The 288,358-nt window shown below is 38.8% G+C and overlaps 2 protein-coding genes across 4 annotated transcripts; one reads left to right on the forward strand and one right to left on the reverse strand.

The window, feature by feature from the left end:
- Positions 1-62,586: 62,586 nt before the first annotated feature.
- On the forward strand, positions 62,587-182,128 carry CTXN3 (cortexin 3). Of its 3 annotated transcripts, none has more exons than XM_053701637.1 (2): positions 62,587-62,744; positions 181,436-182,128. In XM_053701637.1, the coding sequence occupies exon 2, from the start codon at positions 181,483-181,485 to the stop codon at positions 181,774-181,776; it is 294 nt and encodes a 97-aa protein (XP_053557612.1). In that variant the 5' UTR covers positions 62,587-62,744; positions 181,436-181,482; the 3' UTR covers positions 181,777-182,128. The 3 variants fall into 3 exon arrangements, with proteins under 3 accessions (XP_053557612.1, XP_053557614.1, XP_053557613.1); XM_053701639.1 differs by lacking the exon at positions 62,587-62,744 and adding an exon at positions 101,554-101,658; XM_053701638.1 differs by lacking the exon at positions 62,587-62,744 and adding an exon at positions 133,310-133,452.
- Positions 112,168-112,656, reverse strand: LOC128648777 (nuclear cap-binding protein subunit 2-like). Its single transcript, XM_053701640.1, has one exon. The coding sequence runs from the start codon at positions 112,654-112,656 to the stop codon at positions 112,192-112,194; it is 465 nt and encodes a 154-aa protein (XP_053557615.1). The 3' UTR covers positions 112,168-112,191.
- Positions 182,129-288,358: the final 106,230 nt, after the last annotated feature.

A 288,358-nucleotide genomic window follows, 5' to 3' on the forward strand; every position in this document is an offset into this window, starting at 1 on the left:
GGTATGTTCTAGGTCTCATAGAAAAAAGAAGTTGACAAGCATTTTTAAATTGCCTATAGGCTTTTCTATTCCCAGAGAAAAGGTCAGGAAGTGAAACTTGAGGTTCAATAGAGTTGTCAAGCTGATTCCCCTTTAAAGCAATAGAGTCTTTTATAACATTCCTTAGAGCAGTATTTTCAACCTGTAATTCATGTAGGCCTTGTGAGAGCTGATCAACCTTTTGGGTAAGATTATATACAATCTGGCGTAAATCTGCTGGTTCCATAGTTTTCTCAGGCTTAGTATTATATAAGGATTAAACAAATTTGTGGAACACAACTGCAGTGTTGAAGCCAAATTTAGTGTTTGTAACACAAGACTGTCTAAACTCTTTATTGAAGGAAAGAGTTCTTAAAGTCTTGTGGTGTTGCTCAGGAAATAATTCATACAGGTATAGAAACGGTGTTATATTGATTATATGAAATAACTGATAAATACCATAAAGAGATATAATCAGAAAATAGCTTAGTCCATTACCACAAGCAAAAGTGAGTAATATTGTTGCGAATGCACAAACAGCAGATGTATCAAAAGTAGTTGTAACACAGTTGGCAGCGTGGTTAATATATGCTTGTATTAGTTAAAGTCAAGTGAGTTGTTAAATGACAGAACCGCTATTATGTAGTAATTTCCTTTAACTGAAGGCTGAACACAAAGTAGGAGAAACAGTCAATAGTGGTTCAAAAATACGGTAAGAAAGATTTACTACCTTCTCTTCCTTTGAGGCTGTAGAAATGCTGCGGAGTTGCAGAGAAATCAGTGCGGTTACACGCTGACTACAAACGCCGGAGCTGTTTGGGCTGTGACGTCAGTTTAGCGTGGAGGCGGTTGCAGCGATATTAGCCTGTGTGAATCTGCTGCTGGAAATTTATGACTGCAGGTGAATGAGAGAAACGGTTTGTTGGTAATATCTGAATTTTACAAATACCGTTCCTAGTAGATGAACACCTTAAGTTGAAAGTCCTTCTAGGCAGTGAGAGAGGTAGTTGTTTTTAATAACAAAGAATCCTCAATGGCAAATTTCAGCTTATAGAGACAATTGGTTTGTAATCCAGTCTGGTAGTAGAAACTACAATACTAAGCACTGAGTGCAAGGTGAGCACCTGATTTAAAGGGAAGACAGCGAATCAATTGGTAGTGGGTGTGACAGGGAAAAAGAAGGGGAGTGTAGGAACAGAACCTTACACTGTGTGGGCAATAAAGAGGGGAAAAAAAGAGAGCATACAGTCTAACATTGACTGCTTTAGCTGGATAACCGGGGTGGTGGTGGGGGGTGTAGCCAAAGTCTCTTACTTGTTTACTAGTAAACTATACATTTTGGAGTCCTTTTTTGCTAAACTTTAATGCACATTTATAAATGTCTTTCTTCTTTTTTTTTTGGATGTAATAAAATTAATGTTTTTTATCCAGACTTCTTATAAATGAAAATAGGAGCATATAGTTGTATTTATTAATTTATTTAGGGCTAGATTACAAGTGGAGCAATAATTTATGGTGCAATAAATATCCAGACATTACAAGTGGCTGGTTATTGCTACCGCAAAGTTGCTAACAATATATTACCTAAGATATGCAAAATGAACATTTCTCTATTTGTGCTCTTTGCAAAACTTTTAACAAACTATTCCCGGACATGAGGAGGAGTACTCGGCACAGATAGTGCTATTAATGATTGCTATTAATGAGATACCTTATTATTTGCTGGTGTTAGAAAAGTGGTATATATATATTTATATATAACATGGACGTCCGGATGCAGAGTTTAAGATCACTGGCACAGCATACCCCTTCCCCCAACTACCGCTTTTTTTTTTTTTTTTTTTTTTTTTTTTTTTTAGGTTTTAAAAAGCTTTATTAAAGATTAGAAATATGAACAGTACATGCAATGAAAAAGAATCGGTAATGTACATAACATAATAGCTCATTTTACATCCCTCTGTGTACAGCAGAGCTGGGATAATCATGAAAAAGCCCTTAAATAATGTGGAGATGATGAGCAGGGCGATACCAAGTCCAGTTTCGAGCTCATGCATGCATTGACAGGTAACAGACAGTAGGAAATAATTTTACAACTGTTTCATAAAACATATCATGAGTAAGTACAAGTAAGATAATTAGAGAAGGTGTGGGTCCCCTTATCAGTCTTAGGGAACCCTAGGAGAGAAAGAGAAAAGGAAAGGAGAGGAAGAAGAAAAAAAAAAAAAAAAAAAAAAAAAAAGGGAATCGAAGGAAGGGTGAGGGAGAGAGGGGAGGGGAGGTAGGTGGGGGCATCCGAGTTAGCCATTGTGTGGCGATAGCCGCCTACTAGTAGATTATCTGTGTTGTCCTTATGTGTTTGCCTCAGGGGCCTCTCAGGTTTGTTTCCAGCGATCTAACATATATTCATGAGTTTCTATCTTATCTGCTCTTAGGAATTTGTATCTCTCTAGCGATAAATATCTTTCTACCTGTGACGTCCATTCCCCAAATGTGGGGACTGTGGCGCTCTTCCATCTCCGCGGGATGAGAGACATAGCGCTATTGATCATTATGAAGAACAGTTGTTTTGTTGGTTTATCTCTAAATTTAGGGAGTGTGTGATATAGTAGCAGATTAGGTGACCTAGGTACAGATGAGCCAAGTATCGTCTCCATTCTGTCCAAGATTGAGCGCCAGAATGGTTCTATGTGTTTACATGTCCACCAAATGTGTATGAGAGAGCCGCGCTCTCCACATCCGCGCCAGCACCTCCCATCTGTCTGTTTATATATTTTCTGTAATCTATCAGGCGTGAGGTACCACCCGGCTAAATATTTGTAGTTTGTTTCAAGGACTCTTGCCGAGATCGATGCTTTCTTATGGGCCCTAAAAATTTTGTTCCACTCATCAGCGGAAGGGGGTGGTGTGAGTTCCCTATTCCACCGTCTTGTGAACCCTGGGAGCGGCAAATCCCTATGGGCAAGAAGCAAACGGTAAGCTATAGAAATCATGTGTCTAGGTATGTGTGGTAATAGGCAAAATGTTTCTAGTGTTGTCATTTGCCTGGCTATCTGTCTATTGTTTTTGCTGGTCGATAAAAAATGTTGGAGTTGCGTGTGAAAGTACCATGAGAGCTCTAGTCCCGAGTGGTCCAGTTCTGATCTACTCTTAAGTTTCTGGTCCGAGATTAGTCTTTGGAAGGACACCTGTGATATCTGTGTTTTATCAATTCTTGACTTTTGTGTATAAGTGAAGGGTAAGTCTGGATTGTCCAGGAATGGTGTAAGGGGGGACGGGTTCGAGGTAATATGAGGGTACTCTGTCATTATGCGGTCCCAACATACAAAGAATTCACGAAGGAGTGGGTAGTTGTGTATCAATTTTGGCCTAAGTTTGGGTGATATCCAACCCAAGGTGCCCACGTTTTGTGATCCTAGAATGGATTTGCAAATTTGGATCCAGGTTTTCTCTTTTGAATCATGACTCCATTCTACTTGATGTTGGAGTGTGATTGCTTTCCTGTATGTGACCAGGCTGGGGACCCCTAAACCTCCCCTGTCCCTAGGCAGGTACAGAGTTTTCCGCGCAACACGCGGTCTTATTCCCTTCCAGATAAACTCCTCCATCACGCCCTGCAGTTTGTTCAGGTAGTGAGTAGGCAGAGGTATCGGGAGGGTCTGGAGGACATACAATATTCTAGGCAGAATATTCATTTTAACTATGCCGATTCTTCCAAGCCAGGAGATCGGTTTGTTTCTCCAGGAAGACAGATCTCCTGTGATTGTGGATAGTAGATTTAAGTAATTTGCTTCATAGAGTGTATCAACAGATGGGGTGAGGGAAATCCCTAAATATTTAAGGGAACGAGTCTGGATACGCAGGGGGCTCAGGGAGGCGACCTGACCGAGTTCTTGCTGCGAGAGATTAATGTTTAGTAGTTCAGATTTAGTTTTGTTTAAAAGAAAATTTGAGAACCTACCGTATAGCTCAAATTCTTTGAGCATTTCTGGGAGTGATATCAAGGGGTTCGACAAAGAGAGCAAAACGTCATCCGCATACATGGATAGTTTGTGCTCCTGGTCTCCTATTAGGATGCCAGAGATATTATCGTTGTTCCTGATTCTCTGAGCCAGTACCTCCATAACCAAGGCAAAGAGTAGTGGTGACATGGGGCATCCCTGCCTAGTGCCGTTTGAGATATTAAGTGGGTCTGAGAGGATGTTATTAACTCTAATCTGTGCTGTGGGGGTTGCATAAAGTGAAAAAATTCTATGTATGAAGGCCGGACCAAACCCCATCTTCGACAGGACCGCCTTCAGAAAATTCCAGCTGATCCTGTCGAAGGCTTTCTCTGCATCTGTAGATACAAGAATTGCCGGGATCCTATTATTTTGTGCAAAGTTGACAAGAAGGGCTGCTTTCATGGTGTTATCCCTGGCCTCTCGGCCAGGCACAAAGCCCACTTGGTCAGGCGAAATCAGTTGGGGCAAAAATTTATTTAGTCTGTTGGAGAGGACTTTTGCAAATATCTTTATGTCTACATTTAGTAAAGAGATTGGTCGAAAGTTCTCGGGTTTGTTAGGTGTTTTACCTGGTTTTGGGATGGTCGTGATGTGAGCCAAAAGCATGGAAGGGGGAAATCCCTGCAAAGTGTCCACAGAGTTGAACAGGCGGGCGAGGTGAGGTGATAATATGGGTTTGAAAAGTTTGTAATATTTGGTACTAAAACCATCTGGGCCGGGGCTCTTGCCCACCGTTAGGTCATCGATTACTTTGGAAACCTCCTCTGAGGTGAGCGGGGCATCAAGTGTCTCCCTTTCCGTTAATGAAAGGGATGGTAAAGTTATAGAGTTCAGGTAAGAATCTTGGTTAGGGAAAGGGCAGTCTCCACCTCCCTCCATGGAGGGACCTGGAGAGTTCTGGATGTTATAGAGGTCTTGATAGTAAGTACGAAGAGTTTCAGCAATATCTGGGCTATTGGTATGTGTGGATTTATGTCTATCTTCTATGCAATGTATATGGGTTTTCAACGATTTTCTCTTAATGGCTCTCGCCAGAAGTTTTCCGGGCTTGTCCCCGAATTCGTAATATTTCTGCTGGCTCCTAAGTGCCATCTTTTGGTACTCTATGGTATGTAGATTCTGAATTTCTTCCCTGGCCCCCCTCAACTCTGCCATTAATTGTGTGTCTGATGGTGATGTTTTGTGTTTTTTTTCTAGAGTGCGTATAGTAGATAGTAATGTTGAGAACTTGTCTCTAGTCTGTTTGGCCAAGAAGGCTTTTTGTTTAATTAATTCCCCTCGCAAAACACATTTATGCGCCTCCCAAATAGTGTGTGTTGGTAATTCACCAGTGTCGTTTAGGAGGAAGTAATCTGTGAGCGCAGTCTCTATCTTACCCTTAAGTGTTTGATTGTTGAGCATGTGATCATCGAATTTCCAGAGAAAGGGGCGGTCCGGGGTCGTAGGCCAGTTTAGTTTACATAAGACAGGGGCATGGTCAGACCAGGTCATGGGAAGTATTTGTATATGTGCTACATGGGCTAGTGTCAGTTGCTCAGTGAAAATGTAATCAATCCTTGTGTACAGGTCATGAGGGTGTGAGAAAAATGTGTAGTCTCGTCTCATGGGGTATTGGGTCCTCCAAACGTCGTGTATTGCTATCTCTTCTAGTCTGGCGTTACATTGTTTGATGATCTTTTTTGGAACTGAGGTTACTCCTTTAGAAGTATCAAGTTGTGGGTCTAGTGGCATGTTAAAGTCTCCAGCAAGAAGCAAAGCTCCCCTCTGTAGCTCCAGAATTTTATTAGTTAATTTTGTCATAAACTTGTTTTGATCTTGGTTAGGAAAGTATGCATTCACTAAGGTCACAGGTTTATTATGTAGAGAACCCACTACTATCAGATATCGGCCCTCTGGATCTCTTTCTTCGTGTGTCAACTGAAAAGCTGTCGAGTGTTTTATGAGAATTCCCACCCCATTTCTTTTAGTAGGGCCAGATGCAAAGAACATTAGTGGGAATTTGGAGTTGAGCCAGCGGGGTTCCCTCCCTTTCCTAAAGTGAGTTTCTTGCAGATAAATGATGTCACAGTGTAGTCTAGTCATGTCTCTTATTAAATTAGATCTTTTTTCAGGTATGTTAATACCCTTAACGTTGAGTGTCAGAATAGTTAGGTTGTGTGCAGATTGGGATGCCATCTTATATTGTGTATGTGTGATTGAGGGGGTAGGAAGAAGCGGTGGGACAGAGGGAGAGAGGGTAAGTGGGGAGAAAAAAAAAAAAAAAAAAAAAAAAAGAAAAGAGAAATTAAAAAGTAAAGAAGTACAATAAGCCTGGGTAAGTAAAACAAGAGGAAGGAGAAAGAAAAGAGAAAACACTTATACTATTCTTCCCGTAGAAGTATAGAAGAACAAGGAAGGATAGCAAAGTTGGCGTGGGGTCTGTATCCGCACGCCCGGTCAAAAAGTGAAGAGGAATGGGAGAAAAGAAAAGAATGAACATTATCTCATCACAAAGGAACAAATATCATAACAAGTGTGTAAGACAACATAAACAAACTTATTCAACATTTCAGAGAGTCACCCCCCAGATAAAGCTGAGTAATCATTAGTCAAGCTATTAAGAAACCTCAAAATTGGATTTTTCCCTCTCACTTGGTGGTGTATTCTGTCTTGGGTCTAATTTGCCTTAATGTGTGTATACTGCATAATCTTAAGAGGTGTTACAGTGCTAGTTCCCTATCCTCTTCGTGATAGTTGATTTATCTATTGTGGTATGATGTAAACTGGTAGAGGTTATTCGAATTCAGCTCTGAGGCAGTGTAGTAACGTGAGACAAACATTAATAGGCATCTAAACAACGCAACATGACATAACAAACCTATATTTCAGCATAACATAGTAATCTTATGTGCCAACAATTATAAGAATACTTAGTCCCTCTCAGGAAAGTCAATTCTCCCGTTTAGGGAGAGTGCCATTGGGGCATCCTAAAAAAAAAGAAATACAAATAGAAAATCAGAAACGGACAGTCATACTTATCAGTGCCTCCTGGTGTGTCATTGAACTACAACAATGGGCTGACGGTTTTTCTCAAGTGTTCTGTGCCCGAGCAGTGTCTCCGGCTCTCTGTGGAGGAGTGTTGCAAGATGGTTGTTCTCCCTGCTCAGGGTGAAGAATGTTGATCCCAAGAACTTTACAGAATTCTGGAAGGTCAGGTGGTGATCTGTAGATTGCTTGTGTTCCGTTTTTAGAGGCCACAATGCAAACCGGGAAACCCCATTTATACTGTATTCCATGTGCTTGAAGTTCGGCAGTTATGAATTTTAGGTCCCTTCTTTTTTGAAGAGTGAGCAAGCTTAAGTCCGAAAATATCTGTAGGGGGATCCCCGCATGTGTTACATTTTTGAGAGTTCTCGCCCTCTGGGTAATGGACTCCTTATCCTTGTAGCTTAGAAATTTGACAATAATGTCTCTTGGTGGGGCTTTAGGAGGAGGCCTAGGTCTCAAGGCCCTATGTGCCCTTTCAATAGGGATGTTTGCAGACTCCGGTGTCCCTTTTAGGGTACGAAATAGGTCCTGAAGATAGCCCTCCAGGGCCACATTAGAAACAGATTCTGGCACCCCCCTGATTCTGATGTTATTCCGTCTGCCCCTGTTGTCTAGATCCTCCATCTTGGAGAGTAGGAATTGTATATGTTCTTCATGTTCCTGGATCTGTTGAGAATTGTTTTGGACAGTACCCCGAAGAGATTCATGTTTGGTTTCTAGTATCTGTACCTGTTGCGTAACTTGGGTGATGTCCTTTTTCAAGTCCCCAAACAGGGATCTCATCTCAGAGAGGACTTTATCAATATCATCTTTTGAGGAAATAGTGTCAAGATCTCTTCGTGTAAGGTATTCCTGCTGTTGTGTGTGGTCAGGTGATGTCATGTCTGAAGTGCAGCTGACAGGGGATGGAGGCCCTGTATTTGATATTTCAGAAGGAGGTAGAGAGGCCTTAAGGTAGTTTGTAAGGCTGGTTGATTTATGTCCCTTCTCAGGTTTGGTATTTTTTCTTTGCGACATAATATGTGAGAGGAGGTGTCACAAAAAGCTTTCAATGAGATAGGTCTTTGAGATTAAGTGTCTTTAGTTACTATAGATCCTTGAATTATGTGACTTATTGATCAAGGAGTCTCTAAGCTGGATAATGTCACTACTGAGTATATATGCCTCCTATTGTATTCTGGCTGGAGTGTAATATTGAGGAGGGTGTTTATTTAATTAGCAACAGTCGCACTGTTATGTAAAAAATGGTGACCGGAGCTGTTTCTCTCCAGTGTATGCAGCCACGTGTGTGTGCTCTTACAGGTGTCAGTGACTTTTACCACAGAAGTGAGGGGTAGAGCACCGATCTCCACGATCACTATCCCCCTTAGGTGAGATGGTAAGTATTAAAGTTCACACTCACCAGCGATCCGTTTCTTGAGAGTAATTAAGTATGTCCTCCTCGTTGTCCCTCTTGCGCCGCTATCCAACTCTCGAGTTGTTTTTTGTTAACTCACGCCTGCGGTCTGTGTCAGTGATGGCGTTCTTTAAGTAGCGGTGCTGACAGGTGTTCTCCTCGCCGCTCAGGCAGAGAGGGTTGTTGTGTCTCCCGCTGTGTGAGAACGGGTATTCGGCAATTCAGGTAAGGGCCGCAGGGGTTCTTTCAAGGGAGGTGGCAGGCAGCACGGCGTGTTATATTTCCTCCAGGCCCCGCAAGTGTAAGCTGGCAGCGATCTTCAGAGAGGAGTCAGATCTTCCAATTATCAGGTTATAAAGCTGCAGGGTACTACATATATTGAGTTCCTGTGATTATATAGTAAAATTTATGGCATTAATCTCTTGTAAGGCGATTTTGACCGGGCGTGAGGCATCAGAGCAAATTTCTAGGCAGCCATCATCCTGCGTGGCCAAGCTCCGCCCCCCAACTACCGCTTTTGAAGAGGGGATAACCATTCAAAGAAATATATAAACCTATGTAAAGGGTCAGATAATACTTCCAGTTGCCAGTGTTTGGGACACAAATATACACACAGCATTAAGAAGGGGCGTGACTTCATGCAGAACCTTTTGCCTTTCAGGAAGCTCACTACCCACCACTGTACAATGCATGCTGGTAATTAGAGTCCAGAATTGCAGAATCACAATACTGAAAATGAAACTACAAATTCCAGAATACTATATAATTCCCAGAATACTGTGCTTCTTCCTCTAAAATGGAGTTACATTTAGGGGATTAAAAATGGACATACAATTGTCTTTTTGTTTCTGCAATTTGTACTCCAGGTGGAGAGGAAAATCCCTCCTTGTGGACACCCATGGATATAGTCTTGTGTTGTGCCTGGGGTAGATAGAAAACCTCATAGGGTCCTGATACTCGAAAGCTCTCTAGTGTAGTTAGGTTCTATAAGATGCCTTGTCCGTATTATGTTTTAAAATAAATTTGTTCATTGGGAACTGTGTATCTCATTAAGGGGAGTTCACTAATATTCTTTATGCAAAGGAGAGACATTTACTTTACAATATAATGGTCAATAAAACAAGAGGGCCACACGTATCTGATCATGAGCAATACTGGGTATGTCTATACATCCAGGTAAACAAACATCAAAAATATAGAAGATATATTAAACAATTCATTTATATAAAGGGATTCCATAAGCCATAGGAACACTATGAGTTCATGTTCAAAGCTGTAGTTTTAGAAATATTTTTTTTGCAAACGTTTCTTTACAAAAAGGGTGGTTGGTCCATTGATTAGACTTCCAACAGAGGTGTTAAACACTTCTCATATGAAGTAATTAAAGGGACAGTAAATGCATTCAGATTGTAGTAAATTTTATATGTAGTAAAAATAACTTTGCAATATACTTTTATTATTTACTTCACTTCCTTATTTTATATCATTTAAATCTCAAGATGAAGAGTTTTTCAATTCTGAGAACTGAAAGTGTACAGTGAATGGCAAACGTCACAAGCTTAACCCTGTCAAATACCTGTCCGTAATCCTTCAAATAAGAAAGTGGTGGGTGGAGTTTAAATAATGAAAAACAAATGCAGCAAACAAGTTGATACTGCTTTACAAACTTGTCCAAATGCTAATTTATTGCAAGACTGCAGACAAATCTTGTAACTACAAGATGTTTATTATCCCTTTAATCTTACTATTCAGAAGGTAGGATGGGCCGCCTGGTTTCTGATTCTATGTTTTTTGTGTAAATCTCAGGGGAAAATATGGGGAAGTGGTTGTTTTAGCAATTTCAGAAGGAAGAAGATCAACATTTGGGGCAAAATAATGCTATATAATTATTTTACACATATACATACATACATACACTTACACAATCACACACACAGAAACTCTATCTCACACACACACAGCACGCATGCACACGCACACAAACGCAACACACATGCACATACACACGCACACAAACGCAACACACGTGCACATACATACACACATATACACGCACACACATGCACACACATACACGCACACATAGGCAGCACTCGTGCAAATACACACACGCACACACTAAGAGTAAACTAACACATCACTTTTATTTAAGTTTAAAAATGACCCAGTTGCAGCTGTTAATAGGGTAGTTCAGATGAGGATCTCTTGTGTACTATGTTACATCTCACTTACGGGGTCTAAGAATGTTGTAATATATGCTTTCTATCTGTTTCCTTTATTTAGAAAATAATCATTAAGTATTTCAGGGTTGGACCATTCTTTTTTGAGTTAGGCTGCTAAGATTTTTCCCCAGCAGTTTAGTTTAATGCTGCTGTGCATCTAAATATATCCTTTATTTTGTAGTTTTTCCCTTAGACTGTATATCACAAGGTCTATGTAAATGGCTGCTCACTCTAGACTCTAGAGGGATCTGTAGCATTTAAATTGGGACATTAAACCCTATAAAAATGGCTGTTAGGACAATAAATATTCAAAAAAAGAAAAGGATAAAAAGATTTTTGTAAAACTTTAAGACAGCCTGATCTATCTATCTATCTATCATCTATCTATTATCTATCAATCTATCTATCTAAATCTATCTATCTATCTATCTATCTATTGTCTATCATTTATCATCTATCTATCTATCTAAATCTATCTATTATCTATCATCTATCTATCTATCTATCTATCTATCTAAATCTATCTATCTATCTATCTAAATCTATCTATCTATCTATCTATCTATCTATCTATCTATCTATCTATCTATCTATCTATCTATTGTCTATCATTTATCATCTATCTATCTATCTATCCATCCATCCATCTATCTATCATTTATATATCTATCTAAATCAGACATCCTCAAACTTGGCCCAGAGGTTTTGGAACTACATTTCCCATGATGCTCAGCCAGCTGATATACTGGCTGAGCATCATGGGAAATGTGGTTCCAAAACCAATGGAGGGCCAAGTTTGAGGCTGTCTGATCTAAATCTATCTATTATCAATCAATCAATCAATCAATCAATCTATCTATCATCTATCTATTATCTATCAATCTATCTATCTAAATCTATCTATCTATCTATCTATCTATCTATCTATTGTCTATCATTTATCATCTATCTATCTATCTATCTATCATCTATCTATTATCTATCATCTATCTATCTATCTAAATATATCTATCTATCTAAATCTATCTATCTATCTATTGTCTATCATTTATCATCTATCTATCTATCTATCCATCCATCCATCTATCTATCGTTTATATATCTATCTAAATCAGACATCCTCAAACTTGGCCCAGAGGTTTTGGAACTACATTTCCCATGATGCTCAGCCAGCTGATATACTGGCTGAGCATCATGGGAAATGTGGTTCCAAAACCAATGGAGGGCCAAGTTTGAGGCTGTCTGATCTAAATCTATCTATTATCAATCAATCAATCAATCAATCAATCAATCTATCTATCTATCAATCTATCCATCTATCTATCTATGTATCTATCTATCTATCTATCTATCCATCCATCCATCTATCTATTATCTATCTATTATCTATCTATCATCTATCATATATCATTTAGCTATCTATCTATCTATCTATCTATCTATCTATCTATCTATATCTATCTATCTATCTATCATCTATCTATCTATCTATCTATCTATCTATCTATCATCTATCAATCAATCATCTATCTATCTATCTATCTATCTATCTATCTCTATCTATCTATCTATCTATTATCTATCTCTCTGTGTATTAATAACATTTGACGTTCATTTACTTTTTCTAATAAAATACATTTGTCAGATTGTGTAATAAATATACCAACTGGAATAATAGCTATAGCTTATTCTAAGGTTTCTTTTATGGGACATAGAAGTGCAAACATAGAATGCTCTAATGTATTAGAGCATTTTATTATTGCACTTTTTCTTGTATATAAATGTATGTTTAACCCCTGCAAAGCAGCTAAACACAACTGTGTACAACTGGGACCTAGCTGAACACATCTGGTGAGCCAAAATGTGTAGTCACCAATCACCCGCTATCTCCCAGTAGTGCATAAAGCTTTCAAACCTACCTAGGTATGATTTTAAACAAAGGAGAAGAATAATAGAACAACATAAATTTGATAGAAAAAATAACAAATAAATAAACAGATGTAAATTGCAAAACCAAAAAAAAATTAAAAAGAATTGCATGCTCTATCTGAATCATTAAAGTTTAATTTTGACTATCTTAAAGTAATTTTCTTTATATATGCATCAGAAAGTAGTCACTGTATCTTAAAGATTCTGCACACTAAATAAATGTTTAAAACAAAAAAAACCTGGAAACATGCAATTCCATATACACTATGGATCTAATTTATTTTTTGTAACAGTTTCATTATCAGTTGTTGGTATTTTTTTTTTCTTCTGGGCTGTCAACAACTTCAAGAATGTGTACCAAAGACTGGGTTATATTCAGAAGGACCTGTCAAAGTAAGTGTCCCTACCTATCTAACAAGATCAGATTTCAGGGTGTTTTTTTTTTTTGAGTGGCCCTTTTCTAGATAGTTACCTGGTGTGTGATATATATATATATATATATATATATATATATATATATATATATATATATATATATATATATATATATATATATATATATATATATTTATTTACAGGTTTAGAGACTGGTAATAGATATTTCAGATTATTAAAACCTATGGAATTCCTCCTCAGTTTCTTTTTTAAATAAATAAAAGTTCTAGAGAAATGCATCCTAAGCAATTTGTTTTAACAGCTAATTTTATTAAACTGAAATCTGAAAGAACAAGTGGTGCCATGAAGATAAATGTATTGGAGCTTAACAATTTGTTCACAGGATTCCTAGGCATGCCTGTAGTAAGTCAACATGTGTCTGGCTTCATTAATGCGTGCCCTGAGATTAGTCAGTAAATCCACTATTTTAAGGCTAGCTGTTGTATCATTTGTCTAGTTTAACTTTGCTTTTGCTGAAGGAGCCAAGAAAAATCTACAGCTGTAAATGGGATTACCACCCTCTGATCAGCTGTTGCAAATACATCACACATATAAATATGGTTTTGACTCTTTCATCAACACTCATGTTCATAAAACATATCACATAAATGAATGCCAAGCCTCATATGATCTAACCACCATTAATTCTAAAGTTCATTAGTCCAACAAAAATGGTTACATTATTGACTTTGTCTTTAGATTTGTATGTATAAAATGTTGAAGTAAAATATTAAAACATTTAGTTATAAAATCTCTTCTATCCCATATTTTAGATGCCAAAATAACATAGTATTGCAGTAAGTAATAATACTGGATATAAACAAACATTCTATATAAAAAGGCTTTGGCTCTCTGTAGCCCAGTCTGCAGCAATATTGATCATTATGGTGACATTTACAAATTACAACTTGAAAAACAGAAAAAGGTTAGAAGGACAAAAGGTGTTTTTTTGTTTTTTGGGGAATAGTTAAAAGGAAAAATGGACAAATGGTTCTTTTTCTTCTAAGATTATTTAGTTTATAAGCAACTCAGAATTGCATATTATAATAGTTGTTGAATATTGTCTAATATATTTATTGAATGTACAGAGATGTGGAAATATATTTAATTTGTTTTCTTGCTTATATATAAAATTTGCATGTCAGATGTTTCTAACTTCGTCCAATAAAAAAAAAAGGGATATGGTTGGTTATGTGTAAGGTGCAGGAGTTTCCAGAATAGCCTGTAAAAGAAAACAGATGTGGTAGAGACTCAATAAATACATTAATTAAAGAGACACTAATGTCAACATTAAAATGTCATTATTCAGAAAGAGTATGTAATGGAAAAATACAAGTTACTTTTATTTGCTTTGTTCCCTTAATATCCTAAATCCTTTGCTGAAGAGGAAGCTTAGGGTATAGTAGCTCAGGAGTGTACACGTGTCGTTAGCACTCTATGGCAGTAGTGCCTGCAACTATGTATCACATTTCTACAAACACTGTTGTCTGCTAAAGTCATGTACCCTCTCCTGAGTTTTCTAATGTTGCTCTAAATCATGAAACTTAAATGTTAACTTTCTCCCTTTAATACACAGGTTGACATTTATACCTGCACCACCATTATATAATTTTTTACAAATATGCATATATGCGTATATACATGCATGTAAGTATATAGAAAATGATGGGATTAAAATGAAGTTACAGATATACATATAGATATAGTTGAAACTACTGTAGGAGAAGTGTCTCTACCTCCCTATTTTTGTACTCATATCCACACTGTATGTGCGTTTAAAGGAACAGAAAACCCACATTTTCATTTTGGATCAAATATTTTTTTGCATTATACATGTATTAACAAAATGCCTCTAGACTGTTTCAGTGATAGGATTTACTGTGTGTACAAAGCATGTGTACATATACCTCATATACCTGTGTTTAGGTCATTATCAGCATCATGGCCACACAATATAAGCAGACCTGATGTTTGAATGGAGCTGTGCAGAGGGCATGTGTATAAATGATTGGTGCACACTGTTGATATGTGCATATTCAAATTTTTTTCTCGAATTGTGTGTATTTCGAATTTTCACTTTTATGCAACTATATTTCAAGTTGTCATTTGTAAATGTTTTCATATTGATCAGTATTGCTTCAGACCTGGGGGGATATCTATCAAGCCGTCAAGCGAAAATACACTGGAATTCCGCAGCGTAATTGTGGCGAACTTTATTCGACCTAGTTATCAAAGCCTACAGACCGTCAAAAGATGAAATCTGTGACGTAACGTACGATCCGCCGGTCTCAATCCGACAAAGATCGATGCTTACGTCATTACAGATGTTCCGAATACACATTCGGCACTATTTGACACTTTTTCAAAGCTATCAAATAGTTAACCGGTATGCTCGCGGCTATTCCGGCCCAGCATACCTGGTTTTCAATCTGCCACCCTGGAGGCCGCAGATGCCATAGGGAGTCTGAAAGCAGCGAAAGCTCATGTTCGATGCTGCCAGATATCCCATTGATCTCTATGGTAGAAAACCAGTAAAGTTTACACCTAACACCCTAACATAAGCCCCGAGTCTAAACACCCCTAATCTGCCACCCGACCCCGCCGCAACTAAATAAAAGTATTCTCCACTAAGACCCTGGCCTCCCACATCACTACCCCTAACTAAACCTATTAACCCCTAAACTGCCAGCCCCCCACATCACCATAAACTAAATTAAGCTATTAACCCCTAAACCTAACAACTAACTTTACATTAAAATTACAACATCCCTATCTTATAATAAATTTATAATAAATTTAAACTTACCTGTAAAATTAAATTAAACTATATTAAACTATTAATTAACCTATCCTAACTATTATACTAAAATTACATTAAACTACCAATTAAATTAACTATATTGCATATTACAAAAAAAAACTAACCCTACTCAGATTATTTAAAATTACTATTAAAAATTACTAAATTACAAAAAAACCCCACTAAGTTACAAAAACAAACAAGCAAACACTAAATTACAAAAAAACACACCACAGTATCAAAAATAAAAACGAATTACACCTAATCTAATAGCCCTATCAAAATAAAAAAGCCCTAGCCTACAATAAACTACCAATGGCCCTTAAAAGGGCCTTTTGCGGGGCATTTCCCCAAAGAAATCAGCTCTTTTACCTGTAAAGAAAAATACAAACACCCCCCAACAGTAAAACCCACCACTCACACAACCAACCCCCCCAAATAAAAACCCTATCTAAAATACCTAAGCTCTCCATTGCCCTGAAAATGGCATTTGTATGGGCATTGCCCTTAAAAGGGCATTTAGCTATTTTACTGCCCAGACCCTACTCTAAAAATAAAACCCACCCAAAAAACCCTTAAATAAACCTATCACTAATCCCCGACGATCCACTTACAGTTCTTGAAGTTCCGCTTGAAGGATCCATCCAGCCAGCAAGAAGTCTTCATCCGGGCGGCAAGAAGACTTCATCCGGGCGGGCTCTTCCATCTTCATCCAGCCGGCAAAGTCTTCATCCATGCGGCCTCTTCTATCTCCATCCATCTGGCGCAGAGCGGGTCCACCCTGAAGACATCCGGCGCAGAGCGGGTCCATCCTGGAGACATCCGACGAGGAGCTCCTCTTCAATACGGTCTCCACCGTAAACTGGATCTTGAATACAAGTGATGTCATCCAAGATGGCGTCCCTTGCATTCCTATTGGCTGAAAGGTTCCAATCAGCCAATAGGATTAGAGCCGCTAAAATCCTATTGGCTGTTCCAATCAGCCAATAGGATTTGAGCAGCTCTCATGAAGTTCCGCTTGAAGGATCCATCCAGCCGGCAAGAAGTCTTCATCCGGGCGGTAAGAAGTCTTCATCCAGGTGGATTTAGACTTCAGTATTGGCTGAATTTATGTTTTATTAACCTGAGTAATGATAACAAATAAAGGCAATGCAATAATTTTAAGAGATTACAGAGTTCCAATATACATTTAAGAAATTTAGCAATTTGACAGAAATATATAAATAGGATTTGCAAATACAGCCAGTGTCCATGTAATATTGATGAGACTAGTTAATATTCCTTTTTCTCAGCCATTCTTACATTAAATGCCATCATGTTTTATTCTATGCAGCTATACAGACACATAGTACTGTGTCCCTCTGTTCAGGATATGTGAATCAAATCTTATTGTCAGGAAAAAGCACTTGTTGTTCCCACAAGGTCTATAAGAAAAAAAAAAAAGGATGACAATGTTCAAAGAAAAAGCATAGCCTGTCTTATAGCCTGTCTTATACAGAGGAGGCTTGAAACACAATGGAACCATGAAACATGCTAAGTGTCTTCCTCTACAAGACCATATACCATTTTTGACACCAAAGACCTAGCCTAGTACAATACAATCAAAAAAGCTACTTACATATGACAATGTGTGTCAATGACTGCCTTATACAAACAGGATGAGACCTAGTCAAAGTTTGTTTCTGTTCTCGAAATGTCAATCAGAAAGTGACGCACATTTATGACTAATGATTGCAGTATATATACTATATACTAAGCTGCTCTAAATGACATTCTAAAAATTTAGCCAAATAGATTTCCAGAAGCAATAGCACAAAAGTAAGACCAGCACACCTGAACTCATCAAAGATCCATAGATATCATGGTAGGTGCAATCATACAGAGTCCAATCCCATAGACTCCAAATAAGTATCCAAAGGCAAATGATGATGCACTCAATGAAGTGAAAGGACTTTTATTGAAGTGAAGAGCAACGTTTCGGGGCTACTGCCCCTTTGTCAAGATTTCCAGTAGCAATTTTAACCTATGAAACATCCGAGTAAAATAAGTCACAAGAGGTTGAATTTACCTGAGGTTAGTCATCTTGTTTGATTCTCCTAATTACCAGTAATGCATTGTGATTAATGACCACTTACATTTTCTTTGGTCTCTTGGTATAGTTTGTTGAAAAGCAGGGACGTGTATCCGGAGCACTATATGGCAGCAGTTTTGCAAGAATGCTATCCATTTGCAAGGACACTAGATGGCAGTACGCCATGTGATTCTCCAGACACCTGCCTATGTATCTTTTCAACAAAGAATTCCATGGGAATTAACCAAATTCAATAGTAGAAGTAAATTGAAAACTTTTAAAAAATTGTATGCTGTGTCTGAATCATGAAAGAAAATGTTTGGGTTTCATATCACTTTAAATGACATCTTGTATCTGGCTCATGAAAGTTTTATTTTGAATTTGATGTCCCTTTAAATTGTCCCATTAGAGGTATTCTTCATAATAAGCTCTCTAGTGAGCAGGGCCCTCATTCTTCTGTCCCAGTCTGCCTTTCACTGTATTGTATTTATTTATTGTATGATGGAACTGCACATGACAAATAAAGATAATAAATCATATTAATCGTTTTGTTGTGTCAAATTACTGGGTGGTGTGGGTAAAAATAGGTGACATTTTATAGAATTTCTAAGATGATTTATTGCTGCAAGTATTTTATGTTTGACTTGTTTGCCCCCTTTTTTCAGTGCTAAGCAAGTTTAGCCAGGGGCAAGAGCATTTATACATATAATATACAAAGCAAGTTTTATTTTCTAAAATCCATCAGACTACACAATGTATGAAGTAAAAACTTGCTTTAAAATATTAGTGTGCATGGGGTATAGTGTGCCTAGCTCTGTTACTCCCTATTACTAGGATGTGGCCTGTGACTGTTGTGGCTGAAGACTGGAAACTAGATTTCCCCAAGACCCTTATGTGGTACTAATTTAGTCTCATTACTCATATAAATACTGTGTGCTATGAATGTCACTAATTAGTATTGCAGGCTTCATTTAATTAAATAGGAATAATAATGCTATAATATATATGTATTAGTGCATTGTCTTACTGCAGTTTTATGAAACCTATTTTGTGTGATAAGGACTAGTTGATATGTGACTAAATAAGAGCCATGGGAATGATTTGTTTTATTTTTATCTTAATGTCTTTAGTTTATGGGGGCACACAACTTGTTGCATTGGGATTGAATACTGAGGAACTTTGTATCCTGTCCAGGGATACAACTGGGTATACAACTATTCCATTGTTCATTTCTCATAAGGACTAGATTTAACCTACTACATACAAGTAAAATAATACCTGTGTATTATCCATAGTAAGGTAAGCTTAGATTCTATGGCAAAATATACTACTAATCACCCATCTTCTTTGTGAATAGTTCATAGGTAAGCTGTGAATAGTTCAAAGGTATTCATTTTTTCTTGTTTGTAAAATGTGGCAGGATTTTGGTTATCGCAGATTCTGTGCCAGCTTTTTCCTTCTTTTGTTTTGCAGTATTTAGCCAGTATTACCTGGTAACCATCATTTTTTTTTTTTCAAAAGTACTTTATTAAAATTATAAATTTACAGACATCTTAAATGCAGGTTTGGGCTTACACTAGGTGCCCTCACAATTTTTTTTTTTTTTTCCCAAGGAAACCAAAAGACAACTTTCAAAATCTAAAGGTTTGTTATCGAGTGTATTTCAATCTAAGTTAACCTTATAGTGGGAAACTGCTGAGTCAGTGGTGGCTTCCGTTATTGATGTCCTTTCACTGATTCAAGTTCTTCATTTTCCATTTTCATCACTATATTGATAACTATTGAAATACTGTTGTTGGTAAACTAAGTACATGTTATCAAGAAAAAAAAAATTGTTAATCATAAATTTCTTGTTACAATTTCTTCTTAATAAAAGTGGGATTGGAAGAAGAGTTGGTGGGGAGGGGGGGTGGGGAGGGAGAGGGAGTATGCTGTTAGGTTAAATATTTGACACTCTATGTGCCAATTGTCGCGGACTCCGGTGACCCTGTCATAATCTCTTTTAAGCAAGTGTTTTGGCTTATGTGTTTTGTGGTGTTAGTGTATATCTTTGTAAAGTGTGGGGGCAGCCATAGGCATTCTAAGGTGTTTTTTTTTTTTTTTTTTAGTTATTTTTGTTTGCATTCCACCTCATCATCATGTATTCGTGTTTATCTAGATTGTTTGACTTGAGGAAATGGTATCTTTCCAGAACAAGTAGGTTCTCGACTTGTGCCTTCCAGGCCTCAATATTGGGAACTTCAGGTGATTTCCATTTTTTGGGTATCAGGATTTTGGCGCTATTTAGCATTATGAATAGAAGTGATTGTTTTATGTCGTCCCTAATGTTTGGGAGTTTGTGGAACAGTAATAGCCCCGGTGTCATTTGTATTTCAGTCGCTAGTATTTTATTGATTTGTGCAACTACTGCTTCCCAGTATGGCCTGACTCTGTCGCAGCCCCACCAAATATGTAGCATATCTGCTTGTGTGCCACATCCCCTCCAGCATAGGTCATTACTATGTTTATAAAAAAAATTAATTCGCTGTGGGTAACCATCATTTTTTATATTTCTGAAAGCCTCAGCAGATATTGAAACTATGGTACTAAACTATAGCCTTCATGTACGGATGGGGAAGTCATAAACATTTTCCTGACAACAAGACGTTGCTCTAGAGCAGTGATAGCAAACTTTGTAACACATGAGGGCAGATAAATATTTTAGAAGCCTTAAGGGCTACATACAGATTTATAAAACATAAAAATAATATAATATTTCCCAAAAATGTCAATTTAGGTAAGATTGCAGGTTAACCTCTGTATATTACTCATTCTTACTCATTGCCACTGCACAGGACACTTGTGAGTTGCAGACTTGTCTGACCATCTGAAGTCATCAAAACACACATTCATATTTCAGCTTTTCTAAAGGGCTGCAAAGACTGTTGCTGCGGGCCTCAGATGATACGTGCATATAGTACACATGTGCAGTCATTTTCAGAAGAATCAAAGAAAAGAACAAAAATGGCATTTTCATTGTATTCTTAGCTTTACTGAAAACCAAAGGACTAAAAACAAAAACCGGTAAAAATAAAATAAAAAAAATATATATATAAACACTTTATTTTCTTTAACATTTTTTTTGGTGGAGTATGCTGTTTTTATGATGCAAGCAGACATTATCAAATTAATGCTAACCAGGAAGGTGTAAAGATCTCCTGTTATAGAATGCACAGAACTCATGAAGGCACCATTGTTCAACTTCAAGAACTTTTTATTAACTGAAGATAACACACCCATTTCACTGTTATACCTCATGCTTGTCCCTAGTGTTAGAATATATGAACTGCAACAAATATAAACAGCAACAACTGGAACAAACCATTATGATATTACATCTCCCTTCTTAAAAATAAATAAAAAATAAAACAATATATATTGGATATAAAGGAATATACATTTAAAAAAAAAAACAAGCACAAAAACAAACAAAGCACACAGTTATGTAGTGTCATAATCTTCCCAATACTTTGGCTTGATTCTCCATCCATATCTTGAGAATCTACTGGGTGGCTCTTTTTGTGCTGTTTCTGTTGTGCTAGGAAGAATCACATTGGAGCTGTGATCAGAGAGTTGTGCGGTTGGTGTTGTACTCAGTAATTGTCCCTCCTGTATGTCCACATGTGAAGCATCAGTTGAGCTTAGAGTCTCATTTATATCACTATGTGACATCCTTGGTGGTACATGAAGCACTGCATCTGGAATATTTGTAACTCCTGTATTTGTACCTCTGTTATGACGCAGATGTACTCTGTTGCGCCGGTAATCTTTTCCATTCTCGGTGCAGACAATGTATGAGCGTGGTGCACTTGTTACTTTGGTTACCACTGCAGGTTTCCACCTTCCTTCTAAATTTTGCATCCTTACCCTATTGCCAAGTTCACAAGGTTTTAGAAATTTAGACCCACAATCATAGTACTGTTTTTGCCTGTTTTTTAATGTTTCCACTCGCTGTTTAACCATTTCAGGATTCTGTACTTTGGAGGCAAGTTGTGTAGGTGTTGAACTGATTTCAAATGTCTACTCATTAGTAATTGTGAAGGTGATGCAATTCCATCTATTGGGGTGTTACGGTAGTTTAGAATACACAGGTATGGATCTTGATTAGTTTGGGCTGCTTTTTCCAAAATGTTCTTTGCAATTTGTACATATTTTTCAGCTAAGCCATTTGACTGTGGGTAATGTGGGCTGGACAATGTGTGTTTGAAACCCCATTCTTTTGCAAAGTTTGCGAATTCCATTGAGGAGTACTGAGGACCATTATCTGATATTAACTCATCACATATGCCATGTCTTGCCAAGACAGATTTAATGACATTTATCACTGCACTAGACTTAGTGTCTCTTAGTTGAATTATTTCAAAGTAACGACTGTAGTAGTCTACCACTATAAGATAGTTGTTATGGTTCCATGTAAATAGGTCTGATGCAATTATTTGCCAAGCTCTCTCTGGCTGTACTCTTGTTACCATTGGCTCCTTTTTGGTTTGCTCTTTGATTTTCTTGACATGTTGCACAATTATTGACCATATCTTCAATCTGTGAATTCATTCCAGGCCAATATAAGAGATCCCTAGCACGTCTTTTACACAAGGCTATTCCAAAATGCCCTATATGCAGTTTTCTTATTATTTCTTTCCTGAGCTCTGGGGAACCACAATTCTATCCCCTTTAAAAACAATCCCATCAATTATTGACAGTTCTTTTCTTACATTCCAGTAAGGTTTTAAGTCAAAATTCACTTTGGCTATCCTTGCCTTATTATTGTAACCAAATTGGCCATAGTTGCATCCCTTTCTGTTGCTAGCTGTATTTCTTTAAGTTTCTCATCAGTAGCAGGTAATTGTGAAAGTACAGAGAGCACATGCTCTTCCAATTCCCTTTCCTCTCTTTCATCTTGTCCAGGCTTAAATGTCCTTGAAAGCATATCAGCTACTGGAATTCTATTGCCAGGTACATATACTACATGCAGATCATATTTTTGTATTCTTATGATCATTCTTTGCAGCCTTGGTGGAGCGGACACAAGTGGTTTTTCCATGATGCTCATAAGTGGTTTATGATCAGTCTCAACTGTGACTTTCTGCCCATAGATGTATTGATGAAACTTTTCACAACCAATTACAATGGCCAACATTTCTTTTTCTATTTGGGAATAGTTGCGTTGCGTAGGAGTCATTGATCTGGAAGCATATGCAACAGGCCTGCCTTCCTGCATTAAGACTGCTCCTAAACCGAACTGAGAGGCATCAACCTGTATTGTTACCTCCTTCTTGGGGTCAAAATATTGTAATCCAGTTTCCGATGAATGCACAATAAGACCTTTGACATCTTCAAAAACATTATTTATTGAGTCATTCCAGCTCCATAGTGCATCCTTTTGGAGTAGTTCTCTTAGTGGAGCTGTAGCTTCTGCTAGTCCAGGAACAAATCTTGACAGATAATTAAACATATCCAGAATGGTTTCTAATTCCTTCTTAGAGGTAGGAGGATCCAGATGTTGTATTGCTGCTATTTTCTCTGGGTCTGCTTTTAGCCCATCTTGTGACAAAATATGACCAAAATATTTAACTTGGGTAACACCGATTTGCATTTTACCTGGGTTTAACTTAATGTTTCTCTCTCGACACCGTTCCAATAGTGCACACAGATTTTGATCATGTTCTTTCCGTGTAGATCCATATACCAGAAGATCATCTATGATTACATCTACACCATGAAGGCCTTCAATGGTTTCATGTGCTTTTTTCTGAAATATTTCTTGTTCTGAGGCAATACCAAAGGGAACGCTAGTAAAGCGCCATCTTCCAAATGGTGAATTAAAAGTGGTGAGCCTGCTGCTCTTTTCATCTAATTTGAGCTGCCAATATCCTGACTGAGCATCTAATACACTGAAGAATTTTGCATGTGCTTACTTGTGTGTGATGTCATCTAGAGTTGGTAAACTGTAGTGTTCTCGCATGATTTCTCTGTTTAAATCTCTTGGATCAATGCATATTCTTAAAGCACCTGAGTTTTTCTTTTCTACTGCAACCATTGAACTCACCCACTCAGTGGGCTCATCTACTTTTTTTCAGCACTCCTAAATTTACCATGCGATCCAGTTCCTCTTTGAGTTTGTCTTTTATGGCAATTGGAATCCTTCTTGGTGAATGAATTACTGGATGTGCATCTGGTTTTAGTTTAATGCTGCATTCACCAGGCAAACAACCTAGGCCTTGAAACACATCTGAAAATAGTTCCTCAACTTGTTGCTTAGATAAACCTTTGTTATACTGATCAACAGTCATGATTATTTTTATAAGATTTAGCTGTTTTTAGGCACTTAACCCTAAAACAGGCTTTGCTGGGGGTGTCTATAACATAAAATTCCAAATTAAGTTTTTTGTTTTGTAACATGCATTGATATGAGCACTTTCCCAGTACATGTAGCCGGTGTCCTCCATAACCAACAAGTTTTGACAGACCAGACTTTTCAAGCTCACATATGTTAGCCAATTTTTCATAATATGTGCTAGCAGGAATGCAATTTACTTGTGCACCTGTATCAATCTTGAATTTAATTGGTATGTTTAGTGTGCTCACAAGAATCTCAACATATACTTCATCTTGTTCTACATTTGTTTTATCCACCATAGCTAGAAATATTGTACTTTTATCAATGTCACTATCAGTTTCATTTTCATCTTGCTCCACTTGATTCACTGACTTCCTATACTTTATAGTGTTGTTTCTGCACACCCTGGCAAAATGGTTGTTTTTCTGACATTTGTAGCATATTTTTCACTGTGCTGGACACTGTGTATTCTTAGTGTGTTTTGTACCACATTTAGTACAGCTTCTGTAAAGAGTTTGCTCTGCACAATCCTGCAGGTTATTTGCTTTTCTGCTATGAATCAGATTACTTTCACTTTTCCTTTGCACCATGTGTAAGACTACTGTGTCACTATGAATTAACTGCATGTGAGCTCTGGATGTTTCATATGCTCTAGCTATTTTTACTGCAGATTTTATGGTTAGATCCTCTTCTAGCAGTAATTTTTCCTGTACTTCTCTAGAATTTGATCCCATCACAATTCTATCTTTTATCATATCATCACAGTCCTGAAAGGCACAGTCTTTAGCTATGAGATGTAGCTGTGTGACCCACTCATCTATAGATTCTGTTTTACCCTGATGTCTTTCATAAAACACTTTTCTCTGTACAGTTATGTTTTTCTTAGGATTACAGTATGCCTCAAATTTCTCAAATAACACATTGGGATCCTTTTTACCTTCAGCAGATATAGCTCCACTTGCACTCCATGATCTGCAAATATCTCTGCCTTTCTCTCCAATGCAAATGAGAAACTGTGCAGCCTTCTGCTCCTGTGTCCACTTGTCAGCATCAGGGCCAGCAAATAATAATTCCATGAGCTCTCTCCATCTTGTCCAGTGCTCACATACATTGCCTTTATCAAAGTCCATAGAAGGCTCTTGCTGTCTGCTTGCAGCCATGACAATCAAACTTAAATAAATCTGTTTACTTCTGACACCATGTAAAGATCTCCTGTTATAGAATGCACAGAACTCATGAAGGCACCATTGTTCAACTTCAAGAACTTTTTATTAACTGAAGATAACACAGCCATTTCACTGTTATACCTCATGCTTGTCCCTAGTGTTAGAACATATGAACTGCAACAAATATAAACAGCAACAACTGGAACAAACCATTATGATATATTCATTACAGAAGGAGCAGCAGAATAGATTGACAGTTTCTCTAAGCCTGTCAGTGGAAGCCTGTAACGTTTTTTAGCCAACCAGCATTCTCAGGGGGAGGGAGGAAAGAGAAAAGGGAGATTTTTAACTTATTGCAGACTAATCAAAAGCTCAGATCTGTGGAGGAACTGGAGGAGGCTATGGACAGACACATCCAGTGGTTTTGTTACCTCTCACAGGCACAGCCCCTGCCACAGTTTGTACCCCCTTACTTATCACTGCAAAACTGGCACAGCCCCTCACACAAGCTGTTCCCCTCACATTCTCCACAATAGTGTTATTATTCATCATAGCAGGGTCCATATTTGAACTAACGTCCATTTCAGTGGTGCTTTTCATAGTGTCATGTCTAGCATAACTAGACATAACTAGAGATAAAGCAAAATATTGATAAATATCTACTGTGGAAAACTAAATTACACCTAATTTATCATCTAAGGTGGACAACAATGAGATGTACTCAGAATAATGTGTTATTTTTTGGGCTAATTAGTTGACATATTTTGTTATAATTTTTAAACATAAATATCGGTTATAAGCACAATTTTTATTTAGTTTTTATGCTATAATAATGACCTTAAACTCAGAATGAGCATTTAATTTAATTTTATTCATGCCCACAACAATGCTACAAAGTTCCTGAAAAAGAGTCAGTGGCAAGACAATGGCAATCATTTTAGCATTCCTTGAAGTACCCTGGTTCTTTCAGTTTGTGGATCTAAATCACTGGCAATAAGGAAATAAAGTTTAAAATGCTCTCCCTATTTATTCTGAAACATTTTTTTATCAGTATCTGAAACAGCATTCAATAAACAACGTGGGAGAAAAACCCTAGGTACTCTTTGGTGCCTTTGTAGGGGCAAATATGGATAACCTTCAGGCTTTTTAGTGTGCCTGGCAAGTGAAATACCAGTGAAGAACATGAAATAATTCATCTTCAACCAAAAAGCATTCAAACGGAACAGGTTTTTAATGCTCTTGTCCACAGTACTTATGGAGAAATAATTTGCACAGAATAATAGGATAACTACATTCTCCAGAAATGCACATAAATGATAAATAAATAACTGAGCACATTGATTGCTCGAAAAGTACAATTTACGCTAAAAACAAGCAAAATTAACCACAGCTGCTCTGAGGTGAAAATGTAAAGCTTGAAGAATTTTACTGTTGAATTTTCCTTTTTTCTGGCGCTATTTTATTTAATAAAAATGGAGAGCGATTGGTCAGCGGATTTTTAAGCGCGATTATGGGAGAACTGCATTGATAAATTTTCCCTTAATATCAATACATCGCTTTAATGTATTAGTAAAATTATCAAGATTTTTGGAGAAAAAAAAACTACAGAAATCCTGTGAACAAAATATATAAGTGTTTTCTGGTGGATGCCAATACCACAGTTCAATTGTCTCTATGCAAAGTATTGGTGTAATTTATATGGCAAAGTATGTAGTAATGGTCAGGCAATTTGCATAATTTTCACCATACTTAGGTTAAATAATATGAGCTCCAGTATCTCTAGGGAGCTTGGATCAAACACAACTTTTAGGGGTATTTTACGGCAAATCAAATAAATAAATAATAAAGTACATTACAATATTGTTTTATTTTTTATTAAATGGACACTCAAATCAAAATAAACGTTTATGATTCAGATAGACCATGCAGTTTTAAGACACTTTCCAATTTACTTCCATTATCAAATTTGGCACACTCTTTTTATATTCACACTTTCTGGGGACCAAGTTCTTGAGTGTGTGCACAAGCTCTCAGAGTATACGTATACTAGTCTGTGATTGGATGATGTGTGTCTCATGATACAGGGGCATGGAAAATGGGAGAAAAAATTAATTTGCCTGAAAAAAAAATCTACTGCTTTTTTGAAATTCAGAGTAGGTGTTAAATTATTATGCACTTGTTAATTTTGTAATCCTACTGTATTTAGTGATCCTTTAATTAAATAATTAATTTGAAAATAACATTCCGAGTTAACAGAAATAACACTCAAAAATTAAATGCATATGGGTAGATTTTATGCTCTTGCAATACATGTGTTAGAAAAGGGCTTCTAGTAATATCTTTCACTGTTTCTGAGCATATATAGATAGTATAAGCAGGGATAGAGGCGCCAATGGTGCAGGTAAATGGTGGTACAGATGGCAGTAATAGCCCAGTATACACAGGGTACTCACATTTATTGAAGGCACTCACTTGTACCTATAGAGACGGGCTGGATTTTAGCAGCAATCCAGCTGGCTGATCCAGGGTGAACTGGCAGGTTCGTGGGTGTTAGAGTGCAGATACTCTAAAGTAGCATAGCAAGGCAGTACCATATATAACACTGAGAGTGGGTTTATATAAAAAAATGAATTTATTTAAAACATATAAAAAGGTTTACCACTCATCACAGTGTTAAAAAAGTAATTGGTACATCAGGAATACATGCGACACGTTTCTCAGTTAAAAACTTTTTCCTCAGGCATGTTTCTAAACAAATATTTACTCCTTATATAGGGCTATGCTACTAAACAACACCCACACCCCACCCCCAACAATTGGCATGACACAAACCAATCAGTATCCCTCATTCAAAATGGATCCACCCCTGTGGTGATGTGATCATATAAATACTTAGATAAGGATGTAATTACTTATAATATATATAGATGACCTTACTGCTTCTTAAATTGTGTGTATATGTATATAAATATTTCGTAGTGGCATAGTGTTTTTGTGGCCAATATTTGATGGTTAGGAATGTTCGTCAATTCTATGTTCTAATTGGATGTCCTAGCCGTCAATCATCGTATATTACTAGGACCTGTGCTGCTTGCTTAGGATTCGTCTATGTAGCCGTCAATCAAAACTTGTTACTAGTAAGTGGAGCGTCCAATGGAAAGGCTAATATCGGGCGTGCCCCTACTTTGCTGTCATAAGTAGTACACTACAATAGACGCCCATCGAGGAAATATATTGGTTGCTCCATAGTGATTGTATGAGGGATACTGATTGGTTTGTGTCATGCCAATTGTTGGGGGTGGGGTGTGGGTGTTGTTTAGTAGCATAGCCCTATATAAGGAGTAAATATTTGTTTAGAAACATGCCTGAGGAAACAGTTTTTAACTGAGAAACGCGTCGCATGTATTCCTGATGTACCAATTACTTTTTTAACACTGTGATGAGTGGTAAACCTTTTTATATGTTTTAAATAAATTCATTTTTTTATATAAACCCACTCTCAGTGTTATATATGGTACTGCCTTGCTATGCTACTTTAGAGTATCTGCACTCTAACACCCACGAACCTGCCAGTTCACCCTGGATCAGCCAGCTGGATTGCTGCTAAAATCCAGCCCGTCTCTATAGGTACAAGTGAGTGCCTTCAATAAATGTGAGTACCCTGTGTATACTGGGCTATTACTGCCATCTGTACCACCATTTACCTGCACCATTGGCGCCTCTATCCCTGCTTATACTTTTTAGATCTCCTCCTACTGGATGCTGATAGAGAGCTGCTTCCTTGTTCAGCCAGCTGGATTGCTGTTAAAACCCAGCCTGTGTCTACCGGTACAACTGAGTGCCTTCTCATATTGTGAGTACCCAGTGTTCACATACGTTTTGGTATACTAAAAATCTCCATTGATCTGCACCATTGGCGCCTCTTTCTTGTTGCTTTTTCATATATAGATAGGTAGATTGAATAAAAACAAAAATTATATATAATTATTATTATTATTATTATGACTGTCATATTATTAACCACATTTAGAGTATTATACTATATAGTGTATATTTCAGGGTAAAGGGCTTTCCTACCAAATCTGGGTATTTAGTACAAATAAACTTTCATTTTGCACCTAATTTTGTAAAATGTAAATAATGTCTTATTTCAAATATACATTGACAAATAAAATTAAACATCCAGCAGCAACAGCATCATTATGAGGAAAAATCTCATTTAAAAATGGACAGTGTAGCAGTTTTTAAAAACAAACAAAAAAAGTTTATTCAAGAAAAAAGTTTCTGATCATAGAATAACTTTGAAGTTCTCCACTTGAAAATAAAAAACATAAAAACCATATGGAGAAAAGTGCATGCTGTGTAGCAAATATACAAATTGGCTTTTTTCTCACAACTCAAGATACTTCTGTTAACAACTTGCTGATAACCTAATAACTGATGATATAGGGCAGTGTTTCTGAACTCCAGTTCTGAAGTACCACTAAAATGCTGGATTTTCATAGTATCTTAACTAGAGCGCAGATGAAATTATCAGTTGATGTGTGCAAGCACCAATCACCAGCTAGCATCCACCAAGAGAACAGAGTGCATTTAAAAATAATAGTGGATTTAAAATTGTCTTAAAAATGACGACAGCTGTGAGAACAGCTTATGGTGAAACGTGTAAACTGAGTGGACTTGCCATCCTTTATGGTCATGGCTTTTGTTGCCTGACTTTTATATGATTTAAATATTAAAAGCTAAGTTTTAACTGAGAAGCCAGTGCACCTCATATATTTGATTTCTGGACAGTACAATTACATGATCTATCTAAATCATGCAAGTTTAATTTTGACTTTCGTCTTCCTTTAATTTTGTAGGGCTTTTTGTGCATATTTTTTACTTCCTTAAATATGCCCCACACAGGAGGAGATTGTTGCATTTTTGGATGCATTGGCATTTAAAAAACATGTGAAATAAAGATTTAGAATTTAATTTTTACTTTTATGAAATTACCCTAACACATAGTATAAGATTGTTAAATTTGTTTACCAATACACAAAAGGAGTCTGAGGTTGAGGGTAAGCATATTTCTTTCATGTAATTAGCAAGAGTCCATGAGCTAGTGACGTATGGGATATACATTCCTACCAGGAGGGGCAAAGTTTCCCAAACCTCAAAATGCCTATAAATACACCCCTCACCACACCCACAATTCAGTTTTACAAACTTTGCCTCCCGTGGAGGTGGTGAAGTAAGTTTGTGCTAGATTCTACGTTGATATGCGCTTCGCAGCAGGCTGGAGCCCGGTTTTCCTCTCAGAGTGCAGTGAATGTCAGGGATGTGAAGAGAGTATTGCCTATTTGAATTCAATGGTCTCCTTCTACGGGATCTATTTAATAGGTTCTCTGTTATCGGTCGTAGAGATTCATCTCTTACCTCCCTTTTCAGATCGACGATATACTCTTATATACCATTACCTCTACTGATTATCGATTCAGTACTGGTTTGGCTATCTACTATATGTAGATGAGTGTCCTGGGGTAAGTAAGTCTTATTTTTTGTGACACTCTAAGCTTTGGTTGGGCACTTTATATATAAAGTTCTAAATATATGTCTTTAAACTTATATTTGCCTTGATTCAGGATGATCAATATTCCTTATTTTCAGACAAGTCAGTTTCATTATTTGGGTTAATGCATATGAATAATCAATTTTTTTCTTACCTTAAAATTGTTTTTAAATTGACTTTTTTTCCCTGTGGGCTGTTAGTCTCGCGGGGGCTGAAAATGCTTCAATTTATTGCGTCATTCTTGGCGCAGACTTTTTTGGCGCCAAATTTTTTTTTGTCATTTCCGGCGTCATACTTGACGCCGGAAGTTGTTCGTGATTACGTCATTTTTTTGACGTTTTGCGCCAAAAATGTCGGCGTTACCGGATGTGGCGTCATTCTTGGCGCCAAAAAATTTAAGGCGCCAATAATTTGGGCGTCTTTTTTGGCGCTAAGAAATGTGGGCGTCATTCTTGTGTCCACCTTTTTTTCACATTATTTCAGTCTCAGTTTTCATTGCTTCTGGTTGCTAGAAGCTTGTTCATTGGCATTCTTTCCCATTCCTGAAACTGTCATTTAAGGAATTTGATAATTTTGCTTTATATGTTGTTTTTTCTATTACATATTGCAAGATGTCTCAGATTGACACTGGATCAGAATCTACTTCTGGAAAGACGCTGCCTGATGCTGGTTCTACCAAAGTTAAGTGCATTTGTTGTAACTTGTGGTAACTGTTCCTCCGGCTGTAGTTTGTGATGAATGTCATGATAAGCTTGCTAATGCAGATAGTATTTCCATTAGTAATATACCATTACCTGTTGCTGTTCCCTCAACATCTAATACTCAGGATGTTCCTGTTAATATAAGAGAATTTGTTTCTAAATCTATTAGGAAGGCTATGTCTGTTATTCCTCCTTCCAGTAAACGTAAAAGGTCTTTTAAAACTTCTCATTTTTCAGATGAAATTTTAAATGACCATCATCATTCTGATTTGTCTGTTTCTGATGAGGATTTTTCTGGTTCAGAGGATTCTGTCTCAGATATTGATACTGATAAATCTTCATATTTATTTAAGATGGAATTTATTCGCTCTTTACTTAAAGAAGTTTTAATCGCTTTAGAGATGGAGGAAACTAGTCCTCTTGATACTAAATCTACAAAGCATTTAAATTCGGTTTTTAAACCTCCTATGGTTATTCCAGAAGTTTTTCTTGTCCCTGATGCTATTTCTGAAGTAATTTCTAGGGAATGGAATAATATGGGTACTTCATTTACTCCTTCTCAAAGGTTTAAGAAATTGTATCCTGTGCCATCTGACAGATTAGAGTTTTGAGACAAAATCCCTAAAGTTGATGGGGCTATCTCTACTCTTGCTAAACATACTAATATTCCTACGGCAGATAGTACTTCCTTTAAGGATCCTTTAGATAGGAAGATTGAATCATTTCTAAGGAAAGCTTATTTATGTTCAGGTAATCTTCTTAGGACTGCTATTTCTTTGGCTGATGTTGCTGCCGCTTCCACTTTTTGGTTGGAGGCTTTAGCACAACAAGTATCAGACCATAATACTCATAGCATTGTTAAACTCCTTCAACATGCTAATAACTTTATTTGTGATGCCATCTTTGATATCATTAGAGTTGATGTCAGGTATATGTCTTTAGCTATTTTAGCTAGAAGAGCTTTATGGCTTAAAACTTGGAATGCAGATATGTCTTCTAAGTCAACTTTGCTTTCTCTTTCTTTCCAAGGTAATAAATTATTTGGTTCCCAGTTGGATTCTATTATTTCAACTGTTACTGGGGGGAAATGAACTTTTTTGCCTCAGGACAAAAAATCTAAAGGTAAATATAGGGCTGCTAATCGTTTTCGTTCCTTTCGTCAGAATAAGGAACAGAAGCCTGACCCTTCCCCTAAAGGAACGGTTTCTGTCTGGAAACCTTCTCCAATCTGGAATAAAACCAAGCCTTTTAGAAAGTCAAAACCAGCTCCCAAGTCCACATGAAGGTGCGGCCCTCATTCCAGCACAGCTGGTAGGGGGCAGGTTACGATTTTTCAAAGACATTTGGATCAATTCGATTCACAGTCTTTGGATTCAGAACATTGTTTCACAAGGTGTTAGGTGTCCCCTTCAGGGGGTAAGTGTCAGTGCAGGCCAAAGCCTGGGGCCTAGTGTACCACCTGAGGCATATGTAGATTACCTGATAAGGGCCCCTTAGAATGACTCAGACCACGCAGCATTATGATCGAAAGCCAATTCTGTTTATTGCACAGTGCAAGCCTTTCTTATAGTAACATACAGGGTTAAGGGAATGACACGTTAGGACCACGTCATCTCGTACCATATTTCATGAACAAAAGAAGCTTACAAAAATACATGAGAAAAAGAGGAGTATGAAGGAGTGTTTCTTATGACAGTAGCAAAAATATATCTGTGCGCATATTTCAGCCTAAAGCAAGGTCGTTTGGCCATCTTACCTAGATAACAGACTTCCAGGCGCCTTGCCAGGAACCTTCTACAAGGCCAGTAATACTAATACAATTTTACTAACATCAGCATATTTTCTCACTACATAATAACTGCTATAATAAATTCTAATTATTACAAAATGGATGCTAATCATCACAAGATGGCTGCGGGGAACAAGATGGCTGCCATCAGGTTCATATTACCCCTAACATACCATCCTTTTATTCTAACAGAATAACATAAAAATAGACAGGCATAGAAAATTAGTAAAGCCTTATATTATGGTAACAGAACTCTGTGAGAATACTAAAGAGAAAAATATTCGCATGTCGTGATATACTTTTATAGGCTAATTGTCAGTGCATATAGGTACAGTCCCTCCAATACCTTCCATCTATCTTCCAGCCTTCCTAAAACTACCGGTCTACCAGCACAGAGACCCAACCAGCCCCCCCATCTACCCCCAAACAACGCTGCATCATCTATCTCTCCACCTGCATTGCTAGCACCCCCCAATATGTCCAACAGTTCCTTTTCCACAGTAAAGCATGACATAGCAACAGCACAACTGTCTCTAGGTGGCCTCTGAATACTTTAAGAACAGTCTTTGTCCATTTGAGAGCGCTGCACCTTGACACTTTGCTATAATACAGTTCTCCAACAGTTCATTTGCAGTAGGGGTGCTTATCCACGGTTCTTCCGCAGGGAGATACTGGAAATCTGATGGTTTGTTCATGGGGTAGACAAGGCAACCAGTGGATACCCATGGCAAGCAGACACTCGAGTCACAGGGAGTCTAGGAAGCAAACAGAAACAGTACAGGATGAGTACACACCGCAATACAATCACAATTATGTCCAAATAAAACGTCACTTTTATCCTATGTCATTAAAAATCAAACAAAACATTGTTGATATATAATACAACTTAAATACATTGACATTTCTCAGAGAATAATTTACAACTTCTAAAAAATAAAAGAACCTTGTGTTGCTTTATTCTGGATGGCTGCTATCTATAATGTTTATAATTCTCCAACCTAAATTCTCTCACACTCCTATATGAGGAAAGCATACAAACAGAACATCATTTAAAACTACAAGCTCTTTTAAAGGTAAACACATCTTTATGGTAAGAATTACTCTCTTTGACAAACAGATACCATACTAATTAATAAAAGGGAAAAACACCTTTGCTTTCATAAACTATAATTATGCTATTCCCTGAAACATTTCTCTGTATATTTACTATAAACTTCTAGCTTAGACGTGTCCTCCTTATGTTCTAAAGGGTGAAGGGTCTAAAATATTATGCTATGTTGCAGCATTTTCCTTGAACATATTTTCTTATACTCAGTGGGCCATTTAATAGGGTACAATACTGCAAAGTTCACAGTTACATTTATCTAAAGGGTTACTATGTTAAGCACATAAACTACAATGTGCACTAATACCAATGAAGCATATGATTTCTTAGACCAAGTATGATCAATAAAAATAAAACAAATACAAGAAAATACAAAACAAGCAATATAAGGAATAGGGTTAAAACAATACTCCCCTAATTTAATTGGTTGATCCTGTAACAGCATAACAGGACTTCCATATCGAGCGGTAAGGCACAGTCCAGAGAAGGATAGTCTTTATGTCCTGAAGACACACATCAGAGAAAACAGTCATGGATTACCCAGAGTCCAGTTCTGGGGCTGGTACCAGCATGCAAAGCAAAGAATGGATCCAAAGATAGTTCAGTAACTTTTTTTACTGCAGTATGATGGTTAAAACAAGCTTGACAAAAGGTCTTTCATCTTTATCTTTTCTTTCTTTAAAGGTTTACTTGCTTTCAATCTTTAATCTTTTGAAGAGTGCACTTATGGAATTTTGCCTGTACAGATTTTACCTAAATATGGAAACTCAAAAATAATTCAGTTAGTGTGTTTCAATCTCTGAAGACAGCATACTCTCATCCTGCAAATACAAATATAGTGTTAAGAACCACATAGAAAAATAAAACATTTTAGGCATCTGAAATTAACACAATAACATTGTACGAGGAGATTCAAAACGTTGTAGGTTCACCTCCTAAAAATAATCTCCTCCATTACATAAAGATATTCATCAATACTCATCAATACTTCCCCCATGTTTGCGTGAAACATCTCATGTGACACGCAAACACAAGATAACAAGAAACTAAACGATAAATCATGCACTCCACTCATGCAGAGACAATTCTCAATAGCAAGCAAAATGAAATACACTTCACAATTCAATATGCTGTCCACAAAAGAGAAAAACATAACAAACAATGAAAACCAATCGTTCTTGTCTTACACAAAACGAAACATTAGCTGCTGACACAAATTTCAAACAACCACAATTAACTTAGAATGCAACACATATTCTGACATTCGCTGAAATGCAACACACTCAGAACATGACAAACAATTAAAAACATCCACTATGTACAAAACTTTAATATCACACAAAGAAAGCAATCATAGCAGATGCCCAAGAAACTTAAGTTACAGATTGCACAAATAAAATTGCGCTTATTTGGGACAGATCAGATAACCACAGTAGCCACTGTTAAAGGGACATTCTAGGATAAATGAAAATTCATTATTCAGATAGGACTTTTAATTTTCACCAACCTTCCTAGATTAAACCAAACATAGGTAGGCTCATATGCTAATTTTTTAAACCTTTGAGGACTGCCTCTTATCACAGGCTGTATAAATCTCATTACAACACCAAGAGACAAAATACACGTAAGCCATATAAATAAAACCAAAACTGTGAACAGATAAATTAGCTAGTTATATAAATGCAGTAGAATCAGATAAACTGTGCATCATTTGTTTTAGGGGTGTTTATTTCTAGACACCTTATGGACCACGGCTTAACTGTTAAGCAGCAATCAAAGTCATTGCAATAATAGTGGTAGACTAGTTAATAACCAAATAACTATATATATTTTTAAAGTGTCACTGAAATCACTTCATTAAATAATATCTCATTTATTTATTGAACGCAGTGGGGGTTATTTTAAATAAGAAAGAGTTATATCTGTGAGATACAGTTTGACAGCCACAGAAATAAAATTATCATTTTTTAAGCTATATTCTATGACAGAATATAATATAAATACTTGTTTCTTTGTAGTGAGCAATTTATAGTTATCATTTTTTATAACATAGAACACCAGTACTGCCACTTTAAATGTACAGTGCAAATTGTTCCAAACAGAGAAACTTTTTTTTTTTTTTTTTTTTTTTTTTTTTATAAAGAAAAGCAAAACATGCACAGTGTTATCATTCTTCTCAAGGATAGTGAGGCAAGCTCAAAGTTTCATTTCTACTTAAAGGAGAAACACTGTTTACTGCTTAAAAATATAAAATTCACACTAAAACGTGATAAAAGCTAATTAGTTTAACCACAACAAAATTATTGGATTTAACGTTGTATATAATTTGATATTCCCCATTCTGCAGCTCTCCAGCCAAATATAACAACCGCATATAACACAAAAAAATAAGCTTTCTGAAAAAGAATACTAATACAATTTCCCCTTTAAATTATTCCCAATGATCCTTATAATAAAAAAATGCATACTGACGTTCATTAAATAGCCTAAACAAGCATAAGAAGCATAAGAACGCACTCACAGTGGGATGCAGGCTAATTAAAGGGACATTTTAACCAAACGCAAAAATAACTGCTAACACAGTGAAATATACTAGTGTTAGGCTTACAGTAAACCTCATCGTCTTTTATGTAAATATTCCCTTAAATTCTCAGATGTTATACCAGTTTTCCTGTATCCCTTTAAATATTTTCACTCCTCTGTTGTTTCTTGTTTTTTTTTTTTTTTTTTTTCTTTTCTGTCCGCTAGTCTCACGGATCCCTACACTAAAATTGTAGACAACTTATCACTTCAGTTTGCATTACAGAGAGAATTAAGTTATGCTGCAAAAAGAATATCTGCTATCTGAACAGCAAATTTAAAATAAATATATACAAAGAAAGGTCTCTAAAAATATATTTAGCAAACTACTAATACAGGGTTATTGCACTGGTTCTTTAAATAAGAAAATGACAATTTTCTATTGCTCCGTCTACGCACTGAGCTCTGATTTTCCAGACAAATATAAGATAATATGCCGCTTGTATAACAAGTCATGGACAATACATTAATAGCAACACCTTGTTACAGTGAACTGTCCCTTTAAGGACTAACCATTCATCACGCAAATTACATATGTATATCCTAACCATAATTTAGGCTGCTTGTATGATTTACCACACCAATTTCACCTCTGTACTGTAGCATGACCTGCAGATTAATTTACTTGCAACAAAAACGGACGCCCTTTTAGAAAAACTTTCAATTACAGCCTATAAATATATTTCATTGTGTGCACCCACGCCGTGCACAGACCTTACAAATACAACATACGTTAACCCATTAATCATACCAGAAACAGTTTCATATTTACCAGAGCGTGACAAAAAATCACACACACCATCGCACTTTCAAAGCCACTTTCAAAGCCGTTACTTCACTTGCAAAAACAATATCATATCTTTACATGCCGAACAACAATTATCACTTAAAACTAAAACTGCATATGAATACCACATACTTAAAACATGCTGGTGACTTTGAAATACAGTTACATAAAATAACATTACAAAATATCTTCTTAAAACGTCTGATTTCCCAACAGAGAAACATAAGGAAACATTCTTACGATACAGACACAAATTCATTCCATCTCGCATACCAGAGATTCACTCCCTTTTTCCTTTCTCATAAAAACATCTAATTTCTAGCGTACGACATACATATATATATATAAAAAACACTAGATTAACTTTTCACCATTTCCACAATGCATTTTTTCTTTTTTTCCGAAACCCCACAAAATGGCCACTTTTGCAGGGTTTGAGACAATCATTTTCAAATAATACATTCTGTTCCTGGTCCAAAGTAAATCTGTTACACGCATACCACAGTGAGAACCTACAGACCATCACACATTATGCATCTCAATATACAAAATTTCAGTTTTGTTACTGCAAGCAAACAAAAAAAATCTTACAAACGGAGACAGGATTTCTTTTCTCTCTTTTTTTTTTCTTTTCTGAGCTATGTGCGCGCTCAGTGGTGGCCCCCCTTCTTTGCCTGCTACATTCTTTAACACAGAGATTTCTCTATTTATCAAACAGCAGTACTTAGTGACCGTGTTTTTTAAAAAAATATTTCTGTCTTTTGCAGAAACTATTAACTCTTCTTTTCTTTTACCTTATACATGTAATTTTCTCTGTGCATTCTTATCTATAAGCAGTTCCCAATTCTCAACACAATAATAGCCACAATAACATGCACAGCCACTTAATATTTTCTACGCACAGCATCATTTTATATAGCAGCAAAAGCAAGCATCAGATATCAACATGAGCTTCAGGTGGGTAACAAAACTCTATTATGGGAATGAATATTAGAAACTTCAACACACGTGAGACTTACTCACTTCACTGCCAAGTTGCCCGGGGGACCTTATCTTAAAAGAACCTCCCGTCGACTGGCATACATATATTACTTGCGCGCTTATCACCGACAGGACTCACAATACCTGTCGTGTCCCAGCACAGGACTGATTACCTGTCTGGAGGGGTATCACAACTGCCGGCAGGACTTTAACCTCCGCAAACCTGTGCTTCAACCACAGGAACCCCTTTAACCTTATATCATTATCATCAACACCTATTACCAGACTAAATTTAGGTTCAAATTCACAGAAAGAAAGCATGGTAAAAGCACTCATAGTTACTCCCAGCGAATCCCACTTCTGACACCAAAACTGTTAGGTGTCCCCTTCAGGGGGTAAGTGTCAGTGCAGGCCAAAGCCTGGGGCCTAGTGTACCACCTGAGGCATATGTAGATTACCTGATAAGGGCCCCTTAGAATGACTCAGACCACGCAGCATTATGATCGAAAGCCAATTCTGTTTATTGCACAGTGCAAGCCTTTCTTATAGTAACATACAGGGTTAAGGGAATGACACGTTAGGACCACGTCATCTCGTACCATATTTCATGAACAAAAGAAGCTTACAAAAATACATGAGAAAAAGAGGAGTATGAAGGAGTGTTTCTTATGACAGTAGCAAAAATATATCTGTGCGCATATTTCAGCCTAAAGCAAGGTCGTTTGGCCATCTTACCTAGATAACAGACTTCCAGGCGCCTTGCCAGGAACCTTCTACAAGGCCAGTAATACTAATACAATTTTACTAACATCAGCATATTTTCTCACTACATAATAACTGCTATAATAAATTCTAATTATTACAAAATGGATGCTAATCATCACAAGATGGCTGCGGGGAACAAGATGGCTGCCATCAGGTTCATATTACCCCTAACACAAGGGTACAGAATAGGTTTCAAGGTAAGGCCGCCTGCGAAGAGATTTTTTCTCTCTCGCATTCCAATAAACCCAATGAAGGCTCAGGCATTTCTGAAATGTGTTTCTGATCTAGAGTTGGCTGGAGTAATTGTGCCAGTTCCAGTTCTGGAACAGGGTCTGGGGTTTTACTCAAATCTATTCATTGTACCAAAGAAGGAGAATTCCTTCAGACCAGTTCTGGATCTAAAGATATTGAATCGTTATGTAAGAATACCAACATTCAAAATGGTAACTATAAGGACTATTCTGCCTTTTGTTCAGCAAGGGCATTATATGTCCACAATAGATTTACAGGATGCATATCTTCATATTCCGATACATCCAGATCACTTTCAGTTTCTGAGATTCTCTTTTCTAGACAAGCATTACCAGTTTGTGGCCCTTCCGTTTGGCCTAGCAACAGCTCCAAGGATCTTTTCAAAAGTTCTCGGTGCCCTTCTCTCTGTAATCAGAGAACAGGGTATTGCGGTATTTCCTTATTTGAACGATATCTTGGTACTTGCTCAATCTTTACATTCTGCAGAATCTCACAGGAATCAACTTGTGTTGTTTCTTCAAAGACATGGTTGGAGGATCAATTTACCAAAGCGTTCGTTGATTCCTCAGACAAAGGTAACCTTTTTGGGTTTTCAAATAGATTCAGTGTCCATGACCTTGTCCCTAACAGAAAAGAGACGTCTGAAATTGGTTTCAGCCTGTTGAAACCTTCAGTCTCAATCATTCCCTTCGGTAGCTTTGTGCATGGAAATTCTAGGTCTCATGACTGCTGCATCAAACGCGATCCCCTTTGCTCGTTTTCACATGCGACCTCTGCAGCTTTGTATGCTGAACCAATGGTGCAGGGATTATACAAAGATATCACAATTAATATCCTTAAATCCCAATGTACGACACTCTCTGATGTGGTGGATAGATCACCATCGTTTAGTCCAAGGGGCTTCTTTTGTTCGTCCAACCTGGACTGTGATCTCAACAGATGCGAGTCTGTCAGGTTGGGGAGCTGTATGGGGATCTCTGACAGCGTAGGGGGTTTGGGAATCTCAGGAGGCGAGATTACCAATCAACATTTTGGAACTCCGTGCGATATTCAGAGCTCTTCAGTTCTGGCCTCTTCTGAAGAGAGAATCGTTTATTTGTTTTCAGACAGACAATGTCACAACCGTGGCATATGTCAATCATCAAGGTGGGACTCACAGTCCTCAGGCTATGAAAGAAGTATTTCGGATACTTGTATGGGCGGAATCCAGCTCCTGTCTAATCTCTGCGGTTCACATCCCAGGTGTAGACAATTGGGAAGCGGATTATCTCAGTCGCCAGACGTTACATCCTGGCGAATGGTCCCCTCACCCAGAGGTATTTCTTCAGATTGTTCAAATCTGGGGACTTCCAGAAATAGATATGATGGCCTCTCATCTAAACAAGAAACTTCCCAGGTATCTGTCCAGATCCAGGGACCCTCAGGCGGAGGCAATGGACGCGTTGTCGCTTCCTTGGAATTATCATCCTGCCTATATCTTTCCGCCTCTAGTTCTTCTTCCAAAAGTGATTTCCAAAATTCTAATGGAACGTTAGTTTGTGCTGCTGGTGGCTCCAGCATGGCCTCACAGGTTTTGGTATGCGGATCTCATTCGGATGGCCAGTTGCCAACCTTGGTCTCTTCCGTTAAGACCAGACCTTCTATCTCAAGGCCCTTTTTTCCATCAGGATCTCAAATCATTAAATTTGAAGGTATGGAAATTGAACGCTTGATTCTTAGTCATAGAGGTTTCTCTGACTCAGTAATTAATACTATGTTACAGGCTCGTAAATCTGTGTTTAGGAAGATTTATTATCGAGTCTGGAAGTCTTACATTTCTTGGTGTTCTCATAAATTCTCCTGGCATTCTTTCAGAATTCCTAGAATTTTACAGTTTCTTCAGGATGGTTTGGATAAAGGTTTGTCTGCAAGTTCCTTGAAAGGACAAATCTCTGCTCTTTCTGTTCTTTTTCACAGAAAGATTGCTATTCTTCCTGATATTCATTGTTTTGTACAGGCTTTGGTTCGTATCAAACCTGTCATTAAGTCAATCTCTCCTCCTTGGAGTCTTAATTTGGTTCTGAGGGCTTTACAAGCTCCTCCGTTTGAACCTATGCATTCTCTGGACATTAAATTACTTTCTTGGAAAGTTCTGTTCCTTTTGGCCATCTCTTCTGGTAGAAGAGTTTCTGAGTTATCTGCTCTTTCTTGTGATTTTTCATCAGGATAAGGCAGTGTTGCGGACTTCATTTAAATTTTTACCTAAGGTTGTGAATTCTAACAACATTAGTAGAGAAATTGTTGTTCCTTCATTGTGTCCTAATCCTAAGAATTCAAAGGAGAGATCTTTACATTCTTTGGATGTAGTAAGAGCTTTGAAATATTATGTTGAAGCTACTAAAGATTTTAGAAAGACTTCTAGTCTATTTGTTATCTTTTCTGGGTCCAGAAAAGGTCAGAAGGCCTCCGCCATTTCTTTGTCGTCTTGGTTAAAGTCTTTGATTCATCATGCTTATGTAGAGTCGGGTAAATCCCCGCCTCAAAGAATTACGGCTCATTCTACTAGGTCAGTTTCTACTTCCTGGGCGTTTAGGAATGAAGCTTCTGTTGATCAGATTTGCAAAGCAGCAACTTGGTCTTCTTTGCATACTTTTACTAAATTCTACCATTTTGATGTGTTTTCTTTTTCTGAAGCAGTTTTTGGTAGAAAAGTACTTCAGGCAGCTGTTTCAGTTTGATTCTTCTGCTTATAATTTCAGTTTTTTTCATTATTGAGATTAAAACTTTTGTTTTGGGTTGTGGATTATTATTATTTTTCAGGGGAATTGGCTGTCTTTATTTTATCCCTCCCTCTCTAGTGACTCTTGAGTTTGAAGTTCCACATCTTGGGTATTTATTATCCCATACGTCACTAGCTCATGGACTCTTGCTAATTACATGAAAGAAAACATAATTTATGTAAGAACTTACCTGATAAATTCATTTCTTTCATATTAGCAAGAGTCCATGAGGCCCACCCTTTTTTGTGGTGGTTATGATTTTTTTGTATAAAGCACAATTATTCCAATTCCTTATTTGATGCTTTTGCTCCTTTCTTATCACCCCACTTCTTGGCTATTCGTTAAACTGAATTGTGGGTGTGGTGAGGGGTGTATTTATAGGCATTTTGAGGTTTGGGAGACTTTGCCCCTCCTGGTAGGAATGTATGTCCCATACGTCACTAGCTCATGGACTCTTGCTAATATGAAAGAAATTAATTTATCAGGTAAGTTCTTACATAAATTATGTTTTTATATCCCTCCTCTTTCTGCATGGTTCAGTTAAATTTCTACTTATTTGGACTTCTGACAATGGTTAGAAAGGGTTTTTTTTTCAACATTTCATATACAAGTTATAGCTTATCTGGCCCTTTCCTAATAATGGTAAAAACACTTATTTTTCCTAGGACTATAAAACCAAGCCTAAAATGTTTTTTTTTTCTTGTAACAAATGTTATCTTTAGAATAAAGAGAGCTGATATGCTTCTGCTAGTGCTACACTTTATTACAGTCAAAACAGTTTAGTAGACGCTTCTCTTACGTTCCTATCCATCCAGATATAGTTCTTTCTATCATGTTGACCAATACTGAATATGTTAAAGCTAGACATATCTCTGAGCTAGGCTTTCCTCTTTGTATTCTTCCTTTACTAATATCTATCAATGTAAGGTGCTTTTCAGAACTCTGCTTCATTTTTGCAAAGGTAGTTTCTTCTTAGAATATTATTTCCCGGATTGAGGGTTTTGTTCTATATAAATCCTAGGAACAGACAAGAGTCTCTTATAGATGTTTGATGTTGTTGAAGATTATTTGGAAGCTACTAAGGAAATTACAAAGTCTGATTTTCTTTTTGCCCTTGATTCTGGTGCATGAAAATTGTCATAAAGCTTCAAAAAAAATTGTACTGAATTTGTTCTTCAATTTTGGTGGCTCGTGAAAAAAGCAGGTTCTTTTTAACACCCAAACCTATTCCACTGTGAAATTTAGTGCCTCCTGGGTCTGTCATCGTGAAATGCCAGTGGCACAGTTATGCAAGGTGGTCTTCCTTGCATACTTTCACTTAACAGTTAAACATGTTTGAACCAGAGCTTTCTCAGGCCTAGGTAGAAGTCTTGTTCAATCCCTTAAAGGGACACTGAACCCAAAATTTTTCTATCATGATTCAGATAGAGCATGCAATTTTAAGCAACTTTCTAATGTACTCCTATTATCACATTCTTTTCATTCTCTTGGTATCTTTAATTGAAATGCAAGAATGTAAGTTTAGATGGCGGCCCATTTTTGGTGAACACACTGTGTTGTTCTTGCTGATTGGTGGGTAAATTCACCTACCAATAAACAAGTGCTTTCCATGGTCTGAACCAAAAAAATAGCTTAGATGCTTTCTTTTTCAAATAAACAAAGCAAGAGAACGAAACAAAATTGATAATTGGAGTAAATTAGAAAGTTGTTTAAAATTACATGCTCTAGGATCCTGTTCCGGAGGAGGAGCCTAGCACAGGTGGCTGAGCAAACACACTCCAGTCCTAAAGCTGCTGGCGGTGATCTTCGCGCCAAGCCCTGGGAACCGGGGCAGCTGCTGGACAGCAGGATCTAACGCTACCGGAACAAATGCAGTGAAAACCCATCTCACTGCCTGCATAACTCCCTATCCTGGATAATACTGTAAAGTATACATCAGACTTCTAAATATCCGTATAAAACTACCACAAGCCTTCTTTAGTGTAAAAACCTCAGCACCGGGCAGGGGGAGTCTCTGTCTTCTCCCCCCCCCCCCCCCTGGGGTCTATAACAATCACCTCTGACTGTCCTTTCACCTTTTCTGGATGATACAGGTGCGAGCCATGCTGCACGACAGACTTTGAGAGGAACTCTGTCCTTCCTTCTGGGTCTCCTGGTGGACTTGTGCACAGCCGGGTGATTGCCCTTCTCCCTCCTCCCCCACCGGTGCTGCGCGGGAGGAGGTAAACCCGGTGCTTTCCTGTGTAGGATCGGAGGCGCCCTTACCTCTCCCGACATCGTCAGTGAGCTGCATGAGGTCATCCCCTCCCTCCGTCTCTTCTTGTCTACAGCAACCTCTCCCAACTACCCTCTTACCCCTCCGGACGACGCAGAGCCTGGACGCTTCAAGCTGTTAACCCCGAGAGGATCCCTTGCTTTTCTTCTTTGGACCACCTGGTGGGTCTGTGCACGGTCGAGTGACCACTCTTCCTCCTCTCCCACCGGTGCTGCGTGGGAGGAGGTGGTTTCAACTCCGGCTTCCCGGCCTGGACAGAGGTACTCCTGCTCCCTTTGACGTTCCTGGCGAGTTGTGTCTGGACGGCTGCTGGCCGGGTCTCTCCTCTCCCACTGGTGCTGCGCGGGAGGAGACCGGCGTGCTGCAGATTGAGACAGGGACTCTGTAAACCGTAAGTTGCCGTCTGTGAGGGGGGAAAGAGGGAAGGACATAAAAAAGGGAAAAGGGAGAAAGAGAAAGAAAGTCTACTAAGAGGCAGTAATTCCTGTAAATCAAGGGAGGGGAAGGCTGCCATAACTACACCACTATCGGGATAAAGATAGGAGCTGGGACACTCGACAGGGCGACCGAGTAGACACTATAAAGAATCTTAATTCTCCTACAATCATATCCATACCCAGAAGGGAGGAAGGGAAAAGAAGAACAAAATTATTAATCCAGAACGTACATAACTGTTGCAAGTATAAGTTGAAACATTATATCTCCTTGCTGAGTAAATGTTGAAAGGTCTTCTCTGGATTGAACACTGCTACAAAGTATAAATATTATTGTATAAACATATAGAACTCTAAGTTAACTACCTTAAGCCATAAGAAAAGCAATTAGCAGATGTAAAACATTTATGCTGTCTTAAATACATAATGTGTAAAAGCAAGATTACCTAGATATAACCCTGGCTACAGATGCTTAAAATTGAAAATGGACTGCATGTTTGTGCTAGGTCTCAATAACCAATATTTACACATGGTTTACTGAAAACTGGTCTACTCCAATAAGCATAATTGTTGAACAACCTTAAGGTTGTTACACAGTCCTTCTTTTCTTTTTTTTTTTTTTTTTTTTTGTATGCCTATTTTATAACTGAAACTTGCCACCCCGGTCTTAAATTGCTCCACCTTCCTATTCATAAGGCTTAAAACCCTCTGAAATTTAGTCATTCAAAGTTAATCAAACGTTGTTGTATTTATTGATTACAAATGTCTCTAGATGAGCTCTAGACTGTACCAGGGACACCCGAAAGCTAAAAACTGGTTTAGTAGATGGGAACAGACAATGACAAAGCACTTAACAGTTTAAAATTATAGGACATTACTGTTAACAGAGTTAAAATTATTTTCATTATTATAAATAGTTGTTGGAATCAAGCCTATCATATCAGGAGGGAGGAGGGGATAGTAACTTCCAATCTAACAATAGAACTCATTCTATAAACAGGCCCCAGAGAGAGCCGGTGCTTAGTTATTCTCCACATTTCATGCAAATGTATTACACAAAATTTTATGTATGATGTTCCACTTCAAGTCTAAACACTAAACAGAATTATATGTCCAGCCCCTAAACGATACCCTGCCCTGAGGTGCCGGGGTAGGTAAAGGGCAACTGAATCTAAACTTGCAAAAAATAACTTTGCTCCAAATCTTGCTGATTTGGCCCTTTTGTTCCTCATTTTATAATAGATAAGCGACAGGGGCACAGCCCATAAAACTGAATCGAACCTATAATTCTTGTCTCTAATAACACCCTATTGCCATCCGTCTATGGCCTGGTGAGCGAACCTCACTCTCACTTTTTGGTTTTTGGACCTATTTACGTATCTTTTTTTCTTTAATTCTCTTCTCTTTTTCATCAACATAGGTCAATAATTGACACACCCTCCTCTCCCTGCACTCCCTCCTCCACCTCTCTCCCCACTCCCTTGCCTCACTCTCTTTTTCCCCTTGTAATTCACTGAGAGGATTCTCTCCCTAGCCAATGTTAGTTTTTTATTCCCCCTGCTGAATCTGGCACATGGATAAATTTCTTCACCCTCACCTAAGGACTCCCTCACCAGCCATGGCCGCGAGGCAAAGAGACAGGAAAACCAAGAATACCTCAGACACTTTGTCTGAAGCACAAGCAATATCTGTTCTCGTACCCCCTCAGACTGATGCATTTGATATTCAAACTCTGGTCACTAAAATATCGGAAGCATTGGCTCCCAATTTCGAGGCACTTAAGCTAGAAATTAGACAAGACATAACACTCCTATCACAAGAAGTCAGACAGTTCGCTAACAGAATTAGTGAAGTTGAACAGAGAGTGTCAGATCTTGAAGATCTGACCACACTCCATAGTACCAATTCAGAATCTATCAATCTATCTATGACCACAATGCAGGCCAAACTCGAAGATCTCGAAAATCGTTCCCGTAGGAACAACATTAGGTTAATAGGGATCCCAGAGGACAAATCTCATGAGAATTTAAACATTTTTATCTCTGAGTCGCTACCTCAACTCCTTAAAATCCCATCTAATTATCCCCAAATCATTGTAGAAAGAGCACATAGGCTTGGCAGACCCTGGGTGGATAATAAAGGTAACTCCAGACCTAGACCGGTGATTGCAAAACTTTTAAACTTCCAAGATAAGGTTACATTGATGCAATTTTACCGAAAGAATCAGCCGATTATGATGGGAGAATCTAAAATTCTCCTTTTTCAGGATTTTTCAGCTGAGACGTCATCTAAAAGGAGGGCGCTAGCTCCTATATGAACCAGACTAATCCAACAGGGCTGCCAAACCACTATTATCTACCATGCAAAATTAAAAATTTTGGAAGGCGAGAACACTTATATTTTAAACACCTTACAAGAGGCAGAACAACACTTGAAAGATGCTAACATTCTAGGCACACAGACGTCAGGCCGAAAATAGGTCATTATCATCTTACTTTACTTTCTTTCTTTTTATCTTCTTTTTTTTCCTTTTTTATGGATGTTAGAAGTAAGGACTATGCGGGTCCAGGAGAGTATGTCTGGATAGGGCCCCCCCTTTTTTTTTTTTTTTTTTCCTTCTCTCTCCTCGCCCCTCTCTCTTCCCCCCCCTCCTCTTTTAAGGCTATATCTAGATATCTGGCTTAACTCCAGATGGCAAATTTTAAATTGATCTCTTGGAATGTGGGAGGGATCACCACTCCCATTAAAAGAAAAGTTATCCTCACACATCTGAGAAAACTTGGAACTGATATAGCATTCCTACAAGAGACACACTTGACATCGGAAGAATCTTTAAAACTCAGATCCTCCTGGGTGAAAGAAATTTTTTTCTCCCCGGGAGATGGAAGAAGGAGAGGAGTGGCCATCTTGATAGGGAAAAAAATGATTCTAGAAGTCATTTATAGTGAAGTAGACCATGAGGGAAGATCTGTAATATTAAAAGTAAAAATTGGTAAAACAATCTTTACCCTCTGTAACATATACGCCCCCAACAAACTGGACCCAGGGTTCTGGTCCAAGATTCAGGCTAAAATTCTCACCGCGCAGGAGGGTCATCTGGTCCTTGGCGGCGACTTCAACATGTCCCCACACTGCCCGCTCGATAGGTTCAGAAACTCCACTAAACTGCCCAAACAAAAAAGGGACAACTTAGAAGCTAAGCTAATTAAAACAATAAAGCAGAACCTTGCAGTAAAAGACGTCTGGAGGCTCCAGAACCCTGATGTAAGGGATTTCACTTGCTTATCCAGAGCGCACAAAACACTGTCTAGAATCGACCTATTCTTAATCAATGACAGATTAAATACGTCAGAGGTAAAGGCAAACATACTACCCATCTTCCTATCTGACCATGGTCCCATCTCGCTGGAATTCCAGCTTAACCATTTTAAAAATAGGCCATCACGCTTTATCTTCCCTTCTTATCTCGCAACTGATCTAAAGTTTAAAAATTGGCTTAAAATTAAATTCTCTGATTATCTCCAACATAATCAGGGTCACATAGGTTCCCCCTTGGTATTCTGGGAAGCTGCGAAGGCATTTCTCAGGGGCGAAATCATAGCATACAGTGCTATAAGAACCAGGAAATTAAGATTAAGAGAGAAAGAAATCACCAACTCAGTAATAAACTCTTATAACTCCTTCTTATTGGAAAAATCAGCTATAAACTGGGCAAAATATATCAGGGCCAAAAATACCAGAGATACATTTGCGATCTTTCAGGAAACACAAAGGGACCTGAGACTCCAAGCCAGAATATACAGATTCGGCAACAAATCCGGCAAACTATTGGCGAATCTGGTCAAAAGGGAGAAAAAGTCATCTCTTATCGAGAGCATCCAGCAGGATGGCACTCTCCTTGATAAGCCTGATGATATTGCAGAGGCATTCTTCAGATACTATCAAGACCTGTACTCCTGCAGGAGTTCAGACTGTACCCAAGCGTCACAATTCTGGAGTGAAATCTCCTGCCCTAAAATATCAGCTGAGATGGCCGATACTCTCAACGCTCCAATTACCGACGCAGAAATAATAAAAACAATTTCAGACCTCGCCACAAATAAGTCACCAGGACCAGACGGTCTTCCGAATGAGTTCTACAAAATTATGAGCTCTGAGATCACTCCCTATCTCAATAACTTATATAACAACATGTATGTCAAAGGTAGCCCAGTAGCCACCTCTTTTTCTGCCTCCAATACCATTTTAATCCTGAAGGCTGGGAAAGATCCTTCTCTCAAGGAATCATACAGGCCCATAGCTCTCTTAAATGGAGATTATAAAATCTTCTGCTCTGTTATTGCTAGGCGCCTTCAGGCACCTTTAGCCAACATTATTCATGCAGATCAGGCAGGGTTTCTTTATAATCGAAACTCTTCAGCAAAAATTAGAGAGGCCATAGTCATCACAGATTACTTCAGGACCATGGGGACGTCGGAGGGTGGGGGCGACCGCGGCGCACCAGACCTGGCTATTGTTTCAATTGATGCAGAAAAAGCATTCGATTCAATCCACTTTGATCATCTCTTCACCTCTCTGGCTAAGTTTGGCTTTAGGGGTAACTTTCTCAACTTTATCATGAATCTGTATAAAGAATCATACACTAGCCTGATCATTAATTATACCACATTACCACAGATAACCCTCAGAAGGGGAACTCGTCAAGGGTGCCCTCTGTCCCCCCTACTCTTCGACGTCTCAATTGAACCCCTGGCAATTATGGTCAGACAACAATTAGCAGGAATTAAGCTGGGCAACCAGCTCATAAAAATCGCTCTCTATGCGGATGATATACTATTATATCTATCTGATATAAAAACTAGTACTCCCAAACTATTAGACATCATCGCCAGATTTGGCTCTTTTTCGGGCTATAAGATCAATGAAGCAAAATCAGAGCTGTTATGGCTCAGACAAAACGATAACTCTCCTTTGGACATTCCTTTTACCGTGGCTAGAGAATCCTTCAAATATCTAGGTATCTTTATTCCCTCTTCGCCCAGGGAATTATACGACCTTAATTTTATTCCAATCTTAGCAAGCATCAAGGAGAAACTCAAAAACTGGCAATCACTACCATTATCCATCTCTGGTCGGATTGCCCTATTTAAAATGGTTTTACTTCCAAAGCTTCTCTATCTACTACAGAACATCCCATTAATACTCTTAGAGAGGGATGTTCGTTCCTTTAACACTGCACTTAGTAAATTCTTATGGCAGGAGAAAAAACCTAGAATATCGCTGAGTAAACTTTCCCTCCCGAAAGACAGCGGTGGCCTTGCACTCCCAGATATCCGATCATATAATTACGCCTTCTTGATTCGAGTGGTAGCCGACTGGATCTCTCATAGTAATTATGTTGCAAATAATCCACTGGAGGAAAATATAATTAACCCCTACCTGCCGTTAGCCTTAATTCATTGCCCACCTAAAGAACTACCAGGCGAAATCAAAAAACTTAAATCTTTCTCTAATCCACTGAAGGCCTGGTGGAAAGTGGGTAATCTTTTATCTTTAAACTGCAAAGTCTCTCAGTATCTCCCACTGCAGGGGAACCCGAAATTCCCCGCAGGCTTAAATTCCGCAACATTCAAGAAATGGCACAATTCAGGCCTGACTAAGATGATACAGCTTTGGAACCCAGACAGAAAATGTGTCAAATCCTTTGATGAGTTAAAAATAGAGTTCCAAATAAACAATAAGGAATTCTTTGCATATCTGCAAAGCAGACATCTTCTTCTCGAGCTAACAAATGAGCCAGGCTGGAGCTGGACCTTGGGCAAACTGGAAAACGGGCTTACCTTGTTTAAAAATGGCATCAGATCCATTTCTTTCTGCTATCAGCTAATCAAATCTAGCAAAAACGAATTAGAGCTAAGGAAAATTACTTCCCTTTGGAACAAACTGCTTCCACAATCAAATATTGAGATAAGAACTGTTCAATCCTCAATCTCGAAAGTAGCCCAAGCTACTCTCTCAGCTACCTGGCGGGAGATGCATGTTAAATTTCTGCACAACGCATATTTCACTCCGGAGAAGGGCTACAAAATCCGCAATCTCAGCTTTAATAAATGCCCAAAATGCTTGTTCCCTGCAGCGGATCTAATAAACATGGTCTGGAACTGTCCCAAAATAAGGTATCTCTGGTGGAAGTTGGAGTTCTGGCTTAATAAAACTCTTAAAATCTCTCCCCTAGGCCTTACGCAATTTAATATTATATTCGGCCCAAAGAATCACAATCCATACGATAAATTCATACTTCTCTCGATTCTGGCAACTAGATATCTTATTCTTAAAAAATGGAAAATGAGAGCAACCCCATCTATCCCGGAGATCAAGAATTGTCTGAAAAAACAATGCTTACTCGAACAAAGAGACACCAATTTAAATAAAGATGAAGATATCAGGCAATTCTTTGGTAAATGGTCAGTTTTTATCAAGTCAATGCCTGAGGCCGAGATTAATGACTTAATATTCCCATTTAGAAACTCAGAACTGGTGCTACTGGGCGCCTGGTAATGACATCGTGATCGAGATGATCTAGGGTATTCTAGCTGAACTTTTTTATGGTATCGTCACCACGTCTTTGGTCCGCCACACTGTGATTCCTTGAGGGAGAGGGGGGGAGAGGAGATCCCCGTGTTCCCTCCTTACCCCATCCCGTTTCCCTCCTTCCTTTCCATCTTTCCCCTTTTTTTTTTTTTTTTTTTTTTCTTCTTCTTTATTATGGGTGGGGGTTGGGATTATCTCATTAAATGACAAAATTTCAGCAGAACAATTAATTATTTATTGATTGATGGAAGTACAAAATGTAATTGAATTGTTTAAATGTTCAAATCTGAGATTTTCTTTTTTTTTTTTATATTTTTGTTTTTGTGAATCATTGCTGATATGTAAATAAAATATATATATATATAAAAAAAAAAAAATTACATGCTCTATCTGAATCACAAATGAAAAAAATTGGGTTTAGTTTCCTTTTAAGTGTAAGAGAAAACAAAATTTCTTCACATTGGAAGTAGAACCATATGAAGAGCCACCTTTTAAATAGTGCGTAAACTTTTCAAACACATCACTTTTTTCAAATAGGTTCTGGATTGATTAAATGTGAACGGACTCAAGAAGGGAAGCAAGAAGTATATGATGGTTTGTATTCACTTTGTGAGACTTCTGGGTGTCTTTACCTACTCCAAAGTGGCTCCATTTTGCAGCATATCAGAGAAATGATAAAGCTTACCACTAGAATTCAGCCTAATTTTACTGGCAATGCTGGCCATTCCCTGCTGCCTGTGCTATTTAATGTCTAAGAAGTCACTCTATTTCCCAGCTCTCTAAACAAAACCTTTATTATTTGAATTTCTTGCCTTTAGTTTGGACTGGTATAGAAACTTCTTTATGTCTGGACCCTTCGGTCTTTACCCTGAATACCTTTTTTTGCCTTGACCTGTGTGAATACTAGCTACTCTCCTGCATTGCCCTCCTGACTGGGCACTAGTTAAATGTACTCTGTGTGCGTGTGTGTGCTCTTGCATGTGTGTGTGTACATACATACAACCCATACCACTGGCAAAACTAACAGCTCTGGGCACTTACCTGGCATAGAAATCATGCCTTTACATCCAGTGACTCAGGCAGTGTATTCCACACAATACTGGATTCAAGGTCCAAAAGATAAGGGTCATATATAAATATTCAAAAAAGCACACAGATTTCCTGGCACACTGTCAGATGCATACAGCAAGGTTAAAGGCATAAAATAGTTACAGCCCTGGTGCCACGCCAAGGTACATTCATAAATACTAACAATGTGTGTCACAGCAACTTGTAATCTTTCCTAGACATACACAAATCACTTAAAGGGGCAGTATACACCAATTTTCATTTAACTGCATGTAATAGACACTACTATAAAGAAGAATATGCACAGATACTGATATCAAAATCCTGTGTACTACTTTTTAAAAACGTACTTAGAAGCTCACAATTTAACACTGTTAATAAAATAAGCCGGGGACACCCACTAAAAGGGGCTGATAGCAGAACCTCCCCCCTCCCCTGCATATATAAAGACCCATTATACAAACAGAAGCAATCTGAAGTCTGTATACATCAGTATACATCTAAAACTTTGGGGCTTGGTTGGGAGTCTGAGAAACAGCACAATGTTATTTAAAAATAAGCAGAACTATACATTTTTACAAAAACACTCCTAGATGGACTGTATAAATGTATCATCTACAAAACATTTATGCAAAGAAAATCTAGTGTATAATGTCCCTTTAAGTGGACTGGACTCTCAAACTGGTATAGGTACTCATTACATACAACTAGCAAAACTCACAGCTCTTGGTGCTCATCTGACTGTCATATAAATCCAAGTCCTTTCTGCTTTTCTATAGGGATTCAGCCTGCCACAACAATAACTGTTTCACACATGCGCAGCCAGATTACCTCTACTGATGTTGTACTATTTTGAATGTGAAGAAATGTATTTATATTTTTCTGTACCAATAAAAATGTCTTATTTTAAAACAGGAAATGTATATATTACCATTTTGTTCATTGTTGGCGTATTAATATATCTAAAGTGAAAATCATTTGCATGTGGAGCTTGTTTGTAAATAAATTCATCTGCACAAGAAGCACCTAATAAATATACAGACGTGGCGGAAAGTATTGGTATTGAACAAAAGAGATAAGAGAATCTCAAAGGTTGGGTTTTATTAAGCACTCATTCCTACTGAATATTAATTAATAAAAAAATTGAATTTTTAATAATATAATTTTTTTTTAAAAATGACCCACTAACAATGAATTAAAGTACCTATTAAACTACTATGTCTCATTATCCCCCTGTTTCCTGGCATATATTACTAAGGTGTTCAGTAATCCTAGTACTGAGTTTACGTGTTGTCATACCTGTATAGATGAGTTTACAACTTGTAAGTTACATGCTATATTAAGGGGTGGCACCCGGGCCTCGGTTTGTCCTGCCACATTGAAAAAGGCTGACATTACAGCCGAAACGCGTTTGTCTTCACAAAGCACTACAGTGCAAACTTTGGTTTTAAACTTTAGCTGTCCTTTATCCCTGTCACCTGAAGCAGAGGGAGCTGTTATCGGCCAGGAAAACAGGGGTATAATGAGACATAGTAGTTTTATAGGTACTTTAATTCATTGTTAGTGGGTCATTGTTTTAAAAATTTATATTATTAAAAATTCAATTTTTTATTAATTAATATTCAGTAGGAATGAGTGCTTAATAAAACCCAACCTTTGAGATTTTCTTATCTCTTTTGTTCAATTTCAATTATAACATTGTAGGGTTAGCACCGGAAAATACATTTCCATCTATTCCTCAAATATACTGTAACTAGTGCCAGTTCTCTGTGCTATTTTGTAGGAAAGTATTGGTACCCTTGCATTTTAAAGTATTGGTACCCTTGCATTTTAAGAGAGAAACACAAAAATGCCTGACTGGAGTTTACCAAAATGCATATTGACAAGCCACAGTACTTCTGGTAGAATATCCTTTGGACAGACAAAACAAAAGTGGAGTTTTTTTGGCAAATCACAACTCCATGTTTACCGAAGGAAAAAAGAAGCTTTTTTAAAAAAAAAAAAAAAAAACACCATTCCTACCGTGATACATAGGGGAGGCTCAGTTATGTTTTGGGGTTGCTTGGCTGCCTCTGGCACTGGGTACCTAGAATCTGTGCAGGACACAATGATATCAGGAGACTATCAAGGCATTCTAGAGTGAAACATACTGCCCAATGTCAGAAAGCTGTGTCCAAGTCGCAGGTCATGAGTCCTCACGGGCAACTTTATTTATAATTCACAATGTGGAAGGTAGGAGCAGGGGGCATGATGCTTAGAAGCCTGTATCTCAAGCATCTAAGCAGCTACACACCCCCAAGACCCAGCGTTGGAAAGGTAATTGCCTAACCTTTTCAACAGTGTAAGTCTTGGGGATCTGAAAAAAAAACAAAAGTTAAAAAAAAACAAAAAACCAAAAAAAAAACAAACAAAAAGAAAAAACAGCTTAGCACCCAGGTGGGAAAGTGCTTAGCACTCAAAGGGTAAACGTAATATGTGAACTCACAAATCAAAAGTGAAGTTTCTGTTCTATTACTTTTGAAATAAAGGATGGTGGATACTAAACAACTTTGTCAATTTTTACTTTAGAGAAAATGGTGTTTTCTAAAAAAATGGAGAGGTACCAATACTTTCTTTATGAGCGGACATTAAAAATGGAAAATAATTATAAACTGAGGCTAAAATAAAAAAAAAAAACATAATGGTGCAGATAAACAAGCACTTCTAAAAATTATTAAGTAAAATGGGCCGAATTATCAAGGGCCAAATGGCCCCTGATCCCCTGGTTTCCGTGCGAGCCTTCAGGCTCACCGGAAATATAAGTTATGAAGCAGCTGCTCCTTAACTCATCTGCTGCCTCTGAGGCTGCAGACATCAATCCACCCGATCCTATACTATTGGGCTGATTGACACCCCCTGCTAGTGGCTGATTGGCCGTGAATTTGCAGGGGGCGGCATTGCACAAACAGTTCACTAGAACTGCTTGTGTAATTCTAAATAGCGTATGCTGTCGGCATTCACTGATGTCTGGCGGACATGAAACGCTACAGCGTATCATGTCCACCAGACTTTAAAAAATCGACCCCATAGTGTGTAACTCATCCCTAAATACAGATTGCCCACTGGATGATAAAAACAACTCTCATTGCTCTACTGGAGGACAATGACCGTAAAAGCATAAAAATGAAAAGGTATTTAAAAAAAAAAAAAAAGTCAATACATTTTAAAATGCCCTATTTTTAATGCAACCAAGGAACACTATTTATATATCTTTAAAATACAGATTTTACATTGTTTCTCTCACTTTTGAAAAGACTTAAAGGGACAGTATACACTCATTTTCAGATAACTGCATGTAATAGACACTATGTAAAGAACAAGATGGCCAGATACTGATATAAAAATCCTGTATAAAACGGTTTAAATAATTACTTAGAAACTCTCAGTTTAACTCTGTTGAAAAGGTAGTTGGAAAGCCCACTGCAAGTGGGAAATAAGACACTCCACCCCTCCCCCTTCTTTTGCATATGAAAAGACCCTTTACACAAACAGGAGCAAGCTGGAGAAGGTAGCTGACGGTATTCACATCAAACTTTGGGGCTTGGTTAGGAGTCAGAAAATCAGAGCAATTTTATTTAAAAATAAGCAACAATATACATTTTTTTGAAAATCAAACTTTATGGGCTATATAACTATATAATCTACAAAACATATATGCAAAGAAAAAATGAGTGTATAATGTCCCTTTAAAGGGACAGTCTAATCAAAATTAAACTTTCATGATTCAAATAGGGCATGTCATTTTAAACAACTTTCCATTTTACCTTTATCATCAAATTTGCTTTGTTATCTTGGTATTCTTTGTTGAATGCTAAACCTAGGTAGGCTCATATGCTAATTTTTAAGCCATTGAAGGCCACCTCTTTTCTCAGTGCATTTTGATAGTTTTTTACAGTTAGGCACTGTTAGTTTATGTATGACATATAGATAACATTGTGCTCACTCATATGTAGTCATGACTGATTGGCTAAAATGCAAGTCTGTCAAAAGAACTGAGATAAAGGGGCAGCCTGCAGAGTCTTAGATACAAGGTACTCACAAATTTAAAAAGTATATTAATATAAAAGTGTTAGTTATGCAAAACTTGGGAATGGGTAGTAAAGGGATTAACTATCTTTTAAGCAATACAAATTTTGGAGTAGACTGTCCCTTTAAAATGATATTCCACAACAAAAAACAAATATACAAAATATTAAAAGGATATGTTTCTTTTAGATATAATCAGGTGGACTTTTCCCTCCAGAACCTAGACAGAAATTATTTGGAAAACACAAAGGGAATTACTTACTTTGGGCCTGATTACCTAAAATTCCCCAGGCAGAACATGGAAGTTCCATGTAGCCTTCCATAGAAAGTGATGAAGCTTGCCAGAACACAGAATCTCACAGGGGAGAGTGAATATGACAGGTAGCTTTAAAGCATATACAAATAATTGTTTTCACTGTACTTTAACTTGTTTCTCTTCTATTTTTGCATACATATCTTTTTCTATCAGGGTATTAATTGCATATGTTGAAGCTAATGTACCAGCATTTTATTTGGAGAGCTAAAACAGTGAGATGTACAGGTGCAACATGCTTATAGAATACAATTAGACCTGTGAGAAACTTTAGACATGCCCAAAGAACACCCCTGTTCAGCCCACTCACTGAGGTTCTTTTTAATATATGAAAATAAAGTACACTTTGCATTTTGGTTTTTTTCGGTATGATTTTAACTTTGTATTTTGAAACTACATAGTGTATGAAATATGGTGCTTACTGTTTACATTAAATATGGTTTTCCCTGTGTAGTAGAAATAAGAATTTTATGGCATAGTGTAAGATTGCATTAAGATGCATTTTATAAATGTGAATATTTAATGCATTTTACTAATATGTTTGCTATTGTACTTCCAATACATTATTTTATTGAGCACTGTAAGGTATCTGTCTCTCTTTCACATACTGAAATGTTGGTTATGCCCCTTAGTGAGATACACAGCTATCAAAATTAGATTTGCCTTGAGAATTCTGTGAAGCTTTGTAATACTGCCCTTTTTAAAGATTTTTACCTTAAAGGAGACCTTTATGTTATAAGGTCCATTGGCTTGACAACACCTTTCAAAGCATAAAAAGTAATTAACATTTTCAAATAAGGAAAATCTGTAATCTACCGGAGGCATTTATTTTAAAACTTAAACTGTTGTCATTCTGGCATTATATCTCTTTTTTAAATATATATAAGTGATTATCACTTTGATTAAGGGTGTTTTGAACCAAGATCATATTCAACAGGAAATAGTTACTCTAACTCTTATACTATCTGATGTATATGTCTTTGGAAGGCTTAGGGCATTTTAGTACAATTTTTGTTTTGTTTTGAAGAACCATCTGGTATGGCTGAGATATATATTACATTTGGCCGTGTGTGTGCTCTAGATGTGTTTTGCTTAGATCATGAATCTTTGGTAAATCTATGGTTCTCCTTATGCCCTGAGCACTGCCAGTCAGTAACTCAAAGGGCTTCAGAAAGCCGGTAAGTAGTAAAAAACCAACAAAAACAAAAAACTAGTGGCATTGCCCCAAAGTAACCAGCTCTATTACCAGCCCTTAAAAGGGCCTTTTGCGGGGCATTGCCCCAAAGTAACCAGCTCTATTACCAGCCCTTAAAAGGGCTTTTTGTGGGGCATTGTCACAAAGTAATCAGCTCTTTTACCTGTAATCTAATCCCCCTACACCGCCGCCACCTATAATAAATGTATTACCCCCTAATCTAATCCCCCTACACCACCGCCACCTATATTAAATATATTAACCCCTAATCTGATCCCCCTACACCGCCGCCACCTATATTAACTATATTAACCCTAATTATATTAGGGTTAATATAGTTAATATAGTTATTATATTATATATATTAACCCTATCTAACTCTAACACCCCTAACTTAATTATTATTAAAATAAATCTAAATAAAATTAATAATATTAACTAAATTATTCCTATTTAAAACTAAATACTTACCTATAAAATAAACCTTAAGATAGCTACAATATAATTAATAATTACATTGTAGCTATTTTAGGGTTTATATTTATTTTACAGGTAACTTGGTATTTATTTTAACTAGGTACAATAGCTATTAAATAGTTAATAACTATTTAATAGCTACCTAGTTAAAATAATTGCCAATTTACCTGTAAAATAAATCCTAACCTAAGTTACAAATACACCTACACTATCAATAAATTAATTAAATAAACTACAAATATCTAAACTAAAATACAATTAAATACACTAAACTAAATTACAAAAAAACAAACACTAAATTAAAAAAAATAAAAAAAGATTATAAGAATTTTAAGCTAATTACATCTATTCTAAGCCCCCTAATAAAATAACAAAGCCCCCCAAAATAAAAAAATTTCCCTACCCTAATCTAAATTACAAAAGTAATCAGCTCTATTACCAGCCCTTAAAAGGGCCTTTTGTGGGGCATTGCCCCAAAGTAATCAGCTCTTTTACCTGTAAAAAAAGAACAACCCCCCATTACAACCCACCACCCACATACCCCTACTCTAACCCACCCAATCCCCCCTTAAAAAAACCTAAGTCTAACTCCCAAGTGCTCCTTACCTGTCCTGAAGACCGGCGGAGAAGGTCCTGTTCCAGGCGGAGAAATCTTCTTCCAGGCGGCGACCTCTTCTTCTTCCAGGATCCAGCCGGCACGGAGCGGAGGAGTTGAAGACCGATGACCGCGGAGCTGAAGACCGTCCATCTGGAACTGAAGACTGGCGATGCTGGAACTGAAGATCGGCGACGCTGGAACTGAAGACCGGAGCCGGAGCGTGGAGGATCCTCTTCATACGATCGCCGCCGTACACTGAATAGGAATTCAAGGTACGCAATTAAAAATGGCATCCCTTGAATTCCTATTGGCTGATTTGAGCCTTCAAATTCAAATCAGCCAATCGGATGCAAGCTACTTTAATTCTATTGACTGATTTGAATAGCCAATAGAATAAGAGCTTGAATAGAATTCAAATCAGCCAATAGAATTAAAGTAGCTTGCATCCGATTGGCTGATTTGAATTAGGGGGTAGTACATATAATATAGGTTGCGGCGGTGTAGGGGGATCATATTAGGGGGTAATATAGTTTAAATTGGTGGCAGCGGTGTAGGGGATCATATTAGGGGTTAATATAGTTTAAATAAGTGGCGGCGGTGTAGGCGGATCATATTAGGGGTTAATATAGTTTAAATAGGTGGCGACGGTGTAGGGGGATCATATTAGGGGGTAATACAGTTTAAATAGGTGGCGGCGGTGTAGGGGGATCATATTAGGGGGTAATATAGTTAGTGTAGGTGGCGGCGGGTTAAGGGGCTCACAATAGGGGGTAAAACATTTAATGTAGCTGGCGGCAGTGTAGGGGGGTCAGATTAGTGGGTAATACATATAATATAGGTGGCGGCGGGGTCCGGGAGCGGTGGTTTAGGGGTTAATATATTTATTATTAGGAGTGAGAGGGGGGATTGCGGATTCTAATGCTGTACTTGCAGCTTTTGAGGCTTTGGGCTCCATCTAACCTATAAACCAGCTCACAGCTAGCAGATTGCAATCCCCCTGGACTTGTCCGACAAGGGTGATTGACTGCCCCTGCTCATGATCGAGTGGACAGGTGGCAGTGTAAAAAAATGAGGACAGCGTATTGATGCGTTCTAGTCATGATACCAGCTCTCCTCCTCGAGTTTCTTAAATTGAGATGTTTGTGGTGCAGGCTCACATGAGCAAACCTGCAACCATAAATTTAAGAAGCAGAAACTGCTTCTTTAGCCTCTTCTCCATCTTAGAGGTGGAAAGATAAATCACCTCAACCCTCACTTGTTCAGGGTGAATGACATGCCCTGCGGGGGGCGACATTGCACAAGAGAGCTCTTGTACAGTGGTAAATTATTCCACCCATCACATTTGGAGATTGCAGGCAGACAGATTCTCTTCTTGAGAATGTGTCCACCTGCAATCTTCATAAATGTTTCTGAGTGTTTAGGTTTCAAATTTTTATTAATCAAAAGCTATAACCAAGAATTTTCTAAATTTCACACATTATATAAAAATCTTGACATAAGGTTGTTGCTAGTTAAAAAAAAGTTAAATGTTGTGTAGGTGGCCAAGTTTAAAGGAATTATGCACTAAAATAATGAATGTTTAATCATGTAGCTCAGTTGTTAAATGCCCTGACTACAAAAAAGTCTGTTTAAAAGATCCAAGGTCACCGGTTCAAATTCCAGCAGGGCCAACTCAGCCCCTCATCCTTCCGAGGTCGATAAAATGAATACCATTAAATTGGGTAATAATAACAGCTGTTACTATTCAGCTGCCAATTTGGTTAATTCCGAGAGTGAGCACTGAAAAAGCACTTTGAGTCCCACTGGGAGAAAGGCGCTATATAAATACTAGTTATTTTTATGAAAGAGCAGCCTTTTTTTCCATAAAATGCTTAGTAAAAGCTGTTTAAACTCCAACTAAAACAAACAGGAAGTACTTGCTTGTTTACAACAGAATCCAAGGACTCTATTGCATTCTACCTGACAGAAAAAGTTAGTTTATTTGACACAGCAAACCCCCCCCCAAAAAAAAAAAATTCCCTGCAAAATATTTTTAAATTCTCTCATTTAAATAAAACAGAGAAACATATTGAGTATCATGTCCCTTTAAAAGGACAGTAAACACATCAAAATTACAAGCTATTTCTGCCATTGTTCAATAGATTAACATTGTTTTGAATGTATTAACATCTTGTCTGCTGAAATTGTCTTCCAATAGCCAAACTCCACCTACTACTTGCCTTATTTGGATAAGGACTTGTTACTGGAGTAAACAAGTCTAGACACTGTCATTATATTTGCAAAAACATTATTATTTTAAAATACTTTATCTGAATAAGCTAACTAGGGACAGATATTTGAGTTGTGAAGTCTGCTGCCATATGAGCTTTCAGTTTTCAGAAAAATACTCCGACATTTTTACAGGAAAGGCGCAAAATAATTAATAAAACTGTATTGCCATGTTGTTTTACTGCACATAATTATAATATTTTATATGAAAATCTCAAAGTATTTAATGTCCCATTAAGCAAAAACAAATGCTTAATAATAATAATAACCCTTGGCCATGTATGCATATGTGTGTGTTTGTGTGTATATATATACTGTATATATATATATATATATATATATATATATATATATATATATACATATATAGTCTTGATAACACAACTATTGGCTTGTCAAGTAATCTAATAATTGAATAATTTAATATGCAATATATTGTATTCTTTTTTTAATGTTCCTAAATAATATAAATGACATCACAAGACAAAACTCAATGGATAAAAAAACACTGAAGGCAATTTGTTGACTTATGAGGTGAAGGGGTTAACCACATGCTACTCCAGTTGGCAAGATCCTTCAATAAGTGATAGGTACAACCCTGCAAGGACTGAAATATCCCCTCTCTCTTCTTCTCACCACTTGCATGGTTTGTTTTTTTCCCAAGCAGGTTGCTTTCCTTTAATCACCAAGTTGCTGATCTTTTTGAAGAATATCTGCAGTTTAGAATCTATTACATGAAGAGGAAGGTAAGAAAACACTGCTCTGTTTAGAATATTCTTGGAATTCTGTGTTGTATAATTTGACATTTTAGGAAAAGCTTTGTATTTACCCCATGCAAAACAAAACAAATAACTTTCTATGTTACTCTGTGATACTTGTGTATTACAAGATTCTTCATGTAGCTTTTTGTTGCTTATTTTCCTGCAATACACATTAGAAGTTGCCTTCTATATATATATGTTATATTAATAGTGCAGAAATAATATCTATATTGCACTATTGTGACCTAAAGCTGCCAATTACTAAAACGAAAATGAATGTGTGTGCTACAAATAGCAACTTTAAAATACACTTGTTTACAGAGTAATTGTGATGACTGTATCAGGGTATTTGAACATACATTAAGTAATGAAAAATAATCCTGCAATCTTTCAGGGCTGTTTATCAAGGATCATCCTCTATGTCCTTTCAATGTGACTTTAAAGGACCTATTTTTCATTGTCATGATAATGAGCCTCTTTATTGTGCATCCACTTTAGATTAAAATCATGCTTACCAGTTTAGAAATAGCAGTTACAATGTCCAAAAATAAAACTGCTTAATTCCAACCAGAGAACTTTTAAGACAGAATTTGTAAGATAATGCCAATTTACTTTCTACAGCACTATACTCTCGTTTAGCAGCTGACATTTAGTTATAAGATATATCTGGTGTCATATATATATATATATATATATATATATATTTTTTTTTTATATATAATGAGAAGTTAATTAACAGAGGGAAATAACTTAAATCATGCATATTATTATTTAAATCTTGTTTAAAATGCAAATCTGTATATTTAATTTTATTGAGAGAGAGAGAGAGAGAGAGAGAGAGAGAAAGAAAGCATGGTTTACAAATACATATTTAATTTAAAGTAATAAATATGTTTTAAATCTGCTTTAAATCTATCATTTAATACTTTAATATATTTTATATATAATAACATACATTTATGGGTAATGAATAGTAATGGATCATATTATTTATGTAGGTATAATAATCTCTAAGATTATATTAGATGGTTAGTTTGAATGTAAAGCACAAACTCTTCAGCACAATCCTGATTATTTTTGTAATCACAGTTTCCCTGACATATTAGTCCAACAAACTAAATAAAGTGTGTGTATATTTATATATATGTGTGTGTCTTTCTATCTGTCTATCTATCTATCTATCTATCTATCTATCTATGCATCTACCGTATCTATCTCTCTATCATCTATCTATCTCTATCTATCTATTTATCTATCCATCTATCTTCCATCTACTTTTATCTTTTGAATAGTAAAATTTCGTTGACTAGTGAAACTGAATATATGTGTAGTCAGAGGAAGTCAGTGAGTGCTTTAAACTATGTGGCAACAGTTTGAGGAAGACCCTTTCCTGTTTCAGCATGACTGTGCCCCTGTGCTCAAAGCGAGGTTCAGGAAAACATGGTTTAGTAAGTGTGGTTTGAAGGAACTGGAGGTGCCTGCAAAGAGCCCTGACTTCAACCCCATTGAACAGCTTTGGGATGAATTGAAATGGTGATTGAAAGCCAGTTCTCCTGGTCCAACACCAGTGCCTGACCTTACAAATGCTCTTTTGGCTAAATGTGCACACTTCAAAATCTCCTGTAAAGCCTTCCCAGAGGAGTAGCGGTTAACTGTATATTTAGGCTTATAGTTTTAGAATTTCCAACAAGCTCAGATGTCCACATACTTTTGGCCCTATAATATATATAATATTACTTTATTTATTTACAAATGGAATTACATGAAAATGGGGCAAAATAAATAGCAACCTATATTGCAGCGTTTTTTTTATACAATCTCAAAGTGTTTAATGTCTCTTTAAAAGCTTATTCTCTTACCTCCTCTGCTGAGAACAATATGTGACAAATGTAAATATGTCTATTTATAAGCTTGTGAAGTCTGTAGTGTGCACTTATGTAGGAAGTAAAAAAGCCTATAGTTTTCAGCTACATTTTAGGAAAAAGGGACAAAATAAATAATAACACCTTGCATTTACATAGTGTTATATTGCAATCTCCAGGTGTTTAATATCCGTTTAACTCATTTGCAGGCTGGCAGCACCATGCACATGCAAACCCAACCTAAAGGTTTAACTACTCCAAGGGAAAACCCCCAGATTTAGGGCCCAATGACCTAAAGCTTTGTGCTCCGGTGGGTTGATCAGCCCCTCAAAAACATTTAGAAACACAACTTTTATCTTGAGACGTGTTTATGTCACTATGTAGTGTTCTTCATGTGAAGGAGAGATTCCTATATTATAATATAAGGTCTAAAAACAAAAAACAATGATGTAGTGTGATTTCTCTTCATGCCAGCAGGTTTTCTCCAAAAAAAAAACAAAAAACCCCCCCAAATGTTATAATCCATATGAATCCAGTTAGGCCTCTGCCCAACTGCCATGAATTTATGCATAGTGTATATCAGCAAGAAAGTATTACATTGAAAACCATCTACATACAAAATAAATGTTTTGCCTTATACACTACTACTACCAAATCTTATTTATGATAAAAAACATCTTACCACTGCTCAAAAATAAAATCCCACTTCATATTATCTCGATACTGTTATAAGGAGTCGTGACAGTCATCCTTTTCAAGCACAAAGAAAATAAAGTACACTTTTTTATAGAACCACTTAATGCCCCCCAGCTTGGGCGATAACTCCTCTAGAAGTAAGTATTTTGCATGCGTTGGGTAGCGTTTGTATTACAAGTTGAAAGTAAACAGTTTTCGATCGAGTGCTTACCTGATGCGTGCAAAAAGCCGAAGTTAGAATATTGCGTGTTTGTTTACGTATTCCCCTATCGAAGTCAAAGGAGCAAAAAAATATTTTACACCCTATTTGCGCATATACCCGATTGCGTATTCTCAATTGCGCGAACCCAACATGAAAATATTAATATTTCCCATTACAATGTTCTTCACATAGCAGAATATGTTTTATTTATTCATAAATACATACTTATATATATATATATATATATATATATATACACACACACACATATATATATATATATATATATATATATATATATATATATATATAATGTTTTTATTGGTAAAATATATATCTATACCTATATATGATTAGGTATAGATAAATACAGATATACATAGGAATATCTATTTATAAGTACATAGAACATATTCCCTTATGTGAAGAACATTGGTATGTCAAATATTTACTGTAAATGACACTTTATTAAATATGAATAGTGCATAAATATGCTTTTATATGTTTTCATCTACTTAACTGCAAAGGGCTCCTGTGCACTTATATATATTTGTCTATATATGTATACATTTTATTTATGTGTTTATATGTGTATATGTCCCTGTAAATACATATATACATGTGTACACACATATTCATACATACACATATACATCTTTAGACATGTATATGTATATATCTCTATGTTAAAGCCTTTTGCCTGCCTTTTTTTTTTTTCTAACACCCGAAACCTCATATCCTCATAGCTTTTTTGTGCAATTATTTAAAATAATTTTTATTAGGTGTTGTTATTATGAGTGTAACTGTACTTTGTAATGTATTTTTGATGTGCTTTGTGCAATTGTTTTGTCTTGCGAAACAGTTAATGGGACATTCCAGCCAAAATTGGATTCTACATGGATGCATTTTAGTTTTGAATATAAGCATTTTTATAATATACATGTATTAGCAAAAATACTTCAAAAGTGTATTTAAGTATGCACTGTGCACCAGCATTTTAATCACAGCACTTGCTTACAGAGCCTAAGGAGCATTCTTCCTATACCATCAAAAAAAGAAAGTGTAAAGGAATGTCAGCAAACCTCCATGAAATAAATTTCTAGTCACTTGAGTTTTGACTTAGTATGTTAACCCAACTACAATATAGCAGTCCTAACAAGTCATTCTGCTTATGAACATTTCCTGCTACGTTGTTATCTCAAGTCCAAGTCAGGACTTTCTTTAGAAAAGAATCTAAAACCGAATCCTTATTTACAAATGCATGGTGCTCTGCCTAGGAAACCACTCGTTTATAGCCTTTCCAGGAACCATGCATGCCCTCTTCAATCATTCATGAATGCCTTTGAAAATCTGTCATCATTTGCTGCATAATTCTGACAGCCATTTCTCTGCTGATCTTTACCCTCAAGAATAAATCTTAAAATGTTGACCTTATATATTCTCTATTTGCATTTTTTTTATTAGACAGATTTTACCACTGCTGGGTACCAATAATTTTAACTCCATTTGGAGAAATTAAAAACTGAAAACAGTCCATTAGTTTTAGAAAAAAAAAGCATCTTGCAACTCAATCGCCAATTTTAGACAAAGCAATTTCCTAATATAGAAATGTGTGTGAATACATCATATCTTTTCAATCTCATTATCTTTATTAACCCCTTAATGACCACAATGTACCCTGTATGTCACTGGTCGTTAAGGGTTTTTTCAGGACATAATAGCACAAGTCTAGCAAGAACACTCTATTAATGCACTCCCTCCAGCAGGCTTTGTGGAATAGAGCAGTCTCAACGCTGGTGACAAGACCGTGCTATAAAACAATCAAGTCCCAAAAAAAGGCCAGCGACATACAGGGTACGTTGCTGGTCCTTAAGGGGTTAAATTATGTTGTTGTAAAGGTTTAGGGGCCGCCAGAAACAGCATTTATGAAGCAATGGTCTAAAGACCGCTGCTCCATACTTTGTCAACCTGCTCTGAGGCTGCGGACATCAATCCGCCCGATCCTATACGATCAGGTTGATTGACACCCCCTGCTAGCAGCTGATTGGCCGCGAATGTGCAGGGGGCTGCATTGCACAAGCAGTTCACAAGAACTGCATGTACAATGATAAATTCTGGCAGCGTATGCTGTCGGCATTTATCGATGTGCGGCGGACATGATAAGCTACATCGTATCATGTCCGCTCGCACGTTCATAAATCGGCCCCTAACTCTCTATATGAAAACAGAAATAAAATATTTTACAAACAGATACTAATTACTGGAAAATCTAAGATACACTGGCTTACATTGATATTTAATTGCTGTAAAATATCTGTCTATTTTTGCCTGATAGGGACAACTCATTCTCTGCTTGTGTAATAGAAAATTGTGTTGATGGTCCCTTTTATAGAGTAATCAGTACACAAAAAGTGATCTCCTATATGATATACTTTGAAATATCTGTTTTTGAAGGATGCACATAACTGCAAAGCACAGACTTTACACTAATGAGACCAGTTTGTAGTTCATTATTTAAAAGAGCCCTCTGCCACTGCTGATTGGCTTGCTGACAGTTTCCGCTCAGGATCAGCAGTTCTCATGAAGATTCCTGGATAGTAATTAACAATTTTTTTTTAACTCTTTGCAGGGCTAAAAAAAGTTCCAGGGTCCCTAGTGAAAAAAATGACCTGCTCTAATTCTAACATTTCATTTGTCCCTTTTGAGCAATACTGATATGCTAAGGGAGACTAACTTATTTGCTGCTCTGGACTTTTTTACTTTAATTTACTATGATAACGTTTTTTGTAAGTAAATAGAGATATATATTTTTTTATTGTAAAATTTAGAATAACATTTAATTCACTCTTAAATTATGCTACATTACAAGTGCGGTGCTATCTTAACGAGCACCTTTAAAAGGGCAAGTTAAATAACCAGCCATTACAAGTGGCTTGTTAATGCCACCGTAAGCTTACGGATTCACTTTGAGCTAAGCTCACTTAACCAGAGGTTAGTTGCCCCAATTGCCTCCAAAATAAGAGGACAGTACTTTAAATTAGAATATAAATATGAGCACTTAAAACAAAAAAACAGGGTTAAAGTGAGGGGATGTGAGGTGTTTGAAAAAAAAAAAAAAGGCACCTAAAGTACCTTTACATTGAGGTCAATGGGGGCCTGTTTTTTCTCTATAACTATATATGTATATGCTATATATATATATCTGTATATACACATATAAACACATAAATATATATGTATATAAGCAGATACATACAGTATATATTTATTTATTTATTGCTGCCCAATGCTGCGCAAATTGGCCCATGTGCTGGCTAGTTTGTTTGCCATGGCTGCTGGCATGAAAACGAGGCTCTCATTGGAGCCTATGGAAGGGCGCTCTCATGAGTGATTGGCTTGCGGCTGTACTTGTAATACCAGCACACATCTACGAGCGATGGTATTACTAAGTAGAGTGCAAATATCGCGCTCCACTTGTAATCTGGCCCTTAATGAGAAACTGCATATTTAAAGCATTACATCAGATAGCCCGACACGTTGCTATCTGTGATTGTGCATGTGACACCTCAATAAAAGAATCTTTGGTCCATTTAAAGTGGTGCAGTTGCGTTTTAATCTTATACAGTGAAGGTGAACTTTTATGAATGAGTGCCTGATTTTTAAAAATATTACTAAAAACAGGGGCACTTTCATTCATGAAAGTTTACATTTCACCGTTTTTGTTTTTGTCAAAATACTTTACCTTTCCTTGTTGCCAGCTGGAGCAGCAATTCCACCGTCTGCAGCTCATCTCTTCTAACGTCAGCAATGACAAATCCGGCTTCTTCCAATCACAGCGTTGCCTCAGGCAATAATTCCCCTAGGGGGAAAGCCGTGATTGGAGGATGCCATATTCGTCATTGCTGATGTAAGAAGAGACGAGTGGCAGGAGGGGGAATCGCTTCCCCGGCTTCAAGAAGAAAAGGTAAGTATTTTAACAAAATGTAAATTTTCATGAATTAAAGTGCCCCTGTTTTTGAATAGAATTATTTATTGTTATAATAAAAAGACACTGATAAACATTAAAATTGCACTTTAAAATTGCATTGGAAATACTAAACATACAAGGATGTGTTTGCAATGATTGCATTGGGAATACTGAACATACAGTGGTGTGTTTACAATTTAGGAAACTCTGAACAGAATAAAAAATCCCAGCTGAATAAAACCAGTGACTGCTAAATGCACAATCGTTCCAAAAAACAGAATTTTTTTTTATACAAGTTCTGGTAAATGCGATAAATAATGTAGTAAAAACTAAATAAAAATTACACAGTGAAAAGTAAAATAACAGCAATCCGCGACTTTCTGGTCTGGCCAGACAAATCTGGTTATGCAAAATACAGGAACGTCAAGGTTATACCACTTACAAATCTATTTTTGGCAATATTATAAAGGTTTCACTTATACACTAAAAGTTCAACATATATTAAAAGTTTGACCTTAATTGAGAAGTTGGTATAGAATTTCCGCTAGACATAGCAACAGCTAATAACATTTGTAAGTAATTAACATACAACATAAAAAGTAAACCTCTTATTGATCAATTTTTCAAATATGATCATGAATCCCCTTTGACTCATAGTGAATCCGCTCACAAACCTTTACCCTCTTATAATAAGCCAGGGTCACCAATGGGCCCTCAAAACAGTGCTTTTTGTCAAAGGAGGGTTTTAAGGGGGATAGAGAAATAATAAAATAGAATTTCTATAAGATGCATTTTCTTATGCTTATCCAATAAGATGATGGGATTAGGGTGGAGCACAAATGTCGTTGGGAAATTGGTATGTTCTAAGTAGTGGGAATAATAAGGTATATTACCAACTTGCATGACTGCTAAATACCCCAAAGCTGACATTCTGGCCTGAATTATCACCTTATAATGTAATATCTACATCCGAGATCTATGAGTGCCTCAAATGTAGAATTACAATTTGCGATTATAGGAATTCACTCTTCCATCCTCTGGAGCATTAGTATAGGAATGAAAGAGTTATAGGGAAGGGTAATAGAGATCATTCATAAAAATAAAGTGGTAGTCCTAACTAGATAATAATCTGTTTCCCTTAAAACCCAGGTGTACCTATTATGGCCAGGAAATGGACAGAGCATGCATAGGAATAATATAAGGAGATCAGCATGGATTTTTAAGTTAGCAGAAACCGTTTTCTGACCTCAAAATCTGTGATGATATTTTAGGCATATAAAATATATAAAGCTGCGATGCAATCTAAAACTTTTTGAAAAGTTTCTCTACGGGATCAGTAGTAAGAGTAGAGATAAGTGAATCTAGAACAGCGGTATATGTTCAATAAATATTATTTAAGAACAACCCTGTCATGTGGGTATGGGCCCTATACCCCACAACTAGGGAAACCTTTGTTACTAGATATGTGACTTATACGATTAATCAAACTGCAGCTTCAAGACTACACAAATCCTAAAAACCATTTATCAGACAAAGGTAAAGGTATCATAGTATATTTCACAATCTCCTTTCCCAAGTTTAGTATTGTTGGTACATATGAAGGAAAGAAGTAAAAAACATATATGTGCATAAAATTATGAGTGCATGAGCATTATTAGGCTTATATTTAGCTTCGTAAACCTAAGGATAGGGTTTACACAGGACTGGGTGTAAAAGGGTGACCATCATGAGGGCTCATACCAACAGTGCATTGCTCAAAATATAACCCCACCATAGCAGAATAGGTGCATCTATAGAATATTCCACAGCTGAATAATACTTCAACGTGCGTAGCTGTGTTAAAGGCTAGATACTCTTGTAGGAGAAGAATTAGAGGGCTTGTATTTATCTCAGTAAACCTTAAAACAGAATCTAACTGATTTAATGGGTGAAGAAAAGCATATTCGCATATAACTAAATAAAGAGGTTAGGCCAGTGACCTTCATAAGAACTTGTAACTGAAGAAACGCATATATATAAGAAGTAATGAAAAAATTTAACTAAGAAAACTTAGAGTTGTGGCACCCTTTAAGCCTAATATCTTTGTAGGTAACTTTCAAATATATGGTAGACTGGAGTAGCAAGACCTTGGGCATATAGAAACCAGTTTCTATGAGTGAGACGTCTACTTAATCTCCACACCCTTAATGTGTTATTTATTACTCTGAGTGCCAATTTATTTCATTTTACCTGAAACAAACACAGCAGTTTCCATAATATATATACACAAGGTTATGTAAACCTGTATAGACCGACTTAGGATTATTGAGGAGAACTCAAAAAAAAAAAGAAAAGTAAGCGATCATCTGGTAGTCAACTTCCCCCATAAGGAATCTAGGTGACTATGTAGCTGGGGTGTGGGCAGTAAAGATAAATTATGTCCCAAGACAATGCTGTATAGTCTGTTAGCCTATCTAGTGGCTAAGGGTCTGACTCAGTTTATGTTTAACCTGTATATAAAATGGTTTGAAGACCTAACCACACCTTCCAGTACATTTATGAAAAATAAAACTATGCATGTCGTGTAACAAAAACCAGCACTATCAGACAAGGTTATCTCAATAGCCTCTATAATATAGTCCTGTGTCTGAAACAAAATTCAACAAACTGATGCCAGCGTCACAGACACCTCAAAGTCTGAGTTACTGTGTAATATAGGCCACAGCGAAGATGGTTGGTGTGGGATGCCATTTTTCTTTAACTCTATAAGACACCTGAGCGTCCTTGCTGGAGGCTATTATAAAATGAGCAGGGCAGTGGTTGTGAAAACTCCAATCATACAGGGTCGTGTATTGTGTGTGAGAACTTCCCTTTGCCCTCCTCTATTTGCCGCCACACTCCCAAATATATAGGATCCACAACCTCCGCCAACGGTGTGCTAGCATGGGGAGCCGAAGGATGACTCACATCGCTGCCTGAGAACCCGGCTTTGGTAGGTTGAATCCGCAGCTCCCCAAAGCTTATGTAGCTCCCTTCTGGTTCAGTCTCGGATCACCAGGGAGGTGTCATATCGATCGGGCAGCTTAGGGTCGTCTCTCTGTATATCTCCCCGGAACTGAGTATAGTACTCCAAGATGAATAGCTCCGGTGGTAGTCATCGGCTCCAATGCAGGCAGGAGAGTCTACTGCCTGTGAGGTCATTCCCTCAGACCAGGCCAGTTGCAGCGTAAGGGCCGCATCATCTGTGTTATGTGTTACTGGGCAGGTTTCGCCACAATCAGCCATTGCAAACATAGAAATTATCTCAGCCGTTAGGTTCTGCTCAATTCTCTGGAAGCAGAGTTCAAGACTATGTTGCACTTTCGTTCCCCATGTGGCCATCACCGCCATCTTAGGAGTGGTACCCGTGATGCCTGATCTCTGTAGAAAGTAAAGTAGTAAGTAAGTAAATCTTGACAGGGTAACATCAATTTATCAGCTCCTTTAGGTTGCAGAATATGTATAGCCCCAAAGCATGTGTTATCATATCACCTTAGTGTCATATATTTAGGGAAAAATAGTCAAAAGCTGCCCTGTAGAGAGGAGCTTCATGAAGATGCGTCCTGTCGTTTCAAAAGCTAGCTCCGCCCCCAAGTGCCCCTGTTTTTAATAGTGTTTTTAAAAACCAGGCACTCATTCTTGAAGGTTGACATTTACTTTAAAGAAGCTTAGACACATATGAAGGATGACAGGTCTGAGTCACATGACGCTAACACAAGCTCATATGTGCAATAGCTATAAATGTCATGGCCTGTTTTTAGTGCAGGAGGTCAACCAGTTATACACATAAAAGGAACTTTGTATTCATTATGATACTTATTGATTCCACTCATGGATATCAACAGTTACAAATCAATAACAAATTTATCTACAGTAAAGGCAAGAAAAACAAAGAGATTCTTCAATTCAGTCTTCATGTTCAATTTCTAGACTTTTACATTCGTCACTATTTACCTCAAGGACAACATTGATCTCTTTTATTAACTAAACCATGTTGATTTCCATGATCTCTAAATGGCGTCTCTTTTACCTTTATTTGTATTTTTATATATTCAGTATAACAGTGTCCAATATATATACATATTCAAAGTCAAAGCATATTCATAAAAACTAAACAGCTGCAAATGCTTAGTGCAACTGGTAATGTGCAGCACTTTATTTCACATTTAACCTCAAGCTAACAATAATGCCCTGACTGACTTGAGAACCTATACGTCTGGCTTTGCCATGAACTTGTGTGTATAATGCCACCCCCTTCTCTTGAGCCACCAATTGCACAAGAGAAGGGCTTGTCAATCATCCTGAACAAATGTGTGATTTCTATCCGCCAACTCAAAGGTGTTGGATAGTGTAAGAAGCGGTTGACTGGTGAGCCTCGCAAGGGTTCTAAAGCAGCATAGATTACTATTGCAAATTACCTCCGTTTGCGGGCGCACGATAATTAATTATCCATTACAAGTGGTTGGTTATTGCTACCGCAAAGCACTTATAAAATTAACCAGAGATCAGATCTCTAGTTTATTTTATAAATCTGCCCCAAATGGCCCCAAAATACAGTCTAGTGCATTTTATTAAAAAAATAAAGATAGCAGCATCTTTATTTTTTTAATACAATTACTGCACTAGGCAGTGTTTTGGGGTCTAAAGTTGGTGGGTGTCGGGTGTTAGAAAAAACAGTACTTAAAGTGAATGTCAATTTTGTTGCTAAAGTGCCCGGTTTTTAAAAATTCGATTAAAAACAGGGGCACTTTAATTCATCAAAATTTACATTTCACTCCTGTTGATAAAAAAAATTACCTTTTAATCTTCACAGCAGCTCCAGCTTCCTCCGGTCGTTGCAAGCCATTTCTGACGTCAGAAATGATGGATAGGTCATCCTCCAATCACAGCTTCCCCCCGGGGGAATCAGTGTCTGATTCAATGCCGTGATTGGAGGAAGCCGGATTCCTCATTTTAGACCCAGGAAGAGGCTTTGCAACGGGCGGAGGAAGCTGGAGCTGCCGTGAAGATTAAAAGTTACGTTTTTTTTCCCAACAGGTGTGAAATGTAAATTTTGATGAATTAAAGTGCCCCTGTTTTTAATCAAATTTTTAAAGACTGGGCACTTTAGTATCAAAATTGACATTCACTTTAACCCCTTAATGACCACATCACTTTTCCATTTTCTGTCCGTTTGGGACCAAGGCTATTTTTACATTTTTGAGGTGTTTGTGTTTAGCTGTAATTTTCCTCTTACTCATTTACTGTACCCACACATATTATATACCGTTTTTCTCGCCATTAAATGGACTTTCTAAAGATACCATTATTTTCATCATATCTTATAATTTACTATAAAAAAAATTATAAAATATGAGGAAAAAATGGAAAAAAACACACTTTTTCTAACTTTGACCCCCAAAATCTGTTACACATCTACAACCACTAAAAAACACCCATGCTAAATAGTTTCTAAATGTTGTCCTGAGTTTAGAAATACCCAATGTTTACATGTTCTTTGCTTTTTTTGTAAACTATAGGGCCATAAATACAAGTAGCACTTTGCTATTTCCAAACCATTTCTTTTCAAAATTAGCGATAGTTACATTAGAGCACTGATATCTTTCAGGAATCTCTGAATATCCATTGACATGTATATATTTTTTTTTAGTAGACAACCCAAAGTATTGATCTAGGCCCATTTTGGTATATTTCATGCCACCATTTCACCGCCAAATGCAATCAAATAGAAAAAATTGTTCACTTTTCACAAATTTTTTCACAAACTTTTGGTTTCTAACTTAAATTATTTACAAACAGCTTGTGCAATTATGGCATAAATGGTTGTAAATTCTTCTCTGGGATCCCCTTTGTTCAGAAATAGCAGACATATATGACTTTGGTGTTGCTTTTTGGTAATTAGAAGGCCGCTAAATGCCACTGCGCACCACACGTGTATTATGCCCAGCAGTGAAGGGGTTAATTAGGGAGCATGTAGGGAGCTTTTTGGGGTAGTTTTAGCTTTAGTGTAGTGTAGTAGACAACCCCAAGTATTGATCTAGGCCAATTTTGGTATATTTCATGCCACCATTTCACCGCTAAATGCGATCAAATTAAAAGAAACGTTAATTTTTTCTCAATTTTAGGTTTCTCACTGAAATTATTTACAAACACCTTCTGCAATTATGGCACAAATGGTTGTAAATGCTTCTCTGGGATCCCCTTTGTTCAGAAATAGCAGACATATATGGCTTTGGCATTGCTTTTTGGTAATTAGAAGGCCTCTAAATGCCGCTGCGCATCACACGTGTATTATGGCTAGCAGTGAAGGGGTTAATTATGTAGCTTGTAGGGAGCTTGCAGGGTTAATTTTAGCTTTAGTGTAGAGCTCAGCCTCCCACCTGAAACATCAGACCCCCTGATCCCTCCCAAACAGCTCTCTTCCCTCCCCCACCCCACAATTGTCCCCGCCATCTTAAGTACTGGCAGAAACTCTGCCAGTACTAAAATAAAAGGTATTTGGCCCTTTTTTTTTAAAAAAAAAAAGCATATTTACATATGCTGATGTGTAGGATCCCCCCTTAGACCCCAACCTCACTGATCCCCCACCATACTGCTCTCTAACCCTTCCCCTCTGCAATAATGGGCGCCATCTTGGGTACTGGCAGCTGTCTGCCAGTACCCAGTTTTGTAACAAAATGTGCCTTTTTTTTTTTTTAATTCCCTTTTCTGTAGTGTAGCTTTCCCCCCCCACCGAGACCAACCCCCAACCCCTTCCAGGACCCTTAGATTGCATTTAAGTTGTTTTTTTTTAACTTTTTAACTTTTTTTTTTCTGTAGTGTAGCGGTTCCCACCCGCTCCCGCCCCGTGCACGCGCCCGCCCACCACCCCCGTGCACGCGCGCGCTCCCGTGCGCGCCCCCGTAGCTCCCGCCCCCCGATCCCGCCCCCCTCCACTCCACATAGCGCACCGATGGCCGCCACCCGCCTCCCACGTAAGCTCCCACCCACCAACGATACCGGCCATCGATGTCCGGTGCAGAGAGGGCCACAGAGTGGCTCTCTCTGCATCGGATGGCCAAGGGGGGTTATTGCAGGATGCCTCCATATCGAGGCATCACTGCAATAACCGGAAAGCAGCTGGAAGCGAGCAGGATCGCTTCCAGCTGCTTTCCAGACCAAGGACGTACGCCACACGTCCTCGGTCATTAACTGACTTTTTTTTGAGGACGTGTGGCGTACGTCCTTGGTCGTTAAGGGGTTAAAGGGACACTAAACCCCAAATTTGTCTTTCATGATTCAGATAGAGAATACAATTTTAAACAACATTCCAATTTACTTCTATTATCTAATTTGCGTCATTCTCTAGATATCCTTTGTTGACAAAATAGCAATGCACATGGTTAGCCAATCACATGAGACATCTATGTGCAGCCACCAATCAGCAGCTACTGAGCCTATCTAGATATGCTTTTCAGCAAAGGATATCACAAGAATGAAGCAAACCTAGGGGTTTTTTTTAAAGATTTTTTTTGGGGAGGTTTATTTTATTTAGATTAGGGATGGGCAGTAAAAGAGCTAAATGCCCTTTTAAGGGCAATGCCCAAACAAATGTCCTTTTCAGGGCAATGGGTAGTTTAGGTTTTTTTAGTGTTAGGTTTTTATTTTGGGGGGTTTGGTGGGTGTGGGGGGGTTACTGTTAGTGGGGACTTTGTGTAGTTTTTGTAAAAGAGCTGATTATCTTGGGGCAATGCCCTGCAAAAAGCCCATTTAAGGGCTACTGGTAGTTTATTCTTAGAGTAGGGGATGTTTTTATTTGGGGGGGGGGGGGCTTTTTTATTTTCATAGGGATTAGGTTTAATTTTGTAAAATTTGGTAATTTTGTTTTCTATTTTATGTAATGTTAGCCTTTTTTATTTTTTGTAAACTTATTTATTTTTTATTTTTTGTAACTTTAGAATTTATTAGTTTAGGTAATTTGGGTTAATTTAAGGGGGTGTTAGGTTAGGGGGCTTAGTTATTTAAATAGTTATTTGCGTTGTGGGTTTTGGTGGTTTAAGGGGTTAATAAGTTAATTAGGTTTATTGCGATGTGGGAGTTTTGCAGTTTAGGGGTTAATAGGGTAAATCGGTTTATTGCGATGTAGGGGTTTTGCGGTTTAGGGGTTAATAGGGTAAATAGGTTTATTGCGATGTGGGGGTTTTGCGGTTCAGGGGTTAATAGGGTAATTAGGTGTATTGTGATGTAGGGGTTTTGCGGTTTAGGGGTTAATAGGATAATTAGGTTTATTGCGATGTGTGGGTTTTGTGGTTTAGGGGTTAATAGGGTAATTAGGTTTATTGCGATGTGGGTGGTTGATGGTTAAGGGGTTAATAGGTTAATTAGGTTTATTGCGATGTGGGTGGTTGACGGTTAAGGGGTTATTAATTTTCATTTTAATCGCGATTTTTTGGGGCTGGAGGAAATATAGGTAAAGAAGTGTTAGGTGTATTATTGGGAGGCGGCTCAATGTACACATTATTTATATAGGCACAATGCATAGTGACTGTATAAATAATGTAGACACTGACACTACTATAATAAGTATTTGTAAAATATATATAATGTACAGTACATATTGACACTTGAAAGGAAGTGTGTCAGTTTGTACATGATTTTTATTAATGCTTATTTTTTCAGTGTCAGTGTCTACATTATTGATACAGTAACTATGCATTGTTACAGTATAAATTATGTGTGGACCGAGTTACAGAAATTGCTGATCGCAACTTCCGAAAATATTCTACGGGCATAGGCATTAACATATATGTCAGTATCAATCAAACACTGCACGTTTGTGGAAAGCCACGCCTCTCACTCACGGTAAATCGTGTGTGTCACTCGCGACTAACCAAGCCCCTTCCTCGCGCCAGTTAGTCAATCTATACTATAATTGTGTTTGTAATGTCCATCGCCGCCGGCAGTTGTGCCCGCATCCTCAAAGGAATGCTGGATGTGCGCGCAGCCGCCTCACGGCGACATACAGCTTCAGGAGCTGCAACTCCAAACAAGAGCTGGAGCTTCTGAAGCTTCAGGCATCTGCCGCATATGGAGCTGGAGTGGGATCGGTGCTCCACCTCCATATGAGGCCAGATGCCTAATCGTTACAAACAGTGACAGTGTGTCATCGTCTGTAATGATCTTCTGCTGGTGGAGGTGTGGGCAAACTGACCTGATGTGGACAAATGGGTGTGAAGGGGGCGGGCTGGCCGGGCGTGATGGTGGCAGAGCCAGGGCATGATGGGGGAGGAGCTGTGGTGTGACGGGGCGGAGCCGGGGCCAGATAGGGGCGGGGCCAGACGGGGACGGGGCCAGGCTGGAGCGGCTGTGGCATTCTGCATGAGAGCACACAAGAAGGGTGAGAGAAAGCAAAAGAGGAGGGAGATAGAGAAGGGTGAGAGAGAGCAAAAGAGAAGGGGGAGAAAGGAAAAGAGAGGGGGGAGATAGCAAAAGGGAGGGAAAGCAAAAGATCGGAGAGAGAGCAAATGAGAGCTGGAGAGAGAACAAAAGAGAGGGGAGAGAGAGCAAATGAGAGGGGGACAGAGAGCATAAAAGAGGGTGAGAGAGAGCAAATGAGAGGGAAGAGAGAGAGCAAAAGAGAGGGGAGAGAGCAAATGAGAGAGGAGAGAGAGCAAAAAAGAGGGGGGAGAGCAAAAGAGAGGAGAGAGGGAGCAAAAGAGAGGGGAGAGAGCAAAAGAGAGGGTGGAGAGGGAGAGCAAAAGAGAGGAGAGAGAGCAAATGAGAGGGGGAGAGAGCAAAAGAGAGGGTGGAGAGGGAGAGCAAAAGAGAGGAGAGAGAGCAAAAGAGAGGGGGAGAGAGAGCAAAAGAGAGGAGGAGAGAGAGAGAGCAAAAGAAAGGTGGGGGGGAGAGAGCAAAAGAGAGGGGAGAGAGAGAGCAAAAGAGAGGGGGAGAGAGAGCAAATGAGAGGGGAGAGAGAGAGAGCAAATGAGAGGGGGAGAGAGAGCAAATGAGAGGGGAGAGAGAGAGCAAATGAGAGGGGAAAGAGAGAGCAATGAGAGGGGGAGAGAGAGAAAAAGAGAGGGGGGGGAGAGAGAGAAAAAGAGATGGGGGAGAGAGCAAAAGAGAGGGGGAGAGAGAGCGCGAAAAGAGAGGGGGAGAGAGAGCAAAAAAGAGAGAGCAAAAGAGAGGGGAGAGAGAGCACAAAAGAGAGGGGGAGGGAGAGAGCAAAAGAAAAGGGGAGAGAAAGAGCAAACAAGAGGGGGAAGAGAGCAAAAGAGAGGGGGGAGAGAGAGCAAATGGAGGGGGGAGAGAGAGCAAATGAGAGGGGGGAGAGAGAAAATAGAGAGGGGAGAGAGAGAGAGAGCAAAAGAGAGGGGGGAGAGGGAGAGCAAAAGAGAGGGGGAGAGAGAGAGCAACTGGGCGTGATGGTGGCGGAGCCTGGACATGACGGGTGTGGAGCTGGGGCATGACAGGGGTGGAGCTGCGGCATGGCGGGGCCAGGCAGGAGCGGCCATGGCTGTCTGTGTGAGAGTGCACAAGAGGGGTGAGAGAGAGCAAAAGTGGGGGGAGATAGAGAAAGGTGAGAGAGAGCAAACGAGAAGGGGGAGAAAGGAAAAGAGAGGGGGGAGAGAGCAAAAGAGGGGAGAGAGAGCAAAAGAGAGTCAGAGCAAAAGCAAAAGAGAGGGGAGAGAGAGCAAATGAGAGCTGGGGAGAGAGCAAAAGAGAGGGGAGAGAGAGCAAACGAGAAGGGGGAGAGAGAGCAAAAAAGAGGGGGGGAGAGAGCAAATGAGTGGGGGAGAGAGCAAAAGAGAGGGGGGAGAGAGAGCAAAAGAGAGGGGAGAGAGCAAAAGAGAGGGGAGAGAGCAAAAGAGAGGGGAGAGAGAGAGCAAAAGAGAGGGGGAGAGGGAGAGCAAAAGAGAGGAGGGAGAGCAAAAGAGAAGGGGGAGAGAGAGAGCATAAGAGAGGGGGGAGAGAGAGCAAAAGAGAGGGGGGAGAGAGAGCAAAAGAGAGGGGGGAGAGAGAGCAAAAGAGAGGGGGGAGAGAGCAAAAGAAAGGGGGAGAGAGAGCAAATTAGAGGGGGGGAGGGAGAGCAAAAGAGAGGGGACAGAGAGAGCAATGAGATGGGGAGGGAGAGCAAAAGAGAGGGGGGAGGGAGAGCAAAAGAGAGGGGAGAGAGAGAGCAATGAGATGGGGAGGGAGAGCAAAAGAGAGGGGGGAGGGAGAGCAAAAGAGAGGGGGGAGGGAGAGCAAAAGAGAGGGGAGAGAGTGTGCAAAAGAGAGGGAGAGAGAGAGAGCACAAAAGAGAGGGGGAGAGAGAACAAAAGAGAGGGGGAGAGAGAGAGCACAAAAGAGAGGGGGAGAGAGAGCAAAAGAGAAGGGGAGAGAGAGAGAGCAAACGAGAGGGGGGAGAGAGCAAATGGTGGGGTGAGAGAGAGCAAAAGAGAGGGGGAGAGAGAAAAAGAGAGGGGGAGAGATAGAGCAAAAGAGAGAGGAGAGAGAGCAAAAGAGAGGGGGGAGAGGGAGAGCAAAAGCGAGGGGGAGAGAGAGAAAAATAGAGGGATGAGAGAGAGAGCAAAAGAGAGGGGGGATAGGGAGAGCAAACGAGAGGGAGAGAGAGAGCAAAAGAGAGGGGGAGATAGAGCAAAAGAGAGGGGGAGAGAGAGAGCAAAAGAGAGGGGTGAGAGAGAGCAAAAGAGAGGGGAGAGAGAGCAAAAGGGATGGTGAAAGAATACATCTGGATGGCAGGGTGGTGAAAGAATCCACCCAAATGCAGCGTAAGCTGCATCCAGGTTGATTCCAAAAATGGCAGGGTGGTGAAAGAATCCACCTGGATGCAGTTCCTTTCACCACCTTGCCATTTTCTGAATCCACCTGGATGGTAGGGCTGTGAAAGAATCCACCTGGATGCAGTGTAAGCAGGGTGGTTCCGTCACCATGGCGGGGTGGGGCCAGGCGGGAGCGGCCGTGGCTGTTTGTGTGAGAGTGCACAAGAGGGGTGAGAGAGAGAGCAAAAGAGGGGGGAGATAGAGAAGGGTGAGAGAGAGCAAAAGAGAAGGGGGATAAAGGAAAAGAGAGGGGGAGAGAGCAAAAGAAGGGAGAGAGAGCAAAAGAGAGTGAGAGCAAAAGCAAAAGAGAGGGGAGAGAGAGCAAATGAGAGCTGGAGAGAGAGCAAAAGAGAGGGGAGAGAGAGCAAACGAGAGAGGGAGAGAGAACAAAAAAGAGGGGGAGAGAGAGGAAATGAGAGGGGAGAGAGAGAGCAAATGAAAGGGGAGAGAGAGCAAATGAGTGGGGAGAGAGAGAGAGCAAAAGAGAGGGGGAGAGAGAGCAAAAGAGAGGGGAGAGAGCAAAAGAGAGGGAAAAAGGAATAGAGAGGAAGAGAGAGAGCAAAAGAGAAAGGGGAGATAGAGAAAAAGAGAGGGGGAGAGAGAGAGCAAAAGAGAGGGGTGAGAGAGAGCAAAAGAGAGGGGAGAGAGAGCAAAAGGGATGGTGAAAGAATACATCTGGATGGCAGGGTGGTGAAAGAATCCACCCAAATGCAGCGTAAGCTGCATCCAGGTTGATTCCAAAAATGGCAGGGTGGTGAAAGAATCCACCTGGATGCAGTTCCTTTCACCACCTTGCCATTTTCTGAATCCACCTGGATGGCAGGGCTGTGAAAGAATCCACCTGGATGCAGTGTAAGCAGGGTGGTTCCGTCACCATGGCGGGGTGGGGCCAGGCGGGAGCGGCCGTGGCTGTTTGTGTGAGAGTGCACAAGAGGGGTGAGAGAGAGAGCAAAAGAGGGGGGAGATAGAGAAGGGTGAGAGAGAGCAAAAGAGAAGGGGGATAAAGGAAAAGAGAGGGGGAGAGAGCAAAAGAAGGGAGAGAGAGCAAAAGAGAGTGAGAGCAAAAGCAAAAGAGAGGGGAGAGAGAGCAAATGAGAGCTGGAGAGAGAGCAAAAGAGAGGGGAGAGAGAGCAAACGAGAGAGGGAGAGAGAACAAAAAAGAGGGGGAGAGAGAGGAAATGAGAGGGGAGAGAGAGAGCAAATGAGAGGGGAGAGAGAGCAAATGAGTGGGGAGAGAGAGAGAGCAAAAGAGAGGGGGAGAGAGAGCAAAAGAGAGGGGAGAGAGCAAAAGAGAGGGAAAAAGGAATAGAGAGGAAGAGAGAGAGCAAAAGAGAAAGGGGAGAGAGAGAGCATAAGAGAGAGGGGAGAGAGAGCAAAAGAGAGGGGGGAGAGAGAGCAAAAGAGAGGGGGAGAGAGAAAAAAGAGAGGGGAGAGAGAGAGAGCAAAAGAGAGGGGGGAGAGGGAGAGCAAAAGAGAGGGGGAGAGAGAGAGCAACCGGGCATGATGGTGGCAGAGCCGGGACATGACGGGGGCAGAGCCGAAGCATGGCAGGGCGGGGCCAGGCAGGAGCGGCCATGGCTGTCTGTGTGAGAGCGCACAAGAGGGGTGAGAGAGAGCAAAAGAGGGCGGAGATAGAGAAGGGTGAGAGAGAGCAAAAGAGAAGGGGTAAAGGAAAAGAGAGGGGGAGAGAGCAAAAGCAAAAGAGAGGGGAGAGAGAGCAAATGAGAGCTGAAGAGAGAGCAAAAAAGAGGGGAGAGAGATCAAACGAGAAGGGGAGAGAGAGCAAAAAAGAGGGGTATAGAGAGCAAATGAGTGGGGAGAGAGAGCGCAAAAGAGAGGGGAGAGAGCAAAAGAGAGGGGGAGAGAGAGCAAAAGAGAGGGGAGAGAGAGCAAAAGAGACAGGAGAGAGCAAAAGAGAGGGGAGATAGAGAGCAAAAGAGAGGGGGAGACGGATAGCAAAAGAGAGGAGGGAGAGCAAAAGAGAAGGGGGAGAGAGAGAGCATAAGAGAGGGGGGAGAGAGAGCAAAATAGAGGGGGAGAGAGAGCAAAAGAGAGGGGGGGAGAGCAAAAGAGAGGGGGGGAGAGAGAGCAAAAGAGAGGGAAGAGAGAGCAAATTAGAGGGGGGAGGGAGAGCAAATGAGAGGGGAGAGAGAGCAATGAGATGGGGAGGGAGAGCAAAAGAGAGGGGGGAGGGAGAGCAAAAGAGAGGGGAGAGAGAGAGCAATGAGATGGGGAGGGAGAGCAAAAGAGAGGGGGAGGGAGAGCAAAAGAGAGGGGAGAGAGTGTGCAAAAGAGAGGGAGAGAGAGCACAAAAGAGAGGGGGAGAGAGAACAAAAGAGAGGGGGAGAGAGAGAGCACAAAAGAGAGGGGGAGAGAGAGAGAGCAAAAGAGAAGGGGAGAGAGAGAGCAAACGAGAGGGGGAAGAGAGCAAATGGTGGGGTGAGAGAGAGCAAAAGAGAGGGGGAGAGAGAAAAAGAGAGGGGGAGAGATAGAGCAAAAGAGAGAGGAGAGAGAGCAAAAGAGAGGGGGGAGAGGGAGAGCAAAAGCGAGGGGGAGAGAGAGAAAAATAGAGGGATGAGAGAGAGAGCAAAAGAGAGGGGGGATAGGGAGAGCAAACGAGAGGGAGAGAGAGAGCAAAAGAGAGGGGGAGATAGAGCAAAAGAGAGGGGGAGAGAGAGAGCAAAAGAGAGGGGAGAGAGAGCAAAAGGGATGGTGAAAGAATACATCTGGATGGCAGGGTGGTGAAAGAATCCACCCAAATGCAGCGTAAGCTGCATCCAGGTTGATTCCAAAAATGGCAGGGTGGTGAAAGAATCCACCTGGATGCAGTTCCTTTCACCACCTTGCCATTTTCTGAATCCACCTGGATGGCAGGGCTGTGAAAGAATCCACCTGGATGCAGTGTAAGCAGGGTGGTTCCGTCACCATGGCGGGGTGGGGCCAGGCGGGAGCGGCCGTGGCTGTTTGTGTGAGAGTGCACAAGAGGGGTGAGAGAGAGAGCAAAAGAGGGGGGAGATAGAGAAGGGTGAGAGAGAGCAAAAGAGAAGGGGGATAAAGGAAAAGAGAGGGGGAGAGAGCAAAAGAAGGGAGAGAGAGCAAAAGAGAGTGAGAGCAAAAGCAAAAGAGAGGGGAGAGAGAGCAAATGAGAGCTGGAGAGAGAGCAAAAGAGAGGGGAGAGAGAGCAAACGAGAGAGGGAGAGAGAACAAAAAAGAGGGGGAGAGAGAGGAAATGAGAGGGGAGAGAGAGAGCAAATGAGAGGGGAGAGAGAGCAAATGAGTGGGGAGAGAGAGAGAGCAAAAGAGAGGGGGAGAGAGAGCAAAAGAGAGGGGAGAGAGCAAAAGAGAGGGAAAAAGGAATAGAGAGGGGAGAGAGAGAGCAAAAGAGAAAGGGGAGAGAGAGAGCATAAGAGAGAGGGGAGAGAGAGCAAAAGAGAGGGGGGAGAGAGAGCAAAAGAGAGGGGGAGAGAGAAAAAAGAGAGGGGAGAGAGATAGAGCAAAAGAGAGGGGGGAGAGGGAGAGCAAAAGAGAGGGGGAGAGAGAGAGCAACCGGGCATGATGGTGGCAGAGCCGGGACATGACGGGGGCGGAGCCGCAGCATGGCAGGGCGGGGCCAGGCAGGAGCGGCCATGGCTGTCTGTGTGAGAGCGCACAAGAGGGGTGAGAGAGAGCAAAAGAGGGCGGAGATAGAGAAGGGTGAGAGAGAGCAAAAGAGAAGGGGTAAAGGAAAAGAGAGGGGGAGAGAGTAAAAGCAAAAGAGAGGGGAGAGAGAGCAAATGAGAGCTGAAGAGAGAGCAAAAGAGAGGGGAGAGAGATCAAACGAGAGGGGGAGAGAGAGCAAAAAAGAGGGGTATAGAGAGCAAATGAGTGGGGAGAGAGAGCGCAAAAGAGAGGGGAGAGAGCAAAAGAGAGGGGGAGAGAGAGCAAAAGAGAGGGGAGAGAGAGCAAAAGAGACGGGAGAGAGCAAAAGAGAGGGGAGATAGAGAGCAAAAGAGAGGGGGAGACGGATAGCAAAAGAGAGGAGGGAGAGCAAAAGAGAAGGGGGAGAGAGAGAGCATAAGAGAGGGGGGAGAGAGAGCAAAAGAGAGGGGGAGAGAGAGCAAAAGAGAGGGGGGGAGAGCAAAAGAGAGGGGGGAGAGAGAGCAAAAGAGAGGGAAGAGAGAGCAAATTAGAGGGGGGAGGGAGAGCAAATGAGAGGGGAGAGAGAGCAATGAGATGGGGAGGGAGAGCAAAAAAGAGGGGGGAGGGAGAGCAAAAGAGAGAGGGGAGAGAGCAAAAGAGAGGGGAGAGAGAGCGCAAAAGAGAGAGAGTACAAAAGAGAGGGGGAGAGAGAGCACAAAAGAGAGGGGGAGAGAGAGAGCAAAAGAGAAGGGGAGAGAGCAAACGAGAGGGGGAAGAGAGCAAAAGAGAGGGGGAGAGAGCAAATGGTGGGGGGAGAGAGAGCAAAAGAGAGGGGGAGAGAGAAAAACAGAGGGAAGAGATAGAGCAAAAGAGAGTGGAGAGAGAGCAAAAGAGAGGGGGGAGAGGGAGAGCAAAAGCGAGGGTGTGAGAGAGAGAAAAATAGAGGGGAGAGAGCGAAAGAGAGGGGGGATAGGGAGAGCAAACGAGAGGGAGAGAGAGAGAGCAAAAGAGAGGGGGAGAGAGAGCAAAAGAGAGGGGGAGAGAGAGATAGCAAAAGAGAGGGGTGAGAGAGAGCAAAAGAGAGGGGGGAGAGAGAGCAAAAGGGGTTGTGAAAGAATACATCTGGATGGCAGGGTGGTGAAAGAATCCACCCGAATGCAGCGTAAGCTGCATCCAGGTGGATTCCAAAAATGGCAGGGTGGTGAAAGAATCCACCTGGATGCAGTTCCTTTCACCACCTTGACATTTTCGGAATCCACCTGGATGGCAGGGTGGTGAAAGAATCCACCTGGATGCAGCGTAAGCAGGGTGGTTCCGTCACCATGGTGGGGCCAGACGAGAGCGGCCGTGGCTGTCTGTGTGAGAGGCACAAGAGGGGTGAGAGAGAGCAAAAAAGAAGGGGGAGAAAGGAAAAGAGAGGGGGGAGAGAGCAAAAGAGGGGAAAGAGAGCAAAAGAGAGTGAGAGCAAAAGCAAAAGAGAGGGGAGAGAGAGCAAAAGAGAGGGGAAAGAGAGCAAACGAGAGAGGGAGAGAGAACAAAAAAGAGGGGGAGAGAGAGGAAATGAGAGGGGAGAGAGAGAGCAAATGAGAGGGGAGAGAGAGCAAATGAGTGGGGAGAGAGAGAGCAAAAGAGAGGGGGAGAGAGAGCAAAAGAGAGGGGGGAGGGAGAGCAAAAGAGAGGGGGAAGAATGCAAAAGAGAGGGGGAGAGAGAGCGCAAAAGAGAGGGAGAGAGAGAGCACAAAATAGAGGGGGAGAGAGAGCACAAAAGAGAGGGGAAGAGAGGGGGAGCAAAAAAGAGGGGGAGAGAGAGAGAAAACGAGAGGGGGAAGAGAGCAAAAGAGAGGGGGAGAGAGAGCAAATGGAGGGGGAGAGAGAGCAAAAGAGAGGGGGAGAGAGCGAAAGAGAGGGGAGAGATAGAGCAAAAGAGAGGGGAAAGAGAGCAAAAGAGAGGGGGGGGAGAGGGAGAACAAAAGAGAGGGGGAGAGAGAGAGCAAAAGAGAGGGGAGAGAGAGAGCAAAAGAGAGGGGGGAGAAAGGAAAAGAGAAGGGGGAGAAAGGAAAAGAGAGGGGGGAGAGAGCAAAAGAGGGGAGAGAGAGTAAAAGAGAGTGAGAACAAAAGCAAAAGAGAGGGGAGAGAGAGCAAAAGAGAGGGGAAAGAGAGAAAATGAGAGAGGGAGAGAGAACAAAAAAGAGGGGGAGAGAGAGGAAATGAGAGGGGAGAGAGAGAGCAAATGATAGGAGAGAGAGAACAAATGAGTGGGGAGAGAGCAAAAGAGAGGGGGAGAGAGAGCAAAAGAGAGGGGAGAGCGCAAAAGAGAGGGGAGAGCGCAAAAGAGAGGGGAGAGAGAGAGCAAAAGAGAAGGGAGAGAGAGAGGGCATAAGAGAGAGGGGGGAGAGAGCAAAAGAGAGGGAGGAAAGAGAGCAAAAGAGAGGGGAGAGAGAGAGCAAAAGAGAGGGGGAGAGAGAGCAAAAGAGAGGGGAGAGAGAGCAAAAGAGAGGGGGGAGAGATAGCAAATGAGACGGGAGAGAGAGCAAAAGAGAGGGGGGAGAAAGAGCAAATGAGAAGGGAGAGAGAGAGCAAATGAGACGGGAGAGAGAAAATGAGAGGGGAGAGAGAGAGCAATGAGAGGGGGGAGGGAGAACAAAAGAGAGGGGGGAGAATACAAAAGAGAGGGGGAGAGAGAGCGCAAAAGAGAGGGAGAGAGAGAGCACAAAATAGAGGGGGAGAGAGAGCAAAAGAGAGGGGGAGAGAGAGCACAAAAGAGAGGGGAAGAGAGGGGGAGCAAAAAAGAGGGGGGGAGAGAGAGAAAATGATAGGGGGAAGAGAGCAAAAGAGAGGGGAGAGAGAGCAAATGGAGGGGGAGAGAGAGCAAAAGAGAGGGGGAGAGAGCAAAAGAGACAGGAGAGATAGAGCAAAAGAGAGGGGGGGAGAGGGAGAACAAAAGAGAGGGGGAGAGAGAGCAAAAGAGAGGGGAGAGAGAGAGCAAAAGAGAGGGGAGAGAGAGAGCAAAAGAGAGGGGGAGAAAGAGAGCAAAAGAGAGGGAGAGAGAGAGCAAAAGAGAGGGGGGAGAGAGAGCAAAAGAGAGGGGGAGAGAGAGAGCAAAAGAGAGGGGTGAGAGAGAGCAAAAGAGAGGGGGGAGAGAGAGCAATAGGGGTGGTGAAAGAATCCATCTGGATGGCAGGGTGGTGAAAGAATCCACCCAAATGCAGCGTAAGCATTGCGTGCGCTGGTATTACACAGTGGAGCACAAATATCGATTTCATGAAATTTTATTTAGCGTTCCAATTGTAATCTGTGCCAATATATATTAACCATGGACTTGTTAAAGAAGTTAAAATGCAAGCAGTATGGATTGTGCTCCAGCAATATTGGTACTCCATACTGCTTCCATTTTTATGCTTTCATTGTAATCTGGCTCTTTGATTTTAAATGACAGATTTATGTATGTATTAATCCCCAGCTGTTTGCTTTAACTAATCATTTATCTTAATGGATATGGAAGTCAAAATTAAACTTTCATGGTTCAGTTAGAGCATGCAATTTTAAGACACTTTTTAATTTACAACTATTATCAAATGTACTTAGTTCTCTTAGTATTCTTAGTTGAAAAGCATACATAGGTAGGCCTAGGATCAGCAATGCACTACTGGGAGCTACCCGATGATTCAGCTATGTCATAGTACTGAATTGCTGCTCTGGAGTTGACTTTAGCTATGTGCTTAACACATTTCCAGGGGTTAAACACACAGGGCCAGATTACAAGTGGCGCAGTAACATTAGCGAGCGCGATACTGAAATATCACTCCCGCATTAACTTGCGCTCATATAACAAGTTGAACGTAAACATGACCTCACTGAACGCCTTGTGTAAAAGGCTAGGGCTAAATAAAAAGGTGCACCAAACATAACATAAATACATTAAAATAAATAGTTACACTCATATACTTTATCTAATACAAATTATTCATATAATTATTAAAAATAAAAAGCTATAAGAGTTACAAAGTTTTTATGGTATATGACAAGGTATTTGAATGGAACGAGCTATATTGGATAGATACATAATTTAGAAAGAATAACTCTTTGTGCAGCCCATTAACAAAGCTAGAAAAGTCAGAAGGGTTGCTTTTCCCACAGAAAACCTCTAGATACATTGATTCCAATGCAGCAAAGGATTCTGGGTAAGACATGGAAATGAGGTTCACAATGACTCACCATTTTACTTCAGTCTGCTTTTAGGCAGATTCCGATTATGCGACAGCATAGAGGTCTTCTGTTGGAAAAGTAAACCTTCTGACTTGTCTAGATTTATTAATGGGCTACATAATGAGTTATACTCTCTAAATTTTGTGCAAAGTGGAGGATTTTATACTCACGTTTGGCCTCCCCATAGTTTTAAAAGTTGTTGGATATATACATACATATAAATGTCTATAGATTGATCAAGCAATGATACTTTTTATTGGATTAACTATATATTTATAAGTAGACAAACTTTCAGAAGAATTCCTTCCATTCTCAAATATTGCTTAAAACTTGAGAAACTTGCTGGCGTGGGGGGCGCGGGAGCGGGGGGGGGGGGCAGATGGGACCGATGCACTGCAGAAAAAAAAATGTTGAGTGTGGCAGGGAAGGGGAAGGAGGGAGGAAGAGGGGATCAAAGTGGATGGGGATTTTGGCCCGTTTACACTAGCTTTAGGACTAGTATATATATATATATATATATATATATATATATACACAATATGTGTACATATGTATTTATGTATTTATATGTGTATATATGTATTTAAAGACATATATACATATATACACATATAAATACACATGTACACATATAGCCATATATAGGAGTGTATTGGACCCTTTGGAGTCAAGTAGATTAAAACATGAAAAATCATATTTATGCAATATTCATTATTAATAAAGTGTTAAAGTGTGTTTTTACTGTAAATATTTCACATTCCAATGTTCTTCACACAGGGGAACATGTTGTATGTATTTTTAAATAGATATACCTATATATATATATATATATATATATATATATATATATATATATATATATATAAAATCATGTATAATATATATATATATATATATATATATATATATATATATATATATATATATAAAATCATGTATAATATATATATATATATATATATATATATATATACAGTATATACACACCAATCTCCTGTAAAGGATAAGCACAGTCTTACACAGTTATCACAACTGTCAGGGTGCACTTTATAATCATATTAACAATCTCCATCGTAGAAAAGGCACTCACTGGTCTTCATCAAAATGTCATATTTATTTCCAAAAGTATTACAAAGACAAAACGTTTCGGTGTATCATTAACACCTATGTCAAATGTCAAAAACAAGCACAAAATAGAGCGTGTCCCCAAAGAAACTCCTAACACTATATACCAACACTCACCTTATATACATTTAAAAACAGCCTGCTCCATCGCATCGACTCAAAATGACATCATCACGCTACAGCGTAAGCGTGATGCGTCACCGCAAATTGATTGGCCATTGGTTACCATAGTAACCATATACACAAAAGCACAACCACGTAACCAGTCACATGAGATATCGCTGTATAAACAGCGCAGGGTGCAAATGTCTCATCAGAGTGACAGACAATGCACTACAGTGCATAACTTTATATGGAAAGTACCATTTATATTTAGGCTTTACCATCATATAAGTCACTCGTTAGAGCAGCGCAGGCATCATGTCTCATAGCTGGAAAATGACCGCAATTGGTGTAAAAACAAATAAAATAAAAAAAGTGACTACAAAACTATATACATCATATTGCACTATTATAATGAGCACAGAGTTTATCCCCTTTACACCTCAATTACTATCTTCTTCATTACCCCAGGAGTATGGGTAGAAACCCGTGGGTACCCACTAGAATGAGCATTGATGTAGATCCCCTACAGGTATTGACTTCCATCCAGCCAGCCGGATTATATTGCTGTACACATCCAGTCCACTGGTTATTTCGTGTAAAATGGCCCAAAGTCCAGAAAGGTATTTAATCCCCTTGGTATTAGGGTGTCCAACGTGTGGATCCATTTTGTTTCCATTTTCCATTTCCTTTTAGCTCTGTTACCCCCTCTAGTCAGCGGAGGAACATAATCAATTAACATTGTTTTCACACTAGATACGCCATGATTATGTCAGGCAAAATCGCGTGCCACTGGTTGCTCCGAGTCCCTTCTTAAGGGCTTCCTGGATGGCGCAACGGTGATTAGCCATCCTGTCCCTGAAACTTGTTCCCAATGTACACTAGGGAACATGGGCAGGTTAGCATGTATATTACATGTGTGCTTGTGCATGTGAGTCTATGGCAAATTGTATAACGTTTATTTGTATGGGGATGTTGGAAGGTTTTACCTCTCATAATGCTGTTGCATGTTGTGCAATTTCCACATGTGAAACATCCTTTGTTTGAAGGTTTCAACCAGGTCCCTCTCTGGTAGCATCCTACTGAGTTGGTTTTCACCAATAAGTCCCTCAGATTATCAGCCCTCCTATGTACCATCCATGGAGGCTTCGTCCTCTGAAATGGGAACGATGTATCTGTTTCAAGGAGAGACCAATGTTGGTGTACTGACCTCCTCAATGCCTGGCTCATGGGGGTATATGTGGTCACGAAATTTAGCTGTTGTACATCCTCTTTCGGTTTCTTTTTATTTTGTCTCCAGTGTAGATTCCAATAACCTCTCTTTAGTATTTCGAACCATTACACTATCATAACCTCTTTTTAATTAGTTTCTGTTCCATCTCTGTGAGCTGCTCCATCATAATGGGTACCTCACTATTGTTACGGATAACCCTTGTGAGCTGAGATGTAACTATCCCCACCTTTGTCTTTGTAATACTTTTGGAAATAAATATGACATTTTGATGAAGACCAGTGAGTGCCTTTTCTACGATTGCGATTGTATATATATATATATATATATATATATATATATATATATATATATATATATTTGTGTGTGTGTGTGTGAAACAAAGCAGGCTTGCACTTGCTGGCCTTTAAATAAGTCCTTTTTAATGTGACGCTTCTTCCTATATATATTGTACCAGAAACCCATCATATATATGTATAAATGTGTATTTGTGAATAAATAGAACATATTTTGTTATTTGAAGAACATTGTAATGTGAAATATTCATAGTTTCATGTTGGGTTAGCACACATGAGAATATGCGATCGTGTTTGCGTGAGAGCAAGGTATTAGATTTTTTCTATTTTTTTTCTCCATTGACTTCTATAGGGGAATACATGAATGCTTTAGATACAATATAGGGTAGAGGAGGCAGAATTATAATGGAACAGAAGACTTGTATACTTTTATGATACACAAAATAATTTCTGGATGTATATATAATATAAGGCTACCTGTCGCAGGGTCAAAGCTCAGAACACAAGACAACTAACAGAGTAGTTGTTGTCAGCCGCTCTGGAATCAATCCGGGATGTAACCCAACTGCTAGCGTGAATTGAAAGCACACGCTAGCACACTGAGAAATATCCAGGACGTGACCCACTCAGGAAGCAGATTAGAAGATAACAAAAATGAATATTGTTCCAGAATGCAGGAAAGCCACAAAGGATAAAACGTCCCTTTAAGTAGTACAAAGAACAAAAAGGAAATGCTCTTACTTTGAAGCTTCTGAAAAAGGTCCTCTTTAGCAGGCTTGTAAAACAAAGGAAAAGTTCTCTTTTGCAGCTTGTAAAAGTATAATGTCCCTTTAAGCAGGTTTATAACAAACAGAAAGGCAAAGTTCTCTTTTGCAGCTTGTAAAAGTAAATGTCCCTTTTAAGCAGGTGTATAACAAACAGAAAGGCAAAGTTCTCTTTTGCAGCTTGTAAAAGTATAATGTCCCTTTAAGCAGGTTTATAACAAACAGAAAGGCAAAGTTCTCTTTTGCAGCTTGTAAAAGTAAATGTCCCTTTTAAGCAGGTGTATAACAAACAGAAAGGCAAAGTTCTCTTTTGCAGCTTGTAAAAGTAAATGTCCCTTTTAAGCAGGTGTATAACAAACAGAAAGGCAAAGTTCTCTTTTGCAGCTTGTAAAAGTAAAATGTCCCTTTAAGCAGGTCTTGTTTAACAAAGAATAGGTTTAAAGGTAAAGGCCAAAGCAAGGTCAGGCAGGCAGAAGTCGGCATCCAAATATCAGCAAAAGGTATAGGCAAAAGACAGGGTCAGGCAAGCAGAAGTCGGCATCCAAGAGACAGCAAAAGGGTAATAGCTACAGGCAAGGTCAGGCAGGCAGAAGTCAATGTCCAAATATCAGCAAGTAGGGATTAGGCAAGAGGCTTGGTCAGGCAGGCAGAAGTCGGTACACAGAAGAATAAAACTGATATGGTACTCACAATCCAGGGAAACAAACAAACGGGCCCAGATTCAGATCTCCCGCCGAGATTTAAAGGGCAGGAGCGTAACCGTCATCAGAGGGGTGTGAGAGAAAGCGTCATGTTGCTAAGCAACATGACGTCAGAGACACAGAGGAGTTCCGGGAGCCGCGGCGACACGGCGATGAACGGAAGCGCTCATGACAGCACCCCCTCCTCAAGGGCCCCTCCGGGGGACAGGACCAGGTCTATCAGGATGAGTCTTGTGGAAGGTCTTGACCAATATTGGAGCATTTACTTGATGAGCAGGTTCCCAAGAACGTTCCGTGACTGGATAACCCTTCCAATGAATGAGATAATACAATTTCTTGCCCCGCAATTTGGAATCTAGAATATGGCTGATCTCAAACTCAGGATGTCCATGCACCAATAACGGTGGAGGTTTAGAAAAAGGCTTAGAATACCTGTTAATCATCACAGGTTTTAAAAGAGAAACATGGAATACCGGATGGACTTTGAGAGACTTGGGTAAAGCTACCCGATAAGCAGTGGAACATACCTGACCCAGTATTCGGAAAGGACCCACATATCGTGGTCCCAATTTGTTAGAAGGTTGTTTCAGGCGAAGAAATCGAGAGGAAATCCAAACTTTATCACCAGGGCGATATTTGGGAGCCTTTTTCCGTCGAAGATCCGAAAAGAACTTGTAACGTCTAGAAGTTACAGAAAGAATACGATGTATCTTCTGCCAATGTCGAGTTAATCTTCGGGCTGTAAGATCAGAAGCAGGATTCACTGTGGAGGAAGTATGCAAAGGGAACGTCCTAGGCTGATATCCGTAAGCTGCATGAAAAGGAGAAGTCTGAAGGGAGGAATTGTACCGGGCATTATGGGCCAATTCAGCCAAAGGAAGGTAAGAAGTCCAGTTAGAATGATAATGATCCACATAATGTCTAAGATATGTTTCAAGACACTGGTTTACTCTTTCAGTCTGACCATTCGATTGTGGGTGGTGAGAAGTAGAGAGAGATATAGTAGTACCAAAATGTTTACAAAGTGACCTCCAAAATCGAGAAACGAATTGTACCCCTCTATCTGAAACAATATCAAGAGGAAATCCATGGATTCTTACAATATGTAGAATAAAAAGTTCAGAGAGTCTTTTGGCAGATGGTAATCCTGGCAAGGGTACAAAATGAGCCGTCTTAGTGAACCTGTCGACCACCACCCAGATAGTATTGTTCCCAGTGGACAAGGGAAGATCGGTAATAAAGTCCATGGATACATGAGTCCAAGGCTGGTGAGGTATAGGCAATGGTTGGAGTAATCCTGAAGGAAGTTGGCGTGGAGTTTTGTTCATGGCACATCGTGTGCATACTGAGACGTAATCCTTCACATCTTGAGAGAGTGTAGGCCACCAGACATGTTGTTTGAGGTTTCGAGTGGTAATACTGATGCCAGGATGTCCAGAAAGGGGACTATCATGAGCCCAAAATAAAATCTTGGAACGAAGGCGTTCAGGAACAAAGAGTAAACCATTGGGAGGTTTACAGGACAAAGGAAGACGCTCTTGAGCGGACTGTAATTCTTGTAACCAAGAAGTTGTTAACTGGGCAATGACTTCATGAGGTTGGAGAATGGTACCAGACTCAGGAACTGGGGTATCTTGAAATTGTCTGGAAAGTGCGTCTGCTTTAATATTTTTTGAACCAGGTATGTAAGACAAATTATAGTGAAACCGAGAGAAGAATAAGGACCAGCGTGCTTGCCTGGAATTTAGTCGTTTGGCTGTTTGGAGATACAGAAGGTTCTTATGATCAGTAAGTATAGTAAATGGCAAAGAAGTACCTTCCAGCCAATGTCTCCATTCATCCAATGCCATCTTGATGGCAAGTAACTCTTTATTCCCTACGTCATAGTTAAATTCGGAAGGAGTGAATTTTTTAGAGAAAAAAGCAACAGGATGAATCCTTCCAGTCTCTGGTATTCGTTGAGACAGAACCGCTCCAGCAGCAACAGAGGAAGCATCCACCTCCAGAATAAATTGAAACTCAGGATTTGGATGACGAAGGATAGGAGCTGAGGAAAAAGCTTCTTTGAGAGATTCAAAAGCTTCTATAGCCTCAGACGGCCATACTTTACAGTTTTGTCCTTTTCTTGTGAGAGAAGTAAGAGGAGAAGTAATAGTAGCAAAATTCTTGATGAACTTTCTGTAATAATTGGCGAAGCCTAGGAAACGTTGTAAAGCCTTCAAAGAATCAGGTCTAGGCCAATCCAAAATGGCAGAAAGTTTAGTAGGGTCCATTTCGAATCCAGATGCCGATATTACATAACCCAGAAAGGGTATGATTTTTTGATGGAAAGAACATTTCTCCAGTTTAGCAAACAGATGGAATTCTCTTAGACGTTGAAGTACTTTCTTGACGTGGTGCACATGATCTTGGTGGTTCTGAGAAAAAATTAAGATGTCGTCCAGGTATATGATAACAAAAATATTCAAAAAATCACGAAAGATCTCATTTACAAAATGCTGGAAAACCGCCGGAGCATTGCATAGCCCAAAGGGCATGACCAAATATTCATAATGCCCAAATCGAGTGTTAAAGGCAGTCTTCCACTCATCTCCTTTGCGTATACGGATCAAGTTGTATGCACCACGTAGGTCGAGTTTGGTGAAAATGGTGGCTCCCTGAAGATAAGTAAAAAGTTCAGGAATAAGGGGCAGAGGATAACTGTTCTTGATGGTAATCTGATTCAATCCACGATAATCAATACAGGGTCTTAATCCGCCATCCTTTTTTCCCACAAAAAAGAAACCAGCCCCTACAGGGGAAGAGGAGGGTCGAATAAATCCTCTAGCCAGATTGTCTTTTATATATTCTTCCAGAGCCATGTTTTCTGGTTTAGAAAGTGGATATGTTTTGCCTCGAGGATAGGCAGCCCCAGGAAGGAGGTCAATGGGACAATCAAAAGGGCGATGAGGAGGAAGACGTTCCGCTTCTTTTTTGGAGAAGACATCCACAAAGTCATGGTAATGCATAGGTAAGGATTCCGGAGTTTCAACTGTGAGAGCAATAGTGAGTGGTAACTTAGTAATCTCTTGAAGACATTTAGTCTGGCATGTAGATCCCCAGGAAGTGAGTTCACCGAAAGTCCAAGAAAAAATGGGATTGTGAATCTGGAGCCAGGGTAATCCCAAGATAATGGGAAATTGCGGAGTGGGAATGACATCGAAACAAATTGTCTCAGAATGAAGTATTCCTACGGTGAGGATTAAGGGTTGAGTAGAAAACTGAATGTATCCAGAACCCAAAGGATCTCCACTGACCGTAGAGACTGAAATGGAATACTCCTTCTTTAGTAAGGGTATAGAATGAGTAGAAACAAATGTAGAGTCAATGAACACACCTCCAGCACCGGAATCAATTAGGGCTTGGGTATAGATCTTCTTTTGTCCAATTAGAAGAGTTACTGGAACAAAGAGTTTCTTGTATAGGGAATGACCACTATTTTGGCTTAACTCAGTTCCCTGGACTAGAGTTAAGCCCTGGCTTTTACTGGCCTAGTAGGACAATCCCTTAATAAATGTCCTTTAAGGCCACAGTACAGACATAAGCCAAGAGTCCGTCTTCTTAAGCGTTCAGTCTCAGTTAATTTTATACTTCCTACTTCCATGGGTTCAGCCTGATCAGTAGTAGGAGAGGCTGGAGTGACTGGACTAGAAAAACGAGGAGCTAAACGAAAAGGAGTTCGAGTGGCAGTCCTCTGTGTTCTATCCTTTTCTTGTTGGCGTTCACGAAACCTGGCGTCGAGACAGATACAGAGATTTATTAAGGCTTCTAAGGACTCTGGAAGTTCACGATACACCAATTCATCCTTGAGACGCTCAGAAAGTCCTTTACGGAAAGCGGCTCTGAGTGCTCCCTGATTCCAAGTGGTTTCAGAGGCAAGGGTGCGGAACTCAATTGCATATTGAGAGACTGGTTGATTTCCTTGACGTAAATCCAGGAGAGTTGCTTCAGCAGCGGATGACCTTCCAGGTTTATCGAATACGTTTGAGAATGTAGATAGAAATGTATCAACATCCAATAGTATAGGATCATTCTTTTCTAGCAAAGGTGACACCCAAGCCAAGGCTTTTCCTTTCATTAAGGAAATAAGAAACGTGATTCTAGAAGAGGCAGTAGCAAAGAGAGTAGGGCTATTTCGGAAATGAAGACGGCATTGATTCAAAAAGCCTCTACATTCTTCAGGATTCCCATCATATTTATCCGGAAGAGGAATCCTGGGACTTAGTTGTACCTGAGACTGATTGTTAGGAATCGGAGGAGGTAATGCCTCAATCGGATTTGGATTGGGATTAGGATTGGGAGGTGCGGTAGCAACCAAATTTTGTAATAGAGCAGTAATTTGATCAAGTTTAGTGTCCAGAGACTGCAAGTGAGTGGCATGAGAACCCAAGAGCTGTCCCTGGTGAGCCACGGCCATAGATAATTCAGTGGGGTCCATTTTTATGGCCCGTTTGTAATGTCAGCCGCTCTGGAATCAATCCGGGATGTAACCCAACTGCTAGCGTGAATTGAAAGCACACGCTAGCACACTGAGAAATATCCAGGACGTGACCCACTCAGGAAGCAGATTAGAAGATAACAAAAATGAATATTGTTCCAGAATGCAGGAAAGCCACAAAGGATAAAACGTCCCTTTAAGTAGTACAAAGAACAAAAAGGAAATGCTCTTACTTTGAAGCTTCTGAAAAAGGTCCTCTTTAGCAGGCTTGTAAAACAAAGGAAAAGTTCTCTTTTGCAGCTTGTAAAAGTATAATGTCCCTTTAAGCAGGTTTATAACAAACAGAAAGGCAAAGTTCTCTTTTGCAGCTTGTAAAAGTAAATGTCCCTTTTAAGCAGGTGTATAACAAACAGAAAGGCAAAGTTCTCTTTTGCAGCTTGTAAAAGTATAATGTCCCTTTAAGCAGGTTTATAACAAACAGAAAGGCAAAGTTCTCTTTTGCAGCTTGTAAAAGTAAATGTCCCTTTTAAGCAGGTGTATAACAAACAGAAAGGCAAAGTTCTCTTTTGCAGCTTGTAAAAGTAAATGTCCCTTTTAAGCAGGTGTATAACAAACAGAAAGGCAAAGTTCTCTTTTGCAGCTTGTAAAAGTAAAATGTCCCTTTAAGCAGGTCTTGTTTAACAAAGAATAGGTTTAAAGGTAAAGGCCAAAGCAAGGTCAGGCAGGCAGAAGTCGGCATCCAAATATCAGCAAAAGGTATAGGCAAAAGACAGGGTCAGGCAAGCAGAAGTCGGCATCCAAGAGACAGCAAAAGGGTAATAGCTACAGGCAAGGTCAGGCAGGCAGAAGTCAATGTCCAAATATCAGCAAGTAGGGATTAGGCAAGAGGCTTGGTCAGGCAGGCAGAAGTCGGTACACAGAAGAATAAAACTGATATGGTACTCACAATCCAGGGAAACAAACAAACGGGCCCAGATTCAGATCTCCCGCCGAGATTTAAAGGGCAGGAGCGTAACCGTCATCAGAGGGGTGTGAGAGAAAGCGTCATGTTGCTAAGCAACATGACGTCAGAGACACAGAGGAGTTCCGGGAGCCGCGGCGACACGGCGATGAACGGAAGCGCTCATGACAGTTGTAATAAGTCATACAATTAAGTATAAATAGCTTTAGTCTGCATTAAGAATTGTATTTCTGCACTAAGAAGAGGTTTAAGTAAACTATGGAAATAATATTTCAATTATCACTCATCCTAATAACTTTATTAAAAAAAAGATTATAAATGATAACAAAAAAGAAAAAAAGGAATCTCATGCATACAAATGGCTTAAGCTCACATTAAAAACACTTAAACCAGGAAAAACACTGAAACTCCCATTATGTACGTATAGTTGAGAATAATAACAGCCAGCAGTGACTATATATGACTATAAAAAAGCCCTTGCAATCCGACATTAAAAAAAACGGAGAGACAGAGCTAATCCAAAGGACCCCTGAAATGCGTTTCACAAAAACTTCTGAAGAAGCGTTTTTGTGAAATGCGCGTCAGGGGACCTTTGGGGTACCTCTGTCTCTCCGTTTTTTTTAATGTTGCTTACCATGGTTTAAACCTGTCTCCCTGCAAGATATTCTAATATTTCAGCATAGCAGTTTAAAATGATAAATACTAAGATAATTTAAATCCTAGCCCTCGGATTGCAAGGGCTTTCTTATAGTCATATATAGTCACTGCTGGCTGTTATTATTCTCAACTATACGTACATAATGGGAGTTTCAGTGTTTTTCCTGGTTTAAGTGTTTTTAATGTGAGCTTAAGCCATTTGTATGCATGAGATTCCTTTTTTTCTTTTTTGTTATCATTTATAATCTTTTATTAATAAAGTTATTAGTATGAGTAATAATTGAAATATTATTTACATAGTTTACTTAAACCTCTTCTTAGTGCAGAAATACAATTCTTAATGCAGACTAAAGCTACTTATACTTAATTATATGACTTATTACAATTACTCTGTTAGTTGTCGAATACATGAATGCACTCGTCTGGTTAGCTGAAGAGCCAAAACTGTTTACTTTTTGTCATGCACTGAGCCTAGCACAATTAGGGGGGGCTCATGCATTTCTTTGGGCCACTAAGTTAAATTTGCAACACTACACAAATATGAACTCATGATACACAGGTAAAATGTTTTTAATGCACTGAGCCTAGCACAATTAGGGGTAACTCATGCATTTCTTTGGGTCACTAAGTTAAATTTGCCACATTGGCCATAATGACACAGCAGCAATATCACCTTGGCTACAACTTTGCCACAAACATAATGTGACTACAGCAATGTTGCCTTTGCATTGGTGTTGCAGGTCATATTGGCTCCTGTGGCATTAACTTCCATTAACTGCTTGGATGGCAATGCCCTCTTTGGTATCCAAAACTCTTTGGTATCCAAACTGTTAAACCCAACCTTTACTACAATCCCACTGGAATAGGGCTCTCAACTCCTCCTGTCTGTAAAATGTTGTCTTTTATTGTATTGTTTCTCCGTTGTACTTCTATCTTTGTACCCATGGGCAGCATTGCGGAATCTGTTTGAGCTTTATTATTAAAGAAGAAGAAGAATCCCTAACACTAAATACGACCAAGCTTTCACTCCCTAGTCATCAAGAGGAAAGTTTTATGGACTTTGGGGAGGTGGTAGAATATGGGGATACTAGGATCCCTGTCTAGAAGGAATTGGAATTCTTCATTTTTCAAAATGCCGTCAGATTTTGCATTTGTAAGGATTGACGTTAATTCTTTAACATATAGATTAGTAGGATTAAATGTTAACTTCCTGTAAGTATAAGGGTCACTCAAGATTTTAGTCGCTTCCTTAAGATAATCTGATTTGTCCTGTACTACCACCCCACTCCCCTTGTCTGCCATCTTAATAATTATCTCAGAATTATTTTTTAGAGTTAGTAGGGTGGCTCTTTCTTGTCGGGACAAGTTATCATTGAACTTTTTAACCCATGTTCCATTTTTCTCCGCCCATAATGTAGACAGGTCTGTGCTCACTAATCTATTGAAAATTTAGATTTATTCACCCTGTGCACCTAAAGGGTTGAAATTAGATGTTTTTTAAAACTAGTATGTTTGATCATTTCCCCTTCGAATTCTTCATGGATGCTAAAATCTAATTGTGTTGTTCCTTGTGTGGGGATCTCGTCATTTAGTGTCTCTAAAATATGTAAGGTGTTAGTATCGTTTCCGTCTAAACATTCTACTGTTTTCGATTGTATCCTTTCTATAGCTGGTTGTTTTAGAAAATATCTTTTTAGTGTCATCTTACGTATATACTTCTGTAGATCGATGTAAGTTTAAAATTTATTAGGGGCCCTCTTAGGGGCAAAATTAAGGCCCTTGGCTAAGAGGTTAAGTTCTTGGTTATTTAATTTCTTGGAAGTAAGATCGAAAACGCAATCCCTATTTTTGGCTAATAGCGCCTTCTGTGATCTCGCTCTCTGAACATGTCTCCCTCCTCTCGCGCCTCGCTTGTTCTTTTTCTTTTTGCGTTTAGGTGAGACTCTCTTGCCTCTACTGGTTCTTGATAAGGGGGAGGTGTGTGGTCTAACCTTCTGTCCTCTCGTGATTCTAAAAAATCCTGTGACTTAGACTGATTATTTGTATGACACACTCTTTCCACTGAAACCCTTCTCTGAAAGTTCTGATTATGTGAACTATTTTCCCTAGGTCTTGCTCCCTGTTTGGCATAATCGCCCTCTATCTGGTGATTGAGTGCATCCGGCTAACAGACTTGGACTTGGTGATTTTGCCTTTTAATTTCTTTTACATTGTACGTGCGATTTACTCGCTTTGGATGTTTGTTCTAATAAAATGGTGTTACACTTAGAGTGGGATGCGCTCTGTGTATTTTTCTGTTTTGCAGCTAGTTGTGCAGAACATGTGCAACAGTGACGCTAAAACACTACAGCTATCCAGATGCTTTCAGTTAAGCCCAACTGCTGCATGATGCAAAGCACATACCACTCTGGCTTTTACTGATCTCATATACTCCATGTGTGATTATACCATAGTCAGTAAATTCCTTCGACAGGTGAATGAACCATTACATTTGGAACTGTACTTTCAGTTATGAGTGTTATAAATAATTTAAAGTTTATTAAATTATAAAATCAAATATGAAAAATGATACTTTTCTTCCTGTCACCCTGTGGTTGATGGATATCTTTGCCGCTTTAGTTCAATTTAGCTGCTTATATTACTTTGTAAAACAGCTGGGTCACAGAACTACTCCAGTACAATATGTCTGTTTTTTACACTGTTTCAAATGTTTTTTTTTATCTTGGGATATGGGGTGTATATTAGTGAACAATAATAGTTTGATTATTGAAATAAATATCTTCTTCATGGGACGAGGGTTCAAAGTGCTTAGTCCCAAAACTTCTAGGAATCTAAATTAGAATTTAATTTCCTGTAAAATGCTTATTTATTTATAGCAAATAAGGGATATATTACAAGTGGAGTGGTAGTTTGCACGCCCATTCGCATGTTAACCCCGCTAGACTTTTTGCACGCAAACGTTCAAAAGTAAAAAGGTTTTGCTTGCACACTGACCCAACGTGCACATGACCTTTACAACTGCGTTAACGTATTCCCCCATAGACTTTAATGCAGCCGAAAGTGGAAAAAAACACCCAAACCCAATCGTATTTTCTCATGTGCGCTAACACATGATTATTGGTAAAATATATATCTATACCTATATTTGATTAGGTATAGATATATACAGATATACATAGGAATATCTATTTAAAAAAACATATAACATATTCCCTCATGTGAAGAACATTGGTATGTCAAATATTTACTGTAAATACATATTATTAAATATGAATATTGCATAAATATGTTTTTACGTGTTTTCATCTACTTAACTGCAAAGGGCTCCAGTGCACACATATATATATATATATATATATATATATATATATTTTTTTTTTTTGCATAAATAAAAAAAATTAAAAAGAGAGAAGCGCTCAACCTGGGAACGAACAATAGCATAATAGTTTGTTCTATGGTTGTTCTATCCTGTGAGTGTGTTTCTCTCTCTATGTACTTAGTCTCCCTAAGGGAAAAAGGGGCAACCAGACGTGGACTATTTGCTCAGTGTGCTTAGAGGAATATGGCTACACCTCAATGACGAATCCTAATGAAGGTTCTGGGGTTGCTGTGTTCCTTGTTCAGAGAGGAATTGCCTGGTATATATATATATATATATATATAATGTTCTTTTTGGCAAAAAATATATCTATACCTATAAAAATATATGATTATATATAGCAGGGCTCAAAATTTCAAGTTATAAGCTACTAGCCAGGCCAAAATGTTACACGCCACCTCTGATCCCACATATCATCTGCACATGCCACACCCACTGCATTTACACACCACACCCATTACCCCACCCCCTCTTTGCATGTTGTGGGCATAAGATAGGGCAGGAAGGAAATGTTGTGTATAGGGAGAATGCAGTGTGTATGAGCCAGAATATTATGAGTAGTCTGCTGGGACTTGTCATGGATAAGGTATGTGTAGTGTCCTATAGGCAAGTGGCAGGCAGGGGTGTGCTGTGTGTTGGTGTTTTAGGCTGGTATGGCTGATGAGCAAACTTGGCAGAGCTGAGGGGTTGGCTGTGCTGTACTAAGGAGGCAAGCTGGCTAGCCTGGGGCATGGTGGCACCATGTTGTCAGGCTACAAATATAAAGTTAATGATGGAACACAATTCACAGATCTTAATTTATTAATATTTGTTTTGTTTCACTATTGTAAAGGAATATCACTATGGCTTAGTGATATTCTCACCTAATAGTGATAGTTTAGTTGTTTATTTTGCCACACCCCAGATTATGCAGTTAGGGTTAAGCAATCTTGAATAGGATTTGTGGAAATTGCTCTCAATATTAAGTTAGCTTTAGTTCTTAAGTTGCAGGTGTAGTAATGGTTCTTTTAACTCTCAGAGTCTTATGCAGTGTAACACATAAATAGTTAACTAGTAACCAGGTTCTGTTAACAGTTGTACATATGCTCATGCAGTATTGCTATTTTATTTGCAGAGATTACTTGTACCTTGTCTTGTCTTGCACTTGTAGTGTGGCAGAGCTGTAATGAATGCAGCATTCATCATTCCTTCTAGGGTTTTTGGAAGTTCTATCCTGGCGATTTCATCTTTCAAGCTCTCCGAGAGGCCTAAATGGAACTGGTTTCGAAGTGCAATCTGACTCCATTCCGAATCAGCTGCATATAATTTGAATTCCGTGATGTACTCCTCCACGGGTCTCTTGGCTTGCTTAAGGTTCCTCATGGAGGCTTCAGCGGACATTTGTACATAAGTGTTGTGAAAAAGATCATCCATACATGTGAAAAAATCAGAAAGGGATCCTAGCACTGGGTCATTATGTTCACACAGATTGTCAGCCCAGATTCTTGGCTCACCCCTCAGGAATGAAATAGTACTGAATACCTTGATCCTCTCTGTGGGATAACTGCAAGGTCGTAGATTATAAAGTAAATGACATGAATTCTTAAACTGCCTATACTGCTTACGGTTTCCAGAAAAGAGCTCTGGTAGTGAAACTGAAGGTTCAGGTGTTTGCTGAGGTGGTGCAGTATGAGTAGTAAGTGAGTCTCTTATATTTCCCCTTAAAGACTGATTTTCAATTTGTAAATCATGAACCGCCTGAGCAAGCTGATCAACCTTTTGGGAGAGGTTGTAAACTATCTGTGGTAGATCTGGTGGCTCCATTTTATGGCTTAGTAATATGTCAGGCTACAAATATAAAGTTAATGATGGAACACAATTCACAGATCTTAATTTATTAATATTTGTTTTGTTTCACTATTGTAAAGGAATATCACTATGGCTTAGTGATATTCTCACCTAATAGTGATAGTTTAGTTGTTTATTTTGCCACACCCCAGATTATGCAGTTAGGGTTAAGCAATCTTGAATAGGATTTGTGGAAATTGCTCTCAATATTAAGTTAGCTTTAGTTCTTAAGTTGCAGGTGTAGTAATGGTTCTATTAACTCTCAGGCCTAGATTTGGAGTTTGGCGGTAGAAGGGCTGTTAACGCTCCGCAGGCTTTTTTCTGGCCGCACCATAAAATTAACTCTGGTATCGAGAGTTCAAACAAATGCTGCGTTAGGCTCCAAAAAAGGAGCGTAGAGCATTTTTACCGCAAATGCAACTCTCGATACCAGAGTTGCTTACGGACGCGGCCAGCCTCAAAAACGTGCTCGTGCACGATTCTCCCATAGGAAACAATGGGGCTGTTTGAGCTGAAAAAAAACCTAACACCTGCAAAAAAGCAGCGTTCAGCTCCTAACGCAGCCCCATTGTTTCCTATGGGGAAACACTTCCTACGTCTGCACCTAACACCCTAACATGTACCCCGAGTCTAAACACCCCTACCCTTACACTTATTAACCCCTAATCTGCCGCCCCCGCTATCGCTGACCCCTGCATTATATTATTAACCCCTAATCTTCCGCTCCGTAAACCGCCGCAACTTACATTATCCCTATGTACCCCTAATCTGCTGCCCCTAACACAGCCGACCCCTGTATTATATTTATTAACCCCTAACCTGCCCCCCACAACGTCGCCGCCAGCTACTTACAATAATTAACCCCTAATCTGCCGAGCGGACCTGAGCGCTACTATAATAAAGTTATTAACCCCTAATCCGCCTCACTAACCCTATCATAAATAGTATTAACCCCTAATCTGCCCTCCCTAACATCGCCGACACCTAACTTCAATTATTAACCCCTAATCTGACGACCGGAGCTCATCGCTATTCTAATAAATGTATTAACCCCTAAAGCTAAGTCTAACCCTAACACTAACACCCCCCTAACTTAAATATAATTTAAATCTTACGAAATTAATTAACTCTTATTAAATAAATTATTCCTATTTAAAGCTAAATACTAACCTGTAAAATACATCCTAATATAGCTACAATATAAATTATAATTACATTGTAGCTATTTTAGGATTAATATTTATTTTACAGGCAACTTGGTAATTATTTTAACCAGGTACAATAGCTATTAAATAGTTAAGAACTATTTAATAGTTACCTAGTTAAAATAATAACAAAATTACCTGTAAAATAAGTCCTAACCTAAGTTATAATTAAACCTAACACTACCCTATCAATAAATTAATTAAATAAAATACCTACAATTACCTACAATTAACCTAACACTACACTATCAATAAATAAATTAAATACAATTGCTACAAATAACTACAATTACATAAACTAGCTAAAGTACAAAAAATAAAAAAGAACTAAGTTACAAAAAATAAAAAAATATTTACAAACATAAGAAAAATATTACAACAATTTTAAACTAATTACATCTACTCTAAGCCCCCTAATAAAATAACAAAGACCCCCAAAATAACAAAATGCCCTACCCTATTCTAAATTAATAAATTTAAAAGCTCTTTTACCTTACCAGCCCTGAACAGGGCCCTTTGCGGGGCATGCCCCAAGAAAATCAGCTCTTTTGCCTGTAAAAAAAAACATACAATACCCCCCCCCAACATTACAACCCACCACCCACATACCCCTAATCTAACCCAAACCCCCCTTAAATAAACCTAACACTAAGCCCCTGAAGATCTTCCTACCTTGTCTTCACCATCCAGGTGTCACCGATCCGTCCTGGCTCCAAAATCTTCATCCAACCCAAGCGGGGGTTGGCGATCCATCATCCGGTGGCTGAAGAGGTCCAGAAGAGGCTCCAAAGTCTTCCTCCTATCCGGCAAGAAGAGGACATCCGGACCGGCAAACATCTTCTCCAAGCGGCATCTTCGATCTTCTTGCATCCGGTGCGGAGCGGGTCCATGTTGAAGCAGCCGACGCGGATCCATCCTCTTCTTCCGTTGTCTCCCGACGAATGACGGTTCCTTTAAGGGACGTCATCCAAGATGGCGTCCCTTGAATTCCGATTGGCTGATAGGATTCTATCAGCCAATCGGAATTAAGGTAGGAATATTCTGATTGGCTGATGGAATCAGCCAATCAGAATCAAGTTCAATCCGATTGGCTGATCCAATCAGCCAATCAGATTGAGCTCGCATTCTATTTGCTGTTCCGATCAGGAATTTACCGAACCTTGGAACAGCTTTCATAAGATTGTTGGTGGCCAATGAAAAAAATCCATCCGAGACTATATCTTAACTTGTGCCATTTGTGCCACTTTGAAATCCGAGAGAAAAGCTCCGTATGGATTATTAACTTCATTACCAGTACCGAAGAGACCCTGGTACCATCTATCAATGGATTTCATAGTGGAGCTCTTCTCTCGGTAAATTCCTGGGTGTCCGGCTAACGGAGAGTCATGGTATAACTTGAGCAAATTTATTCGCAATGCTTTGGGAATGTATAGTTTCCCTTCATGGTAGTACAGGTCATCAATCTTATGTACAGAAGAGTGAGGTAGCTCCGTCTCCTTGAGACAATGACGTTTGATTTCGGTTATCACATCGGTGGTTAGACCTACAAAACATTCGGTAGGTAAGATAGTGGTATTTTGGGTTGAAGTTTTAGGTTTCTCAGGTAGGTGAGACAGAGCACCTGCTTTACCATTCCTGGAGGCAGGTCTATATACAATATTGAAGTTGAAGCGCGAGAAGAATAAACTCCAACGGACCTGTCTTGCTGAAAGAGTTTTGTTGTTTTCTAAATAAAGTAGGTTCCTGTGATCAGTGAAAATGGTAATAGGAAACTTGGTACCTTCTAGAAGATGCCTCCAGTGTTCCAGTGATCTTTTTATTGCAAGGAGTTCTTTATCTCCTATGGAATAATTTCTTTCAGCTGTTGACATCATCTGTGAGAAGTAAGAAACTGGATGGATGGGATCGTTTGGTGTTTCCTGTTGAGAAAGAACTGAGCCTAAGGCAAAATCAGAGGAATCAACTTCCAACACATAGTGGTGTTCGGGGTTCGGAAATCTTAGAATGGGTGCTGATGTACAACTATCCTTTAAATATTCAAAAGCTCAATTAGCGTCTGGATCGCAGTTATAAGATGAGTTAATGCTGGTTAATTTTGTCAGTGGTTTTGCTATCTTGGATAAGTTTCTAATGAATTTCCTATAGTAGTTTGCAAAACGTAGGAATTTTTGGAGTTCCTTTCTGGACTTGGGTATTGACCAATTTTTGACAGCGTCTACTTTTTGTTTTTGCATAGTGATACCTGTTGGTGAGATATCATATCCAAGGAATGACACATGCTTGGTATGGAATATGCATTTCTCCAACTTAGCATACAGTTTATGCTCTCAGAGCCTAGATAGCACCCATCGCACGTGTGTTTTGTGTTCTGTTTCATTTTTAGAATAAATCAAAATATCGTCTAGGTATATCACAAGACAGATGTCTAAGAGATCTCTGAACACATCGTTTATGAAGTGTTGAAAAGTGGCGGGTGCGTTGTACAGTCCAAACGGCATGACAAGGTACTCATAAAGGCCATACCTTGTCCTGAATGCTGTCAACCATTCGTGTCCTTCTTTTATCCTCACTAAGTTATAGGCTCCCCTTAAATCGAGTTTCGTGTATATAGTTGCCTCAGATAACCTTTCGATTAGTTCTGGGATTAATGGGAGTGGGTAACGATTTTTTATTGTGCGTTTGTTGAGTTCTCTGTAATCGATTATGGGACGTAATGATGAATCCTTATTCCGCACAAAAAAAATTCCGGCACCTGCTGGTGATGTTGATGCTCTGATAAATCCTTTCCGTAAATTTTCTTCGAGATACTCCTTTAAATGATCCAATTCTGGCTTGCAGAGAGAGTACAAGTGTTCATAAGGGATGGAAGAACCAGGTTGAAGTTGTATTGGACAATCGTATGCACGATGAGGAGGAAAGTTCTCAGCTTCTACTTTACTGAATACATCCTTGAAATCTGCATAAGGTGAAGGAATTTGCAACTCAGGTTTTTCTGTAGGTATTTCAGTCTGGAGTAGAACATGTTTGTGGAAACATGTTGTTTTACAATAGATTGAATCAAATTTTATGGAAGATAGTGACCAGTGGATAACTGGATTATGTAATTTGAGCCAACTAATACCCCAAACCACTGGGAAATGTGGTGACGAGACAACATCAAATGAGAGGTGTTCTGTGTGTCCTGCTGTAGTAACTGTTAATGGTGTGGTATGGTGTGTGATAGGGCCAGTTTTAGGTTCTGAACCGACAATCATACAAAAAGAAAATGGTGTATGCTTTTTAATAAGGGGTATTTTATTTTGCTTTACAACATTATAATCAATAAAGCAGCCATAAGCTCCCGAGTCTATGATGGCTTCAGTAGTCAGCTGATCTTGGTCCCACTGTATGGAGAGAGTTAACATGCAATTAGTTTTAGTTTTAGTGGTGTTTAATATAGAACTTATAACTTTGAACTTACATTTCTTGTTTTTCTGTAAAATGGGACACTCCTGGACTGAATGTGTAGGATTGGCGCAATACATGCACAGATTATTACTCTTCCTGCGGTATCTTTCTTCTGTTGATAAAGGACCACGGGCTATACCGATCTCCATGGAAACAGCTGTTTGTTTACTATGTTGGGTTGGTTGAGGTGGGGAATAGATAGAAGGTTTGGTCGGACATCTGCAGAAAACCTTTCTGCCTTCCTTTCTTGCAGTCTGCGGTCCAATTGTTTTGCAGCATTCATCATTCCTTCTAGGGTTTTTGGAAGTTCTATCCTGGCGATTTCATCTTTCAAGCTCTCTGAGAGGCCTAAACGGAACTGGTTTCGAAGTGCAATCTGACTCCATTCCAAATCAGCTGCGTATAATTTGAATTCCGTGATGTACTCCTCCACGGGTCTCTTGGCTTGCTTAAGGTTCCTCATGGAGGCTTCAGCGGACATTTGTACATCAGTGTTGTGAAAAAGATCATCCATACATGTGAAAAAATCAGAAAGGGATCCTAGCACTGGGTCATTATGTTCACACAGATTGTGAGCCCAGATTCTTGGCTCACCCCTCAGGAATGAAATAGTACTGAATACCTTGATCCTCTCTGTGGGATAACTGCAAGGTCGTAGATTATAAAGTAAATGACATGAATTCTTAAACTGCCTATACTGCTTACGGTTTTCAGAAAAGAGCTCTGGTAGTGAAACTGAAGGTTCAGGTGTTTGCTGAGGTGGTGCAGTATGAGTAGTAAGTGAGTCTCTTATATTTCCCCTTAAAGACTGATTTTCAATTTGTAAATCATGAACCACCTGAGCAAGCTGATCAACCTTTTGGGAGAGGTTGTAAACTATCTGTGGTAGATCTGGTGGCTCCATTTTATGGCTTAGTAATATGTCAGGCTACAAATATAAAGTTAATGATGGAACACAATTCACAGATCTTAATTTATTAATATTTGTTTTGTTTCACTATTGTAAAGGAATATCACTATGGCTTAGTGATATTCTCACCTAATAGTGATAGTTTAGTTGTTTATTTTGCCACACCCCAGATTATGCAGTTAGGGTTAAGCAATCTTGAATAGGATTTGTGGAAATTGCTCTCAATATTAAGTTAGCTTTAGTTCTTAAGTTGCAGGTGTAGTAATGGTTCTATTAACTCTCAGAGTCTTATGCAGTGTAACACATAAATAGTCAACTAGTAACCAGGTTCTGTTAACAGTTGTACATATGCTCATGCAGTATTGCTATTTTATTTGCAGATATTACTTGTAGCTTGTCTTGTCTTGCACTTGTAGTGTGGCAGAGCTGTAATGAATGCACAGCCTGTTTTGTGGGAGTTCCAGTTTCACTGTGGAAGCTGTGTTGTTTATTAATCTGTAGTCAGGATGTTTCAATAAAGGTTAAAGCCAGATTTTCAGTGACAAGTTCTGTGGTAACTCTCTTTTATATACAAACTACACAGTGAAAGTTCTCCAAATAACAAAGCATTAGAACAAATAGAATTATACTTGCATTTGGTACAGGCAGTTCATTTAATTGATTGCATGTCAGCTCCTAAGTTAATGAACACTGCAGTTGTTTGGATGAATTCCAGTTAAAGTTGAACAAAGTATCAAAAAGTTCCTGTGAGGAAAAAAGTTCAGAAAACAATTTATTCCAAGTAGTTAGGCTCAGGTAAATAGGGTAGCCTTGTACTCCAAATTACTAAGCAAAGAGAATTGATTTGGGGTGGTTTTTAAAGGCAAGCTGCAAGTTTGTTGCTTGAAGGATTCCGCTGGGTCCTAGAAGGAGCGAGGTTCCTGACACATGTACAAACAGCCAGGGCCTGACTGCAGGAGAGTGGGGTTTTTACTGTCAGGGGGACAAACCTAGGTGGGCATTCTGTCCCCAGAACCTGAAGGCTAAGCTCATGTGGACAGTACCTAGTTATGCTGTGTGTGCAGCTTACTTAGTTCAGCATCAGATAATCCTTGTAGGGTCTGTGTGGTCTTTCCCCCTCTCTACCAGAGCTCCTGATTGTGAAGCTGGTGTCTGAGTTCTTTTTACTGAGAGATTCCCCTCTTTGCTGACAGAGCATTCTACACTGAGACGAGGATGATTTAATGTACAGCCTACTTGGATATCTGTCAGCAGAAAAAGGAGAATCTCTCAGTAAGAAAAACTCAGGCACAAGCTTCACAATCAGGAGCTCCGGTAGAGAGGAGGAAAGACCACACAGACCCTACTAGGATTACTTAACATGCAGCCTATAGAATTTTTGTCGGCAGAAGGGAAACCCTCAGTGACAGCCCAACAGATTCATTTTTCTTAGCACTCCCACATGTTTAGTATTTGCTTTTACTGCCCTCAACAATAGTGTTTGACCTTAACCGCTCTTGTGCTAGATAGCTGATGTAGCACTAAGTGTTGAGGGTAAAATTGAGCTGAACATGCAGCATAACAAGGTACTGCACAGCTCCTCACTGTTAAGCGTGTATCCCCTTTTTTCTGAGGGATTCCCCTCTTTGCCGACAGAGCATCCTACACTGAGCCTACTAGGATCTCTGTAAGCAGAAGAGGGTAATCCCTTAGTGACAGGCCCCCGGACTTAGCATTACCGGTATATTCTTTTTTTTAAAAAAAATTAGTTTTAAAATTTATTATAAAAAGATAAACAAATTTATTTTCAAGAGCTTGAAACAAATAAAACTTAACAGGTCATGTCATAAGAAAAATGCATCCGAGCAACTGCAATATTAAATGTTCTGAGTAATAGCCCCGTAAACACTTATTAATAAGCTTGAAACACCAAATATGTCTCATACAGGATTTGTTCCTTGTGTAAGCGAGCAACGCTAGTTCAGACTTTCTTGTTCTTCAAAAGTTTTGTACAATTTTAACATAACTAGCTCTTCCTGCATTATAATCTTGACGATATTCATCTCTGACCTGACCACCCGATTTCCCTCTTCCGTATTGCCTGCCCTCCTTAAAGCCGGCATCCCAGTCAGTCCTGATGATTCGATCATCTAGCCGTGTTCCATTAATAAACCTCATAGCTTGCTCTGCATCTGCTCTTGTATAGTATTCCACGAAACAGAATCCACATGCAGTTTTCTTCACTTTATCAAGCTCCATTACGATTTTCTTCACATCTCCACTTTTGCTAAAGAGTTCATAGATCTGTTCTTCTGTGGTATAAAAAGACAGGTTTCCAACGTACAGTGTAAAACCGTTTTTTAGCAGCTTTTCCTGATCAAATCTGTTGCCCCTGAAGTGCTGGTCTTGGTATTCCCTCAGCTCTACATAAGAGTCACTTCTCAACACGCTCAATGACATCATTTCACTTCACCGGAATACACCCTCATTACCGGTATATCCTAGTGCTCCTCTCATCCATACCTGCCCTCCAGCTAATGCTGGACTAAGTGTTGAGGCCCAGAGATAAAAGTAAGTTGAACACGTAGCAAGGTAGTGAACAGCTCCTGACTGTGAAGCATTTGTCTTAGTTGTTCTGAGGGATTCCTCTCTTTGTCCAAAGCACTTTAAATAATCCTAATAAGAGAACTAGGATGCACTGTAGGCAGAGAGGAGAATCCCACAGAGCAACTAAGACAAATGCTTCACAGTCAGAAGCTGTGATGGAAGTCAGTACTGTACTACTTACCAAAACATTGCCGCGCTTCTTCTTAGTGACTCTAGCCGTTGCTTTAGCGCTCCACATAAAGGCGGTGCTGAGTCATCACCTCTTCAATGCCGTTATTTCTACAGGCTGCCAGACTTTTGATAGTGAGTAAATGTTGATTCAAACAAATTTTGAGCCTTGATATATAGTATACAGATAATTATAACAACAACAAGTATTTATATAGCACCATTCTCCCAGTGGTACTCAAAGTGCTTGCTCTCGGAATTAACCAAATCAGTAGCTGAATAGTAATAGCTGTTATTATTATCCAATTTAATGGTACTCATTTTATTGACCTCGCAAGGATGAATGGCTGAGTCAGCCCTGCCGGTATTTGAACCTGTGACCTTGGATCTTTTAAACAGGCTTTTTTGTAGTAAGGGCATTTACCAACTGAGCTACTTTACAGATATTTTGGAATATCTATTTAAAAATACATAGAACATATGTGAAGAACATTGGAATGTGAACTATTTACAGTATATAAATAGTTAAATACTTTATTTAATATGAATATTATATAAATATGCTTTTGCATGTTTTCAGCTACTTGACTGCAAAGGGCTCCAATGCATTTTTATATGTATGTATATATATATATATATATATATATATATATATATATATATACATATTTAGACATGTTTTTGTATGTATCTCTATGTTAAAGCCCTTTCAAGGCCTTTTTTTCTCTAACACCTGAGACCTCATATGTTTTAGCCATTATAACATTTTTATGCAATTTGTGAAAAATCTTTTTTATTATAGTGTTATTATGATTGTAACTGTACTTTCAAATGTATTTGTTATGTGTTTTGTGCAACTTTTTGTATCTGGTATTATAAATAACCAGAGCTCTGAGGTTGCTCTATCCCGATGTGCATGAAAATCAATTGAGATCAAGCGAACACGTTTACTTTCAATTACTACTACTTTCCGACACGTGCAAAGTGCAACAACAAACCCCTTTTCCCTTGTGCAAAAATTAGCGTGCCACTCGTAATCTGGCTCTAATTTAGAAACGTATTTTCATAATTTATTTTGCTCTCCTTTCCTGTAATTGAAATCTGTAAATTTAGATTTTATTTGCACTTCACCCAGTGAGGCTTTAGTGGATCTTTCAGGATCCATAACTGTGACCCTACAACATGCTACACAGTGTTTGTTTGATCAGTGCTGGAGCATATTTATATTTCCCTTTAGCATGGTTGTTAGCTAAGAAGTGGAAACCTCACCTTATTGAAAAAAATTACTTTTACTGAGGGCAGTCAGAGGCGCTCAGTTCAGGTAGAAGCTTGTGGCCAAATAAAGGTACTTTCTGTATTCATTTTTTATACTTCATGACAGAAAGTCACCTTTATTTATAGCACTGGTAAATCCTATGTTTTTTTTAAATGCTTGGACTTGCCATCACTTAAATTCTTAATGCACAAGACATGTTTTTATTCCAAAAATGTTTTTTTCCTGCAGTATGCATGTATTTGCCATTCCTTTTTGATTACTTTATATATGCAAACAGCTGCAGTTGCATTACGTGTTCATGTGACAAGTCAACTCCAGCCCTGAAATAGAATGTGCATATGTACATATACAGTATCTTCCATAGTGGGACAATAACATTTGTCACAAAAGAAGTGAAAGGTTTGTAAGAGACTTGCAGTCACACTTATAATGTAAAAATATTCATGAATGTAATTTTAAAATGCGCTACTGCTCATCTGAAATATGAAAGGGCAGAACTAATTTGTAAGGGCATTTCATTTTTGCATTAGTGACTTAAGCTTACTAGTGTGTTTAAACCCATAAAGGGGTTAAAAAACTTTGATAAATTTCCACCTCACTGGATATGTCCTGCATTGGGCTAGTGATGTTTTTAGGTCCTGAGCAGCACATATCTGGTGAACCAATTAGGAGCTGCAGTCACATGACATCACCAGTTGCTTTAACTATGTAGTAACCTTGAGTTATAAATGCAAAATCTGCACACTCTAACGAATTAGAGGATGTAATATTTGCATTTGAATGTCCATTTGAATATTAAAGGGATACTAAATCCAATTTTTTTTCTTTCATGATGGAGCATGCAATTTTAAGGAACTTTCTAATTTACTTCTATTATCAATTGTTCTTTGTTCTCTTGTTATCTTTATTTGAAAAGCAGGAATGTGAAGCTTAGGAGCCAGCCCATTTTTGGTTCAGAACCTGGGATAACCATGGATTTAAATAAAGACAGCAACAGAACAAAGAAAAATTAATAATAGGAGTAAATTAGAAAGTTGCTTAAAATTGCATGCTCTACCTGAATCATGAAAGAAAATGTTGGGGTTTAATGTCCCTTAAACTATTAATGTTTTAGAACCCCAAATGTTATGGTCTAGAAGAACTACCTTAGTCTTCAGCTTTTGTTTTTTATGAAGAAGCAAGCAGTTCACTGACATAAAATCAACATAATGTATATCCAGGGCCGGACCTACATCTCAGGTGCCTGTAGGCACAAGAACCTGGAGCGCCCCCCCCCCCCCCCCACCAAACAAAAATGAAACAGTTTAGGGAATTTTTTATTTAATTTAGGACAACAGTAAAAAAATATTAGAAGTAAACCATTAAAGCTTAAGGTAACAAGGTAAGCACAGTATTATTTTTAAATCTGTGCAAAATCACAAGAGCTCAAATAGCAGAGTGATGTGAGTTGTATTCTGGCATATATACAACTCCCATCACTGACGTACATACAGGGAGTGCAGAATTATTAGGCAAGTTGTATTTTTGAGGATTAATTTTATTATTGAACAACAACCATGTTCTCAATGAACCCAAAAAACTCATTAATATCAAAGCTGAATAGTTTTGGAAGTAGTTTTTAGTTTCTTTTTAGTTATAGCTATTTTAGGGGGAAATCTGTGTGTGCAGGTGACTATTACTGTGCATAATTATTAGGCAACTTAACAAAAAACAAATATATACCCATTTCAATTATTTATTTTTACCAGTGAAACCAATATAACATCTCAACATTCACAAATATACATTTCTGACATTCAAAAACAAAACAAAAACAAATCAGTGACCAATATAGCCACCTTTCTTTGCAAGGACACTCAAAAGCCTGCCATCCATGGATTCTGTCAGTGTTTTGATCTGTTCACCATCAACATTGCGTGCAGCAGCAACCACAGCCTCCCAGACACTGTTCAGAGAGGTGTACTGTTTTCCCTCCTTGTAAATCTCACATTTGATGATGGACCACAGGTTCTCAATGGGGTTCAGATCAGGTGAACAAGGAGGCCATGCCATTAGATTTTCTTCTTTTATACCCTTTCTTGCCAGCCACGCTGTGGAGTACTTGGACGCGTGTGATGGAGCATTGTCCTGCATGAAAATCATGTTTTTCTTGAAGGATGCAGACTTCTTCCTGTACCACTGCTTGAAGAAGGTGTCTTCCAGAAACTGGCAGTAGGACTGGGAGTTGAGCTTGACTCCATCCTCAACCCGAAAAGACCCCACAAGCTCATCTTTGATGATACCAGCCCAAACCAGTACTCCACCTCCACCTTGCTGGCGTCTGAGTCGGACTGGAGCTCTCTGCCCTTTTCCAATCCAGCCACGGGCCCATCCATCTGGCCCATCAAGACTCTCATTTCATCAGTCCATAAAACCTTAGAAAAATCAGTCTTGAGATATTTCTTGGCCCAGTCTTGACGTTTCAGTTTGTGTGTCTTGTTCAGTGGTGGTCGTCTTTCAGCCTTTCTTACCTTGGCCATGTCTCTGAGTATTGCACACCTTGTGCTTTTGGGCACTCCAGTGATGTTGCAGCTCTGAAATATGGCCAAACTGGTGGCAAGTGGCATCTTGACAGCTGCACGCTTGACTTTTCTCAGTTCATGGGCAGTTATTTTGCGCCTTGGTTTTTCCACACGCTTCTTGCGACCCTGTTGACTATTTTGAATGAAACGCTTGATTGTTCGATGATCACGCTTCAGAAGCTTTGCAATTTTAAGAGTGCTGCATCCCTCTGCAAGATATCTCACTATTTTTGACTTTTCTGAGCCTGTCAAGTTCTTCTTTTGACCCATTTTGCCAAAGGAAAGGAAGTTGCTTAATATTATGCACACCTGATATAGGGTGTTTATGTCATTAGACCACACCCCTTCTCATTACAGAGATGCACATCACCTAATATGCTTAATTGGTAGTAGGCTTTCGAGCCTATACAGCTTGGAGTAAGACAACATGCATAAAGAGGATGATGTGGTCAAAATACTAATTTGCCTAATAATTCTGCACACAGTGTAGAAAGAACGTATGTCAGTGATGGGAGTTGTAATTTGGCATAAATATATATATATATATACATACCTCCTCTCTGTATCTGCACTCACAGTTCAAAAGTCTTCCACCAGGGTGCAAAGTCAAATTATTGTAGAAGATCCAAGCATTCACTGGATTTAGAAAATAAATTAATATTTATTAAATGGTGACATTTCGGGGTTCGCAAACCCCTTCCTCAGACCAGACAAAGTGTAAATGAAAACAGTGTTACTTAAATGTGCTAAGCCCCACCCATCAATTAATTCAAAAATTGCGCCAAAAACAAATTGTCATGGCAACCCCATAGTTGCCTAGTAGCAAACATAAACACAATGGGAAAGAAACAACAACTATGTATACACCCCACCATATAGTGCTTAGTATCAAAGTACACAGAATAAATGAATAACCGAAAATGAAATAAAACATGGTGTTAACCATCCTAATTATATATCAAACATGAACAAAATTATGCATTAAAAAAGTCTATAGGAAAATACCCCATGTAAACATCATATACATGAAAATAAGCAACCAGACATTATTTATGAGATATCCCAGTGCATCAAATAATAACCAGGAGCAAAACAGTTAAAGCAAAGTTAATCATATTGAGTTGATTAGCAAATGTTGTTATACAAAACATTCTACCTTCGTTGTAAATTCAGAAGATCCCGCAGGTGCTAGAATTATAAAAGGCACCTACTAAGACATTTAAAAATGCATCAAAATAAAGACATCTGCGCTCACTCTATAAGCAAGCCCATTCTGTAGGTATGCTATTATGTTTTGTGTTAATAGCGGTCTAAATCTAAAAAGAAGCGGTCTGTATGTATTGAACCTATTTGTAAATATCCAGATAGTGGGACGATCACAACTAAGCACAGGGTGAGTGCTAGGCAACAGATCCAAGCATTCTGAGTAGACAACGTTCATATTGTGCTTAGTGTTAGGTGTTTAAGCATCTGTGCCATTATGACCGTCCCCAAGTGAATCCACATGGCTAATTAGCATCCTGCTGAGTACGCAGGATGTCAGGAGTATTATCAGAGTGTAATGTGAGAGATCATTGCTGTTGTGCCAAAAATATGTGGTTAGGTTATCTCAAGTGTCCAGTGATGTTCTTAACCAGAGTATCAGGGATATGTTGCAGTTTGGGTCAAAAAAATAGAATGTATTATTGGAAACATGTCAAGAGAATGTTTGAGGAATCTCTAAATAAAATGTGTACTTGGTAAAGGGGTTTACTATGGCATATTATGTAAAAGTGGCATCTGAATGGTTCTCAGGGCTAACCATGCCCCATAGTAGCACACCACATATCAAAAGAATGAATGAGGATCAGCTTTGGAACTTAAATAAATCTAATATCTGGCTGGTAAGGCTATCCATTTGGAATCTCGAAGGTAATGCTTATCCACAAGCAATTAATGATGTTTGAATATAGCAGGAATTATGTAGATTGCAGGTAACCATATCGGGACCTAACATACTTAGTCATATCTGAGGTCAATATTTGCGTACCTATGGCTTTCATCTCACCTAAGTGTAACGCGGACCATAGTCTATTATATACGAGGTATATAGCAGGAATTATGTAGATTGCAGGTAACCATATCGGGACCTAACATACTTAGTCATATCTGAGGTAAATACTTATGTACCTATGACTTTCAATTCACCTAAGTGTAACGCGGACCATAGTCTATTATATATGGGGTATATAATAGACCATAGTCTATTATATACAGGGTAATTATAGACAGCATTTCATTGAACAACAGTTAGCTAATTATAACAAGTGATAGGCAAGTCGGTAGCAAATCTACTGTGTCAAACCATCAACAGAAGGTAGAGCCAGACCTCATATTACAAAATCATTGGACTGGTCATTAACAAGTGGCAATCAGAGATTTGTACACACATATCATCCCAAATATATGGTATGGACTCTAGTCTAATATATGAGCAATTTATATCTCCACTAGGTGATAGTGAAACAGCATAGATTAAAAAGCAACAACAGTCAAGCCGGTGGCAAATTCACTGTGCCGTACCGTCATCGGGAGGTAGAATCAGACCTCATATCTCATAATCATTGGATAGTTCATTAACAAGTGACAATCAGAGAAAGATACAAATAGATATTGTAAATAATAATCGAGTTTGGATTTTACAATGTTGCAAGATAGTTCACTGTATCCAAGTCGTGTGTCATCCACTCCGTTTATCAAATATAGAGATATTAAAGTTACAATTGAAGTTGGTATCATCAATCCTTCATACATCATACATCCATCCAGCCTAGTAAGCTTAAGATAGTATTGTGTACTGTCAGTCATAAACAAGCCATTTACTAGAGTAAGGTTCATGACAGGGTCAGCCCCACTATTACATGGAATCAACCACGGCATGATACCCCAACAGGAGGTTTCGTATCATCAAGATAATTTGGTGATACTTATCTATCACCATAAAAGCAATGCCAGTCATTAGAAATGTTTAAGCCATGGGGATGAAGGGTTCCAAGTCTGTATATCCAACAAGATTTGAGTTGTAACAAAGTTTTATCTCTATCGCCCCCTCGTTTAAGAGGGGGGACATGGTCTATTAGGATAAACCTTAGGTCGGTGACCTTATGGTTTGCTTGTAGGAAGTCTCTAGCAACTGGTTGGTCCGAGGTACCTTTGTTGAGTGATGTACGTATAGCTTATCTGTGATTAGCCATCCGCATGCGGGCATTGTCGGCAGTTTTTCCAATGTAAAATTGGCCACAGCAGTAGCTGAGAAGATATATCACATGGCTGGTAGTGCATGTCAGGTAATGTTTGATGGTATATTTCTGAGTGGTGTGTGGATGTCTAAAGTATTTGCTGGGAATCATTCCACTGCAGGTTGTGCATCCAGGGCATCTAAAACAACCTGTTTTGGATGTCTTCAACCATTGGGTTTTTTGGTAGGGTCTGGATCGGTTAGCATCAGTAGATCCTTTAGGCTTCTACCACGTCTGTAGCCCATGATCGGTGAATACATGTTTCCAAATGGTAGTCTGATCCGAGAATTTCCCATCTTTCTCGGATGGTGTCAGTCAGTTCTTTCTTATCCTGATTGTATGTGGTGGTAAAGATCATCCTGTTTTTAGTGTTATCTTCATTGGTTCCTAGTTTCGCATTACCATTATGCATGGTTAGTTCTTGTATTGCATCCCTGATAAGATTTTCCTTGTAGGTCATCATCTCAAGTTGCTGGTCACGATTTTCATTCTCTGTGTTGTTTCTCATCACACGTACCATTTGCGATTTAATAATTGCTTTCCGGGTGTGTGGTGGGTGGTCGCTAGTGGCCTCAAGTAAAGAGTTTCTGTCTGTCAGTTTTGTATACAATGTTGTGTATAGTTTACCCTGTTTCTTATAGTTACGTAGATCCAAGAAATCTATGTGTTCCCAGTTGGCTTTAATTTCAAATTGAATCAGTGATTTGAGGTTATTGAGATGTGTCACCCAAGATTCAAGTGCGTGCGCATCTCCTTGCCAGATAATAAATACATTGTCGATGTATCTCCTGTAACACTTGATATTCCCATGGTTATATACTCCCATTGTTTCTTTTTCATACTGTTCCATGAAAAGGTTGGCATAAGCCGGAGTCACATTAGACCCCATAGCCGTCCCCGTCAGTTGTTAAAATAATTTTCTTTCAAATCTGAAGTAGTTCAGTTTCAGACACATTTCCAGTAACTTTAGAATGGAGGGAGCAGGTGGTCCCACATATAGTTAGTGTGCCAATGCCATCCATATAGCATCCAATCCATCAGCGTGTGGTATAGCTGTATATATATATGCCAGAATACAACTTCCATCACTGAGATACATATAAATCGCCTCTGTTGCCCCTTCCGCAAATTTATATTGACTGGTTTATTTATTTTATTTATAAAATATTTTACCAGGAAGGATACATTGAGATTTCTCTCATTTTCAAGTATGCCCTGGGTCCAATATATAATCAACCATGACAGGTGCATTCTGTTTTGAGATATGCAGACAGGGATCTCTTGAAGGATTCTAGGCTTGGGGAAGGTTTTAAAGTGTGCGGGAGGTCGTTCCATAATTGGGGTGCTCTGTAGGAAAAGGAGGATCAAGCTGCTTTCTTAATGTATGGGAGCAGACTAAATTATGTGCTGGTAGGTAATGGATTGGAGGTTATGGGAGGTGGGAACAGCCGGGGAGAGCATTCTGCTCAGGTAGGGTGGGAGCTTCCAAGAAAAGCTCTTAAACACAAGGCTGGAAAGATGGAGGGTGCGTCTGGATTCCAGCAACAGCCAATTTAGTTCTTTTAGCATGTCACAATGGTGGGTCCTGTAGTTAAATTGTAACACAAAGCGGCAGAACGAGTTATACAGTGTATTAAGTTTATTAAGGTGAGTTTGCTGTGCAAGTGCATATACTACATCCCCAAAATCCATGATTGGCATCAGCATTTGCTGTGCAATCTTTTCCTTTACTGTAGGGCTGAGTCAGGATTTGTTTCTGTACAGGACACCTAGTTTTGGATAGAGTTTGGATGCAATTTTTTCTATGTGGAGGCCAAAAGATAGATTGGGGTCTAACAACACACCCAAGTATTTGAAAGAGTTGACTGCGGTCAGTGTGCAATTCGATTTTGTTTTGATGCGTAGATGGGAATTTTGTAGTTTGTGTAATTTAGGTCCCATTCCAAAGATCATTGTGACAGTTTTGTCAGTGTTTAGGAAGAGTTTGTTTTTGAGATCCACTTTTCTGGAGCACTGCCTCAAGCTGCGGTAGATCGGATTTGTTTGCATAGATTACCGTGTCATCTGCGTACATGTGTACAGTTGAGGATTTGAAGACATTTGGCAGATCATTTATGAATAATGTGAATAGTAGGGGGCCGAGAATGGAACCTTGGGGAACACCACACGTGACTGGGAGAAGGAGGGAGTCGCTGTCAGAAATGAAGACATACTGTGATCGATCCAATACATATGATCGAAACCAGGTTAGCGGACGATCACCAATACCTGAGTTTCTTAGTTTGAGCAGTAGTATGTCGTGGTCTACTGTGTCAAAGGCCTTTGCAAAATCAAGGAAAATTGGCTCCAGTTAGGTCTCCGTGTTCCATGCCAGTTTGGATGTTGTTGCAAACCTTTAGGAGGGCAGTTGTAGTGGAGTGATTTGGGCGAAAACCTGATTGAACAGGGGTCAGATAGATTGTTGGTAATACTCACATAGTTGCGTATGGACGAATTTTTCGATAATACTGGGAGCAATGATATTGGGAGATAGTAACCAAGGTTAACTCACCATAGTTTTGTCAGGAGCATAGTGTGGAAGGGTATATATATATATATATATATATATATATATATATATATATATATATATATAGCATTGTTTTCTCCCCCTGGTCCTTAGAAATTATTAAAAGTTAAGTTTTATTTTTATTTATGGCTTGGTTGACAACCACCTTTTTGTTTATAGAAAAGTTTTCATGATTTAATCCGACTTGGTGATTACCTAAGTATTGGAGCAAAAGAACAAATTTATTTTTATTTAGGGATTTACTCAAATTAATGGATGCTGTTACTTTCTCTCCAGGCTACATAGGCTACAGTCCTCCTCTCCTTTCTTCCCTGCGCCTTGTCAACTCCGCTTGTGGGTTGTGGTCACTTCAGGTTCAGGGACACGGCTCCTCATTGGCTGGCGCCTGAAGCTGTGCAAGCAATGCAGATTGGCTGAAAGTCGATCCTGGCTTTTAGTAAAGGAGCTGTTTGTGAGCTGCAAGTGGGTACACCCTGAAACGCTGTTGCAGTTCACTCTAACACTGCCACCCCGGTATTGGCTGTATTACTGAGTGGGCGTGGTGGTGCTGTGCAAGCTGTGGATGCTCTGCATGAGCGCCACGGCTCACACCATAACGACGCTGTGTTAAGGTGAGCTGACTCTCACCAAAACACCTCCCCCCCTTAAGACCTTCAGTAGTTTGCAGATACTGAGCCAGATCTGCTCCTCACGCACAACATAAAAACATTGGATGGTGGCGCAACGGCCACCATTGCATAGTAAATTAATTAAAAAAATATATAGTATAATAACACTGATACAGACAAGCGCCCCTCGCTGCGGTGCTCCTGTAGGCACATGCCTACTGTGCCTACTGTGCCTAATGGGAAATCCGGCCCTGTGTATATCACAATTACAGCGTGCCTTTAATCTGACAACTGATGTGCATCTGCCACCATATATTGTTACCAGAATTGTCACAAGGGTTTGCAGTTCTGCCTTTTTATAATGTTGCCAAGGTTAGTGGTTGAATGGCTTGTTTGATGGAACCTGTATTATTATATACAGGGTGCACCTCACTGATTGTACAGTGTTCTGTAAAATGTAATGCACCGCTGCTTCTCATCTCTGAAATATAACCTTTGACAGTCTGAGACTGCTGAATTTAGCATAGAGTTGTTCGGATGTCAGAACAGTGATTAGTATTGCCTATAAAGTGTAAGTGCCATGTAGACCTATATTTACTAAATAGCAGCATTCCATAAGATAGCATCCATCATAGGAAGGCTCAGGTGAACACTCCAGAGCAAACCTTCTGAACTCAGAACAGAGCATTGCTTAGTGGATATGGGCAGCAATCTTTCATGTGTTCTTGAACTGTGAAATCTATTCACATACTGCAGGAAACTCAAGCAGAGGAGCAATAGACTAAAAATAACATAACCAATTATTATCAATGACTGGCATATTTTATAAAAAAAACTTTATGTGGCATTCAAAAGTGCTACAGATTTGTATTATATATTTATTAAATTATTATTTTCTTTTCTGCATCTAAGAGAGAGGACATTTTAACCCCTTCACTACCAGGACTTTCAGAAAAGATCTTGCCCAAAATACCAGATATTTCTTTTTAGCATTTTTGCTATCACTCCATTTAAAAAGAAATAGAGCCTTATTTTTGTATTTTTCTATTTACCTGGCAAAACTATACACACATAAACACACATACACACACACACACACACTCATACATACACACAGACACACACTGACACACACACATACACTGTCACACACATACACACACTGACACAAATGCACACACACTGACACATACACATTCACACACATAGAGACACATACACGCACACACACACAAACACTTGGCTGACCATATTACCGCTTTAAAAAGGGACACATATGAAAAATACATATGTCAGGGCTGTTTTCAGGGCTATTTAAAGAAATGGTTTTGTATAAGAACCCTCACATATGTATTTTTCATATGTGTTCCTTCTTAAAGCGGCAATATGGTCAGCCTAACAAACACACATACACACACTCATACATACACACAGACACATGCACACACACTGACACAAACGCAGACACACATACACAGACTGACACACACAAATACTCACGCACACACACACATAGAGACACATACACACACACAGGCCCACACACACAGACGCACACACACAAACACACACTGACACACACACATACACATACACTCACACAGAGACAAACACAAACAGATATGAAAGTTTTCATGTGCTATTTTATAGACATGATAAAATGCTTTGAGTTCCCTTTAACTGAATGCAAGAATGATTTTGACAGCTAGATATTTGAAATAAGAAATGTACAGAGGCAATTCTACAACAAGAGGTCATATTCTGAAGCTGGCAAGATCAGTGCTCTATTACAGGAAGGGAGTGTAATAACCTCCCAGAAGGGGTGCTAATAGAGGAACACGTTTCCAGGGAAGCTTAGGGAAAAATACATAGATAAAACAACACAGATGTAGGTCATGTTTGTGAAATTTCAAATTTTGAAAACACAGAGAATATTATACTTCAGGCCTGTAATAACTGCTAAATAGAGATTTAAAAAAGTAAATGTTCAGGTGCCTTTCAAGCCTTATATCCAATTAAGTATTTTTTATTTGAAACAGTGAGTGTATATAGGACATTTGCCAAGAATGTGCTGAGCCTATGGGATTTCTTCCCTTTCATTCTACATAACTTTAACTGATTCCCAGTGCAATCATTGAAGGTTAAGTGTGATACAAAAAGGGCAGTCAACAACATCTAGTAAATATAGAATGAGCGCATTCTGTTTCTGTAATGGATTGTAACCATAGGATAGACATGAATAGACATGAATTTGCCCAAGTACTCATTACGTAAAGTAATATGTTAAGTTTCATACTGAAACATTATACAATAATTTAATTGCAAGTTTAATTCAAAGTAGAAGTGCATGAAAACAGAATAATATATGATTAGAACAAAAGAGGCAATAGTAAAAAAGAGATAAAAAAATATAAAGGTGCAATATTCGTATGCCAGGGCTACATAAACCCAACATAGAACCAGATTACAAGTGCCGCACAATTTAGCGCATTTGCTTGAGCGTAAACTTTGCTTGAAGTATGCTTTTTGTGCTGATTGAGTAGCGCACTTATTACAAATTGAAAGTAAAAAGGATTTAGAATTTTGCGACCGTGTTAACTTATTTTTCCCTATAGATATCACTAGAGAGCATAGAAGAAAAAACCCAAACACATTGCTTGCGTGCCAACCCGACAAGCGTTATGTTCTTCACATACTGAAAGATGTTATTTTATTATAAATATATATATTCCTATATGCATCTGTATATACCTATAAGTATATATTCCTATAGATATATAGGTATATATATATATTTTACATTAACATTATCAAATATATATATAGAAATATATATTTAATGATAACAATAAAAAAAATTCTATGTGGAGAATATAGGAATGCAAAATATGTGTAACGCACTACAGGTTTTGTGCTTTAGATCTAATTGCATTGTTGAAATATAAAATATTAATGATTACTAAAATGTATTATATATACTGTAATATATATATTCTATGGATTATTTTGAATTTTGTACAGTATGTATAATAATTTTTAATAATTATTGTAAATATTTTAATATTTCAATGACTCAATTTAAGATTGGTAATTCTTCATGTGAGTAATCGTTGGTATGGTGAAAAAGTATTACTAAATGTAACCCCTAACCTAAATCTCACTATCAGTGTCTATAAACTAATATATATAGTCGCCCACATTCCTAGGCATATATTCAAATTGGTTCAACACAGAAAAGGAGAGGGCGGTGCTGACTGTCATAATGAGTATATGGGAAAACAGAAGAAAAAGTAGACAGTATCTCAGCACTCAAAGATAAGCATTATCTAAATACAAAATCTTAAAGTCAGGACCAAGGAGAATACCAGGGTCAGGAATATATTAAAACTTAACTTTTACTTTAAACTACTAATAATCACGGATTGCAGAAAATACTGACTACAAAAAGGGGATTGACCCCAACAACGATTAATCTGTTCTGTGCAATACTGGAACCTAGGTTAGTGCTATACTAAGTGGCTGCCAAACAATTCTATATCGAGTGAGAAGAGGACACAGCCTTAGTATTCAATTCGGTTCAAAGACAGGAGCCAGGAGACACTATAACAATACTAATACACATACATGATACGCCTGATGCGCATTTCGCCGCTAGCACGGCTTTTTCAAAGGCTAACCCGATTCTGGATAGCTCCCCAGTCTTTATTGCGCTCAAGACCAATCACAAGGGAGTATGGAACACACCCACTTAGGTCCACCTATTACTAAAGACCTACTCTCATTGGCTGAGAGAACTGTCACATGTCTAAACAAGCCTCGATGACATCACAAGTACCTCCGATCGTAGTAAAATATTGAGACAAAAAGGGAGAGAATAGTATTCAGTGATATAACGAGGCCCTATGTATAACAGATGGTGAAATATATTATAACAACATATGCCTCCAATTACACAAGGGGAAATATTTACGTGTTTCGGCAGAAAATACTGTCAATAAGGAAAAGGGGAGCGTTTTTTGCGGCAAGAAAATCATAAGGAGATCTAATATCAAGTGCGACATACTTAATGTGCCCACGAAGCATAGACAAATTCATTGAATTAAACAATTTAGTAACGATACTCAGTACAGATAGAAGGTGCCTTACTTGTCCAAAATTAGAATTGTAAGTAAACATTATTTGAAATGCTCAGAATCACTATATCGAATGATCGTGGATATGTCTAGATCACTAAAAGACCCGTAACAGGGTCTTGTCCTTAATAAAATATATATGTGTTATGTGTGAGAGACTGCTATGGTATGTTAGCACTGAATAAGAATGTTAGGGTAACGATTTGGACATTAACTATTCAGCTAAGTTTAGTAAACACAATACAAGAGTCCTGAATTCAACCTCTAGAAATTATGGGACCATACCTATGTGGGACCATGCCTATGAGTATATATTCACCAATGTGAATTAACAATATATTCAATACCAGGGTAATTAGTTTATACGTATGTATGATATTGTACCCCTATTATATTCAGAAAAAGTGTAGTATGGATTCAATTTTAGAATAATGTCACTTCAGAGAAATATTCACATTAATTCTGTTCAAATTTGTGTTGTTTCAAAGGAACAAATATGTGAATGAAAGATACACTAATAAGACTTGTGCACATATAAAATTGTATCTATATATCTACATATACATACATATATATATATATATATATATATATATATATATGTATATGTATATATATATATATATATATATATATATACTGTATATATATATATATATATATATATATATAAATAAATAAATATGTATATATACACTATAGCCCATTGCAGTCAGAACCTTGTCATATACCATATGCCCTTTAGCCCTTAGAACTTTTTTTAATATAGCTAATAATAATTTGTATCAGATAGTGTTTATATGAGTATAACTGTAAATTTTAATGTATTTATATTGTTTTTAGTGCAAATTTTTTTAACGCACTACTCTTTACACAAGGTTTTCAGTCACGCTAACCCGACAAGCGCTCTCGCGATCACATTTACCTTCAAGTTGTATAATAAACGCTATTTCTGTTGTGCGCAAAAACCTGATATTGCTTGTGTGCAACAGATAGCACACCACTTGTAATCTTGGCTGGCCCATAGTATTGTAATGAACGTTTCAATATAAAAATGGGTACTGGCAGTTTTAAAGTGCTCCATGTGCGGATTTTAGAGCATACTTAACAGCAAACTATTGAATAAAGTAGTAAAGGCTTGAGAGCAATAGACTTCTATAGGGGTTTGCAGTAAAATTAATGACAGATATTTCTCAAACGCTAAATGATTCACTAAGCTGAGTGTACTAAACTAATGGTGTGCTAAGCCGAGTGTGCTAAAATAATGGTGCGCTAAGCTGAGTGTGCTAAACTAATGGTGCACTAAGCCGAGTGTGCTAAACTAATGGTGCGCTAAGCTGAGTGTGCTAAACTAATGGTGCGCTAAGCCGAGTGTGCTAAACTAATGGTGTCGTAAGATTAGTGTGCTAAACTAATGGTGCGCTAAGCTGAGTGTGCTAAACTAATGGTGCGCTAAGCAGAGTGTGCTATACTAATAGTGCGCTAAGCTGAATGTGCTAAACTAATTGTCAGGGTTTTTTCACTGTTTTGTTTGCCATGTGCTGCTGGCAGCCATTTTACTCACCTCTTTTTCTGACTATGGTGCATTGTGGGGGATGCTGCTCATTTCCTGCACTTCCTTTTATGGCCAGACTGGTGTGCATCATCCATGTGAGACAGGATGCAGTCTCAGAATTGTGATGTCATCATTTATTATTTAAAGGGCCTCTGTTCAGTATGCTTTGTCTTTGCGTTGTCTCAGACTTGTTTGTGAGAGTTCCTGTGTATTACCTGGCTGCCTGACGTCCTTCCTGATCCCTGGCTTGTTCCTGACTCTGCTGTTTTCCTTGTTGCTGATTCCGGCTCGTCTGACTATTCGCTTTGGCTCCTGACTCGGCTCGTCTGACTACCTGCTCTGGTTTTGACTCCTGGCTTGTTATTTGACTTGTGGACTTTTTATTATTTTTTGCTATTAATAAAGGTGTGATTATTTTTGCACTTCTCGTCTCAGTCTGATTCCTGGCACCCTGACATTATGCAAAGGCCATGAATCCTGATGGTGCTAATAACCCACCTTTACCTGCCATCATTTCCAGGATGGATGTACAGGATCACCGCTTGGATCAATTTGCACTAGCCCTGCAAACCCTGCTGACTCGCACTGCACATTTGGACCAAAGTGTACCACAAGTTATGGCTGCTCCTGTTTCCGCTGCTGCACCTATGCCTACCAGGAGCATCACTGGTTTTGCACCTCTACCTCAGCGATATGGAGGCGATCCTATTCAGTGCAAAGGGTTTTTGAACCAGGTGGGCATTTACTTTGATATGTTACCTCAGGCGTTTCCCTCTGACAGAGCTAAGGTGGGATTTCTCATCTCGTTACTCTCTGACACAGCTCTTGCCTGGGCTAATCCCTTGTGGGAGACAAATAAACCTGTGATTTCAAATTACCCTGAATTTGTGGCCTCCTTTTCGAAGGGTATTTGATGTTCTGGCTCGCTCCTCCTCTGCTGCTTAACGACTCATGTCCATTCAGCAAGGTACAAGATCTGTTGCTCAGTATGCTATTGAGTTCCGTATGCTTGCCGCAGAGGTAGGTTGGAACAATGAAGCCCTTGTTGCTGCCTTCTTTCATGGGCTCTCTGATGCGATTAAAGATGAAGTTGCTGCCAGAGATTTACCAGAGGATCTCGAGGCATTGGTGTCTTTTTTGATCCTAATTCAAATCAGACTCAGAGGGAGGCCCTCTTTCAAGGAGTGCTTGCGGAAGCCTCCTGTCCCATTGTCTCCTTCGTGTTTGTTCCCACCCATGCCTCCTGGTCCCGAGTCACCAGGTACTGCTGAGCCGATGCAGTTGGGATTCATGCGTCTCTCTGCGGCAGAGATTGCCTTTAGGAGGAGGGAGGGGCTCTGCCTCTATTGTGGGTTACAGGGCCACCTTTTGAAATCTTGTCCTACACGGCCGGGAAACGCTCACACCTAAGGTCCTGTCAGGGGCAGACCTTGGGTGGTTTATCCTCGTCCCCGGAACCGCTTAAGGAGAAACCTTTGGTCACAGTTGTCCTTTCCTGGGTGGACTCCTCCATAGTCACCCAGACTCTTGTTGACTCCGGTGGTGCGGGCTATTTCATTGACAGTGCTTTTGTATCAAAGCACTCCATTCCTGTTTTGCCTCGGTCCGTTCTGCTTGCTATTGAGGCCATTGATGGCAGGCTCCTTCAGCCCGCACTCATTACTCACGAAACTGCTCCATTGTCTATGGCTGTTGGGGCTCTCCATTTTGAAACCCTCCAGTTCCAGGTTATAAACTCTCCGCATTTTCTGGATGTTCTGGGTTATCCCTGGCTCCAAAAGCACAATTCTAGTCTCGACTGGTGCAGGTCCGAAATTTTGTTGTGGTCCCCGCAATGTATTTCCACTTGTCTTCGGAAACCAGTTAAAGTCTTGTGCACTTCTTTGGTATCTCAATTGCCAGAGGAGTACCGAGAGTTCCTAGACGTTTTTGACAAGGTGCGTGCCGGTATGTTGCCTCTTCACCGGTCTTACGATTGTGCCATAGACCTGCAACCCGGAGCCATTCCTCATTGGGGCCGGGTGTACCCTCTGTCTCTTGCAGAGAATTGTGCTATGGAGGAGTATGTTGCCAATGCTCTGTTGTGGGGGATCATCCGCAAATCCTGCTCTCCTGCAGGGGCTGGCTTCTTCTTTGTGAAGAAAAAGGGTGGCGAGTTAAGACCATGCATCGATTATAGGGGTCTTAATTGTCTTACCATTAAGAATGCTTACCCTATTCCGCTCATTATGGAACTCTTTGACCGTCTCAAGGGAGCTACGGTCTTTACTAAACTTGATTTGAGAGGAGCGTACAATCTTGTTAGGATTAAGGAGGGCCATGAATGGAAAACAGCATTTAACACCAGGAGCGGGCATTATGAGTATCTTGTAATGCCCGTTGGCCTATGTTATGCTCCTGCTGTTTTTCAGGAATTTATTAATGATGTCCTACGAGATATGTTGCAACAGTGTGTTGTGTTGTACTTAGACGACATCCTCATACACTCACCCACACTTGAGGCTCATCGTTCTGATGTTACACGGGTTCTTCAGAGACTACGTGAGAACGGCTTGTTTTGTAAACTCGAGAAATGTGAGTTCCATCAGACTCAAGTAACCTTCCTAGTTTATGTTATCTCCGTTGCAGGGTTCTCCATGGAACCTGACAAGTTATCTGCAGTTCTGGTCAACAGGTGGTTGACCGTTTTTCTAAAATGTCACATTGCATTCCCTTTGATGAAGCTGCCTACCGCTCAGGAGCTTGCTTCAATTTTTGCCCGGGAGGTCTTCCATTTACATGGGTTACCTAAGGAGATAGTGTTTGTCTCCAGATTTTGGCGTTCCTTTTGTGCTCTAATGGGGATCCAGCTTTCCTTCTCCTTGGCATATCACCCTCAATCCGATGGGGCTGCGGAACGGTCTAATCAAGCTCTGGAATAGTTCCTCCGTTGCTATGTCTCAGATGACCACAATAATTGGTCTGAACTGTTACCTTGGGCAGAGTTTGCTCATAATAGTGCTATTAATGCTTCCTCCAAGTTATCCCCGTTCATGGCAAATTATGGGTTTCAACCATCCTTGTTGCCCTATTCATTCATGTTTATGGTATTCTGGCTTCGGAGGAGCATCTCCAGGAACTTCGTTCCTCGTGGGTGCAGATTCAGGATTGCCTTCATTGATCTATGCAGCGCCAAAAGTTCCATGCTGATTGTAGGCGTCTGCCCGTGCCTTCCTACCAGGTTGGTGAGAGATTTTGGCTGTCCTACCGCAACTTGAACCTTCATGTGCCTTCCAATAAATTGGCTCCCCGTTATGTTGGTCCTTTTCGAATACTCCGACAGGTTAATCCTGTGGCCTACGCTCTTGACCTTCCTCCTGCTATGTGCATCTCCAATGTTTTTCATGTCTCCCTCTTGAAACCATTGGTTTGTAATCGGTTTACCACTGTGTTGCCTTGTCCCCATCCTATCTTTGTTGACAACCATGAAGAGTATGAGGTCAGCAGCATTATTGACTCTCGTATGTCCAGGGGCCGTGTACAGTATTTGGTTCACTGGAGGGGCTACGGTCCGGAGGAGCGTTCTTGGGTTCCCTCTTCTGATGTTCATGCTCCCGCCCTCCTCCATGCCTTCCATGCCCGTTTCCCCAATAAGCCTTTTGTCCTTCCGCAGGGGAAGGGTCGTTGAGGAGAGGATACTGTCAGGGTTTTTTCACTGTTTTGTTTGCCATGTGCTGCTGGCAGCCATTTTACTCACCTCTCTTCCTGACTATGGTGCATTGTGGGGGATGCTGCTTATTTCCTGCACTTCCTTTTATGACCAGACTGGTGTGCATCATCCATGTGAGACAGGTTGCAGTCTCAGAATTGTGATGTCATCACTTATTATTTAAAGGGCCTCTGTTCAGTATGCTTTGCCTTTGCGTTGTCTCAGACCTGTTTGTGAGAGTTCCTGTGTATTACCTGGCTGCCTGACGTCCTTCCTGATTCCTGATCCCTGGCTTGTTCCTGACTCTGCTGTTTTCCTTGTTGCTGATTCCGGCTCATCTGACTATTCGCTTTGGCTCCTGACTCAGCTCATCTGACTACCTGCTCTGGTTTTGACTCCTGGCTTGTTATTTGACTTGTGGACTTTTTATTATTTTTTGCTATTAATAAAGGTGTGATTATTTTTGCACTTCTCGTTTCAGTCTGATTCCTGGCACCCTGACACTAATGGTGCGCTAATCCAGCAGCCGCCAACCAGTGGTCCGTTAACAACTGGTGGTCCACGAGAAGATGTTGTTGATTCTTTGACACCATCAAGCAGGAATTAATCTCCTTTGATGGTGTAACCCCCGTGGTGCCACAACTCCCAACAGTGCCTGGCTGAACATCAGTTAAAACCGATGGAGGAGTTAAATTACAATCTCCCTACGCACGTTGCGTAGTACTGTGCAACTTGTGTAGCTAGATTGTATTTTTTAACTCCTGCTGCCCGGCGCGCTGCTCAGAGGAAGATGCTTCCATTCTAAAACCAGCAGAGGTTGGTATAGCCTTGGCTTGAAATAGTGGAATTAAAGTATATAAAAAAAGAAAATCTTAAAAAAAAATCTCAATTATATTTAATTTATTTTCTTCCCTTTACCTGTCTCTTTTGTAGTAGTTTTCCTAATTCCTTCAGATTCTTCTTATTATTATCGGTTATTTGTAGAGCGCTATAAACAAAAGCGGAGTACAACAAAACAATTATAGGGATCAAATGGGTAGAGGACCCTGCCAAGAGTTGCACTGTTGTAGTCAGCTCTTAAGAAGGTCAAATACAAAAATAGAGAAAGGGTGCCTCCGAGTGTAGCCAATATGCCAAAGACAAACACAGTTCTCATGCGATGAAATAATACTCACAGAGTGTGATGGCAAAGATAATGCCTAGGCGGATGGTCTGGGAACTTAACAGTGTCCCAGTATACTGTGCTCCAATGCAAAGGCAGCTCCTCCTGGAATCAAGATCAGATTCTGCAGTCGGGGAATAGGAAAGAAAAAGAGGGCAACTCCTAGTGCAGAACAATTTAGTATGACAGCCCCATAAGCTGTTCCAAACAGATGGATACTCACAATGTGTGATGCACACAATAGTGCAAATGAAGCTTACTGGGTATATTAAAGTGGCCCAGTGCACATATGAACAAAGGTTATTCTCTGCTCCAGTGGGTGATTCTGATGGCAAATGATGAAAGGGAGACTCCAGATAAGAAATAAAAAATTGCTTTATAAAAAATATATTTAAGAACAATTACAGATTATAAAATCAACAAATGTAATCAGTAAAAACACGCTACGCGTTTCTCAACGCTAACCACGCTGTTTACCTGCCTGAGGAAACAGCGTGGTTAGCTCTGAGAAACACGTAGCGTGTTTTTACTGATTACATTAGTTAGCAGGGTTAGCAAGGAAGGAGATAGGTCTAGTGCAGAGAAGTAGATTTGGGTGTCGTCAACATAAAATGATATTGTAAACCGTGGGACTTTATTAGGGAAGCTAGTGATGACGTGTAGATTGAGAAGCGAAGGGGACCGAGGACAGAGCCTTGCGGTACTCTGACAGAAAGTGGTGATGGGGCAGAGAAGGCCCCAGAGAAGGCTACACTAAAGGTACGTTTTGACAGGTAGGAAGAGAGCCATGAGAGGGCTGTGTCACAGATGCCGAAGGATTGGAGGATTTTGAGCAAAAGAGGGTGGTCAACAGTGTCAAAGGCTGCGGACAGATAAAAGAGGATAAGCAGAGAGAAGTGGCCTTTTGATTTTGCTGTAAGTAAGTCGTTGGTAACCTTAACAATTGCTGTCTCTGTGGAGTGATGGGGACGAAATCCAGATTGCAGTGGGTCAAGGAGGGAGTTTATTGTAAGGAAATGGGATAGGCGTGCATAAACTAGTTTTTTGAGAAGCTTTGATGCAAGAGGGAGGAGGGAAATAGGGCGGTAGTTGGATGGGGAGGTACGATCAAGGGAAGTTTTTTTGAGGATAGGTGTGACCAGTGCATGTTTCAGCGATGAGGGAAATATACCGGTGCTAAGGGAGAGGTTGAAAGTGTGTGTGAGTATAGGGGTGAGGGTAGCAGAGAGGGAGGGGAGTAGCTGTGAGGGGATAGGGTCAAGGGGACAGGTAGTGAGGTGAGAGCACAGTATAAGTGCCAGGGGAGAATGAGATAAGTTTAAGGTTATGTGGGTTGTGGTTGATTGAGAGCATTTGAGGGGGTGAGAGAAAGAAATTATTTTGAGAGCTGATTTCATTTCTGATTGAGTCGATTTTGTTATTGAAGTTGCTGGCAAAGTCTTGAGCTGACAGAGAAGTTGTATTAGGAGGTGGGGGAGGGCGGAGAAGGGTATTGAAAGTGGAGAACAAACGTTTTGGGTTTGAAGAAAGATTAGAGATAAGAGTAGAGAAGTAATGTTGCTTATGGAAATTAAGGACAGAATAGTAGGAGTTCAAGATAAAATTGTAATGTTGAAAATCAGCTGAACTCCTAGATTTTCTCCAGTGCCGCTCAGCAGTACGGGAACATCTGCGTAGGTATTGTGTCAGAGGAGTATGCCAGGGCTGAGGATGAGTGTTTGATTTCCGAGCTATGGTAAGAGGGGCCAGATTGTCAAGGACGGATGTAAGGGTGGAGTTATAGTGGCAGATAGATTGGTCAGGGCAGGAAAAGGAGGAGAAGGATGAGAGGAGAGGTTTGAGGGAATTAGAAAGCTGTTGTTGATCAAATGACATAATGGTTCTGTGAAGTTTGGTGTGAGGAGCAGAAGGAGGGGGAATTGTAGGGAGGGATGATATGTTGCAAGTAAGGAGATGATGGTCAGAAAGAGGAAAGGGGGAGTTTGTGAAGTTTGAGAGAGTGCATCAATAGCTAAAGATCAGGTCAAGGGAGTGACCATCTTTGTGAGTGAGAGAATCAGTCCATTGTGACAAACCGAAAGAGGAAGTGAGTTGCAGAAGTTGTTTTGCAGAGGAGGCAGTGGGATTGTCAAGAGGGATGTTGAAGTTACCAAGAATGAGGGAAGGGGTGTCTGAGGAAAGGAAATAAGATAGCCAGGCAGCCAAGTGATCTAGAAATTGAGTTGAGCAGCCAGGGGGTCTGTATATGACTGCAACACGTATAGAAAGAAGAGAAAATAAGCTAGTCATGTGGGTTTCGAATGAGGAAAATGTGAGGGAAGAGATGGGATGTATTGTCTATTACCAGACCTAGGAGTGTGGCTGAAGTGGAGACCCCCATGTGACAAATTAGCAGTGGATGCTGTGTCTAGGGGAGAGAGCCAGGTTTCTGTTAGGGCCAGAAGGTTGAGGGAGTGGGAGATAAAGAGGTCATGTATAGAAGTGAGTTTGTTGCAAACAGAGCGAGAGTTCCAGAGTGCACAAGTGAAAGGGGTAGTGGCTTTTGATGCAAGAGGAATATGAGTAAGGTTGTCAGAGTTTTGTTTTTTGAGTCTGTGGGACAGTACACATGGATGTGCACGGCTAGGCAGTTGTTGGGGACCAGTATTAGGGGAGATGTCACCAGCAGTTAGTAAAAGCAAGAGGGAGAGTGACATGAGAAGAGATACAGATTTGCAGTAATGAGACTGCTTTTGAGACAAGGTGCAGGGGGGAGAGAGAGTGTTTAGGAATAGGTCAAATTTGTGAGTACAAAAGTAAGGTGAGTTTAAGAGAGATGGGCTAATGAACAGTACAGGTGAAGAGGGAGAAGAAGTAATTGAAGAGTAGAGAAGTAATGTTGCTTATGGAAATTAAGGACAGAATAGTAGGAGTTCAAGATAAAATTGTAATGTTAAAAATCAGCTGAACTCCTAGATTTTCTCCAGTGCCGCTCAGCAGTACGGGAACATCTGCGTAGGTATTGTGTCAGAGGAGTATGCCAGGGCTGAGGATGAGTGTTTGATTTCCGAGCTATGGTAAGAGGGGCCAGATTGTCAAGGACGGATGTAAGGGTGGAGTTATAGTGGCAGATAGATTGGTCAGGGCAGGAAAAGGAGGAGAAGGATGAGAGGAGAGGTTTGAGGGAATTAGAAAGCTGTTGTTGATCAAATGACATAATGGTTCTGTGAAGTTTGGTGTGAGGAGCAGAAGGAGGGGGAATTGTAGGGAGGGATGATATGTTGCAAGTAAGGAGATGATGGTCAGAAAGAGGAAAGGGGGAGTTTGTGAAGTTTGAGAGAGTGCATCAATAGCTAAAGATCAGGTCAAGGGAGTGACCATCTTTGTGAGTGAGAGAATCAGTCCATTGTGACAAACCGAAAGAGGAAGTGAGTTGCAGAAGTTGTTTTGCAGAGGAGGCAGTGGGATTGTCAAGAGGGATGTTGAAGTTACCAAGAATGAGGGAAGGGGTGTCTGAGGAAAGGAAATAAGATAGCCAGGCAGCCAAGTGATCTAGAAATTGAGTTGAGGAGCCAGGGGGTCTGTATATGACTGCAACACGTATAGAAAGAAGAGAAAATAAGCTAGTCATGTGGGTTTCGAATGAGGAAAATGTGAGGGAAGAGATGGGATGTATTGTCTATTACCAGACCTAGGAGTGTGGCTGAAGTGGAGACCCCCATGTGACAAATTAGCAGTGGATGCTGTGTCTAGGGGAGAGAGCCAGGTTTCTGTTAGGGCCAGAAGGTTGAGGGAGTGGGAGATAAAGAGGTCATGTATAGAAGTGAGTTTGTTGCAAACAGAGCGAGAGTTCCAGAGTGCACAAGTGAAAGGGGTAGTGGCTTTTGATGCAAGAGGAATATGAGTAAGGTTGTCAGAGTTTTGTTTTTTGAGTCTGTGGGACGGTACACATGGATGTGCACGGCTAGGCAGTTGTTGGGGACCAGTATTAGGGGAGATGTCACCAGCAGTTAGTAAAAGCAAGAGGGAGAGTGACATGAGAAGAGATACAGATTTGCAGTAATGAGACTGCTTTTGAGACAAGGTGCAGGGGGGAGAGAGAGTGTTTAGGAATAGGTCAAATTTGTGAGTACAAAAGTAAGGTGAGTTTAAGAGAGATGGGCTAATGAACAGTACAGGTGAAGAGGGAGAAGAAGTAATTGAAGAGTAGAGAAGTAATGTTGCTTATGGAAATTAAGGACAGAATAGTAGGAGTTCAAGATAAAATTGTAATGTTAAAAATCAGCTGAACTCCTAGATTTTCTCCAGTGCCGCTCAGCAGTACGGGAACATCTGCGTAGGTATTGTGTCAGAGGAGTATGCCAGGGCTGAGGATGAGTGTTTGATTTCCGAGCTATGGTAAGAGGGGCCAGATTGTCAAGGACGGATGTAAGGGTGGAGTTATAGTGGCAGATAGATTGGTCAGGGCAGGAAAAGGAGGAGAAGGATGAGAGGAGAGGTTTGAGGGAATTAGAAAGCTGTTGTTGATCAAATGACATAATGGTTCTGTGAAGTTTGGTGTGAGGAGCAGAAGGAGGGGGAATTGTAGGGAGGGATGATATGTTGCAAGTAAGGAGATGATGGTCAGAAAGAGGAAAGGGGGAGTTTGTGAAGTTTGAGAGAGTGCATCAATAGCTAAAGATCAGGTCAAGGGAGTGACCATCTTTGTGAGTGAGAGAATCAGTCCATTGTGACAAACCGAAAGAGGAAGTGAGTTGCAGAAGTTGTTTTGCAGAGGAGGCAGTGGGATTGTCAAGAGGGATGTTGAAGTTACCAAGAATGAGGGAAGGGGTGTCTGAGGAAAGGAAATAAGATAGCCAGGCAGCCAAGTGATCTAGAAATTGAGTTGAGGAGCCAGGGGGTCTGTATATGACTGCAACACGTATAGAAAGAAGAGAAAATAAGCTAGTCATGTGGGTTTCGAATGAGGAAAATGTGAGGGAAGAGATGGGATGTATTGTCTATTACCAGACCTAGGAGTGTGGCTGAAGTGGAGACCCCCATGTGACAAATTAGCAGTGGATGCTGTGTCTAGGGGAGAGAGCCAGGTTTCTGTTAGGGCCAGAAGGTTGAGGGAGTGGGAGATAAAGAGGTCATGTATAGAAGTGAGTTTGTTGCAAACAGAGCGAGAGTTCCAGAGTGCACAAGTGAAAGGGGTAGTGGCTTTTGATGCAAGAGGAATATGAGTAAGGTTGTCAGAGTTTTGTTTTTTGAGTCTGTGGGACGGTACACATGGATGTGCACGGCTAGGCAGTTGTTGGGGACCAGTATTAGGGGAGATGTCACCAGCAGTTAGTAAAAGCAAGAGGGAGAGTGACATGAGAAGAGATACAGATTTGCAGTAATGAGACTGCTTTTGAGACAAGGTGCAGGGGGGAGAGAGAGTGTTTAGGAATAGGTCAAATTTGTGAGTACAAAAGTAAGGTGAGTTTAAGAGAGATGGGCTAATGAACAGTACAGGTGAAGAGGGAGAAGAAGTAATTGAAGAGTAGAGAAGTAATGTTGCTTATGGAAATTAAGGACAGAATAGTAGGAGTTCAAGATAAAATTGTAATGTTAAAAATCAGCTGAACTCCTAGATTTTCTCCAGTGCCGCTCAGCAGTACGGGAACATCTGCGTAGGTATTGTGTTAGAGGAGTATGCCAGGGCTGAGGATGAGTGTTTGATTTCCGAGCTATGGTAAGAGGGGCCAGATTGTCAAGGACGGATGTAAGGGTGGAGTTATAGTGGCAGATAGATTGGTCAGGGCAGGAAAAGGAGGAGAAGGATGAGAGGAGAGGTTTGAGGGAATTAGAAAGCTGTTGTTGATCAAATGACATAATGGTTCTGTGAAGTTTGGTGTGAGGAGCAGAAGGAGGGGGAATTGTAGGGAGGGATGATATGTTGCAAGTAAGGAGATGATGGTCAGAAAGAGGAAAGGGGGAGTTTGTGAAGTTTGAGAGAGTGCATCAATAGCTAAAGATCAGGTCAAGGGAGTGACCATCTTTGTGAGTGAGAGAATCAGTCCATTGTGACAAACCGAAAGAGGAAGTGAGTTGCAGAAGTTGTTTTGCAGAGGAGGCAGTGGGATTGTCAAGAGGGATGTTGAAGTTACCAAGAATGAGGGAAGGGGTGTCTGAGGAAAGGAAATAAGATAGCCAGGCAGCCAAGTGATCTAGAAATTGAGTTGAGGAGCCAGGGGGTCTGTATATGACTGCAACACGTATAGAAAGAAGAGAAAATAAGCTAGTCATGTGGGTTTCGAATGAGGAAAATGTGAGGGAAGAGATGGGATGTATTGTCTATTACCAGACCTAGGAGTGTGGCTGAAGTGGAGACCCCCATGTGACAAATTAGCAGTGGATGCTGTGTCTAGGGGAGAGAGCCAGGTTTCTGTTAGGGCCAGAAGGTTGAGGGAGTGGGAGATAAAGAGGTCATGTATAGAAGTGAGTTTATTGCAAACAGAGCAAGAGTTCCAGAGTGCACAAGTGAAAGGGGTAGTGGCTTTTGATGCAAGAGGAATATGAGTAAGGTTGTCAGAGTTTTGTTTTTTGAGTCTGTGGGACGGTACACATGGATGTGCACGGCTAGGCAGTTGTTGGGGACCAGTATTAGGGGAGATGTCACCAGCAGTTAGTAAAAGCAAGAGGGAGAGTGACATGAGAAGAGATACAGATTTGCAGTAATGAGACTGCTTTTGAGACAAGGTGCAGGGGGGAGAGAGAGTGTTTAGGAATAGGTCAAATTTGTGAGTACAAAAGTAAGGTGAGTTTAAGAGAGATGGGCTAATGAACAGTACAGGTGAAGAGGGAGAAGAAGTAATTGAATAATGTAGTTTGTTATAGAGACAAAAGGCAGCAAAAATGAATATGAAGATGTTAGGCATTTTTACAAAAGAGGGAACCAGTTAAACACATAAGACACAGTATCACAGTAGCAATTACATAAGAAAACAATAAGGTATATAAAACATAATATAACAAAAGTACCTGCCTTGTGTCTTGCCCCTTGCCCAATCCTTGTTCAATTCTTGTATAATTAAATTGCTAATGTCTCACTTAAAAAATGTTCACATATGAACATATGTTGCTATAGCAATGCACATCCCAGTGCAATGCACATCCCAAACTAGTTTGAAATTTATGCAAGCAGGGCAGTCAGCTGAGTCCACTAAATTTAGTTGATTGCTAATCAAAGACAATTGGAAAGGCCAATTGGAAAGTTAGATTCTGTTCTGGTAATAGTGAGATGTTAAGTAAACAGACAATAAAATTTGGGGGAGGTTAAAACTATAGAATAAGATAGCTATAGATGGACTTAAATAACTGTTTGTCTTCCTCCCCTCTTCTTTTTTTAAAATTAAATATTATTTTTCATTTTAATCATTTTCCTGTGCACAAAGCCATTCCACCTGAATTCCAATAATTGCCATCCAGCAGATCAGCCATATCCCACCAGTATAATAGTAATTGCCAGTAACATCAGTTGTGGTTAGCTCACATACATATTGAGAGCTTTCTGATATAAACTTAATTTATGACTCCAATGTCTGTCCATGATCATAAGTAGTTTTGAATAATTCCTAACTGGGGAGGTAACTTGGAAGCCTTGTGGCCCTTTTAAACATAATTCCCCCCCCCCCCTTCCCCACTTTCTGCCTCTCTGTTTCCAGCTCAAAATTTGGCACTCACCCTTTATCTGTTATTTGGAAGTATTCTCTCAGTTTCTGTCGCTCAGCTAGATTACGAGTTTTGCGTTATTACTCAAAAAGCGCTTTTTCCCTAACGCCGATATTACAAGTCTTGTCAGAATAGCTGTACTGCACACTTTTTGGCCATCACGCAATGTTAGTGGCTGATTGGAATAGCCAATAGAATGCAAGCTCAATCCTATTGGATGATTGGATCAGCCAATAGGATGAAAGCTCAATCCTATTGGTTGATTGCAACAGCCAATAGGATTTTTTCCCCTTTAATTCCTATTGGCTGATAGAATTTTGCCAGCTCGCCCCATTGATGTCTATGGGGAAATTGTGCACAAGCACGTCAAAGCAGTGCTTGTTTTTGGGTGAAGCATGGAACTCAACACCTCCATATCGCCCGTGCAAGCCTGCTTTTTCAAAACCTGTAATAGCAGCGCTATGAAAGGTGAGTGATGAAAATAAAGTACACGTAATTAGCGAGCAGCCATAACGCCATAACTTGCCATAACTTGTAATCTAGCCGATTGTTAGTTAATTCCAAAAAATAATTCTTAAAAATGTGTAAATATAGGGGCGGAGCCAACAGCCGCACATAACAGACGTACTTTCATTGAGCTCCTGCTATATCAGCTCTCAAATTTGTCAAATTTGTCACCTATTCATTGAAAAGTCTGCCTGTGGATTAATCAAATTAAGTAGGAGACACCCTGCACCCCTTGTGCTACTTGGTCGTTTTGGGGTTAAGTTGCAAGATTTACAGAGCGATCTGTGCACCGGACCAGGCTCCACTGCTGCGGAGGCCATCAGCTACTGTGCTCACGCATGACCTGCAGCGCCTGCATTTACCTTCTCAACGCTAACTTGTGCTGCTCTTAGCTCCGGAGGGTCGGGGATCCACTCCGGAGCCCAACAACTTAGCAATAACACTGAGAGAGCTCCTAACTACCGGCTATTTTCTACGCGGCAGGGCAGAGGACACTCCGGTCAGCAGAACCCGCCACAATAAAAGTGAGTACTGTTTAAGGGAACACTGACTGTCATTTACATAACCCCTAGACACCATCACTCACCAGACCTCAGGATCAGAGAAAGTGAAGCGTCGGTTACCTGCTCCATTAGCCCCGGGGGCTTGAGGCTGTGGCGGGAAAACCGCCATCTTTTGGACTTCAATAGACACTACGCACTAATCTATACAGGGACCTTTAATGGGAACTGTTTAAGCCCTGTACAGACAATAAGAGACCAAGGCTAAATATTTACAGAATTACAGCCTATTTGCATTTCTCCTACAGTACAACATCAGCCTCATCAGTTGTTACAGCTTTGCTGCCACGTGGGTTCTCTGCCCTCAGCACTGACATCGCTAACTTAGCATAAATATCTGTTAAACAACTGTATAATATCCACACATTGAATCTGTTTCCCCTCAATCCTCCTTGAATTTGAAACTAGTCACTGTGGTAACCTGGATGATATATGCAATACCCCTGAGCTGCTTTTTTTTTTTAAAGGGGAAGTTAAGAGGAGAAGGGGAGGAAAAGAGCTAAAGAAAGAGAAGTAGCACAAGTTTAATTATACTGCAGAAAATCCATCTACTAGTCTTTGCTGGACTACAACCTTTATATTTAATATAATATGCCTGAATATTGATGAAACCCTTTGTGCATTAATAGCAATTCTGTAACAGGGAAGACAAGGCACACCTACCAAGACTCATCTTACATTTTAAACATCTACCTGAAGTGAACACACTCTCCCTCCTTTCCTGCTGTACCTAGTTTCAGCAGGTCATACCCACATTCCTTACCCGACTTGGTCCAGTAGTGACAAATCCCCTGGAGAGTGTGTCTATAGTTCTTTCCCTCTGTAATAATCTTGATATGGCTGGCTAGGCGACCCCGCCAGATGAGGGGGGACTAGGGGACACCTGTATAAATGCACCCTCAATTGTGTTGCAATTAAGAGAGACCTGGCTTCAATCTGAAGGGAGGGAGAGAGAGGGGAAGGAGAAAAAAAAAATTGCTTACACTTTACTGTGTGAAATACACGTGAACATTTCAACTTGTGCTAGGTGTATAACACCTCTCTACTTGACTACTAGGGATGTCTCATTCACAGAGAAAGAAGACTGGAAACAAGACTAATCCTGGAATTAAGCGGACAGTAGTGGACCACTTTGGTGCTTCAGGTGACGCTGGCCATGCTTCATTAATGTCGATGGGGGAACCTGGTTCTTCTCCTCCTTCTAGCCCAGAATCGTCATCCCTGTCTATGGCGGCCATTCACAACCTGCAAACTGGGGATCAATCTCAAACATCTCCAACTTTCATACTTCAATCTTTGAAAACCTTGCTTGATGAGCATCATGCTTCATTCTCAGAACAGCTGACATCCACTATTGCTGATCTTAAGAAAGATTTACACTCTACTACTGAAAGACTGGACACGGTTGAGAGAAAGCAGGAAGATCTTGATGTGGAACAATCTAATTTGCTTGGCTATACACAAATTTTGGCGGGCAATATTGCTGAATTAGAAGATAAGATGGCTGATCTAGAAAATAGATCTCGCAGGAACAATCTGCGTATCAGAGGCATATCGGAAGACATTACCAACTCTGAGCTTATGCCGTTTTTACTGGAATACTTTACCCTGCTAGCCAAACCTCAATCTTCTACAGAAAATATGGTTGACAGGGCACATAGATCTCTGAGACCTAGGGGCCTCCCCTCTGAACAGTCGAGAGATGTAATTGTAAGATTGCATTTTTATACATACAAAGAACGCTTACAAAGAGCTGCCTTTCGAAACCCAGAGTTACCTGAAAAATTTGCCAATGTTAAGATATTTGCAGATCTCTCTCCAAGAACTCTTCAACAAAGGAAAACTTTCATTGAAATAACAAAATACCTCCACCAAAATAACATCAGATACAGGTGGGGGTTTCCCACGAAGCTACATGTCACCAGAAATGACCGCACCTTCACTATCACCTCTGTCCCCCAGGGTCTGGCCTTACTCAGATCTTGGGACCGGGACGCTGTTGCTGGGGGGACGGATGAGGATGTGACACAGAATGATGTAGGAAATCAACCTCCACCTCACTCCCGTGAATTGCCAATTTCATCTTCTGTCCTGACATTTTGGACTCCACTGAGGCCCTCTGCAACATCTTGGAATCCTATGCCTCAACGCAAGAAACGAGACCTTGAACCTTCTCTTTTGGAGGATAATACCTGAAAGACTGTCTGATGTGATGATCGTATTTGGTAAAGTAAAGTAATAGAGACATTGGTTAAGAAGGACTAAATGTTCTGAAAATTTAGTTTAACAAGTTGATTTGTTTCTCAAAGTGTTCCTAGAATTGTTATGCATAAGCTTATATTTACAATATGTTCTCTCTTTTCTTTTTTCCTTTTTTTTTCTTTCTTTTAAGAGGGCAGGAGATGTTTTCTGTTGCCCCCTTACAAATTACACTGATATACATATTGAGATTGTTGTCTTGTATTATGTTTTATTTTTAGGAGCAATGATTAGATTAGTACCTAACTCAATGATATTCTGTTATAACTAGTAACATATGACTTTACTCTCTAAATATAGGCTGGTGATGGTCTTGTGTGATGGTCTTAGATGGAGAGTCTGGGAGTGTGATTGTGTGTGTGACTGTGGGTAAGGGTGGGGGGTTTATGGGGTGGGGTTTTTTTTTTTTTTTTCTCTCCTCTGCCTGAGGCCATACTTGTATTGCCTAAGATAATATACAGCCTATGTTTATCTACATATTGCACACGAATATGATTGTTTTGTTATTATTCTTGATAAAGTAAGGTCTATTGTCATTCCAATAATGCTCCAAAATGTTTATTATGTGTTGCAACTATTTACAGTTTACCTATATTCACTTGTGGGACAAGTGTTCTGGTGTCCCCTCCTCGGTCCCCCCTTCTTTTTATTGTTTTTTGTCTGCTTTCCTTACATTGCCATTTGAACTTGCTACTATTCTATACACAAGTGCCCTGTTTGTCAGGAGAAAAGAGTGCATACTAAGCTAGAGGTTTAGCTTACCATATTGAACCTGCTGTATTGTACAATTTAAGAAAAGATAATTGTTTCTATATGTTGTGAATCTCTTTGTTCTCCTCTTGTGTGACCTTCCCTCCTTTGGAGCGTAGCAGGCCCCCCCCCCCCCCCCCCGTCTTCGCAGTGTTTTCTCATTGTCAGTTTTCACATAAAGATGAGATTTTAAACTATCGCATTGGGTTTACTATATTGAACCAGTTAAAACAAACATATCTCATCCCCCCTTTTGGCTTATCTTTCATCAAATCCTCATTCATTCAATTACTTAACATCCTACTCCACACCTCATCCCCTTCCCCATTTGACCTTCATTAAACCTTCATCCATTTATCTATTCACCTAACCTCTTCCCCCTGGCCATATACCCAAACATTCATATGGTTCCCTCACTCCTTCTTGTTTATCAGCTATTTGATTACCAGCCACTCGCATACCTATATATTTCATACCTTGGCCATTCACTCTACATTCATACATTCCCGCCCTTCCTATCCCTGACCTTTTCCCTGCTTATCCTTCATCAAAATATTTACATGTTCCCCCTTGGGTATTAATCTATAACTTGTATAACTTGTCCTTCAATTCCCCACCCAGTCATATACCTACCCTGCTAGTGATTAGATTCCCACCGTTCACTTAGTAATTATAGTTCTCTGGTAAATTTGTGTACCAGAGACTGTTAGCGCGGTTAATCCTTGAATATACCGCAAAACTAATTACTTTTCCTCAAACCCTCCCCTTCCCTCCCTCCCCTTCCCCCCCCCCTTTTTTTTTTTTTTTCTCTTCCTTCTCACGATGTCTATTGTATGTGTCTCACAAAACGTTAGGGGACTTAGTTCCCCCACCAAGAGAAGCTTATTATTTCGCTCTTTAAAATACCTTAAAGCAAAAATTGTCTTTCTGCAGGAGACCCATTGGCGGGTTGGGGAACAGATTCCTATTCGTTCTCCCTACTTTCTGGTTGTAGAGACAGCCTCCTTTGTCAAAAAATCTAGAGGCACCGCTATATTAGTTCATAGAGATGTCACCTATGAAAAACTGCATGTGGACGCTGACCCCCAGGGGAGATTTCTTATCTTGGTCTGTAAGTTGGAGGGTAACACCTACACATTAGCTTCCTATTATGGCCCGAATTCTTCTCAAATTAGACATCTTAAGAAATTTTTATCCCGCTTAGACAAAGTAAAGAGAGGCCTTTTGTTACTTGCTGGGGATTTCAATATGGTTATAGACCCGGCAATGGACAAAAGAGTATCCCATGGTAGGCCTATAGCCAAGGCTACTATGGACACATCCCAAAAATTCTTTACCCTTTTGACCCAGGCTAACCTTTTTGATGTGTGGCGTTCTTTCAACTCCACCAATAGAGATTACACTTATTATTCCCCGGTTCATGATTCTTATTCTAGAATTGACTTTTTTTTCAGTAACCCCTGGCTCTTGGATAGGATAGGAGGGTCATCCATCGGTGAGGTTACTTGGTCTGATCATAATCCAGTGTCTGTATGTCTGAATGGAGTGACCGACCCGTCCCCTAGACCTCCTTGGCGACTAATTGATTCACTACTTTCAGTTCCGGGACAGATCGAGAAATTTGAAGTTGAGATTACTTCATTTCTTGAGCTAAATGACACAGGAGATGTTGACAATTTCCTTCTATGGGGAGCCCTTAAAGCATATCTGCGGGGTTTATTCATTAAACTCCAGGCTCAAACTCGACGGGAATCTTCGATATCTTTGGCCCAACTACATAAGGAGCTCAGGTCCTTGACAAACCTGCACAAGCTAACTCTAGACCCCACTCTTCTACCAAGAATCTCTTCAGTGCAACAACATCTTAGAACACTAGAAAACCAGAGAGTCCAGAATAGATTACGAGAAAACAAGAAACTATTCTATCTAAAGGGGAATAAACCTGACTACTTATTAGCGAGGAAGTTGCGTGAGAGAACGGCTCAGGCCAGAATCCCTTATCTAATTACTGGCAATAGTAAACTAACTAACCCTAATGATATAGGGATGGAATTTGCCAGATATTACGCAAATCTATATAATCTGCAAACCTTGGGAGGTCAAGTACCCCCTAGGGTTGAAGATATTAGATTGTTCTTATCTAATCTATCTCTGCCCAAACTTTCCGAGGAACATGTGGCTACCTTAGTAGCTCCAATGTCCAGCGAGGAAGTTAAAGATGCCATTTTCTCTCTCAAGCCTCGGAAATCCCCTGGCCCGGATGGGTATTCCGACTTATTTTACAAAACTTTTAGTGCTAGCTTAACTCCTCTCCTCGCACGGGTGTTTAACTCAGCAGAACAATTGGGCTACTTTCCAAATGAATTCCTCCAGGCATCCATTGTAACTTTACCTAAGCCTGGGAAATCTTCGGACGCTTGTCCCAACTTTAGACCGATCTCCCTTCTAAATCTAGATGCAAAGTTATACGCCAAGATTTTGGCTAAGCGCTTAAATAAGATGATCCCATGTCTAGTAACCCCTGATCAGGTGGGATTCACTTTGGGGCGACAAAGCCCTGATAATACTAGAAGATTACTGAATATATTTTTTGAAGCGGGTCGGCTCGGTCTCTCATGCGCTGCGGTGTTGCTTGACGCCGAGAAAGCGTTTGACCGAGTCGACTGGCTATATATGAGAGAGGTACTCCTGCATCTTGGATTCACACCTTCTATCTGCACTAAAATTTTTGCGTTATATTCTAACCCTTCTGCCCGAGTGCGAGGATTAGGGTTTTTGTCTCCCGAATTCAAAATTACAAACGGAACCCGGCAAGGGTGTCCGTTATCCCCCTTGCTCTTCGCCCTTATGATGGAACCGCTCGCGGAAGCCATTAGGAGGTCCGATGGGATAAAGGGGATTACACTGCATGAAACTAACCAAAAGGTAGTTTTGTTCGCGGATGACTTAACTGTTTTGGTCACCGATCCGTTGGAATCTCTACCAAGCTTATTTAATCTACTAGAAACCTTTTCGAAAATAAGTATGTACAAACTTAATTACTCTAAAACTGAAGCATTCACTTTAAATATCTCCAATTTAGATTCTCAGGCATTAAAGCGACAGTTCCCTTTTGTTTGGTCTTCTACACGGCTTAAACATTTGGGGGTCTATTTATCACACAATATCTCTACTATTATATCATCTAATTTTAACCCCCTATTGGGTAAGTTTAAAGAATACTTTGTAAAATGGGATTCACCTAATATCTCCTGGTGGGGCAGGATAGCTGCTATCAAAATGAACCTTCTGCCAAAGCTGACATATCTCTTCCGGTGCCTTCCTCTCCCTATTCCTAAGAGTATAATTTCTCAGTTTCAGAGACTGTGCAACAATTTCATTTGGAAAAGGAAACGTCCTAGAGTCGCGATGAAAATTATGTCATATCCAATACTAGCAGGTGGAGCGGCAGCCCCCAATATAGCAGTCTATCATGAGGCATTCAGGTTGGCCCATATCACAGCCTGGGGTTTAGAGCCCCCTGAAAGTAGGTGGGCGGAAATTGAACAGGCGTCCCTACCAAAGGGACTCAGTCTGCGAGATCTAATCTGGATTCCAAGACACTCCAGGAAACCAGAGTTAAGCTTAAATTACATCATAGCTTCTAACCTAAAGTTTTGGGATAGAATTCATCATAAGAGTGGAATTGCTCCACACCCCTCTCCGGCCCACTCTATCACAGGCTTACTGGGTGCTTTAGCAGATCCACATCCTTTAGAGTGGAGAGCGCTTGAGATTCAGTCTGTAAGAGATTTGTTCTCAGATGAGGGCTTGATACCGGTTACCCTCTTCCAAAATAAATTCTCTCCTTCGCCCCTGATGAGCTTTGAGTTTTTTCGATTGCGAAATTTCTTACGTTCTTGGGGCTTCACTTCAGGGCCCCTAAGATCCCGTACTCTGTGGGAAAAGCTTTGGGATGCAAGATACCTTTCCCCAAGAGTGTTCTCTCTTGCTTACTCTGCTCTGATACAGGCACCCACGTACAACAAGTCTTTTTATATCTCACATTGGGAGGGTGCGCTACATTTTAATGCCCCTGAAGAGGCATGGAGGTCTGCAGCCTTACTAACTAAAAGTACGGTTCATAGTACTACCTATTTCGAACTCTACTTTAAGATCTTGACACAATGGCATTATACCCCCCTACGCTTATTCCAGATTTCCAAAACAAACTCCCCTATGTGTTGGAGGGGATGTGGCAAAGTAGGGTCGCCGGCCCATATGTGGTGGGAGTGTTCCAAGATTCAGAGACTCTGGACTAGGGCATTCTACTATTGCACCAAGCTAGGCTTAGTAGATTCTAATCGGCCGGCAGCAGCGCTATTCCATTTATTCACTGACAAGATGCCTCAACATTTAAAATTACTGTGTGTATATATTTTCATGTCTGTTAAATTAAATATCGCTAAGGCATGGCTCCAATCTAAGGGCCCAAGATGGAGTCAGATTAAGTCCACGATGGCACATATTGAAACCATGGAATGCGCTGTTTTTGCAGCTAATAATAAAATCACGATCCACTGTTTATGTTGGGAAGCCTGGCGACAAAGCTTAGAAGGGGAGGTCATTACATGCTAGAAATGTCTTCTACCTCATATGTTGAGATCATTAGTGATATCACTTTTGAGGGGTGAATGCCGATCGCCGGTGGGTTCTCCTGCAGAGACCTAATATTATAGCATCTTTTGGACTTAGTAGTGGGAAGTCATTTTACCGCTCCCTTACCTCCCTCTCCCCTTTTTTTTTTTTTTTTTTTTTTTTTCTTCCCTCTCTCCCCCCCCTCCTTCCTTTCCTCCCCCTCCTTCCTTTTCTTGTACTATATGCTATTTATCTGTTGAGTCGCTCTATTTCTCGCCTGATATTCATTAATAACTCGACAATCTATGTCTTTCTCATATATTATTGTTTTTTTTTTTTTGAATGTTCATAGACCGTTGTGTTATAAAACAAAAAATACGTGAGGTTTGTTTAACCTTGGTACCCTTCATATGACATACTATTGTTGTTCTTATTCATTTGATGTTAATGGTCACTGATTAATATGCTGTAATCATGCTTCTGTATGACGCTATGTCTTGCTGTTATGTAACAGTTTCATCTGCATATTTATATGTATGTCTTTTTTTTTCCCTGCAAAACCTCAATAAAAATTATTTAAAAAAAAATAAAAAATGTGTAAATATATACATAATGTAAACTTGGTTATGGTTATACTAGTTATGGCCTAGATTTAGAGTTCGGCGGTAGCCGTCAAAACCAGCGTTAGAGGCTCCTAACGCTGGTTTTGGCCGCCCGCTGGTATTTGGAGTCAGTGATTAAAGGGTCTAACGCTCACTTTACAGCCGCGACTTTTCCATACCGCAGATCCCCCTACGCCATTTGCGTAGCCTATCTTTTCAATGGGATCTTTCTAACGCTGGTATTTAGAGTCGTTTCTGCAGTGAGCGTTAGAGCTCTAACGACAAGATTCCAGCCGCCTGAAAAAAGCAGGAGTTAAGAGCTTTCTGGCTAACGCCGGTTCATAAAGCTCTTAACTACTGTACCCTAAACTACACTAACACCCATAAACTACCTATGTACCCCTAAACCGAGGTCCCCCCACATCGCCGCCACTCGATTAAAATTTTTAACCCCTAATCTGCCGACCGCCACCTACGTTATACTTATGTACCCCTAATCTGCTGCCCCTAACCCCGCCGACCCCTATATTATATTTATTAACCCCTAACTTGCCCCACACAACGTCGCCGCAAGCTACTTAAAATAATTAACCCCTAATCTTCCGACCGCAAATCGCCGCCACCTACGTTATCCCTATGTACCCCTAATCTTCTGCCCCTAACATCGCCGACCCCTATGTTATATTTATTAACCCCTAATCTGCCCCCCACAACGTCGCCGACACCTACCTACACTTATTAACCCCTAATCTGCCGAGCGGACCTGAGCGCTACTATAATAAAGTTATTAACCCCTAATCCGCCTCACTAACCCTATCATAAATAGTATTAACCCCTAATCTGCCCTCCCTAACATCGCCGACACCTACCTTCAATTATTAACCCCTAATCTGCCGACCGGAGCTCACCGCTATTCTAATAAATGTATTAACCCCTAAAGCTAAGTCTAACCCTAACACTAACACCCCCCTAAGTTAAATATAATTTTTATCTAACGAAATAAATTAACTCTTATTAAATAAATGATTCCTATTTAAAGCTAAATACTTACCTGTAAAATAAATCCTAATATAGCTACAATATAAATTACATTTATATTATAGCTATTTTAGGATTAATATTTATTTTACAGGTAACTTTGTATTTATTTTAACCAGGTACAATAGCTATTAAATAGTTAAGAACTATTTAATAGTTACCTAGTTAAAATAATTACAAATTTACCTGTAAAATAAATCCTAACCTAAGATATAATTAAACCTAACACTACCCTATCAATAAAATAATTAAATAAACTACCTACAATTACCTACAATTAACCTAACACTACACTATCAATAAATTAATTAAACACAATTGCTACAAATAAATACAATTAAATAAACTATCTAAAGTACAAAAAATAAAAAAGAACTAAGTTACAGAAAATAAAAAAATATTTACAAACATAAGAAAAAATATTACAACAATTTTAAACTAATTACACCTACTCTAAGCCCCCTAATAAAATAACAAAGACCCCCAAAATAAAAAATTCCCTACCCTATTCTAAATTTAAAAAGTTACAAGCTCTTTTACCTTACCAGCCCTGAACAGGGCCCTTTGCGGGGCATGCCCCAAGAAGTTCAGCTCTTTTGCCTGTAAAAGAAAACATACAATACCCCCCCCCCCAACATTACAACCCACCACCCACATACCCCTAATCTAACCCAAACCCCCCTTAAATAAACCTAACACTAAGCCCCTGATGATCTTCCTACCTTGTCTTCACCATGCCAGGTTCACCGATCCGTCCTGGCTCCAAGATCTTCATCCAACCCAAGCGGGGGTTGGCGATCCATAATCCGGTGCTCCAAAGTCTTCCTCCTATCCGGCAAGAAGAGGACATCCGGACCGGCAAACATCTTCTCCAAGCGGCATCTTCTATGTTCTTCCATCCGATGACGACCGGCTCCATCTTGAAGACCTCCAGCGCGGATCCATCCTCTTCTTCCGACGACTAGACGACGAATGACGGTTCCTTTAAGGGACGTCATCCAAGATGGCGTCCCTCGAATTCCGATTGGCTGATAGGATTCTATCAGCCAATCGGAATTAAGGTAGGAATTTTCTGATTGGCTGATGGAATCAGCCAATCAGAATCAAGTTCAATCCGATTGGCTGATCCAATCAGCCAATCAGATTGAGCTCGCATTCTATTGGCTGTTCCGATCAGCCAATAGAATGCGAGCTCAATCTGATTGGCTGATTGGATCAGCCAATCGGATTGAACTTGATTCTGATTGGCTGATTCCATCAGCCAATCAGAAAATTCCTACCTTAATTCCGATTGGCTGATAGAATCCTATCAGCCAATCGGAATTCGAGGGACGCCATCTTGGATGACGTCCCTTAAAGGAACCGTCATTCGTCATCTAGTCGTCGGAAGAAGAGGATGGATCCGCGCTGGAGGTCTTCAAGATGGAGCCGGTCGTCATCGGATGGAAGAACATAGAAGATGCCGCTTGGAGAAGATGTTTGCCGGTCCGGATGTCCTCTTCTTGCCGGATAGGAGGAAGACTTTGGAGCACCGGATTATGGATCGCCAACCCCCGCTTGGGTTGGATGAAGATCTTGGAGCCAGGACGGATCGGTGAACCTGGCATGGTGAAGACAAGGTAGGAAGATCATCAGGGGCTTAGTGTTAGGTTTATTTAAGGGGGGTTTGGGTTAGATTAGGGGTATGTGGGTGGTGGGTTGTAATGTTGGGGGGGGGTATTGTATGTTTTTTTTTACAGGCAAAAGAGCTGAAATTCTTGGGGCATGCCCCGCAAAGGGCCCTGTTCAGGGCTGGTAAGGTAAAAGAGCTTGTAATTTTTGTATTTTAGAATAGGGTAGGGAATTTTTTATTTTGGGGGTCTTTGTTATTTTATTAGGGGGCTTAGAGTAGGTGTAATTAGTTTAAAATTGTTGTAATATTTTTCTTATGTTTGTAAATATTTTTTTATTTTCTGTAACTTAGTTCTTTTTTATTTTTTGTACTTTAGATAGTTTATTTAATTGTATTTATTTGTAGCAATTGTGTTTAATTAATTTATTGATAGTGTAGTGTTAGGTTAATTGTAGGTAATTGTAGGTAGTTTATTTAATTATTTTATTGATAGGGTAGTGTTAGGTTTAATTATAACTTAGGTTAGGATTTATTTTACAGGTAAATTTGTAATTATTTTAACTAGGTAACTATTAAATAGTTCTTAACTATTTAATAGCTATTGTACCTGGTTAAAATAAATACAAAGTTACCTGTAAAATAAATATTAATCCTAAAATAGCTATAATATAAATGTAATTTATATTGTAGCTATATTAGGATTTATTTTACAGGTAAGTATTTAGCTTTAAATAGGAATCATTTATTTAATAAGAGTTAATTTATTTCGTTAGATAAAAATTATATTTAACTTAGGGGGGTGTTAGTGTTAGGGTTAGACTTAGCTTTAGGGGTTAATACATTTATTAGAATAGCGGTGAGCTCCGGTCGGCAGATTAGGGGTTAATAATTGAAGGTAGGTGTCGGCGATGTTAGGGAGGGCAGATTAGGGGTTAATACTATTTATGATAGGGTTAGTGAGGCGGATTAGGGGTTAATAACTTTATTATAGTAGCGCTCAGGTCCGCTCGGCAGATTAGGGGTTAATAAGTGTAGGTAGGTGTCGGCGACGTTGTGGGGGGCAGATTAGGGGTTAATAAATATAACATAGGGGTCGGCGATGTTAGGGCAGCAGATTAGGGGTACATAGGGATAACGTAGGTGGCGGCGGTTTACGGAGCGGCAGATTAGGGGTTAAAAGTGTAATGCAGGGGTCAGCGATAGCGGGGGCGGCAGATTAGGGGTTAATAAGTGTAAGGCTAGGGGTGTTTAGACTCGGGGTACATGTTAGAGTGTTAGGTGCAGACGTAGGAAGTGTTTCCCCATAGGAAACAATGGGGCTGCGTTAGGAGCTGAACGCTGCTTTTTTGCAGGTGTTAGGTTTTTTTTCAGCTCAAACAGCCCCATTGTTTCCTATGGGAGAATCGTGCACAAGCACGTTTTTGAGGCCGGCCGCGTCCGTAAGCAACTCTGGTATCGAGAGTTGTATTTGCGGTAAAAATGCTCTACGCTCCTTTTTTGGAGCCTAACGCAGCATTTGTTTTAACTCTCGATACCAGAGTTAAATTTATGGTGCGGCCAGAAAAAAACCCGCGGAGCGTTAACAGCCCTTTTACCGCCAAACTCCAAATCTAGCCGTATGTGAGTACAATTGGTTACTGCGCTGGGAATCACTATTAAGCCTATGAAAACAAGAGGACTCCCCGGCCTCTAAATGAATATGTGATAAAGTAAAAGAGAAATTTGGCCACAAAAAAGGAACCAAATAACCTTAAAACATAAGCGCTAATTAAAGCTTAAAATAGATAGTGAAAAGTGTAAAGTGAAAAATATATATAAATATATATGTACAAGTGTAATGATAATAATAAACCTTACAATGTGTACTAGCCAATCTTGGCAAAAAGAAATAGTCCAAGAGATGTGTAAAAATGTATATGAATTTAATACAAGTGAATAAAAAGGATAAAAAATTAAAATGAACAATACAAATATACAAAGTATCATATGTGTTGATCAGGTGCAATGGATAGTGTAGTATACATATAAAATTGCAACAATGATGCTACATAAAAAAGTGCAATGAGACTATATTAAGAAAATAGCTACAATATTAAAATAAAACAGAGAAGAAAGAAGGGATTTCCAAACGATGACTCAATGGTGTTTGTTGGGAAATTCGAAGAACAAGTGTCACATGAAGAAGCTGGAATAAATAAGGAACCTAATCAAATGGCAGAAGAGATACTAGAAAAAGGTGTTCACTTTTACTTACACCGAAATTGGTGTAGAGACGTGTGTGTTCTCCTCTCTGTGGCAACCTCTCCGGTAACAGCAACACCCCCTCAGCAGAGCGTTCCAATATGGCGATGCAATTTCAGCGGAATATTCGTCCGAATAATTTCTGCTGTCGATGGGTAGCTGAACCCAATTCTTACGGGAGCCTTGGAAGGACAAACCACTTCTTGCAATAGGCTCCTATTCCAAGAAGTGGTTTGTCCCTCCAAGGAATTAAGATTTAACATAAATTTATGGCTTAACTAGTATGAACAACATGTTATATGCTGGCCTTTTAGCTCTTGATTTAGAGAAGGTATATTAAGTACTGTGACTTCTTCAAATAGACATTAAATTAATTTTAAATATATTGATCAGAGGTTAATCACTTGGTTGCAAAATATATTCATACAAAATAAATGTTTTGAAAGCATTTGAAACTTGATTATGTTGGCAAACATTTTATTTTTTTGCAGTCCGGGGAGGAATCCCTTGAAAAGCTTCTTGAGTATATGTATCTATCTTATCACTTTTGCTGTGGATAATTATTGGCAGGCATAAATGAGCTCATAGTCCATACCAAATAAAAAATGGTCGGCAGAGATAAAGGTTAAAAGATAAAAGTTCCTTTATTATTAATCCATTAAAAGTTCAAAAAATGGAGGACAAAGTTAAAATAAAAAGCAGATAAGGTGTCAGCCGCCGCGCTCATGCACATGTCAAGCAATCATTGTGCTGCATGCATTCGCCTCAGGGTTCCTGGGTGCAGTATAGTTACATTTTTCACATTTAAATTACAAGAAAAACAGGCAAAATAAATTAACCCTCCACCATGCATAATTCAACCTTTAAGTAGAATTAAATTTTGAGTTTAATGTAAACATTAATTTTAAGAGTTGTCTGACCTATTCAAATGTAATTATCTCTGGATAAAAAAGTGATCTCATTGTAGGGAAAGAACAGTTATTTGATTTCTTGCAAAACTTTAATCCTCACCTGCATAATCTGTCTATAATATTGACCCAGAGACATTTATCGTATTGCAGCCAGAGAAATATCACTGTATTATTCACTGTTTCTACTATTGTATTTTGCTGCAGTAATGTTGTAAAATTTCAGATCATCAAGTAGTAGTAGGGGCAGAGACAAGTCATGTTATACCTGGAACTGTCAATCTACATAACACCAACCAGAGCCCTAATTTAACGTGTTATTTCTGATATTGTTGCCTATGTGATTATTATCATTATTTATTTATTAAGCAACAAAACATTATGCCGCTCGTTGACAATGATTGCAAGGCAATAGGCAAGATTTATCGATGCTCATGCCAGAGGCTTTCGTTGTAAATGCGAGATTATTTTCAAAATGTATTGAGCACGTCACCTTCCTTTTACAATGTTTTGTTAATGGGTGTTCCTGCATATATATATAGCTGCATGAGGTGCCCATTAGATCATATCTCGCACAGCAAATGCAAACCGCTAACAATGTGAAAAAACAATTATTACAACTGCAACACTTAGGAAAAACGCTTACAAAACACATCCAGTAAATGTTTTCAATTGTAAAATATTCTTGTGTCTGTTTTGTTAAGTAGTCCCGCTGGATAGAACCACTGAAGCCTGAAAAGGTTCCAGGGCATTCTGGAGACATGGGTCTAGTTTCCATTGAGGTGGTAAAGTTGGGAAACTGATGGTAACATAAAAAATCTCCATATACTTTACACATGATTCGCTTATTCTCTCCCCTCTCTATACGTGTTGCAGTCATATACCGACCCCCTGGCTCCTCAACTCAATTTCTAGATTACTTGGCTGCCTGGCTACCTCATTTCCTATCCTCAGACACCCCTGTCCTCATTCTTGGCAATTTCCCTCTTGACAATCCCACTGCCTCCTCCAAAACAACTTCTGCAACTCACTTCCTCTTTCAGTTTGTCACAATGGACTGACTCTCCCTTGACCTTATCTTTAGCTATCGATGCACTATTTCAAACTTCAAAAACTCTCCATTTCCTATTTCTGACCACCATCTCCTCACTTACAATATCTCATCCCTCCCTACAACTCTCCCTCCTTCTACTCCTCACACCAAACTTCACAGAAGCATTATGTTATTAGCTCAGCAACAGCTTGCTAATTCCTTCGAACCTCTCCTCTCATCCATCTCCTCCTTCTCCTTCCCTGACCAATCTATCTGCCACTATAATTCCACTCTTACATCGATCCTTGACAATATGGCCCCTCTTACCATTTACTCGGAAATCACACACTCATCCTCAGCCCTGGCATACTCCTCTGACACGGTACCTACGCAAATGTTCCTGTACTGCTGAGTGGCACTGGAGAAAAGTTCAATTGATTTCCTTCATTACAAGTTAATTTTGAATTCCTTCTATTCTGCCCTTAATCTCAATAAGCAACATTACTTCTCTACTCTTATCGCTAATCTTTCTTCAAACTCAAAACGTCTGTTCTCCACTTTCAATATTCTTCTCCGCCCACCCACACCCTCTAATACAACTTCTCTGTCAGCTCAAGACTTTGCCAGCCACTTCAATAACAACATCGACTCCATCAGAAACGAAATCAGCTCTCAACATACTTCCATTCTCTCACCCCCTCAAACGCTTGCAATCAACCACAACCCACATAGCCATACATTTAGCTCTTTCTCCCCTGTTACTGAGGAAGAAGTTTCAGCACTTATACTGATCTCTCACCTCACTACCTGTCCTCTTGACTCTATCCCCTCACAGCTGCTCCCTTCCCTCTGTTCTACCCTTACTCCTATACTCACACATTTTCAAACTCTCCCTCAGCACCGGTATATTTCCCTCATCTCTGAAACATGCACTGGTCACACCTATCCTCCAAAAACCTTCTCATGATCCAACCTACCCATCCAGCTACTGTCCTATTTCCCTACTCCCTCTTGCCTCAAAGCTTCTCGAAAAGCTAGTATATGCACGCCTATCCCATTTCCTTACATTAAACGCCCTCCTCGACCCACTGCAATCTGGATTTCGTCCCCATCACTCGACAGAGACAGCAATTGTTAAGGTTACCAACGACCTACTTACAGCAAAATCAAAAGGCCACTTCTCTCTGCTTATCCTCCTTGATCTGTCTACATCCTTTGATACTGTTTACGACGCTCTTTTTCTCCAAACCCTTCAATCCTTTGGCATTTGTGACACAGCCCTCTTGTGGTTCTCTTCCTATCTGTCAAACCTTTAGTGTAGCCTTCTCTGGGGCTTCCTCTGCCCCGTCACCACTTTCTGTTGGGGTCCCGCAAGGCTCTGTCCTTGGTCCCCTTCTCTTCTTAATCTACACGTCATCATTAGGTTTCCTAATAAAGTCCAATGGGTTCCAATATCATTTGTATGCCGACGACACCCAAATCTACTTCTCTGCACCAGACTTATCTCCTTCCTTGCTAACCTGTGTCACTAACTGTCTTTTCACATCTCTTCCTGGATGTCCTCTCACTACCTCAAGGTAAATCTCTCCAAAACTGAGCTCCGTATTTTCTCTCCTTCTTCCAAAATCTCCACCCTCGATCTCTCTATAACTTTTGACAACTCCATCATTACACCTACCCCGCATGCCCGATGTCTTGGGGTCACACTTTACTCAGAACTTTCTTTAACTCCTAAAATTCAGTCCTTGGCTAAATCTTGCTGCTTCCACCTTAAAAACATCTCTAAAATTAGATATTTCCTTACACAAGACACAACTAAGATTTTAATCCACTCTATTATCCTTTCCTGCCTTGATTACTGCAACTCTGTCCTCTATGGTCTCCCCAGCTGCCGCCTAGCTCCTTTACAATCCATAGCAAATGCCTCTGCCAGGCTCATCTTCATTACACGTCGCTCTACATCTGCTGCACCTCTCTGCCAATCCCTTCACTGGCTTCCTCTTGCCTCCAGGATTAAACACAAATTTTTACTCTGACATACAAAGCACTCAACTGCACTGCTCCCCCTATAGCTCAGACCTTGTCTCCAGATACTCTCCCTCCCATCCCCTTCGCTCTGCTCATGACCTCCTACTCTCCTCCTCTCTTGTTACCTCCTCACACTCCCGCTTACAGGACTTCTCCAGACTGGCTCCCATCTTGTGGAACTCTCTGCCTCGCTCCACAAGACTCTCCCCTAGTTTTGAAAACTTCAAGCGCTCCCTAAAGACTCTAATGTTCAGGGATGCATGCAACCCAAACTAACCTTTCTTTATACTGTTTCCTCTCCTCCATTGCTATCCCCTGAACCCCCTTAGCATGTAAGCCTAAGAGCCATGCTGTTTGTAGATCACCTTCTTTAGAGCTGACTACAACAGTGCAACTCTTGGCAGGGCCCTCTGCCTGTCTGATCCCTATAAATGTTTCCTTGTATTCTGCCTATGTTTATAGTGCTGCAGAATGTGTTGGCGCTCTACAAATAACCAATAATAATACAAAAATGATTGGGAATTTTACCTACACCTCAACTCATCATAGGTAATTCATAAAGATTCTATAAAGTCACGGGCATGTCTCACTATTTCCAAGCTGACAACGTTGTTCCTTTTTTATTTTAATTTTATTTCTTTTTAACTGTTTTTGAATTTTCTTTTTTGCATATGTTAAGTGGTTTGTTTTATAGAGGAAGGTTTTTTTTTAGTTTTAATCGGCTTGTTCGGGAATGTTTTGAAGTTGTGTTTGTGATGCTTGCGGAGGTTGTTGAATGCACAGAGAAGTGAACGGTTATGATATGCTGCTCCTTTGATTATACTGGAGCATGACTTGCAGCTCATGGCTGTGACACTAGGCGAATAATTACTTATGAATTCCCAATTTTCGAGTTGTGATGTTGCTGTGAGTTTTTTTTTAAAGATATTTTTTCATGACCAGGTTTAATTTTTTCTAGGCCATTAACATGAACCAAGAGGGCCCTAAAAAGAACACCAATGCAACAGCGCCATTCCAATAAAGTTTATAAAGAATGTATTGTAGAAGTATAAAAAGTTCAACATTTCAGGCACAACTGCCCTCTGTCAACAAGTCATGACTAAGGGCAGTTGTGCCCTAAATGATGTACTTTTTATGCTTCTACAATAAATTATTTATAAACTTTGGGCTAGATTACAAGTGGCATGCTAATGTTTGCTCACAGGTGAGAGGTTTTTGTGGTCATCTGCGGGACTTCAGAGCTCTGGTTAACAGTTACCCGAGTCAATAAAGTGTGACAAAACACATCAAAAATACATTGAAAAGTACAGTTACACTCTGTGTTATCTAGCCCTATATAAGTAAGCAAATGCACTTTAACTCAGACATTACCACGTGCACTTCTTGTGAAACTGCCTATACTGATTTCAGTGACTTTAATTTCTCTAAAAATCAATTAAAATAAAAGCACAGTGTTTTATAAGAGTTCATTGAGACATGTCACTGCATATCACACATTATTCCTTGTTTGTAGCTGAATCCGTTACCTAGCACAGCCATGCAAAATATGATAAATGACTGTATATTAAGAGTGAAGGTTTAGATACGAACCAAACAGCCTGTATCTCTCTGTTCTCAATTTGATTCATTTCTTTTTGGAAAAAAATTAAACAGCCCAAGAGCATTTATATTCTCATCCAGCGTGCTGGGGTTTACTAGTGTGTCACAGTGCCTAGTTTAAGTTGTCATAAAGAATTAGCACAAAAAAGATTTTGTAACACAGTTCCAATGAAACACTAAATACTGAATATATAATTATTTTTTGGGACACAATATAGTTTATAATGCATAAAAGTGTTTAATAGAGTTTTCATATTTTTTAATCTATGGGTTATTCCTGGGATTCGGTAATATTTCAACTTGGAATTTTTTTTAAAACTACATTTGATTAATTATCTAACTATCCCATATAGTTAGGCACAAATTAAATTTCTAACAAATCATATTTTACCACCTCAGGCAATAAAGCCATTTTATTGTTTTCAGTTTTTTTCTGATCTGGACAACTTTTGTTCTCAACCCCGTAACAGACAAAATGGTATCAGTTTAAAAAGGGTTTTACACAAAACTTATTATAAAACAAGCATCTACCTACTGCTCATGTGTCACTCATAACAAATTAATATTTACATATGTAACATTTATGATAATCTTCACATTTTTATGTATGAAAATTTCAAATAAACAAATTGTGTGCCTGTGGTCTCCTTATTTTTGAAAAAAATGTAATCAATTTAGATGTTTAACTAAAATCACAACTTTATTGTGCTAGCCCTTAACAAGTTAGGTGGTATTCAGCTAGAAATGCTTTCTTTTTTATTTCCCTTCCCTATTTTTCCCCAAAAAATATTAATGTGACGGGGCTGAGCATAGTGTGACAGGGTTGATGACTGTCACAGGGTAAATACATCACCTTCAGTTTTAATTATTATGAAATTCCCCCCAAGACTCAACCAAAACACAGTATTCCATTTTAGGCAACCATGTAATAATGACATTAGTCATATTTTGATTAATATGAACTTTATTAACCAAGCTGCATTTAGAGTATTTAAAACACAGACATTAGGGTCTTGGTATCGTTCAAATAATAAAAAATAAAAAATAAAAAGTTACAACACATATTACTGAACAGAACCTTTTACTCAATAGGTGTAGGTAATTTCACTAAAAGATCCCTCTTTGTAGGAACAAAACTGCAACATAAAAAGAGCCATATTAACACAAACATGACTTAACAATACAAAGATTTTAAAATAGTTACTTTATTCACATTTTTATAAACTGAAAGAATAACTCTATAACACTAAATCTAATCCATATTTCTTGACATCAGCACTACATTACTGAGCTACCAGGTGTGTGTGCAATTCTTTGGTCAGGCTTTTATCTTGAGAGTCTGGACCAAATCCCTTTTAGAACCTCTACATGGCGAGATGTCACATGCTGCAGAGCTGGAATCATCTCAAGGACTTCATCAAATTGGTACCAGCGGATATCATCATGAGAAGGCCAAAAAAAAAAATATTTGTTCCAGCACGATGCATACACTTGACTTGATCACTTGTTTTGTCTGTGTCAAGGATGATGCCTAGGTACAGGTCATCATCATATCTCAGTATGCATCACTGTCCAAGAACATCTGGATTTCCCCATTTTTCCACTTTCATCTGGTTGTGTAGGCATTGGGGTATTCTGACTAAAACTGAAGTGCTGTGTGTTAAAACATGTACAGTTTAGGTCTCTCTTTGTTGAACAAAAGCAGCTTATGTCACGACATATCACCTCACCTGGAGCAAGTGTGATGACCTGGTGTATTCTCATTGAATAGGGAACAGCTTTTATAGGCTTGTGAATCATCTCTACTGCACGTTCAACATCAGAACCTTCCACAAAAAACAGTTCCACTGAAATTTTTGTTTGTCTGAGGAGTTCATACAACTGCTTTGCATCTTGGATGTCATGGTCTTTAGCCACCAACCTGTCTGCTGTTCTCTTTAATGCTCCTCCCATACCATTAGGGGTCCCTTTCCCATGGCTTAACTCAAAATAGTTCCATGTGCCAGCTTTAAATCCACGTTTGTGGATTTCTGTAGTAAAAATCAGAATGTTTCCATTCTGTTTATATTGTGTGCAAGGTCCATCATTAAAACAATGCAGGAGAGAAACTTGTGGATGAGTAGCACTGGATCAATATATTTCCATATAGCAGGAGAGCCTTTGTGTCTAGAAAGGGAGACTGTGGTGAAGCATATGGGCTCCTGTTGCCCTACATGCATTACCCCAGTATGTAGAGTGGCCTGCTTGTGTTAGGCCCCAAAGTGAACAGCTTGAAACTCTTATGCATATTTACAGACATAGTTCTCTGAAAAATCAATGTGGATCAATGTCTCATCCATTACCATGTTTTTTTTTAGCTAACGATAGTAGGCGTATTGCTGTTTGATATTGAACAGGTGCTTCTTAAACTTGTAAATGTTGTTGTGGATCAATTCTGTAAGGGTCTGCTGTGTACCCTCAATAGTTTTCTTGACAGTTATCTTTACTGTTGAAGTCAAATTCTTGTGATCTTTCTTACAAAAATATAAGTTGTAATGATTTCAGTAAGTATATATTTACTAAAACCATGACCATTTTATATGTTTAAAATTTATTTATGAATTTGGGTAATAACCTTTTCACAAGTTTAAAACCCAAAAACAATGGCATACATGACAGGGTTGGATGTGATGAGGTTGTGTTTTTTTTTTGCTCACAATGGCATCTGCTCCTCATGAGGTGTAAGAAATGAAGACTACATGGCAGCAATAAAATAACTATCTTTTATATATTTTTTTATTAAAATAAAAAAAATAAAAAGTGATAAGTTTTCATCTTAATTTTATGTGATGGGGTTAAGTAGTTAAGCTTGACAATACTCTCCTGTCTATAATATGCCTCAAATATATTAATAAAAAGTATGATATTGTTTACCTTCTTCTGAACCACACTGTAGAAGAGAGCTGAATGATGTCACTTCCGGTCAATGATGTCACATATGGGTGGAGTTTTAATTATTATGGGTGGAGAATGGTTGGTGTGATGGGTTGAGTCCAGACTGAGGGACATAACTTTAAAGCCTGTTTTTTTATAAAATATCCTGCTTTTATTAAAATTATTTTTCACAAGAAAGAAACCTAAATAAATACTTAGATTGTTGCCAAAAATTATAGATGCTTTGCACATTTTATTAATTATTTTCTAAGTATAAATTAAGTTAAGTGCCTCAGGGGCATCACAAAATGCTTGGTGTAAGATAGAAATAATATATTCTTTATTATAATAATTATTTGAACGCAATAATTATTTTTATTCATTATAACGGACATACCAAGGTATTTTAAAAAGCTTTTAACATTTCATTTTGGGGAACAACCACTTTAAAATCTCTGAGGGACTGAATTATTACCGAATCCCAGGAATAACCCCTATAATGCACTTTTGGGGGGGGGCACTTAAATTTAAAAAATGATTCAGGGGTGTCACAATGTTTGAGAAAAACTGCCCTAGAGAACACTGTGCTATCTAATATTAAGATACAAATGGGAACAGAGTACTATTTTAAATGATTTATTTTGGCTGCAAAGTAGCTGAAATATTAAACTAGTTTGATGTAGTATGCAGTGTTGTATATAGGAGAATTCTGCAGGCACGATCAATCCCTCAGCATAAGTTCTTTCAATCTCATTTTATAGTGGGCTCGGCAGCAGATAGAAAGTGTTTTTTTTTTTTTCTTCAATTACATATTAGTGGACAAGCCTGAAGGACACAAATAAGGATCAGTGTGAGGTACAGCTGGAAGAAAGATGCTAAGTGAAAGGAAAAAAGCTTAGTATTGACAACAATCAATAAAAGTAAGAATTAGATATGTTGATAAACGCATGGCTATATATGGTATGGGAATACCCTGTGAAGCTTCTACTGCCTATGAATTTCAATGTCCTTTTGAAGAGGATTTCAGACAGGCAAGCACGACTGCTTCTCATCCCTGGAATACATTGAACTGAAGGACTGCTGAGGTAGAATTGAAATCAGGCACGAGCTTCCAGAACATGCAGCAATATCAGCCCATGACATCTAACATGCAAGAGCTAGTCTGCCTAAAAGTTGATCCCATTTTATTGCTTTGAAAACATTGGCCAAAATGTCAGTCATTAATTCGTCCTGTGTTTGCTCTGTGGTAAAAGGATTTACAAGCATGAAACTTGAATGGTTTGGATATAACTGATGCACCAGGGAATGGATCAAGTTTTCTCTCAGCTAGAACCAGGTACCACAGTGTGCAGATCTAGCTGTAGTAGTATATTACATTATTTTATTGTTGTATATCAGTTTTTATATGGCACACAAATGCTGTTATTTGCTTAAGTTATTTCAATATTTTATAGCAATTGAAAAACAGGTTATTTAATAAGCAAATATCAGCACTGCATGTACCAAACTCATATAAAGCATAATATGCAGTTTACTGCAATTACATTTATTAACACAATTTTTATATTTTACAATTTATTAAAATTACAACAGACATATTAAATACAAATACAGTGAGAGATACACATCTATTAATAAGTTATGCATATTAAGAAATACTATTAATATCAAATAGTGTTATAAACGAATAAATACATGAAAAATGTGCAAAAATTAAAAAGATATATCAGTTAATAAAATATATATATTTATTATTTGTTAACTAAAAACTAAATTTGATATGGTTTGGGGGAAATGTCACATTTTAAAAAATAATAATTTATAGTATGCCTACATGTTGTGTGATGTGATTTATATATTTTTATATATATATATATATATATATATATATATATATATATATATATATATTTATTTATTTTTTGTTGCATTTGTGATTAGGGGAAAACAAAAATTCAAAAAAAGTTTTCAATAAAGTAGAAGCCAATAGGTTAATTGTTTACTATCACTTATGATAGAAGCAACATATTACATTTTACCAAAGACAAGAAAGCTCCAACGAACTGATTACATAAAAATATATATTTATTACGAACAATTTTCTAGCTACCTTTATTAAAACTTTCTGTTATTCTACATGGCTGAATCCTTAGCTTAGTGGTAAAATACAGAATTTTATAATTTACTAGTAACCTGTTTTTATTTAGAATTTGGCAAAGGTTTGTTTTTATATTTACATCATTATCAGAAAACAGCCAAAAACAGTTGGCAAAACTCAACTATAGCACTGCTAATAGAGAGAGGGTTTTCCTTTTGGAAAATAGTCTACATTTGTGTAACTCTTAGTGGGTATGGAACACCAGGTTATGCTGATTAAGCTTTGAGAATCCTTTGTTCAAATGACTCTTAACCAGTGGTTATCATGGAACAAGAATTGTCATTGCATTATTGTACTGGAATCTCCCTTCAAGCTGTCATGTATGAAAAATTTGCCAAAACGTACACTTCATTTTGAGCCAACTTGTGTAAAATGTAATGTCTTCTTTAAAAGGACATAAACATCAGTAGTACAACCCCAGCCTACTTTGGAGCTATTTTAGCCATTTCTACATTTGAGATTGACACCTTGCACACTCACCTAGTGCTGATCTTAGAGCCTTGTAGAGCTGAATGGTGAGTATACACTGTACACTAGGTTGCCTGTCAATCAAGCTTATGTACAAGAGTGGATTTACCAATCGGCAGCTAAGTACCCTCTGAGATCAGCACTTTTCTTTTCTTTTTTTTAAAGGCGTGGCTTTCTGTGTGTAAAATAATATCTTAAAGGCCATAATACTGAAAAGCATAAAATATTTGTAATTTGAAAGAGAATATTTCATATTATAGTGCTTTGTTGTCTTCAAGAATGAATGTTTCTCTGTAGAATAAAGCAAGTTTTGATGTGGGTGTTGTCTGTAGTAGCCAATGAGCTATAGAGTAAGGGGTACACAGTTATGCACTGTTAGGTTCATTTCAAATTTTAACAGATTTTATACATTTTATTTTCATGCAAAAAAAAATTTAACATATCTTTCAACTACTGCTATTGTATACACTATAGAACAATTTTGAGTAATATATCCCTTTAAGTGGCCTTTACATTTTTTAAATAATCATTTATATTGTGGAATGCTATGCAATTGTATATTGACCTATTAAAGGGATACTAAACCCAAATTTTTTCTTTCTTGATTTAGATAGATCAAGCAATTTTAAGCAACTTTCTAATTTACTCCTATTATCAATTTTTCTTCATTCTCTTGCTATCTTTATTTAAGAAGCAGGAATGTAAAGCTTAGGAGTCGGTGTTCTAAAATAAGTTGGATACCATAGGAATGTGTGCACCACGTCACTTCCGGTGACGTGTAATCAGCTGTTGGAGGGGTGTGGTGCTCACTGCGCATGGGCAAGAGGCCCAACCACCTCCAAACAGCTGTTAAAGGCGACTTATCTGAGAACAAAGGGTAGAGGAAATTGCCCACCTCCATTCAATTTCCAAATTGTTCCATCGCACGCTGCCGACTTGCCATGCCCTGGGGGGAAGGGTTGTGCTTATGGGGTTTACAATGGGTGCTGATGGGGCTTATGTAGGTTACATAGGGTGTAACCTACATAAGCCCCATCAGCACCCCCTGTAGCCCCCATAAACACAACCCCCCCAGGCACGGCAAGTCGGCGGTGTGCGATGGAACAATTTGGAAATTGAATGGATAATAGGTGTAACCTACATAAGCCCCATCAGCACCTCCTGTAACACCCTTAAGCACAACCCCCCCCCCCCCGGGCACGGCAAGTTGGCGGCGTGCGATGGAACAATTTGTAAATTGAATGGAGGTGGGCAAATCAAACGGACTACAGATCGATCAGATAATACATAGTAAAAAAGCGTTACTGCATTATCTGATTGGTCCATGTGTCCGTGAAGTCAGTGGCTGTACAACCAATAGGGTCCAGTGTGCCGCTAGTGTCTTGTCTGATGAGTGAAGAGTAGGGCTGTGTGCGCGTGCGTGGCACGGCCCATAGAATTCCTCGACCCGTTGTTCTCAAAGAAGTCGCCTTAAACATCTGTTTGGAGGAGGTTGGGCCTCTTGCACATGCGCATTGAGCGCCACACACCTCCAGCAGCTGATTCATGTCACCGGAAGTGACGTAGGTTGCACATTCCTTTGCACTATACAACTTCTTTTAGAACACCGGCCCATTTTAGATTTAGCTACCAATAAGCAAGCATAACCCAGGTTCTGAAACAAAATGGCTTTACATTTCTGCTTTTTAAATAAAGATAGCAGTAGAATGAAGAAAAAATTGATAATAGGAGTAAATTAGAAAGTTGCTTAAAATCGCATGTTCCATCTCAATCATGAAAGAAAAAAAAAAGAGTTTAGTATCCCTTTAAATATAAATGTGACCTTAATATAAAGACATGAACATTTCTACAAAATTTTTAATCTAAAAAGTATTGTAATACTATTATATCACTTTTTTCCACAAAAGGTCCTAGAGCCTCAGACTTTGCCATTTAGCGGCAGCTGATTTATAATTGCTGTTGCTATTTCTCAACTTAAAGGGACATACTTTTTGAACATGTTTATTGCTTAAAAAGATAGATAATCCTTTATTACCCATTCCACAGTTTTGCATAACCAACACTGTTATATTAATACACTTTTTACCCCTGTGATTACCTTGTAGCTAAGCGTCTGCAGACTGCCCCTTATCTCAGTGCTATTTACAAACTTGCATTTTAGCCAGTCAGTGCTGACTCCTGCATAACTCCACGGGATTGAGCACAATGTTCTCTATGTGGCACACTTGAACTAGTGCTGTCTAGCTATGAAAAACTGTCAAAATGCACTGGGATAAGAGGCGGCCTTCAAGGGCCTAGAAGTCCCTTGAAGAGGGTGTAACCTACATAAGCCCCATCAGCACCCCCTGTAACCCCCATAAGCACAACACCCCCCCCCCCCCCCCGGCATGGCAAGTCGGCGGCGTGTGATGGAACAATTTGGAAATTGAATGGATAATAGGTGTAACCTACATAAGCCCCCTCAGCACCTCCTGTAACCCACATAAGCACAACCCCCCCCCCCCCGGCATGGCAAGTCGGTGGCGTACGATGGAACAATTTGGAAATTGAATGGAGGTGGGCAAATCAAACGGACTACAGACCGATCAGATAATACATAGTAAAAAAGCGTTACTGCATTATCTGATTGGTCCATGTGTCCGTGAAGTCAGTGGCTGTACAACCAATAGGGTCCAGTGTGCCGCTAGTGCCTTGTCTGATGAGTGAAGAGTAGGGCTGTGTGCGCATGCGTGGCACGGCCCATAGAATTCCTCGACCTGTTGTTCTCAAAGAATTCTCCTTAAACAGCTGTTTGGAGGAGGTTGGGCCTCTTGCACATGCGCATTGAGCGCCACACACCTCCAGCAGCTGATAAAGGGACAGACTTTTTGAAAATGTTTATTGCTTAAAAAGATAGATAATTCCTTTATTACCCATTCCACAGTTTTGCGTAACCAACACTGTTATATTAATACACTTTTTACCTCTGTGATTACCTTGTAGCTAAGCATCTGCAGACTTCCCCCTTATCTCAGTGCTTTTTACAAACTTGCATTTTAGCCAGTTAGTGCGGACTCCTGCATAACTCCATGGGATTGAGCACAATGTTCTCTATGTGGCACACTTGAACTAGTGCTGTCTAGCTATGAAAAACTGTCAAAATGCACTAAGATAAGAGGCAGCCTTCAAGGGCCTAGAAGTCCGCCTATGAGCCTACCAAGGTTTAGCTTTCAGCAAAGGATACCAAGAGAGCAAAGCAAATTTGATGATAAAAGTAAATTGGAAAGTTATTTAAATTTGCATACCTATCTGAATCATGAAAGTTTAATTTTGACTTTACTGTCCCTTTAAGGGCCGGTAACATTTTTTTTTTTACTGGTTGCAAAGAGGGTATTTTTAAATGTATTCTATGATTTTAATGATATTCATGTGCTAAATATTGTGTTTTTGTTTTTTTCTTGGCCAATGAGAATATTTAAGTATCAGTTTCTGATAGTTTCAATATAAATTTAAACAGTTTTGCTATGTGTTGCATAATAATTTTTAACATATTTGCTGTTTTTACAACTGTATGTTGGAATACTTGTATTTTTGTACAATATTTTTCATTTTGAAAGATTGCAAGGCTGAATTAGCATTGTTGGCCCCAATTCTAAACTTTATATTTTTCTTGCAAAAATATTTTGACATGTGTAATTATGGCTCTTTTATGCACATATATTTTTTATGTATTACTCAAGCTGAGAAAAACTTGTATTATACAGATTTCAGTGTGCTCATTTAAGATGTTCCAAATTTACATCTTTCATATTTATGGCAAGTATTGCTAATCTATGCAAATTTGAAAATTGTACATGATTATTTTTTTCATGTGGTATATAAGGCCTCAGAAGGATTGAAATGTGTCAAAAGAAGATTGCTTTAAATTCAAATATTTATCTTCTTCTTGAGGATGGTGATATGTGCTTGCTATATCCTCTACAGCTTTTAAGCAATCCCTCTAGTAATTAAAATGGTTAAAGCATCTAATATGTGAAAGCTGAATACAAGATTACACATTTGCATTAATGGGACATCCAGCCAAATATATTTAATGAAAAAGTGCTAAAATAAACAGATAATGCAGATAAATAACCAAAACTAAAATTATAAAACCAATTTTATGAATTTAATTATATCCTGTTTGTACAACAGTCTTTAGCCATACAAAGCAGTCCGTCAAGCAGACTGTTGTTAAAGGGATAGTCTAGTCAAAATTAAACTATCATGATACAGATGGAGCATGCAATTTTAAGTAACTTTCTAATTTCCTCCTGTTATTATTTTTTCTTTGTTTGCTTGGTATCTTTATTTGAAAAAAGCAAGAATGAAAGCTTAGGAGCCAGACCATTTTTGGTACAGCACCTAGGTATAGCACTTGCTGATTGGTGTCTAAATGTAGCCACCAATCAGCAAGCGCTACCCAGGTGCTAAACCAAAAATGGACCGGCTCCTAAGCTTTCATTTTTGCTTTCAAATAAAGATACCAAGCGAACAAAGAAAAATTGATAATAGGAGTAAATTAGAAAGTTGCTTAAAATTGCATGATCTATCTAAATCATGAAATAAAAAAAAAAAAGGGTTTCATATCCCTTTAACCCCTTAATGACCGGACCATTTTTCAATTTTCTTACCCTTAATGACAATGGCTATTTTTACATTTCTGCAGTGTTTGCGTTTAGCTGTAATTTTCCTCTTACTCGTTTACTGTACCCACACATATTATATACCGTTTTTCTCGTCATTAAATGGACTTTCTAAAGATACCATTATTTTCATCATATATTATAATTTACTAAAAAAAAAAGATAAAATATGAGGAAAAAATGGAAAAAAACACACTTTTTCTAACTTTGACCCCCAAAATCTGTTACACATCTACAATCACCAAAAAACACCCATGCTAAATAGTTTATAAATTTTGTCCTGAGTTTAGAAATAACCAATGTTTACATGTTCTTTGCTTTTTTTGCAATTTATGGGGCAATAAATACAAGTAGCACTTTGCTATTTCGAAACCACTTTTTTTTAAAATTAGCGCTAGTTACTTTGGAACCCTGATATCTGTCAGGAATACCTGAATATCCCTTGACATGTATATATTTTGTTTTAGAAGACATCCCAAAGTATTGATCTAGGCCCATTTTGGTATATTTCATGCCACCATTTCACCGCCAAATGCGATAAAAAAAAAAAAAAAGTTCACTTTTTCACAAATTTTGTCACAAACTTTAGGTTTCCCACTGAAATTATTTACAAACAGCTTCTGCAATTATGGCACAAATGGTTGTAAATGCTTCTCTGGGATCCCCTTTTTCAGAAATAACAGACTTATATGGCTTTGTGGTTGCTTTTTGGTAATTAGAAGGCCGCTAAATGCTGCTGCGCACCACACATGTTTTATGCCCAGGAGTGAAGGGGTTAATTAGGGAGCTTGTAGGGAGCTTGTAGGGTTAATTTTAGCTTTAGTGTAGTGTAGTAGACAACCCCAAGTATTGATGTAGGCCCATTTTGGTATATTTTATGCCACCATTTCACCGCCAAATGCGAGCAAATAAAAAAAAAAACTTTACATTTTTCACAATTTTAGGTTTCTCACTGAAATTATTTACAAACAGCTTGTGCTATTATGGCAGAAATTGTTGTAAAAGCTTCTCTGGGATCCCTTTTGTTCAGAAATAGCAGACTTATATGGCTTTGGCGTTGCTTTTTGGTAATTAGAAGGCCGCTAAATGCTGCTGCGCACCACACGTGAATTATGCCCAGCAGTGAAGGGGTTAAATTAGGTAGCTTGTAGGGAGCTTGCAGGGTTAATTTTAGAGATCAGCCTCCCACCTGACACATCCCACCCCCTGATCCCTCCCAAACATCTCTCTTCCCTCCCCCACCCCACAATTGTTACCGCCATCTTAAGTACTGGCAGAAAGTCTGCCAGTACTAAATAAAAGTTTTTTTGTTTTTTTTTAAATAAAAATTATAAAATATTTTAGTTGTGATGGACCCCTGCCTTAGCACCAACCTCCCTGATCCCCCCCTCCAGCTATCTAACCCTCTCCCCTACCTAATTACCACCATCTTGGGTACTGGCAGCTGTCTGCCAGTACCCAGTTTGGCCCCACAAACCAAAACTATTTTAATTTTATTTATAACTTTTATTTGTATTTTTAATTATTTCTGTAGTGTAGCAGCCCCCCCCCACAATACCCCCACCCCTCCCCCTCCCAGATCCTTTTATATGTAAAAAAAAAAAATTAACTTTTTTTCCCCTTCCTTCCTTCATTGGTGTCAGTGTGGCTAATACGTGCACGTGCACGCGCGCCCACGTGCACGCGCGCACCAGTGCATGTGTGCGCGCATCGTGCACGCGCGAGCACGCTCCCTCCTCCCACCGGATAAAGGCACCATCGGCACCATCACTACCGGTGCAGAGAGGGCCACAGAGTGGCTCTCTCTGCATCGGAGGCTTGTAAAGGGGTATTGCAGGATGCCTCCATATCGAGGCATCACTGCAATACCCTCAGAGCTGCTGGAAGCGATTGTGATCACTTCGAGCACTCTGTTAGACAACTGACGTACCAGGTATGTCTATTGTCATTAACAGTTAGTTTTTGCATGACGTACCTGGTACGTCAGTTGTCATTAAGGGGTTAAATGTACCATACTTATTCTTCTAGTTTTAAACAGAACACCAAACAATACATGCATGGTACAGGTTTATACAATTTTGGGAATATGCCCTTAAACACTAGACGTGCACAGGTGAAAATTTTGTTTCAGCCAAATATTCAGATAAATTAGTTTTACTAATATGCAGCTGCCTTGCTATTCGGTATTCATTTAATCTTAAACAAAGCGAATACTGAATATTAATGGAACACTTACATTCATTTTTATTAAACAAATGTAAAAGTTCCTTTGCTACAGGTGAGACTGTTCACCTGTAGCATTATATGCTTACCTATTAGCTGTGGAGCCGCGCTAATCCTGACCCTTCTTCACAGAGCGTTTAGAGCGTGCAAAGCCTCCTGTTAGCTCAGTCCTGGGCTCTGTGAAGAAGTGTCAGGATTAGCGCAGCTCTCCAGTGCACTATAGATAAGTATTTTAAACCCATCAGGTAATTTAAAGGAAGCTAATAAATATTGACGAAAGCGATATTTGCTCTCAACTTAGTAATACCAGCCCATGCAAATGTGTGCTGGTACTACAAGTTAGGTGCAATGCGGATGCGACCTCACTTTCGTATTGCACAGAAGCATTGCGCTCACGAGAGCGGACTTTCATAGGCTCCAATGGGAGCCTCGTTCTTATGCTGTGAGACACAGCAGAGACTCTAGCGCAGTGAAGGGGGTAAGTAGCGCAGAAATGGTCAGCAATTTTAAATATATATGTATATAAGCATATACATATATATTTACTGGGAACACACAGTCCCCATAGACTTTTTGTTGCCGTTTTTTTCTAACACTTCACTCCGGCCAAGTTTAGCCCCTTATAACTGCTTTGTGCAGTTACTTTATTAAAAAATAAAGATGCTACTATTTTTTTTTATAAAGACTACTACACTGTATTTGGGGGGTAATTGGGGGACATTTGAAAAATTAACCAGAAGTCTGACCTCTATTTAATTTTCTGAGCACTAATTGCTACCAGTTTGACCTTAATTGCATGAAAATTAATGAAAACGCTTTTAAAGGAAATACTTTTGTCTTACCTTCAGACAAACAACTTAGAAGACAAAGGACAGCATGGTTTCACTGCTAGAAGATCATGTTAGACTAATCTAATTGTTTTTTTTACCATGTAGCTAAATTTATAGACCAGGGAGGAGCTGTAGATGTTTTGCCTATCTAGACTTTAGCGAAGCATGGGACACTTTCCCACCAAAAACCTGATTAACTAAATGTATTGCCTTGGAGTAGATGCTAAGATTTTTAAGTGGATAGAATGCTGGCTTAAGGTTAGAAAGCAGAGGGTTTCAACTAATGGAGTACATTCAAATGAGGGGTCAGTTACTAGTAGTGCTTACCAAGGGTCAGTTCTTGGGCCTGTTTTGTTTAACATGTTCATCAGTGATATTGGGCTTAAGGGGAATGTTTGCTTGTTTGCTGATAATACAAAAATTTGTAACAGACTTGATGCTCCAGGAGGGAAATGAATAGTTATACTAAAAAACTGGAGGACCGTGCAAATAAATAGGATCTTAAATTTAGTACAGATATTACCAAGAGCAAAATTATGCTTCTAGGATTCAAAAACCCAAAGACCAATTTTTTTTTGGGTGGGTTTTATTTTAAGATTAGGGTCTTGGCAGTAAAAGCGCTAAATGTCCTTAATGCCCATACAATTGCCCTTTTCAGGGCAATTGGGAGCTTAGGTTATTTTAGATAGGTTTTTTTTATTTGGGAGGTTGGTTGGTTGGGTGGTGGGTTTTACTGTTGGGGGGTGTTTGTATTTTTTTTTAAAGGTAAAAGAGCTGATATCTTTGGGGCAATGCCCAACAAAAGGCACTTTTAAGGGCCATCAGTAGTTTATTGTAGGCTAGGTTTTTTTTTGTTTTTTTTTTTTTGGGGGGGGGGGCTTTTCTATTTTGATAGGACTATTAGATTAGGTGTAATTCTTTTTTATTTTTGATAACATGTTTTGTTTGTTTTTCGTGATTTAGTGCTTTTTATTTTTTGTAACTTAGCGTTTATTTTTTTGGGTAATTTAGTCATTTGTAATAAGGTTTAATAGTAGATTTAAATAATTTAAGTAGGGTTAGGTTTATTTAATATGTAATTTAGTTTATTTAATTGCTAGTTTAATTTAATTGTAGTATAATAGTTAGGGTAGGTTAATTAATAGTTGAAAAATAGTTTATTTTAATTCTACAGGTAAGTTTACATTTATTTGAAGATAGGGATGTTGTTATTTTAATTTAAAGTTAGTGGGTTGTTAGGTTTAGGGGTTAATTGCTTAATTTATTTTATGGCGATGTGTGGGCCTGGCGGTTTAGGGGTTAATAGGTTTAGTTAGTGGTAGTGATGTGGGAGGCCAGAGGTTTAGGGGTTAATACATTTATTTAGTGACGGCGGGGTCGGGGAGCGGCGGGATAGGGGTTAATACGTTTATTTAGGTTGTGGCGGGGTCCGGGAGCGGTGGAATAGGGTTTTATAACATTATCTAGGTGGCGGCGATGTCAGGAGCGGCAGATTAGGGGTGTTAAGACTCGGGGTTTATGTTAGGGTGTTAGGTGTAAACGTTACTTGTTTTCAACCATATAAATCAATGGGATATCTGGCAGCATAGAACATAAGCTTTGGCTGCTTTCAGACTCCCATTGATTCCTATGGCATCCGCGGCCTCCAGGGTGGCGGATTGAAAACCAGGTATGCTGGGCCGGAATAGCCGCGAGCGTACCTGTAAGAAATTTTATAAATGGGAAAAAGTGTCAGATAGAGCCGAATGTGTATTCTGAATATCTGTAATGACATAAGCATCGATCTGCGTCGGATTGAGACTGGCGGATCGTATGTTACGTCACAAATTTCAACTTTTGCCAGTCTGTAGGCTTTGATAACTATATCAGATCAAGCTCGCAAAAATTACACTGCGGAATTCCGGCGTATTTGTGGTTGGCGGCTTGTTACATATCCCCCTAAATCGCTTGCATTAAAAGTTTACTTCTGGCCCTAAATAGCGGGCCACTTGTAATCTGGCCCTTGGTGTTCAATGTCCCTTTAATTAGATAAAAGGATAGTCAACACCAAAAATGTTATTGTTTAAAAAAGATAGATAATCCATTTATTTACCATTCCCCAGTTTTGCATAACCAACACTGTTATATTAATATACTTTTTACATCTGCAATTACCTTGTACCTTAGCTTCTGTAGACTGCCTCATTATCTCAGATCTTTTGACAGACTTGCATTTCAAGCAATTAGTGCTGACTGTTAAATAACTCCACGATCATGAGCACAATTTTATTTATATGAAACACATGAACTAACGCCCTCTAGCTGTGAAAACCAAGAATACTAAGAGAACAAAGCAAATTTGATGATAAAAGTAAATTAGAAAGTTGTTTAAAATGACATGCCCTATCTGAATCATGAAAGTTTAATTTGGATGCTGCTTCATAAATGGAGCCCTTAGTGTGAACTAGGCACTAGCTGTGATGAAACATTAAAAAAAGGGGTCGCCACATAGCGTAACTCTGCCAAATGGAGATTATATGCAGAGATACAAAAAGTTACTCACATTTACGTAGGCATTGATAGCAAGCACAAACTGAGTAGTCTTGTCTTTAACAGTAACCAGCTACCTGGACACCGGTATCTTGTCTCCTTTCCTCGGGTTGGTGGGCGCACACAAGGAGTACACACACAGCTTGATAAAGGTTATGCGGTTTATTAAAAGATCAATCAAATGCTTGCAATGCATTTCTCTGTTCAAGAAGGCTGCTTAATCAGGCGTAATATCAATCTACAAGCGCTTTTTATACACATAAAAAAATGCTGTTAATTGGTTGTTATGGCAATACTTTAAATACAGGTTAAATGAACAAATAAAATAAAAACAATTTAAAACGTTTAAAAATACAATACATATATTAGTCCACTAGAGGATGTAATTCCCCCTGTGACAAATATATTTCACAATAAGGTATAAAAAGGTGCTATGTTAATGCAGCTTATATTCTGTGACTGTCTAGAAATGTTGGCAGAGCTTCCAGCTACACTATGGGCTAGATTCCCATTTCCGCCCCTGTCTGCCCGGCATTGTGGATGGCGCTGCCCACATTTGTGCAACACCACCACCTTGTCCACCACCTTGTCCACCACCTTGTCGTGCGTGACAAATTGTGTGTGACCGGGCTGGTTATTCCGCCCGTTTGGAGAAGTCCGGGGGGATTGAGAGACATCTGATGACTGCTGCTTCTTAACTATTGAATGGAGGTTCACATGAGCCGAAGGTGCTTCAAAGCTGCATTTGGCCAATCACGTATGAGCAGGGGCTCTCAATCACCGTTGGAGATGTCCAGGGGTATTGAAAAATGTCTGATGACAGCTTCTTCAGAAACGTCTGATGACCAATGCTTCTTTATTATTGGCTGCGGGCTCACATTTACAGCTTCTTATATGTAGCCGCTGATCTTCATTTAGGCTTTCTGATGCCCTAGGAAAATGCTAATGTGATACCACTTCCTAACACTTTTTTTCTCATTTCTAATTACCCCTAAATAGTTTAAGTTATGGTTGCTAAGCAAATTACACCTTTATGCATCTTTAAACTGAAGTAGCCACCAGACTGCCAGACAAAGGGATCTCAGTGTCCTAAATTATGCAGCCCTTTCAATTTCACTGTCTTAAAGGGACATGAAACCCAAACTTTTTCTTTCATGATTCAGATAAAGAATACAATTTTGAACAACTTTCCAAATTACTTCTATTATTTAATTTGCTTCCTTCTCTTGTTATCCTTTGCTGAAAGGCTTATCTAGGAAAGCTCAGGGACACCAGAGAACCTAGTTTCTAGCTGTTGATTGGTGGCTGCATATATATATATATTGATTGTGATTGGCTCACCCATGAATTCTGTTAGAAACCATTAGTGCATTGCTGCTCCTTCAACAAATGATGCCAAGAGAATAAAACAGATTAGATAATAGAAGTAAATTAGAAAGTTGTTTAAAATTGTATTCTCTATCTGAATCTTGAAATATTTTTGGGGGGTTTCATGTCATGTTCATAGCTCTAGTTGACCTGTACACAAATATACCCATATGCTACTTTAGTTTGGTCACTTCTTCATAAATGTAATATCATTTAGGTTATATAAACAATAGATATCACAGTTACATTGGTTGGAAATACAGATTTTGATCAGTTTATTATTTTTTTTATCAGTTCATATTTCCTGTGTTATGTATGAATATTTAATTGCTAATGTTTCTTGGTGTGTTAATGAATTGAATAATGTGAATTTATTTATACTCACTGAGCCTTCACTTTGAATTTTAAATATGTGTAGACATTCATAAATGTCTAATTAAATCATATCATTGTTTTCCATTTAATCATGATAATGTTCACGACTGATATATTTTTCTTCAACACAGCTGAACTACATAACTAAATGGAACAACAGTTCCGTAAATGTAACTGCCAAACTGTCTACATATTTATTAACGTTTTAATGATGAATACTATGCTTGCGTTCCCCAACTGTATATTAAAATATAATACATAATAGAAAGATCTTAACATTAATTCAAATGTATGGACTCTTAAAGGGACGTTATAGTTTAAAATTAAAATATTCTCTTTCGGTAGGGCATTTCTTTTTTAAGAAATTATTTTCTTTATAACTTTGCAGACAAATTTGTGCTCTTGTATCACTGACAAGCACGTGAGAACCTGTCATACGTGTATATGCTTCAGCCATTAGTTGCATACTCATCTGGACCAGAATGGGGTTATTCAAGAAGAATAAAATAATTAAAATATTGGATTAATTAAATGCATAGTAAAATAATATGTTTATAATAAAATTCTATAGATCATATTATTTTTACACTAGCATGTCCCTTTAATGGGGTGTAAACTCATAAGCCTGGTTGAAATTACATATGGCAAGTGTTTCAGTTTACATAAATGTGTCCCTATATGATATAATAATATTTAGTTTCAACACAACTACTGTATTTCACCTGTCTTAAAATTGCACTGAGACAGGAATCAGGGCTGATTTATGCAAATCCTTTTTATAATTGAAACCTAAATATTACAATAGGTTTTGCAATGCTGTGTAATTGGATAGAAGGGATGAACTGTGAAGCAATATTTGATAATGATAAAGAGCTATATTACAAGTGGAGTGCTAATTTATTGCGCACCCGTAAATGGGCAAATTTGACGTTTACGGGCGTGCGATAAATAACCAGCCATTTTAAGTGATTGGTTATTGCTACTGAGAGCTTGCAGTAGCAATTAGCGCTCCAAAAATTAACCAGAGATCAGATCTCTGGTTAATTTTCCAAAAGTGCACCAATTGCCTCCAAAATAAAGTATGTTTTAGTTTTTTATTAAAAAAATAGCATTTTTTTGTAATAAAAAAACTGCACAAAGCAGTTTTTAGGGGTTAAAGTAGGCAGGTGTGGGGTGTTAGAAAAAAAAAAACAGCACTGAAAAGTGCCTTTACACTGCGGTCTATGGGGAACTGTGTACACATATAAAAACAAATATATACAGTATGTATATATTCATATACATAAATATTTAACGTTTGCTGCCCATCACATGGAAGCCCGTTCTCGTGAGCGCAAAACTTCCATGCAATGTGAAAGAGAGGTTGTGTTCGCATTGTGGCTAACTTGTGGCTAACTTGTGGCTAACTTGTAATACCAGTGCACATTTGTGTGTACTGTTATTACTAAGTGGATCTCAAATATCGTCCTCATGAAAGTAATATTTTGTGCTCCACTTGTAATCTAGCCCAAAGTTTGGTTTATTCTGAAGAAACTGAATACAAAAATCGAAGTGATACTACATGTAGCAAGAGTGACTGGCATACCTTGTATTATAGATTTTGAAAAAAATATATGGAGCATGAATCTTAAAATTGCCGTCTTAATCACAAATAAACTGTCAAAATGCATTCACATAAGAGGCGGCCTTCAAGGTCTAAGAAATTAGCATATGAGCCTACCTAGGTTTAGCTTTCAACTAAGAATACTAAGAGAACAAAGCAAAATTGGTGATAAAAATAAATTGGAAAGTTGTTTAAAATTACATGCCCTATTTGAATCATGAAAGTTTATTTTGGACTTAACTGTCCCTTTAATGCCCTTTGGTGAGCAGAACTTAATTTAAATAAGGATACTTGTATCTTACAAAGTATTATTTCACTCATGAAGAAAACAAATTTTAATTTAGAGAAACCTTGCAAATTAAGCAACATATAATTACCTAAGTGAACTGCAAACAGTGACAAGTCTTTATATAAGAAGGTTCAGTATATATTTGTTCTTTAGTCATTGATCTGATCATTTCTGACAAGAGTCAGATATTTGGCAGATGGTTTTCTATACAGAAGTTGATGTTTAAACTTGCACTATAAAAGGTTATGATAGAGTTGTTTTTATTAAAAGTTGCCATTTCTTTTTCAAGCTGACTAACTGTATAGGCATGGCCAGCCCAAACTTTTATATCTTGCATTTAAAAAACAAAATGTTAATATTTTGTTATTTTCTCCTTGAACAAAACGTGATTTGAAATTTAGAATAACGATTTATTTCCTTGTGGAATTTTACATTGACACCTTCCCTCTATTTAAAAAATATATATATATTTGTCCACAATATCAGTATCTTTACAGAGATATTTTTTAAAATATCTTTAAATATTCAGGGGAAAGTCAAAATTATAATAACAGTAAGATTCAAATTTCAAACTCTACAAACACACACATTTTCAATGCATTTTTAAAAAAAAATTGAAGAAAATTCTTTCTTTTTTTCCATGTATTTGTACGTTTAATATTAGGCAGATCTAGTTCCAAATCCAGTTGAATTATTTTTTCTTATGTTTATAACCATTTCTGGAATTGTTTTCATCATTCACTAGGAAAAAAATATAATTTAAAAATGTTATTTCTCTGTTTGTAGGATCGCTATTCTATCGAAGCAAGTCTTATCATGCATCTTACAAAGATATGAAGAGGAAAAGGGAACTCTGGAACAGTGTGTTTCCATTCTTCTGGACAATGGATGGTCATACTGTATCTTCTACCTTACTGCCAACACTAAAAGCATCATATGGTTCATCAATGTCCCTGGAGCAGAAGACAACTTTCGCATTTGTCATTTTATTGTTCATTATTTTGGGTGTCCTCATTGTCAGGTGTTTCAGAATTCTTCTGGACCCATACCGTAGCATGCCAACGTCAACATGGGCAGATGGAGTGGATGGCCTGGAGAAAGGCCAATTTGATTATGCCTTGGCATAGGATTCAAAAGGCACAAAGCTTTTGAGGACATTACCACAAACTGCATTAGAAGCTTTAACAGTATGGGAGTAAATGGAAGCCAGTGTAAAATATAAAGCAAAACTACTGCAGTACAATGCAATGTAAACCAAGAGAAGTAAATGGGATGTGCCCCTGCTAAAAAGTTTTTTTTATAGCGGAAGTAGACACTTGTAGCCTTTTGATCCCTGTGTCACAGGGATTAGTGAATGTTAGAAAACCTAATTTATAAATATAATTTTTGTACCACAATGTATGCTTGATTATAAAACAAATGAATGCGCATTTAAACTAAAAAAGAGAAAAATAAGAAGTTTAATGAGGCGTACACATACATTGCTTTGAGATTTACAAAATAACTTGTTGAGCTACAGTAACTTAGGATAAAATGCTGGGCAAACTTGGTGGCACAAGATTAAACGACAGCATTGTGCAAGAACAAGGTTTAAGGTAGCTATAGGTAAATGACCAAGAAAGTTGGTTACTAGAAATAAACGGGTTGTGAGGTTATGATTATACAATAATCTTGCATACTCTTATCTAATCTTTTCACATAAGGAGCCACCCTGGAATTATTTTTTTCGTTCACAGTGCCAAGATACAAATTTTAGCATGAGCAATGACTATACCAGCATCCTTAAGAATAAAGTACAGCAAAGTAATGCTTTAGCTAGATATCTGCTACCATTTAGAGTTGCCCACGTGCCAATATCTTCCTGCCATGCAGGGCTGGTGCAAGGGTTTTTTGCTGGGCATGAGCTGATACATTTTGCTGCCCAGTTGACAAGTCAAATCCTTAGGGCAAGCAGCAGCCAGCCACTTTAGAAAACAGATTTTTAGACCCCCCTCCTTGCTCAAGTCCTTTTGGAGTGTGGTGCATAATAGTTTGGAGGTGTATAGTGGGTAACACCCAACAATGCCATTGGTCAGTGAGAATGCCATATATGAATATGTTGCTATTCAGCATAGTGATGCTTGCCCTCTCTCAAAATAACAGTATACAATTTTGTCTTGCATGGCCAGTTCTGTATGGGACATGAAAAAACAGGGCAAAATACACAATGGTGCCTGTCTCATGTGGAGTATATTGGCCAACCACGGGAAGGCAGGGATATTATTGCAAAAAGACTAACATTTTTACTGTCCCCTGCTGGGTTATTATTGCAAAAAGAAAAACATTTTTACTGTCCCCTGCTGCAGTTTAAACATTTGGAGTCTGCTTTGTGGTTCTTTTGTTGCAGATCTAACCTATATGATGATGTAGTTTTACAGCAGGTTACACACTCTGGTTGTAGAATTTAACCAGAATGTCACTAAGTGCTGTTGAATTTATGAGCTGTCTTATAAATCAGCCTAAAAACAGCAATATAATGATGTGAGTAATGAAAGTAAACAGAAAAAAAACCACCAAGTGAAACTTCAGCAAATAATTTACAATAAAGGCAAAAAGTTATGGACCATATTACAAGTGGAGTTCGATAGCTAACTCTGCTAGAAGTAAGATTTTTGCTCATGTCGGGTAGCGCTCGTATTACAAGTTGAAAGTAAACCCGATGTGCGTAAAAAGCCAAACTTAGAATATAGCGTGTGCAATAATATATTCCCCCATAAAAGTCAATGTCCTACTAACGTGCAAACCTGATTGCATGTTCTCAAGTGTTCTAACCCGACATGGAAATATTAATATTTCACATTCCAATGCTCTTCAGAAAGAACATGTTCTATTTATTCCTAAATACATATTTCTACATATATCTGATGGTATTTTGCACAAATATAAATATATATATACATACATACATGATTATATAAAGGTATAGACAGATAGAGATATATATAGGAATATCTATTTAAAAATACATACGCCCCTATGTTAAGAACATTGGAATGTGAAATATTTACATTAAATACATAGTTTATTAAATATAAATATTGCTTAACTATGCTTTTACATGTTTTCATTTTCTTGACTGTAAAGGGCTCTAATGCATTATATATATATATATATATATATAAAAATATATATATATATGTGTGTGTGTGTGTTTGTGTGCACATATGTATTGATGTGTTTAAATGTATATATATATATATATATATATATATGTGTGTAAATATATATATATATATATATATATACACACATAAATACGCAAATACATATGTACACACATATGTATATATATACACACATAAATACGCAAATACATATGTACACACACATATATATATATATATATAAATATATATATATATATATATATATATATATATATACATACATATTTAGACATGTATATGTATGCATCTCAATGTAAAAGCCATTTGCTTGCCTTTCTCTTTCTAACACCTAAGACCTCATATCTTTGAGCCCTTATAACTTTTTTGTGAAGTATTTTTAAGTAATTTTTATAAGATAGTGTTATTATGAGTGTAAGTGTACATTGTAATGCGTTAACTTCAGTTGAGCTTAAGCAATTGCGTTTAGTTTAATTAGCAATACGAGCAATAAACCTTACTCGAGCAATCACTTGTAATCTGGCCCTAAGACTGATTTATTATTTAAATTAACATTTACAGGGATCTTAGTTTTTAAAACTTATATCTTAATAGCAAAACCATTCATCTGTGTATCAGGCATGAAAAACAATGCTGACACTCTCAGGGGCTGCTCACAAATCGAATTCTCTCTAACAAAAAAAAGAGTCCCCATTTCTGAGTTGCAAAATGTCACCTATAGAAAGTAGTGAAGTTCATTGGAAAAGGGAAACTTTTCTGGGGAGGATAAAATTAGCAGAAGGAAACACACTAAAAATTAAATTCTGCAGCCAATGCAATTTAGATTACAATCTGCTAGATTACGAGTTTTGCGTTAGAGGCTATGCGGTGCTAATGAGCAGTTTATGCTCACCGCTAACTTACAGACAGAGCTAGTATTACGGGTTTTTACAAACCAGACGTTAACCGCAAAAAAGTGATTGGAGAGTATAATTTTGCTCCACATCTCACCTCAATACCAGCGCTGCTTACATTAGCGGTGAGCTGGCTGAACGTGCTTGTGCATGATTTCCCCATAGGAATCAATGGGGGAGAGCCGGCTGAAAAAAAAACCTAACACCTGCAAAAAAGCAGCGTAAAGCTCCTAACGCAACCCCATTGATTCCTATGGGGAAAATACATTTATGTCTACACCTAACACCCTAACATGAACCCCAAGTTTAAACACCCCTAATATTACACTTATTAACCCCTAATCTGCCACCCCCGACATCACCGATACATACATTATATTATTAACCCCTAATCTGCCGCTCCGGACACCGCCGCCACCTACATTATACTTATTAACCTCTAATCTACTGCCCCCAACATTGCCGACACCTACATTATATTTATTAACCCCTAATCTGCTACCCCCAATGTCGCTGCAACCTACCTACACTTATTAACCCCTAATCTGCAGCCCCCAACGTCGCCGCCACTATATTAAAGTTATTAACCCCTAAACCTGAGTCTAACCCTAACACCCCTTAACTTAAATATAATTTAAATAAATCTAAAGAAAATTACTATCATTAACTAAATTATTCCTATTTAAAACTAAATATTTACCTATAAAATAAACCCTAAGATAGCTACAATATAACTTATAGTTTCATTGTATCTAGTTTAGGGTTTATTTTTATTTTACAGGCAAGTATGTATTTATTTTAACTAGGTAGAATAGTTATTAAATAGTTATTAACTATTTAATAACTACCTAGCTAAAGTAAAGACAAAAGTACCTGTAAAATAAAACCTAACCTAAGTTACAATTACACCTAACACTACCACTATAATTAAATGAATTCCCTAAATTAAATAAAATTATCTAAAGTACAAAAAAACAAACACTAAATTACAGAAAATAATAAACAAATGACAAGATTTTTAAACTAATTACACCTAATCTAATCCCCCTAACAAAATAAAAAAGCCCCCCAAAATAAAAAAAAAGCCCTACCCTACACTAAATTACAAATAGCCCTTAAACGGGCCTTTTGCGGGGCATTGCCCCAAAGTTATCAGCTCTTTTACCTGTAAAAAAAAGTACAAATCCCCCCCCCAACATTAAAACCCACCACCCACACAACCAACCCTACTCTAAAACCCACCTAATACCCCCTTAAAAAAAACTAACACTAACCCCCTGAAGATCACCCTACCGGGAGACGTCTTCACCCAACCGGGCAGAAGTGGACCTCCAGACAGGCAGAAGTCTTCATCCAAGCCGGGCAGAAGTGGTCCTCCAGATGGGCAGAAGTCTTCATCCAGATGGCATCTTCTATCTTCATCCATCCGGTGCGGAGCGGGTCCATCTTCAAGACATCCGACGCGGAGCATCCTCTTCTTTCCACGGCTATGACTGAATAAAGGTTCCTTTAAATGATGTCAACTAAGATGGCATCCCTTCAATTCCGATTGGCTGATAGAATTCTATCAGCCAATCGGAAATAAGGTAGGAAAAATCCTATTGGCTGATGCAATCAGCCAATAGGGTTGAACTTCAATCCTATTGGCTGATTCAATCAGCCAATACGATTGAGCTGGCATTCTATTGGCTTTTCCAATCAGCCAATAGGTTTTTTCTACCTTAATTCCGATTGGCTGATAGAATTCTATCAGCCAATCGGAATTGAAGGGACGCCATCTTGGATGACGCCATTTAAAGGAACCTTCATTCAGTCATAGGGCTATTTGTAATTTTGTGTAGGAGGACCACTTCTGCCCGGCTTGGATGAACACTTCTGCCCGTCTGGAGGACCACTTCTGCCAGGTTGGGTGAAGACGTCTCCCGGTAGGGTGATCTTCAGGGGGTTAGTGTTAGTTTTTTTTAAGGGGGTATTGGGTGGGTTTTAGAGTAGGGTTGGTTGTGTGGGTGGTGGGTTTTAATGTTGTGGGGATTTGTACTTTTTTTACAGGTAAAAGAGCTGATTACTTTGGGGCAATGACCCGCAAAAGGCCCTTTTAAGGGCTATTTGTAATTTAGTGTAGGGTAGGGCTTTTTTTATTTTGGGAGGGCTTTTTTATTTTGTTAAGGGGATTAGATTAGGTGTAATTAGTTTAAAAATCTTGTCATTTGTTTATTATTTTCTGTAATTTAGTGTTGTTGTTTTTTGTACTTTAGATAATTTTATTTAATTTAATTATAGTGGTAGTGTTAGGTGTAATTGTAACTTAGGTTAGGTTTTATTTTACAGGTACTTTTGTCTTTATTTTAGCTAGGTGGTTATTAAATAGTTAGTAACTATTTAATAACTATTCTACCTAGTTAAAATAAATACAAACTTGCCTGTAAAATAAAAATAAACCCTAAACTAACTACAATGTGATTATTAGTTATATTGTAGCTAGCTTAGGGTTTATTTTATAGGTAAGTATTTAGTTTTAAATAGGAATAATTTAGTTAATGATAGGAATTTTATTTATATTTATTTAAATTATATTTAAGTTAGGGGGGTGTTAGGGTTAGGGTTAGACTTAGATTTAGGGGTTAATAACTTTAATATAGTGGTGGCGACAGATTAGGGGTTAATAAATGTAGGTAGGTGTCGGCGATGTTAGGGACGGCAGATTAGAGGTTAATAAAATTTAACTAGTGTTTGTGAGGCGGGAGTGCGGCGGTTTAGGGGTTAATATATTTATTATAGTGACGGTATTGTCTGGTTTGGCAGATTAGGGGTTAAGTTTTTTTTAAAAGTGTTTGCGATGTGGGGGGCCTCAGTTTAGGGGTTAATAGATAGTTTATGGGTATTAGTGTACTTTTTAGCACTTTAGTTAAGAGTTTTATGCTACGGCGTTGTAGTGTAAAACTCTTAACTACTGACTTTTAAATGCGGTACCAGGCTTGACAGGAGAGGGTCTACCGCTCACCTTTTGGCAGACTCGTAATACCGGCGCTATGCAAGTCCCATTAAAAAAAGAGGATACGCAATTGACGTAAGTAGATTGGCGGAATTTCCAAGTCTGGCCCAAAAAATGAGCACTACACCTGTACCTGCAAGACTCGTAATACCAGCGGGCGTTAAAAAGCAGCGTTGGGACCGGCCAACGTTGCTTTTTAAGCCTAACGCAAGACTCATAATCTAGCCGAATGTTTTCTGTGTATAGTATCTTAAAATCCCCTCTATTTTCATATACGTATGTTTTTCTATTAAAGCAATAAGTGTTTTGTATATTTTCACACAATCTCACCACATTTCAGTTTGTGAAATAAAACATTAAGATATACAGGGGGAAAATGTTTAGAGCAGGGGGTTTTAACTGGAGTATCCATACCTCTTGGGGGTATGGAACTTACTGGATCTCTGAATAATTTAAGCAAAATGTGTTGTTAGATTAGATCTCCATTATCAATGTTTGAATTCCATGTTTTGATTGCACAAAAATAAAATAAAAAATTTCCCTAGTAGGTAGTTGTGTATTTGTAATTAGCCATTTTTATTTAAATAAATATATTTCTTCAGCTGTTCTGTTCCTGGCTATGCATTAATAAAATAAACCTAACAGGACTGGTGATAATGATGATTTTGACAATCTGGTAAAGAGAGTATGGGGACAAATTGAGCAATGCACAGGGGGCTTTAATCCTGAAAATATTCCAGAACTAGTAGAGAACTTTCAGCTACACCAATAAAACTCCCCTGTTCAGCCTTTACAATAAGAAAATATAAAACACTTTGGGCCAGATTACAAGCGAAGTGCTAACAATTATGTGCGAGCGATAAGGGGTTTATTGCAGGTATTTACGCTTGACGGGTTAACCGGTTGTATTACAAGTTGAAAGTAAACGTGAAAGCTTGAGCACAATCGCGATTTACGCTAGAAGATTACCAGGCCCTCTGTTTAACTGTTTCACGAAACAAGAAAGTGTCACAAAAAAACATAAAAATACATTACAAAGTATATACTTACACACATAATACCACCATCTTATCAAAATTATTAAAAAAAAAATATTGCACACAAAAGTTATAAGGTCTCAAAGATTTGAGGCAGGCAAAGGGCTTTAACATTGAGATAGATACATACACATGTCTAAAGATGGATATATATATTATATATATATATATATATATATATATATGTGTGTGTGTGTGTGTGTGTGTGTATACAGATGTATAAAGTCCAAAGAAAATTCCAGCACCTGGGATCAGGGAGGTGTGCAAACTTCAAGGGTACTGCACAATACCCAAATAAGTATCAATCACAAAAAAGAAGCACCACCACCAAAATATCTTCAACAGATTTATTCATGTAAACTGCACAGTATCAAAGCCAGACCAAAAAAATAGCAAAGTTTAGGACTTAGTCCTTAATCATGCAGATGTATAGACATAAATATAAGTGTATTGGAGACCTTTGCAGTGAAGTAGATGAAAACATGTAAAAGCATATTGATGCAACATTCATATTTAATAAACTTTTCTATGCAGGGGCGTATTATGGCCAGGTTCAACAAGGCTGGTGCCTAGGGCAGCAGATTTGGGAGGGGCAGCACATCTGCCCTATCCTCTCCCTAAAAGCCATCACACAGTACCAGACTGCTGAAGGTGCAAACCCTCTCCACTGGTTGCTTATTGATCAACTGTATTAAGTCTTTCAAACCCTTGATTAAGAGTCCAGAAATCCCTTCACCACTCACAGCTACAGGCATGCAGTAGTTAATCACAAAATTTCTGTACACCTCACCTAATTACTGAGGTGTCGTACTCCCTCCACACTGGACATCTCCCTTACCGGCTTCCATCCCCTTTGAAGAAGCAGACAAACTAGGGTCACTCTTCTGTGGTTTGCGAACCTCCTGTGTGCTACCCTGCTGCAAAGATATCCTATGAAACTGAGACCTATATCTCCCATATCTGCTCCCGCCATTGTATGACCTCTCAAACTGACCCCAGGTAGGAGATTCTGGCTCCTCCAGGAATCTTCTTTCACATAAAAAAGACCTGGATCTCTCACATCCATGTCCTGTCTCCACACGACTCCTCCTGCCTTACCCGTCTCTGGCACTTCTCACCTGCCAAAGGGTAGCGGTAAGATCCTTAGGCCCTAAACCTAGCTGTCCCTGACCACTCACACTCGATCCCATCTACTCCCAATCCTCTTTTCTCCCATCCATGGCCTCACACCCCTCCCAGGGGATAAAGATTGGAGCTCCAAAGCAGCCAAGTCCCCTATCTGGCTTGACGTGGAAGGTCCACCAGATGTCTCAACACTTGGGGTATCCTCTTCCAGGTCACTGTAGGCTGCATCCACACAAAGGGAACTGCCATCAGGATCCAGTGCAGCCATGGTCACAGGCACACTCACGCTAGGGGGACTGTCAAACACCTCCAGAGCACCTGCTGGGAGACACAACACATCATCATTGTGACCCACCACACTCCCTACATCCTCAAATTCCCCTGTAGAGAAATCCCCAGCACGATTGCTCTGGCCTCATGCTGCCAAAGGGAGCCCCAACATCCGGTGAAGATCTGTCAGGCCTATTAATTACGGACTCTATAGTAGGCCTCTATAGTAGGCCCAAAGATGAAGTCACTCATTCCCATGGCACTCATTCTAGATAACCTCGGCCACCTGCTCCTCCCTCGGGCCTACCATATTGCCACAACCTCCTCCAGCCTTATAGATGCCTCCTCCAGTGGATGCATCTTTCAATGCTAGCCTGAAGTCCTGCTCCCTGCTCTGCTTGGCCACTGCTCTGCCCTCAGTGCCGGGCTGAGTCTCTCACCATTCTATGTCTTCTCGAGCCCCCGCTCTCCAGCATCTCAGCATTGTTCTGGCCATCAAGGGACTGATGTCTCTATCGGATCCGTTCTGCTCCTTTGCTCTCCACCAACATGGACACCATTTTCAAAATGTCTTGAACCCCAGCCATGGCACAGTAGGAAAGCACTAAGATAAGGGAAGGGGAAAAAGCAGGGACAATTAGAGGGGTTTGTAGCACTCTCATTCCTTTTAAAGTAATGCCATGTATCAAAACCATGGATAAAGTAATGTGATAGGGTAATAAAAACAGAAAAGTTTAATTGGTTAATTTAAAAAACTAGTAAGGACCACACAGTCCTCTACACACAAGACTGTGTAAAGATAGATAGTGATATAAAAACAACCTATGTGAGCTAAGCCTAAAACACGTACCAAAGCCCTGTGGTATATGCTCCCCTGTATTCCTGGCCAATAACTGGATACGTTGGCTTCAGGTGACAGGAGCACAACCCCAAGGCAGAGAATTGGTGCGTAGATCCCTTGTAACTTAGGGATATTTTCTGTCTTTGTATTCAGACTTACGCACCAATTCTCTGCCTTGGGGTTGTGCTCCTGTCACCTGAAGCCAACGTATCCAGTTATTGGCCAGGAATACAGGGGAGCATATACCACAGGGCTTTGGTACGTGTTTTAGGCTTAGCTCACATAGGTTGTTTTTATATCACTATCTATCTTTACACAGTCTTGTGTGTAGAGGACTGTGTGGTCCTTACTAGTTTTTTAAATTAACCAATTAAACTTTTCTGTTTTTATTACCCTATCACATTACTTTATCCATGGTTTTGATACATGGCATTACTTTAAAAGGAATGAGAGTGCTACAAACCCCTCTAATTGTCCCTGCTTTTTCCCCTTCCCTTATCTTAGTCTAATAAACTAGGGGCAGCACCAAGGTTACCCATACCTTTTGATATTCCTTTATTAATAGACACTGTGCTAGTTTTGTGTTTCCTTTTTTATAACAGTAGGAAAGCACCACAGAATTTCTCTCCTGTACAGGTCTGGTTTAAAAATGATATCCTATTTCACTCGCCATTTAAAAACTTCCACTCTCCACCCCTTTACCTTCAAATGACCTTTAATTTTCATAGGTCCTCAAGAGTGTCATGCTGAGTTGTAATATCACTTCCTTGGTTCTTTAACCACTGAACTTAACATATACATTCCATATACACTATCGTCACTTTTTGTTTATATACTCAATTGTAAGTCAATATTTTTAAGGTATTACTGTATTTAGTTTAAAACATACACTAAAGCTTTCAAGTGTATTTAGATATACAGTATATTTGTTATTATGTTCATATATTTTTGTTTTGGATTTGAATATTAATTAGCTAGCATTGACCACATATATATTTCATACAAGTAAGCTTAATTCAAGAGCTAAGGACATAAGTGAAAGATGAGGGGGAAGAAGGGGTATTAAGTTAAGAGGTATAAAATTTGTAGGAAAGTAGGGCTCTATTACACCCTGGAATTGAGCTGGGGTCTTTTTCTTGCTGGGCTGTTTCTCTACAGGTGTGCCACTTTGGCTGTTACCTCCAGCTTTGTCTTTTGGTTTCCTTGTGTTTGTTTTTTCTTTGTCTCTAGCCTCACCTGCTTGAATCTGCAGTTCATTACCAATTTCCTGCAGCCTATTTAAAGCCAACCCTTTCCTGCAGGAGTTGCCCATTTATTGAACTCTGTTCTGTGTGCGCTGTTCTTTGATCCTAGTTATTTTTGGTATTTTGACTCCTGCATTCAGTTACTAACTTCTCTCTTTGTCCTGTGATTTGGTACTACATTGGCTGGTGGTTGCTGACTCCTGCTTCCCCTAACTTACCCTTGGTTTGTGATTTTGTGCTGCCTTGATTCTCCTGTTGCCGATCCAGCCTGTAAGACCCTGAGTTTGTCTGCTGCTTTCTACCTATTGCTATAGATCTAACTCTGACTGTTTCCCCTGTTACTGTTTGAGTGACAGTATAGATTAACCTTCCACCTGATGCTGAATAAGAGCCAGGAAGTAGGGAAAGGGAATCTGATTGTGAGGAGGTAATGAAGGCTGTAACCCATCAGGAAGCCCATGCTGCACACCTCCAAAGTTTGGATTCCAAGATTGATCAACTGACAGATATGTTCCATTCAATCCTGCAAAAAACACGTCCACCAGCTGTATCTACGACTCCTGCACAACTAAAGAGAATTACAGGGGTTCCTCCTACATTTCCCTTACCTGACAAATTTGGAGGAGAGACGAATAATTGTCAGAGGTTACTAAAACAATGTCGACTGCACTTCCGGGATGATCCACTTACTTTTGCCACATTTTACACACAAGTGAGCTTTGTGATATCTCTTCTTAAAGGGAAATCATTGTCATGGGTTTCTCCGCTGTTTCTGTGGGGTTACTGTATGTGGAATCATTGACATGTTTTTATCCTGTAGTTCTGGCCTCCCTTGGATACAGCAACACAACCCCAGTATTGATTGACATACAAGTGAATTAATTTCCTGGGGTGGGGGAGACTTGCTCTATGTCCTGTATTTTGACTCCTGCATTCAGTTCCTGACTTCTCTCCTCATCTTGTTATTTGGTACTGCGTTTTCTGGTTGGACTTGACTCCTAATTTCCCTGGACTTACCCTTGGATTGTCATTTTTTGCTGCTTTGATTCTCCTGTTGCCAACCCAGCCTGTAAAACTCTGAGTTTGCATGCTGCTTTCAACCTACTGCTATAGGTCTAATTATATGAGTAAGCACTCTGTGTAGTTCAAAACATGTAAGATGCTTCTTATTTCACACCTGTTTTAATGTTCAGTAATACATTTTGCATTTTAATATGAGTTTTTGTGGAGTGCAGCTATTCACTGTGTGCCTTATAGGTCTAATTCTGACTGTTTTCTGTTTGCATGATCTAGTTTCAGAGTAACCTTCTAACTGATGCTGAATAGTGGCAAGGAAGTAGGGAAGGGGCATCTGATTTTAGTGAACCAGACAGGGACCCTGACAGGCTCCTCCAAAGAAGTATTGTATTTAGGTTGCATCATATAAACTAACAAGAGCAATAGAAAGAGAGTGAGCTTCCAAAGATCTGCAGCCTTGCTAGTTGCCCTTTAGGAACACTGAAGTACAATTGAGTATAACAATACTACTCTGTAGTAGAATATTAGCTAATGGGCTGCTGCACTAATCAGTTGGCAATGAGCAGTCTGAGGATCAATGGGAATGTCTTCTGCATTTTTCCCAATGGATACACTGTCCTATTAGCTGATTATAGCCTCTAATTTGAAAAAGAAAAGTGCTGAAGTGGAAGCAGGATATCTTTGTAACGGTCCGTACCTTTCCCCCCTTATAATGCCATACAGAAAGGTTATTCTGAAATTAGAAAATTCTATAACTTCGAGCTGAAACACAACAAGTAGAATATTGGAGAAATTGAAACTGGTCACAAGACAAACAATTTTATAACCTTGGGTGGGAGCGGGCGTGGAAGGGACATGGCCGTGCGGGAGCGCTGGTGGGTGAGACCACTGCACTGCAGAAAATGACCTGTGTACATGGACTTTAGGACTAGTTTATAATAATGAGCTAAAAGCACCTTGGTAGCTCTGAAAATATCAAACTCACTATGAAAATTCTGATGTAATAACCCCATTGTGCTACAAATGCTGAGGTAAAGCGGACTAATCTGGCTTTCTGTTGTAAGAGTTTTCAATTCCAGGACAGTCTGTATTTCTGAAAATTGTTCTTGTAAAATGCTGAAGTTTTTCTAAAGATTCTTATTTCATGTAAGAACATCTGCCTTGCCAATAGAGATTTCTGGCAAAACCTTTCAATGTATTGTACTGTCTGTATTATCTGGCGTACAGTCTGTCTCAATACCTTGTGTGCCAACACTAAATTGATGGAAACCTCTGCCTCTTGCAATCCAAATTGTTACTAAACACCATTAAAGCGTCAAAGAGAAGAGTGCCAATACAATCTAAAAGCTAACTTTAATCAGGCATTTTAAAAACAGTTTATTTTCAACTCGTAATACCAGCAATAAGCTTGAAGAGTGCAAATACCTGCAATAAACCACTTTTTATTATTGTGCAAACGTTTGTGCTCCGCTGGCCCAAAATGTTAAAAACCATGGAAATTGTAAAATGAAACACCCCTACTCAGGAGAATATAATATAATAATACAATATATTTTTTGATTGGGGAGTTTTATTTTTGATTTTGCAGTTTCCATGCCTTTGTTTTCCATGGTTTTTATGCATAGATATTGTGTGTGTATGTATGCATTTATATATATATATATATATATATATATATATATATATATATATATATACAGTATATATATATACTGGCATATGTTTGATGTATGAGGCAGAGTGTTTGTGTGATTGCTGAGACTTTGATCTCCTGTCTGTCGGCTTTCAACTGCTGCAGTAAGCGGCTGGGCATTATTGTGTTTTGTTTGCTAGGCAACCATAGAAGTTTTGTCAGACGATCGGCGATATGATTAGTTAGGACTATGTTGCATTCAAGTATGTACTGTGTTGTCGAACATTTCCTTTGTTTGCTTCTACACAAATGAGCAATGACCGTACTATGCATAGGCATATCTTAGTATGCATGATATTTTCCTGAACGGATGGCACTGTACTTTGACTTTAATTAGTTAGGTCTGCCAGGAGTAATGGTGTGGCTTAGTGTTGCGTTTCTTATTTGAATCATGAGTGGGTGTGTGTTGTTTAGTGAGACATAGGTATTTTAGGGTATTGACGAGAGTCTGGGTGTTGCGGTTTTGTGTATATGGGTCTGTCTGATGTGTTACTGCATTTTAGCTGTTTGGCATATATTTGATGTATGAGGCAGAGTGTTTGTGTGTTTGTTGAGACTTTGATCTCCTTTCTGCCGGCTTTCAACTGCTGCGGTAAGCGGCTTGGCATTAGTGTGTATTGGTTGGCGGTTGCTAAGCAACCACAGAAGCTGTGTAAGACGATCGGAGATAAGATTAGTTAGGACTATGATGCATTCAAGTATGCACTGTGTTCCCGAACATTTCCTTTGTTTGCCTCTACATATGTAATGTGTAATTTTTGATAATGGGATGTTTGCTCTCTTAGTGATTAGCACGGTTAAAGGGACACTGTACCCAAAAATTTTCTTTTGTGATTCAGATTGAGCATGAAATTTTAAGCAACTTTCTAATTTACTCCTATTATCAAATTTTCTTCATTCTCTTGGTATCTTTATTTGAAATGCAAGAATGTAAGTTTAGATGCCGGCCCATTTTTGGTGAACAACCTGGGTTGTCCTTGCTGATTGGTGGATAAATTCATCCACCAATAAAAAAAAGTGCTGTCCAGAGTACTGAAACCAAAAAAAAGCTTAGATGCCTTCTGTGGAGTTAGCAAGAGAACAAAGAAAATTGATAATAGGAGTAAATTAGAAAGTTGCTTAAAATTGCATGCTGTTTCTGAATTTACAAAAGAAAAAAATTGGGTATAGTGTCTCTTTAAGTTTGTTATCCTGTCATGTTTGTTTTCTTTCTACACTTTTGTCCACAACTGTGTTCCGTAGTAGGTCTGCACTTGCGCAGAGGTGCTTGGCGGACGTGCAGGGGCACAGCTGTTGGTGATTACACGGTGATGGGTCGTCTTTAAATAGGGTGAGTTTTTGTTTGTTAGGTTGGTCTGAGGACGGGGGCAACCCCGAAAACGTTAACTACATTAAAGAATTATATTTTTTAAAAACGGTGAGTGCCTTCCCATTGTTTGAATATTGTATATATATATATATATATATTGGAAAATCATTTATTATGTTAATTTACTAATATAATTATATGTAAAGCTCTAAAAGATATACAATTTATATAAAAACAGTTTAAATACCAACACAGCACAGTATAAAATAAAATAAATTTGATTAAATATTATAAGCAGGGAGAGAGATAATCCAGTTGAAAAAAATGAAAAGAAAAAAAGATATATATATATATATATATATATAGAAACAAAATATATAGAGAAAATGGGGATTAATTAACATATAAATTAACTCACCTAGAGAGAGGGAAATCAGCAATCTTTCAATTAAAACAAAAGATCTGTGTTCAGCATGCCTAGCATTTACAAACATTTTACCATAAAAAAAGATAAAACACATGGTACACTTTAAGAAACCTTTTGTGCATACATACAAAGGAGCAGGTACAATAGATATACATTTCTCCTCTTGTCTAATACTCAAAGAGCTCACGAGTAACTCTTATGCTTAAGCAGTCTTTAAAGTGCACATAAATAGCTAGATTATGAGTGGAGTGGTAAGTACCACTCCCGCTCGCATGCTTGAAGCACCTTGCAGAAGTTGGATTGGCTTGATGGACACTTCATACGTCAAGATGTTCCCACAACAGCTCAATAGGGTTGAGATCTGGTGACTGTGCTGGCCACCCCATTAAAGGCACATTACCAGATGATTGATTCATCCCTAAATAGTTCTTGCATAGTTTGGAGCTGTGCTTTGGGTCATTGTCCTGTTGTAGAAGGAAATTCACTCTAATCAAGCACCATCCATGGGGTATGGCATGTTGTGGCAAAATAGAGTGTGATAGCCTTTCTTCTTCAAGGTCCCATTTACCCTGTATACATTTCCCACTTTACCACCACCAAAGCACTCCAAAACCATCACATTGCCTCCACCATGCTTGACAGATGGCATCAAGCAGTCCTCCAGCATCTTTTCATTGGGTCTGTGTCTCACAAATGTTCTTCTCCGAACACCTTAAACTTAGATTAGTCTGCCCATAACACCTTTTTCCAATCTTCCCTTGTCCATTGTCTGTGTTCTTTTGCTCATCTTAATCTTTTCTGTTTATTGGCCAGTCTTCTGAGATATTGCTTTTTTCTTTGCAACCAACTCTGCCTAGAAGGCCTGCATCCCGTAGTCGCCTCTTCACTGTTGATGTAGAGACTAATGTTTTTCACATACTATTTAATGAAGCTGCCAGTTGAGGACCTGTCTGGTTCTCAAAATATGTACTCTAATGTATTTGTCCTCTTGTGCAGTTGTGCACCATTGCTACTTCTCTTTCTTCTCTGGCTTGTGCCATTTTTTTGTGAAGGGAGTAGTAAACAGCATTGTGTGAGATCTTCAGTTTCTTGACAATTGCTCACATGGAATAGCTTTCATTTTTCAGAACAAGAATAGACTCGAGTATCAGAAGAAACTTCTTTGTTTCTTGCCGTCTTGAGTGTTGTACGAGATCTTCAGTTTCTTGACAATTTCTTGCATGGAATATAATTTATTTCTCAGAACAAGAATAGACTGATGATTTTCAGAAGAAAGTTCTTTGTTTCTAGCCATCTTGAGCCTGTAATCGAACCCACAATTGCTGATACTCCAGATACTCAACTACTCTAAAGAAGGTGTTTTATTGCTTCTTTAATCAGCACAACAGCTTTCAGCTGTGCTAACATGATTGCAAACGTATTTTCTAATGATCAATTAGCCTTTTTAAATGAAAAACTTGGATTAGCAAACACTACGTGCCATTAGAATACAGAACAGATGGTTGCTAATAATGAGCTTCTGCACACCTGTGTAGATATTCCATTAAAAATTAGTTAATATTATGACGACTCATACAGGAGAATTAGTAAGCTTATGTGTTTAATACAAATATTCTGTCTATCACTACCTCAAAAAACATTTTGCTTATGTGATCTGCAAATTATGTCTTTGGATGTTTTTGAGGGAAATGATGGATTGCTTATTGTATTCCTTTAATGTCTCTTAATAAACATAAGTAAAAAAAAATATCTACATTGTATTTCTGATTAATTTGATGTTATTTTAATGGGGGAAAAAAGTGTTTTTCTTTCGAAATCAAGGGAATTTCTAAGTGACACCAAACTTTTGAACACTAGTGTATACAGCACACACACACACACACATACATATATATACATGTGCGTATGTGTGTTTGTGCTTTTGGGTGCACACCCATATGCAATAGGCTGCACACTCCTATGATAAATAGTTGTGTATAAAGCATCCTTAACATCATCTGTCTAATAATTTTTCACTTCTTGACGCATAGAACAAGCTTCACTAGAACAAACTAAATAACATGAAGTCCATTCTGACATAATTACAAAACCCCCTGAAACAGCTAAAAATAAATAAAATAAAAATGAGACAACCTTGGTGGGAAACAACGAGACAAGCTTGAAGTGAAATACTTCACTGGCCCTATAGAGTCTTTATGAATTGTATGAGGTGTAGGTGAAAACATCTCTAGAACACACTAGTATGCGAAGACACTGGAGACGTATTTTGTTCTTTCAAGAGAAACTTCTTTACTAATAACAAAACAGATAAGAAAATATTTTGCAATTACAAAAAATTTACTTTTTCTCGTGTGTAAGTGTTGTGGTTATAATAATTGTTTTTCTCAAGTTTCTAGTTAATCGTGTTTGATGTGTGAGGTCATGTGTTGGGCATCTCCCACAACTGCTTTGGCAGAAACACCCCTTGCAAAAATGAAAGGTCAAGTAATGCTCAATGAACTTTCAACCTGATCTCACCTTTTCAAGGAGACTCCTCGGCAACTTCACTACTACCTATGAATCTAGCCTATGTATCCCATTTTACAGTCTTTCTGAGAGTTGTGATACTCCAGGGAGCCATATCATCCTAGATTAGAACCCCCGAATTTATAGCTTTCCTCACATTTTATTCTTGTAATGAGATTTATTATGTTGGATCTCAACTGCCGTAATAGTATGAATCTTTCACTCTAAAATACAGACTATTAATTCAGCATAGGCTGTGATGATTCAGAGTGAGTTTTATTTTATGATGAATTGGAGAATAGGAATATATATTTTAATAAGGCTACTATTTATATGTAGCAATATTCTGCTCAGTAAATGCAAAGGAAGTTCAATAATATTGAATTGGTATTCAGGAATGGCAATCAGTGATTTTCAGTATGGCTACTTAAGATTAGATAGACAGCATGTGCAATTTGGACTAGACACTGTAAAGGCTGATAGCAATAGTATCCGTCTAGTAAGTAGTGAGATAGAACGCAGAACCAAGCAGCGGCTGACAGGGGCGTGTCAGATACACAGGAGTTCCACAGCTGGTGACGTCAGAGCTGTTCCGTAGCGTTATACTGAAACCGGCTTGTTACAAATGATATATGAAACAAAAGTAGCGATATGCTAGTAATGCAGAAAATAGACCTTTTAACAGTGTGGGAGTAACTTAAGATTTTGTTTTACTTGCGGTTGCTCCTCGGTTGTTCCGGTTGGTCTTGGTTTGTAGGTGTCTGATAAAACAGATCCAATCCTCAGGGTAAGAGCTTGTACTGCCTGCAGAGCCACAAATATGTAACTTAGTTGATTTAAGATAGTTACACTGTGAGAGTTGTTTGAAGGACCAGCTCCTGCTGGTATTTGTAAATCCAATAACTTGGAGTAATGTATAAATTCAATTCTTGATATAATACACAGGATCCGAGTTGGAAGCGTAGAGCTTAGCTGATATGAACTTAATAACTAAGCACTTGTTTGGGGCGGAGACATGACTTAAATACAGGTGGAAGGTAAGCTGTAGTAAAAAAAAGGAAAACCAGGAGCGGATTCCTTACACGTCCCCCCCCTCAAGCAAGCCGACCACGGCTGGATGTTTAGGTCTGTGCGGGAAACGTCTATGGAAACGTGCAACAAGCCTCGTAGCATCAATATGGGTATGTGGTTCCCAGGAGTCTTCGTCAGATGAAAACCCTTTCCATCTCACAAGATACTGAAGTTCACCATTACAATATCTCGAATCCAGGAGATCCTGAACTTCATACATGTCTGTGTCCAGACGTAGTGGATCAGGAGGAAGGAGAGGTGTAGGAGGGTGTTGACCTGTATAAGGCTTGAGCAAAGAGACGTGGAAAGTGGGGTGTATTATCAAAGAATCAGGTAAATCCAAGGTAACTGCATTCTCATTTACTACGTGAGTGATCTTGAATGGACCGATGAATAAACTAGCCAATTTCTTCTTGGGAAGATGTAGCTTGATATTTTTTGTTGACAACCACACGAAGTCTCCTATTTCATACTTTGGAGCAACTCTTCGTCGTAAGTCATAGTACTTTTTCTGAGTTGCTTGTGCATGCTGTATGTTTGTAGATAGATGATGGAAGTTTTCTGCTAGGCGTTGTATCAATTCGTCAACAGATGGTGTATTTTCAGAAAAGGAGTGCTGAAAATTGAATCTAGGATTGAAACCGTAGTTGGCAAAGAAGGGAGAGTAATTGGTGGTACTGTTGATCGTGTTATTGTAGGAAAATTCGGCCATAGCAAGAAAGGATGACCATTTATTTTGATGGTATGAACAGTAACAACGTAAGTATTGTTCGAGCCATTGATTCAATCTTTCAGTTTGTCCGTTCGTTTGCGGGTGGAAAGCAGTACTTAGTCGTTGTTCAATTTGTAGTGTTGTAGTGAGTGTTTTCCAAAACCTTGAGGTAAATTGGCTACCTCTGTCGGTGAACAAAATAGTCGGTAAACCATGATGCCTTACTACGTTGTTTAGGAACAATTGTGCAGTTTCAGAGGAAGTAGGTAACTTGTGGTAAGCAATGAAATGTGCCATTTTAGTAAAGTGGTCAGTAACGACTAAAATGGTGGTGAAACCAGAGCTTGGTGGTAGTTCTACGATAAAATCCATGCCAATGTGAGCCCAGGGTGAATTGGGTATGTCCAAAGGCATGAGGAGTCCATACGGAGGTCTTCTCTCGGGTTTGGATACTGAACAAGTATTACACTGCTGGATATAAGCCTTAATAGAATTTTCCATGGATGGCCACCAGTAAGTTCTGCTTACTAATTCCTTAGTGCGTCTGATACCTACATGACCAAGTAAAGGAGGGTCATGGTGTTCTTTGATTATTTGTGCTCTGAATGGTTCAGGTACATAAATCTGAGAACCATGATAATATAAACCTTCTTTCTTAATCAGAGAGTTCAAGAGTGTTTGTTTTTCCAAACCTAAGGCGGCTTCATAGTCTGGAACTGAGATAGAGAGTGAACCGAGAAATTTAGTAGGTGGGAGGATACAACTAGGTGTATATTCAGGAATGGGTCTAGGATCTCTGCGGGAGAGGGCATCTGCCTTTCCATTTTTTGATCCGGGTCTATACAAAATCTGGAAGTCAAAACGACTGAAGAAGAGACTCCATCTAACCTGTCTTCCAGATAAAGTTTTGTTGTTTTGTAGAAATTCGAGGTTACGATGGTCTGTATATATTATGATGGGATGAGATGTACTTTCCAGGAGATGTCTCCAGAATTCCAAAGCTCTTTTGATGGCGAGTAATTCTTTATCCCCTATGGAGTAATTCATTTCTGCAGAGGACATAATCTTTGAGAAGAACCCGATAGGGAATAGAGGTTCTTTGAGTGTCTTACGTTGTGATAACACTGCACCGAGTGCATAGTCTGAGGAATCCACTTCCAATATATACTGCAGGTCGGGATCAGGATACCTTAATATAGGAGCTGAGGAAAAAGACTCCTTTAGAAAACTGAAGGCATCAGCAGCTTCTTTCGACCATCGGAAGACGCAATTGGAACTGGTGAGTTTGGTAAGGGGTTTCGAAATACTCGAAAAGTTTCGGATGAATTTCCTGTAATAATTACTGAATCCGAGGAATTTTTGAAGATCCTTTCTGTTCAGAGGAGTTGGCCATGATTTTACTGCCTCAACTTTTCCTTCTTGCATTTGAATGCCTTCAGGGCTGATGGAATAACCCAGGAATTCTATCTTTGTAGTATGAAAAATGCATTTTTCCAGTTTGGCATAGAGTCAGTGGACCTGGAGACGAGATAAAACCCAGCTAACGTGTTTAATGTGGTCTGTTGTATTGGAGGAATATATCAAAATGTCATCTAAATAAACTATGACACAGATATCAAGTAAATCATGAAAAATGTCATTTATAAAGAATTGGAAGGTTGCTGGTGCGTTGGTGAGTCCGAAAGGCATAACTAAGTATTCATACAACCCGTATCTTGTTCTAAAAGCCGTGAGCCATTCATCACCCTCTCTGATGCGTACAAGGTTGTATGCTCCCCTCAGATCCAGTTTAGTATAGATAGTAGCATGTCGTAGTCTCTCAATGAGTTCCGGAATGAGTGGAAGTGGGTAGCGATTTTTTATGGTGATCTTGTTTAGTTGTCTATAATCAATAATAGGGCGTAAAGAGTTGTCCTTATTTCGGACAAAAAACATACCAGCACCGGCCGGTGAGACAGAAGGACGAATGAATCCTTTCTTCAAGTTTTCATCTAGGTAGCTTTTTAGGTGGTCTAATTCGGATTGACATAGAGGATATAAGTGTCCTATGGGTGGAGTTGTACCCGGTTTTAACTCTATGGGACAGTCATAGGATCGATGGGGAGGAAGTGTTTCCGCCTCTTTTTTACTGAAAACCTCAGCGAAGTGACTGTATTCATTTGGTACGAGAATGTCAGATGTGGGGTTCAGGGAAAGTAGTGACTGCCTAATACAGGTTTGTTGGCAATATTGTGAGTTTAAATGTATATTTAGAGATTTCCAACTGATCTGAGGTTCATGTAATTGTAGCCAAGCCAACCCGAGAACAATTGGAAAAAGGGGAGATGTAATCACATCAAAAGAGAGATGTTCATGGTGATTATTTAATGTAGTGACAGAAAGAGGGATGGTATGATGTGTAATAGGTCCAGAAGAAATCTCAGAGCCATCAACAACACAAAGTGAAATAGGAGACAATTTCTTAATCAGAGGAATTTTATTTATAGACACTAATGAGCTGTCAATGTAGTTCCCTTGAGCTCCGGTGTCAACGATAGCAGGGACGGACATCTGTTTACTTGCCCACTGTAAAGACAAAAGTAGAGAACAGTGAAGTGGTTTGTTAAGTACTACTTGAGAGGTGAAGTTAGTGCTACACTTACTGGTCTTTTTCTGAGGTATGGTAGGGCAGTCCTTAAGAGTGTGAGCTGGATCACCACAATACATGCAAAGGCCCCGGGTCTTTCTTCTCATACGTTCATCCGGTGATAGAGGCCCCCTGAAGATACTGATATCCATAGCTTCAGCTCCACTGGCACTAGGACTATTAGACCTATGAGTAGGTTGATTAGGACTGGAAACCTTTTTGTATGGCTGGTCTGAGTATTGTCGTTCGGATCTTCTCTCCCTTAATCTTCTATCAATATGGCTACTTAATTTCATAAGAGCCTCAAGTGTCTCTGGTAATTCTGTTCTGGCTAATTCATCCTTGACTGCATCAGAAAGACCAAGTCTAAATTGATTTCTGAGGGCTATGGCATTCCATTGGGAGTCAATGGAGTACTGTTTGAACTCCGTTATGTAATATTCCACAGGTCTAGATCCTTGTTTCAATTTCCTCATTTTGCTCTCAGCTGTAATTTGGAGGTTGGCATCATTGTACAATTCATCCATGATGTCAAGAAAGGCAGAAAAGGAGGATAGGACCGGGTTGTTAGTCTCGAATAGTGTGTCAGCCCATATACGGGGTTCTCCCCTTAAGTAACTAATCATGGTGAGAACTTTCACCCTATCATTTGGATAGGTCCTAGGCTTGAGAGAAAAATTGAGAAGGCAAGCGTTCTTAAAGTGGCGGTATTGATTTCTGTCTCCTTGAAAAAAATCTGGAGGGGCAACAAAGGGTTCAGGAGAGGTCTCTTGGGCTGGTAGTTTAGGAGTGATGGAATCTTTTATGACGTTTCTCAAAGTCTCATTCTCCAATTGTAATTCTCTTAGACCCTGGCTGAGTTGGTCTACCCTTTGTGACAAGTTAAAGACAATTTGTGGGAGCTCGGCTGGATCCATAATAATGGCTTAGTTATTCTGTAATGAGATTTATTATGTTGGATCTCAACTGCCGTAATAGTATGAATGTTTCACTCTAAAATACAGACTATTAATTCAGCATAGGCTGTGATGATTCAGAGTGAGTTTTATTTTATGATGAATTGGAGAATAGGAATATATATTTTAATAAGGCTACTATTTATATGTAGCAATATTCTGCTCAGTAAATGCAAAGGAAGTTCAAAAATTTTGAATTGGTATTCAGGAATGGCAATCAGTGATTTTCAGTATGGCTACTTAAGATTAGATAGACAGCATGTGCAATTTGGACTAGACACTGTAAAGGCTGATAGCAATAGTATCCTTCTAGTAAGTAGTGAGAGAGAACGCAGAACCAAGCAGCGGCTGACAGGGGCGTGTCAGATACACAGGAGTTCCACAGCTGGTGACGTCAGAGCTGTTCCGTAGCGTTATACTGAAACCGGCTTGTTACAAATGATATATGAAACAAAAGTAGCGATATGCTAGTAATGCAGAAAATAGACCTTTTAACAGTGTGGGAGTAACTTAAGATTTTGTTTTACTTGCGGTTGCTCCTCGGTTGTTCCGGTTGGTCTTGGTTTGTAGGTGTCTGATAAAACAGATCCAATCCTCAGGGTAAGAGCTTGTACTGCCTGCAGAGCCACAAATATGTAACTTAGTTGATTTAAGATAGTTACACTGTGAGAGTTGTTTGAAGGACCAGCTCCTGCTGGTATTTGTAAATCCAATAACTTGGAGTAATGTATAAATTCAATTCTTGATATAATACACAGGATCCGAGTTGGAAGCGTAGAGCTTAGCTGATATGAACTTAATAACTAAGCACTTGTTTGGGGCGGAGACATGACTTAAATACAGGTGGAAGGTAAGCTGTAGTAAAAAAAAGGAAAACCAGGAGCGGATTCCTTACAATTCTATTCTTTATCATTACGGTGTCAAGAGATGCCAAATAAATATATTTAGGGCTAGATTTATCAAAGCCATTCTCCTTTAATTCCGTCCAAATTAGCTCATACGACTTGATCGTCATATTCATCACAGCACTCTGTGCCTATAATTGCGCAAATCTGAAAGAAAATTCTTCGCACTCCGCTTGCATTCGCCTAGGTGCACGGGCGTGCTCCCGAGTGCAAAAATATACATTAGTAATAGGCATAATTTAACAGCCCGACCTACAAATATGCCCAGTTTCTTATTTACCATTGCTTTGCGCAGATAGGGAACTGCAATTTCGGCTTCAATTGCGTGTTGTATATTTCACCATACAGACTGAGGCGAACACCATTATAATACATGGTTTTACATCTTGTAATACAGTACTTGCTTCTTTTAACAAACTTTTCAAAGGCTCAGCGCCAAGAAGAGACTGTTATTGCAAGAAATTTGCGCTTCTACTGGCGCATATGGTTACCAACAGTTTTATATATATATATATATATATCGATATATATTTATATATTTATTTTTGCAATCTTAAATTATCAACATATGGCAAAAAAAGCACAGAAACATTATATAATATAAATATAAGCTAAATATTTACTTAAAAACGCTTTTTTAATAACCAAAACATGGCGGCGTAAATATTTTTAGGGATGTACTGTGATAAATAGGGAGTAAATAGGAAGTAAATGCTGTTTCTGACAGGCAAAATTTTTCATTATTACGCCCCAGCTCGCCTGCGCAAAGTTACCTCTATTTTTTTTATAAATTCAGGTGCACATGTGCGCTTCTCCGGAGGCGAGCTGGGGCACAGTTACAGGCGAAGCACATACAGAGTTCGCCTAGCCTTTGATAAATCTAGCCCTAATATGTTTTGGAAAATATCAAGAATTGAAAAAGGTTTGCTAGAGGCGCACAACTGATCAGACCATTTACTAGTGTACTTTATTCAGTGTTCTACAGTCTTTCTATCCTGATTCCAATCAATAATACAGTTCTTAATAAACATTTACTGAAGTTTATTATTTTAGTAGAAAGTAAGTTGGAACTCTATAGCCCCAGCGTTCAGGTGTATGCAAATTTAAACTTAAACGTTTTACTAAAAAAAAGCTGCATCACCTCTCAGATTGGCACAATTAATAGTCTCCAGTGTTATTTTTAGGAACAAATACATATGTTGATTCTCCATCAAAGCATTACATTTATAGATAGTGGGTGCACAGAGGCTGCACTCTAATCAGAGGATCACAAGGATCCGAGTTCATTATCTCATGTCCACTCCTGGTGCCAGTCTCTGAGATATAAGCTCCTATTACACAAATATGGTTGGCATAGAGCCCAGTATGCTGTGTATTAGAATGTCACTATAAAAAAAAACCACAGCTTTTCAGGTGTTAATATTTTTGTCATGTAGCTTTTGGCGTAAAAAATGAAAAACAATATGTAAAAAATATGTTCTAAATAGGTTTTGATATGTATAATATGGTCGCGTTTGCATTGGTGTATTGATCATTTTCACCTGGCCAACAGATATGAAACAGCTGCTAAAAAAAGATAACAGCACTCACCAATTTATAAGCTGTTGTGTGTGAAAAATGACAGTATAGTGCGATTAGTGCACAGTTTACATTGAAGATTTACATAAAACAGAACAACTGCCACTCCAGCCCTCCTGTCTCAGCTCTGCCTGCAAAATACCAGCAGTCCCTACGCACAAGTAACTCTTCCATTGCAGTTTCCTGGAGGTCTCCAGTAAATATTGGGAGATATGGAATAAGGGTCCATAACTGTTGGTGGCAGAAAAGGTTAAATCATTGCTATGTGTGTTTATGGCAGGCTGTCCAATGAGGTTAAACATCACTTCTTGGAGTAAGAAATATATATGATGTGTGGTCTTTCCCCAAATATTTGCTGCTGACTTATGGGTGGTAATTATTCTCCTACAATGGTATGGTAAACTAGACTTTGCTCTTTCTTTTTAGGCAGCCTTAAAGAATGGCACCTTTACATACTGAGATTATTTGTCCTTTTTTCTTTGTATTCTAAATATTGAAGTTATATTCGTGTTATTTTCCAACAGGCCACTGGAGGGCACCAACAGTATACAGTATATTGTTACTATGGTCATTTACGTCGCTGTTTACAATTATTATGGTTCTATCTTAATCAAATTTAAAAGTTACAGCAAAGGTGCCCATGTCATTTGTTTATCATTCAAATTATTCTGGCAAAATTCTACAAACAATATGAATGTCATAAAAAATCTGAATTGTATATTCTCAGCAGCAGTTATCTCCATTACTTAATTTTAAATGTTCCTAAATAATAACCAGATTATATAAACTTGTATAATTAAAAGGACAGGAAACACCCTAAGATTTTCTATAAAATGTTTAGTTATGTGCAATGAAACAACTTTGCAGTAATTTTTAATTATTCATTTTGCCCCTTTTCATGTCATTTAGTTCTGAAAGTTCTCAGAAATTGAAATGCACCTGCTGACTTATCAAGGATAACAACTGAAAAACAATGTGTTTCATACTAACGTTATTACTGTCACTATTATTTGTGGACTAAAGTCCTCCAAAGAAGGCAAATAGTGGATGGAGTTTGGCAATTAAAAACTAATTGTAGTACAAAGGGTGTTAATTTATTTTAAAAACAGTAAAACTTGGCTGATATAGCAACACAACAGAATGGCCCATTTAAGTACAATTTATGCAGGTATGTTAAGTAGATAGATAGATAGATAGATAGATAGATTATAGATAGATAGACAGACAGAGAGATAGATAAATAGATAGATAGATAGATAGATAGGTAGATAGATGATAGATAGATAGATAGATAGACAGACAGAGAGAGAGATAGATAGATAGATAGATAGATAGATAGATAGATAGACAGAGAGATAGATAGATGATAGATAGATAAATAGATAGAGAGAGAGATAGCTAGATAGACAGATAGATATATAGATAGATAGATGATAGATAGATAGATAGATGATAGATAGATAGATAGATAGATGGATGATAGATAGATGATAGATAGATAGATGATAGATAGATAGATAGATAGATAGATGATAGTTTTTGATCATGAAACCCTTGGTGAATTAGATTGGTACCAAGGGATGACTAGGTATGTCTGACTGTTTCATTGAGATAGGTGCTTTGGGTTGGCAATGTGTATGTGAAAGGTGGCTGGGGTGCCAAGGGGGCTAAGGTTGTGAGAGAAGTGGTTGGGTGAGTGAGATAAGTGCCTAGGAGTGAATGAATCCGTGACATAAGTGATTAAAGGGACAGTCAAGTCAAAATAAAAAAGACTTTGCTTTGTTCTCTGTATTCTTTGTTGAAGGCTAAACCTAGGTAGGCTCATATGATAATTTCTAAGTCCTTGAAGGCCACCTCTTACCTCAGTACATTTTGACATTTTTCTCAGTTAGACACTGCTAGTTCATGTGTGTCATATAGGTAACAGTGTGCTCACTTCTGTGTAGTTATTTATGAGTCAGCACCAATTGTCTAAAATGCATGTCTGTCAAAAAAACTGAAATAAAGGGGCAGTCTGCAGAATCTTAGATACAAGGAAGTCATATATGTAAAAAGTGTATTAATATAAGAGTGTTGGTTATGCAAAACTGGGAAATGGGTAATAAATCTAGATAAATATACATGTATATAAGCATACACATATTTATTTACTGGGAACAAACTGTTCCCATAAACCACAATGTAAAGGCACCTTTTCAGTGCAGTTTTTTTCTAACACCCCCACACCCGCCAACTTTCAGCATTAATAACTGCTTCATGTAGTTATTTTATAAAAAAATGAAAACGCTATAATTTTTATTTATTTTTTATAAAATACACACCACTGTATTTTGGGGGCATTTGAAGCACATTTATAAAAATAACCAGAGATCTGATCTCTGGTAATTTTATGAGCGCACTTGTAATGGCTGGTTATTTATCGTGTGCCCAGAAAACACATATTAGCACATAAATATATATGTACATAAGCATATACATAAATATTTACAGGAATAACACAGACCCCATAGAGCGCTATTTAAAGGCACTTTTCAGTGCCGTTTTGTGTCTAACACCCCACACCCGTCAAACTTTATTCCCTTATATCTGCTTCTTGCAGTTATTTGTTTTTAAATAAAAATGCTAGGTTTTTTATTTTATTAAGAACTACTCTACACTGTATTTCGGGGGGGGGGGGGCAATTGGGGGACATTTTAAAAATTAACCAGAGGTCTGACCTCTAGTTAATTTTTGAGCGCTAATTACTACCAGGAGCTTGTGGTAGGAATAACCAGCCACTTGTAATGGCTGATTATTAATTGTGCGCCCGTAAATGGCGACTTTTCCCATTTACGGGCGTATAATAAATTAGCGCTCAACTTGTAATCTAGCCCAAAATGTGTTTAGTGTCCCATTTCAGCATATATTTCCATTTTATTGCTCTTCATATAATAATACTCTTCAAGATCCAACAACTCTAAGTTTAATTTCTTTTTAAATGAGTTGAGAGTAATAAAAAACATCTTTGAAACAGAAGTCCAAAATGTAAACATTTACTGAACATTAACATATAGGGGCCTATCTATCAAGCTCCGGACAGAGCTTGAGGCCCCGTGTTTCTGGCGAGCTTAAGACCGCTGCTCCAAAACCTGTCCGCCTGCTCAGAGCAGGCGGACAGACATTGCCGCAATTCAACCCGATCGAGTACGATCGGGTTGATTGACACCCCCCTGCTAGCGGCCGATTGGCCGCGATTCTGCAGGGGGCGGCGTTGTACCAGCAGCTCTTGTGAGCTGCTGGTGCAATGCTGAATACGGAGAGCGTATTGCTCTCCGTATTCAGCGAGGTCTGGGGGACCTGATCCGCACTGTCAGATCAGGTCCGCCAGATTTTGATAACTAGAGGCCATAGTTTATTTCACAATAAAACCAAGGTCTAATGCACTACGTATATTCCATATACATATTTAAAATTATGTTATTAGAAGTGAGAATTTTACAAAGGTAGGGTTGCCAGTATTTAACCAGGCTGTACAGCAAAACGTTCATAAATATTCTGGTCATTTAAATGTCCAATATTTTTTTTGTTCAGTTCCTGAGTTTTAACTTAATGTAAAATACTTCCTATGCCTCAATGCATTACAAATATGGAGCAGAAAGAAGTGAGTGATAGTCAAGGCAGTGAAATCACTGCTGTTTACATGGGTTACTGGCAAGCTAAGAGGTAAAATGATTTATTTGTATGTTAATGACAGCCAAGGGTTAAAATCACTGCTCAATTGTTAAAATTATTCATGGTTGGATCAAGAATGGGGGCTTTTGGGGAGGAGAGCATTGTATGAAACCACTTACCAACATATCCTTTCACCTAGAGATTTCCAGTATTTCTGTGCAAGACAGCTGAAGATAAGGGGATAGATTTACCATTGTGCGGACAGACATGATCCTCTGTAGCGTATCATGTCCGCCGCACATCGATAAATGCCGACAGCATACACTGTCAGCATTTATCATTGCACAAGCAGTTCTGGTGAAATGCTTGTGCAATGCCGCCCCCTGCAGATTCGCAGAAAATCGGCTGCTAGCAGGAGGTGTCAATTAACCTGATCGTATGTGATTGGGCTGATTGCTGTACGCAGCCTCAGAGGTGGCGTACGAGTTAAGGAGCAGCGGTCTTAAGACCACTGCTTCTTAACTGCTGTTTAGGTTCAAGCATAGGTCCAACTACTAATTATTTATGCTAGGGGAAAAAATGTTTACACTACAGGTAATAGGAACTACATAATTGTTAGGAACTACATAATTGTGTTTTTTTTTATTATGTCCACTATATGTCTTTGTGGCAAAACTGATGCTGAATTGCAATTTAAAGGGACAGTCTACTTGAAAATGTTTATTGTTTAAAAAGATAGATAATCCCTTTAGTACCCATTCCCAGTTTTATATTACAATACTTTTTACCTCTGTAATTATCTTGTATCAAGGAGGGATATTTATCAAGCTGTCAACCGCAAATACGCTGGAAATCCACAGCGAAATTGTGGAGAGCCTGATTCAATCTAGTTATCAAAGCCTACAGACCGGCAAAAGTTGAAATTTGTGATGTAACCACCGGTCTCAATCCGACACAGATCGATGCTTACGTCATTGCAGATGTTCCGAATACAAATTTGGCACTATCTGCCAACTTTTGCTAGTTAACACATTTTTAACCGGTATGCTCGCCACTATTCCGGCTCAGCGTACCTGGTTTTCAATACGCCACCCTGGAGGCCGCAAATGCCATAGAAATCAATGGGAGTCTGAAAGCAGCGAAAGCTTATGTTCGATGCTGCCAGATATCCCATTGATTTCTATGGTAGAATAAAAGTTATGTTTACACCTAACACCCTAAAATAAGCCCAGAGTCTAAACACCCCTAATCTACCGCCCCCGACATCACCGACACCTACATAATGTTATTAACCCTTATCCCGCCACTTCCGGACCCCACCGCAACAAAATAAATTTATTTACCCCTATTTATTTACCCCTATTCCGCCGCTCCCAGACCCCACTGCAACTAAATAAAAGTATTAACCCCTATTCCGCCGCTCCCGGACCCCGCCGCAACTAAATAAAGTTATTAACCCCTATCACTAAGTTACACAAAATAAAAAAATAATTATCAAATATTTAAACTAATTACATCTAATCTAATAGCCCTATCAAAATAAAAAAAGCCCCCCCCCAAAATAAAAAAAACCTAGCCTACACTAAACTGCCAATGGCCCTTAAAAGGGCCTTTTGCAGGGCATTGCCCCAAAGAAATCAGCTCTTTTACCTGTAAAAAAAATACAAATACCCCCCCAACAGTAAAACACACCACCCACACAACCAACACCCCCAAATAAAAACCTATCTAAAAAACCTAAGCTCCCCATTGCCCTTTAAAGGGCATTTGTATGGCGAGCGTATTGGTGTCGTTGAATGCAGCATAGTTGACAGCTTGATAATTCGGCCTCTAAGCCTCTGCAGACTGCCCCATTATCTCATTGTTTTTGACAGACTTTCATTAAGTAAATAAGTGCTGGTTCATGCATAACTCCACGGGAGTGAACACAATCTTAGCTTATAGGGCACACATGAAATAGCAGTGTATATACTGTATGTGAAAAACGAATAAATGCACTGAAATAAGAAGTGGCCTTTAAGGGCTTAGAAATTAGCATATGAGCCTACCAAGGTTTAGCATTCAACAAATAATATTGAGAGAACAAAGCAAATTTGATGATAAAAGTAAATTGGAAAGTTGTTTCACATCGCATGCCCTTTCTGAAAGATGAAAGTTTAATTTTGACTTTACTGTCCCTTTAACTTTCATGGCATGAAAACCAAAAATTGCAGTCAGGCAATATTTGGTGTAACTAAAACCCACGTGCTTTGTGAAAAAAAAAAAAAGGATCATTTGTTAAAATAGCCAGCTGGAAAAATGTGAAACAATAAGATGCAAATAATAGTTGGCAGCTAGCACACAGCAAATGTTCAGGTTGTGCTGATCTGAACAATGTCTGGTTTGCCCAATGTGAGCGGAAATATTGTTGGAAACTGATGTTGCAAAACAGCAGAGCCATTGTGACCTTCAAGACTGATATTTCATCCAGAGGAAACAAATTAATTTTAAATTCCCACAGTCAAACTTATCTTGCTACCAAGGCAGGATTTACCTCTTCAACAACTTCAAACATATTGAAAAGCAAAGTAATGTATTACAGCATTGATAAAATACAATAAAAAAGCCCTGAACATTGAGTACTCTAGCAATCAGGTAGTGTACTCTAATAACTAAAGTCACACGCACTAATTTAGGATTTAGAAAAGGGTACTATTAGCAACATTCTAATGTAAAAACACTGGGGGGTAGTTATCAAGCCGTCTACTTTTCTGGCTTCACCGGCCCAATACGTCCGCCTAAGCTCGCCTACCTTCGCCGCCGCAGACCTGACAAAATACGCCTAAGTTATCAAATAAAGCTGTCATAAAGCCGCGGGGCGATGAGCAGCGGACTGTGACAGTTATCACTCATCCGATCTAGCTGCCCTTCGGCTTTTTCCCAGCTTTATTGCTAGCCTATCACTAAGCACTCACACTAAACTGCACTGTTCTACCCCCTATACCGGCGCCCCCGGAGCCCCCCGCAACTAAATAAAGTTACTAACCCCTAAACCGCCGCTCCTAGACCCTGCCGCAACTCTTATAAATGTATTAACCCCTAAACCGCCGCTCCTAGACCCTGCCGCAAGTCTTATAAATGTATTAACCCCTAAACCGCCGCTCCCGGACACCGCTGCCACCTACATTATACATAGTAACCCCTATCCTGCCCCCCCCTATACCGTCGCCCTCTATTATAAAATTATTAACCCCTATCCTGCTGATCCCGCACCTCTCCGCAACTAAATAAATAGTTTAACCCCTAAACCGCCGCTCCATGAACCCGCCGCAACCTATATTAAACCTATTAACCCCTATCCTGCCCCCCCTACACCGTCGCCACCTATAATAAATTTATTAACCCCTAATCTGCCCCCCCTACACCGTCGCCACCTATAATAAATTTATTAACCCCTATCCTGCCCCCCACTACGCCGCCGCCACTGTAATAAAATGATTAACCCCTAAACCTAAGTCTAACCCTAACCCTAACGCCCCCCTAACTTAAATATTAATTAAATAAATCTAAATAAATTAACTCTTATTAACTAAATTATTCCTATTTAAAACTAAATACTTACCTTTAAAATAAACCCTAATATAGCTACAATATAAATAATAATTATATTCTAGCTATCTTAGGATTTATATTTATTTTACAGGCAACTTTCAATTTATTTTAACCAGGTACAATAACTATTAAATAGTTATTAACTATTTAATAGCTTACCTAGCTAAAATAAAGAGAAATGTACCTGTGAAATAAATCCTAACCTAAGTTACAATTACACCTAACACTACACTATACTTTAATAAATTATTCCTATTTAAAAATAAATACTTACCTGTAAAATAAACCCTAAGATAGCTACAATATAATTAATAATTATATTATAGCTATCTTAGGATTTATATTTATTTTACAGGTAACTTTGTATTTATTTTAGCTAGTTAGAATAGTTATTAAATAGTTATTAACTATTTAATAACTACCTAGCTAAAAGAAATACAAAATTACCTGTAAAATAAATCCTAACTTAAGTTACAATTAAACCTAATACTACACTATCATTAAATTAATTAAATAAACTACCTACAAATAACTACAATTAAATACAATTACATAAACTAACTAAAGTACAAAAAATAAAAAAAGCTAAGTTACAAAAAATAAAAAATTAAGTTACAAACATGTTAAAAATATTACAACAATTTTAAGCTACTTACACCTAATCTAAGCCCCCTAATAAAATAACAGACCCCCCAAAATAAAAAAAATCCCTACCCTATTCTAAATTAAATAAATTTCAAAGCTCTTTTACCTTACCAGCCCTTAAAAGGGCCATTTGTGGGGGCATGCCCCAAAAAGTTCAGCTCTTTTGCCTGTAAAAGAAAATACAACCCCCCCCAACATTAAAACCCACCACCCACATACCCCTAATCTAACCCAAACCCCCCTTACAAAAACCTAACACTAATCCCCTGAAGATCATCCTACCTTGAGTCGTCTTCACTCAGCCGAGCCACCGATGGAACTGAAGAGGACATCCGGAGTGGAAGAAGTTAATCCTCCAAGCGGCGCTGAAGAAATCTTCCATCCGATGAAGTCATCATCCAGGCGGCGCTGAAGAAGTCTTCTATCCGGCCGATGTCATCTTCAAAGAGGCGCTGAAGAGGTCTTCTATCCGGGCGAAGTCATCTTCCAAGCCGGGTCTTGAATCTTCCTTCCGCCGACGCGGAACCACCTTCTTCACCGACGGACTACGACGAATGACGGCTCCTTTAAGGGACGTCATCCAAGATGGCGTCCCCTCAATTCCGATTGGCTGATAGGATTCTATCAGCCAATCGGAATTAAGGTAGGAAAATCTGATTGGCTGATGGAATCAGCCAATCAGATTCAAGTTCAATCCGATTGGCTGATCCAATCAGCCAATCAGATTGAGCTCGCATTCTATTGGCTGATCGGAACAGCCAATAGAATGCGAGCTCAATCTGATTGGCTGATTCCATCAGCCAATCAGATTTTTCCTACCTTAATTCCGATTGGCTGATAGAATCCTATCAGCCAATCGGAATTGAGGGGACGCCATCTTGGATGACGTCCCTTAAAGGAGCCGTCATTCGTCGTAGTCCGTCGGTGAAGAAGGTGGTTCCGCGTCGGCGGAAGGAAGATTCAAGACCCGGCTTGGAAGATGACTTCGCCCGGATAGAAGACCTCTTCAGCGCCTCTTTGAAGATGACATCGGCCGGATCGAAGACTTCTTCAGCGCCGCCTGGATGATGACTTCATCGGATGGAAGATTTCTTCAGCGCCGCTTGGAGGATTAACTTCTTCCGCTCCGGATGTCCTCTTCAGTTCCATCGGTGGCTCGGCTGAGTGAAGACGACTCAAGGTAGGATGATCTTCAGGGGATTAGTGTTAGGTTTTTGTAAGGGGGGTTTGGGTTAGATTAGGGGTATGTGGGTGGTGGGTTTTAATGTTGGGGGGGGTTGTATTTTTCTTTTACAGGCAAAAGAGCTGAACTTTTTGGGGCATGCCCCCACAAATGGCCCTTTTAAGGGCTGGTAAGGTAAAAGAGCTTTGAAATTTATTTAATTTAGAATAGGGTAGGGATTTTTTTATTTTGGGGGGGTTTGTTATTTTATTAGGGGGCTTAGATTAGGTGTAAGTAGCTTAAAATTGTTGTAATATTTTTAACATGTTTGTAACTTAATTTTTTATTTTTTGTAACTTAGCTTTTTTTATTTTTTGTACTTTAGTTAGTTTATGTAATTGTATTTAATTGTAGTTATTTGTAGGTAGTTTATTTAATTAATTTAATGATAGTGTAGTATTAGGTTTAATTGTAACTTAAGTTAGGATTTATTTTACAGGTAATTTTGTATTTCTTTTAGCTAGGTAGTTATTAAATAGTTAATAACTATTTAATAACTATTCTAACTAGCTAAAATAAATACAAAGTTACCTGTAAAATAAATATAAATCCTAAGATAGCTATAATATAATTATTAATTATATTGTAGCTATCTTAGGGTTTATTTTACAGGTAAGTATTTATTTTTAAATAGGAATAATTTATTAAAGTATAGTGTAGTGTTAGGTGTAATTGTAACGTAGGTTAGGATTTATTTCACAGGTACATTTCTCTTTATTTTAGCTAGGTAAGCTATTAAATAGTTAATAACTATTTAATAGTTATTGTACATGGTTAAAATAAATTGAAAGTTACCTGTAAAATAAATATAAATCCTAAGATAGGTACAATCTAATTATTATTTATATTGTAGCTATATTAGGGTTTATTTTAAAGGTAAGTATTTAGTTTTAAATAGGATTCATTTAGTTAATAAGAGTTAATTTATTTAGATGTATTTAATTAATATTTAAGTTAGGGGGGCGTTAGGGTTAGGGTTAGACTTAGGTTTAGGGGTTAATCATTTTATTACAGTGGCGGCGGCGTAGTGGGGGGCAGGATAGGGGTTAATAAATTTATTATAGGTGGCGACGGTGTAGGGGGGGCAGATTAGGGGTTAATAAATGTATTATAGGTGGCGACGGTGTAGGGGGGGCAGGATAGGGGTTAATACATTTAATATAGGTTGCGGCGGGTTCAGGGAGCGGCGGTTTAGGGGTTAATACATTTATTATAGTTGCGGTGGGCTCCGGGAGCGGCGGTTTAGGGGTTAATATGTATAGAGTAGCTTGCGGTGGGCTCCGGGAGCGGCGGTTTAGGGGTTAAACACTTTATTTAGTTGCGGCAGTGTAGGGGGGGACAGATTAGTGGTGTTTAGACTCGGGGTACATGCTAGGGTGTTAGGTGTAGACAGCTCCCATAGGAATCAATGGGATGTCTGTCAGCAGCGAACTTGTACTTTCGCTATGGTCAGACTCCCATTGATTCCTATGGGATCCGCCGCCTCCAGGCTGGCGCTTTGAAAACCAGGTACGCTGGGCCGTAAAAGTGCCGAGCGTACCTGCTAGTTTTTTGACAACTAGCAAAAGTAGTGAGATTGTGCCGCACTTGTGTGCGGAACATCTGGAGTGACATAAGAATCGATCTGTGTCGGACTGAGTCCGGCGGATCGAAGTTTACGTCACAAAATTCTACTTTTGCCGGTCTCGAGCCTTTGATAACTAAGGCGAATCAGCCTCGCCACAAATACGCTGCGGAATTCCAGCGTATTTGAGGTTGACGGCTTGATAACTAGGCCCCTATATGTTATTAATTACTCCTATTAATAATTTTTATTCATTCTCATGGCATCTTTACTGAAAAAGCAGAAATGTAAGGCAAGCTGTCCCATTTTTGGTTCAGCACCTGGAAAGTGTACTCTAATAACTAAAGTCACACGCACTAATTTAGGATTTAGAAAAGGGTACTATTAGCAACATTCTAATGTAAAAACTACGTTATTAATTACTCCTATTATTAATTTTTATTCATTCTCATGGCATGACTGCCCCATTATCTCATTGTTTTTGACAGACTTTCATTAACTAAATCAGCAGTAGCAGTTGAACCATCTGCCAACCACCTGTGGTTTCTTATTCAGAAGCTACAATGCATGAAGCTCCTGAGAGAAACTTTACATATGTGTTTATTTTTTAAAATTTAATTAAACACATGGTTATCTGTGGTCAGCAATTAAAAGCATTGGGCTGATTTATCAGCGGATCATGTCCGACAGACATTGATGAATGCCGACAGCATACGCTGTCGACATTTATCATTGCAAAAGCAGTTCAAGCAGTATCAATCACCCAGATAGTATAGGATCGGGTGCATTGATGTCCGCAGCCTCAGAGCAGGCGGACAAGTTATGGAGCAGCGGTCTTTAGACCACTGATGCATAACTGCTGTTTCCGGCGAGCCTAAAGGCTGACGTGGAAATAGGGGCATCAAGCTATATTCAGAGCTTGATAATTCGGCCCCTATGAGGCCCATTTATCGAGCTCCGGATGGAATGTCTGTTTAAACAGGTGATTGGGCTAGTGCTATTTTCAGTAACAAGCCATTTAAATTCAAATTTGATCATTTATTTCTGGATTTAAATTAACTTTAGAAAAGCTGTTGTAAGCATGCATTTTATAGTGGCACTACAATAAAGCACCTCCCATAAACTGCACACTACTTTTCCAAACCACCCAATATTTTCTGCTAGTGGGCCAATTGGTGAGGTTTGTATTGTCCAGGCAGAGACTGGATGACAGTGGCAAGCCAAATACACTAGTATTATGTTGGGTTGAAAAGTTATCGCAGAAAGCAAGGTGTTAATCAGTTTTGAAAATATTTACCCTCTGATGATATGTCAATCTATTGCAAAGCAACAGAAAAGACTTGTAATTATAAGGTGCTTTTTGCCCCTTTCATTTATTTGAAATAGGACTGAAATAGGTAAGCACAGAGCTCCCAACCTATAGCAAACATGCAAAATGTGCGATGCTTGGAAGCTCTCCATTTCAAGAAGTTATTACTCTTTATTTTAATTATACTTAGGGCTAGATTACAAGTGAGGCGCAAATGGTTTTGCGCTGGCATAATCGTGTTTTTGTGAGCCATTTCCATTGCACTGATATTACAAGTGGAGTGAAATTGTGATTGCGCTAGCACAATCGCCATTTACGCTTCAATCCAAAGGGCTGAAAGAAATACAACATATCATATGTACCCATCTCTGATTTTACGTTTATTGTGTTCCAGAGATTAAAGGCCAGATTATAAATAGCGCACTAACTTTTACTTTTGTTTGGGCTCTAACTGCTGTAAAATAAAACAACTAACACATTGCTTGCGTATTAATACAATATTCCAATGGTCTTCACTTAGAAGAGAATGTAGTTTTTATTTTTAAATATTTATTTCTATATATATATGATTTTTCCCCTTATAGCTATCTGTATGAATATATACAGGTATAGATATAAATAGAAAATAAATATTTAAAAATAAAAACTACATTCTCTTCTAAGTGAAGACCATTGGAATAAAATCCAAACTTTATTGAAGATGAAAGTAAAATCATAACATCGATAAAACGGTCAGTGTAAAAGCAAAGGTAAATTCAGGTGTGTGAACAGGAGCTCCACGCAGACGCGTTTCGTGCGGTTGCACACTTGATCACCGGAGAAGGAGGTAAGACAAATGATGCACTACCAAAGGACTTGATATTTTGTATACTTATGTATATATATATATATATATATATATATATAAAAATACATACACATATTTATACATATATGTATACATAATAACCCTTCCCAGTCAAAAACCTTGTCATATATCCTATCCCTTATAACCCATATAAAACATTTTTATTAATATTTATATTAAATATTTTTTATCAGAAAGTATGTTTATGAGTGTAATATTTCATTTTAACCCATTACGTGCTTAAAAAACACAAGCAATTTTGGCATATTTGCTCACTATTTGTTTCACCTTAATTCAAAACTAGTGTAGCAAAAGAAAAATAGATTTAATATGTTATCCTTATTTTAGTAGATGTCTATGTTTACAAGTAAATTATAGCAAACATAGGCCAAATACTACAAAGATGGAATTATTGGTTTTATGTTAAAAATGTAACCCTTTTATTGCCAAGGGCAGAATATAAAATTAGGGGTAAAAACGCAAAAAAACACTTTTATCACTGTAGGTGTTCACTGGGACTGAAGGGGAGGGACCAAGTCAAGCCATTGTTAACAAATAATGGCTTGTCATTTTTGACATGTGATCACTGTGGCTGACTGTCACAGTGATCACATGACCATAGGCCACTTACTTGTGCATCACTGGATGCCTCAGGAGTGAGGTAGTCCAGTGATGCACAAATAAGTGGTCTATAGCCGCATGGTGTATTTCATGAACATGGGCACCCCACTGACAGGCATGGGATCACAGGGACACCCTGTCCCTGTGATCGCTAGTCTAAGGTGTTCTCCATTATGTTATTTCTGCACTGCGTCACTCCTGAGGCATTCATAAATAGCGTGGTCACAACGACAGTACGCTAACAGCCCAGGACACAGCCGCCGTACATAGTATGGCGCTTATCCTCAAGTGCTAAACAAACAGCACCATACAGGGTACTGGTAATGGTTGTTAAAGGGTTAATGTATGTATGTTGTGTTTTGTGCAACTTTGTTTTTAACCCTTACAATAGGTCTTTGGGCGCACTAATCCAGTGAGCGCAACTTTTTTTTCAACTTGTAATATTCATGCTGGTTATTGCTTATCACGACCCGCGCTACTTGTAGTCTAGCCCTAAGTCATTTCCATAGATACTATATAGTAAAAGTGCAGCAACCATTGTGTTGTATGGTTTGGGGGTATATAACCAAGAGAATGAAGCAGTTTAAATTAATCCATCATACAATGTATAAGTGAAAATAAAAATGCATTACAATATATACTAATTAATACATAGTTTCCATGGGTTGGCACTAAACTGTGTGAAAATTGTGTATGCTCCACTCCAGTAGCAGACCTACTGAACAGAGGGCTCTGGTGCAAATATTTTTTTTTTGTCCCCCCCAAAGGCAACTCAGTTCAATGTAGTAATATACATGATGCTTTTTATAATGATCTTTAGGATAGATAGATAGATAGATAAACCTGCACTAATCAAAGGCATTAAGATCATAAACATTCTGCACACATCTATGTATAGACTGGCTGCTATGGGCCCCACCCAGCCCCTGGGTCCTGGTTCAACTGCACCTGCTGCACCAATGGTAGTTCCGCCCCTGCTCCACTCTCTCCAGAGAGAGAGGCTGTAGTGCCTCCATCATACTTGAATGGTGAAATGTCATTGACACATAGTGATTTGTAAAACAGAGCACAAGCTCATATACATATGTCCCTAATTGGTCACAGCAAAGGAACATTAATTACAACAGGTTTTTTCAAGGGTTTGTTTCCCTGAACTCAGTTATTCTAACAATGAACCACAACCCTTTCTGGAAGTCAGAAGGTCAAACTGTGATACTATAGCAAAAAATATTTACATAGATAAACTCCAGTTGTTGTAATTTAGAGTTTCTAAAAATGTGTTGGTGGTCTAGTGGGCGGCACTCCCAGGTTTCATGGGAGTGCCGGTGATGTCCCCACTTATGCACATGATGCACATGGTGACGTCACAAAGGGGGCGGAACCAGGATGCTTAGTGTAGCTGCAAGGGAGTTGGATGGGGAAGGTTCTTTAAACCCCTTGATCTCAGCTCCCTTAGCAACTACAAACCTCCAAGACCCCTTATTTAAAATAGAATCTCTTTCCAATGGTGATGGTCTTGGAGCAGTACCACACAGCAGTTTATAAAAAAAATAAAAAAAAAACACATGGATTTGCTTGGGAATGGGTCATTATATATGCAATAAAAACAATCTGATATGTCCAGAGATCCCTAATAAAGTTTATTTTGTAGCAGACAAGTCCCTCTCTCAAAAAGAGATATGAATTTTGTCTTTATAGTTAGGTGATCACTGTGGTAACAGTGAACACCTTGCCAGAAAAAAAGTCCTTTTATTTCTGCATTAAACAATGGGGCCTCTATAAACTACTGGTATTCCTTGTGGTCATTGTGTATGTTGCCAGTTAATTTAAAAAATCAGCAAGTGTTACCCAGGCGCTGAACCAAAAATGGGCAGACTCCTAACCTTACGTTTCTGCTTTTTCAAATAAAGATACAAAAAGAACATAGAAAAATTGATAATAGGAGTAAATTAGAAAGTTGCTTAAAATTGCATGCTCTCTCTGAATCATGAGGTCAACAAATAAAAATTTGGGTTTACAGGTGAAACATGCATACGCATGTGTTCAGTCAGCAACCAGAAGTGCATTGCCGCTCATTCAACAAAGCATACCAAGAGAACGTAGAAAAATTGTTAATAGGAGTAAATTAAAAAGTTGCTTAAATCATGAAAGAAAAATTTTGGGTTTCATATCCCTTTAAGGTTTACAAAAGTAATAAAACAATAACTTTAAAAACAAAAGAACTGAAATAAGGGGGCAGTTTGCAGAGGCTTAGATACAAGGTAATGAAAGAGGTAAAAAGTGTATTTATATAACTGTGTTGGTTATGCAAAACTAGGGAATGGGTAATAAAGGGATTAGCTATCTTTTAAAGCAATACAAATTCTGAGTTGACTGTCCCTTTATGCAATATTCATGCACTAATGAGTTAACAGCTGACTGCTAAAATTATAATTAAATGGCTTACTCAGCCCATATATTTTTCTGTCTTGCTTCTATTTTCTTTTACATTAAAATATGACCTTTCCATATATTGGCTGTGTTGCATGGTCAAAATCCTTAAAGCCCAATTTATCATTAAACGCACGAGACTCCCAGCCTGGCTCTATGTCCACTGCTTATAGTTATTATTGCACAAGAAAATTCTTGTACAATGCTAACCCACTCGTCTTGATCAATCACCTGGATCAAGTGAATTTGGGGTGATTTATCTCTGTGACCACTGATGTGCCAGAGAGGTCAACAAGCGGCAGTTGTAAGCAGCCTCACTTAAAGGGATACTACAGGTGAAACTCGAAAAATTAGAATATCGTGCAAAAGTTAATTTATTTCACTAATGCAACTTAAAAGGTGAAACTAATATATGAGATAGACTCATTACATGCAAAGCAAGATAGTTCAAGCTGTGATTTGTCATAATTGTGATGATTATGGCTTACAGCTCATGAAAACCCCAAATCCACAACATGCAATCAATGTGGCATTGCTGAGGTGTTATGGAAGACCAGGATGCTTCAATAGCGGCCTTCAGCTCTTCTGCATTGTTCGGTCTCATGTCTCTCATCTTTCTCTTGGCAATGCCCCCATAGATTCTCTATGGGGATCAGGTCAGGTGAGTTTGCTGGACAATCAAGCACAGTAATCCCACAGTCAGTGAACCAGGTTTTGGTGCTTTTGGCAGTGTGGGCAGGTGCCAAGTCCTGCTGGAAAATGAAGTCAGCATCCCCATAGAGCTCATCTGCGGAAGGAAGCATGAAGTGCTCCAAAATCTCCTGGTAGACGGCGGCGTTGACCATGGACTTAATGAAGCACAGTGGACCAACACCAGCAGATGACATAGCTCCCCAAATCAACACAGACTGTAGAAACTTCACACTGGACTTCAAGCATCTTGCAGTGTGTGCCACTCCATTCTTTCTCCATACTCTGGGTCCTTGGTTTCTAAATGAGATGAAAATTTGCTCTCATCAGAAAAGAGTACTTTGGACCACTGAGCAACAGACCAGGTCTGTTTTTCTTTAGCCCAGGTAAGACGCTTCTGATGTTGTTTGTTGTTCAGGAGTGGCTTGACAAGAGGAATACGACATTTGAAGCCCATGTTCAGGATCCGTCTGTGTGTGGTGGCTCATGTGAAAGTCCCCAACACTTTTGAATGGCCTTTTCCTGACAATCCTCTCCAGGCTGCGGTCATCCCTGCTGCTTGTGCACCTTTTACTTCCACAATTTTCCCTTCCACATAACTTTCTATTAATGTGATTTGATACAGCACTTTGGGAACATCCAACTTCTTTTGCAATTACCTTTTGAGGCTTTCCCTCCTTATGGAGGGTGTCAATGATGGTTTTCTGCACAACTCTCAGATCAGCAGTCTTTCCCATGATTGTGATTCCTACTGAACCAGACTGAGAGATTATTTAAAGGCTCAGGAACCCTTTGCAGGTGTTATGGCTTAATTAGCTGATTAGAGTGAAACACTTTGAGCCTAGAATATTGCACCTTTTCACAATATTCTAATTTTCTGAGATTGTGGATTTGGGGTTTTCATGAGCTGTAAGCCATAATCATCACAATTATGACAAATCACAGCTTGAACGATCTTGCTTTGCATGTAATGAGTCTATCTCATATATTAGTTTCACCTTTTAAGTTGCATTAGTGAAATAAATTAACTTTTGCACGATATTCTAATTTTTCGAGTTTCACCTGTAGTATCCCTTTAAGTGAGGCTGCTTACAACTGCTGCTTGTTGACCTCTCTTGCACATCAGTGGTCACAGAGATAAATCACCCCAAATTCACTTGATCCAGGTGATTGATCAAGACGAGTGGGTTAGCATTGTACAAGAATTTTCTTGTGCAATAATAACTATAAGCAGTGGACATAGAGCCAGGCTGGGAGTCTCGTGCGTTTAATGATAAATTGGGCTTTAAGGATTTTGACCATGCAACACAGCCAATATATGGAAAGGTCATATTTTAATGTAAAAGAAAATAGAAGCAAGACAGAAAAATATATGGGCTGAGTAAGCCATTTAATTATAATTTTAGCAGTCAGCTGTTAACTCATTAGTGCATGAATATTGCATAAAGGGACAGTCTACCCCAGAATTTGTATTGCTTTAAAAGATAGCTAATCCCTTTATTACCCATTCCCTAGTTTTGCATAACCAACACAGTTATATAAATACACTTTTTACCTCTTTCATTACCTTGTATCTAAGCCTCTGCAAACTGCCCCCTTATTTCAGTTCTTTTGTTTTTAAAGTTATTGGTTTATTACTTTTGTAAACCTTAAAGGGATATGAAGCCCAAAATTTTTCTTTCATGATTTAAGCAACTTTTTAATTTACTCCTATTAACAATTTTTCTACGTTCTCTTGGTATCCTTTGTTGAATGAGCAGCAATGCACTTCTGGTTGCTGACTGAACACATGCGTGAGCCAATGACAATCAGTATATATATGCATCCACCAATCAGCAACTAGAACCTAGGTTCTTTGCTGCTCCAGATCTTTCATAGATAAATCTTTCAGCAAAGGATAACAAGAGAAGAAAGCAAATTAAATAATAGAAGTAAATTGGAAAGTTGTTTAAAATTTTCTTCTCTGTCAGAATTATGAAAGAAAATTTTTGGGTTTCATGTCCCTTTAAAGTATTATAACAATGTTGAGTTTATAAATGTAATTATGCCAGTTTAGTGTCTTTTCCCGTAATGTTGACTCTTTGACATGTCCTTTAACCTCAGAAAACCTCCTGTCTATTAATTTCCCATCGGAAGATATGAAGACTTGTCCTATGTGACTCATATAACAGCAATAGGATAAACCCCAGAACACATTTATTCATATTGTATCACACATTTCCTTCCTGATGTGAGTTTTAAAAGGAAAAGCCAATTTAAACTTTATTGATCTTTATAGAGAGGAAACATTGAACAGACATTGTTGGAATCATTGCTTGTCTGAAAACTGAAAACAGTGAAGTTGGTCTGATCTTATCTATTACTTCCACAATGTATTAACACCTGTACAGTCATCTGTTTTTTTTTTTTTGTTGTTTTTTTGCTTTTTGGTGGGACTAGCTGTAAATTCATAATAAGCATTTACACCAAAAACGTACACAGTGAAAAAATTCCTGTAAAATATTTTAATGTGTGTAATTCATGTAATGAAAATTTTAATTTGATACTTACATAATGTTAATTTATATTATTATCAATTTTTCAAATATCAAATATTTGTTATGCCATAATTTAGCTGTAGATTATTAAAGATTATTAATAAACTATATATTTATATTCACACACTCACACTGGAGCCATTTTTGTCACCATATCTATTTTACTCCTTTTAAAACCTTTTTATTAATATTAATATGATATATTTTTTATTAAAAAGTGTATATATGTGTATAATACTTTATTTTAATGTGTTTGTGATTTTTTTTGTGAACATTTGCATAACCCTTACAGTTTACTTCAGGTTTGAATTTCCTCTAAATGTTCTAGCGCAGTTCGGGCTTGTGCTCGAGCGCAAGCTATAACTTTCAACTTGTAATACAAGTGCAAATTAGCGCAGTCGTGCTATCCATTAGAAGTATAGGCTGCTCTCTAGCAAAGCCGGCCGTGCCAACCGTTTTCTGCTTAACATGCTTTACCATGAACTTGTAATATAAAAGTTTTGCTCTAAACTTGGTTATCGCATGGACTATCATAAGTTCGCCTCTTGTAATCTGACCATATGGGGACAGATTGTTGAACAGGCAGCAATGCTTATAGTTTCCTAAGGATGGACCATCGCATGGACAGCGAGGGGTAGCCCACTCATTTCACCTGGTTGACTGATTGAGAGACTGGCAATACTAAAATAAGCATTTCCTGCTTCTAAACAAATGACAACAAAATAGAGTAAATTTGATTATAGAAGTCAATTGGATTTTTTGTTTTTTTTACACTCTCTCTGAATTAGGAATGAAACTTTTGGGGTTGCATGTCCCTTTAAGCTTCATATGCCACTGGCAATGCTGCGATGGCTTCTCAAATTTTCCACTAGCCAAATTATCAAATTAACAGCCAAGTTTCGTGTTCACACTTACATTGTATATTCTGTACCATTCTTTTTTTCTGCCTACATTAATTCTGAGTTGATAATAACAAGGAAAAAAACAAACAAACATGCATATATATGTGAAAGGAAGGTAAAAACCGATGACCGATATCCAGTGAATAAACAATCATTACACATCAGCTTTATTGTCCCTATTCAATCTAGAAGCAACTTATAATTGTGTCCAAAATAACACTGACGTTGTAGCCTGGGGGTTTGTAACAACCCCAGATAATCACAAACTATTACATGTTAAATGGATAATCTGACTGATCCAACAAAGATAACAACAATGCATATCTAAATATAAGGCGCTAAAAAACTGACACCTTTAAAATATAAGAACAATATAGCCGGATAATTATCGACAATATTACTTAACAGCTATATATCTTAGTGCCAGATCGTTATAGTCTCCATATACTTAATATACAGCATTTAAAGAGATATACACCCAATAAGAGCAACATATATGCGCTAAATAACTGACACTTTCATAATATAAGGACAATACAGCTGGACAATTATCGGCAATACTACCTAACTGCTATACAGGGAGTGCAGAATTATTAGGCAAGTTGTATTTTTGAGGATTAATTTTATTATTGAACAACAACCATGTTCTCAATGAACCCAAAAAACTCATTAATATCAAAGCTGAATAGTTTTGGAAGTAGTTTTTAGTTTGTTTTTAGTTATAGCTATTTTAGGGGGATATCTGTGTGTGCAGGTGACTATTACTGTGCATAATTATTAGGCAACTTAACAAAAAACAAATATATACCCATTTCAATTATTTATTTTTACCAGTGAAACCAATATAACATCTCAACATTCACAAATATACATTTCTGACATTCAAAAACAAAACAAAAACAAATCAGTGACCAATATAGCCACCTTTCTTTGCAAGGACACTCAAAAGCCTGCCATCCATGGATTCTGACAGTGTTTTGATCTGTTCACCATCAACATTGCGTGCAGCAGCAACCACAGCCTCCCAGACACTGTTCAGAGAGGTGTACTGTTTTCCCTCCTTGTAAATCTCACATTTGATGATGGACCACAGGTTCTCAATGGGGTTCAGATCAGGTGAACAAGGAGGCCATGTCATTAGATTTTCTTCTTTTATACCCTTTCTTGCCAGCCACGCTGTGGAGTACTTGGACGCGTGTGATGGAGCATTGTCCTGCATGAAAATCATGTTTTTCTTGAAGGATGCAGACTTCTTCCTGTACCACTGCTTGAAGAAGGTGTCTTCCAGAAACTGGCAGTAGGACTGGGAGTTGAGCTTGACTCCATCCTCAACCCGAAAAGGCCCCACAAGCTCATCTTTGATGATACCAGCCCAAACCAGTACTCCACCTCCACCTTGCTGGCGTCTGAGTCGGACTGGAGCTCTCTGCCCTTTACCAATCCAGCCACGGGCCCATCCATCTGGCCCATCAAGACTCACTCTCATTTCATCAGTCCATAAAACCTTAGAAAAATCAGTCTTGAGATATTTCTTGGCCCAGTCTTGACGTTTCAGCTTGTGTGTCTTGTTCAGTGGTGGTCGTCTTTCAGCCTTTCTTACCTTGGCCATGTCTCTGAGTATTGCACACCTTGTGCTTTTGGGCACTCCAGTGATGTTGCAGCTCTGAAATATGGCCAAACTGATGGCAAGTGGCATCTTGGCAGCTGCACGCTTGACTTTTCTCAGTTCATGGGCAGTTATTTTGCGCCTTGGTTTTTCCACACGCTTCTTGCGACCCTGTTGACTATTTTGAATGAAACGCTTGATTGTTCGATGATCACGCTTCAGAAGCTTTGCAATTTTAAGAGTGCTGCATCCCTCTGCAAGATATCTCACTATTTTTGACTTTTCTGAGCCTGTCAAGTCCTTCTTTTGACCCATTTTGCCAAAGGAAAGGAAGTTGCCTAATAATTATGCACACCTGATATAGGGTGTTGATGTCATTAGACCACAGCCCTTCTCATTACAGAGATGCACATCACCTAATATCCTTAATTGGTAGTAGGCTTTCGAGCCTATACAGCTTGGAGGAAGACAACATGCATAAAGAGGATGATGTGGTCAAAATACTCATTTGCCTAATAATTCTGCACTCCCTGTATATTTTAGTGACAGACTGTTATAGTCTCCATATACTTGGCATACAACACTTAAAGAGATATACATCCAACAAATGTAACGTATATGTTGCAAATACATCTCATTTCAGAATTAAATTTTTGATTACAACAGTTGATCTCACTTGAATTGATCTTATACTCTAGGATATTTATACTACTATTCTATTCTCGGTAGTTCTATATATGAATCAATCTGACACTATTATCTCATAAGGGACATAGTCACAATTCTAACTTTTAGGGGGGACCTACCACAATTTATTTAATACCTTGATCCCGTTAGAGGGTTTATTTTGTTAACCTAAGGGAACATGATCACTAATGTCAACCAATCATTTTTTGTAGTTAGACCTATATGTGATTAAGATCATAATCCCCCATAATTGATCTCAGTATATGATAGATAACATATAAATCTCTGGTTCTTGTATCACAGTTAACACATAATTTAGCCAGTGATTTACCTGCAGGGAACCTCTTACTATATAGTGGGTTGGTTTTGATATCACTATTAATTTTAACGGCGTTTCTCTATTTTAATTTATAACTAATAAAGTTTGCATTTTAACCTAACATCCCCTCCCCCCCTTTTTATTCTTCCCTTAGTGGACATTGACAAGCATTTCCTAGCTATTCACAATTTGATTTTGAAATTAGGCTTTGATAAGAGATGTAGAGTGCTTTTTTGTTACACAACTTTTGTAGGTTTTTACCTTCCTTTCACATAGTCTCTTCAGTGTACAGCACCTATTCCACAAACATTATTTACATTATCAGTAAAGTATTTAATATCACAGCAGGTGGACACATTTCTTTTTGTGGTGCCATTCTCCTTTTCCCCTTTAAACTTTACCCTTACCCTTCTATTACATGCATATATATGTATTTATATAAAATGAACACATTATTAGTTTCAGTGAACATATTTTTTATTATCAGGTAAGTGCAAATATTGTATATTTTAACCAATTGTTTAATAGAAGAATAAGTTAATATGAAATTACATAAAACATTTTGAAATATACTTATAATTGAAGTCTAACTATTTTTAAATGATATTGATAAATTGAGGGTTGTTTAATATAATCTTCAGTTATTTCCATTCTTCTCATGCAGGAAAAGCCCCTGCAGTTACAACAACAAATCTATTTATAGGAAGCTTAATATCTCAAGGAAAAGAAATAAATTTGTTTATCAAATAAAATGACTTTCGTAAGTGCATTGTTTTTCTAAAGTACTAATATTGTAATTAATGTAATCTATCACTATGACATTTATGTTTACATAAAAGGATGATTCAACTGAACTGTTACGATGAAACGTACAAGTAAATAACAAAGTTAAAACAGATGGTAGCAAAAAGAGTGTCAAATGCAGGCTGAGAATAATTGTATCACAGTAGTACATTTTTAGTTACAGAAAGTATATACTTAGGGCAAGATTTATCAAGCTGCGAGCTAACCAAGTTGCTAACCTGTCCACACTTGATCACAAATTGTGGGGTGGATATGTACCCCATATTTATCTTTGCACAACAAAATACTCATGGAATGCCACCCCCCCCCCTACCGTCACGCAACCAATCATGCTGGACGAATTAATTTGGGGTGATTTTAATCCGCCAATCACAGTGTGGTGGAGATAGTTTATAAAGCAGCGGTTTAAAATGCTGCTTCATAAATATCAGTTGCAGGCTCAAATTAGCGAGTCTGCAAACAGTCATGGCATTTGCTTTGTCATAAATCTTGCCCTCAGAATAAGCTTCCATAAAATTACCATGGGATACATACGTATGCTAAACCTTCTTATTTTTACAAGAACGCCTTATGCCTTTTATCCAATGCTATCTGTAGTGATAACTGTAACAACAAGGAAGGTCTCATGAGATATTGCACATGGTTTGTTTCAAGTGTATGTGGCATACAAATAGTGCTAACATGCACAAAGTAGTGATGGCTATACTTTATATGTGAGGAGCAGTGGGAGATTTTGTTTTAAAATAATAATGCTATCATTAATAATAAAGATTATGTGTATATATATACTGTGTGTGTGTATATATATATATATATATATATATTTCTACACTACACACACACACACACGCATATATATATATATTTTATATATATATATATATATATATATATATATATATAGATGAGCATGAGTAAGTTTTAACAGCCCAAAACGTCCCTTTATGCTGCTGTGTGCCAGTGCTTTGTATAAGCTGAAATGGATCAATAAAATTCAAGTTTGCTAAACTTTTTTCCTTATTTATTGGTGCTGTGGAAACCAGTTGGATATTGGTTCCCAACAGTAATTACTCAAGCCGTGGACTCACCATATCCGGAAATAAATACATTTATCAGTTGAAGGTAGCATTCTATGATGCAAGCAAAAAGACTCAGAGGCACTGACATCTGGGGGTCCCTTTCCACATAGACTTCTATGTGACTCACTACAAAGCCTCTTCTGGCTTCCTCTTGAACTCTAACCTGAAGGTGCACTAGGCAAAAAGGATGAGCCATCAGCTTCTCCAGTGAGGATCGTACATACCGCCTCAGCATACAGCACTTTTTGATTCATCTCCAGGCTGCTGCTTAGACAAACCAGTCGAAAGGAACTGCAGGTGCCTATGAGGATATTTTCTGAAGGGTGATTACTTACCTCATATCGATTGAGGTCTTTTGAAGTAAGTGTTTAGAAAAAGGGGAGATTTCATCCCTGGTAGATACCATTTTATTTCCATAGAAGTCTGGCGCAGAACAAAAGACTTTTATACATTTTCATCTAGTGGAGGCATAGTGGGAGCCTTCACGCAACTATCCAGTTCAGCTGCCTATCTTCAGATTTACATTATCTCATGGACTTATCATTATTTGTATAATACATTTATTGATACTTCGGAGGGTAGTTATCAACGCGTCTACTTTTCCTGCCTTCACCGGCCCAATACGCCCGCCTAAGCTCGCCTCACATCGCCGCCGCGGACCTGCAAAAATTCGCCTAAGTTATCAAAAAAGCTGTCAAAAAGCCACGCACCAAGTACGGGGCGATGAGCAGCGGACTGTGAGAGTTATCACTCATCCGATCTCGCTGCTCTTCGGCTTTTTTACAGCTTTTTTGCTAGCCTGTCACTAAGCACCCACACTAAACTACACTGTTCTACCTCCTATACCGGCGCCCCCGGAGCCCCCCGCAACTAAATAAAGTTAGTAACCCCTAAACCGCCACTCCTAGACCCCGCCGCAACTCTTATAAATGTATTAACCCCTAAACCGCCGCCCTAGACCACGCCGCAACTCTTATAAATGTATTAACCCCTAAACCGCCGCTCCCGGACACCGCCGCAACCTACATTATACCTAGTAACCCCTATCCTGCCCCCCTATACCATCGCCCTCTATAATAAAGTTATTAACCCCTATCCTGCTGATCCCGCACCTCGCCGCAACTAAATAAATAGTTTAACCCCTAAACCGCCGCTCCCTGACCCCGCCGCAACCTATATTAACTTATTAACCCCTAATCTGCCCCCCCTACACCGTCGCCACCTATAATAAATTTATTAACCCCTATCCTGCCCCCCACTACACCGCCGCCACTGTAATAAAATTATTAACCCCTAAACCTAAGTCTAACACTAACCCTAACACCCCCCTAACTTAAATATTAATTAAATAAATCTAAATAATATTTCTATTATGAACTAAATTAATCCTATTTAAAACTAAATACTTACCTTTAAAATAAACCCTAATATAGCTACAATATAAATAATAATTATATTGTAGCTATGTTAGGATTTATTTTTATTTTACAGGCAAATTTAAATTTATTTTAACTAGGTACAATAGCTATTAAATAGTTATTACCTAGCTAAAATAAAGAGAAATTAACCTGTAAAATAAAAACTAACCTAAGTTACAATTACACCTAACACTACACTATACTTTAATAAATTATTCCTATTTAAAACTAAATACTTACCTGTAAAATAAACCCTAAGATAGCTACAATATAATTAATAATTACATTGCAGCTATCTTAGGATTTATATTTATTTTACAGGTAACTTTGTATTTATTTTAGCTAGTTAGAATAGTTATTAAATAGTTATTAACTATTTAATAACTACCTAGCTAAAAGAAATACAAAATTACTTGTTAAATAAATCCTAACCTAAGTTACAATTAAACCTAACACTACACCATCATTACATTAATTAAATAAATTAACTACAAATAACTACAATTAAATACAATTCCATAAACTAACTAAAGTACAAAAAATAAAAAAAATAAGTTACAAACATTTAAAAAATATTACAACAATTTTAAGCTATTTACACCTAATCTAAGCCCCCTAATAAAATAACAAAGCCCCCCAAAATAAAAAAATGCCCTACCCTATTCTAAATTTAAAAAGTTCAAAGCTCTTTTACCTTACCAGCCCTTAAAGGGGGCTTTCGTGGGGCATGCCTCAAAAAATTAGATTGAGAACAGCCAATAGATTGGAACAGCCAATAGAATGCGAGCTCAATCTGATTGGCTGATTGGATCAGCCAATCGGATTGAACTTCAATATGATTGGCTGATTTAATCAGCCAATCAGATTTTTCCTACCTTAATTCCGATTGGCTGATAGAATCCTATCAGCCAATCGGAATTGAAGGGACGCCATCTTGGATGACGTCCCTTAAAGGAGCCTTCATTCGTCGGTAGTCCATCGGGAAAGAAGGATGTTCCGCGTCGGCGGAATGAAGATGGATCCTGAAGAAAAGATTGAAGACCCCGCTTGGAAGATGACATCGCCCGGATCAAAGACTTCTTCAGCGCCGCTTGGAGGATCACTTCATCGGATGGAAGATTTCTTCAGCGCCCCTTGGATGACTTCTGCCGCTCAGGATCTCCTCTTCAGTTCCATCGCTGCTCGGCTGAGTGAAGACGACTCAAGGTAGGATGATCTTCAAGGGGGTAGTGTTAGGTTTTTTTTAAGGGGGGTTTGGGTTAGATTAGGGGTATGTGGGTGGTGGGTTTTAATGTTGGGGGGGTTGTATTTTTCTTTTACAGGCAAAAGAGCTGATTTGTTTTGGGCATGCCCCACGAAAGGCCCTTTTAAGGGCTGGTAAGGTAAAAGAGCTTTGATATTTTTTAATTTAGAATAGGGTAGGGCATTTTTTTTTATTTTGGGGGGCTTTGTTATTTTATTATTTAATAACTATTCTAACTAGCTAAAATAAATACAAAGTTACCTGTAAAATAAATATAAATCCTAGATAGCTACAATGTAATTATTAATTACATTGTAGCTATCTTAGGGTTTATTTTACAGGTAAGTATTTAGTTTTAAATAGGAATAATTTATTTAAGTATAGTGTAGTGTTAGGTGTAATTGTAACTTAGGTTAGTTTTTATTTTTCAGGTAAATGTCTCTTTATTTTAGCTAGGTAGCTATTAAATAGTTAATAACTATTTAATAGCTATTGTACCTAGTTAAAATAAATTGAAATTTGCCTGTAAAATAAAATAAATCCTAAGATAGCTACAATATAATTATTATTTATATTGTAGCTATATAAGGGTTTATTTTAAAGGTAAGTATTTAGTTTTAAATAGGATTAATTTAGTTCATAATAGAAATATTATTTAGATTTATTTAATTAATATTTAAGTTAGGGGGTGTTAGGGTTAGTGTTAGACTTAGGTTTAGGGGTTAATAATTTTATTACAGTGGCGGCGGTGTAGTGGGGGGCAGGGTAGGGGTTAATAAATGTATTACAGTGGCGACGGTGTAGGGGGCAGGATAGGGGTTAATAAATTTAATATAGGTTGTGGCGGGGTCATGGAGCGGCGGTTTAGGGGTTAATACATATATTATAGTTGCGGCGGGGTCAGGGAGCGGCGGTTTAGGGGTTAATACATATATTATAGTTGCAGCGGGGTCAGGGAGCGGCGGTTTAGGGGTTAATACATATATTATAGTTGCGGCGGGGTCAGGGAGCGGCGGTTTAGGGGGTAAACACTTTATTTACTTGCAGCGGTGTAGGGGGGACAGATTAGGGGTGTTTAGACTCGGGGTACATGTTAGGGTGTTTGGTGCAGACATCTCCCATAGGAAGCAAAGGGATGTCTGTCAGCAGCGAACATGAACTTTCGCTATGGTCAGACTCCCATTGATTCTTATGGGATCCGACGCCTCCAGGGCGGCGGATTGATAACCAGGTACGCTGGGCCGTAAAAGTGCCAAGCGTACCTGCTAGTTATTTGATAACTAGCAAAAGTAGTCAGATTGTGCCGCACTTGTGTGCGGAACATCTGGAGTGACGTAAGAATCGATCTGTGTCGGACTGAATTCGGCGGATCGAAGCTTACGTCACAAAATTCTACTTTTGCCGGTCTCTAGCCTTTGATAACTAAGGCGAATCAAACTCGCCACAAATACGCTGCGGAATTCCAGCGTATTTGAGGTTGACGGCTTGATAACTAGGCCCCACGGTATTTATTTTGACTGTTATTGTGATTCTTATTTTATCCATTAATTTTTGGTATGTTTCCTCACATGACATCAGGATAGCGCAGTATTCGCATCTTTTTGTTTATATATATGAGTGTGCAATTAATCATAATACGTGGCTATGAGGATATTTTCTGAAGGGTGATTACTTACCTCATATCGATTGAGGTCTTTTGAAGTAAGTGTTTAGAAAAAGGGGAGATTTCATCCCTGGTAGATACCATTTTATTTCCATAGAAGTCTGGCGCAGAACAAAAGACTTTTATACATTTTCATCTAGTGGAGGCATAGTGGGAGCCTTCACGCAACTATCCAGTTCAGCTGCCTATCTTCAGATTTACATTATCTTATGGACTTATCATTATTTGTATAATACATTTATTGATACTTCGGGGGGTAGTTATCAACGCGTCTACTTTTCCTGCCTTCACCGGCCCAATACGCCCGCCTAAGCTCGCCTCACATCGCCGCCGCGGACCTGCAAAAATTCGCCTAAGTTATCAAAAAAGCTGTCAAAAAGCCACGCACCAAGTACGGGGCGATGAGCAGCGGACTGTGAGAGTTATCACTCATCCGATCTCGGTGCTCTTCGGCTTTTTTACAGCTTTTTTGCTAGCCTGTCACTAAGCACCCACACTAAACTACACTGTTCTACCTCCTATACCGGCGCCCCCGGAGCCCCCCGCAACTAAATAAAGTTAGTAACCCCTAAACCGCCGCTCCTAGACCCCGCCGCAACTCTTATAAATGTATTAACCCCTAAACCGCCGCCCTAGACCACGCCGCAACTCTTATAAATGTATTAACCCCTAAACCGCAACCTACATTATACCTAGTAACCCCTATCCTGCCCCCCTATACTGTCGCCCTCTATAATAAAGTTATTAACCCCTACCCTGCTGATCCCGCACCTCGCCGCAACTAAATAAATAGTTTAACCCCTAAACCGTCGCTCCCTGACCCCGCCGCAACCTATATTAACTTATTAACCCCTAATCTGCCCCCCCTACACCGTCGCCACCTATAATAAATTTATTAACCCCTATCCTGCCCCCACTACACCGCCGCCACTGTAATAAAATTATTAACCCCTAAACCTAAGTCTAACACTAACCCTAACACCCCCTAACTTAAATATTAATTAAATAAATCTAAATAATATTTCTATTATGAACTAAATTAATCCTATTTAAAACTAAATACTTACCTTTAAAATAAACCCTAATATAGCTACAATATAAATAATAATTATATTGTAGCTATGTTAGGATTTATTTTTATTTTACAGGCAAATTTAAATTTATTTTAACTAGGTACAATAGCTATTAAATAGTTATTACCTAGCTAAAATAAAGAGAAATTAACCTGTAAAATAAAAACTAACCTAAGTTACAATTACACCTAACACTACACTATACTTTAATAAATTATTCCTATTTAAAACTAAATACTTACCTGTAAAATAAACCCTAAGATAGCTACAATATAATTAATAATTACATTGCAGCTATCTTAGGATTTATATTTATTTTACAGGTAACTTTGTATTTATTTTAGCTATTTAGAATAGTTATTAAATAGTTATTAACTATTTAATAACTACATAGCTAAAAGAAATACAAAATTACTTGTTAAATAAATCCTAACCTAAGTTACAATTAAACCTAACACTACACTATCATTACATTAATTAAATAAATTAACTACAAATAACTACAATTAAATACAATTCCATAAACTAACTAAAGTACAAAAAATAAAAAAAATAAGTTACAAACATTTAAAAAATATTACAACAATTTTAAGCTATTTACACCTAATCTAAGCCCCCTAATAAAATAACAAAGCCCCCCAAAATAAAAAAATGCCCTACCCTATTCTAAATTTAAAAAGTTCAAAGCTCTTTTACCTTACCAGCCCTTAAAAGGGGCTTTCGTGGGGCATGCCTCAAAAAATTAGATTGAGAACAGCCAATAGATCGGAACAGCCAATAGAATGCAAGCTCAATTTGATTGGCTGATTGGATCAGCCAATCGGATTGAACTTCAATATGATTGGCTGATTCAATCAGCCAATCAGATTTTTCCTACCTTAATTCCGATTGGCTGATAGAATCCTATCAGCCAATCGGAATTGAAGGGACGCCATCTTGGATGACGTCCCTTAAAGGAGCCTTCATTCGTCGGTAGTCCATCGGGAAAGAAGGATGTTCCGCGTCGGCGGAATGAAGATGGATCCTGAAGAAAAGATTGAAGACCCCGCTTGGAAGATGACATCGCCCGGATCAAAGACTTCTTCAGCGCCGCTTGGAGGATCACTTCATCGGATGGAAGATTTCTTCAGCGCCCCTTGGATGACTTCTGCCGCTCAGGATCTCCTCTTCAGTTCCATCGCTGCTCGGTTGAGTGAAGACGACTCAAGGTAGGATGATCTTCAGGGGGGTAGTGTTAGGTTTTTTTTAAGGGGGGTTTGGGTTAGATTAGGGGTATGTGGGTGGTGGGTTTTAATGTTGGGGGGGGTTGTATTTTTCTTTTACAGGCAAAAGAGCTGATTTTTTTGGGGCATGCCCCACGAAAGGCCCTTTTAAGGGCTGGTAAGGTAAAAGAGCTTTGATATTTTTTAATTTAGAATAGGGTAGGGCATTTTTTTTATTTTGGGGGGCTTTGTTATTTTATTATTTAATAACTATTCTAACTAGCTAAAATAAATACAAAGTTACCTGTAAAATAAATATAAATCCTAGATAGCTACAATGTAATTATTAATTACATTGTAGCTATCTTAGGGTTTATTTTACAGGTAAGTATTTAGTTTTAAATAGGAATAATTTATTTAAGTATAGTGTAGTGTTAGGTGTAATTGTAACTTAGGTTAGTTTTTATTTTTCAGGTAAATGTCTCTTTATTTTAGCTAGGTAGCTATTAAATAGTTAATAACTATTTAATAGCTATTGTACCTAGTTAAAATAAATTGAAATTTGCCTGTAAAATAAAATAAATCCTAAGATAGCTACAATATAATTATTATTTATATTGTAGCTATATAAGGGTTTATTTTAAAGCTAAGTATTTAGTTTTAAATAGGATTAATTTAGTTCATAATAGAAATATTATTTAGATTTATTTAATTAATATTTAAGTTAGGGGGTGTTAGGGTTAGTGTTAGACTTAGGTTTAGGGGTTAATAATTTTATTACAGTGGCGGCGGTGTAGTGGGGGGCAGGGTAGGGGTTAATAAATTTATTACAGTGGCGACGGTGTAGGGGGGGCAGGATAGGGGTTAATAAATTTAATATAGGTTGCGGCGGGGTCATGGAGCGGCGGTTTAGGGGTTAATACATATATTATAGTTGCGGCGGGGTCAGGGAGCGGCGGTTTAGGGGTTAATACATATATTATAGTTGCAGCGGGGTCAGGGAGCGGCGGTTTAGGGGTTAATACATATATTATAGTTGCGGCGGGGTCAGGGAGTGGCGGTTTAGGGGGTAAACACTTTATTTACTTGCAGCGGTGTAGGGGGGACAGATTAGGGGTGTTTAGACTCGGGGTACATGTTAGGGTGTTTGGTGCAGACATCTCCCATAGGAAGCAATGGGATGTCTGTTGTAACGGTACCAACAGGATACCAAGGGTTAACACCAGGGAACAATGTCCTGCATAGGGAATCAGCAATTCACAACCCAGCCAGTTTTCAGGTTTAAAACAGAATGACATTTATTAAAAGGCTATGCCTAGTATTTATGCAGGTCTGACCCCCCAGAAGGGGGGTTGAAAGAATGTTGTACATTAGATGGAGGAACCACACCCTTGGACAGACCACAATAGAGATAACAACTTAAACACAAAACACATTTGGCTTTCCTTATCCCTAGGTGTCTGCTCTCTGAGGGTGATTAAACAATGGACTGTTTATCACTAACTTTAATGACAGTAAGTTTCTTAAAGCTGAACACAGTTAACTCCTTCAGTTCTGACCGAAGGGTCTGTCACATATACATAGCACACAATAAAGCCTATAGACAACCTTTCTTACATTATAGTCCAGAAGTGGCTAGGTTTGCCACAATGCTCCCCCAGAACCAAGCCGGCATACACAGTCTGATCCCGACGGATCGGCTTGGGGATGTCCGGGGAAGTACTCACAGATCACTTTTCAAGTTCAGTTTGTCTGGACAACCCGTCGGCGTTACGTTTTGTTTCCCTGGGCGGTAATGGATGGTAAAGTCGAAGGGCTGCAGCGCCAAACTCCAGCGCAGCAGCCTGGCATTGTCCCCGGCCACACGGTTCAGCCACACCAACGGGTTGTGATCTGTGAGTAAGGAAAAAGGTTGTCCATACAGGTACGGCTGCAACTTTTTGAGGGCCCTGATTAAAATATAAAAGGTAACAGCAACTTGTAAGTAAACCAAACTAGGTTGTAGCTCCTCAAATAGGGCTTCAGCTACCGTCTCTGCATGGATGTTGGAGAGAGCAATGGCCTCGGGGTACCTAGTGGCGTAGTCCACCACGGTTAAAATGTACCTCTTCCCGAAGGGACTGGGCTTGGGTAGTCACAGGGTTAACATCAGCGGGACCCATGGGAGCATAGGCAGAAACAAGGGGGGCCAAGTCATTTCCAAGGAGAACATCAGCAGGTAAGTCCTTCTTGACCCCCACATTCACAGGTCTAGCGCCCACTCCCCAATCCAAATGTACCCTGGCAACAGGTAGGCGGAACACAGTGCCCCCTGCTACCGTCACAGCCACAGTGTCTCCAGTGTGCTGTTTCTCAGACACCAAGCTCTCTTGAAGCAAGGTCATGGTAGCACCAGTATCTCGTAGACCACTGACCTCATTCCCATTCACTTTAACCCATTGCCGGTTATTCCGGTGGGCAGCTTGCACGGGATCTGCTTCATGTAGGCTGCCCCAGCATTCTGGCGCCTCTACTTAGCGGGCCGCAGGCTGAGGATAATGTGGGATTCCGCCGGCGGGTCTTCTCCAGGACTGTACTTGATTCGCTGCGTTTAGGGGACACTCTGGTCTTTTGTGCCCTAGTTGCTTACATCCAAAGCACCGAATAGGTTGTGAGTAGCCCCGCGAATTGAACCGGGCTCTCTGAGGGTAGTTCGTGGCCGGAGGCCGTGTGATATAGCGGTGTGCCGGGGGCTGGTAACTGGCAGCTGCTGGGGTGACTGGGGGTCTGTACTCCACTCTAGCAGTGGGCAATCGGTATACCGCTCCCCCTGCCCCTCGTACTGCCACGGATCCGCCAGTGTGTGCTGTATCCGGCACCAAATGGGGGGCTATCAGGGTTAAAGTAGCTCCCGAATCCCGAAGTCCCTGGACCTCCTTCCCCTCTACGGTCACCAGCTGGCGGTGATGTTGCCGGTTATCGGTGGCCCGGACCGACATCACCTCATGCAGAATTCCCAGGGGTTGCTCGGCTTGGGTGCTCAACACCTCATAAGCGGCTGGCTCCGTTTGGTAATGGTGAGCAGCCGCCCTTGGGGCCAGGTTCTGTCTGACCTGGTTCCAAGCTTGTCTGCTCCGATTTTGGGTGCACTCACGTGCCATATGTCCCCACTGCTTGCAGGTGTGGCATTGTATATTCGCCCGTCCGTTGTATCGTGAGGGGGGTGGTGGATTCCCTGGGGCTGGGCGAAAAGGTGCCGCTGTGGGGTTGTTAGGCTGTAGTCCATGGTGCCTCCTGGCATCAAAATGCTGGTCTGCTAATCTGGCTGCTTCGGTTAAGGTGAGGGGTTTTCGATCTCTCACCCATTCTTGGGCTTCTGGGGACAAGCCGTTAAAGAATTGCTCCAACAGCATCAGTTGTCGCAATTCTTCCATGGTGGTAGCTTGGCTGGCCTGTATCCACCCTTGAGATGCTTGATCCAGCTTGTGGGCCCACTCTGCATGTGAATCTCTTTCTGGCTTGCGCAGGCCTCTAAACTTGCGCCGGTATGCCTCTGGGGTAATGGCATATCTTTCCAAGATCGCTCTCTTCACTTTAGCGTAATCCTTGCTGTCCTCCCTGGGTACAGCGCGATACGCTTCCGCTGCCCTACCGGCTAGCTTGCCTGCTAGCACCAGCACCCATACGGACTGCTCCAAATCATGTAACTCGCACAGTCTCTCAAAATCCTGTAAATACCCATCGATCTCATCCTTCTCCTCACAAAACATTTTAAATGCATGGTATGGGATTTTGGGTCTTACTGGGTTGCTGAGTGCGTCCAAAATGGATTCTGCTCGGGAGGATGCATTCCGCGGACTGTGTGCCATCACGTACTCCTGCACATCTGCCATTACCACGGATAGCATATCCCGTGGTACAGGTTGGGGTAAAAATTCCAGCCTGGTCCTCATTTCCCTCTGGTATAGGGTCTCCTCCATGGCTGCTGGAGGTGTAGCGCTGCGAGCTCTGTCTCCCTCCATCAGCTCGGCAATTAATATAGCCTTGGGTTTGCTGCTGCTTATCTTTCCCCTGGCTTCTAGCAGTTCCTTTAATGTTTGTCTCTTTAGCTTAGAATAATCCATCTCCATTCACTTCGGTCCCTGGTACTCCTTCCATCTTAGTCAGTATTGTAGTAATCCCCCTCTTCCTGAGGTTACTGGCTTGTGTAGTTGCTCTTCTGGGCGATAAGGTTCATTCCGTCGCTTGCCACCAATTGTAACGGTACCAACAGGATACCAAGGGTTAACACCAGGGAACAATGTCCTGCATAGGGAATCAGCAATTCACAACCCAGCCAGTTTTCAGGTTTAAAACAGAATGACATTTATTAAAAGGCTATGCCTAGTATTTATGCAGGTCTGACCCCCCAGAAGGGGGGTTGAAAGAATGTTGTACATTAGATGGAGGAACCACACCCTTGGACAGACCACAATAGAGATAACAACTTAAACACAAAACACATTTGGCTTTCCTTATCCCTAGGTGTCTGCTCTCTGAGGGTGATTAAACAATGGACTGTTTATCACTAACTTTAATGACAGTAAGTTTCTTAAAGCTGAACACAGTTAACTCCTTCAGTTCTGACCGAAGGGTCTGTCACATATACATAGCACACAATAAAGCCTATAGACAACCTTTCTTACATTATAGTCCAGAAGTGGCTAGGTTTGCCACATCTGTCAGCAGCGAACATGAACTTTCACTATGGTCAGACTCCCATTGATTCTTATGGGATCCGAAGCCTCCAGGGCGGCGGATTGATAACCAGGTACGCTGGGCCGTAAAAGTGCCAAGAGTACCTGCTAGTTATTTGATAACTAGCAAAAGCAGTCAGATTGTGCCGCACTTGTGTGCGGAACATCTGGAGTGACGTAAGAATCGATCTGTGTCGGACTGAATTCGGCGGATCGAAGCTTATGTCACAAAATTCTACTTTTGCCGGTCTCTAGCCTTTGATAACTAAGGCGAATCAAACTCGCCACAAATACGCTGCGGAATTCCAGCGTATTTGAGGTTGACGGCTTGATAACTAGGCCCCACGGTATTTATTTTGACTGTTATTGTGATTCTTATTTTATCCATTAATTTTTGGTATGTTTCCTCACATGACATCAGGATAGCGCAGTATTCGCATCTTTTTGTTTATATATATGAGTGTGCAATTAATCATAATACGTGGCTACGCAATATCTGAATAGCATGAGGCTGCAATTTTTTTATTAAAACAAACAAAACAAAAAGAAGTCCAAAACGGCTTCCTTAACATGTCACATCAGTCACACAAATGCTCCAGCCCAGCAGCAGTACTGAGTGATCACTTCTCCAGGGGACGGACCAGGAAGCGTCACATCAGTGTCAGAGCACTTAAAGTGACACTAAACCCAAATAATTTCTTTCATGATTCAGATAGAGAATACAATTTTAAACAACTTTCCCATTTACTTCTATTATCTAATATGCTTCATATTTTAGATATTCTTTGTTGAAGAAAGAGCAATGCACATGGGAGAGCCAATCACAAGAGGCATCTATGTGTAGCAACCAATCAGCAGCTACTGAGCCTATCTAGATATGCTTTTTAGGTAAGAATATCAAGAGAATGAAGCAAATTAGATAATAGAAGTAAATTAGAAAGTTGTTTAAAACTGCATGCTCTTTCTAAATCATGGAAGAAAAAATGTAGGTTTCATGTCCCTTTAAAGTGAACGCCAATTTTGATGCTAAAGTGCCCAGTTTTTAAAAATTCGATAAAAACCATCAGTGTCTGATTCAATGCCGTGATTGGAGGAAGCCGGATTCCTAATTTTAGACCCAGGAAGAGGCTTTGCGACGGGTGGAGGAAGCTGGAGTTGCTGTGAAGATTAAAAGGTAAGTTTTTTTTTTCTCAACAGGAGTGAAATGTAAATTTTGATGAATTAAAGTGCCCCTGTTTTTAATCGAATTTTTAAAAACCAGGCACTTTAGCATCAACATTGACATTCACTTGCTATTTTACTTTGTTGCTCTAACAAACAGTCACCTTTATCAGGAGTAACTTGTGCAGTATTTTCATGTATTTTGCTTCATTGATGATTTCTTCAGATTCTCTGTTGCTACTGGTAACAAGTATCTCTGCAACATGATGCTGCTCGCACCATACATCACTGCTGGGATGTTGTACATGAGACATGGGAGGTTTACACCACACACTGAGATTTTATTCTCACAGAAAGTTCTCCCACATAGCACCTGATGCACTTTCAAGCTTTCTGTAAATCTCCTGTTGTGCTTTTAGATGGTACCATTTTGGGTACTGACTTATTTCTCTCATAGAAGTCATAGACAGAGATGTATATATGTATTTACAGACATATATACACATATAAACACTTAAATACATATGTACACATATATAGACACATATATAAGTGCATTGGCGCCCTTTGCAGTTTAGTAGATGAAAGCTTGTAAAAACATATTTTTGCAATATTCATATTTAATAAAGGTTTTAACTATGTATTTACCGTAAATACTTCACATTCCAATGTTCTGCACATAGCAGAATAGGTTCTAAGTATTTATAAAAAGATATTCCTATATGTATATATGTATCTATACCTATATATAATCGTGTATATATATCTATTTGTATAAATATATATTGTACCAAATTACCATCAAATATATATAGAAATATGTATTTATGAATAAATAGAACATATTTTTGTATGCGAAAAGCATTGGAATGTGAAATATTCATATTTTCATGTCGGGTTAGCACATTGGGAATCTGCAATCGTGTTTGCGTGTGAGTAGGGTGTAAGGTTTTCTTTTCACTTTTAAACCAAGTTCGGCTTTTTACACACGTCGGATTAGAGCGTGAGCAAAAACAGATTACTTTCAACGTGTAATATGAGCGCAACAGCACAGTTAACGCTCGAGCGAGAGCATTAAATAGTGCTTCAATTCTGATCTGGCCCTAAATAATCTTACAGGTAATTTGACAAATATTTGGACTTTTCTAAGTGACAGTTTTGTCTCATACTTTATTAATTTATCATTATTAGTAGTAGTAGTCTTATAATTTGTTCTTGGTCATATTGTCAATTTTGGTCCATGTCAAACTGTAATTTTCTTGAGACAAAGCAGACTAAAAGCACATATTAACTTTTGGGGGGGAAAAAAAACCTAAAAAATAGCTAGATGAACAATGAACAATAAAGAACAATAAAGAAGTGTGTCGACAAATATTAGCCAGTTACATACAAAAACAATTAGAGCAGTGATGTGCAGTCAGGGGAGACAGGGGAGTCTCTGCCTTACTGGTCATGGCAATAGAAAAAAAATAATTTACAATTGTCTGCTCCACTGCACATGTTATCAGGTTCCAGTCATTTGGGGAGACAAGTAAATTAATAAGACCAACATATGGAAAGCATGTCACTTATGCAGGTCCTAGGCTTGGAACAAATCTGCCATTAGTGATGTCACTCTGTTAATTAGACACACATATTCAGATTGACTTTTAACCACTTAAAGGGAACTAGTAAGCTAACAAGGATTTGCATATGATAAAGTGGTTACAGGATGTATGCATACAGCTACAGTAATGAGGGTGAAAGGAGAGATAACAGGTCTAATTAACTCTTTGTATATCTGTTGTCCCTAAATGTGTCAGCTCTAAGCCTTGGATAATTACATAATAACCCATAAGGCCCAGTTCAGCTTGAAAAGGGGTTTTATGATGGTATATGGTGCTTTCCCAGGGGCAATATCCCACAATCCCATGGCCTGCCCTCCCCTTATCAGAAAGGGAAAAAAGTTCTGCCTATGGGAAGGTAAGACCATGCACTATATTTTTGTTGAATGAGTATAAATAGTGGAACCGCATTTGCCTATATAATGAGAATTAAATTAGTTTCTTACCTGTATGTGTGTGTTGTAAAGAATGCTAATCATCATTGTGCAACCTGACAATTTAATTGTAAATTAAAGCTACCTCTAACGGGTTCATATATATGTTTCTCGAGCGAGTGACTCACCAGCCTCAAGTCACTGAAGTAGATGACATGTTAACAGACATTGGTGCAGGTATATGTGTTACTTGTTCATATATATATATATATATATATATATATATATATATATATATATATATATATTTATTAACAATCTTTTATTGAAGTTTTGAGAGAAAAGAGTCACCTGAGCTCAGGGTAGGCTTTATTAAAGGGACATTAAACACTAAATATATGCTAGATAGAATGATGCATTCAGAGAAAAGATTAGTCTGAGAATAACATGTAGATGTATTTTTTTAAGTTTTATTAGTTGTTTAAATATTGACAAAATAAGTGCAAAGTTTTAGTGTCTATAAAACAATGGGAGCTGCCATGTTGTAACTTAAGTTACTTTCTCAGCTGTGGCCAATTAGGGACAGTTATAAATAGGTCACTGGAGTTTGCAGCCAATGGCTGTGTGGAATATAACAGTGTTCTGCACTTCCATTTCTAACAGGAGCTGAAAAGCTCACAATTTCAGAATGGAATTATACGAAAATGGGACAAAATAAATAATAAAAGTATATTGCAGACTTCTTTTATATATATCTATACAGTTATCATTTTATATTACCCTCTCAAAGTGTTTAATGTCCCTTTAATATATTTCTGCTGTTGGAAAATATATATTAAAAGTAAATAAGTGAGGATAAAACTAAGTAACCTGGTGTAAATCATTCAGGATATTATGAACAGTAAAATTGTATCAAGCTTATGCCTTGCTCTAGGGATTTAACAACATATTAGTGACCAATATAGAAAGAAGAGCGAAGTAATAGCTTTATAGTCACTGGTCTCTTCACTAAAAATATATAACATAGTTACTAGTATAGGATATTATCCTTAGTTAAAATATCAAAAGCTCATATAACAAATATACCACATATGTAATATCCAAACTTACCTACCTTTATAGATTGTGACTAAAGCAAAAATATATATGTATTAGGAGAGGTGGATTTTCTGTCCCACCATTTTGGCCACTGACAGCAAGATAGAAAAATCAAAATATTATATCAGCTTTGGATCACCAAGGAAAGATCGCTTAATAGATTAAAAGTCACCTACTATGCTAAACTGCTCATCTAGCCCTTTTGAAAAAAAAAAAATAAGAGAAATATATTGAGTCAAATGGCAAATAAGACGGATATGCCTGACTATGTCTTAGAATGTCTGCTCATATACTCACAATGTTTGAACTTATTTGATTACTAACGTAAAGTACAGAAGGGTATATGTCCAGTTATCAGTGAATACTTGTTTAATTTATATTTACAGTTGGATGCACATTGATGTAAATAAATATTAACTAAACACTGAGTTAGTCCCCCACTCTATATAAGTATACTAAAACCCCAACTTGTGGAACAGTCAGATAAGGTGGCAAGTAAAATCTTATGTGGAAACAACTTAACTGATGTGGCAAGTGAAAAGAAAAATATATAAACCATAAACAAAGCAGTTATATTGTAGAACTATGTAGTCCATTAATGATAGTACTATGTGCTTCTTAGACTCAGCTTACCCCAGATCATCTCTGATCTAGCAATGGAGTAATGGACCCATCGGGGCATTCCACATTTGGGACCTTGTAAAGCAATATAGTCCATCAGAACATTGGTACAGAAAACCGTCTCTGTGGATCCCAAATGCCTGTGGCTATCAATGTTACATTCCTGCAGCCCAGATTGAAGTTGCCTGTCTTTTGCACCTTCTTTCCTATGAAGCCCAGGTTTTTCATAACACTGCAGTTAGTCTGCACTGGGAACAATGTGTCATCTTCTTATCTGTAGCTGCTCTCCAACATTAGACTGTGCTCTTCCATTTGGGCGCAAGGTTTTTATTGCGTGGGGGGGTGTTGATAAATTTGATGGGAGGCTAGAAATTTACAACAGTCCAGATTAGATCCTCTATCTTAAGAGAAGTCCCAATTTTAGCACCTTCTTCTTTAATAATAACCAGCAATTGTTACGTAAGATACCACATTTATAGAGATAATTGGTGGATTATCTATAATTTGAAGAGAGCTACTAATTTTGCAACTCATCATGGCCGCTGCCCAGACACGCTCCCCTACCTGTTTATATTTCAATGTTGCTGATCATGTCAAAAAGTTTAGTGCATCAAAACAACCTAAATATTAAGCTGACACATGAAGTAAATCAAACAAAAATCAACTTTCTGGATCTAACAATCTGCAAAAATACAGAGGGGAACATCAGTACTGATCTATATAGAAAACCCACAGCCACAAACAGTTTACTATTCAGCATAAGTGTGCATGCTCCTGGGACCGTTAGAGGTCTACCTACAGGTGAATTTTTGAGACTATGCAGAAATTGCTAGGAAGACCGTATTTTCAAAGCAAGAGCAATAGAATTGGAATTCAGATTACAGAAAAGACAAAGGAAATTGACTGTGCCCGGGCAATGTAAACAGAATCACTATAATGGGACCTCCTAACAAAGGTCCCAGCTAAATACGTAGGAAAAAGTGGAGCGCCATAGGCTAAAGTCTACTATCAGGGCTAGATAAGACCTGCAATGTCTGACATTGCAGTGGGCCACTGAAAAAGGGTGAGCAAACAAATAATGATGGGAAAATATGAAAATATAAGTAATATATAGATATAAATATAAAAACCGATATTTATTATTCATACAATAGGCTCAATCAGGTTAAAACACAAACAGATATGGTATAGAGCAAGTAAATCTATAGACAATGTCCTATGAGTGTAACACCAAAAAGTGTAAATAGTAGACATGTGCATTTCGATTCGTTCCGAATCCAAATTCGGACGAATTTGTTAAATTCGGAGATTCGGATCAATTCGAATTTCCGAATTACGGTAATACCGAATCTACCAAATAAATCCGAATTAGTTCGGATTTATTCGGTAGATTCGGATGGCCATGGATTACACTAGTATTTTACAGTATATTAGGATATATCACTCTGCTATGGGTTACACCTAATATACAGTACATAATACTAGTCTAATACACAGCACATCCCACCTAACACATACCGAAATTCCGAATTTCCGAATCGAACCGAATCCAGCCGAATTTATTCTAATCTGAATGACTCCGAAACGAATCCGAAACAAATTCATTTGAATTTTTTCCGAATTCGAATCGATCCAAACCGAAAATTCCAAAAAATCTGAATCGAACCGAACCTAAACAAATTTTTCGACCATGCACAAGTCTAGTAAATAGTAGGTGCCAAATTTGCGGCCAGATTACGAGTTTTGCTTTAGGAGCTATGCGGTGCTAACGAGCAGTTTTTTCTCACCGCTCACTTACCTGCAGCGCTGGTATTACAGGTTTTTACAAACCCTGCGTTAAAATACAAGAAGTGAGCGTAGAGCAAAATTGAGCTCCATGCAGCACTCCAATACCAGCGCTGCTTAAGTCAGTGGTGAGCTGGTCGTACGTGCTTGATCAGGATTTCCCCATAGACATCAATGGGGAGAACCGGCTGAGAAAAAGTCTAACACCTGCCAAAAAGCAGCGAAAAACTCAGTAACGCAGCCCCATTGATTCCTATGGGGAAACTAAAGTTATGTTTACACCTAACACCCTAACATGAACCCCGAGTCTAAACACCCCTAATCTTATCCTTATTAACCCCTAATCTGCCGCCCCCGACATCGCGCCACCTACATTATACTTATTAACCCCTAATCTGCCACTCCGTACACCACCGCCACCTACATTTTATTTATTAACCCCTAATCTGCTGCCCCCAACATCGCCGACACCTACATTATATTTATTAACCCCTAATCTGCCGCCCCCAATGTTGCCGCAACCTACCTACACTTATTAACCCCTAATCTGCTGCCCCCAATGTCGACGCCACTAGATTAAATGTATTAACCCCTAAAACTAAGTCTAACCCTAACACCCCCTAACTTAAATATAATTTAAATAAATCTAAATAAAATTACTATAATTAACTAAATTATTCCTATTTAAAACTAAATATTTACCTATAAAATAAACCCTAAGCTAGCTACAATATAACTAATAGTTATATTGTAGCTAGTTTAGTTTTTTTTTATTTTACAGGCAAGTTTGTATTTATTTTAACTAGGTAGAATAGTTATTAAATAGTTATTAACTATTTAATAACTACCTAGCTAAAATAAATTAAAATTGACCTGTAAAATAAAACTTAACCTAAGTTACAATAACACCTAACACTACAATATCATTAAATCAATTCACTACATTACATACAATTAAATAAATTAAATTAAATTAGATAAATTACAAAAAAACAAACACTAAATTACAGAAAATAAAAAACATATTGCAGATCTTTAATCTAATTACACCTAATCTAATAGCCCTATCAAAATAAAAAATAATCAGCTCTTTTACCTGTAACAAAAAATACAAACAACCCCCCAACAGTAAAACCCACCACCCACACAACCAACCCCCCAAATAAAATACTAACTAAAAAAATCTAAGATCCCCATTGCCCTGAAAAGGGCATTTGGATGGGCATTGCCCTTAAAAGGGCATTCAGCTCTATTGCAGGCCCAAAGCCCTAATCTAAGCAATAAACACACCCAATACACCCTTAAAAAAATCCTAACACTAACCCCCGAAGATTCACTTACCGGGAGAAGTCTTCATCCAAGCGGCAAGATGTCTTCACCGAAGACGGCAGAAGTGGTCCTCCAGACGGGCAAAAGTGGTCCTCCAGACAGGCAGAAGTCTTCATCCAGACGGCATATTCTATCTTCATCCTTCCGGCACGTTGCTGGTCCATGTTCAAGACATCCGACGCGGAGCATCCTCTTCTTCTGATGACTTCCCGACGAATGAAGGTTCCTTTAAGTGACGTCATCCAAGATGGCGTCCCTTAGATTCCGATTGGCTGATAGAATGCTATCAGCCAATCGGAATTAAGGTAGAAAAAATCCTATTGGCTGATGCAATCATCCAATAGGATTGAGCTGGCATTCTATTGGATGTTCCAATCAGTCAATAGAATGCAAGCTCAATCCTATTGGCTGATTGGATCAGCCAATAGGATTGAAGTTCAATCCTATTGGCTGACCCAATCAGCCAATAGGAATTTATCTACCTTTTAGAATTTTTTATTTTCTGTAATTTAGTGTTTGTTTGTTTTTTGTAATTTAGCTAATTTAATGTCATTTATTTAATTGTATTTAATGTAGGGAATTGATTTCATTATAGTGTAGTGTTAGGTGTTAGTGTAACTTAGGTTAGGTTTTAATTTACAGGTAAATTTGTATTTATTTTAGTTAGGTAGTTATTAAATAGTTAATAACTATTTAATAACTAGTCTACCTAGTTAAAATAAATACAAACTTGCCTGTAAAATAAAAATAAAGCCTAAGCTAGCTACAATGTAACTATTAGCTATATTGTAGCTAGCTTAGGGTTTATTTTATAGGTAAGTATTTAGTTTTAAATAGGAATAATGTTGTTAATGATAGTAATTTTATTTAGATTTATTTAAATTATATTTAAGTTAGGGGGTGTTAGGGTTTGGGTTATACTTAGATTTAGGGGTTAATACATTTAATATAGTGGTGGCGACATTGGGGACGGCAGATTCGGGGTTAATAAGTATAATGTAGGTGGCGGCGATGTTAGGGGTGGCAGATTAATGGTTAATAATATTTAACTAGTGTTTGCGAGGCAGGAGTGCGGCGTTTTAGGGGTTAATATGTTTATTCTAGTGGCGGCGATGTCTGGAGCGGCAGATTAAGAGTTAAAAATGTTATTATAGTGTTTGTGATGCGGGAGGGCCTCGGTTTAGGGGTTAATAGGTAGTTTATGGGTGTTAGTGTACTTTTTAGCACTTTAGTTATGAGTTTTATGCTAAAGCGTTGTAGTGTAAAACTCATAACTACTGACTTTAGAATGCATTATGGATCTTGGAGATAGAGGGTGTACCGCTCACTTTTTGGCCTCCCAGGACAGACTCGTAATACTGGCGCTATGGAAGTCCCATAGAAAAAAGGGTTCACAAAGTTTACGTAAGTCGTTTTGCGGTAAGGCCAAAGAAGTGTGCGTTGTCCCTAAACCTGCAAGACTGGTAATTGCAGCGGGCATAAAAACGCAACGTTAGGACCTGTTAACACTGCTTTTTTACCTTAACGCACAACTCATAATCTAGCCGATAGTGATTTACAAATATAAAACAAGATAAGGCATATATGCAATGTTACAATAAGATTGGTACAATAAGATTGGGTACCCAGGTGAATAAATGCCCCATCCTAGGGCTAAAAGGGGAGTTGGAATTATAAGAAAAAATATAAGGAAAAATAATACAAGTGTATAAAAAGTGCCACTAATAATGACTTCTAATGATCGCAATGAAAGTCTTTCCTTAATAATGTGAAGTGAACAAATCCGGGATTAAGTCCTGGGAAATGTCCTGAAATGATATCCTAATGAGTGTTCTTATAGTGCTGCAACAACTTTGGTGGAATAGCCAGTGGTCGTGGGACCTGAATATGCTCAGTCTGTGGAAATAAGAATAAAAACAAATACAGAAACCATCTAACAAAGTGAGTATAATAGGGAAATAACTCACCAGGGAAGAATACAAGCCTCCTTACGCTAAAGTCGACATGTTTCAGCCCACAAAAGGGCCTTTCTCAAGACAAAACCAACAACAAGAGTTATTGGATAAAAAAATCAAGAAGGCTTCTAATATACCTAGATTAATCTTGACATATAATGCTCAAACCCCCCAAATATTGAATATTTTAAACAAGCACTGGAATATATTAATGACAGACCCAGTTTTAAAAACTAGTCTGGGTAAGAGAACATCCATCAGGTACAGGCGAACTAAAAATCTTAAAGACGTAGTCACCAACAGCCATTTTCAGAGAAAGAAAACAATAACAGCATTTAACCCATGAGCATACAAATGTGGAAATGGCAGCACTTGTAAAATATATGCAAAAAATACAAACAATTACAGATAGATTTGGCAAATTCCACACAATCAAGAGATATATTAGCTGCAACACCGAAGGAGTTATTTATGTTTTACACTGTACATGCAATTTGATCTATGTTGGCATGACGACTCGTAAATTGAGACTGAGACTGATGGAGCATTCAGAAGTATTAAAAATGCTGCCAAAGACAGAGAGGAGGGAAAAACTTTGACCAGTGTCGCCTTGCATTTTTTTACATTTCACAAATCCAATAAAGATGAATTACAATGCTGGGGGATGGAAAAGATTAGTTTGGGCATTAGAGGGGGTGATTTGGAGAAAGCCTTCTTGAAAACTGAAAGAAGATGGATTTATTTATGAAATTCAGTCCAACCTCATGGACTGAATGAACAAAACAACTACTATGTATTCCTTTAAATAATATATCTCAATTAGAGATATAATGGCAACAAAATGGTGACGTCTGTACGTAAATATACATAATATTATTACTCTTTGGCCATACACAATTTGGAATTAATGAGTTTTATAGATTATTTTATCTTCTTCATGTATTTTACATTCCGTATTCTCTCATATCTAGCACACTTCATATTGAGGTGCTCACTCACACACTATTAACACTTAATTTATAAAATGTATTTATTTAAAAAAAAAAAAAAAAAACACTTTTTAGTTATAATTTATCACATCCACTTAGATTGTTTTGTAATTATTCAATGTTGTGTTTTAGGAATTTATTTATAAATACTGTATAATAATACAAGATTTTTGCACTCACGTTTTAGATTATGTAACTGTCACATACTTTTCAGATTCTTATAACACTGTTGCTATGCAACCAAATATACTTTGTTTTAGCCATTAAACCACTAATGCACTATTGTCAATTCTGTTTAACATATTGTTATTTTGTCTAAAATCATGTAGAAGGGGACAAAACACCTTTGATTTATTATTTTTAGCTCATTTAACCTAATATATGGTAATCATATACTTTTATTATTTGTAATAATGAGATATAGTAAAAACATAGTGTGATGAGAGCAGGATGTGATGTCACTAGGATGTGGGCGGGGCTTAGGTCCGGTGTCTGTGTCGCAGTTAGTTTAGTACAATCAACCTGACTAGATGTGTATTGTTATGCTCTGCAATAAAATAGAGTTGTACCATCATTGCTGTGTCCTGCATATGTCCTGCATCTCATGACATGGTGTCAGAAGTTCTGGACTTCGCTTCTGTTCCTGATCAATTGCAATGTCAAAGTTTACCCCACCTGAGCCTTTTGACTTCTCTCAGCCTGCAGCTTGGCCCACATGGCGTCAGCGGTTTCAGCGCTTCAGGATTGCTTCCAAACTGAACAAGGAGAGTGGTGAAGTACAAGTTAATTCTCTTTTATACTCTATGGGGAAAGATGGGGAGCCAGTGTTCAATGCTTTTATTTTCCAAGAAGGGGAAGAATTTAACTTTGATATAGTTATGGATAAACTCAGTGCCCACTTTGTGCCCAAAAGAAATGTGATTCATGAGAGAGCTTGTTTTCACAAACGTAATCAGCGTGTGGGAGAATCTGTGGAGTCATTTGTGCGCAGCCTGTATGAATTAGCTGAATTCTGTGAGTTTGGTGTTGCTAAAGAAGAGCAAATCAGAGACAGAATAGTTATTGGAATTGCAGATGCTGAAGTCTCCCTGAAGCTGCAGTTAGAGCCTGATTTAACGTTAGACGGGGCTATTAGGATGGCCCGCCAGAGTGAACTGGTGAAAAAGCAAAGTGCTGATCTGAGGTCTGAGAGTATTGTGGATGAAGTGCAACAGTCTAGAAAAACTGCTAGTGAAAGGCACAGTGTGAGCGGTAGATCTAAAGTACTGGAAAGGCCTAGAAGTGGATGGGCGCAACATGGCCGATGCACACGGTGCTACCGGGCTCATGATCCGAGTGCTATATGCCCGGCCAGAGATAGAAGATGCAGAAAATGCAACAGAATAGGCCATTTTGAAGTGGTGTGTAAAACTGAATACATTAAGGAGATGCAGGTGGACAGTGACCAGGAGGGTCAGGAAGTGTTTTTTGTGGGGTCTGTTGTGGAACGGACAAGCTCAGAGGAAGATTGGAAAGTTACTTTTACTGTAATGGGAGCCAAAGTTGATTTTAAGATTGACACAGGAGCAGATATCACTGTAATGTCTTTTGCTGAATTTATGAAACTGCCTCGACAGCCCCAGCTGGCGAAGGTTACTACAAATGTCCATAGTCCTGGTGGCCGCATTGATTGTGTGGGGAAATTTCTTGCCAGCTGTGAGTACAAGCAAAGGAAGTTTACCATGTGGGTGCATGTGATCCGAGGTCAGTGTGTTAACAGTTTATTGAGCAGAAAAGCAGCCTGTGACTTGGGCCTCGTGGCCAGAGTGAATGAGATTTCCGAAGATATGTTTGGCGAGTTGGGCCTACTGAACTGCAAACCTGTCCGTATAGCACTTAAAAGTGACGCAGTCCCATACAGTATTTCTACCCCTCGTAGAATCCCGTTCCCGCTCATGCCTCAAGTGGAGAAAGAGCTTATGCGCATGAAGTCTATGGGGGTTATTGAAGAGGTTGTTGAAGCGACTGATTGGTGTGCCCCCATTGTTCCAGTTGCAAAGAAAAACGGAAAGGTGCGCATCTGTGTGGACCTGAAAAGGTTGAATGAAGCAGTGAAGAGAGAGAGAATTGTGCTGCTGACATTAGAAGATATAGCGCCAAAGTTGGCTGGGGCGAAGTTCTTTTCTACATTAGACGCTTCTAGCGGCTTTTGGCAGATCCCCCTGGATCCAAAGTGCCGCAAACTGACTACCTTTATCGGTTCTGCTTCTGCAGACTCCCCTTTGGGATATCCTCCGCTCCTGAAATCTTTCAAAGGGAAATGAGTTCTCTCCTGAGTGACCACGTGGGCACAGCGGTCGTCATGGACGAAATTCTAGTGTATGGGTCTACAGTGGAGGAGCATGATCAGCGTTTAAGTTGTGTGCTACAGGCTATCAAAGAGTCTGGGCTGAAGCTGAATAAAGAAAAATGTCATTTTAGGAAAACTGAATTATGCTACTTTGGGCATATCATCAACGGGGATGGCATCAAGCCAGACCCCGAGAAAATTTGTGCTATTGAACAGATGAAAAGCCCTTCGGATGTACATGACCTGAGACAGATATTGGGCCTTGTAAACTACGTGGGCAAGTTTCTTCCAGATTTATCAACAGTTTTACACCCTGTCACAGAGTTGCTTAAGAAAGACGTTGCCTGGGTCTGGGGACCTTCACAAGAAAAAGCTTTCCTGCATGCCAAGTCCCTGCTGGGGTCTGCCCCAGTGCTGGGGTTCTACGACCCTTCAAAAAAGACTGTGGTTAGTGCCGATGCAAGCAGTTATGGGTTGGGGGCTGCACTCCTGCAGCTGAATGACAACAAACTACAGCCTATCGCCTACTGTTCCCGCACACTGACGGCTGCAGAGTCAAAATACGCCCAAATTGAGAAAGAGTGACTGGCTGCAGTTTGGGCCTGTGAGCGCTTTCAGCGTTATCTAGTGGGTTTGGAGAAATTTAGTCTGGAAACTGACCACAAACCGCTAGTCCCTCTAATCAATTCTTATGACATTGACAAAACACCTTTGAGATGCCAGAGACTTTTAATGAGACTGCTCAGGTTCAATGTTCAGGCAGTGCATGTGCCGGGGAAACAACTGGTTGTGGCAGATACACTATCCAGGCTCTCGCTGGCTGCTGCTGAAGAATCCTCCACAGAATCGGATGTGAAAGTGTATGTTGATTCAGTTCTGGCCTCTAAGTCCATTTCTTCAAGGAAACTGGAAGAGATAAAGAAAGAGACATATTTGGACACAGATCTGCAAGAAGTTATAAGGTACATAAAAGAAGGCTGGCCCGAGAGCCGGGCAGCCTGGATGTCTTTAAATGCTTACCAGCCAGAGAGGTCGCAGCTCACGGAGCTGGAGGGGTTGGTGCTGTTCCAAGACCGCATTGTAATTCCTGTCAGCATGAGGAAGGAGATGTTAAACAGGATTCACGATGGCCACTTAGGCATTACAAAGTGCAGAGAAAGGGCAGCTACAGCTGTGTGGTGGCCTGGGATCAGCTCCGACATTGCAAATCACGTGTCTAAATGTGCCTTTTTCCGGGAACGCCGGCCTACTCAGAGAAGGGAGCCCTTGATGTCTACTCTGCTGCCTGCGGGGCCGTGGCAGAAAATAGCTGCTGATTTGTGTGAACTGCACGGGAAAAAGTTTCTTGTTGTGATCGACTACTATTCCAGGTATTTGGAAATTGCACCCCTGAATGATATCACAAGTCAGGCCGTTATCATTCGCCTGAAGAGCTTGTTCGCCCGCTGGGGCATTCCAATGCAGCTGTTGAGTGATAATGGTATGCAGTTCGCTTCTACAGAGTTCAGTGCTTTCAGCAGGGAATATGATTTTGTACATTCCACGTCAAGTCCACATTATCCACAGGCCAACGGAATGGCTGAAAGGGCAGTTCAAACAACAAAATTCATTCTAAAGCAATCTGAGCCGTACCTAGCCCTCTTGTCATACAGGGTGACGCCCATTCAAGCCACCGGGTTTAGCCCGGCACAGCTGATGCTAGGACGCCATATTCGCACCACTTTACCCTCAGTGGGTGTCTTCAAGCCGCCTGGCCCTGTTCCTCGAGACGAAGTCCTTAGGAGGGATGAAGAGGCCAAAAAGGGTTATCGTTTCTTCTACGACAGGAGACATTCTGTCAGGCCTTTACAGGAACTGAAAGCGGGCCAAAGTGTCAGAATTAAACTGGATGATGAGAAGAAATGGAAGACGCCTGCTACGGTAGTGGGCCGCTCTCCAGAACCAAGGTCTTACACAGTCCTTACAGAGGGAGGGACGGTTACACGCCGTAACCGAAGACATCTTCAGCATGTACCTGAGAGTCTGGAACCGGATACCTCAGTACCACCGCCGGTGGGATCCCCTGTTCTAAGAGAGGTGCCTTCCCCTCAGCAAGATCACAGCGGGGATATATCTTTGCCTCCAGCAGACTCTTGTTCACCATCTTCTGTATCAGAGGACAGTTCATGCAAAGTTACATCAAGCGGAAGAGTGGTGAAAATTCCGGCCCGATACAGGGACTGACTTTAGCTAGAACAGTGACCGGAAGTATGGGCAGAATAATCCCATGGTCACTGTGGACTAGGGTAGTCTACCCCGATGTCCAAGTCAGGATGTAATTTATTTGTTCATGTTTTCTAATCTATCTGTTTTTATAATGTTCAAAAACAAAACTGTTGTTGTATACCCTGTTGGTGTACCTTGTTATTTATTATATGCAAATGTATGCTTTGCCTTTGAAAAAGGGGAAGATGTGATGAGAGCAGGATGTGATGTCACTAGGATGTGGGCGGGGCTTAGGTCCGGTGTCTGTGTCGCAGTTAGTTTAGTACAATCAACCTGACTAGATGTGTATTGCTATGCTCTGCAATAAAATAGAGTTGTACCATCATTGCTGTGTCCTGCATATGTCCTGCATCTCATGACACATAGTATCCGTTTATATTATATAAGCATATTTTAATAAGTATGAATAAGATAACCGCAGAGGACAATTATTGGACTCTCTACAGCAGTGATTTCCAAATTGTGTGTCGGCAGCAGTGTGTAGGTGTGTCCCTGCTTCAACAGAAATTTTTTTTTGGTTTCCGACTTTACGCCTGCTTGCTACGCATATCACATGGTTGACTCGTGATTGATACCTAGTGGGTCACAGATCATCTTAACCTATTAGCACAGCTCAGTGGGAACTGAAACTATTCCCATTGGCGGCTTTGACGGCACATTGGCTCCTGACTGCACGTGTAGTCTCCTCAATCGGCTTGTGACTGCATGTGTAGTCAGTGAGTGGGATAGCAGTGTGTTTGCAGTGTGGGCAGTAATCAGTGCAACTCGTGGAGCTCTGAGGGCGGCAGCTTTATACGCTGAGCTGAAGTCAGAAGTCAACGTAGTTTTTTTTCTGCAGCTAGCTCCCAGTAGAGCTTGTTTTCACAAACGTAATCAGCGTGTGGGAGAATCTGTGGAGTCATTTGTGCGCAGCCTGTATGAATTAGCTGAATTCTGTGAGTTTGGTGTTGCTAAAGAAGAGCAAATCAGAGACAGAATAGTTATTGGAATTGCAGATGCTGAAGTCTCCCTGAAGCTGCAGTTAGAGCCTGATTTAACGTTAGACGGGGCTATTAGGATGGCCCGCCAGAGTGAACTGGTGAAAAAGCAAAGTGCTGATCTGAGGTCTGAGAGTATTGTGGATGAAGTGCAACAGTCTAGAAAAACTGCTAGTGAAAGGCACAGTGTGAGCGGTAGATCTAAAGTACTGGAAAGGCCTAGAAGTGGATGGGCGCAACATGGCCGATGCACACGGTGCTACCGGGCTCATGATCCGAGTGCTATATGCCCGGCCAGAGATAGAAGATGCAGAAAATGCAACAGAATAGGCCATTTTGAAGTGGTGTGTAAAACTGAATACATTAAGGAGATGCAGGTGGACAGTGACCAGGAGGGTCAGGAAGTGTCTTTTGTGGGGTCTGTTGTGGAACGGACAAGCTCAGAGGAAGATTGGAAAGTTACTTTTACTGTAATGGGAGCCAAAGTTGATTTTAAGATTGACACAGGAGCAGATATCACTGTAATGTCTTTTGCTGAATTTATGAAACTGCCTCGACAGCCCCAGCTGGCGAAGGTTACTACAAATGTCCATAGTCCTGGTGGCCGCATTGATTGTGTGGGGAAATTTCTTGCCAGCTGTGAGTACAAGCAAAGGAAGTTTACCATGTGGGTGCATGTGATCCGAGGTCAGTGTGTTAACAGTTTATTGAGCAGAAAAGCAGCCTGTGACTTGGGCCTCGTGGCCAGAGTGAATGAGATTTCCGAAGATATGTTTGGCGAGTTGGGCCTACTGAACTGCAAACCTGTCCGTATAGCACTTAAAAGTGACGCAGTCCCATACAGTATTTCTACCCCTCGTAGAATCCCGTTCCCGCTCATGCCTCAAGTGGAGAAAGAGCTTATGCGCATGAAGTCTATGGGGGTTATTGAAGAGGTTGTTGAAGCGACTGATTGGTGTGCCCCCATTGTTCCAGTTGCAAAGAAAAACGGAAAGGTGCGCATCTGTGTGGACCTGAAAAGGTTGAATGAAGCAGTGAAGAGAGAGAGAATTGTGCTGCCGACATTAGAAGATATAGCGCCAAAGTTGGCTGGGGCGAAGTTCTTTTCTACATTAGACGCTTCTAGCGGCTTTTGGCAGATCCCCCTGGATCCAAAGTGCCGCAAACTGACTACCTTTATCGGTTCTGCTTCTGCAGACTCCCCTTTGGGATATCCTCCGCTCCTGAAATCTTTCAAAGGGAAATGAGTTCTCTCCTGAGTGACCACGTGGGCACAGCGGTCGTCATGGACGACATTCTAGTGTATGGGTCTACAGTGGAGGAGCATGATCAGCGTTTAAGTTGTGTGCTACAGGCTATCAAAGAGTCTGGGCTGAAGCTGAATAAAGAAAAATGTCATTTTAGGAAAACTGAATTATGCTACTTTGGGCATATCATCAACGGGGATGGCATCAAGCCAGACCCCGAGAAAATTTGTGCTATTGAACAGATGAAAAGCCCTTCGGATGTACATGACCTGAGACAGATATTGGGCCTTGTAAACTACGTGGGCAAGTTTCTTCCAGATTTATCAACAGTTTTACACCCTGTCACAGAGTTGCTTAAGAAAGACGTTGCCTGGGTCTGGGGACCTTCACAAGAAAAAGCTTTCCTGCATGCCAAGTCCCTGCTGGGGTCTGCCCCAGTGCTGGGGTTCTACGACCCTTCAAAAAAGACTGTGGTTAGTGCCGATGCAAGCAGTTATGGGTTGGGGGCTGCACTCCTGCAGCTGAATGACAACAAACTACAGCCTATCGCCTACTGTTCCCGCACACTGACGGCTGCAGAGTCAAAATACGCCCAAATTGAGAAAGAGTGACTGGCTGCAGTTTGGGCCTGTGAGCGCTTTCAGCGTTATCTAGTGGGTTTGGAGAAATTTAGTCTGGAAACTGACCACAAACCGCTAGTCCCTCTAATCAATTCTTATGACATTGACAAAACACCTTTGAGATGCCAGAGACTTTTAATGAGACTGCTCAGGTTCAATGTTCAGGCAGTGCATGTGCCGGGGAAACAACTGGTTGTGGCAGATACACTATCCAGGCTCTCGCTGGCTGCTGCTGAAGAATCCTCCACAGAATCGGATGTGAAAGTGTATGTTGATTCTGGCCTCTAAGTCCATTTCTTCAAGGAAACTGGAAGAGATAAAGAAAGAGACATATTTGGACACAGATCTGCAAGAAGTTATAAGGTACATAAAAGAAGGCTGGCCCGAGAGCCGGGCAGCCTGGATGTCTTTAAATGCTTACCAGCCAGAGAGGTCGCAGCTCACGGAGCTGGAGGGGTTGGTGCTGTTCCAAGACCGCATTGTAATTCCTGTCAGCATGAGGAAGGAGATGTTAAACAGGATTCACGATGGCCACTTAGGCATTACAAAGTGCAGAGAAAGGGCAGCTACAGCTGTGTGGTGGCCTGGGATCAGCTCCGACATTGCAAATCACGTGTCTAAATGTGCCTTTTTCCGGGAACGCCGGCCTACTCAGAGAAGGGAGCCCTTGATGTCTACTCTGCTGCCTGCGGGCCGTGGCAGAAAATAGCTGCTGATTTGTGTGAACTGCACGGGAAAAAGTTTCTTGTTGTGATCGACTACTATTCCAGGTATTTGGAAATTGCACCCCTGAATGATATCACAAGTCAGGCCGTTATCATTCGCCTGAAGAGCTTGTTCGCCCGCTGGGGCATTCCAATGCAGCTGTTGAGTGATAATGGTATGCAGTTCGCTTCTACAGAGTTCAGTGCTTTCAGCAGGGAATATGATTTTGTACATTCCACGTCAAGTCCACATTATCCGCAGGCCAACGGAATGGCTGAAAGGGCAGTTCAAACAACAAAATTCATTCTAAAGCAATCTGAGCCGTACCTAGCCCTCTTGTCATACAGGGTGACGCCCATTCAAGCCACCGGGTTTAGCCCGGCACAGCTGATGCTAGGACGCCATATTCGCACCACTTTACCCTCAGTGGGTGTCTTCAAGCCGCCTGGCCCTGTTCCTCGAGACGAAGTCCTTAGGAGGGATGAAGAGGCCAAAAAGGGTTATCGTTTCTTCTACGACAGGAGACATTCTGTCAGGCCTTTACAGGAACTGAAAGCGGGCCAAAGTGTCAGAATTAAACTGGATGATGAGAAGAAATGGAAGACGCCTGCTACGGTAGTGGGCCGCTCTCCAGAACCAAGGTCTTACACAGTCCTTACAGAGGGAGGGACGGTTACACGCCGTAACCGAAGACATCTTCAGCATGTACCTGAGAGTCTGGAACCGGATACCTCAGTACCACCGCCGGTGGGATCCCCTGTTCTAAGAGAGGTGCCTTCCCCTCAGCAAGATCACAGCGGGGATATATCTTTGCCTCCAGCAGACTCTTGTTCACCATCTTCTGTATCAGAGGACAGTTCATGCAAAGTTACATCAAGCGGAAGAGTGGTGAAAATTCCGGCCCGATACAGGGACTGACTTTAGCTAGAACAGTGACCGGAAGTATGGGCAGAATAATCCCATGGTCACTGTGGACTAGGGTAGTCTACCCCGATGTCCAAGTCAGGATGTAATTTATTTGTTCATGTTTTCTAATCTATCTGTTTTTATAATGTTCAAAAACAAAACTGTTGTTGTATACCCTGTTGGTGTACCTTGTTATTTATTATATGCAAATGTATGCTTTGCCTTTGAAAAAGGGGAAGATGTGATGAGAGCAGGATGTGATGTCACTAGGATGTGGGCGGGGCTTAGGTCCGGTGTCTGTGTCGCAGTTAGTTTAGTACAATCAACCTGACTAGATGTGTATTGCTATGCTCTGCAATAAAATAGAGTTGTACCATCATTGCTGTGTCCTGCATATGTCCTGCATCTCATGACACATAGTATCCGTTTATATTATATAAGCATATTTTAATAAGTATGAATAAGATAACCGCAGAGGACAATTATTGGACTCTCTACAGCAGTGATTTCCAAATTGTGTGTCGGCAGCAGTGTGTAGGTGTGTCCCTGCTTCAACAGAAATTTTTTTTTGGTTTCCGACTTTACGCCTGCTTGCTACGCATATCACATGGTTGACTCGTGATTGATACCTAGTGGGTCACAGATCATCTTAACCTATTAGCACAGCTCAGTGGGAACTGAAACTATTCCCATTGGCGGCTTTGACGGCACATTGGCTCCTGACTGCACGTGTAGTCTCCTCAATCGGCTTGTGACTGCATGTGTAGTCAGTGAGTGGGATAGCAGTGTGTTTGCAGTGTGGGAAGTAATCAGTGCAACTCGTGGAGCTCTGAGGGCGGCAGCTTTATACGCTGAGCTAAAGTCAGAAGTCAACGTAGTTTTTTTTCTGCAGCTAGCTCCCAGTAGTGCATTGCTACTCCTGCTCTTGATAAATGGATGGGAAGTGGAAGCTTAAAAATGCTTGCTGATGAAATGCAAGTGTCTTTATCTAATATTCCACTAAATATTCAGAAACTGTGTTCATCCCATCAACCTCATACATCCCATTAAAATAGTAAGTAGCTATTGGTGGTATTACATTTTTTTTTTAATTCTTGCACATACATACAGTTGCTTGTAAATACATTTCGTTATTATATATAATTTATGTATGTGTCTATACCTCTTAAAACAAGTTAGTTTAACCTCCTGTTTGCTAGTACATCTGAATTACTGTGTTGCGAAATTATATAGGTTTAAAAAGTGTGTCACCAACAAGAAAAGTTTGGAAAGCTCTGCTCTACAGAATACTATGAATAATAAGTCCATAATCTTCTTTATATTCTTCTATTGTCATCGTATCCCAAGCACATCTAGTCACCCCAGTCTTACAGTATATACAATCTATGAGTATAGTCCACCTTAAATGTTGGAACATTTACAGATTACTCCTACTAGCCGGCGATTGACCCTGCCTATTTGAGTGACAGCATTGTGATCCAATCATTATGAGAATTAGGCGGGACCTTCGGTATGCTAGGGTATATATCCCCATAGAATTGGTGGTCTGCCGCCTTTGATAAAGCCCGGAGGGGCGAAACACATCAGGGGACTTTCAGAGCATTTGGGGGCTCTTTTTTTAACAGTGGGATTTAGCGTTAGTAGTCACAATATTACCTGTCTCCACAAAGACCTGTGCTACGATCCCTTAATGTGCTGATATTACTAACTAACCTATACCGTACTACTCAGTATCTCTGGGTTATTTCCAACTATGCTCAAGTGGGTTCAGTCACACAGGATAGTGGTTGGCATTAAATGCACGTTTTAGTATCTTAACGTTTATAACCGTATGCCACTGTGAACTGTGTGTGAACTATCATTTACTTTGATTTAATTTGTTGGCGCATAGAGCACTTTTGTCCTCTAGTTTACTTTAGATATTAAAGTGAAGGTAAACTTTGATGAATGAAAGTCATTTTTTAAAAATACTATTAAAAACAGGGGCACTTTCATTCATCAAAGTTTACAAAGCAGACCTTTTTTTCTTTTCACAGCCAGAGCAGCTTCCCCCTCCTGGAAATCCTCTCTTCACATGTCAGCAATGACTAATCCGGCTTCCTCCAATCACAGCATGGCCTCAGGCAATGACTACCCTGGGGGGAAAGCCAAAGTTTACCAAGTTTACTAAGCAAGCATTTTATTTAGAATGATATCATAAGCAGTAGAAACAATTTCAACTTCCAATATACCATATGGTGTATATTACCCCTGCTGTTGAAAAGGCATTTAACTATCATGCAACCTAGCACATGTGACTGTTTAAGCATCACATATAAATTACAGCATAACCCAGTATACTTAGTAAGTGCTGAACTAGATATTAGAAGTTATTTGTATGGTGATTTATTATTTTTTATCACTATATCTCAATATCATCCCACATTGGTTTTGTGAGCCTACTTTTGTAGTCATTTTTTTGTGGTATTCAGATTTCACAATTAAAAGGTTGTACCTTTATCTATAAATACCACTTATATACATTGACACTTTGCTAATATCTCACATTATATTAACTATGTGTTGACCCTACTTTTAAGAATTTTACAATAAAAGTTATGTTTTAACCCTATCTGGTAACTCCTGCCTTCTAGTCTTGGCATAGAGTGCTATATATGCATCTTTTTTGTGGACATTTCTTTCTTTTTCTAAGTATTGCTGTCTGCAACTTACAGACAAGATCAAATGTATAGCAAATCCCATAGAACAGTTTATGCATTTAACTGGCTCATATTTCCTCCATGTAACATAAGATTTATATAACAATATCACTTGAATAAAATCACAGGTTTTACAGCATATAATCCCACATTTATGAGTACCTTTATTAATTAACTGCAAAGTGGTCTTCATCCTTTGGGGCGATTTTGTAGGTGACAGAATATTTCCTAAAGTGACATTGTGTTTTTAAGAGAACCTACAACCTGATGCCAGCCTACAATCTGATGTGTAAGCTTTTCATCAGCCAACAAGATCGAAAAGTGTGTTTTCATAATGTTACACAATTGTGCGTATTAGTTACTAAAACAGGTGACAAAGGTAACCTTACATTAATCCTTTTCCTTTTTCTTCCTCCTGACACCTGAGTCTACCAAACCAAAATATCAAATTAATCTGAAATTTCACTTTTGTTATTGCAGATGCCAGATGACATATTTGAGTCAATTAATTTGTCAGTAATTTGCACTCCTGTTTAGGCCTTTTTTCCCCTTAATATTTTTTTGGGTCAGTGTGTAAAATGTTTTTTTTTTTTTTTTTCATAACAATTCAAAAGAAAATGGGCTAGCAATAGCAAAACACTTGCATACCATTTTCTCCCTGAGAGAAGGGAGAGAAAAGAAGGGGAGGGGAGAAAAGGGAGAGAAAGGAAAGAAGGGAGGGAGAGAGAGAGAGAGAGAGAGAGAGAGAGAAGAGAAAAGTGGGGAGGGAGAGAGAGAGAGAAGAGAAAAGTGGGGAGGGAGAGGAGAAAGGGGGGGAAGAAGGGAGGGAAAGAAAGGAGTGAAAGAAGAGAGCAAGGGAGGGAGGGAAAGAAGGAAGAGAGAGAAAGAAAGAATGGAGGGAGGGAGGGAGGAAGGGAAAGAAAAAAGGGAGGGAATTGAGGGAGGGAGGGAGTTAGTTGAGGGAGGAAGGGAGGGAGAAAGGGAAAGAAGGGAGGGAAAGAAGAATACACTTTGAAACAATCACTGCCCTTTACATGCAACAATATACAGTAATTACCATCATTCAAGTAATGAAACTTTTTAAGTGTCCGTTTACTATTTACTCTTTGGGTTCATGAATGCAGAGAAAGCTAGCTATTAATTTTGTGATTAGACATCACAAGCTGATCTAAGCAGTGCACAGACGCATCCAGTCTTTTAGTTACTAAGACCTGCAATAAGCACTGCGCTCGCAGACCCACCACAGCTGACAAGGGGAGGCAGCATATCGGCACAAGGTCTTCTCCTCCAGCCTCACCTTGTAAGCATATCCCCGGGCATTTTTCTCACCAAGAACGCTTCCACTGCAAAAATGCCGGCAGCTCTAAATTAAGCAACGGTTTAAAGGAGCATTCACTCTAAAAGAAAAAAGTGCAGAGAAAGACTCAAGTGCAATAAAACACACACTTGTTACTGCACTTAAAGGGACATTCTAGCCCAAAACTTTCTTTTATGCTTTAGAAAGAGCACGCTATTTTAAACAGGTTTATAATTTACTTCTGTTATCTAATTAGCTTCATTCTCGTGATATACTTGGTTGAAAAGCATATCTAGATATACTCAGTATCTGCTGATTGGTGACTGCACATAGATGCTTCTTGCTATTGGCTCACCTATGTGCATTGCTATTTCTTCAACAAGGGATATCTAAAGAATGAAGCAAATTAGATAATAGAAGTAAATTGAAATGTTGTTTAAAATTGTATTCTCTATCTGAATCACGAAAGAAATATTTTGGGTTTCATGACCCTTTAAAGACAAAACTTTTTCTTCATCAAAAGCAAACAATAGGAATACTCAGCTACTCCGGTCCAGTGCTTCTCTAACCCGGTTTCCCTTTTACAGAATAGTCTCCTTTCTCCAAACGTCCGCTGGAACTTTAAGCATATGGAGGATTTTGCTCTTAGGGCTACGGTAGCCCTGAGTGTCCAAAAGTAGAGCACTCTGTTCCTAGAATTACGGCTCCTCTAGACGTCCAAAAATAATCCTGTGTTTACCTCTACGCGTTTCATCTGCTACGTGTAGATTTTTTCAAGAGGACTGAGAGTATCGTGATAAGTGGATCTGGTATCCGTCCCAATAAAAACCCTCACATTTATTTCTATTGGATAAGGTTCCCTGCCTAGTATGTGACGAGGAGATGATGCACACTGGGTCCTAAAGACCCATCTCTGAATATACACTTCCAAAAAAGAAAAATATAAAAAACAGGTAATTGTTAAAAACACTGTTTCATACATAGACATTGTGAAAGATAATAACAACTATTACAAACACTCTAAATTGATTGAAATGCCTATAAGATAGCAAATAGTAAAAAAATACGTTGTGAATATATATCTCTTAAAAATAAATAATACCGCATATACATTTAAAAGTTGATAAAAATACGATTAGCAAAAATATACATACACATAAAAATTTGTTCATATCTATATGTTTATCCGCTTTTATACTCAGATATTGTGTTATACTTAAAAGCATTCTTTTTCTAATAATAAAGGAGGAAATTCATAAAACATTATATATTGCTCCAACTTACATATATTTAAAAGCACGCTAGAATACACAACACTTTTAATTTCTTTTCACAATCAAACAAGTGCATAGGAAAAGATTCCAAAAGATAATATATAACTGAGGAGAAAGGGGAAGTTAATTCTATGTTTCCATAAATGACCCTAAATGACTCTGAATACCACCTCTGTTTCTACATAAAAGCTGCTATGTCGATATCTATGTTTAGTCCTTTTGGATGTAGACTTTTAAGTTTTTGGATCCAGAAAGTCTCTTGTTTTCTTAGACTAATCAACCTATTATTACAGCTATTTGGTATACAATCAATAGCCTGTATCTTAAGAGACCTAGGCCTAGATTTAGAGTTCGGCGGTAAAAGGGCTGTTAACGCTCCGCGCGTTTTTTTCTGGCCGCACCATAAATTTAACTCTGGTATCGAGAGTTCAAACAAATGCTGCGTTAGGCTCCAAAAAAGGAGCGTAGAGCATTTTTACCGCAAATGCAACTCTCGATACCAGAGCTGCTTACGGACGCGGCCGGCATCAAAAACGTGCTCGTGCACGATTCTCCCATAGGAAACAATGGGGCTGTTTGAGCTGAAAAAAAACCTAACACCTGCAAAAAAGCAGCGTTCAGCTCCTAACGCAGCCCCATTGTTTCCTATGGGAAAACACTTCCTACGTCTGCACCTAACACTCTAACATGTACCCCGAGTCTAAACACCCCTAACCTTACACTTATTAACCCCTAATCTGCCGCCCCCGCTATCGCTGACCCCTGCATTATATTATTAACCCCTAATCTTCCGCTCCGTAAAACGCCGCCACCTACGTTATCCCTATGTACCCCTAATCTGCTGCCCTAACATCGCCGACCCCTATGTTATATTTATTAACCCCTAATCTGCCCCCCACAACGTCGCCGACACCTACCTACACTTATTAACCCCTAATCTGCCGAGCGGACCTGAGCGCTACTATAATAAAGTTATTAACCCCTAATCCGCCTCACTAACCCTATCATAAATAGTATTAACCCCTAATCTGCCCTCCCTAACATCGCCGACACCTACCTTCAATTATTAACCCCTAAACTTCCGATCGGAGCTCACCGCTATTCTAATAAATGGATTAACCCCTAAAGCTAAGTCTAACCCTAACACTAACACCCCCCTAAGTTAAATATAATTTTTATCTAACGAAATAAATTAACTCTTATTAAATAACTTATTCCTATTTAAAGCTAAATACTTACCTGTAAAATAAATCCTAATATAGCTACAATATAAATTATAATTATATTATAGCTATTTTAGGATTAATATTTATTTTACAGGCAACTTTGTAATTATTTTAACCAGGTACAATAGCTATTAAATAGTTAAGAACTATTTAATAGTTACCTAGTTAAAATAATAACAAATTTACCTGTAAAATAAATCCTAACCTAAGTTATAATTAAACCTAACACTACCCTATCAATAAAATAATTAAATAAACTACCTACAATTACCTACAATTAACCTAACACTACACTATCAATAAATAAATTAAACACAATTGCTACAAATAAATACAATTAAATAAACTAGCTAAAGTACAAAAAATAAAAAAGAACTAAGTTACAGAAAATAAAAAAATATTTACAAACATAAGAAAAATATTACAACAATTTTAAACTAATTACACCTACTCTAAGCCCCCTAATAAAATAACAAAGCCCCCCAAAATAAAAAATTCCCTACCCTATTCTAAATTAAAAAAGTTACAAGCTCTTTTACCTTACCAGCCCTGAACAGGGCCCTTTGCGGGGCATGCCCCAAGAATTTCAGCTCTTTTGCCTGTAAAAGAATAAATACAATACCCCCCCCCCCAACATTACAACCCACCACCCACATACCCCTAATCTAACCCAAACCCCCTTTAAATAAACCTAACACTAAGCCCCTGAAGATCTTCCTACCTTGTCTTCACCATCCAGGTATCACCGATCCGTCCTGGCTCCAAGATCTTCATCCAACCCAAGCGGGGGTTGGCGATCCATAATCCGGTGCTCCAAAGTCTTCCTCCTATCCGGCAAGAAGAGGACATCCGGACCGGCAAACATCTTCTCCAAGCGGCATCTTCGATCTTCTTCCATCCGGTGCGGAGCGGGTCCATCTTGAAGCAGGCGACGCGGATCCATCCTCTTCTTCCGATGTCTCCCGACTAATGACGGTTCCTTTAAGGGACGTCATCCAAGATGGCGTCCCTCGAATTCCGATTGGCTGATAGGATTCTATCAGCCAATCGGAATTAAGGTAGGAATTTTCAGATTGGCTGATGGAATCAGCCAATCAGAATCAAGTTCAATCCGATTGGCCGATCCAATCAGCCAATCAGATTGAGCTCGCATTCTATTGGCTGATCGGAACAGCCAATAGAATGCGAGCTCAATCTGATTGGCTGATTGGATCAGCCAATCGGATTGAACTTGATTCTGATTGGCTGATTCCATCAGCCAATCTGAAAATTCCTACCTTAATTCCGATTGGCTGATAGAATCCTATCAGCCAATCGGAATTCGAGGGACGCCATCTTGGATGACGTCCCTTAAAGGAACCGTCATTAGTCGGGAGACATCGGATCCGCGTCGCCTGCTTCAAGATGGACCCGCTCCGCACCGGATGGAAGAAGATCGAAGATGCCGCTTGGAGAAGATGTTTGCCGGTCCGGATGTCCTCTTCTTGCCGGATAGGAGGAAGACTTTGGAGCACCGGATTATGGATCGCCAACCCCCGCTTGGGTTGGATGAAGATCTTGGAGCCAGGACGGATCGGTGATACCTGGATGGTGAAGACAAGGTAGGAAGATCTTCAGGGGCTTAGTGTTAGGTTTATTTAAGGGGGGTTTGGGTTAGATTAGGGGTATGTGGGTGGTGGGTTGTAATGTTGGGGGGGGGGGTATTGTATTTATTCTTTTACAGGCAAAAGAGCTGAAATTCTTGGGGCATGCCCCGCAAAGGGCCCTGTTCAGGGCTGGTAAGGTAAAAGAGCTTGTAACTTTTTTAATTTAGAATAGGGTAGGGAATTTTTTATTTTGGGGGGCTTTGTTATTTTATTAGGGGGCTTAGAGTAGGTGTAATTAGTTTAAAATTGTTGTAATATTTTTCTTATGTTTGTAAATATTTTTTTATTTTCTGTAACTTAGTTCTTTTTTATTTTTTGTACTTTAGCTAGTTTATTTAATTGTATTTATTTGTAGCTATTGTGTTTAATTTATTTATTGATAGTGTAGTGTTAGGTTAATTGTAGGTAATTGTAGGTAGTTTATTTAATTATTTTATTGATAGGGTAGTGTTAGGTTTAATTATAACTTAGGTTAGGATTTATTTTACAGGTAAATTTGTTATTATTTTAACTAGGTAACTATTAAATAGTTCTTAACTATTTAATAGCTATTGTACCTGGTTAAAATAATTACAAAGTTGCCTGTAAAATAAATATTAATCCTAAAATAGCTATAATATAATTATAATTTATATTGTAGCTATATTAGGATTTATTTTACAGGTAAGTATTTAGCTTTAAATAGGAATAAGTTATTTAATAAGAGTTAATTTATTTCGTTAGATAAAAATTATATTTAACTTAGGGGGGTGTTAGTGTTAGGGTTAGACTTAGCTTTAGGGGTTAATCCATTTATTAGAATAGCGGTGAGCTCCGATCGGAAGTTTAGGGGTTAATAATTGAAGGTAGGTGTCGGCGATGTTAGGGAGGGCAGATTAGGGGTTAATACTATTTATGATAGGGTTAGTGAGGCGGATTAGGGGTTAATAACTTTATTATAGTAGCGCTCAGGTCCGCTCGGCAGATTAGGGGTTAATAAGTGTAGGCAGGTGTCGGCGACGTTGAGGGGGGCAGATTAGGGGTTAATAAATATAATATAGGGGTCGGCGGTGTTAGGGGCAGCAGATTAGGGGTACATAGGGATAACGTAGGTGGCGGCGATTTGCGGTCGGAAGATTAGGGGTTAATTATTGTAAGTAGCTGGCGGCGACGTTGTGGGGGGCAGGTTAGGGGTGAATAAATATAATACAGGGGTCGGCGGGGTTAGGGGCAGCAGATTAGGGGTACATAAATATAACGTAGGTGGCGGTCGGCAGATTAGGGGTTAAAAATTTTAATCGAGTGGCGGCGGTGTGGGGGGACCTCGGTTTAGGGGTACATAGGTAGTTTATGGGTGTTAGTGTACTTTAGGGTACAGTAGTTAAGAGCTTTATAAACCGGCGTTAGCCAGAAAGCTCTTAACTCCTGCTATTTTCAGGCGGCTGGAATCTTGTCGTTAGAGCTCTAACGCTCACTGCAGAAACGACTCTAAATACCGGCGTTAGAAAGATCCCATTGAAAAGATAGGCTACGCAAATGGCGTAGGGGGATCTGCGGTATGGAAAAGTCGCGGCTGAAAAGTGAGCGTTAGACCCTTTAATCACTGACTCCAAATACCAGCGGGCGCCCAAAACCAGCGTTAGGAGCCTCTAACGCTGGTTTTGACGGCTACCGCCGAACTCTAAATCTAGGCCCTAGGGTCTCCCCCGTGGAACTCTGTAAAATGAAGGGGTACACTATGTTTATCGTTTTTTTATTTGATATTATATATGTGCTCTGAGAATCTACATCTGATCTTCCTTTTTGTGCGCCCTACATAGATTTTATCACAACCACAAGTTAGAATATATACTACATAAGTAGTATCACATGTACATCTACTCTTAAAAGTAAAAGACCTCATACCTTCACTATCTTTAAATTGAGTCTCCTTATTAATGTGTTTACACATATTACATGTCTTCCCACACTTGTATGTACCTGGTTTCAGACTCAAACAATTACTTTTAATCGGTTCTGCTGTTTCTATTTTCCTTAATTTGCTAGGAGCTAAAAGATTTTTAAGGTTTCTCCCTTTTTTAAAAGTGAAAATTGGCTCTTCTGTTAAAATTGGTGCAAGAACAGGGTCAGTCTTTAAAAACCCCCAATGTTTTTTAATAACATTTTTAATAATTTTATGCCCCTCATTATAAGTTGTGATGAACCTCAAAGTATCATTATTATTTAAAGCTAATTCCTTATTCTTAGGTTTCAAAATAGAATCCCTATCTGCTTTATATGCTCTATCATATGCCTGTTCTATTGTTTTTCTATTATAACCCTTTTCCAGGAACTTAGTAGACATAGTTTCAGCTTCTTTTTCAAAAGTATTTATATGGGTACAGTTGCGCCTAAGTCTTAAAAATTGTCCTTCCATCTTTTAAGATGGGCACTTCTATTATCAATATAGCTGTTTCTGTCAGTTGGTTTCCTAAAATTACTGACAGCTGTCTTTAAACTATCATCTACATATAGCCAAAGATCTAGAAATTCAATTTTTGATCTGGAATGTTTCCCCGTAAAATTTAGATTAAAATCATTACTGTTTATATATAACAAAAAGTTACTAACTGAAGACTCGTCCCCCTCCCAAAGGATGATGACGTCGTCTATATAGCGATGGTATTTTACAATGTTAGTTTTGAATGGATTATTATTCCAAATCTTTTCTGTTTCGAACCTATGCATATAAATATTAGCATACGATGGGGCAAATGTGGTCCCCATCGCCATTCCGTTCACCTGTTTATACAAAACATTTTCAAAAACAAAATAATTATGCTCTAAAATAAATTTCGTACACTCAAGAATAAAATTCAATTGTTCTGCTTGAAAGTTCCAATTCAATAATTCTCTAGGGCTCTCAGGCCTTTTTCATGGGGGATTGAGGTATAAAGTACTGACACATCGCAGGTTACCCAACAATAATTTTCCTTCCACTCTAAACCTTCAAATATAATAATGGTTTGCTTAGTATCCTTAATGTATGACTTAGTTTTTTAACAATGGGTTGCAGGTAAAAATCAATATATTTTGAAACTTTATCACTCAGGGAATCAATCCCTGAGATTATCGGTCTCCCAGGTGGCTTTTGTATATTTTTATGCACCTTTGGCAGGTGATAAAATATTGGGACCCTTGGTTCATTTTCCTGTAAATATCTAAACTCATCGTTATTAAGAATTCCTTCAGTTTTTGCTGCCACCAATATTTTATTAAGCTTAGTTTGATATTGTTTGGTCAGATTCCCATTAATGATACAATACGTATCTGTATCTTTTAACAAATTATAGGCTTCAGTTAAATAATCTTCCCTCTTTTGTATAATAATCCCACCCCCCTTATCTGCTGCCCTAAAGATAATGTCTCTATTATCCATTAATTTCTTTAATGATTTTCTCTCCTGGGAAGTTAAATTATCATTATACTTATTAATCAAGTCATTTCTTTTCTTATGGAAGAGATTAAAAATGAATAATTTAGTAAAGACTGGAATTTGGTCCCCCTGTGTGCCAACTGGATAAAATGTGGATGGTCTTTTCAAATTACTATGACTTATTTTTTACTCTTCCTCATATACTGAAATATTAAGTAATTCCTCTATTGTATTCATACTCTCATCTACATCCTGGCCTCAAACCCCCAAATCCTCTAAGGATTTCAAAATCGTTAATGTTTCTATATCTTTTTCTTCTAAATATTCCTTATTAGGGGCTTGATTAGAATTAAATCCCTTTCTGTGTGTGTGTTTTCAAAAATTCCATGTCTTCCTGGTAAGTAGTACCATCCCAAATGAAGATCAAGTCATCATTAGATCAATATAAAAGAAGATTTAACTTCAAAAATATAGAAAATTTCTCCCCAACCCAGAAAAAAAGGGGCAAACATGGCCCCATAGGTCTCCAAAACTTTTGGAGATAAACAAAATACCTCCAAACTCAAAAAGTTATATAGATATACCACTGAGAAAGAAAATGACTTTGTTCCTCTGAAAATGGGTCTCTTTCTTTTTAAAGTATGCAATAGTACCTGGAAGAGTATCTGCACTATTATTCTGAGGAGATGGGGTATCCTCTGTTTAAAAGTATCTTTTAAGTGTAAGAGTTCTTACAAGACGATTTATGTCTATTTATGATCTGTGTGTTTTGCAATCGGTACCGATTCCTGCCTCTCTGGTCTCTTCTCCCCCCCACCTCTAGTATTTCGTAATGCATATGAAAAATCTGCAATCCCTGTGTCTACTTCCTCATCATGCATTCTACTCCCTGGATCTCTGTCCTCTCTACTGGTTACGTGACTCATATTTATTAGCACTACCTTTATTTTGGACATTGCCACTATACATTTTTAATAGATCTACCTCCAATACTAGAGATGTGCATTCAGTCTTTGGACAAATGCATATTCATTCGATTTTTGCTAATTTGTTGATTCATTTGATATATGAACAACCAAATAAATTATTGGACAAATGGATGAAAAACTAATGATTGCTTGAGGAAATCGATTAGTTCATTTGTTCATGCTGTTTGGTGCCAAAAAATGGTGCAAGAATGGGGGAAGAAGTTATATTATTTGGTTAATATGCTCCTTTATTTGTAATGATGTATAGGAGGTCTGACCATTTATGTATCCATCATCCCCTGTCCGATCCTGCCATATTATTACTAATAGCTGATGTTAGGGACAATCGGTCAGGCACTAAATGCTGGATTTTTAGTCATACAGGAGTTGTATATTCTTTTAATATTTTAATTGTCTATATTAGCTGTTCCCATTGGAAATAACAGTAACAAATCTGAATCCAATATTCATCCAAACCGAATGCCTGCATGGATGAAATTCTGCCCAACTTAACGCTTGAAAAAAATCCAAAACTAATCTTTTTGACAAAACTAATTTATTGCCATGCACATGCCTATCTAATACACTTGTTTGAAGATTTTCTCTGTATAGTTTCAGAACCTAGCATGTGTGATTGTTTAATTTGTCTAGTGGTATCTCATTTTAATTTGGACTCCACTTATGATCTTGTCACTGGAGTATGTAAATTTTCTGCCCGAGGTCTACTCAAATAAAACCAGTATCAGAATTTTGATCATTAGAGTCCTGCACAGTCTGTGATAGATCACTCTTATCATCATGAGATTATGTTTCTGTATTTGGTCATAACCTGGAATTCCTTGCTTTTCTTCCTGCATAGGAATTATATAGGGAATTCATATCCTGTCTCCTCCATACATTCTGTTTATCTTTCTTGTACTCCTCAGAATCTCTCAAATATTTAGACTTCAATGTAACATAAAATTTAGTATATTGCAGATCTTCCGTATATTTTTCTAAAGTTTATTGCAGCTCAACAATATTGTCCTGAATTTTAGAAAAGACCAAACGTTTTAAATTGTATTATTAAAAGAATCAATCTGATAGAACACTCTGCATGTAATTTATTTCTAATGGTGGAGAAAGTCATTATCTGTGACTTCAAAGGTCAAGTACTTATTAATCCTTAGACAACTATCATCTTCAGGACTTCAGAGTATGATATCTTTCAAGAGTCTATGAGTTCCATGTACTAAGCTGCATAAGTTGCTCCAGAGCCCTTGCGGGGCAGGTTCGTACATGCGAGGCTGTTTCCTGTAAAGTAAGAAGCAGCAGTCATCAGAACACTGAATCTTACACTCCCAAACACCTCTGCGGTGTCAGAGAGAAATAGCCCCAAACTTGCACGCTCAGGGTGATTGACACACTTAATTGTATAATGATAAATATCATGTTGAGTTTGCACACATAAACCTGACAGAAGTACACTAATTCTATATATGTGCACTAACCCAACATTAGTTATATCAAAGTGTGTTATGTATTTAATAAATATAAAATATTTAAAAATATTAAGATGTACTAAAATATTGTAAAAAAAATACATACATAGAATATATATCTATATTTTTCAGACCCTATAATAATTATTAATATTATTATTACTATTTTTATCAATATTTCATATTTAATATTTCAATAATGCACCTTAAAAAGATACTAAAAACAAATTTTTAGCCACCAATCAGCAAGCGCTACCCAAGTTCTGAACCAAAAATGGGCAAGCTCCTAAGCTTACATTCATGTTTTTCAAAAAAAATTGATAATAGGAGTAAATTAGAAAGTTGCTTAAAATTGCATGTGCTATCTGAATCATGAAAAAAAAAATTTGGGTTTAGTATCCCTTTAAGATAACTAATTCTTCATCTGCACTAACCTGACATCGCGTTAGACCTAAAAAACAAAACCAAAAGTGTGTTCCGCATATATTACATTCCAATTCCAATTCTATATATATCTGATAATGTTAATGTAAATTATATTTCTATACCTATATATCTATAGGAATATATCTACAGGTATAAATATATACAGGTATATAGAGAAAGATGTTTTTAAAATAAAAATAATATTTTCCTGTATGTGAAGAACATTGGAATGTGAAATATTTACAGTAAATGCAGTAAATCCCATGAAATATTATTATGGAATTATTATTTAGTCACATATATATTATAGCCGTTTGCATTCAATTACATGGCCATATATCATATACTTTTGAACCCTTATAAAAACTTTGTATTACTATTTATATGACTAATTTTTATCAGATAGTATTAATGTGAGTATAACAGTTTATTGTAATATATTTATGTTGTGTTTGGTGTGACTTTTATTTTAGTCTTAAAGGACAACTCAGTGCAGTATAATTACATAATTAACAAGTGCATAATAAAAATACAATGCAAAAACACACTCTGAATTTCGAATAAGCAGTAGATTTTTTCTGAAAAATTTATTTTTTCTCCCATTTTACAGTCCCCTGTATCATGTGACAGACATCAGCCAATCACAGACTAGTATACGTATACCCTATGAGTTTGTGCACATGCTCAGTAGGATTTTGTTCCCTAGAAAGTGTGAATTTAAAAATACTGTGCAAAATTTAATAATGGAAGTAAATTGGAAAGTGTCTTTAAACTGCTTGCACTAACTGAATCATAAAAGTTTATTTTGACGTGAGTGTCCTTTTAACAGTTTACCCAAGATCTTCAGTGAGCAAACGTTATCAAACCATTTGTAATCTAGCCCTCTGTTGGGCATTACAATTAAAGATAATAATGAGAATTGTGAGCAACTGGACAGTAATACAGATAGAATAAAAGCTCATTGCAACTTTGCAGTAGCTAGACAGGTTTTTAAACCTTGTGGACCTACTTATATTGTTTTATTTTAAGCGTACCGTTTAATACATTTCACTAAGGCATGATTGGATGTCTACATAACAATGGAGATAGGGCTTTTTTGTAATATCATCTATAAAACGTATTCATTCTTTATGCATTAAATCTGCAAACACATATAATTCCTACATTGTTTAAAGATAACAAGCCTTTTGGGAGAACAAAATACATGTTGTTATTAGAGAAACTGGCACCAACCAGCCTATTTCTTCTTGGCATCTAAATGTACATACACCAATGCCAGGTATTTTATATGTCCCTAAAGACTGGTCACATCCTGGTTTCCATTAACTCACATGCATATTTAGCTTTCAAAACCATTAACCATGAATACATTTTTTATATGTTTAGAATTTTTATGTTATTACAGTAAGCCATTTTATGTTCCATAGTAAAGACATAGTCTGTGTACCCACCTATTTTCTAAAGACCCTTTTCCACCTCTGCCCCACTGTGCAGCCCCAGTGCATGTGTTTTCAATCAAAAGTGAAATTACTTTTACTTAAAACACACAGGTTCACTTAAAACCGGTTAAAAATTACAATGTAATTATCCTATTAATAATCATTAGTGTATATGTTTATTGAACTACGTAGCAGGGTAAAACACTATTTCACTGCACTTGTGGAAAAAGACTCTGAAAATCCATGGGCTAGATTTAGAGTTCTGCGTTAGCCATCAAAAGCAGCGTTAAGGGGTCCTAACGCTGCTTTTGGCCGCCCGCTGGTATTTAGAGTCAGCCAGGAAAGGGTCTAACGCTCACTTCCCTACCGTGATTCCAGATCCCCTTACGCCAATTGCGTATCCTATTTTTTCAATGGGATCTGCCTAACGCCGGTATTTGGAGTCTTGGGAGAAGTGAGCGGTAGACCCTCTACCAACAAGACTCCTACCGCCAAAAAAAGTCAGTAGTTAAGAGCTTTATGGGCTAACGCCGGAATATAAAGCTCTTAACTACTGTGCTCTAAAGTACACTAACACCCATAAACTACCTATGTACCCCTAAACTGAGGCCCCCCCACATCGCCACCACTATAATAAAAAAATGTAACCCTTAATCTGCCGACCGGACACCGCCGCCACCTACATTATCCCTATAAACCCCTAATCTGCTGCCCCTAACACCGCCGACACCTATATTATAATTATTAACCCCTAATCTGCCCCCCAAGGTCCCCGCCACCTACCTACACTTATTAACCCCTAATCTGCCGACCGGACATCGTCGTCACTATAATAAATGTATTAACCCCTAAACCGCCGCACTCCCACCTCACAAACACTATAAGAAATGTTATTAACCCTTAATCTGCCCTCCCTAACATCGCCGCCACCTACCTACAATTATTAACCCCTAATCAAGTCTAACCCTAACACCCCCCTAACATAAATATAATTTAAATGAAACAAAATAATATTCCTAAAATTAAATAAAATAATCCTATTTAAAACTAAATACTTACCTAGAAAATAAACCCTAATATAGCTACAATATAATTAATAATTACAGGATTTATATTTATTTTAGAGGCAACTTTGTATTTATTTTAACTAGGTACAATAGCTATTAAATAGTTAATAACTATTTAATAGCTACCTGGTTAAAATAAATACAAAATTACCTGTAAAATAAATCCTAACCTAAGTTACAAATACACCTAACACTACACTATCATTAAATTAATTAAATAAATTAACTACAATTAGCTAAAATAAAATACAATAAAATAAACTATACTATAATACAAAAAAACAACTAAATTACAAAAAATAAAAAAGAATTACAAGCAGTTTAAACTAATTACACCTAATCTAAGACCCCTAATAAAATAAAAAAGCCCCCCAAAATAAAAACCCTATTCTAAAATACAAAAGTAATCAGCTCTTTTACCAGCCCTTAAAAGGGCTTTATGCAAGGCATTGCCCCAAAGTAATCAGCTCTTTTACCTGAAAATAGAAATACAATACCCCCCCAACATTACAACCCACCACCCACACACCCCTACTCTAATCCACCCAACCCCCCCCTTAAATAAACCTATCGCTAACCCCCTGAAGATCGGATGGAGGACCTCTTCTTTGCCGCTTGGATGAAGACTTCTACCGGATCAAGGTGCGCAGAGGAGGTCCTTGATCTGGTAGAAGTCTTCATCCAAGCGGCAAAGAAGAGGTCCTCCATCCGGTAAAAGTGTTCATCCAGGCGGTGTCTTCAATCTTCATCCATCCGGAGTGGAGCGGAGCCATCTTCAACGGAGCCGACGCAGAGCCATCCTCTTCAACCAACGGACTAACGACAAATGAAGGTTCCTTTAAGGGACGTCATCCAAGATGGCATCCCTTCAATTCCGATTGGCTGATAGAATTCTATCAGCCAATCGGAATTAAGGTAGAAAAAATCTCATTGGCTGATGCAATATCGTGCACGAGCACGTTTTAACTGCTTACCGCTAGCAACGCTGGTATTGAGGGTTGAAGTGGAGCTAAGTTAGGCTCAATGCACCCTTTTTTGAGCCTGACGCAGCCCCTCAGACAACTCTAAATAGCAGCGTTGTCTTAAGGGTGCGTTGGGAAAAAAAAGCAGTGTTAGCTACGCGGGTCTTTACCGACAAAACTCTAAATCTAGCTGCATGTTTGTAATAACACAAACTAGAAACATCTTCAAAATTTTGAATCTTGGTTCCGAAATTGATGGCGCTGTGATCTCCTTGTCTGCACACTGACTTAGATCGCTGGCAATAATTTCCTTGAGCGATCTCTACTACAGAGCATAGTGCTTAGTTCCAAACTTAAAGGGACAGTCTAGGCCAAAATAAACTTTCATGATTCAGATAGAGCATGTAATTTTAAACAATTTTCCAACTTACTTTTATCACCAATTTTGCTTTGTTCTCTTGGTATTCTTAGTTGAAAGCTTAACCTAGGAGGTTCATATGCTAATTTCTTATACCATGAATGCCACCTCTTTTCAGAATGCATTTTAGCAGTTTTTCACCACTAGAGGGTGTTAGTTCACGTATTTCATATAGATAACACTGTGCTTGTACACGTGAAGTTATCTGGGAGCAGGCACTGATCGGCTACACTGCAAGTCTGTCAAAATAACTGAAATAAAGGGGCAGTTTGCAGAGGCTTAGATACAAGATAATCACAGAGGTTAAAAGTATATTAATATAACTGTGTTGGTTATGCAAAACTGGGGAATGGGTAATAAAGGGATTATCTATCTTTTAAAACAATAACAATTCTGGTGTAGACTGTCCCTTTAAAGTATAGTGCAAATGCACAAAAGTACATACATGCACACACACAAACACAAGCGCACCTGCACACATACATGCACACATGCGCACACACACTCACAAACACACACATATGGGCCTAGTTTACAAGTGGAGCATAAAAATGGTAGATCTACAGTGTGCTAACATTACTAGAGCTCAATCCATAGTACTCCCATTTTTACTTGCATATTAAAAGTGGAAAGTAAAATGTTAGATCACAAGTAAAAGAAATGCTGAAAAAAGTAATATATAATTTCTGTGGGTTACTTAAAGGATCACTAAACACAAATTGTAAACTACAACGCATGATTTTGAACCTTCATATCTGAGAATAATTTTGCAATGAAAACTGCAGATTTATTTTGTCAACTGAGTTTATTGTTTTATGTCTATTCATTTAACTGATTTCCCTGTCCCCCAGAACAAAATAATCATTGCTAACCAATCATAAAGTAATATTCAGATATAGCATAAACTCTGAACAGGTGCAGTTGATAGAGAATGGGGAAGCCTGCCCTTATCTCTTCCCTTAAGGTGGTTTAGCACTGATTCAACTTAGTTACTATTGCAAAGAATGCTTCTCCTATCATAATTATTGATGCAAAACTGATAAACCACCTTTTACAAACATGTGACTGCTGAGAATATTTAGGGGCGAAGGTGAAATAAACAAAAGCTTACATAATTTGCGTAAAAGTATTAACCCAAACATCCCTTGGAGAAAGTTAAACAAGCACAATTTTTAGATGTATTTTACAGCAAACAGCAGCAAAATAAATAATGAATGTATATCACAATAATGTTTCACTTGCAACAATGAAACATTTTATACATTGTCTGAAATGTTTAATAGTCCTTTAATGAATTATGACATAAAATAGTGTTTAAATGTAAGCAACAACAAAAAAAATCTAAAATTGTCTTAATTCAGGGTTTAGAAAAGACTTAGCAAAAAAAGAGAGAAACGATACATTAGAAAAGTCTATAAACCTTTACAAAAAAGTGTTTTCTAATGAAATGGAATAACATATTTAAATAATCTCAAAACAAATTTTGAAGATAAATATGTGTTCTAATAAATTGGAATGACCTCAAATGTTATATTAAGCCACATAGTTCTATAGCCGCCCTAAAGTTACAAGTCCAATGGCTTTATATAGTTGCTGACATTGGAAATTATGTATATAGCAAACACTACAGTGCCTTTCTATTCACTTTATCTGTCTTTAGACCGTAACCTAACAAATAAGGAGTTTGAAGAGATATTTTCATCAAGTAGAAGTCATTCTACTTGGGGGGATTTGTTTTATGATATGGAACTGTTAAAGATTAGAAAAACTAAATTCAAACTGGATATATAGGCCTCCATGTATTAAAGTGCGTGCTGACAAGCTTCTTAACTTGAGAAGTTGTCCACACACCTTTGTGGCATACGGGCAGCGGTTCCTGCCCATCCACTGCCCGTATGTATCATTACACACCAATCACCCCAAGTAAGCCTGTCAATCAGGCAATGAGCCGGTTTGGGGTGATTTCTCTCTGACACCTCAGAGGTGGCAGCGATGTAAATGTAAGCATCGTCTATTTAATGTATTAATTATTTATGCATTACCAATAACAAATGATGGCAAAATTATTACAGTAGGAATTACCCAACTCTACCACCAGTGATTGTTTTGTCTGTATAATGTTATATATTATTCTCATTCATAGTATAGCTGCCTTTAACTTGGAACTTTTATTGACACTTACATTCCTCCATGGCATTTAGATCAATCACCTGACCTGTACAAATTCACACAGTGCAGACCAGAAAGTCATAGATTAACAGTAAACAGATTTTATCAACTAGATTTTTCAAAAGCTTGTATTTCTGAAAACCAGTTTGGGTGAAATTGCTAAATTTTCAGAGATAAATTACATAAAAAAAGGGGCAAAATAAATGGCAAAGTTGTTTCAGCATATAGAACTAAACATCTTATATAAAAAATCTCAAGGTATTTACTATGCCTTTAAGCATATTGCTACTCTAGTTTTCAAGATAGAAAAAAATTTGTTTTGGACACCATGTGCTGCTATTATAAATTTCAGTTATGACTACAGTCCGTCTGGCCCTCCGCCTCCGCGCATTGACCGATCCGCCTGGGATGAAGAAGATGCCGGTCCCGCGATGGATGAAGATGGAGCCGTCTGGATGAAGATGCTTCACCGCTGGGATGAAGATCGTTTCATATAACTGCATGTAATAGACACTACTATAAAGAATAATATGCACAGATACTGATATAAAAATCCAGTATAAAAATGTTTAAAAACTTACTTAGAAATTAGCTCTGTTGAAAAGGTAGTTGGAAAGCCCACTGCAAGTGGGAAATAAGACACTCCCCCCTCCCCCTTCTTATGCATATGAAAAGAGTCTTTACACAAACAGGAGCAAGCTGGAGTAGGTAGCTGACGGTATTCTCATAAAACTTTGGGGCTTGGTTAGGAGTCTGAAAATCAGAGCAATGTTATTTAAAATGAGCAAAACTATGCATTTAAAAAAAAAAAAAAAAACTTTATGGGCTATATAAATAGATCATCTACAAAACATTTATGCAAAGAAAAGATGAGTGTATAATGTCCCTTTAATGGGCCGAAAAAGAGCAGAATGCCCTTTTAAGGGCAGTAAAAGAGCTGAATGCCCTTTTAAGCGCAATACCCATACAAATGCCCTTTTGAGGGCAATGGGTAGATTAGGTTTTTTTTAGTTAGTTTTTTTATATTTTGTGGGTTTTTGGGGGGTGGGGGTTTGTAATGTTAGGGGGTGTTTGTTTTTTGTTTTTTTTTAGCAAAAGAGCTGTTAACTTAAGGGGAAATTCCCTACAAAAGGCCCTTTTAATGGCTATTGGTAGTTTATTATATATTTTTATTTTGGGTTGTTTTTTTTTTTTTAAACGGGGTATTAGAATAGGAATAATTTTTATTATTTTGGATAATTTAGTTTGTTATTTTTTGTAATGGTATTTTTTTTATTTTTTGGGTGTTTTTTTTTTTTGTTTTTTTTTCGATTAGCCATTTTTTTTTTTTTTAATGGGCCGAAAAAAACCTGAATGCCCTTTTAAGGACAATGCCCATACAAATGCCCTTTTCGGGTCAATGGGTAGATTAGGTTTATTTGTATGTTGTGGGTTTGGGGGGGTGGGGGTTTATAATGTTGTTAACTTTAGGGCAATTTGGGGTATTAGAATAGAATTTTTTTTTTATCTTTTTGGATCATTTCTTTTGTTATTTTTTGTAATGGTAGTTTTTTTATATTTTGTAATTTCAGTGTTTATTATTTTTTGTAATTGTAGTTTTCATTTTCTAGTAATCTTATTTTTATTTTATTTTTAGTAATGTTAGGTTTTATGTTTTTAGTAATATTAGGTTTTATTAGTGTAAGCTTAGGTTTTATTTTTATTTCACAGGTAAGTTTGTATTTATTTTAACTAGGTAGTTAGTAAATAGTTATATTGTAGCTAGCTTAGGTTTTATTTTTATTTCACAGGTAAGTTTGTATTTATTTTTAAATAAGTAGTTAGTTAATAATTGTAACTTTAATTTAGGTCTATTTTAATTATGTTAAAGTTAGGGGGTGTTAGGTTTAAGGGTTAATATAGTTTAATTTAGGTTGTTGCAATGTGAGGGCCGGCGGTTTAGGGATTAATAGGTTTAGTTAGTGTTGGCCTTGTGGGTGTACAGCGGTTTAGGGGTTAATAGGTTTAGTTAGTGTTTCAGTTAATGTTGGCGATGTCGGGGACCTGCGGTTTAGGGGTTAATAGGTTTAGTTTGCATTGGCAACGTTTGGGAACGGCGGTTTAGGGGTTAATATGTTTAGTTAGTGTCGGCGATGTCAGGAAACTGAGGTTTAGGGGTTAATAGGTTTAGTTAGTGTCGGCGATGTCGGGGAACTGTGGTTTAGGGGTTAATAGGTTTAGTTAGTGTTGGTGATGTTTGGTAATGGCGGTTTTGGGGTAAATAGGTGTAGTTAGTGTTGGCGATGTCGGGGAACTGCGGTTTAGGGGTTAATAGGTTTAGTTAGTGTCGGCGATGTTTGGGAATGGCGGTTTAGGCTTTGATAGGTTTAGGTAGTGTTGGCGATGTGGGGGGTGGCGGTTTAGGGGTTAATAGGTTTATTTAGTGTCAACTATGTGGGGGGACGGTGGTTTAGGGGTTAATTGCTTTATTTAGTGTCGGCGATGTGGGTGGCGGCGGTGGTTTTAAATAATTTTGTTTCGGCTATCCAAGGCATATTAGTTATGTTAAGTTAAATCGTTTTTTCAAATCCTTTTGTTTTTTCGGATCCATTCTTTATTCACATGCATTATTCTATTCTAAAACTTCAGAATAGAATAGTGAATAAAGAATTTTACTTAACTAATTTACCAAAACAATTTTTTTTTTTAACTAAACTAAACTAATTTGCCGAAACAAAATGATTTATTTAACTAATGAAAACGAAACAAATCAAACTTTTAAGCGTTGCATATGTCTGACATCTATTATTATTATTTACATTAATATTTTTCAATATTTTTTTTTAATAAATTCCTAACGCACCTTTATATAAATCATGTCGGGTTAGCGCACAAGAAGAATTAGTGTACTCTTGACAGTTTTGCACACATAAGCCTGACAGGTGTTTACTAATTCTTCATGTACACTAACCCAACATGATTTATATTAAAGTGAAAGTAAATCCTAGCGTTTTACAAACGCTAGGATTTACTATTGAAACAAATAAAGGGCACTTTCATTCATGAAGTATAAGATACTTCATGTAGAAAGCTCCTTTATTTGATTCAACCAATTGCCGCTCTTAGCTCCTACAGCAGCGCATGGCTAATAAAAAAATTTGGCTAAGAGGTGAGGTTTTCACCTCTTAGCCAATAGCCATGCAGTAAATCCGGCTCCCAAGGGCGCCCAGCCAGATTTACTGCACGGCTATTGGCTAAGAGGTGAAAACGTCACCTCTTAGACAAAAATTTTTTTAGCTGTGGGATGCTGTAGGAGCTAAGAGCGGCGATCGATTGAATAAAATAAAGGAGCTTTCTACATGAAGTAGCTTATACTTCATGAATGAAAGTGCCCTTTATTTGTTATAACAGTAAATACTAGCGTTTATAAAACGCTAGGATTTACTTTCACTTTAAGGTGTGTTATGTATTAATTAAAAATAAGATTTTGAAAAATATTAATAATTAATATAATATAAATACAGTGTATATATGTATTTATTTATTTTTACATTAACTACAAGGTGAGAATAGAAAACCACTAAAATGCATAAGGTTTTCTGGTGCATGAAGGCTCAAAAATACCAATTACACTAATGACAAGAAAAATAAGAAAGTGACCCTTTCCCTGCACAAGCTCATACCATTCAATAATTATTATTGGTGGTCAGTGATTATCCAATAACCAATTACTGTATATATGATAAACATTGTATTATAGTCAATCCATAATAATGTTAATAACTATTAAAATGCCCTACACAGACAACCATTGTTTACCAATAGACAGTTTATGCTTAGATAAATGTTCACGGTGGTCCCAAAGAAAAAAATACAATAGTTATCATGGAAAATGAATCCCCTATTAGATGTCTCAATACATTTGGTGACTACTTAAATTGGGTATCTTTATATGTAGCAGAAATCCACAAAGGCACCATATGCAATGTAATAATGCATCACTCAACAAGTCCTCTTAGAGTGTTTACTAAAGCGGTACCTTAACACTATAGTATCTTCCTTATCATGTCCTGGTTCTCACAATACCGTGCTGAGTATGGGCAAATATGCTGAAAGTGTAATTCGTTTGGAAGAACGAATAGTCCTGTGGACATTTGTTTTGAACAAATAAATGATGATAACAATGAAAATCCATTAAAATTCAGTAATCAAATGTTATTTTCATTTTTGAATGTTTATAATTAGATAGTATATCCACATTCTAAATTTCGAATGCAACATTCGATTTAACAAAATACCATTCAGAAGTTCAATAGTTCATGTGTTCAATAGTTCATGTTGATTTGAATTTCTCTAATTGGAATATTGCATAATTTGAATAAAATTATTAAAAAAATTCAAATAGAATATTACATTTAAAGAAAGCATTAGAAATACTATTACATTAAATAAATGTTAGAATGTTGTACAAAGATTCGAAATTCAAAACGAACGAATGAACGAATGTGCTAAAATTAGTTTCTTTTTTTCAAATGTTGCGAAACATTCGCCCATCCCTAGTGCTAAACATTGGTCAGGAGTGACAGCTCACTCAGCTATATCATCCCCATATAGGTTACAGCTGTTATCTGTTATCCCAGAGCTTGTACACTCACAGGACTAAGAAGTATTGGTTTCTCAGTTCGCTATTTTGCACATAAGCAAACGGGCCTCATGCTGGGTTGCCCTTACAAACACCAACGCTCCATACTCATATATATCTAGATTGTAAGCTCTGTAATCATTATGACCCAGAGTTCCTTCCCTGTCTTGCTTTTATAGTACCACCAGTAAAGCTAAGCCCAATCTGTTGGTACATAACAAATAAAGATGATGATAAAAATAATAATAATAATAATAATAATAATAATAATAATATCTGCAGTGAATTTACAAATATTTAGAACTGGTGAAACCTGCAGCAGCTGGTTACTTATGTAGAGAATATTAAGGTAGTATTTTAGTTCACCACTTGGTGGCACTATATTACCATGCTGAATACACCCAATATTTTTTATAGAAATAAGGTATGCTGAAGTAATACAAGAGAGCATATTTGCCTATGGGTGTAATCACT

The sequence above is a fragment of the Bombina bombina genome, chromosome 2 (assembly GCF_027579735.1).
Source record: "Bombina bombina isolate aBomBom1 chromosome 2, aBomBom1.pri, whole genome shotgun sequence".
In the NCBI taxonomy this organism is placed as follows: domain Eukaryota; kingdom Metazoa; phylum Chordata; class Amphibia; order Anura; family Bombinatoridae; genus Bombina; species Bombina bombina.

Bases quoted from the DNA above. Each gene is read 5' to 3' on its own strand.
- LOC128648777 (XM_053701640.1), bottom strand. From the start codon at position 112,656: ATGATGTCATTGAGCGTGTTGAGAAGTGACTCTTATGTAGAGCTGAGG.
- CTXN3 (XM_053701637.1), top strand. From the start codon at position 181,483: ATGAAGAGGAAAAGGGAACTCTGGAACAGTGTGTTTCCATTCTTCTGG.